The sequence below is a fragment of the Astatotilapia calliptera genome, chromosome 5 (assembly GCF_964374335.1).
Source record: "Astatotilapia calliptera chromosome 5, fAstCal68.1, whole genome shotgun sequence".
NCBI lineage: Eukaryota > Metazoa > Chordata > Actinopteri > Cichliformes > Cichlidae > Astatotilapia > Astatotilapia calliptera.
In genome coordinates, this window is record NC_137426.1 from 25,032,963 (window position 1) to 25,321,320 (window position 288,358).

Here is a 288,358-nt window from a genome sequence, read left to right on the forward strand (position 1 = left end):
TTTTAACTGAAAATGTGACCATTACGGTGATGTTTCCTTTGTGTATCACTGTCCCCACTCAATCGTTACAATCAGGGTTTCAAGTTTGACTTTAGCTCAGCTACATTTCTTCACCCAGACTGTGCTGTTATTAAGGATTGTGAGTTTAAAAAAAATTACGCAATGCCTTCCTCAAGTGCATTATATACATATGATTTTGTTATTAATATTTAAGCTATTGGGCTTACATTTCTGACTGACACTTGAAATTTTGATTATATATTGAATTATGGGCGTCTTTAGGATGTGTGAATTATCTTCTTGAAACCAAATGCTGAATTGACTTGAGGACCTATGCTAATCAGATTTACTATGTTGCTCTGACATGGTCGCCTGGATAGGAAATGTGTACTTGTGTACATATTTACAGAAAAATTGTTTAAAAAAAATAGTTACTGAATTTTTGAGATTGTCACTTCTAAGAAGTGCAGAAACATTCCTCACGAGGTTCGATTTTGACAGACGCAGCACTTCAAATCAGTTAAGCTTGCAACAGTTGGGTGACTGTACAAAAATCAAGAAAAACAAATGTGTGATGTTTGGTGTATTTGATCACTGCACTGGAAGATTAAGATCGGTGACTGGTCAATCTAAACCTTCTACAAACCTCATCTGGCTCCCAGCTGCACAGAGAAGACTGTCGGTGGTAGTGCGGATTTTATGGACTATTTATGGACAACTTGATGAAAAATCACTTAATGAACACATGCAGCCAAATTGGAAGGAAGTGACCTCAAGCGTGAGAATCCGTAGGAATGGTCTGTGAAGACTTTTGGGTAAAGAATAAGTGTATGCAGTTTTATCGGACACTCGGATGTATACGTTATCAGTGAGTGTGTGCACTTTGTTGATCCATAATGTAACACCACTGTATGAGACCCATGGACACAAAGCAGTTTTGGCTATAGAACGTCACACTTTTGCCCACATGTATACCTTGTTAGATAATTTTCAATAACCTACAAAATTCATAATTGTACACGTTGCCTAATCGGGTTTAGGGCAAGTAGCCTGTTGTAACCTAAAGATCTATGTAGACAATGACAGGTTCAAGGTGTGTGGTCTTCTGTAGCTGAGCTGCGTTCATGGACAGTTATGTACTCTTAATATGTTGAATTAAAAGAACATCTAGCTGTTCATATGTATGTCCCCTTAATGCTTATTCATATAGGTCGAACTAGAGTACAATCACTGTTTTTAGTACATGAGTGAACACACAGCATATTATACATTAAATCACAAACTTTATTATATTCGTTTTATAAGGACATTTGGAAATGCATACAAATAGAATATTCAAGTAGCATCAATCCTTCCTGGTGGAGGTGAGCAGTTCCTCTGACAGCTGTGGTGAAAGCTGTAGGTCTGAGGAGACAAACAGAACTTGAGACAGGAAGAATTCATAAAAATGTTCCTTTTGTTTTCTTTTCCCAAAAGATGAAAATATGAGTAAAAATATTTTTCCTATCCATCAGTTTTCTGCTGCTTATCCAATTCCAACATTGCATGGAGGCTGGAGGGTATCCTAGTTACCATAGAGTACACATAATGGAAAAAATGTTGCTTTATAAGCTGGAATAGTTTCAAGTTACTTTTAACTCGAGGAGTTACTAAAGTGTGGTTAGTTGAAAATCGTGTGGCATGATTATGTATTTCATCTGGATACTGCAAATACAAGTAAGCCATAGTATAATTTAGCTTGTACAGAAAGCCAAGAAAGTTTATCGTGCATTTTATCAATACTTGTATAATATGAACAGATCTGTCTTATTAGCTGCTGACCAAATGATTGAGCAGTACTCTAGATGAGATAATACTAGTGCATTAATGACATCTTTCATAATTGAAGAAGTGATATAAAAAGAGCATTTCCTAGCTATAGCTATGCCCTGTCCCATTTTCTTAATAACAGAGTTGATGTGCTGAGACCATGAAAGGTGGTGGTTTATGGTAACACCAAGTAATTTAATCTGGGTGACCTGTTCTAATACCGATCCAGCTATGGAAAGATTTAGTTGTGGGCTGTTGACTAAGCGTACTCTACTTCCTATTAACATGGATTTGGATTTCGACACGTTTAAAATCATGTTGTTTTTACTTATCCAATCAAACACGTTCAGCAAATCTAGTTGTAATACGCTTGTCAATTCAGAGTAGCTACTGGCTGAATAAAACATGGTGGAATCATCAGCATACATTACAAGATGAGATTTATCCAGGACATACGGCAAATCATTTGTAAAGACTGAGTAGAGAAGTGGACCGAGGCAGCTGCCTTGGGGTAGACCACAGTTCATTTCACAGCCCTCCGAGAAATAACCATTATAATAAACCTTTTGCCTTCTTCCAGACAAATAACTTTCCATCCAGCACAAAGCAGCTGGTGAAAATCCATAACATTTTAGTTTATCTATCAAAAGATCATGATTTATCAAATTAAATGCAGCACTAAAATCCAAAAATACCACCCCGGCCAGATTCCCATTATCTAGATATTTGTACCAGTTATCTGTCATGTGAATAAGAGCTGAACTGGTGGAATAACCAGGTTTGTAGGCATGTTGAAACTGAGTGAGTAACTGATTTTCTGTTAGGTAATGTTGAATTTGTTCATAGACAATCCTCTCCATAATTTTACTTAGAACGGGGAGTAGACTAATAGGTCTGCTATTGACACCATTAAAAACGTCATTCTTGTTTTTAGGAATGGGAATTATTTTCGATTCTTTCCACTGCAATGGGAATAAGCTGCATGCCAAAGATCTATTAAGTATGTGACATATAGAAAGGGACACAAACTTGGCTGCAACTTTGAGCAGTTTCCTGTCTATGTTATCAGAGTTGGTTTTTATTCTCACCTGTATCCCTGTAGTCCACTCTGGTGAGGAAAAGGCCGTGGGCTGGAGCAGCCATACCCTGTGGGTAGGCCAGAGAGTCTCTCGCTTCCAGTATTTTCTTCAGCTGGGGTACTGAGAGCAGCCCCTGGCCCACTGCCACCATTGCCCCCGTCATCCTCCGCACCTGGAGGAAAAGGCCAGATAAAGAGGTTTTACACAGAACAACAGAAGCATGCACAGCTTGCTTTAAGAGATTTAATGTTTACTTTATTCTAAATAAAGTTTCAGTCACCACCAGCAGATGTCGCTACTGGCTCGTAATCTCACACGCACAGAAATGGAAATATAACTTGAAAGAAAATCTGAAGAAGATTATCAACAAACCTGCTTATATAGAAAAGATTTACTTGTGAAAGTCAGCTCCCAGGATGGTATCTCTCTGGAAAAAGGAAATAAAATTTGTGTCTTAGCCACATTCAAAGCACTACACATGAAATGTTAGATTAATGAGACCAAGGCCAGCAGGCATGAAGTCTACATGGAATCACGGAGAAAATGTGTAAGGATAAAGAAAGGTTAAATGTTGCCACAGGAGTTGAAACATCGCACTGCTGTCTAAAGCACATTGTGAATGGTTGTCAGATGTAATGTAATATTATTTAGTCTGATAAAAACCACTAAGCAAGAGTGTGGATCCAAAGCACACCTACTCATTTATTCCTCTGAGTGAAAAAAATATTACTAATTAAATAAAAAATAAAAAAAAATTTTAAAAAAAGAAAATAATCCAGCCTCATATCTTTACATCTTAAGTCACTCTTGTGCAGCAGTGCTGTTCCCGCCTGTGTGAATATAACTGATGTGACATTCATGCCAGGCATCAAATGAAGCCTGGGTTTGTCATCATGCACAGATTTGTTTAAATGTCACACACTAAATATGGCACTGCAGCTTAGCCCCAACAGGATTATGTGTGATGCCACATAAAATATTATTATTATTATTATTATTATTTTGCCCCTGCCCTCAAAAGGGAAAAAAGAAAGGAAGAAAAAAAACCTCTCCCTGATTCTTATTTTGGGAAGGACAGGGTGAACTAAGGAAACAGGCACATGGGAAGAATTGGGTCAAATGCAAATTTGACTCAGTGCTTGCTGTCTGATTACATTCGACATGTAGGAAATGTAGAGACAGATTTATAGAGCAGGGCTTTTAGCCCGTGGACTTGGAGGTCAGTATCTTCAGATGAGAATAAAGCACTGCTGGGCCTCTTGTTGCACATTTGCAGCGCTGTGTTATTATTATAAAGCCAGGCTGCTTTAAGCTGGTAGGAAGCCAACAGTAACTCACAGAAACACTCATTATAACCAAAGTTTGCAGAAGAGCACAAAGCATGTGGAACTGTGAAGCAGATGGGCTCCAGCAGCAGAAGACCGCACCAGGTGCCCCTCCTGTGAGCTAATTTTCATTTCACCCTGTTTACTGAACATGACAATGAGTTGAGTGTACTCAGATGATGTCCGCAGTCACCAGATCTCAACCCCAAAGAGACCCTTTGGGATGTGCTGGAAATGGAGAGCCACATCACGGATGTGCAGTCAGGAAATCTGCAGCGACTGTGTGATGCTGCGGTTTTCCGCTCAGTCTGAATTTTTAGTTGTTAATTTTGCTCAGATGGGCGGACAAGCTGGTAGCATTGACATGATAAGTCAGTTAACTACTTTATTATTTATTAATAGACTTAATCAAGCAGTAAGCGTTATGCTAGCTTTATGATGTCCTTTATGAACAACGGTGCTTTGTCCTTAACGCTAGCATGCTAATGATTATAACTGTAACAGGACAACAGCTAGGTGCTCTGTTAAGCTGTGCTTAATGTAATCATATGAATTTTTGTACACCTACCAAATTTTATGGGATTGTGGCAACACCTCTCGATTGGATTAGATGCTGGTGTGGCTTAAACTAATGGTAAACAAACAAATTAGGGATGTCACACTTCCTGCTGCGGCACGGTTTGAATTCTGCATATATTAATTTCAAAATGTGAAGACTTGTTTTAAAATGCACACCTACCAAATGTTAGCATGTTAACATGAAAACAGAGTCAAGGCTACACAAGGCCCTAAAATAAATAAATCTCTGTTCACTTATGCATGAAAATAAGATCAAATATTTCGGGAGGTTAGAAAAAAGCCCTTTTTTTCAACTTTGAATGGAGACCAAAGTAGTCAGCCTCACAGACCACATTTCCCCGTTTTAGGATCAAAAATTTAGTTGAACCTTAGACTCCTCAATAATTCATCAGTCAGTTTCTTTTCATTTTATCACCGTTTCTTAGAATAGTGACCCTCATGAAAAAATAAACACAGCTCAGCTGTAGGCTTTCAAAACCCGACAGAGACCAATCTGGGCCACATTGGATCATTCATGGGAATTCTGCAGAGGGTAGAAGAAGGGAAAACAAAATCCAGCAAAGACCTGACACAGCACCTGAGAGATGAATCTGGCCTGTCAGTTGATCCATTTACTGTTTACCAAAGCCTCATCAGAAATTTAATCCAAATTTGTCATTACTTGTTCAAATTGTTGGCAACATGTACGGAGGAGGAAGTCAGAAGTAAAGTACAACAGTGAGTGTCTAAAGCCATCTGCAAAATATAATGGAGGCTCTGTCATGGTTTGGGTCAACATTTCAGCCAGCAGTGTTGGAGATTTGTCAGAACTGATGGAAACATGACTGCAGAAAAGCGCCATCAGGCTTTGATCCACCGTGTAACAGCATCTGGAAAGCAAATGACTGGTGACAGCTTCATTTCTCAGGATGACAATTATCCCAAACACACCGCCAATGCAATAAAAGTGTACCTGAATAGAAAAATACACAATGAAACACAGTCTGACCAGAGCCTGGACCTCAACATTATTGAAGCAGTGTGGGATCATCTTGACAGAGAACAGAACACAATTCAACCAACATCCAAAGAAAAGCTTTGAATGTCCTTCAAGATGCCAGGAGAACTATTCCCGAAGACTACTTAAAGGAATTACAGGGATGTTTGCCTGAGAGAGGTAAAGGTGTTTGTACCAAGCATTGACTTTGTGGTTAAAAAGCTGCATAAAATTGTACAAACCTTGTTTTTTGCCTTACATAATGTATCCAATTCCACAATAACTTGGTCGTTGGTATTGTGGTCTCAATACATACTGTGGCCTACCTGTGGAAGTGAGCATATGCAAAGGAGTTTCCCTGCTGTATACTGATCACATCCATCGTCTTCACAGGATTTTTGAAAGGCAGATCAGAGTTGACGGCCCTAAAGCTGCTGAAATCGTGAGTCCCAAGCAGTAGGGAAGCTGCCTCGTGCATAGCGTCCACGTTTAGCTCTCTGATGAAAGACAGAATAAAGAAAAATGCTTTTTATACAAGTGACCATTTACAGTATTACAATGCATTTGAAAACCGGGAAAATGTGAAGATTCTGAGGTCATCAGAGCTCCTGAATCAAGATTCGAAAGCTAACTCTTGATATTGCAGCGTCACTCAAGAGTGACCTGGCTGAACAGCGAGGTCAGCCACAAATGTACACATGAAGTACATCTTTTCAGAACTCCATGAATAATTTAGTGGAAAACTTATGTAACAGAAAGATAATGCCACGTGAGCGAGCAGAGCATGCCCACGACCAGCTCATTTAAGGCAGAGAACCAGAGCGAGCCGGTGATTAGATTCTCTCCAGTCTCACGCTTCATTTGCTGCTTAAATATGATCTGACAAAGAGAGAGGGAGGAGAGAGAGTGAGCGGGAAAAGGGAGAAGTGTGCTGAGTAATAAAAATTTTAACATAAGAATCAGGAATGAATGAAGATGTGCAAAAAATATCTTAACGGTCTAATTAACAAATCATTAAGTCCTTACTTTTCGCTATGTTGGGAGGGGGGCAGCTGTGACCAGTTGGTAAGAGGGAAGGAAGACAGAACTGACTGATGACCAATGATAACGTGGTCACTGAATTCCAACATTCAAATAATCTTAAAAAATTGTTTAAAAAAAAAAAAGTAACTTTTTTTTATTGCAGTGGGAGAAATGGAGCGAGTGTGATGACGCTGGAGAGGCGCATCAAAGAGAGGAAAAGAGAGACGCTGCTGAGGCTGAGACGCTCAGGGGTGTGAAGAGCAACATGAATGTTGAACATGAGAGAGCGATAACAAAGCAGAAGATCCAGAGAAAGAAGTTAGTGAAGGAAGGAAGGAGAAAAAGAAAGAGATTGAGAGAAAAAAATGGACAGAAGCAGAAAAGAAGGGAAAGAAAGGATGAAATGCGTGGGTGTTGTTCTGCACGTATAAAAGCCCGCAGCTTATCTTGCCCTACTTTTCCCCAAAAAAGTGAGGAGAAAAAAAGATACAAACGCTCAAACACAAACTAAAATGTTTCTCTTTGTGGCCAGTTTTTCCAATCACAGCTACAAGAACCTTGTGTAAGCTTCGAAGCCAACGCCATTTAATCTCTTTCCTACTTTTTACACTCTATGCATCCTCTCTCCTCTCCTTCCTCCTCCTTTGTTTGCATTTTGCGCATCAGCTCAGATAAAACACTTCGTTTGGCTGTCTCTAATGTGCACCTCCTGCATGGTGCATGTGGACTATTCATGTGTTGAATGTGCCATTTTTCTGGTCTGAGTCTCCATTACACAGAAAGAGTGTGTCTCTGCTTTTACACATATACACAGTCAGATTCAGCTTCAGACTGAGCCCTTATTTCTTTCTTTTTTTAAGGCAGACATCATGCACATGCACACTAACACATGAAAAAAGAAAAAGACATGACTGAGAAAAGGGAGGGGTGGTGCATAAACTGGGATAACTCACGTGTTGCGGAGGCTCCAGCACAGATCCCAGTCTGTGAGGGGAAGGAGAGAGTGGTGGGAGATTCCTAACGCTATTCGGTAGATGTAGGTCCGAGACTGGGCACGGAAACGGGCATGGAAGTCATGAGGAACACGGTGGGCACGGGTGATCCTGAAATAAAATGGACAAAGAGAAGTGAAACCTAGGATTTAGGATGAAGAAACTTGAAACATGCACATTCATAAATATTCTTATACATCTGCACTGAAGCCTGGAGGTGATCTTTAAACATTCAGTCTGGCTGTTCAGTGAGAACAAAACTATCTCTGATTCTTTCTTTGTAGAGGCAGTCCCATAGCAAAGATGGTGTCAATGCTCCTTTTTGTACTCCCAGCTAGAAAAACTGTGTACAAGCCATGCTCCAAAGTGCCAGCATTGCAGCTTTTAACACAAAGACACACCAACAGAGTCCTAAAAAGGCTGCCAAGAGCTTATTTTAACACAGTTAACATCAGAGCAGAATCTCAGGCTGAGCCTCTCTGATGCGATTCCAGCAGGATAACACGAGACACTTCCTGTGTTTTTGCGCGCAGAGGCAGGGACTGATGTAATAAGTAACAGACTGGATCGATTCCTGATTCTGCGAGACGTCTTAAAGTAGACTGAAGAATGACACTGGCATTTCTGGCTACAGGTTCTGCACGTACAATTGAATTACTCTGCTGCGTGCAGTGTTGTTACTAAAACGATGAACCAAACTGAGATTTACAGAGAGTTTGAACAAAAAGGGGATTCCCCCCCCTTTTTAGTAGTTTCAAGCTGTCCTCGTGCCTGATTGATGCTACAGCAGTAATGAAAATATCTGAATCATTTTTGATTAAGATCAAGAATTTATTGTCAGATTGCACAGAAATTCACTATTTCTATCGATTTAATGCAATGCAGGGCAAATCTTTCCTCCTTTGTCTCATCACAGTATTATAGTCAGTTATAACAACAGCTGCTATGCATACTATTACATTTAATCAATAGCCAAGCTTATAATCTGCACTGACACATACTCAAAAAGCCATGTTTTACCATTTAAGAGACGTAATACTTAACTCGCAACCACTGGCCATTTTATTAAGTACACATTGCGAGCATCAAGGTGGACCCACTTTTGTCTTTAGAGCTTCTTCATTCTGATGCTGTTTGAACTTCACGATGTCAGCAGCGCTGTGAAAAACGACTTCTCCTTGTTCCTGATTTCATGCTTGCTTCCCGATTTACACACTTACAAGTTTCAGATCATCAAACAGCTTTTATTATTTGACAAAGCTAACCTGAGTAAATCCAGTTTTTAAATGATGATTTCATTTATTGAGGGAAAAAAGCTATCCAAAGCTACCTGGCTCTATGCAGAAACAAGTCCAGCAAACCATGGCGAGAGCCATTATCCAGAAATGGGAACAACTTTCCCAGCCAACCAGTTATTATGTCTAGGAACCAATTTTTTCCCCACATAGGGCCTTTTTTTTTTTTAATTAACAAACGAGGGTCATCATCTAAAAACTGCATTTTGTGTTTACTCTGTTATCTTTGTCTAATATTTAAATTTATTTGATGATCTGAAGCAAAATTAGCAAATCCCAGGGCAAATACTTTTTCACAGCACTTTATATGCTTAATTGCACGGAGTTTATGCCAGTTACTGATTAAACAAGCAGCTAAACAGGTGTGGCTAACAAAGTGCCCAATGAGTATTTATAGCTGTTACAGCGGTTCAGCTTGCTAAAATTTGCGATTTAGATGTAAAACCAAATAACACCTAAAGCTGATGTCAATGTTCGTCTTCGAGCTTTTGTTCATGTACCGAAAGCACCGCACAACAAATGTATTCTAATTCATGTTAATTCATCTTGTTCCACAACATATAAGAAGGCAAAGATGTAAAAATTTACACTAATAATGACAATAAAACAAGTGGCTCCATATTGCACAAGGTTTACACATTTGCCTGGTTCAATCCTGGTGACACAGATCCCGCTGGGCTTATCTCAAGGAGGGCACATGGCATACAAACCTGCCAAATCAAATATGTGGAGCTACCTGCTGTGGTGACCCCCTTGACCCCTTTTAATAATAAAACACTTATAATTACAATACTGTGACAGATGAGGTTCCTTAATTCATGTCTCTGTAACCTTCAAGAACAAAGAGCTGCATTCACCTGCATCAGTGTAAAAAGGACTGCACAAAGCACATTAGCACCCTATAGTGTTTGATCACATGTTTGTGCCAGCACACAGAGCACGCATTCAGTCACGCATGTGCTTGAGAATGTGTGCGACGGCAATCGGTATCTGCACATGTGTATGTCTATGTAAGCGTGTGTTTGTGCGCAACCGGGGAAACTAGGTTAGGTTTCCAGGGGAGGAGATTGGGTGTGACACGTGGCAGAGGAAACCCTTGCATCTGCCTTCAGCGGCCGCACCAATGTGAAGTGACAGCCTTTCGATGGCCTCCAAACCCCCCCCCCCCCCCCCCCCCCACACACACACACACGTAAAATTTTCATTAGCAGTGTACAAAGCATGGTGTCACACATTTGGGAGCTGGGGCATTGTTTAGCATGGCACTATTTTGCTATTCAGCAGTTTCCTTTTATGCAAAAAGAGCCGGTAGTTTTAGGCTAATTGAGGCCAATTTTCACAGCAGCTCAGAAGACAAATGAAGCTGAAGGAGAAGAGGGATTTTTTACAGTGTGCAGGCTGTGCTCAAATCTCGCCTTGGCTCTCTGTCTCTGGAAGCAGCAGATGAGCCGTATCGTCATTGTAGCTGTAACAAAAGCTCTTCCCGCTGTGCAAGATGGGAAAAGATAGTTTGGGATGTCAGATCTGACACCACAAACTGCTTTTCTTTCACATCAACAGTAAAACGTTCTATCTAAAACATATGAAGTGTGTTTGTGTATGAAACACTTTTACATTTTAAGTGTCAGCTGAAAACAAAAAGAGCATATAGAGTGACGAATGATGCAGTGTGTATCCACGTGTGTGCATGTGCGTGCTAAACAGATGCTATACACCAAAAAAGCAGAGCAAAGATAATCCTTTCTAACCTTCTCTCTGCAGGTTTGGGGATTAGCAGTTTCTCTCTCCCCTCTTTCTTTCTCCCAGCGTGCGCTGTTCAAACTCACTCTCTTTATTCAGACTCATCTTTCCACGCCCTCTCTCACTGGCACTGACTGCATTTACCCAATACCATCTCTTTATCTATTGCTTTGTTCTGTACTTCTTCTCTCCAATCCTGACTAAGGAACAGAATGCCACAGCAGCCCAAACCAAAACAGCCAACTATGGCTTTGAATAATGTAAATGTATGTAATGAAGGGATTACAAGGGGAGGAGATGAAGAAAACACAGGAAAAAAACGAGTCGGCAGATACTCGTTTGCAGCAGTATTTAAAGATGCCCTTTTCCATTACATATTCAACAGGTGAACTTATGGCATTTCACCACAGCTATGTATATCCCAACTGTTGAGGCAGATGTTTAAGTCAGTCATACTTCTTTCTGGGATTTATTTACCACTGTATGCCCCTCAGGATATGTATCTGTGTATCTACGCTCAACACGTACTGCTGCTCCCTGCTCGTTATCATAAATATCTAATCAGCCAATCAAATGGCAGCAAAAGGCATACAGACATGGTTGAGATGACCTTTTGAAGTTCAAGCATCATAATTGGAAGGGTAAGTGATTTATGTGACTTTGAAGGTAGTATGGTTGTTGGTGCCAGACAGGCTGGTCTGAGTATTTATGAAACTGCTGATCTGCTGAGATTTTCCTGCACATCCATCTCTCGGGTTTACAGTAAATGGTTCAGAAAAGATCAAATATCCAGGAAGCAGAGGTTCTCTGACTCAGTGATGTCAGAAAAGCATTGCCAGACTGCTTTAAACTGTCCGGAAGGCAACAGTAACCAATATAAACACTTGCTACAAGCAGAAAATGTATGAGCACAACCCTTTGAACCCTGCAGCAGATGGCCTACAGCAGCAGAAGACCACACCAGGTCTTACTACTCTGAGCTAAGAACAGGAAACTGAGACTACAACTCAAACAGCCTCCTCTGAATTGGACAACAGGTGACTGAAAAACATTGCCTGGTCTGATTTCCGCTTTGATTCAGATGGTAAGGTCAGAATTAGCCAGACACAGCATGAAAGAGTGGATCCTCTATGGTGGTTTAATGGTGTGGGGAATATTTTTGACAGACTTTTAATACCATCTGGGCATCATTTAAACACCACAGCCAACCTGAGTATCGTAGCTTTTATGCTTTCATGACCACAGTGAACTCTTCTTCAGATGGCACAAACCTCAAACCATCACAAACTGGTTTCTTTAGCATGACAATGTGTTCACTGTACACAAATAAGCCCCGCAGTCCCCAGATCTCAATCCAATAGAGCACCTTTGGGATGTGATGGACTGAGAAACTCTCATCATGGATGTGCAACTGATAAACTCTGCAATAACTGTGTGATGTTTACATATCAATATGGACCAAATTGCTTCCAGCACCTTGTTGAATCTACGCTTGAAGAATTAAAGCAGTTCTGAAGGCAAAAGGGACTCTAACCTGGTACTAGCAAGGTGTACCTAACGAAACAACCAGTGAATGTACGTCTGCATATGTTTGGCCATATCCTGTGTGTCTCCATAGTAAACATTTCTATTTTTATTTCTCATTGGTGTTATTTATGGAGCAGTCAATCAGGTTAAATTGTGCCAATTATAAAAATTCATAATAGCTTTTTGAAAACTATTTTGATCAGGCAAAAATAATGCCAGGAATGGTTTCTATTTATTAAAAAGTACAGTGCAGTTAATGAATAAAAATCCTGCTTGGTTTGACCACCTATTGCCAACAACAGAGAACACACTGGCACTTGCACACTGTTTGTCAAGCTACTTGACAGGTCAGTTGTTACAAGATGGCAACACCATCTATCAGAGAAAACACAAGGCTGCTGCTTCACCAGCTGACTAAACTGCATTCACTCAGTGTAAGAGGATTAAAAAAGAAAAGTCACATTTAGGGGGGGGCGCAAGATCAAGTAGTGCTAAAGGAAACTACTTTAGCACTCATCCAGGTTATGTTCACATACCTTTTGATGTCTCACTGTTTCTATAATGTGTTCAGAGAAAACTGATCTCAGAGACAGAGAAATGTGTTTTTATTTGGCTTAAGTGGCTTAATTACATAACTCAGAGACTTACAAAGTCATAAAAGCACTCATGCACTCACCAAGATTTTCAAGACCCTTTACTCACCTGATCTGTTCTGTCCCGAGGTGGAAATTGAGCGCCTGAACAAGAACATCTTCAGTGAACGGCAGCTTGTCATTCTTGCGTTGCAGGTCAAAGTGTGCGGAGTTAGAGAGGGCGTGGACACCCGTGTCCGTCCTGCTGGAAACTGACAGGGATACAGGATTGACTGGCCTCAGTCGCTGGATTGCATCCTACACAAAGACGAAAAGATCTTTTTAGATATTAATAGCTTTGGGTTGATAGCCTAGAAAACAAATAACTTTTTTAAAGCTCACTTTCAAACTTCTGAAGCCACTCACAGCCTTGTCTGCCTCAAATAGTTATCAAACAGAGCTGTGAACAGAGGCATGATGTGACAAGAAAGACTGATCTTTTTTTGCCCTGTAATCTGTGTTTCCTTCTCTCTGTGCTTATTTTTGGGCTTTTTATGCCTTTATTAGAAACAGTAGACAGTAGAGAGCTGACAAGAAAACAAGGAACAGACAGTGATCAAGAAAGACATGCAACAATCCACGAAGCAGCTGGATGTGAAACAGGAACCTTGTTTATGCGTCATATCATAAGTTTGGTGATTGTAGTGCTCAACCCAGGTGTGGAGTGCCACACCAATAAGCTGAACTTCATTATTCACCCTCTGGAGTCAATGGGCGTGTTGGCACGTCCAAAACAAATGACTGATTTTTGACAACTTAGAAGCACGATGGAGCCTCGCTTAGTCCATGTTTGGAAAGAGCAGAAAGTACGGACTTCAAACTGTATGCCAGGTTTTATTCCTAACAGTGCAGTTATATGGATTTTTATGACAGTTTGATGCATATAAGTCCTACACCACAAAAACAGATTAAAGCCAACAAATTAACAGTGTTTCTGTTGTGAACACATCTTACTGTAAATAACACAGAAGCTATTTAGATATTTAATGATGTGATAACTATGAAAAATAACATATGCAAAAGCAAAAATGTTCTAAATCACATTTAATGGTATATTTTAGATCATCTCTAAAGATATTTGGGATTCAGGCATTTAGGGTTTGCGCTTATGATCCCAAGGGGTGGATGTAGCTCAGGAGGTAGAGCGGGTCATCTACCAATCTACCAATTGCCTTACCTTTTGCAAGATATTAACCCTAAGTTGCTCTTAGATGCATCCATCGGAGTGTGAATGTTACATAGAAAGGGTGTGAAAGGGAGAATGAGGCGTGTTGTATAAAGTGCTTTGACTGCTCAGGTAGAGTAGAAAAGGACCAGTCCATGACTTAGACCTCAGAGAGTTAGTTTTATTTCTTTATAAGCTTACTGGTGTGGCCCTTAACATTAGTCCCATTTTCTCATGTGGATCCTTGCTGCCTTTGAATCATTTATTGAAACCGCCTTTAATCATCAGACAGCAGTCTGATCATTCTCACTTTTTAGATTTTCAAAAGGCATCGACATAAAGTTGAGATTGTAAAGTTTTTTTATATATACGACAAACAAGCCCAGAAAAAAGGATCCAAGTCAAAGATTAATGAAATGCTTATGCATTACACCATATGACGCTGCTTTTGATGAGTGGATCAGAGACCTAGAGGATTTAAGGCCTATAATGAATTACTAAGCTAAGCAGACTCATAAAGTCATGACACAGCTTTTTAAGCCTAACTACATTTAATACTAGCAGCTCAAAGGCAACTTGTCACCTGATTAGCTTTAAGTGAGTTAAAACATACCTCCAAGTGGTCCTGGACCCCTTTCTTCCCCAGCTGATGTGGAGGGACTTTCACTGCTCCACTGCAATAATGATAACAGTAGTGGTATATTCAAAAATAATAATAATAAGATATAACATCTCAGTGTGCCCTGTAACCTACCGGTATTTTGTTCCGATGTACTGAAAAAATATGAGGTAACGAGCCCGGTTGTGCATGTTGACTCGAAATGTCACTGTGCATGTTCCTCGTTTACGAGAGTGAAAAAACTGCAATGCAGAATCATTTCATGGATCCAGCTGTGACTGATGTCCCTGCAGACTGAACCTCTGGTGAAACGTTCCTGTGCTAGCCAGACACGACCCCTCACCTCCAAGTACCACCGAGAACCCTCTGAAGTGTAGTCCGGAAGTCCACTGGAGACAACAGCTGTTAGAATTCTTCTGTTGACATATGAGAGCGCACGTTACTGTGTCACGAGGCCGTAGTACAGTGCAGACCCGATAAAAGAGCTGTTACAAGCGCCGCGTGATAACTAGCAGTGAGATGGCACGTGCACTGTATGACTCTATCCAAGCTGTGACACCTATGTTCAGTGCACGTTACTACACAGCAACATTTCTGGATGTTTGCCTCCTTCCACATTGTAGTACGTCGCATTTTGATTACGTCGCTCCAGCCGCAGAGCCTTCTTGCTCCAGTCATTGAAGCCAGATACTGTACTCACGTTTAAGATTGGTCGACAGCAAGTAGTCAATGTACCGCTAACAAGAGCAAGCGGTCAAGCGGAGTCAAGCAAAAAAGAAAAAAGTTAAATGTTTAAGATAGATTGGCCATAATTAGTTATATCAAATCTACAATATTATTTTTTGAAGTTGTCCACTTTTTTAGGTGATTTGTAGGTGTCTAATTTATGATAAGGTTAATAAGGTTAGTAAATTTAAGCTCATTCAAAGGCTCATATGTTTACAAACCACTGTTGCTATTTTCTTTAAGTCTATTCTCTGTGCCCCCCAGAGAATACACATACCTACACATTTTCCACATAGATGATGTTTAAGCTGATGCTAATCATGAGTGAAATATCACATGCTTAAGCCAGTTTTTGTGTTTACAAACACTGTATAGACAAAAGTACAGGACCACCTACACATTACACCCACAGTAGCTTTTAATTCAGTTCAATTCGGTTTTATTTGTATAGCGCAAAATCACAACAGCAGTTGCCTCAAGGTGATTTGCGCTGTTAAGGTAAAGACTCTACAATAATATAGACAAATCCCAACAATGATGGGCATACGGAAAGGAAAAAATCACTTTTAACAGGAAGAAACCTCCTGGAGAACCAACAACCAGCCTAAGAGCACAGAGAAAGAAAGAGAGACACTTTAATGATCAAACACAAATTGATGTATAAATACAGAGAATGAAAACATGCCAGTGAAGAAAAAACTTTCAAAGCATCATGGGAAGCCCCCACCAGCTGCTACAGTCTATTGCAGCATATACAAGGTTCAGAGTTCACCCGATACAGTCCGAGCTAAAAGTTTAATACAAAAAGTTTTAAGACTAATCTTAATATCACAGAGATTACCTGTCTCCTGAATCCTAACTGGGAGAATCCACAGGAGAGGGGCCTGGAAGCTGAAGGCTCAGCCTCCCATTCTACTTTAAAAAACTGCTACAACCATAAATAAGCATGCAGTTTGAAAGCAAAGTGCTCTGTTAGGATAAAATGGTACTATGGGGTATTTAATATCTATCTATCTATCTATCTATCTATCTATCTATCTATCTATCTATCTATCTATCTATCTATCTATCTATCTATCTATCTATCTATCTATCTATCTATCTATCTATCTATCTATCTATCTATCTATCTATCTATCTATCTATCTATCTATCTATCTCCCATGATTCCTTGTGCTCCTCCTGGGTTGTTACGGAAGCTTGTGTCTGCTCGGCGCTCTTCTCTCCTTCACCGGTGCTCACGGTGCAGCTACGCCTCCCGCCTGTCTGGGCAGCAGCGGCAGTAGTGTAGTAGTAATCTGCGTGCCGCGTACTCGGCTCGCATTTTGTGTCACCGTGCCACCAGAAGAGGGGCGACAGACTGCTGCGCGTCAAGGGGATACCAGTCATCATCCACACGGTTCAAGCTACATCCCGTTGGGGGCAATGACATTGGCAGCCTGACGTGGGAATTAACGAGAAAACGCAAAAATGACTGTGGACTTTGAAGAATGTATAAAAGATTCGCCCCGATTCAGGTAGGAGCTCCTCTCGGGCACATAGTAGCTTTGCTCAAAAAAAATGGCACACCTTATTTTAGGCTACGGGATTTCTTTTTTCTGAAGGGGGGATAGCACGCTTCGCCCATGCGGAATGTAACAGTGGTATCAACAGGGTAAAATGAAAGGACGTTGAAAGAGCTGGATGGCGATTCTCTATCCATATTTTCTTTATTGCATTTTTATTCATTGATTGTAATTTTCATATGGCATCTTTGTGATACATCAGCTGGATGTGTAATGGTGTGATTTTTATTTTATTTTTATTTTTTAACGTGGGCTGTCTATCAGCCCAGTGCAAATGAGGAGATGAGGGACACCCACTGCCACGCACAATGAGGATCCATATTGCCGAAATGTAAAATTACAAGTGGTTTTCTAGTGATCACATCATTCCCTTAACCTTCTTACAAGGGGCACACATACATTTTGAGGGTATAAGGGGAACACTGAAGTACAGTTTGGGTGCAGTCTTTTCTTTAGTCATACAGAAGGGCATGCAGTCCTCTAATGTGTGTCATTTTGCACAGTGGAGAGGAGAGACCCTTGCAGCAGCTGCAGCAGCACCAACAATAGTGGCCCTGGCTTGCAAAGAAGCAGCAGGGAGTGGAGTACACACTCTCTGCAAGAAGGGAGTTTGTATCCTGGGCACAAAGCCAGCTGTGCCTATCCGCTGGAGGTTTGTAGCCTCACTAGGTCCACGTGCCAATCTGGCTGCACTCCTGTACAGGCCAGTGGGGGAGAATAAAAGAAAGCAAGCAACATGTAGGCCAGGAATCCCCTGTTAAATATGCCAGTTAGAGGTGTTGCAGATATGTGGGCATGCCTTCTACTTAGTGTTTTCAACTTAAAGGACCAAATTATGAATTATTTAGTTTGTAGAGAAATAAAAAAATGCCACAGATCGGTTATTAAGTCATCCCCTCTGTATCTCCATGTCAGCATTGGTTGCGTGTTTAGTTGCAGTTCTCTATGTTTGTCATTTTGTTGCTTCCCTCTTGCTCTTCCCCTGTGTCTCCCTCTCACAGTCAGCTCATCTGGTTTCTTCACTGTTGTATATGTCCTCAGAATAATAGTTAGTAAATCAAATGAGAAGGCAGGCAGGGAAATGTAAGAAAGAGGGCGAGGGGAGACGGACATCCAGTTGGCTCCATAAATCTCATGCTGATTTATGGATGATAGATGGCTGAGAGAGAATGCCAGGAAGAGAAAGAGAAGCAGAACAGACTCAGAAACTTCCCCTTCTCTCTCCCAGTTCACTGGACGAGTTCCAGACCTGCTGTTTCCTTAGATCATAGGACACACGTCATGTGTACGACTGTAATTGTGATAAAGAAGATGGGGATCATTATTTTGTAAGTGCTGTTTGGACCATAGGATGCCTTCACTTTCATGTCCCTGTTCTCATTATCCATTCATCAGGATAATTTCAGCTGTACTCAGCACGGTTAGTTAAGTCACATGTGGAGCTCAGTTTTATATAACAATGATGCAACATATAGATACTAAAAGAACTACTGGATAAGGGCAGCAGTGCCCAAAGGGCAAATTCATGTGACAAAACTAACAGTGAAAGTGAGGGTGACCCGAGTGACAGTGAGAGGGAGAGACGCTCATCTTGAGGACATCAAGGTTGAGACAGTGTTGCTGTAAGAAGTTTTGAATGAAAACAATGTATGTGTGCTGGTGTTTCACTGAGTGTGTCAGAACTTAATCCTAAAGACTGATTTGTTTGAAAAATAAAGTGACAGGTCAGAGTTGCGTGACTAAGCCATCCAATTAAAGATCATCACTGCAGAAATTTCCATTATATTGAAGCGTGTTGTGATCCAGCTGCCTGTCTCCCCCTCCTTGTTGGGTCATTCTGTAGAAACAGAGCAATCCTGTCTATCTTCCCACACACAGGCCTATAACAGCTCACACACACCCTCTCGCTGCAGGTCTTAACTTGTGCCAGCGCTGTCTCTGTGTAAGCATCACTGAGTGAGCAGGAAAGAATTTGGAAAGGTATTCGTGCCGGTGTATTTGTAACACATATTTTTGTTCAGCCTCTCTCTGTATACTGAACTCATCACCAGTGCCCTGCCTCCTATTCACCTGCTCTTTCATTCATTCTTCAACAAAGCATGTGTGGCGTGTAAATCTGCCTATAGTTGGTGGCAATGATTGTTTTAAATCAGATTTCCTGGAGCCACGGCCCTATTACATGTTTGTTTGCCTTCGTTTCAGTATTTCTAATCCCAGCACCACTACTGATTCTTTTATTGGTTGATTGGGGAGAAAAAAGTAGGCCTGCACAGGTTTTCAGTGTCACTGCAACAGATTTATTATCTGTGAGTCAGAGAACAGCGCGGAAAAAGAATAGAAAAAGATCTAAATGTGACTCGGGTGTTCAAAAGCTCCACTGCCAAGTGTTTGTTGTCACTGTATCGCAGGTTGGAACATTGAGAAAACATGCCGGTGTTAAAAAAGAAAAACGCTGATGAGCTTAGAGGTGAACAGTTTAGAACCTGCTACAGCTGAGAAGCATCATCTTGTGCTTGTGGTTTCATTTGATTCAGATGTTCAGTTGCTAAAACCAAGTGACATAAACATAAATGTTTCGAAACAGCTAAAATGACCGTGAATCGGCACTTGTTTTACATGTTCAGTCGCAAAAAGGATGCATAACTCGATCTATTTACAGCATGCATTTTGTCCTTTATTTTACTGTTCTGACAGTGTTGTTGTGATATAAGTGTTAATATTCATATGGGTGGGTGTTAGCTGTTGCCTAGCAACAGCTGCTGTAAGCCAGACAGCTGAGATCTGGGAGAAATGAGGACGGAAAATTTAAGAATGGACGAGGCGAGTGGGCACCGTGAAAGACGTCATCTTCATTTTGATTTTCAGTCACAGAGAATTTTTACTATCAAAGAAGTGTGTGTGAAAGTAAAAAAAACACAACAAATATTACTGGTGTACTTGAGTTTATTACAGTGGAATTGCTGTTGGATGCCTAAATCCAGTGTCAGAGCGCATTTAGGAATAATATTAAGCTCACGGGAGGTCTGTCTGTGTCATTTGTAAACTGTAAATCAAAATGAGAATACTGAATATGGACTAGTGTTTGTTGACTCCAGCAATGGACGTTTTAGGCCATCGTGTACTGAGAAGCGACTTCTATCCCACGCACAGCGTATACTCAGCATCAAGCTGTCCAGACAGGTTGAGAGAGGGAGTCAATGGCATTTGAAAAGTGGACGCAGCAGATCGAGATGTTCTTTTTGCAAATGTGTCGCACAGACCGAAACTTTATATTTTATTACACAAAACACAAAATACTTTTAGGACAGGGAAAAACCGAAACCTCGTCAAAGCTGCTCAGTCTATAATGTTTGAAACAAAACTAGGGTCCATGTAGAATAATTTTCCCATAAGACTGGAGGGATTGTGCTACAGACTGTTGCCAAACCTGCGTGCAAGTTTACCTCATATTTAAATACTCTCTTCAGCTTTCAGGTAGCTGCATGTCATATCCCAGCGTAACAGCTGTTACACACATTCTTAACCTTATTTCAACAGCAGTGTTGCATGTTCAGAACTTAATTTTGGTGATGGCTTCTCGTGGTCTTGCACGTCGTTCTTTGGCTAGCCATCAGTTTGTGGCGTATTCTTTCAAAGCCTTGAACCACAAAGTAGATCCGGCCAGACACGGTGCTTCGGACCTCCCAGCCTACAGGTAAAGGCCCGAGTTCCTCACAGCTCACGCTGGCCAAATCCCGTGGTATTTCACTGACATCCTGGTATTTTGGATCCACAAGAGTCGACATTGAGATGAGAGGGTTGAGTTTCATCAGTTAAAACTTGCACTCTTTGTGACTTGGTTAACAAAGTGCATGCACATACTCTATGGATCTGTTATTTAAATTAATTGCACACTGAGTCATATTATTTTTCTGATAGTTGCAATAAAAAAATGATCTAAAAGGCACCAAAATCACAAAGTCAGACACAAATACCCTAGTTTTTTATGAACATGTGAAAGCTTTAAACAGTGTTATTTCTGCTCTATAGTTGGTTAAGTTGATATTACCTACAGTTTTGAGTGTTTCAGAGTTAACATGGGTAGTAAAAAAGTGTGTTTTTGAGACAACATGAAAACCCCATAGTCTGAGAAAAAGGGTGTGAATGTTTGCTTTAAGCTCCATGGCCATTACGTTATTATATGTCTGGCTGTTTAGAGCTGGAGGAGTTTTATTCAGAAATGAATGTTATTCTAAATCTGTATAGAGAGAGCCCACATGATAATAAATTGCAAAATCGTGGAAGTTCAAAAATATCTCAGGTTTATATAACCTGATGGTGAAGTGGATTTGATAAAAGATTTGATGTGTCTGTATAAAAAGAGGCTTTTAGCTGCCCTTATGTGTGATTTCCTACAATTATTTTTAAAAGCATGTCTCCATTTATTGGCAGATTAAAGTGCTTTTTGATGCTCTAGTTGTCTGTCTGGTGCCCTGGTTTCTTTAACTGTCTGGATTTTTATTCCCTACCTGCATCACCATTACCTCTAATCCTCTCTCTCTCTCTCTCTCGTTTTTTCTGACACATCTTGACTTTGCTGTCTATTTGAGATACTGGGTGCTTATTGTTAAGAGCCTGTGAAATGTGTAAATATGCGTCATGCTGTCTTTGCTAGTCAGAGGCGGGAAAATAGATCTGCTGTTGCCAAGAGTGACCAGTAGGCATTGGCAGGTGTAGACAATACCCTTCTCATCTCGGTATCATGCGTGATGGCAGGAGAGATTCATATCTGTCCCCATCAATGGGAAAATACTCAGTAGTTGTTTGAAGAGTGTGCCAGCGGGCAGGTGTCCCAGCAGAGAAAACAGTCGCGTTATTTGCCGAGGTGAACATCACATGGTGACTAACAGCCCAGATGATTTCAGACTGGATGAGAAAATGCATTAAAGGGCTGAATAAGATTACATGTCGGTTCTCACTGGTTCTCACTGATAAACTGCACATGTGCAGATATGATGTTGTCTGGAAAATGTCCCAGGCTTGTACCTGTTTTTAGTTCTAAGCCCAAAAGGACCCTGTCTAACTGCTTGTAACCTATTTTGGAGAAAAACATCTTTGAGAGTCACCGTGACCGTTTGAACCATCAGGAATAAAGCCTCTTTACAACTTTCAGCTTTTGGCAAAATGTTTAAAAAGGCTCCAGACCGCTTGCATTAAGTAGCTGATGTCTAGACATTCGTTCCCAAACACTTTCTCTAATGCATCCGTGTACATGGGAGATGAGCAGAGGAAGAAAGGAAACAGCCTGGCTGGCCTGAATCACTATTCTATTATACACATGCTCTCCATTCATATTAAAATCTAAACGTTTTTCTTTTCCAGCAGTGTTTGCAACCAAATCTGTTGCATTTGAGCTATAATAAAAGGGATTTTCCCTCCAAGATGGTAGTTTGTCTTTTACAAGGTATAGGAAGGTCATGCAGTTACTAATGCTGGACTTGGTCCTACGTGTTGGGAATTTATGTGTTTTAAATATCCCCTGTCACTAATCTGTGAGCATACGTTAAAGCTAAAGCACTTTTTAATCTGTACAATGGAGTCAAATGCAAAAAATATTAAAAACTGCTAAATCTGCTTCAGTTTATGTTATCTTTGCCACTGTGATAAAGGTATGAAGGAATATCAAGGCAGTAATAAATACTTTTCCTTCTTCTTGTGATACTTTATTAATACACTGCGTCCAGAACATGTATCTACTCTAGAGTTAGGCAGCCACCAGAGGATGAGCACACTGCAGTCATTAACGGATGGTCAGCAACAATATTCAGGTAAGCTGTAGTGTTTAAGTGATGTTCAGTTGGTACTAAGTGGTACAAAGTTTGACAAAATATCTATTACACCACCCCGCCCTGATCCTTTGATACGATAAAAGCCACAATGAATCCATATTATTCAAGCCCAGTTCTGACCTGAGCATCTGAAGGTTACAGCGGAAATTGAGACTCATCACATCAGGCAACGTTTTTTAATCTTCTGATGTCAAATTGGTGAGCCCGTGTCAGCTGCATCCACCGTTTCCTGTTCTAAACTAACAGGAGTGGCACCCGGTGTGGTCTGCTGCTGCTGTCGACTTCAAAGTTATACATGTTGTGCATTCAGAGATGTTCCTCTGCATCTGGTTATTCGAGTTATTCCTGCCTTCCTATCAGCTGGAAGCATTCCTTCGACTCTCTTCTGACCTCTGACCTCAGCGAGGCCTTTTCGCCTAGAGAACTGCCGCTCACTGGATAGTTTTTGTTTTTGGAGCATTCTCTGTAAACCCTAGAGATGAGTGGGAAAATCCCAGTAGCTCAGCACTGTCTGAAATGTGATTGGTGGAGTAGACTTTTGTGTTGACAGTTGGACAGATGTCACTAACATAGCGATGTTATGCAGTGTTGTTTAGAACAATAAATGTGAGTATTTTGATTTGAATACAGTTTTGAATATTTGATTAGCCCTGAAAGTGTAATAGGTACATGTGTTGTTGCGCACGTACTGCGTGATATAGCAGCTTTGCTAATACTTTCTTTGCTCTGAAAGGTTCGACCGCAGCAGGTTGAGGATGAAGCAGACGGTGCCATGATGATAAACTCCTAATGATGTTAGTGATTAGATCAGGAAACCCTCACCGGAAAGAAATCCCTTAGCTATATATTGACCTGTTAAACTATTTTAACCTGCAAGTGTTAACAGAAAAAACATGCAGACTGGCAGGGCCATAAAAATATCTCGTAACCCCTGTGAGTTTACATAAATATTTTAGTTCCCCCTGGGTGTGTAAAGGTAGCGTCGGCTGTGAACTGCAGAAAGCTGGCCGGTCTTGTCAGAAGCTTCACAAACTGTTGTTACAACTTAGGAGGAGTGCAGTTTGTGGCAGCGTGGTCTCGATGTATTGTCTAACCCTCTGACAGAGTGATATGAAGTGCTCTTTTTATTGCATCGAAAGACATCAGGTGAACGAAGAGGGCAACCCCGCCTCAGTTGTTTTGCATGTGCGCCTTGAATAGGTGCCCTTACGTGACTCCAGATTTAAAAAAGCGCACTGCGCATTGCATATGATGTGAAAAAGGCGATGCCCCCATTTGCCACCTGCAGATGTTTGCTGTGTTCAGAAATGTTGTAGCCAGTAATACTGTTCCTGTTTTTGTTTTAGGAACAGAGTTGTTGACATCCATCGACTTAGAAGCAGCGTTTCTGCTCTTGCAGCATTTTGTTTGTTTGCTTGGAAACATACTGTGCACAGATCGCAGCTGCTGCTCTGCTCACAAATCTGGTATTCCCGCTCTGTTTTGCTCTTACACGAGACTCGGTGTTTGCAAACGTGCAGGATCCGATTCTTTATTTCAGAGGAGCATAGAAGGATGGAAATCAGTAGCGATAATGATAATGATAGGCACTTGAATGGCTTCTGTACTGTGTGGTTTTCATTCTTCTTATCGGATTTGCATTTGTGTCGCACGTGTGTGTCTGCCTCCCGGCCAGCATGTTGGCAAATCACATCATCTCATATTCCTCTTTCTGCCACCGTGCCAAGCACACAGAAGTTGGGCATGTTCATGAGAACATGGGCCCATCACGTGGACACATCCAGTGAATCCACGGAGTGCATGCGCTGCTGGGGGACCTATATGAAATAGGATTATCAGTAAACACACTCTGATTAAATCAGCTGGATAGCCTACAGACCCCGTTAAAGCTCACACACTATCAGCCTCATACCCTGAGAAGCTTTAATACAATTTTCCTTTCTGTAGTGTGAGGGATGAAGAATTACACAAGTACTGTTGACAAACTGCAGTTTAAAGGACTTGCAAGCCTTGGGTCAGAGTACTTCTATGTCCCACTGAAAACTTTTTATAAAACCAATTCACAATGCAGTGGCTTTCATTTTAAGAGGCGTCTCCATGGTTGCCGAGATCATAATGGATGTTGTACAGGAGGATGCTTTAACCGCAGCGCAGTCCTGAATATTCGCAATTCGAATCAAGCAGGTGCAAGGCAGCTCATTTTAGCTCACCGTCCTCAATTTTAAACTTTGTCAGTTATGTATGTTATCCCATAATATAACGTTATCGATTTTCGATTGAGGCGATTTTACAAGATTGCTCGGCTAACGTAGCATGGTGGCGCATGAGATGAACCCTCTTGTTTGTAGTATTCCCAGAGTATTTTAATTTATTTAATAAAATATTGATATTTGTCCCTGTACCGATACAATATTGCCACATGAAATATCGTGATACTATGCTTTATTACTGTGTTTAACATACAGTACAACTCTGCACACAAATATCAGGAGAAAGAAAAGATCACATTAAGATCTCTTCGTGGTCCAGCTTACTTCTCCTGACATCTTTCATTTTCTAAATGCCCTCCTGACTCTCGTCTAAAACACAAATTTGACTGAGTTACAAACTGAACTCTAATCCTGATAAAACGCAGAGAAACACAGGCACTAACTATTGTAACCCCCGCATTGATTAAGCTGCATCTTAATTCCAGCTCAGTGGATGTGACAGTCAAACAGGCTTTTTCTATAAACTAGAATCCCAAAGTGTAATTATTAATTCTTTGTCTTTGGAAAATAATGCCAATCAAAGTCATAGTTTCATAATGACTGCGACTTGCAGTTTATTTTGGTCCAGAGAGTAATTACCCAGATCAGAGCCTGGGCAGCTGTGATTGAGCAAGTCGTGATTCATGGGAGAGCTTTAGCAGATTCTCATTTAATCTGGATGACTATAAAGCGCCACTTTAAGGTTTCAATTTTGCATTTATAGAGCGACTAAGTCTAACAGGTGGTTGATTTAAAGATGTGGCGATCAACAGCGTCAGCACAGACAACATGAATCATTTGAAAACATCCTTTTGACAAAGTCTGATTTGTGGCAGATGTGTTGGTCTCATCGGAGTCGAGGGTCACTCCTGTCGTGAGTAAGAAGAGTGAAAAATGTGGCACAAATCAGACCTTCTCACGTCTTTCATGCTGTGTCATGGTTTATTGTGAGTAACCTCTCTGTGTAATCATTCAGTCCCACTAAGATCAGCATTTGGTGTGGGAGTTTGTGCAAATGCTGCCAAGGCCTCTTGAAACTCAAATCAAAACTATTAAGTAAATTGGCGTCGTCTTGTTCCTGGGTTTCTTTCTTCATGTTGGTATTACAAGTTGTTTTCCCAGCAAGAAGCATTTGTCTATCCTTTGGCATCCCCCGCAGTTTAAACACATATTTTGCCTCACTTGAGATGTATTTTTTAGACTCTTCCAGAATCAAAACACAGCTTGCTAGTTTTATGTGTTATGGTAGTTACTTGGGGGGTGGAGTTGTTAACCAAACACACAGACTGACTTTTGGTTTAACTGGAAGTCATGTTTGAAGAGAGTTCACAATGCAGGAAGTCATTAAATCACATAAGGGGGAAACCAGCTTCACCGCTTATGTGTAGTTTCTGGAATGCATTTGTATTTTCCAGACTTTTTGTGCAGAAAGCTACACATGAAACCTTGGGGCACTGTATATGTTTGGACAGACGCATGTAGCTGTACAAACATGCACATTAAAGACAGAATCTGGCACCACAATGTGACACGACAAGGTGATTTTCTGCAGGGTTAAAGGGTCAGTGGTTTCTCACACTTCAAATCAACATTTTGTCTCCAAGATACTTGAAATAATAAAAGTGGTCTTAAAATTGTGTTTTTTGTACAGAAAGAAATAAAACGTTTGACTTCGTGGTGGCTTTCTGTGTGCCAGGAGGTTTTATACACGGTTTTGCATTTTTTTTAATACACTGCAGTTGAAATAGCCATACATGTTTTTTTTTCCTCAACTTGAAAACATTTTTTAAGCCAGGATAAACCACTTAACAACTTCCATAGGATTTAAAGGCTAGTCTTCACTGTTTACATCCTGTTGAGGGGACTTGCATCGAAACCTAAGAGCCTGTTCCACAAGACTGTCGACGCAGTCGGTCTTCCGATGTTTATCCGTCTATAATTCTGGATCGTAGCTAGCCAAAGAAATCGACGCCTCTGACGTCGGCAAGACTAATTCTTGTGTTAAAAATAGAAATTTAAGCTACAAGTGCGTGTTTGTCGTCTACACGCAATGTGGGAATTATCTGGTGTCGCGGGGCTCCGTGCCTTCGATAAACAGCCCAACTGGTTCAACCAAGTGGTGGCCAAAAGACAGGAAGGGAGAGAAAAGAGTTGGGAAATCTTTGTGTGCACACCCACCAGTCGTCTTGTTGTGGTTGCACTCCTCTTCTTCACCTTTATCCATCTTTTTCCTCACTGTACTCTCTCCTCCAGCCTCCTATATTGGCAGTGTGCAGAGTGGATATGAATCAGTGACAGCGCAGCAGCAGCAACACTGACTGCGTTTCAGTATGCTGCCTAAGTCTGTTTTTGCTCTGGTTCTAGTTAAAAGATTGGAATGTAGCATGACTGGAAGGATGATCGATGACTAAACATACAGGGGCAATGACTGATGAGCGGATGTTTGTAGTGGAGGGGGAATATAGAGGAAGAAAGATGGTCCAAAGGGATGGAGTGCACCCAGAGGAAGAAAGACAAAAAAAAATGGAGACAGATTAATGGCAGCACATACAGACACATAACCGTGTATAAAAACCCACTGTGGTAAAATTTCCCAGAAAAGTATCTTAAAGACACAGAGGACAGCTTCCTTAGGCTGACAAATGATACAGTCTCACAATCATCCTGTTCAAACTGGAATAGAAGGTGTTTGTGTTTGCACGTCTCGCTCTTACATCTGGGGTCCACTTGAGCAGCTGGTTCAGATTTGGCCCAACTTTCTCTGCCTTGGTTTTAATTGTACACACTTGGCTTTATGAACAGTAGTTTTCTTTTGCGTCAGATTATTAGTTTATACTTTGATAGGCTGTTTGTCCTTCCTGTTTACTCTCATGTCTTACTCAGCCCTCACGCTCTTCCTCCACCCACAATCCTGCTGTCCCTCACACCAAATGTGTCAAAATTTTAGACCACCGATACAAATTTCCGGTGCCTTTAGTAAATAGCACAATTCACATAGTTAAGTTTTTTTTTTTCCTTCTTCTTACTCTTCAATCTCAGCTACAGTCTGTTGAGACATGCATATCTGACCATTTCTATCAGGTTGTTGATGCTGGCTTGCCGTGTGTTTGGCGCCCCACCAGCCCCAATCCTCGCTGAATCCGTACACCCCTGCAGTGCTGAAACCACAAGTGTGATTGACAAGCCAGTCTTGAGGGACATGAAAAGAAACCGGAACACCTTTTGCTCTTTCTTGGACACTGATGGATTCCCTAGTCATGTTTCCCATCTTTACATTCTTCAGCCTGCATCCGTGCCTGAAATCCCTGAGGAATTCCTCAGGGATTTCCAAATGAAAATATTCCCATCTGCCATGTCAGCAGTCCCACAGTTTCTTGGATTCATAAATCCCACTCCTACAAAGTCACATAAGCATGCACTCTTTCACGAACAGAGTGGTTCTTTCCATTTGTTCAGTGGTTTGCCCACCGCGTACAAGGGTCAAGAAAAAAAATCACAACAGCTGAACCACATTCATCAAATTATAATGGCAATTGATCTTAAAGCAGGCAGGAAGGAAGGAAGACCGTGTCATAGATTGCTTTGGTATGAGGGTGTAGGGATATGGTGGGTATGTGTGTGTGTGCATATGTCACATAGACAGATGTAGCTAGCTGAACAGGGTGGTTCTGTCAGAGAGATCTGGCCTGGAGAGCAGGAAGATTAAGGTTCAGCTCGATATGAAACAAGCGTAACCAGAAGTTTCATGGTGACGGCAACTTGCAGTCTACTTTGTACTAGAGTGTAGAAAACCAGATTAGAGTAAAAGCTTCACTTTGACTGCAGCCAAGCACCGTTTTCTCCCACAGTTTCTGAAACCACATCACATAAAAACTAGCTTTGTTAAGTTAAAGTGTTCGATAATTACTGCTGACAATTTTTGAGGTCTAACTCGGGCCAGTCATATAATTAAATTTCATAAATGTTATGTCACCCTACTGCAGTCAAAATGCTCGCATCACAACAAGTCAGCTACATGGGAGCAGATAAGCGATGATCTTAGCTGATCTGTTCATTGTAAAATATTAAGCTCTGAACTGGAAGCATCAGCTGCGTCAGAAGTCCATGTGTATTTACTACCTCATTACCAACATGTTAACATTTGATTTGTAAAATATAATTCATAAATCTTTCTAGCACTGAGCTTTATAGGTGAAACCACAACACTTCACTTGCATACTCACGCTGTCTGGCCCAGATTTGTTTCTCTTGCTGTCTCAATGAGCGAGGCTCTTGCGTAAGACCACCCCGAGCGTTAATGTAAACCTGTCTCTTCATTCTGTCTCACCCAGTGGACTTTCCCTCCACTTCATATCCTGCTGCACTTCAGCAATCGACGATTTAATAATGCAGTCGTGTGAGGTGTTGTAATCTTGTTTTCTCGACCGCCGTCGTAGTCTTGGATAAGGACAATGCTTTGGTAGTCCGGTATTAGCAACAACAACAACAACAACAAAAATCTGGCCTTGTGGTTTTGCTGTTGCTTCATTTGGAGATAATGGCTATAATTTGGAGTGAAAGAAAAACGCTGGCCATTTGGAATTACAGTGACAGAATTTGTTCAACAGTGTTCATTAGATGCATAAATGTTTACCCCAAACTAAATTTGTCTGGTCTGTGAGCTCACTTTGTCTGTGGTGCGCCTTCAGCGGATTCCATTCCCATCTTTACGTCGCACATACACACACGCGATTGTTTGTGTGCATGTGAGAGAGTTATTTAACAGCTTGTTGACTGGTCATTGGGAATTTGGAGAGTATGGCTGATTCAAGTTTCCGAGTGGGTAACCGTGGGTGCTTTCTCACATGTTAGCGCATGATAACGGATCCTCTGCCGCTTGTTTTAGGTGAGGGTGCAGGACCATCCAGTGGTAAATTTTCTACACATACCCTGTACCAGCTCTATTTTAATATGGGCTTATTTGGATATTGCGTGTGAAGGTTTGGACAGGTTAACCTGATCTATGTTTTAAGATTTACAGTCTCACATGCAGCTCCTTGCAGCGCACGTGTGAAACCAACTCATGACTTTGTCAAGACTGAGGTCATCAGTGTTTGCTGACAGGCTCCAGTGATGTAAGAAATAATAATCTCTGTAGGTAAACAAAACTCTGACAAGTCATTTCACAGTCAATTCAGCTTGAAAGCTGAAGGTCGATCAGATATAGCCAAACAATAAATGCTGATGTGCTTGGAATAGCAGCAGCAGCTACTCAAACTGCAGCAGACGAATGAGAACTCTGTCATTCAGTTACTTTTGCCATAAATAAACTTCTAATCTGTGCATGTTCTGTGAGCCCAATCGCACTTTATAATTACAGTATGCTGAAAGACATCCCAGCACAAATTGGTTTAAAAGCATAATATTTCCTGGACTGGTAGCCAATGTGTCACAGAGTTCATGTAGGGGAAGCCTGACTCCTGAGCGTGACCCCCTTCCATTTAACTGAACTGCTTTTGTTTTGTTTTTTTAGCACTATTGGCTCAGACCAAGAAGGTCCTGAGTTTGAATCCACCATCTGTTCAAGGCCTTTCAGTTTGCATGTTTGCTTTTTCTCTGTTGGTTCTCGAGCTTTCTCCCACAGTCCAAAGACATGCAGTGCGGTTCCGTTAATTGGTGATTCTAAATTGCCCTTAAGCAAATTAAGGGATGGTTGTTTGTCTCTCTGTGTTAGCCCTGCAACTGACTGGCGACCTGTCCAGAGTGAACCCCGCCTTTCACCCTATGCCAACTGGGATGGGCTCCAGCCCTGGATAAGAACTGGATAAGCAGAAGAAAATGGATGATTTTGTTTTTTAGGAATAATTAAAAATGCAAGCAGGTGGAGTAGAGTAACAACACGAAGATAACAGCATAACTTTAAAATGTTTTCTCTTCCAAAATATCTTTATGCATGACACTAGGATACAGTAACCTACCACAGGAGTCCTGTATATCCAGTCAGAGTACATCAATGTACTGTAGCTAAAGCAAGGAAACTAAAACCCGACCTGGCGGTATTTTTTTGGAAAAGATCGACTTGAGTGAGATGAACATTGTCAGATGATCATTGCCGACCTTCCTGGGGTGTTTGGCAGTGACAGACCGTTCTTAAATGGATAAAAGTGTAAATCTGTGGTTGTTTCCTCTTTGGCACATCTGACTTTTGTGTCAGCAGCAGCCTTATTCCGCTGATGTTCGGCCAGAGCTGCCAAAGATAACAGTGGGAAAGCAGTTTCTTGTGCAGAGCTGAGTTATTTCCTCTTTTGCACAACTGTTTCAAAGAGGCATCTCCTCTCTCTCACACATGGTCTCAATAAAATGCACACACGTGCATGCAGAGCCATAAATAAACACCTTAGCTTAGAGCATAAATGTGTTTCTGTAAGTGTGGGAAGCAAGATGTGATCAGATATTCCCACAAGTTATCACACTGCTTTACCTGACAGTGCTTTACCTGGTGATCAAGTGGGGAAAAACCTAAACATTGTGCTTGAAGGAATTCATGTACAAGTGAGCTTTTCTGGCAAAAGTGTGCTGGAGCTCGTTGATTCAGGCCCAAGACTGATACTGTATGTCTCACTGTGTGTTGTGATGATGTCACTCTACTAGCCAATAGATACAGAGTGCATAAGTGCAAACAAAAATATCAGCTAAGACCAAAATATTTTGAATGCTGAGTTCAGTTGCAATTGCCACACCCAGATCTGATTACTGCCAGACCTCTTCAATCAAGAAATCGCTCAAGCAGAACCTGTCTGACAAAGTGACTTGGCTAAAAGATCTTAAAAAGCAACAGATCATGCCATGATCAAAATAAACTGAACAACTGATGAGCCTTTGACAGCCTGTAAAGTGTTATAAAGCCATTTCTAAGGCTTTGGGACTTCAGTGAACCACAGCGAGAGCCATTATCCACAAATTGAGAAAATATGGATCAGCATTGAACCTTCCCTGGAGTGACCGGTCTACCAAAATTAGTCCAAGAGCACGTTGACGACTCACACAGGAGGTCACAAAAGAACCCAAAACAAGATCTAAAGTACTGCAGACCTCACTTGTCTCAGTTAAGGTCAGAGCTCATGACTGAACAATAAGAAAGAGATGGCATCCATGGGAGAGCTCCAAGGAGAAAACCACTGCTGACCAAAAACAGGACAAAGTTTCGTCTCACATTTGCCAAAAACAGTCTTGATGATAAAGACTTTTGGAGAAAAATTCTGTGAACTGACGAGACAAAAGCTGAACTTTTTGAAAGGGTTGAGTTCTGTTACATCTGGTGTAAAACTAACAGAGTATTTCATAAAAAGAGCATCGTACCAACAGTCAGACATGGTGGTGGTAGTGTGACGGTCTGGGGCTGTTGTGCTACTTCAGGACCTGACGACTTGCCATAATTGATGGAACCATGAAAGCTGCTCTCTGCCAGAAAATCCTGTCTGACCATCCGTTTGTCCCGTAATGCTAAAGCTCACTTGGCTTATGCAGCAAGACAACGATCGTTAAAAAATGGCTTAAGAAACAAAGAAACAAAAAAACCAAAGGTTTTGGAGTGGCCAGGTCAGACTGGACTGGAATTCTATCCAACATCCTTTGGCATGACCTTAAGCAGGCCTTTTGTGCTATGCGTGGCTTATCCATACATACCTACAAGCATGTGTGTGTGCATTTCTGGGGTGGAACAAAAAGCAAGCCTTATCAATGCCAAACATTCATTAAGAATGGAATTATCTGTTGCCCTGTGGAACAAAAACAGACTCTTTGTGTCTAACAAAGCCCAAGGAAGGAATGCACACTTAGCTTACCTGTAAGCCTCTCTGTATCCGTCAGTTAATATCTGTATTGTTTCTTCTACCGTTGAATATAAATATTATACAACCCAGATTAGCACAGTTAGGGCTGACTTTTTTTCTTTGTTACATAATAGTTTCTACATCCTGTGTATTTGATAACACAAACATCAAGCATTTTTTACATTTGCATTAACTTGCATTTACAGGAGTGGAGGCTTTTTCCACCATCTTAATGTACTCCATCTGTTTTGATTTACAGTAAAGTTCTAAATGTCAATGTCCACTTTCATTCTGATTTAGTTTCTTTTTTTGGACTTCAGCTCCAGGCAAGTGGGGGATGTGATACAGATCCTGGTTAGTCACTGGTTAGTCATCACAGCAGCATGATATCAGTTGATGCTGTAACTGTGCAGTGAAAATATGTTTTACAGTAGAAAAACTGGGGTTTCACAATTCATTAGTGTGTTTAGGCAACAGAAAGCTGTATTAGACAGGTAGGTTTAATGTTGTAGCTGAGCAGTAAGGCTAATGCAGGTGCCTGGTTTCAAGTCCTCCCCAGGCCATTTCATGGGTTTCATTCAAGTCGCTCTCTATTAGCAATAATGACTACACCCTAGAGCAGGGCGATATGACCAAAAATATTTATCACGATATACATTTAAAAATTTGCTATAACGATATAACTGACAATATAATTGACACCAGACAAAATACTTTACAACTCCACAACTTTATTAGTGCAAAAAAAACCCATCAATGTATTTTCACTTAAACAAGCAGCTGTTTTTTATGTGCATTAAAGTCATATAAAAATTTAACAGTGCAAATTCCTCGCTGACAGTTTAACCAAAAGGCATTTCAGTGGAAACTGGCATACATATCCTCAGCATAACCATGTATAATATGCACAAAACTTAAAAAGAGGTTATACACACACAATACGGTAATATTATGTTTAAGCGCAGTACGTATCACTCCGCCTACGATAGCCGTAATGCTCCGACAATCCATCAAGCGGTGCGGCTTCGTAGCTCAGCAAAGTCGTACTGAAACATTTGACAGATTTTCGAGCGCCGTGCACATAAAATCGTTTCGAGGTCAGTAAACACAACCAGAGTTCATACATAAGGCACACGGGATTATAAGGGGCTCTGTCGACTTTCAGAAAAATCAAAGGATTGATTTTAAGTGCGCCGTATTTTCCAAACAATACGGTAATACCGGCCCGCTAGCATGCGCTACCAAAAATAGTGCTTTGTTGTGTATCTGACGGACGAAAGCTAAACCAGTTCCACACCACTGAAGCTGCAGCATTTTTACAAACCAGTTTTGGTTCATCCGTTTCATTTTACGAAGCTTACTGGAAAAACGACTTAAACCTGTTGGTTAAATCTTTGACTTTAGTTAAAAAGAAAAAGGCTGCTTTTTTTGTTTCCTTTATGGGAGATTTTGATTTAGTGAGTTAATAACCTGTTAAATTATGTGACCCCATCTTTATATTTTATTTTCACTATGTATGAAAGTTGCTAATATGTAAGAAATATCTGTTCTCTGAATCTGTAATATATTGTGCATTTTGTTTGTATGTTTATATTACTAATAAAAAAATAAAATAAAAAAAGTTTCATTTTATGATCCGCTTTCGCTCTTCTCATTCTGCGTCGCCGCAATGTGCGTATGTAAACAAAGGCACTGCGCATGTGCTTTTTACCCATATTCTATCGCGATATTTCATTTTCCTATCGTTGCCCAAAATTACACCGGTATTACCGTGAACGGTATGATATAGCCCAGCCCTACTACACCCTGTGCTATCCTGTCAAAAAAGTCCTAAAGAAATATTGTGACTGGTATATGTATACAAGGCATTCAATATATAGAGGCACATTTGAAAGAGAGACGGCTCTATACGGACACTGTTCCTCTGTAGGAATGGCAGTCCAACTGAACTGTGTGTGTTTTTTTGCAGTGACTAATGGAGAGCCATGTTATGCACTGAATACTGTTTTTTGTGTCTGTCTGAGAAAAGAGGCTTTCCGAGACGTCCTTACATTTATCACACTTTGCCTGCATTCATTCCCTCCCGGACAAATGCACAGATGTAAATATTTAGCTGTGGCCTTAACAAAAGACGCTCTGCAGGTCATTGCTGTCTGTTGCACGTTCTTCTCTAAAGAGGATAGCCAATATCTGTCTGCTCCTGTATTATCTTCAAGTGTTACTCCATTTCTGCTGTCTGCTACTTCCTCTGTCATCCCTCACTGTGAACTGGCTCTGGGTGGGATGGATGCAAAGAGCACAGAAGCAAAAGGAGCCCTGGGAACAAAGTGCTTTTAAACCACAGGGGTCTTCTTCCTCCTCTGCATTTCTCATGTAAGCTGCATCCGTGTGCGTGTCGCCCGCTGCTAACACCCTGCTGCGAGGTCAGCGAAGGTTAAAGAGTTTAGAGATTTGGATAAATGTGCAGTCCTGCTATTATACTGTCCTTTTAGGCTTCCTGCTGATTTCGGTCTGTGTTTGGAGAGCTCTGCTGTGTCTTTTTATGTTTTAACTTTTTGTTTTGTAGAGCAGTAGCATCATAGTTTTTCCGACTCCAATACCGCACTTCCTAGACTGTGCTGTATCTAAATTTCTTGGGAAGCTCTCGTGTATTCCTCTAACCCCATAATGTGAGAAGAATCTGTAGTTTAACATGTCCTGTCATGCAGGGGATTTCCACATAAGATAAAAGACACATTAACAGAATGTAGGGCAGGTAGAGGACAAGGCTAAAAGTGCATGCAAATAAATGTTTATTTCGTTTTTCCAGTGACTGGATATGGAAAAGAAAGACCAATTTAAATTATTGGACAAATCCAAACGTGATAGAAAGTCTGTCATGTGATATTACTGGAAAGTGAAACTGTGAGTTCAGATTCTTCTGGGTGTTAACAAAGTATGATCAGACTTTTCCTTCAGGCCCAGGGCACACCTCTCCTACACTTGGACAAAGGGCACATGGGTGTGCGTGTGACCGGGAAGTGTGTCGGATTTAAATTTGGTTGGGTTGCGTGTGTGTGTGCGCTGTGTGCAAATGCATTTCCATATATGTGTCATACCTAGATTGCATGTCATCAGCTTTGTGTTGTATTGTTTCTTCCTCTTCTTTTCTTCCTGTCTGCCAAAAATACAGAAATAACTGACTACCAAATCTAGACCACTTTTACTGATAAAGGCTCGGGCTCTCAGATATAGATTAACCCTAGTCACGGATGATGAACTTTTTTAAGTGGAGGTTTTCATTCATCTTTTTCAGTCTAGGACTAGCCTTATTCTCTCTCTTTGGGAAACCTGCTGGAAGAGTTAGGGTGAAGGTGCAGAAGGTTTGGCACCACTTTTGTGCACAGTGTGGATGCATATTATGATCAGCAGGCTCAAGGGAGACTTTCTTTCCTGCATCTCTTTAAATATGAAATGTAGTTTCGTAGAGCAGATCACGGTGTGTACTCTTTCTAGCTTTCGGCTTTGAGATTTTCTGGAAACAGTGGAAACCATTAGTGTCACTTGATGACGATGATGATGTAATTCAGGCTGCATTTTTCAGCAGAATGGCTTCCTGTGGAACTCAGTTTTCTGTTTCTTACCCGCTCTCCTCTTCTGTTGGCAAGAAAGGCAACAAAAGAAACGGAAAAAAAAAAGAACAATTGCACTTTTCATGCAAAATCTGTTCCAGCTGGCACGAGTCTTGGATACAAGACATTAGAGAAAAATGATTTTTGTCTGCTTCACACTCGGTACAAGAGGTTTTCCAGCACACTTCCTGCCGGCCTTTAGCTGGAATGTACTCTGGAATGAGATAATGACGTTTCCACATCCCAGACAGCTTCGGCAGAAACATTTAGAAATGCAGTGTGTTTATAGTGTGAGGTGTACAGAATGATGGCTTATGAATAATCATAACAACGATACATTATATTTGGTTGAATGCTTTTTGGGGAATTGTTTTTATTGATGTTAGCACAGAGGTGGTCTGACAGCTGGTGGGAAACAGGGAAACTTCTCTTCTCTCCTTGAGTGAATTTGTGGAAGTCTTTATGTTGCGTTATACAGCTACTGCATGACTGCGAGAGGAACTGTTCTTCTCCATTAACAACTATTCCTCCCAATAATTCAAAGGCATAATCCAAAAGATGAATGATATACTGGTGAGACAGATGGTGAAAATCACACTAAATGAATAATAAAAGCTGCAATGTTAATGTTTCCTGTTTTAAAGGAAAGTGTGAGATTTTTTTGAAACACTACTTGTGCCACAGGCTCTTAACTCTTTTTACTATGAGCCCTGTGGTTGGCCTTGTATTGTAGCTGTAATGTCATGTTCTGTCTTAATAACCCTGCTCTTTGTTTATTCCAGTGTATTTATAATTTGTGATTTGCTCGTGTAATTTAGACGGCTGTGACACCATAGGTGCAGTGGGTTATTTTCTGTGTTAGCCATTTTTTCGCACTTCAACTTTTCTGACTTCTTTTTTTTTTTTTCTTACTAGTTTTGCATTTGGCTTGGGTCAGTGTAACTGGACCCTACAGAGGTTGCACAGGTAGTCCAAATCCTCCAGGACAGCACATCAATATGATGCCAGATGTTTTGCTGTATTTAAGCATGGAGGAGATTCCAGGTGACAGGCATTTACTGGACAGGTCCACAGAAGGTCCTTCTATCAGCCGGACCGCTATGTGCTTTGGACTTATCTCAGTTCCCTCGCTGATGTAGTGAGTCCTGGGTTCCTCCTGGTGTACAACAATGCCCAGCCTAATGTTGCATCAGTATCCAGTTCCTGGAGGATGAGGTAAATTGATACCATTGACTGGCCCCCACGCTTGCCTGAACTAAATCCAATAGCACACCTCTGGGACATTATTTGTTGGTCCATCAAGTTCCACCTCAGAGTCTCTGTGAGTCAGTGATGGCCTGGTCCGGATGTGGAAGGAGATCCCCCAGGACACCATACGTCTCATTAGGAGCATGCCCTGACATTCTCAGGCATGGATACAAGTACGTGGGGGCTATAAAAACCCTGAGTACTATTTTGAGTTTCAACAAAATGGATTACCTACTGCATCATTTATTCACTTTGATTTTTGGGGTGTCTGAATAGCCAACTATGGACTGATAATTTTCATTTCCATCAAACGACGTGGCATCCTTTCCACTCCTAACACATTACCCAGCCCACATCAGTATAGATATCCAGAATGATTCTTTGCCAATAGGTTTGATGTGTTTTGCCTTTAGTTGTCTCGAGCACTGTAAAAAATCTTCTGCAGTTATGATATGATCATTATTTAAGAAGGTGATTTGTTCACTGCACAGACATGAGAGAGGTATCAGTCTTTTCGTCTACCTCTCAGCAAGAGACCACTAAAGCATATTTCCAAATGTTGAACTCTTCCAAAATTTAAAATTAACATTAACAAAATGTATCCAAATGTTCGCTACCGCTGTTTTATGAGTGTTGCTTGAAATCATTTGTAATCCAGTTAAACTGAGGCTCAAGGCTACCCGCGAGGCTCGTCCTTTTTGTCTGCATCCTGTTTGGTCTCTTTGTCCGAACAGCCATCGGACCAGTCAAATGTTTTTTCAGGGAATGAGTGTGATGTTTGTTGTGTGTTGGGAGTGAGGGAGGGTTTTGGGAAGCACTGAAGGCATCTTTGTTCTCTGCACATAAGATAGTAGTGTTTGGCTTGGCTGGTTATTGGTGTGAAAAGACAGCCTGTTTAGGAAAATGTGTGAGGATCATTGACTGGAGGCTCTTTTAATGGACTCTGAACACGTGTTTGAGCAATTAGTGGCACAGAGCCTTGAATCGTGTTGTATTTTGTTGAATGTTGGACTGTATGGATCTTTAAACACTTTCTGCCATGAAACTGCAGATTTTGAGATTTATAAATATATAATTACACAGATTGTAAATGCATTTCAGGTTTATCTTTTTATGTATGCTCACGCAGACACACACACACAAAAAAAATAAACACACTGTCTTTGGCTTTGTGCCATCAGCAAACACGGGAGTGTTGCAGACAGGAAGCAGACAGATGGACAGACGCAAGCGTACGCAAATGAAACAAAGAGAGTAAGGAGACTGTGATTTGGGGGATCAGTAATCGACAAAAATTATAATTATTATCTCGGAATATTTATAAACAATACTGTTACTGAACAGTGAATATAAGATGTTTGTGCGATGGGATTGAAATTGATTTTTTAATTAGCTGAATGTGGTCTAGCATGGAAGAACAAAGAGATGACGGCTGGGGCTGCTGTTGCTGTCTCCACCCAAAAACCACCTGCTCCTGATCTCAATGATTTCCATTAGTGTGGACGATTTAAAAAAAACCCTACATCATTTCCTCCTCAAACAAAGTGACCTCGTTTTATATTTCCTTGCGTTTTTACAGCTATACCTTGCAGTTCATTAGTATAAAAGAAATGTAACATTAACTGGGAAATGATCTTGAAAGCTGTTATTCAGCAGAAAAAAAAATAAAAAAATTTTCCACGAACACGTACGACTTGAATAACAGAGCTCAGCTCACTGTGATGGGTGTGTTTGTATTGAGCAGGACTGACCACAGCTTAAAGCTCCTGTGGGATCCGCGTGCTACTCAAGGGCACTTTGCCTGTCACAGCGGGCGCTGCAGATGCATCACAAGCCACACTACAGCCACGAGCTCACCGCTGTAATGCACCGCCTCATCAGTGACAAAGATCGTATCAGCGGGTTGATATGTTTCATCAGGAGGAGAGGAGTCAGTGTAAGAGCACACGTCGATGAATAATGTGCTTTTTAGAAAAGGAAGAAGCTGAAAGGAGTGATGGAGGAGTGGTGGCGGGGGGCGCGCAGGGACAGACACATTAGACAAAGAGGAAATTGGTCAGTAAAAAAAAAAGAAAAAGGGGAGAGTAATGCTGATGCCTGTTGCCATGGTGATGTGGGTCAATGACTGGTTGCCATGGTGATCGCTACTTGGAATTCTGGGAAGGGATATTTTGGCGTGTGCGTGTGGATGAGGGGAGACGTTTATTCAATATAACTGAGAATGTGCAGCATGCGTCTGTGTGTACGGACGGGCACCTTTATAACAGCAAGTGTGGTAACGTGTGCTGCAGTAAGTCAGGCGCAGTGCTGCTCAAAATTCAAAATAAAGAAAGAATATCAAGATAACGGTGCAGCCTGTAACCTGTCATTACTTTGTGTAAGGATGATTTAGTCTCTAAGGTCTGCATATTTGAGACTTTGTGATCAAAGGTCAGAGGTCACTGTGACCTCACTCAAAGATGTACTTGGTATTTATGACCAGTGTTGGTCAACTTACTTGAAAATATTAATTAGTTACTAATTACTGATTACTTCCCAAGAAAGTAATCCCATTACTTTACTGATCACTTACACAATTTGTAATACATTCTAAAGCAATAGACAATTCAATTTTTTCTGCATAATCCATCAGATGAAATTTGAATGAAAAAGACTCTTTCTAAAAAAATGTTTTATTAGTTTTCATCACTAACTTTATGCACTTTGCATCAAGCAAGAATTAAATTATATGCAACAGTCTTTGACTTGAGGAAATTTGTTCAAAATTTAAACCTTTTTTCTGCGTATTCCAGCGTATAAAATAAAATAATTTTTTGTGTTTACACTCACTCTTTCAAATAGATGCAAGTAAAACACAGCAAAAAAGGAATAAAATCAAAGACTCCTGTCGCTCTTAAATCTATTGTCAACTGTTTAGGAGGAGTGGGGCCGGTGGTCGTACTTGCTCCCACACTCCATATTATCCATTGTTGTTCTACACATTTCTGTTACTACCACAGCGTCGCACGCTCGTACGTCATTGTCATGAGACACTGACAAACAAAATCACAGTTTAGTAACGCAGCATGCCTATGGGAAAGTAACAGTAAGCTAATTTTTTTTTTTTGCAATAGTAATGCCTTACTTGCAGCATTTTTTATATATATATATATATATATATATATATATATATATATATATATATATATATATATATATATATATATATATATATATATATATATATATATATATATATATATATTTGAAAAAGTGACTGATCAAATTCAATCAAAGTTAGATTTATATGCAAATAAATCCATTAATGCACTCGACATAAATCTGGACAAAAACAGCCAAGCTTTAAAATTTCAGAATTTCATATCAGAAACGTTGGTACAGGCATGCCTCCATTCAGTCATTCTACTTTTTTTATTCTTATTTTTTGTGTGTGTGTGGCAAAAAAATGTTCTTTTAGATTGTTGTTTCAGATATCAGTAAGCTTTTCTTCACACAGCAGTAAAAGCCCGATAATGTATTCATCCTCATTGTTGGCAGAAACGACTTGCATGTTAATGGAAGTAAATTTGGCAGATTGTAGGTTTTATGCCTAATTTGAGCCTTCTGATGAAACCCTGTTGTTAATGGGTTTCTGGGTCAATGTGTGTCTTCTGTTTTTGTATCTTTGTTTGCATGTGTCTTTGTGTGTCTGTCCAGGTGCGTAATCAACTCCTCATTCATTTGGTGAGTCACACTTTTCTGTATGTATCAGTGAGGGGTGGGAGTGCACTCTCCACATGAAATAGTGAATATGTAGTGAAAACAGGAGTATGCCATTCAGTCCCCACAGCTGCCTGGCTTGATGAGTCATCTGGTAAACAATAAAAAATGTGATACAACAAACTGTTATAAGAACAGCATGCTCGTTCAGTGAGAAAAATGCTCGCTATGCATGCATTTACAACCCTGCTCACAGTAAAGTTCATGTTCTGATGTAAAGCAAATTTAATTGAAATTCAAAATGAGATTGGTTACTTGGTTTCAACATTAAAACAGTGTTGCCTTCATACTATTTTCTACTAAATTAAGGCATTTAATTAAGGTATTTTAGCTCTTAGGTCTGGGCTTGCCTACTATCAGCAGACGTGATTCCTTTACTTCTGTCCTCCAGGTCCTTGAAGTGATGCTGATGTGAATGCGATGCTGTGTGACAAGCTGAGTCTGGAAGACATGAGGGAAAGCTCAGGGCATTGAAGTGTGTGTGTGTGTGTGTGTGTGTGTGTGTGTGTGTGTGGGGCATGAGAAGAGATGTGAGATGACGTAGCGTGCAGGCTGCATGCTACAGTACACCAACAGCATGGGGAACAAGAATAGACTCAGCACACTCGTAGGTTGTAGTTGAGGCTGATGGATGTGCACATGGTGGTAGTGCACGTGAGCCCCCCCCCCCCCCCCTTCACTAGTGATGTCAGCCCATGTACACCCTGCTAAAACTGGCAGTGCATATAAGCCCATCCCCCCTCTAAATGGCCTGCATTATTGTTGGAGCTACTTTGGGGTGTTTTTGCTACTTTGTCTGTTTACACAAACTGAACACGCACATTGGAAACAAATATATATATATATATATATATATATATATATATATATATATATATATATATATATATATAATTTATTTATTCTTTTAAAAAAAATTATTATACATTACATTTCATCAGTCTGTTCTTCCTGTCATAAACATGCAGACATCCACCATTGCAGGATTACCCATAATCGTCCATGGAAGTCTGTCTTACTTGATTCCACTACAATCCCTTGTGGTAAAGGGAAAAATAAGGACAAACCTACATTAACACACACACATGCTTGCTCTCTGTCTCTTGCATACACACATAATTAGCTTGTTAATGCTGTTTATTTACTTAACCTTCACAGAGCTGACAACTTTCTCAGTGAACTGATTTTCAGCGCGTCACCATTATAACCCTACAGGCATGTGTATCGATGCAGAAAACATCCATGCCAAATGCATGCTGCAAAAACCTCTACATGCATCAAACCTGTAACATAAAACAACGGTCCCGCCACACACAAGTGATGTTGTGCTGAACTCGAAAGCTTTGATCAATAGCATATCGACTGCTGCCGCTGTATTATATGTCATCTGAGTCACCCTTGAATCAAATGCCAGTCAATGTTTATTAGGCGCACGCCACCAGAGACACAACACCCTTGTAATGAGCTTATCCTCTAAACTGAACAGCTGCTTGACATTGGTGGTGTTCAGTACAGAGTGACTTAATTGAGAAGATGATACTGTTGGATAAACACACAGCTTGGAAGACAAAAAAGCAGAAATTGAACCATTCCTGAGCACATGCAACAAATTACAAAGTCAGCTTAATGAACGATCTGTGCTAACACCTTTTTTTCATCGCTCTCTCTGTGAAACGATAAATACCTGCCATCTTGCAGACCACACACATGCACACATGCTCTGTCAGTGTGATGTTGTGGTAGAGAAAAATTCAGTCTGTCTAAACAGAATGGGTCGTGGGTGAGAGAAAAAGAAATGGGCAAGTGGAAGACAGATGCAAGTCAAGAATCGGCAGCTCGTGGCTTTTTTGGAACTTTCAGGACCAGCATATTCCCAGAAAGTAATCCTGGGATTGCTTTTTTTCTGGATCAGCTGCTAACTGACTAAACTGTCTCGTCCTGTCCCTCCCACTGCGTTTCATCCCTTGTACAACACACATGAGCAAGCCTAAACCTTAATCACATTAACTAGCTGGGCAGCTGCTGGTGCTTTTTTCCCTCTTCTGTGACGTATAAAACCAGCTGCAGGGTGTAAAAGGGTTGAAGGAGCGGGTGGGGTTGAGATTATATGATGAGGTCATCATCTCCTGTGATTTATGGTTTCAGCACGTGATGGGTGGGACGCTGGCTTCTGCGCAAATGCTCCTGATGATCTTTGAAGACTGAACATGGGAAAATGAGATTAAAAGTATTAATTGAAAAATATTATCCTATGAATCTGGGCCAATACCATGTAATTCTAAAATGCTGGTACCAAATATAAGCTCCTCTGTATTGTTGCTGCCTCTTTTATCACCTCACCTCTTTCATACTTAAGTGCGGGCCGATATGTGATCTTACATTGATTTAGTTTGGCTTTTTTCATTGATTTTACAGCTCAGCAGTGGTTACTAATCTTCCAGAGTGATGCCTTTGTCAATCTGATTATCAGGATTAATGTTTAAGTGTGTGAGACTGATATATGGTGACCGATTGCAGCATGGTACAGCTTTACACTGTGATTTTTAAGCCATGTCTTCACATCTGACCTTCCTCTGTTCTGTTTCTTTTAGGTGTTTTCTTTTAGAGCCACAGCCAGTTTAAACTTTTCACCGATATATATGTTTTTTGGGGTTTTTTCTTATTATTCACTCTGATAATGTGGCTTACCGCTAATCCAAGAATCTCTCTGAAACAAGAGTTTAAATCATCCGATTGTGGCTGTAATATTTGTTTTTAGGTTAAGCTGTGGCTCCTTTTCTCAGAAATGGCATTAGTGAAAATCATTTCTGAGTAACCGCCTGACTTTGTGTTCTCTCTACAGGGCTGGAATTGATGATGTGGAGACAGATGTGGTAGAAATTGAAGCGAAGCTCGATAAGGTATGAATCCTTCTAACATGTGGACTGTGCTTCTCATTAAAAGATAAAGTCAGCTGATCCATAAGGGAAAAAAATCACGTGTCCATTTCTTTCAGTGGTTAGAACACTTTAAACAGGGCATTAGTGGAATTCATTGGCTTTGTTTGAATGCTAAATGCCACCAGATGGGGAGGTTTTCTATGAGTAGTACTTTAGAGTCTACGCTGTAATCAGTTTTCTGTATCGCTGTCTTTCTCGCTCTGCATGTCTGCAGTTCACACACTTGTTATTTAAATGTCAGAGCTATTTAAATAATGAAAACACTGCAGACAGTTAATTAAATGCAGTGGGTTCATGCACCGAACAAGAGGCTGCCCGTTTACAGGGAGAAAAGACTGATTAATGCCAGCGAGGTTGCAAGTAGTAGAAAAGGCTCACATAGTGCAGTTTATTACATTAGTGTGCGCTGAATTTCCCTTTTTTTTTTTATACAACAATTTATGAGACATGAATTAAAGCACTTTACTTTATTCCATCTCATTTGTTGCTTATGCCTGACAACAAGAAGGTCCTGGGTTTGAATCCTCCCGCTGGCTGGGGCCTTTCTGTTTGGATTTTGCATGTTGTCTCCATGTCTGCCTGGGTACTCGCCGGGTACTCTGACTTCTCCCCACATACCAAAGATGTGCTTGGATTAAGTTAACTGGAGATTCTAAATTAGCTGTAGGTGTGAATGTGAGCGTGTCACAGGGTGCCCACAAAGATGGGCTCCAGTCCCCTTGTGACTATGAATTGGTCAAGCAGAAGAAAATGGATGGATGGATCACTCTGCCCTGAAGTGCAATTTGCCTGAACACAGGAGGTGTTAATTTTAAAGCTGCCGTAGAGACCAAAACTAGGAGGTATATTTATTTTATACATATATTACAGTTCATACTCATGCAGCATTTCATAGTACTATCAGTCAGGTAGCTATATTTGTTTGCCAGAATGAGCCCAGCAAACATACACTATTTGGACAAAAGTACTGCACCTCTTAATCTCTGAATTCAGATGTTTTCGGTTCTATTGCCACATGTGTCTAAAATCAATCAGCTAGCCAATGAAAGAATGGGACGTTCACTGTATTTGAGTGTGGTACTGTAATAGGAGGCAACTACTGGAACAAGTCAAGTATTTTCCCTCCTTGATATTCCACAATCAGCTGTAAGTGGTATTACTTGCAAAGTTGATCTCTTTAGGGATGACAGACACTCAAAAAAGTGGCAGAACACATCAACTTACAGGGTAGGGCCACCGAGTGTGAGGCATAAAAGTTGCCAGCTCTCTTTTGACTCAAGATCTGCAGAGTTCAAACCTCCTCTGGCATCAACATCAGCACAAACACCGATGTTAATACCAAACATGTATCAGCTCCTGTATGTGGCCCAGTACTTTTCTCCACATAGTATATAACAGAATAATTTAGAAAAAGAAGCTTAAGGTAACTCCATAAGTGTAGGCATTCGCATCAGCATCACTGTGATCAGGCTCTGTTCTCTATGGTATTAGTGAGAGGTTAAAGGTTTAAAGGCAAATGGAACGACTGGAATAAATTTTATAGCTGTATCAAACCTAATTAGCTACAGAGATAACTCTGGATGGACCGGATGACTGTCTTGAGGAAGTGAGCTGAAAGGCTTCTTCAGATAAACTAATAGACGTGGAAGTCAAAGAGAATTTAGAGTGGGAGATTGTGTTACTGCAGCTTCTTTCTTCTTCTCTCTGAAGGTGAATCTGAGACAGTTCTTCAAACATCAAACAGCCTGCAGACATAATGAAATGTGGATTAACAAACCTCAGTGTGAACACCTAAGTTTGTTTAAATAATAAAGTTATTATTTAGATGGTTTTGACTTACTTAATATTAAAGTTCATCATTAAGGAGTAATGTGAATAGAGCCCCTTGCTCTCTACACATATAAACATTCCTGCCACCAACTGATAATGCAGGACCTTATGAACTCTGAACTCCAGTTCAGCCTCACTGAAAACTGAAAAGCGTCAGAGGAGATATATTTCCACCAGGGAGGTTTGTTCTGTTCAGCAGGAGTCCTCCACCTGCCCTGAAGCTATCTGTGGTGACAGCAAAGGCTTTCAGGCAAGGACATGGACATGACTGATGAAAGCTGAATCTCTCTGACAAGTGTGAAAACATTTAGTGCTGTCCGTCGGCTAACTGGAATACTGAAATGTTGCTGTTATTGAGAGAACACTAACAGTACTCAGAAACATTTCTAATTAGTTAAAATATTAAAATTCACATTCTTCACCTCATTGCTCAGCAATTCTGCAGTTACGCTGCAAATACAGTATACTGCTATTGTTTCGGTCAATTAACACAGCAAGGTCTGTCGTGTGGCACCAGATGTGGCATTTTGGCTCCAACTCATTTATTATATCCAGACACACAGCTTGTCCCTCTAATGGCCATCCTCAGACCCCTGGGGGGTTCAGGCCTGCACTCAATGAGATCACATTCCCTACATCAACCAATTTGTTGACATGTATGTTGTCAGACCAGCCTGGGAGGAGCAGCAGCATCGTGCTTCTTTGGAGTTTCTACAGATTCCTAAAAATGCTGTTAAAATTTGGACTGCATTATGCATCTTAGAAAACATACTGTGTGAACATGAGTGTGAACATTTGGCAACTGATGCTTTTGATCCCAGCAGCCTGTTTTAGCAGCGTTCATGCGGCTGCAGCCCTTACTGTCAGCCACCCAGTAAACCACAGTCACATACAGACAACCTTGGGAACGCTTGCACCAAATGTGATAATTAAAGGTTTACTACACTCTCTCTTAAGCAACCCCCAACCCCACCCCTTTCCAGCAGACACAAACACACACATGTTGTGTTTCGGCATAAGTGCATTGGTAATGACAGTGTAACTTTCTGCACCTTATCATATTACTTGCAAAACGGGAAAGCAGTCACAGTGAAAGTCATGATGTGGCATTCTACTGTCTGCGCTTGTTAATTTACATTTTGTTTAGAATTTCAGTTTACCCTGACATGACCTTGGCTGCATACTATATTATACAATATACTATATTATTTAATTCTCAATGTTGTGTATTGACTCCCAAAGCTTTTTAATACCTAAAGTCTGCTTATCAAGGTTGTATCAACGCTAGTGCCTTGGCTCTGAGGTTAGTCACATTTCTATGAAATTTGGTACTTGAATACATTTGTCTTTGGAGATTCCCCTTCTAGCGCCAACTTAAACTTTAGTAAAAACATCCGTAAAAACATTAACGAGCAGTAAGTTTGCTAATTGCATCTGTCTTTATATTGCTTGCATTAAGCTTTTTTTTTGCAACAATGTATATTTCAGATATTTCACAGGAAAATGTTTATTTCTTATTTTTTTCAGCAGTAGATTTAAATTGTTTCCAATTCTGTCATAATGCTTAGCAAAAAGGTGATCCAGCCATAAATAAACATTAACAATTTTTTTCCTTGAGGCACCTCAGAATGCCATGATGACCTCTTCATGCTGTGTAGTGCCATCAAGTGTGTTTTGCAAGAGCTTGCACTCTACTTTTGGAAAATATTGCAGTCACGCAACCTTGCATCTGTCAGTAGAGTTGCACAACACAGAGCTAATTAGCAAGTGTTTGAAATTTCCTCTATTTATTATGTACCAAGTTGTGAGTAAGTTGGTGTGTGGGATTTGGGACGCCGCTTTAATCATAGTTATGCAATACAGTCAGTGGCCTTTGATCATCTTCTTCATTTCCATCTTTTCATTTGCTCATTTAGTTACTTTCTTAATAAATACATGCTTCTCAGTTGGATTCCTGACACAGCAGCTTCAGTAAGGCCTGCGCTGGCCTCCAAAATTAATATTATTCCAAATTTGAGCATCCTCTTGCATTCAGCATGTGAGCAAAAGATTCTTATAGGCTTTGTTTGATTTACGTCATCATTTTGACTATTAATATCCTCACATCTCATTGTATAAAAAGTCTTTAAATAGAAAGTGTTCTTGTTTTGGGGGCATTAAAGTGATGTTTTTACACCTCCCATTAGTTGGTGAAGCTATGCAGCGGGATGATCGAGGCCGGCAGGGCCTATGTCAGCGCTAACAAGCTCTTTGTTAACGGCATCAGAGACCTGTCCCAGCAGTGCAAGAAAGAGGAGATGATATCGGTGAGTAGAAGCAAGGATATCTTCAACACGGAGTTCAGATTCACTGAGTAATATTTGAGTGCCAGCTTCTTAGCAACTGACTTCTCCTCTGTCTTTGACTTGGACATTCCTGCATGCATTCCTCCAGTTGTTGTGTGCATGGAAGAGGTGACCTGATTTGAACAGGAGACGTTTACACTAAAACTTTACATGCCTGCAAGCATATAGACCTGAAACTGACTTTATAGTTTTTTAGGAAGGCATTTGGTCTCTGTTTCCTGTGTAATGTGTACTCATGTATAGATAAGTTGTTATGTGAGAAAGATTTTGACGTTCATATGGAAATCCATGCTTACACTGTGCACTCTACATCACAGGAATGCCTTGAAAAGTGTGGCGAAAGCCTCCAAGAAATGGTCAATTACCACACGGTAAGACACATCTGCACACACACGCGCACAGACATACTGTATGTTGTAGCCACAGGTGAGAGGTTGAGGTACAGCCCAGGTCTTCTGACATATTAACATCTTTCAGGCATGCACAACTCTTACACACACACAACACTTCAACTGTGAAATCACTCAATGACTTTGAATCTGTCCACACTGGCCAGTGATTCAAACCACATGCTGGACCAGATGTGTATTGCAGGTTAATGCATAAACACACACATGCACACTCACACGCTCACAGGTTTTCCCCACATGACTCCAGAGTGATTTCTCCTCATGACTAAGTGTGATCTCGAAATTTCTCACTCTATGAAAGGTTTCTCACACTGCTGAGATGATGATGCAGGTTTAAAAAGCCCAAGGCAGAAAGAGATATTACAGCACTTTAAAGTAATCAGCAGTAATCATTAGGACATGACAATATAAGACAGTGTGTAATATTCTGAGATGCTCACTCAAGTCCATGTTTATGCATTATGCACGCATGCATGACAAAATTAGGAACAAAGGAGAGTATTGACAATGAAGGGAAGTGGGGGAAGAAAATAAACACAGAATAAAAAAGGAAGTGACAAAGAGACACAAATGTAACAGATCTGAAGCTTTCTGTTTTTTATTCCACAGAGTGTGAGTTATCTCTTAGATAAATCTTCTTCAGTGCATGGTTCTGTTATGATCTCCAACTTCACCTTTTTAAAGTCAAATCAAATCAAATCTCTGCTTATTACATAGGATCCATTAGCCACATCAGACCAATAATTTCCTCTTTTTTTTTATAGACGCGGAGTACTCTTTTCCTTTCTATCCATTACAAGTTATGTAATGTCTGCAGTCCTTGCTTATATTACATAGAGCACCAATTTTATGAACGCTGTTTCTTTTCCACTGCCCTTTCACACCATCTCAATGCATCCTCTGTGACGCCTTTTTTCTTGCTTTCCCTTCAGTCACCCTTCTAAAGAGTGTTTGTTTAGCAGATTTTGTGAATAAACAAGGGAAGGAAAAAATAAAGGATACATTTCTTTGCTAACTTACACTTCCCTGCATCTTATCTACTAACATAGTCCCACGGTTTGCTGTGCCGTCACCCTCATGGAGAAGCTTCAGTTCCCTGAAATATGAGAAGAGGACCAACAGCCATCTCTCTTACACATCCATCATGATGAGGATGATGTGAGGAAGAGATATGAGAAAGAGAATCAAGGAGATGTGTTAGCCTAATAAAAAGCAGCCTTAGTGTCTTTACTTAACCAATCAGTGCCTGTTCCTAAGGCTTTTCAGCTGTCGAGCATAAACAAGGGCATTCAAAAGAAAAACGGATCTCTCAGTAAATTATATAAGCAAATGTGTTTACATTCAAACATGGATCAGTCTCAGCAACAGATTAGGAAGCTTAAAAAAGTGAAACTGAGCAGATTTCTTTTTTTTTTTAATATTGTCATTTGAGTACCTGTTGACAGCATTGTGCGATTTTCTATACTGTGATATATTTCTGTTGATGATCACCGTTCTTATTTGGCCACAAGCAAAAAAGAGCTTTGGCTTTCCATCCCAGGTACAAGAGGGATGGCTGATGGGGCACGGAGACACGGAGGATCTCTGAATTTCAAGAGAATTGCATGAGGAAATTGAGTGCTGACATCATGTAGGTTGGGCTGGGTCGAGCCCAAGGCATTATAATCAAGTGCAGGCCTGAGTGGAACATTTGGATTAGTTTCTATCAGATGTACAGAAATTGTTTTGGGTTTCATTTCTTACACCCCGTTTTGGAGACTGTCACTATTTTGCTCAACACAATTCAGCGTTGTGCCAGTGCAGTCTGATGACACATCATTTATTAAAAATGTTCTCAGGTAGTTTTCCATTTTCAGCATTTTAATGATGAATGCATGGTAGTACCTCCAAACAATCCCTGGTTCTGTCAAGGGCAGGAGACACAAATCCCCTTTGGGATTGCTTCAGAAAGGGCATTCGGCGTACATCCGGCCAAATCAAACATGCGCCCCCGCAGTGATGACCTCTTGTTAATAAGGGAGCAGGTGAAAGTAGCTTTCTTAAGCATGAATCCATGGTGTGAAAGGATTATACTTCATTTTATTGGGATTATGGGTTATTTCCTCACAATTTCTTAATGATTTATTTTAAATTGTTTATTAGTCACAGAGGGGAACTAGAGGATAATAGATTAATTTCAGTTTAGATTTCAGTTTAGTTAGTTGAGCTGAGTTTAAGGTAAATATTCTCAAAATATCTCGTCATTCTTAGAACAAACGTAATACTTTTATACATTATCTGCTGACTAAAATAATGTAGTCATTTAATTGTGGCTATTTATTGTTGCACTAATTAAACATTGATTGAAGTGTTTCCAGTGAAAGGAGACATGGGAGGAGTTGCAAAGTCTTTCCTCCTTATTTTAAGAATCCATTGCACAATACTTAAAAGACAGGCTCTGCGGGAAGTTCACACATGCTTATGAAGGAATAAATCATTCTATTGCTTGACGTTGTCCACTTCAAATTTCCACACTGAGCGTGCTCTACATTTGCAGAATGACAAGCCACCTCAAGCAAAAAATCGGAGTCTCATCCGCCGTGTGTTATCAGGCCCTGCAGAGATGTCATGTGGTTGGAGGCTTACATGTACACTAAGCCCATAATCCTCAATGTGTATGCTTGCAAACTAGGGATTGCTATAGAAAGTTTAATCCATAGGATACCAAAAGTGATTGTTGTGTACACTGTCCGCATGCGCGTGATTATAAAGCAATTACTGTAAGTCTCTGCGTCTGCGTGAGCTTGTGTGCACGTGTGTTGCACAAAGATAAATCAACAAGGCACACGGTTTCCTTAATATAGTCTAGGATAATATCAACAGCAGTGGCTGGAATATAAAAATGGAAACAAACTCACTTCCTATAGTGGAGAGAAGAGTTGGTTAAAATGCATGAGAAGTGGAGGAAAGAGAGCATGAGACAGTCAGGAAATGGAATCCCATACTTAACAGGAAGTAAAATGTGGGCTCAAATATTGCTAAAAATCTACTGAGGCGGTAGCTGAGTGTGTTCACGTGTGTGCTCGCTTTTCTCATTTCCTTCAGCTCCTCTCTGCTTGTGGCTGAAGCCGTTAAAGTAGTCACATGAAAGGGATCATAATGCCATCTTGTGCCCAGATCGGAGAACTACAGATTTTCAGCTGTATTCATTGCTTGCTCTTTAACTGCTGTGCACTGTATCTCACATGATATCTCTTCCTTCCATCTGCTCGCAGATTTTGTTTGACCAGGCTCAGAGGTCCATCAAACAGCAGCTTCACACCTTCATTAAAGAGTGAGTATCACATCACATTTGAGTAGATTTAAGCACTTAAGAGAGGTGAGGACAAGTGAACAAGATGTTAAACCACTAGCTATATGAAGACTAGATGTCTGTTTTTATAAGTAACTTCATGTTTTAAGATTTCTATCTAGTCCCTTAATTGTTGTGTTAAGTGTGCATTTTTGTACTCACATGCAGAAATCTCCCAATAATAACAGAAATTAAGAATTTCGATCTCACCGTTTCTGATTTGGCCAAAAATCTGTGAATTCTTACCTTTGTGCTTCATGGTGCTTGTACCAGGGATATACGGAAGTTCAAGGATACCAAGAAGCAGTTTGATCGAGTGCGTGAGGACATGGAGCTGGCGCAGGTAAAGAACGCGCAGGCACCCAGGAACAAGGTGCATGAGGCGGAGGAGGCGACGCAGGCTCTCATCCTCAGCCGCAAAGCTTTTCGGCACCTGGCCCTGGACTATGTGCTACAGGTGAGGCACACAGAACATAGACTCTACTTGTTATTACTAGTGTTTTCCAATAGGTGGCACTGTGAGTCAACTTCTGTTGAACCCATGCACAGACTCTTGATCTGCTCTCAGATCTCTCCTGTACGTCTAAAATGTAGAATTTTCTTTTTCTCTTCGTTTCTGGCAGATTAATGTGCTTCAAGCCAAGAAGAAGTTTGAAATCCTGGATGCAGTGAGTGACTCGGATCCATCTGTATCGTCACATAATTATACATATACAACATATATGTATACCTGTGCAGTGTGTTTTAACTTTGTCATTTGACTTCCTTTGTCTGCTACAGATGCTGTCATTCATGCGAGCCCAGTATACTTTGTTCCAACAAGGCTTTAACATCTTGGATGAGATTGACCCCTATATGAAAAAACTGGCTGCACAGGTAAACAAAACAAGCAAACCCAAAACATAATAACGAAACCATACCATGTGATTTCTAGTTTCATTGTCCTTTAATTTTACAAACATATTTTATTTTTCACTCACTGCTCCTGCTGCATATGTGATCTTGTCTTCTATGCAGCTAGATCAGCTGGTCATTGACTCGGCTGTGGAGAAGAGGGAGCTGGAGCACAAACACGCCCTCATCCAGCAGAGAGTGAGACACCATCACAGCTCTTATCTTTGAGCCCACATTGCCATAACAGTTCATCCCTGTGTCGTTTTCTTCCAAGGAAAACTAGGGCAACCTTACCGTCCACTTCTTATGCTTACTTTTCCCTGGACCAGCATCATTATGATGAAATAGGAGCAACACCAGCACAGGGATGTTAGATACACCGACTCAGGGACAAGCAGCCATCCACCGAGACCGCTTGAGGGTGATGAGACAAGAAACAAACTACTGGAGAGAGATCATTCGTAATGATGCTAATAGATCAGAATACAAAATAAACAGAATGCGTGGAGACTCTACATCATCTGTATTTTCATAAATACTAAAGCTTAGCCTTTTCACGACTATTTCCAGCTTCTCTTTTTGCAGCCACTGCACAGGTCTGTGCAGATTCTCCTGTAGCAGCATAGGAGGACTTGCACTGATAGTGAAATCTGAAGTGCTCATCAGATATTGTCTATGCTGACCAGAATGTTAGATATGTTTCCTTAAAGGTTGCTGAAAGGAATTTCTTTTTGTCATTTAGCATGACAGTCACCACCTAATTCAGTAGAAGTTCAATAAAAGAAAAGTGGTATGTAACTGGCAGCATTAAAATAACAAAGCGAAACAGATCTTACAGAGACCACAGATGCCTTCATGAGGAAAACAAAGCCTTGAACTATTTATGTTTGTTTAGTAAATGCCACTGTCCTGTTTACTGTCTAAGGTTTGCGAGACACTGATAGACGGCATTCTGCGTTTTGCGTTCAGGATTACAGTAAGAACAAGTCCCCTAAACATGCACGGCTCACTCCGCTGGAAGAAAAGCAACTCTTTAACCATCCCCACCCCCGCAGTAGCCACACACATGCACAGATGCATAAAAAAAATCATCCATCTGTTGCCAGAAGAAATGCCAAAAGCATGCCTGTTTTTCTGCCAGAGGCCCTTCCCTCCGGTCAATTTAGTTGCCCAGGGAAGGCATCCTGCCAGACTCGACGAACAGCTTTGTGCATGGATTAATGACCTTTCAGCAACTCGTCCTTTTTAATCCATAAAACGTGCATTGAATTGTGCCACTGGGCTTCATTTCTGATGGTTTTAGAAAAATAACGCTTCACGTGTAACATGCTGTAGTAGATCAAGAACAGCTGTTTTATGTGTATTTCTCAGGAGCTCTCTGATGTCGCCCGCTTGTGACACTCATCAGTTGCACATATTTATTCTTATTTAGTTTGTTCTGGTGAAATTAACGCAGTCATGTTCCTCCTCTAATGCATTTCTTCCCCCTCTCTCACTCTCTCTCTTCGCTGTGTCCTTGCTTGGCCTCTTCCTCACAGACTCTGATGCAGGTGAGTTTGTTTTTTGTTTTTTTTCTCTCGTCTGTACCTTAACCTTGGCTTACTGGTTAAAATGAACCACATATATGTTAATTTTTTTTTTTGATTTGGGTTTTAAAAGAAAAAAATGTGTGGAACATTGCAGTAATGGACGGTTCAAGAAACACAGACCTGCTTTGCAATTGTTAGCCCGTATTTTGACCGGGCCTGTTTGGCTCTAGGTGTCAGGTTTCTTGTGTCGACTGGTATAGGTTTTCAGCTGATCCTTGAAGTTTGTACTCTAGCTCTCAAGGGCACATTGTCTGGAAATTAAAAATAAAATGAAAGTAATCTCACTTTCCTGAAAACCTGTAAATTTTCCTGCCCCAGAAGATCTTTGTCTACCAGTCATTGTGTATGTGTAGCAGTGGTAGTAGTTGTTTCACCAGCTCGACTGATGCATAAATCAGTGTGCCTTTTTGTAAGCATAAAGCGAGACTGTGTTTGCGTGGGAGAGACGTTAACGTCAGTATTTGTCTGAAGGCGCTGACGCGTGTCACACCGATGTGCCCTTCTTGAAATTTCTAGCACAGACTTCCTCTTAAACAGTTTTTATAAGAGTGTAAGACTCTAAAATAAGTCACCAAAACAACACAGATTATTATATTCAATTGTTAAATAAATCATTACAGTCTGTGTGTAAAAATATCAAAGCGAAGTGGTGATGATCTGATGATCAAACATCTGTCTATCACCAACACAGTGCCAGCACTGTTTTTTGGAGCCAGCTCTGCCTTTTTGGTGTCTTTGCAGAACCAATCCTCATTCTGACAGGTCAGAAAACCTAAAGTTACAACTGCCAGCTTACAGCCAAAGTCAACAGATGGCATTAAGATGCACAGCCGGGTCTTGAATGTGAAGGCAAGCAATGGAAAAAGATGAAGAGAGAAAAAAAGTGAAAGATCCAGACAACAGGGCGAGACAGATGACGGAGGCCGTCTCTCTCAAAGAGGGAAAAACTCAAAGCTCTTTCAAATCAGATGTCTGGTCTTTCTCAGGAAGTGATTTTATCAAGAAAAAAACCTGTAGTTACACGAAGACAGAAAAAGCATCACTGCATCAAGAATTTAAAGAGAAAACACTGCCACGAGCCATTTCAATTTATTTTTCCCCACTGAACACTGACGTCTGTTGTTTCTGATATTCCTTCCATATGCAAATGTAGTAGTGTGGGAAGGGGCGCTATGAGACGGCAGAAGCTGTGAATTATAGATGCAATGCATTCTTTATTAACAGTAACTTCAGCACTCAGGGTAAAAATAAGACCGATTCATGGAAGTAGTTAAGCCTGCCTGCTTTATTTGCAGAGAAGTTAATAAGGGATGAGCACAGATAAATATATTAGTGTGGGGTTATGTGAAAGGGGCATTGTTGGCATTAGGATGAAGCAGAAACAGTAATCAGGTGATGAGTGAGAGACCATTTTAGCCATTGCATACTTACACAGTGGGTTCTTCTTCATTACCTCGCGCTTCCTTTGATTGCCCCGGCGGCTCCCTCCCCATCTCAGCCCGTCCTCCTGCACAGATCACACGCTCCCTCGTGCCTTTCTTTCACAGCAGCTCTTTTTTGTGTGTGTGCAGAACATCATTGTGGCTCCCTGGGGAACCAGGGCCTCAACTCTCTCCTCCTTCATTGTCACCACTTTTAACTGTACAACATTTTTAAATCAAGCAAACGCAAAAACACCAGAAAAAAACTAGGGTGTTTACTAAACATTTCCTTAACCGCCTTTATCAATAAATTGCCCAAACTATATCCATTTGTAACACATGTTTGCTTGCAGCGTATTAGGATGAGGTATTTTTTCGTAATAATTTTCTGCTGACTGGTGACAACTGCCGAGGTGTCCCTGTGGTTGATGGTCCCAAACAGGCTCACGACCTTCCTGACAGAAAAGGCAGTTAAAAAAAACATATCTTCAGACTTCGTTTATCTAGTGACTGCTCAGGCTGGGCACCTGTAAAAGCAGTACTTTTCTGTAGGAGCTGCGTTACACAGGTGTTGTTTCAGCTCAGTGTGCGTTGCGTGTCTGTGGTGTGATGTGTTATTACTTAACATGAAGACAATTGCCTGGAATGTTATTCACTATATGCAAATTATCACATGCAGTTTACCTCCAAATGTATGGAAATGTTTCAACATGTCTTACACAGCCTTACTGGTATGTTGCCAAAATTGCATGTTCAGGGTCTCTTTTGTTATGCAGCCTCCTGTTCCTTTAAGCTACTGGTGCACTGCATTCTTGAACAGTCCTGGCTAATTGAAGGTTGTAAGACAGGAGGGGGCATAAATATTTGTATAAAGCTACGCATTATTCTGTGTGTTAGAATTAAGGGCTTCCTTTTGACTCGTAACACTTGTGACTTGTGACAGCTGCAGTGCTTCCAAACAAAAGGTGCTTTTAGGGGGGAAAAGAGCTGTGTTGTTATTGTTATTGCACATCTTCAGTTTGTATAGCGACTGCTCAGGCTTGGCACCTTTAAAAAAAAAAAAGTAAAAACTTCTTTGTAGGAATTGTTGTTAGACAGGTGCCGTTCCACTTCAGTGGGTGCCTTATTAAAGGGCTTTACCTGGAATTCACTATATGCAAATACTTGTATTTGTAATATACATATACATATGGAACTGGTTCAACATGTCTCATACAGCCTCACTGCTATGTTTTGGGCCCACTGTTTGACTCAGTGCCATTATGCAGCTCGATGAGTCTTTGGGCTACTTGTGCGCTACATTCTTGCATTACCCATTATCCTCAGCACATTTCCTGTTGTTTTATGATTTAAAACTAAATGCAAAAGCTGATGAATGAGCTCTTTTTAGTCTTCAAAGAGACACGTGGAGTAACATACAAAGTCTGACCAGCACAGGCCCATGGGCTCAGTGTCCTCCTAAGTCATGCTGGGTGCCGCAATTGCTGCAGAATCACTAAACTACTGTGAATGTAATAATAAAACTGAGCTTGCACTGCAATAACTTATCAGTGATTCAATTCAGATTATACTGTAAGGTAAAAACCCTAAAATATTAGAAAGAACAATCACACATTCCCCATGAGCAAGTACTTGGCGACCTTGGGAAGGAAAAGCTCCCTTTTAGCAGGAAGAAACCACTGATGGAACCACAGGAGCAGGGACTGGTTGGGTGTGAGAGGAAAGAGAAGAGCACAGAGGGAGGCAGCACAAAAGGCAAACTACTGGAGAGTCAGAGTTTAAGAATTGCTAATGATTAAATGCTGTAGTTAAAAGACAGAGTGACCAAGTGCATCATGGGAAGCCCCCAGCAGCAGAAGCTTATGTGTGTTTAAGTTTTTCATTACTAAATTGTATCAATTAGTGTAACTTATAATTGAAGCGTATCAGTAGAATTCAGCTGCGGGGTTCACAGTGACTTAATAGGGCAGTTTGGCTCAGTGGCGCTATGCAGCCTCCAGCGCCTTTGGGCTAGTCGCTGCATTCTTGCGCGGTCCCGGCTGATTTAAGGTGGGAAGAGGGTGCTCCGGGCTGGTGTTTGGGGAGCAATAATGTCAGCTTGATTAAGCAGGAAAAAGTTTTAGAGCTGCAGACAGATGGAAAACTAACTCCCACAGAAGACGCTGAAAGGGCAGCCTTAAATCGCGGGTGGGGCGGGGATGAGGTATGGCTACGTTTAGGGCCTCACATGCAGCAGGAAAATGAAACGTTTGATCTTCAGCAGGCGCTGCAGGGGTCATCCCCGCGGGGCGCGAGGACACGGTGACAGCTGTATGCTAATGTGCGCCCGCGCCGGGTCCACGCGGCCGGAGGAGCGGCACGAGCCTGTCGCTGTTCCTCTTTGACAGTGTGTGTCTGGACTCGCATGAGGAGCACATTTGTCTCCTTTATCATCATTTATTTATGAATTTAAGCTTTTATTTTCCTGTCGACATCGTAATGCTGCTGGATGTCAATGTGATAAAGATGAAGATACTTGGCATGCTGAGCTACACGCTGGTGAGCTTTTATTTATTTATTTAACCTGAAGTTTTGATGAGAGCTTCTGTTCGACTCTTGTACGCTGTGTTCCTTTTTCCATTGGTGAACAGACAACAGGTTTAAAAGTTTAAAATGCAACAATTAGCTGCATGAGGGAAAACTGGAGTTAAGGGAAATGCCAACACGGGTGTTCCTCCAAATGTTCTTCTGTCTTTTATTCTGTAAAGTTGGTGCAAAAACGCCCAGTTGGAGAGCCTACAACTAGCCTGCTGCTCTCCAGCAAATGTTGCGCATAAGTGGCTCTTGAATCACTTGGAAACACCTCCAGGTGTTTGGCCGGTGGAGAACCAAGCTGTTGTACCACATCACATCATGTTTTTGCTTTCTAGGGCCTGCATGTTTTGGAAGAATTGTTGCTGAAGAATTTTGTGTTATTATAGTACCTCCGTGTCACATGGCAGTTCACCTACTTATCTTATGTCTGAATCCGTTCGTTTCAGTGAATGGGAGGTGACTTTGTGGCAAGGAATCAGTGAAAAGGCTTTTATGCTTTTAACAAAGCTAAAGGAAAGTGGAAAATTACAGGGTTTCCCTGAGTAGAAAGTATGTGTGCCTACTAGTCTGCCATATGTTTAGTACTCCCTCAGATCAAAGTGTCACCTAAGATAAGCAAACCTGAGCCTCGGCTCTCATTTCACAATCTGTGTGCTTTTGTTCTTCACTTCGCTGAACAGGTGGCATCTGACTTTAGAGACCCTTCTTGGCTAATCTTAGATATACAAATAGGTACAAAAGGTTTAGCTGAATGGTCGAGAAATCCTGACACAATCTTTAAATGTAAACTAATCGTGTTGTAGAGAGGACACTGATTATTGAGGAGGCACGGCTATTGTATGAGCCCGCGATAAGGTTACGCAGACATTTGTTGTGGACTTTACGCTCATTGTTTCACACAAATAATTACTTCATATGTTCTCTTCACAGGATTTTTCCTATGATGACCCTAAGCTGGAATTCAATGTGGATGCACCCAATGGTGTGGTTATGGAGGGCTACCTCTTTAAGAGGGCCAGCAATGCATTCAAGACCTGGAATAGGTAAAATGGAAAGTTACGATATATAACAAAATAGAATCGAGGTTAGCTTACAAATCAGCCATAACCTGTTCATATGGAAAATACACTAATGTGACAAGATGGGGGTAAAAAGCTCATCTTTCTAACTTTATTGCCTGTGAGCTCTCAGATTTCTATGTAGAATAACTGAAGAAGGAATGTGCTTTGTTGAGCTCTACTAAGTTAGTCGATTTCATTCCATTGGTTCAGTACTGAAAGTAGACTTCAGCATTTGAGTCAGCCTATCTCTGTCACTCTAACAATCTGATTTCATACCTTCAACCCCCTCTAGGCGGTGGTTTTCTATACAAAACAGCCAGCTGGTCTACCAAAAGAAACTCAAGGTACACTTTAATTTTGTAAATGTAAATCTACCGTTTTGGGGTCCTTATGCTAGGATTTTGTCACCACTCTAGCTAACCTACACAGTTTAGAGTTCTGAATTCTATTTGCCACCATTTGTATAATAGCAGGTCAACCAGTGTCTTGTCTTTCCTGTCGATCCTGTCACTAAGCTTTGTTTTTCTGGCACTCCCCTTTTTCAATGGCAGGATTCTTTGACAGTGGTTGTTGAGGATTTGAGGTTGTGCTCAGTCAAACCATGTGAAGATAATGAGAGGCGGTTCTGCTTTGAGGTGGTTTCACCCACTAAGTAAGTGTGTGTATTTCACTCCAGAATAAGCTCAACTTTATTTTTTTTCAGATTGCAACAGACTTAAGCTAAAATATTAAACAGATAAAGATGTTTATAACTAGTTTCTATAAACCTTTAGGAGCTGCATGCTGCAGGCTGAGTCTGAGAAGCTGAGGCAGGCATGGATCCAGGCTGTCCAGGCAAGCATCGCTTCTGCTTACAAGGACATCACCGACAATTATTACATCGAGGTGAAAACAAACACATAACCCAATACAATAACACTTACACAATCCTGTAATGCAAGCCTTTATTTTTCCTTAGATTTGATCAAGTCTCCATCGCTAACTTGTAACTCCATCTTCACAGCGATTGGACCGGACTGCCTCACCCTCCACCAGCAGCATTGACTCTGCCAGTGAACCCAGAGAGAGAGGAGAGAGGGCTGATAAGGGAGTTCGGGGAGGAGGAGAAAGCCTCCTCCAGCGGGTGCAGAGCCTGCCAGGCAATGAGCTGTGCAGTGACTGTGGCCAAACGGCTCCCTGCTGGGCTTCTATCAACCTGGGAGTGCTGCTCTGCATTGAGTGCTCAGGGATCCACAGGTGACTGTACACTAAGGGCTGCAGTTATTACTGCAACAATCACACAGACCCTGTGGACTGTAAATCTTTTAAAGACACCGAAATACATGATGTAGGAGGCAGTCAAAATTAACAAGAAGTGAGCCATTTATTTTGGCTGACTTCCAACAGGTGAAGCCACAAAGGGGAGCTCACGCAAGCAAACAAACTGAATACACAGACAGCATGACAAAGAACATAGATGAGACTAAGGCTATAAGTAAACAGAAATTCAAACATATAATGAAGGTCTAAAAAGAAATTAGGAGCTCAGAAGTATACTAACACAATCTAAATGATTGACCCCATCCTCATTCCCCTGCTAGGTTGCACTCACACAACCCTCAATAACCTTATACAGAGCATTACATTCATAACTTTTTTCTAGTTTGTGACTACATTGTAGAAGTGGTGACACACGTCTGCTCACATATTTATTTGATTACTTAACTTGTTATTGAGGAAGCGTTGGAGAACGGTTTTGAGCATGGGTGACAATCATACCACATGCATACGTGGTCAAATCAAACTGAATGCCTGCAGTGAACAAACTGGACTTTAAACCTGCTTTGTCAGTTTGTTTTCTCTGGTGAGTTTTTCTTGATTGCCCAACCTTAAAATGAAACTGTCCTAGTTTAGTAAGGCTATTTACAAAAAAAAGATGTTCCTTTCCAGAGAAGAGAACAACACGTCACATGTGACTGACATTTTCCCTGCTTCTGCTTGTTTTTAACACATGCCTGTTTAATCTTCTGCATTCAAGCATCCCGTTACATTCACGTCCACACAAGTGTATCAGTTCTTTTTTGATATGTCAAACTTTCCATCATGTACAGTGGGGCAAAAAAGTATTTAGTCAGCCACCGATTGTGCAAGTTCCCCCACCTAAAATGATGACAGAGGTCAGTAATTTGCACCAGAGGTACACTTCAACTGTGAGAGACAGAATGTGAAAGAAAAATCCATGAATCCACATGGTAGGATTTGTAAAGAATTTATTCGTAAATCAGGGTGGAAAATAAGTATTTGGTCAATAACAAAAATACAACTCAATACTTTGTAACATAACCTTTGTTGGCAATAACAGAGGTCAAACGTTTACTATAGGTCTTTACCAGGTTTGCACACACAGTAGCTGGTATTTTGGCCCATTCCTCCATGCAGATCTTCTCGAGAGCAGTGATGTTTTGGGGCTGTCGCCGAGCAACACGGACTTTCAACTCCCGCCACAGATTTTCTATGGGGTTGAGGTCTGGAGACTGGCTAGGCCACTCCAGGACTTTCAAATGCTTCTTACGGAGCCACTCCTTTGTTGCCCGGGCGGTGTGTTTTGGATCATTGTCATGTTGGAAGACCCAGCCTCGTTTCATCTTCAAAGTTCTCACTGATGGAAGGAGGTTTTGGCTCAAAATCTCACGATACATGGCCCCATTCATTCTGTCCTTAACACGGATCAGTCGTCCTGTCCCCTTGGCAGAAAAACAGCCCCATAGCATGATGTTTCCACCCCCATGCTTCACAGTAGGTATGGTGTTCTTGGGATGCAACTCAGTATTCTTCTTCCTCCAAACACGACGAGTTGAGTTTATACCAAAAAGTTCTACTTTGGTTTCATCTGACCACATGACATTCTCCCAATCCTCTGCTGTATCATCCATGTGCTCTCTGGCAAACTTCAGACGGGCCTGGACATGCACTGGCTTCAGCAGCGGAACACGTCTGGCACTGCGGGATTTGATTCCCTGCCGTTGTAGTGTGTTACTGATGGTGACCGTTGTTACTTTGGTCCCAGCTCTCTGCAGGTCATTCACCAGGTCCCCCCGTGTGGTTCTGGGATCTTTGCTCACCGTTCTCATGATCATTTTGACCCCACGGGATGAGATCTTGCGTGGAGCCCCAGATCGAGGGAGATTATCAGTGGTCTTGTATGTCTTCCATTTTCTGATGATTGCTCCCACTGTTGATTTTTTCACACCAAGCTGCTTGCCTATTGTAGATTCACTCTTCCCAGTCTGGTGCAGGTCTACAATACTTTTCCTGGTGTCCTTCGAAAGCTCTTTGGTCTTGGCCATGGCGGAGTTTGGAGTCTGACTATTTGAGGCTGTGGACAGGTGTCTTTTATACAGATGATGAGTTCAAACAGGTGCCATTCATACAGGTAACGAGTGGGGGACAGAAAAGCTTCTTACAGAAGACGTTACAGGTCTGTGAGAGCCAGAGATTTTCCTTGTTTGAGTTGACCAAATACTTATTTTCCACCCTGATTTACGAATAAATTCTTTACAAATCCTACCATGTGGATTCATGGATTTTTTTTTTTTTTTTTCCACATTCTGTCTCTCACAGTTGAAGTGTACCTCTGGTGCAAATTACTGACCTCTGTCATCATTTTAAGTGGGGGAACTTGCACAATCGGTGGCTGACTAAATACTTTTTTGCCCCACTGTAGCCTTATCAGTCAAAACTGTATCCATAAAAAGGCTGGCTGCACTAGAATTAAAATTAAATAAATGTATATGTAATACTAATAAGAAAAAAAGCACAAATCTATGGTTTTTCATACTGGATTTGTCACGTTTGTGTATATTTTAAGTAATAAGACAATACTGTTTTTACTCCAGGGTCTTATGAGCATAGCTTCAGACATCTGCCGCCCCAAGCAGTTTAAATAAAAGTAGCAAAAGTAAGATTGTGCTAAGTTCTTCCAGTTGGATAAAAACTCTTTTTAAAGTCTCTTTTTCTTGTTTCTTTCAGGAGTTTAGGGGTCCATTTCTCTAAAGTGCGTTCACTGACGTTAGACTCGTGGGAGCCAGAATTACTTAAGGTGCGCCTTCTTAACGCTTTGCCTACAGCTCATCTTCCCTCTGCCATGCTTTTTCCTCCCAGCAGAGTTACACGTCTTATTCCTTTAGTTCATTGCTAATGCAATTTTAATTAGCCCTTTTAAAAAAATGTTCACTTTCCGTGTTGTCTCTCTCATGTTTGTTCTCTCATCTTATATTTAGCTGATGTGTGAATTGGGGAATACTGTGATCAACCAGATTTATGAGGGATCCTGTGAAGAACTCGGAGCAAAAAAACCAGGCCCCTCCAGTTCAAGGTCAGTTTCTATCCAGCAGAGTAATTTTTCCAAGACTCTAAAGATACCTTTTACCTTCTTTCTTATGATCATTTACCTCCAGACAGGAGAAAGAGGCCTGGATCAAATCTAAATACGTGGAGAAACGCTTCCTGAAGAAGATGAGTGGCAGCGAAGCGCTCGTGCAAGGTGAAAGGAAGTCCCGCCCTTGGACAGTGAAGAAATGCCAGCGACACAACAGCTCTGTTCGGGCACCCAACAAGGCTCGTAGGAAATATCACCGATATGAACCTGGCAGCGCCTCGCCGGCAAACCTCTCAGCAGGTCAGTGTGGGGACTTGTGATGTGGTGATAAAACCAAACACACTGTGAAGCCCAGACTGAGCTCTTGTTCTGATCTTTTATTCTCCTGCAGCAGCTGCAGCAAAGTTTCGCCGGGACTCGCTGTTCTGTCCAGATGAGTTGGACTCATTATTTTCCTACTTTGACACTGGCTCTGGTCCTCGCAGTAAGTCCACTACACAATGTGTTGATACAGTGCATTGTTATTGTAGACTTTAGAGAAGATTTTAGGTAAAGGCTCCACAGTGAAACAAAATAACTCAGAAACTGAAGTTCTTATAGCAGTTTTCCACATATTTGTGATTTCCTGAGCAATCTAACCGATAACGTGTCTTTATGTAATGCAGTTTGTGCCAAGTAATGATTAACGTGTCCGTGGCTTGGCAATGCTTGGCCCTGCAGGTCTCAGTAGCGACAGCGGCCTGGGAGGAAGTACTGACGGGAGCACAGACGTCCTGGCCTTTGGCTCAGTGGTGGACAGTGTAACAGAGGAAGGTACGTGTGCTTGTGGGCTCTGTGCCACCAGTGTAAGTAGCTACAATTTAAATTAAATCGTGTTACATGTACTTATATTGTCGCTCATTCTCATGTTAAATTATTCACACACAGAAGAGGAGTCAGAGGAGTCCTCCAGTGGTGAGGTGGAAATTGAACAGGAAGTATCCTCAGACCCTGAAGACCCAAGAGAACTCCACCCTGGCGCGCTCCTATACCGATCCTCCCGACTCCACAACTTGCCGCTCATGGCGGAGGCTTTGGCACACGGTGCTGACGTACACGCCGCTTGCGAGGAAGAGGAGGGAAAAACGCCACTCATTCAGGCTGTGATAGGGGTGAGACGCTCTGTAATAAACATGTGTGGGTGTTTTGGTTTGGATAAAGTGATGTGGATGTAAATGAATAATTTCATTTATTAAATTAAGTTTATCTGTTTAATTGTTAAGTGACTTCAGACCAGTGCCCTTGATGTCAAATGTCATGAAGGTGCTGGAGAAACTGGTTCTTGCCGGCTTTGCTTGCAGGTGACACATGCTCTCCACCCTTTTAAGCCAGTTTCTGTTGAGGGTGGATATCTACATGCTGCTGCATGTCTCTCCCACCTGGATAGTATGGATGGTACTATTGGCATTATGAGAGAATTGTGGGGTTTGGGGGATTTGTTTTTTTTCCCTCCACATCTTTAATACCATCCAACCACTTCTAAGTGAGAAGCTGCTCAGAATGGGTGTCACCACTTCTACTGTTCTGTCAGAGTGGCTTCAGTTTGCACAGCTGGTGTGGTGGTTTGTAATACTCAGGCATCACAGGGGACAGTCCTGTCTCCATTCCTGTTTACTTTGTTCACCGCAGGTTTCTAGTACAACAGTGAAACATGCCACATGCAGAAGCTTTCTGACACTGCAGTAGTTGGAAATCACCTCCTCCTTCTCAATGTTAGCAAGACAAAAGAAATGGTGTTTGACTTCCGGAGGGAAAAAAAATTGTAATTAGGCCCATTAACATCATGGGTGGAGAGTTAATTCACATCATTGGCCAGAATCTGGAGGGCATTTGAGTCATCAGCTCTCCTCCACACTACAGAGGCAGCACAGCTCCTTCTCCCTCAGACTTATTCAACCCCTTCATATGCGCCTTTTCAGGCAATCATTCCTACTGTTCTCAGTGAAACTGTACAATAACTCTTCTTGACAGGTGAACATGTTTGTCAGGCACAAGATACTGCACACATATTTCTGCATTATACCTTCTTGAAGGTGTTTCTTGAGTTTAAAATATCCATATTATTTATTAATGCAATTTATACTGCTCCATTACACTCTTTAAAAAAAAAAAAACCTTCTTTAAATTAACCTCATTTTTATTTCACTTTTTTATTTGTGTTGTTTTTTTGTTTTTTTTATCACTGTTGGGTGTGTATATAGTGCAAACTTTCTATCTCACAATATAAGACCCTCACTATGCGGCAGTGGCACTTTTACTATGTTGTGTATTTATTATAGATTGTGCTTTTATTGTAATTTTTTATCCTGCTGCTGTAACACAATAATTTCTCTGTTGGGATAAAGAAAATCTTTTTTATCTGGACTGTCTACATTAAAAAAACATCTGCAGTCATAAACGATTAAAAACAAGAAAGACTCTCCACGTAAATGCATCGTCTGCCATTATGAACACTGTAGACTTGAAATTCTCCATCTGTCTCTTTGTTAGGGCTCCTTGATAGCTTGTGAGTTCTTGCTACAGAATGGGGCCGATGTGAACCAGAGGGACATGAGAGGCAGAGGCCCACTGCACCATGCAACCGACCTGGGGCACACTGGGTAAGAGAGACATGGAAGTAATAAGCTGTGTCTGATAATCATTGTGTTCTAGCCTGTGTATAATGTCATGAAATGTGGAAATTATTAGGTAAAAGCTACTTTCAGCTGCTCCCTTCCCACAAAGTGGTTACCACAGCAGGTGGCTCCCTGTGTTTGAGTTTTGCGCCAGACGTAGTCCCAAAGGGGATTTATGTCTCCAGCTAGAATTGAACCACCTTTTCTCTTGCCAGGCGAATGTGTAAACCATTGTTGGTACACCTAATATTAATGTACCAACAGCAGTGAATACCTTTTGTTTTGAATGTTAAGGAATGCATGAAGTAATCTTTCCCTATAACAAAACTGCCTAACCAGTTTTGATAATCATATTATTCTTTGACACTCTATGTTGTTTTAACCAGGAAAAACTACAGGAAGTGTCACTGTTAAAAAAAAAAAAAACGCACACAAAAGTCTTCCTCTGGTATGCAGTATAATCCCACGTGATACTTGCCATCACGAGTAACTCATTGCTTTAAAGTATTTGAAGTATTCACATTTGAAACTGCTTAAACTGGAGCTATACGTTCAGACTAAAGTATGGAGCACAGAGATAAACTAAAAGGCATCAGTGAATACCACATCAGTAAGTCATCATGTGTGCATTCCACAAAATCTGCCATGTCACTATTGCTATTGTGGACCATATTTTATTTTTTGACTCTGCTAGGGTGGCATTAAAAACAATCCTTCTTTATTGTACTGCCTGAAACAAGCTGTTATAGCTTCTCTTCTTTTAAGCCAAGCTTCTTGTCATTGGTTACCCTTAATAAACAGATGTTTTGAACAGCAAATAGGTGGAGATATTCCTAACATGATGTGCTTGACATGATCATAATGGGGATATCCACTTTATGATACCATTCAGAGCCTTTGGTGATGTCTTATATAAGAATCAGACAGGAAACGAGGGAATGGGGCGCAGCAAATGCCCACAAGTGAGACTGGGACCCAGGCTGCTACACTTTAGCCTTATAGCATGTGGTCAACCAGTGAGCAAAACTGGGACCCTGTAGGGTAAAGAAATTTTTTTTGTCTTCCCATCTTTGTTTGTACAGCCAGGTGTGTCTGTTCCTGAAAAGAGGAGCATCACAAACAGAGGTGGATGAACAGGGCCATGATCCTTTAAGCATCGCTGTCCAGGCTGCCAATGCAGACATCGTCACCCTGTAAGACACTCTGTGTAATAGTAGCTGATCTGGAAGAACATGTATTACTTCATGGTTTTGCTGAACAAGCAACTAACCTGGCAAAACTTTAACAATTTAAATGCAGTCAGCTGAATTTTTTCTCTCTGTGGACCATATGTTTGTCTTTTGTGGTATTGATCCATGCTTTAATCCATGTGACTAAAAGAATTACTTGCACCAGATTGTTATTCCACTTGTAAGCACTGCGGATAAACAGTTAAAAAATAGTTTAAATCTTTATAATGTTATTATGAAAGCTTGTGTATCCATCATTGGTGGCAAAGTCATAACAGTTCTTTTCTTACCTTCCTCCCTCCTCTCACCCTTACCTTATTTTCTCACCTTCTATCATCTCCCTTTGTCCTGCCTCGCTCCTTCCCACTCCTGTCCTCCAGGTTGCGTCTAGCTCGGATGAATGAAGAGATGCGAGAGGCAGAGGCGGCTCCGCTGGGTCAACCAGGTCAATACCCCACAAGCAGTCCCACTGAGCAGCAGTATAGGAAGTGCATCCAGGAATTCATCTGTCTCAACATAGACGAATGCTAGTGGTCACTTCTGTACCGTGGAGCAAAGCCTGTGCTCTATTTATAAATCTTCCTCCTGACTGAGAAAATAACATATTCATGTAAAAGCTGCCCCTACACCCTGATCACAAGTCTGTTACTTCCCCTAGATCTAAGCCTGCAGGCAACTTCTGATAAGCTGGGTGTCTGAATAAAGAGTGACTATTGGATGCTTCGAGTCATAGGGAGCATCCCCGTGATGGACCTTTCTAACTCTACTGACTATCCAGTCACCTTCACCATCTTCCTGCTTCGCCACTATGTTTCTGCTTACCATTACTTGGCACTACCAATCCTAGCTACACAACACAGCCAGTAAAATGACATCAGCTTTCTTGGTGTTTCGCTAACAGGGTTATGCTCTAACTTCATTACATGGTGTGACCTCCTGTATGAGGGTGTGGGTGTTTTTATTTTTGTTGCCTAACAGCTCTTACCTCAGAAGAATCTCGCTGCATTAATCCTGTACACTTTATATCTATCCAGACCATCTGTGTGACATCCAATGTACCCATCTCTCCTTCATCAGAGATGTAAATATGCATATTTAGAAGTTTAGAAACTGTGTACTGTGGCATGAGGTAAAACAATATGGTATTTGTTCCAGTAACTTAAAAGAAAAAGAGTAACTGACAAGCTGCAGTAGAGGTGGGCAGGATAGTTTTACTGTGTATAAAAAGGGGGGTCGGGAAGGAAGAAGTGAAACTGTGACAAAAATGTTGAAGGGCTTGTGGGGAAGAGACCCTCGCCTGCTTTGTAAGATACTTTGTGTCGTCATGAGTGAGTGAGTGAACAGGAGAGTGCATGTGTTAAAGAATACTGAGAGACAGTTAAATAATATGTAAAGGAAAAAAAAGACTGCACTTTTCCCATATACAGAATTATCATTTAGCTTTTACATTGTTCTTGTCTAGTCAAGTTGTTGTCGATTTATTGTCTATTTTAATGATGTCTTTTTTATTTATCTTTCCAGAGGACCAGTGCAATGCATTATTGAATGCAGTTTTATATCAGCATTTCTGTTAATGATTGTCATTTCAATCTAAAATCCTTATTCAGAATTTATGATGGAGGTCTTTAGATATATTTTACATTAACAGCAGTCAGAAAACTTTCAAATGGCCTTAGATTACAGAGTACTTTTGTCTTGGCAGTAAAACGTGCCACTTCTCATTAGGTTATGCAAACACATCAATGGAACTTCTGATTTCTCTGAGGAAATTCTGAATTGACAGTGACTCATTATTTGAGCAATAACTGCCAATAGTTCAGAGCAGTGAGAACATGCAGAAATGTAAAATTGCATCATGTTATTCACTTCCATTTATAGAACATAAAACTAAAAAGCTCTTCAGCTTCCTGGCAATGGTAATATTACAGGAAAGTATTCGTGTTATGTTGAAATTATGGAGTATATTTAATCTTTTAAAAACTCGTGTCGTGACAGGACTAGCATATCTACGTCAATGCTAAGAATATCCTCTGTATGCTTTGCTAGATTTTTGGGAAGTTTGACCTTTGCATCTTGAGCATGATGAATATTTTTTCTATAATTTGATCACTTTGTGCAGTGCAGTCCTGTCAAAAAAAGCATGTACCGATATGACCTCTCTGGTGTCAGAAGTTTCTTCCTTTTTCCACCTCTGTGCCATTGTTTCATCCACACACGAATCTGTGGTGACTTTTCTTCTTTTCATTTCTTTCATTTTTTTATACTGTGCTTTTATTTTCCTCTGCCAAAGACTTTTTTTTTTTTTTTAAGGGAAAGTGTCTGACACTGTTGTATAACATCATGTTAAAAAAAGGAAAAAAAGAAGAATTGTTTTGGGTATATACAGGATACTCTTACCATCCTTTCTGAGTTGTGAGAGTGGTAGAAACACTGTTGGTGCTCACATGTTCAGAAGATGTGACTTACCTGATAGATACAATAGTTCAATGTACTGCAAGTAGAACCAGTCTCGGGGGGTGATGTGAAGCTACTGTGACCAAACTGTTAAGAGCTGTCGCCCTCGCGGAAGTATTAAATGTTGTGTCCATTTGTGTGTAGTATTGGCTTAAGAGTGGTTAAAGGCGCAAACATGCTGTATATAGTACACTTGCATATTTTAACTTAATGCTAACTTCCTGCCTCTCGGCATTCGGTCACAGATTCTGTTTAATGTTTGTTTTTTCATTGTCTTTGAAAAACAGCCGGTCGGGTAGAACTGTGACACGGTTCTGAATTACTTGCAGGGGTTCTTCTGTTTACTGGCATTTGGATATCTTTGGAATACTCCCTTCCATGTCTTTAGAAGCACTAAGGGGAAAAACAAAATACATACAATAAAACTGAGAAACTGAAATGGATCTGTTAACCCAGCTGCCTGCTTCTTATTCTCATTGCTGTTCCCTCTCTCATCTTTTCTGTCTAACATTCTCCCAGCATTCTTTTTCCAGATGATAGCTGCTCTAATTATTGAATAATAATAAATACGGCAGTGGTTGTAATCCATAGATATAGCCAGATGCTGGGAGAGTGCTATTTTACAGAATACTCTGGTGTGTCTTTGGTGATTCACAAACTTTTGGTAGCACTTGGCTTATTCAAAGCAATAAACCAATTAGTCTCATGTTGTGAAATATCACTGAGGTGTACACAGACTCTACTATTTAAGAATAACTTAAGCATTCAGAGTCTTATGGGTATTAAAACAGTGCTTCATCTGCTTGCCCGCAGCAGCAACACCGTGCCTTGAATAATTCAGTGTCTCCAGTGTGTAAAACATGTATGTGCTCTCACAAGCATATGTCACACCATCCCTGAATAAAATGTCCTCTCTAATTCCTTTAATTTAACACTAAAGACAAATGACACATGTCCACTTGAGGAAATAACCACTGACTGACATATCATTGCTTCTGTTACCACAGGACATACCCCGAGCAGCAGGAGAGTAAAACCTAAGGATGTTCGGGATAGAGTGAGTGAAGCATCCTGGGCTGTCTTGCTGTGGCACACTAGCGTGATACTATGATTTTTCCTGCTCTGGTGGTTGCGCTTTAACTTGAGGTTCTTGCTCTGTGGCCCTCCCCCCTCCTATTTTTATGGATAAGCTTGGAAAACATTTGCTGTGATAATGCTGCCAGTCTTTTCCCTTTCTTATAAATGAGGCACAGGAACATTGCCTTAAGGAGGATGTGCCAAGATGGCTACAATACAGTATTTATACAGTTAAACTGTAATTTTGACTGAATTCAATGAGAGTTGGTAAGTTAAAAAAAAATGAATGAACAGGATGCTCACCACTACTTCCCTTTAAATTCCACACTTGCTATTAAGTATCCAGGAATCCCATTTAAGAGGAAATAAGGTTTTTTACTTGTACGCCCCATGAGGCTTGGGAGCAACGCAAAAATATGAGGCTGCGGGCACTTTTCTCTTTCGTGGGTATGCAAAGCAAACATTGATCTGATCTTTCTTCCTTATAATCTTGCTTATATACAGTACTGTACAAAAGGCTTGAGTCACCAATTGTTTCTTAATTTGCTTCTAATAAGCCAGACTTTTGTTATTTTTAAAAATGTGGTCAATAGTTCAAAGTTTATCAGCTGCTTTTTCACTGAACTTTACTCCAGTCTTTGTGCCTCACAATTTCCATTCATTCAAGTATAAAAATGCTTCTGACTTCAGGGATGTGCCAGGCTCGTCTTAACAAACAACTTGCCAAACAACTGGTTTTAAATGTTATTTTTAGTCACCGTGTTTCTGATAAATGGTCAACAGCATTTGTTGTAGATAAAACATTATTTTGTACCAATGAGTTGATTCCTAAATATTAGCTGAAAACTTAACATATGTCCACGTGGCTTTCAGCATGCGCTTAAAATGTTGAGGAAAGGGGACAAGAAAGGATTTGAAAAAAACAGATGAACAGGATCTGAAAGTCATGTGCTTAAGAAACAGGTTAGAAATACAGCATAGACCTGGCACAGGCTCTGAGATATGCACCTGACCCTTCATTTGATCCCTGTACTGTTGACTGAAGCCTCACAGAAATTGTCTCAGTGCAAGGGTAGCTAGATTCTTAGGAAAGGGAAACGGCTAAAGAAGAATGACATACGCCAAATATACAAGAATTGGACTAAAAATCAGTGGCGACATTTTTGAAGGAGTAATGAATTCAAATTTTATATTTTTAGTTGGTGTCAGTGAGTGTCTACAGCATTGTCATGGTTGGATTTTGACCCACCATATAATGATGACAGCTTCATTTTTAATGATTACAATGATCCCGACCACACTTCCAAAGCATTGTTAGATAGAAAAACTCACAATGAAACAGTATCAGGCATAGATTCGTGTTACCAAAAGAAAAAGAAATGAGTGGTGTCTCAAGAGTTTTTTCACAGTAGTGTATCGCATATTCTAAAAGAAGGTTGGTAATTCTCCATGGTGCCCTGCAGTGGGACAAATCCTTGACTTCAGTGTCCACTGTTTCAGGTGACATCTCCTGCACTGATGTCTTTCGCGAGTTTTCTCTCCTCGCGTCTCTCCAGCCTGAAAAGTTGAGAAGAAGGAGCTTACAGTTCAGCAGCTGTAAGAAGCCAAAGTGATCACTGCTGACCCCTCACTTCATCCGACCTCTCTTCAGTCACTTTGGAATCAGGCAGGAGACTGCTGCGTTCGATTAGAAGACACGTTGGTCCGCCGAAGTGAATGCTCTGGGAATGAAAAAAGAAAAGTCAAATTCCAGTAGGCACAAGTTAAAACTACAGCAGACTTGTAATAGTTGTAATATTCTCTCGTAAATAAACTTGGTCAAAGACAAACAGTTCTATTGCACTGATGTTTTAGCTGACTTACTCCAGTTTTGATAATGTTAGTCATCCAGCAGAGCTGACATTAACATTTGATGACCTTTAGACATATAACAACAAAACAATTCTCAACCTGTCCAACTAATATTGCATAGGGCCCCATTACAAAGTAAACTCAACCTTGGACCTGTCTGAGCATGAACAATGGGACCTGGAGCTTGAGTTGGATAGGACATCATGTAGATGCATCATCAGATTGGAATCTGGGGAGCCTGGAGGTTCGATCACTGTTCCTATTTCGGTTAACGGGAAGTACAATTTCTTTATGTGCAACAGTTTTTGGACAGATGGTCATATGTGCAAGGAATGTCCTCATGACTCTCAGGACCCGAGTTCTCCCCGGAGAACAGTGCAATGTAAGAGGTGATGATTGTTATTTACTGTAATTTTGAAAAAAAAAAAAAAATCTCAGGAAGCAGTTGAGCTTCCCAAACTGTGGGTCTCACACCCACACCAACAAAATTAAAAAAAAACAAAAACAAAACACAGATAAAATAATCCGGGTTTGACTGTGTTTGCTAATGCTTATGCAAATATTTCCACGGGCTTAATGACGCTCTCTATGATGAGTAAATGAAACTTGACCTTTAAATTAAGTGAACTAATCCTTTAACATTTCTTCAGCATTTGTGATGAAATTTCTGATAAAATGATTTTAAGTGTTTTGTAACTGATGGCAGAAGTCAAATAAAAAAATCTACTGAAATTATTAAAGGTCTTGTGGAATGTTTTAGCGGACTAAACAATGGTTGTTGTTTAGTCCGTGTTTTGTTGCAAATCCAAATTTAAGCACCAGCATAAAGTACCGGGAGGCCCTCTGAGCCCCTGGCATCAGACAGACCGCTGTGTAGTGTGTCAAGTGCTACTTGGCGATTGACTATAAATGTAAGTACGGATGTTATGATTAAAAGACAGTTACTGAAGGGTGACCATGTTTGTTAGACGGTACTGGACTTCCAGGAGGATCGCGATTGGGCAGCTAGCGACAGTAAAGCACTTGCTAAGTAACGTTTCGACTGCTACAGCAGCGATGAAGAAGAAAACCGGAAGTGTAATTTTTCCTCCTGCTGGCGATAGCGTAAGCTACTTTGGTGTCATCGTCTTATCGGATTGGGGTTGGCAACAGAAATAACAACCTTATTTCGTGTCCAGCCACGAATACATATTTTCGTTGGGGTTTCTGGAGAGGTATGTGTATACTGCACATCCCGTAGTTACTAATAAAAGCGAGAGATGTCGCGGTCAGCTGTCGTTATACAATATACAATACAACTGTTCCTGCTAGTAGCTGCTAACATTAGCCGGTTAGCAGTGGCCTACGTTGGCTAACGTTAGCCACTTGTTCTAAAATGCACTCAAACAGGAACCGACACCGGTTAGCATTAGCAAAGCCACCGTGCCAAGCTAGCTTTCCTGAACTGGCTTTACTGATTAAAAGTGTGGTGTGATTAAAGAGTGGTCAGACACATGCAGTCATTCTGTAGCTGAAGCTTGGTCCGTAATAGTTGTTTATTATTTAATTATCAGGCTTTATGACAGGCACTGAATGTGCCAGAAATGTAACGTTAGCCGCTAAGTAGCGGATTAGCCTCAGTCACATAAGTTGCGTTAAGAAGCCTTCCTCTTTATTAGGAAGTGATAATGACATAATTCTAGCACTGTTGCGGTCCACGTACTGCTTATTACATGTCAGCGTTTGTCCCCGTGACACCAGGTCAGTTGACAGTGTTTGTTATTGTCGTAATTTTCAATTACATGGGTTGACAGGGGAAGAAAGTTTAAAGTACAATTATATCCGTTGTGTAAGTATTTGGAACACGATGCGTATTTTAACTTGAACGCAATACATACTATATTCCACTCTCTGCTAAATGCTTACTTTTTCACTTGGCGAGGCAGTGTTGTATGCATATAGCATTAAAGCACCACAGCAGTGCTGTGCATGAGTTACAAAACAAACAGTCACAGCGCCATTAGAGAACAATGAGAGATTGGATAAATTGTTTTTAAAATTCGGTGCTTTTTGTAAGATGTACTAATTGGACAACTTCATCTTTTAGGAAAACAGAGGCGAAGTAATCACTTGATATTTAAACTTCACTCTGCAGCCAGAGTTGAGCTATTTCTGCCTGTTTCTCCAGTTAGCGTTAGCATTTGCTAATAAATAAACAGAAGCCTGTACTGGTTACGTGTTGTTCAGTGTGAGATTTTACTGCCCTTCTCTGCTTTTGTTGTTGTTGTTAATTAACACACTGTTAGTCTTTTCAACCCGATTTCACTCTAGTTGAAACACATTGAACATGTTAGGAACCTTGGCCTTATTTTAGACAGTGGTCTTAGCATTCATAATCATACTAATAAGGCCAACACAACTGCATATGCAGCTTTCTAACAGTATAACCATATGTCAAAAAAAATTCTTATCTCAAACTGACTGGGAAATGGTCCATCCATTCATATCAACCAGGTTACTGCTGTATTTGCAAGATTATCCAAATCATCAGCTAGATAACTTCAGCTTGTTTGAAATTAATTGGCTGCCACTGCAATACAGAAATGCCTTTAAAATGCTTCTATTTGTTCCTAAAGCACTCAGTGGTTTGACCCCCAGTACATCTCGGACTCTGAGACCTCTCAGGTCATCAGGTGCAGGTCTGTAAACTGCTACCAGAATGAGATGAAAGTTTGCTGAGGGTACATTTTGTTATAATGGTTCTCTTCTTTGGAACAACCTTCCCACTGACCTGATGTCAGTTCCAACTGTGTCTACATTCAAAAACAAACTTGGAGCCTCTTTATTCTTGCAGGCATATGATTAATAACTTTGTGTTTGTGTGTGACTGTTAACGTATCTCTCTTATGTTGTTTTTATTGCCTTAAGAGATTGTAGAGCTACATAGTTTTAAAAATATTTTTATCTTTTGTGGCAAGCACATTTAACCTACGTGTAATGAAATGTACTATATAAATAATATTTGCAGTGATATGTTTAAGAGTTTATTAAATATTTAATAGTATTGATATTTAATAGGTCAGGTGACAGTGCTGGATGCAATGTTTTTTGATCTGCTCTAGTTGAAGCTGCAGTTACCTTTCACAGGCATATTAGGGTTAAAGCCTTCCGCTACCCAGAATGATTCATTCATTCAGAGTTCTTCATTCATTCAATCATTCAAATCTATGCAGTCCAGAGTTCAGATCCATAGTAAAACAGGATATGCTTTGATTTCCTAATGTAAAGGAATACATCTGGACAGTGATGTCAGTGTAAATCCAGATTTATGCAATTCACTGTTTTTGTTTTCTCACTGTTTATGTTCTCTCAATCATCAGATGAACAACAACGGGAACAAAAGAGCTCCAACTACAGCCACTCAGAGACTTAAGCAGGATTACCTCAGGATAAAGAAAGACCCCGTGCCTTACATTTGTGCAGAGCCCCTTCCCTCCAACATCCTAGAATGGTAAGTTCCTCATTAGTCAGGAAATATTGGGACTTTTTGACTCTTGAGGTCCAGCCAGGGAAGGGTGTTTAGGGCCATCGACAAAGTTTAAAACCTGTGAATATTCTGTAGAAAAATAATAAACTAAACATTTCATGTGTAAAATCAGGCTAGTGTTTTACACCAACAAAATTGAATCGTGGTTTCCAAGATGAACAGATGAAGAGAATTAAAACTGCATCCACTGCTATATACAAGTGAGTATTTAGCAGTGGATGCAGTTTTAATTCTGTTTTCAGAGCTTTAAAAAATTTACAGTGCTGTGTAAAAGTCTGGAGGCAGTCCTCATTTCTTTATATTTTGCTAAAAAAAAGTGACATTGGTGCAGCAATTTCTGAAACATGTGCAAACTTAAATGGAAATACAGTGTACAAGGCAAAAGTTTGCACAGTTCTGAGTTGAAAGGCTGAAAGTCATTATCCTTCACTATGTCTTGAATTCTTAGGCAAGCTTTTGTGTGCTTTCTTTTTCTTTAGGAATAGTTCTCAGTGCTTCTTGAAGGACATGGTGCAAAACTACTATTTTTATGACTTTTAAATTATGTTATTGTTGTTTTTTGTGTATTTGACTTAAGAAATTGGAAGAAATTGTTCATTGTTGCAACAGGCTTCTACAGAAAGTAGTGAGTCAACTAAAGAAGGGGGAACAAAATATGTTTTTCCAACAGGCTGCTAATAAGAAAGTCATTTCTTTGAAACCATGTGTGTACACAATACTGAGTCATCCCTTTTTATACTGGAATGAATCCTAGGACAGTGTTAAGTAACTTGACAAACAAGAAAGCAAAAGTTAAAGTGAGTGGAAAAAGCAACCAATGTTCAAACATTTAAAAACACGTCTGTAGAACTTTTGCCTCAAGACCACTTTGGTCACGTCAGAAAGACTGGTTCCTTGGAAAGATTTATATTTTTTAGAAGGAAAATGTATAGAAATGAGTGATGAGTAAAGACTGCACACTACTGCACCTCAATAGTGGCAAATACAGGCTTAGATTTGAATGATAATACTGTTAGCTCTATTTCTGCGGTAGAAGGAAACCCATATGAAGAGTGACACTGTACAAATTGTATATATCCCACAGACTATCCTAATGATGATCAGGTATCGTTTCCTGTAAAGCTATGAACAGGTTTTTGTTAATTTTGTTTATACTCATTTTCTTTCTATTGGGAGATGTCTTAAAAATCTAAACCAGTACAAAAAAGACGTATAGATATTGGAGAAAAAGTGCAATTGACCAAAAATGTTCTGAATACGTGACATTTAAATAATGAAAGAAATATGTAATTGAGCACTTTTAGCACTTAGCTAAATATTAGCCATATAATTTGATTAGCATTTCTTGAATGGATGTTTATTAAAGAAATTAATGGTTTTAAATAAAGTCATAATGAGCGCTGGAATGTGACATGGCCCTCAGTAGTGTGTTTAACTCTTAAAAGAAAAAAAATATATATATGATATTAAAAAAATATGATATTTTTATTGTAATTATTTAGACATTTGAGCGTGAGTTTAACATGATCAGTGCAGTACTGTGCAAAACTCTAAATTCACCTCTTGGTTTTTATATTTTGCTTCCAAGGAGCCAGACTTTCTTAACATTTTCAAAGTGGTCTGGAGCAGTAGTTCTCAAGACTTTCTGAACATTTTAAAATCTTTAGACACTCGTTGCTTTTTCACCTATTTTCAGTCCAGTTCTTGTTCTTTGTTTTGTTTTGTTTGTTTTCTTGTTTGCCTTTGTGTTAGACCAGCAGTCCCCAACCCCCGGGCCTCGGACTGTGAGTCGTTTGGTACTGGGCAGCGAGAGTTGAGGCTCAGGTGTGAAATGTATGGTTTTCAGGGTTTTTATCGGTTTTCAGCGTTATTTTGTTATCGTTTTTATCGTTAACTCTGTTTTCCTGGGTCTTTTCACGTGTGTTATGAATAAATCTTCTTTTTTTTGGTACCGGTACTAGTTTTATTTTGTTGTATTTATACGCGACACCTTAAAGGCCGGTCCGTGAAAATATTGTCGGGCATAAACAGGTCCGTGGCGCAAAAAAGGTTGGAGACCTCTGTGTTAGACCACTGAGTTAATGCAGCTTGCAGTTAATGTGTATTGTTGAGCCCTCCTGTGCATTTCTTCACTGTAGTTTTTGAATGGAACAGTGAGAGAATAAAAATCACCACCTGATATAAAGAGTAATAAGAGTAGCCTCAATACAAGGATTCACAAAGGTCAGCAAATTCCAGGTGGGAGACAAAACTGTTGGAATTGATGTGAGGGAAGGTGCGGAGAGGTAGAAACGTGAGGAAAAAATTAATTTGGCTCAAAAAATAAAAACAAACAAGACAACAACAAGTAAGGGAGCTAGGAGGGGGCAAAAGTCCCAGCAGTTTGTTTCTTTTGTATCTTGCATCATGTATGAAACACAGGCACACTAATTAACACGTAATTACCTTGTGGCTGCCATTGCCAGCAGCTGCCACTGTGTGCATTCGAGCATGAATGCTGGCGGCGGTGTTGGTTACTAGTGTCGGTTATGTTGAAAGGTCTACAAAGATTCATTGCAGAATAGACAACTTGGCAAAGTAGGCATTTTAAATCATATCTTAGGCGCTTTGTGACTAGCAGCCTGTCATTCATTCATATATCTATCTGTCTGTCTGTCTGTCTATCTATAAATTTAGATCTTAGATCACAGGATGTGAAAGATCTAAATTTTTAAAAAAAAATTGGAGGAGAAACAGAGTTTGATTCTGGGCCATGCCAGCAAGTCTAGAGATGACTTGTTTAGTCAAATCTGAAATAAGTGATTAACTTTTTTTGTTCCTCTTTTTCAGGCACTATGTAGTCAGAGGTCCTGAGAAAACCCCGTATGAAGGTAAGAAATGCTAAACACTAGAAAAAAACTTGTGTAATGTGTGAGTTTAGATGAGTTAATAACTGATAACATCACCGGAATGATCAGGTGAGTCTTTCTCAGGTTAGCTTCATACAGGTATGACTAATCCTTTGGGGGTCTTTTGCTTTTGATATATCACAGTGTTGTATAACATATATTTATATATGTCATGTCTAATTTATAGGTGGATATTACCATGGAAAACTTATATTTCCCAGAGAATTCCCCTTTAAACCACCAAGTATCTACATGATAACGCCAAACGGGAGATTTAAGTGCAACACAAGGTAGGACTGTAGCTTCTTATTGCGCAGTTAATTTAAGCGTTAAAGCTTTGAAAATGATTTAGGCTGCGTTTTTAGAACTTGGTCATAAATGTTCCCGTTTCTCCACAGGTTATGTTTGTCCATCACAGACTTCCACCCGGATACGTGGAACCCAGCGTGGTCCGTCTCGACAATCCTCACGGGTTTGCTCAGCTTCATGGTGGAAAAAGGACCCACTCTTGGCAGCATTGAGACCTCTGATTACACAGTAATTAAAACAGACTATCCTATTTGCAACATAATGACATAAATGACCTGTTATGTCTCAGGTATTTCATGTCTTCTTTCTTTTTTTTTTTTTTCTAGAAAAGACAACTATCAGCCCAAAGCCTGGCTTTCAACCTCAAAGACAAAGTATTCTGTGAGCTGTTTCCTGATGTAGTTGATGTAAGTATGAGGGCCTTTTTTGGGGGGGGGGTTTGGGGAGGGGGGACGTTCATCAGGGACTGATTCCATCCTAACCTTCTCCTCCTCCTTTCTGCCAGGAGATGAAGCAGAAGCAGAAGGCCCAGGAGGAGCTTAACGCCCGTACACAGCCTCTCCCCTTACCTGATGTGGTGCCTGATGGAGACCCCCAGCAAGCCCACTATGGCCTCCCAGCCCTCAACGGTGGTCCTGCCCCACTAGGGGGTGCCAACCCCGCCCCTGGCCAGCAGCAGGCCAATCGTAACCATGGACTACTAGGTGGGGCTCTAGCCAACCTCTTTGTGATTGTAGGCTTTGCAGCGTTTGCCTACACAGTGAAGTACGTGCTGAGGAGCATAGCGCAGGAGTGAGAGGAGCCGGTGTTTTAGGGCAGCGCTCCCCTCCCCCTGCAGGTGAGCCAACTAGTGGACTCGATATTCTACAAACACACTACGTGGGGTGGGGAGGGATGTTCATTCCCGATCAAACCCCTCCACAACCACAACCTCCACCACCACCACTACTACCACTACCAACATGGACTTTGGAAGAAAAAAACTCAAAGCCCACCTAGCCAGGAAGGACTGAGGGGAGGAGGAGGAGGTGGGGGATGGACGGGAGTGGCTGTAGAGCCGGGGCCGGGGAGACTGGAGGGGTTTATTAAAACGGTTGTGATCTACTCTGTGCTTCTGTGGTTTATATCACTTCTAGAAACAAACTTGGCTCATGGGTTGTGGGAGAGTGTAGCTCTGTGGGTCACTTTGTTGCAGACTTCACAGCAGACATATTGATTTCCTTTGTGAAAATGAACTTTGCATAACTGGAAAACTTGTTTGTTGATTCTAAATTGTTTGCCTCTGCCAATCACTTCTTTAGAAAGCATTCCCATCTGCATTGTTTCCTGCTAATTCATTAGAGGAAATAAAATCCTCAGGGGATGAAGAGATGATTTGATCCAGCTCCAAGACTTTTTTTTTTTTTTTTTTTTTAAGAGTGACATGAAGAGACCAAATACATACAAGTCAAGTTTCATGTAATCAATTTCCTCGGAAAAACCTCAAAGTAGTAGTTATGGTTTCCACTTTCTGTGTCAGGGGTGTTACGTCTTCTACTTTCTGTTTCCTATGAATGGGTTTGAATGCATTCCTGGTATACCATTCAAAGGCTGCCAGGCTACAGTGCTGGGATACATGCCAAGAATACATTAGTGTAATTTAGTAAAGGTTGGACATGATAATAAGGACTTGCAAGATGAGTCTGTGGCCAAAATAATGATGAATCCATTAATTCCCATCCAAGGAAGTATAAAAGGCAGATTCTGTGAATAGTGTAAGATCAGTAACTTTTAATAATCAGACACAATATGATAAAGAAGCATATAGCAGCAAAACTATACGTGCACTTATATGAAAATGGGTGTTATAAAAGAAAGCTCATGCTTGTCAGTACTTGTCAGTTTATCTCACTGTCTGAGATTAAGCACCGGTGATGCGTCACTGACTAAGAGACTAGACAAAACTCCAGCCTTGATTTCTATTCATATATGAAGGCAGAGAGCATGAAGAAAACAAAAGTTGGCCTTTGATCCTGTGAAGCAGCTAAAGCTACACGGTCAGAGTTAGATGTTAGTGCAGATGGTCTCTCCAGTCAACCCATGAGCCAAGCATTGTCTGCACAAAAATAAACGGAGACAAGGACCTTTTAATTTGGCTTAGCCAATCAGTATAGCAGCAATCTACATAGGATTAAATGAGGAGACCCATGCAGAGAACCTTTTTTTTTTTTGTTTCTGTATATTCCTTTTATTTCTTTCTTTTTTTTTTTTTTTTTTTTTAAATCATTTTTTCTCTTTGTGTTTTTGTTCTCTTTTATTTATAGAAATGTCCAGCTTGTCTGTCGTGGCTCTAAAGAAAACACCCAGTGATTTTTCTTAGGGCTGTGCAGTCAAACACGCGGTCGTGTTAGTGGTGCTGGCTCACGCAATTGCTGATGATTTACTGTTGTGCATTGCATTTAGTAAAAGCTGGTTCTACTGTACTGCATCTAATCCTTCCACAGGAAGAAAACTCCGAAAGCAGAAGATTCTCTTGTTCGTTGCTCTTTTCTCGGCGCCATCTCAAAATCAGACAAACATGATGATTATGATGAGAGTGCGTTTGTGTGATTATACAGCAAATGCCCAAATTACCATGCTTCAATTAATCTTGTGTGGCATTGTCTCTGTTTTCATAGTAAAATGCAAATAAATTACCCTGCTCAGTGGGGCATTTAATAATAATATCTCCATTTGCTTAATGATGACGCAGTGGTTCAGTGGTCAGCGCCTCACAGCCAGAAGCTTCTGGGTTTTTGCAACTTCCTGGTGTCTTTCTGTGGGACGTGCCTGTTGTGTTTTCCCCTGAGTGGTTCGGTTTTTCTGCCAGCATAAACAAACGCATGCATGTCAGGTTTTCTTTTTTTTTTTAAATTGGAAGTAAATGCTTATGAAGACCTCAAAGTTTGTAGAGTGAAAAATGTGACTTCCATGTAAAGTTTTTTGAGGGTTTAGACTGAAAATAATACATAGGTGGAAGTCCATTCTCTGACAACATCACATGCTGTTTTTATCTGCTGCACAGATAAAATCAGCTTAACAGTTCAACAAAACTCAAGTTTATTTTCTCTTTAAAAAAAGAAGTCAAATTTAGGTCCTCGTAAAGTTTTAATAGTCAACAAATGGTTAATAAAACAACTATGAAAGATACGTGGACTTGCATGCACGCACACCCTTTCTATAGAGTGAAGTTCCACAGAATATTATTTACCTGAGGGCAAGACTTCCTTGGAAATGACACGGCCTCGTGATCAGGGAGGGCTTTAAAAAGCGTTCAACCAGTCAAACTGGCACAATACACCTCTTCTACACTCAGAGACGCAACGCTCAGCAGCAAACAAGCAAGTAAGTATTTCAAATGATTCTTAGATGATTTTGTTACTGAGCACCTGTTAAAGAAAAGCTGAATTTCTTCACGTTTCAGTTTTACATTTGTGAATATTTTATATTGTGTCTATTTTTCCCCTCCACTCACCTATTTTGTGTTTTTTCTGTATCGCAGAAAAAGCAGCCTTCCACGCATTGCTTATTCTGCATATCTGATACGAGCATGGTCACCGCCGAGGAGCTCGAGTGCTGCGTGTGCTGCTACGAGTATTCACGCAGCAACAGGATACCGCGGGTCCTCCACTGCAACCACACCTTCTGCGCCCCTTGTCTGGAGAGAATGTCCAAGCTGGAGGGTGCCATCTACACCGTCTCCTGCCCTCTCTGTCGTTGGATTACCTGCACCAGAGCCAGCTTGACTTTGCCAGGGGCTCTGTGGGTCAACACAGAAATCTGGGACCAGATTTCCACGGAGCAAAATCAGAATGAGAACCATTCAATGGAGGATTTAAAAGACCCAAAGTCGCTACTCATCGAGCACTCACTGTAAGTATAAGCTTCAGAACTGCGGTCCAGTTCCTCTGGGGGTTTTTTTTGTTTTTTTTTTTGAGAGAAGTTGTAGTCTGTATCTTACCTAGAGATCTCAATAAATAAAATTTCTCCTCTTTCCTTTTAGACCCGTTTCACAGCATTCACGTTTGAAGTCCACACTCTTGAGGGTTTTCAGCTGCATGCCTCTGCAGAGCAGACACTAAGTGATTAACAGCAGGATTTGTACCTCTTACATGTTGTTTAATCGTAGACTGAAGTGTGCAAGACCGTAAAGTTTGCATGATCTGAGCTCCACGTAATGGACCTGCACACAGGGCTTCAGTGAGAGTTTGCGTCTTGTGAAGAGTGAAGGCCTGAAAGTCTTCCGTGCGGCTTGACTTTGTGTGAACTTGACTGTGATTTGGAAGGCACTGAATCTGCCTCCATTTAAAGTTGTGACTGTGAACCTTTTTGTTGTTTTATATCAGCAACAGCAAATGTACTAATGAAAAAATAAATCAGATCAGCACTGTTTATCTGAACAACGAAGATGATTTAAAGCATGATTTTTATAATATGATTTATTTTATAATGAAACTTTTTTGTCACTTTACCTGTTTTATACATTTTTAAGAAAACAGTGTCATTTTTGTTAATTTTTTTCTATTATAAGAATCACAAAAATGAAGGGTTTTAACTAAATACAGTGAAATGCAAACTGTCTACTATGTATGTAAATAGCCGTCTGTGATACAAACATGTTAATGAACATCATCTGTGAATAAAGTGTTTGGAACTGAAGGAGCACATGTTCAGTTTTCAAATATGGGAACCGTTTAATAAATGTTCAAAAGTATCCAGCACTCATTGTTTTCTTTGAGACTCTACTGTACTCTGCTGTGTTTATTGACACCAAGAGCCAGCTATCTCTGCACATATGTTACTATGTTTCACAATCGTATAAAAACCTTAAATCATTAACCATCGTAAAAATGTATCACCCTTCTATGCTGTATTCTTTCACACATGGTAAATGGTAAATGGCCTGTATTTATATAGCGCTTTACTAGTCCCTAAGGACCCCAAAGCGCTTTACATATCCAGTCATCCACCCATTCACACACTGGTGATGGCAAGCTACGTTGTAGCCACAGCCACCCTGGGGCGCACTGGCAGAGGCGAGGCTGCCGGACACTGGCGCCACCGGGCCCTCTGACCACCACCAGTAGGCAACGGGTGAAGTGTCTTGCCCAAGGACACAACGACCGAGACTGTCCAAGCCGGGGCTCGAACCGGCAACCTTCCGATTACAAGGCGAACTCCCAACTCTTGAGCCACGATCGCCCACATGTACAGGTCACACTGCTTGTGAGCTTCCTGTTAAAATTAAAGCTCTCATCTCCCCTATTGTCTCCACTCATGTCAGTTCCTTACTAATAACCAGAGATGGGCAGTAATGCGTTACTTGTAACAAACGTAGCAAACCTCCGCCTACCCCTCTCCTGCTTTACAGGTAAAAATAGAGCATATAATTAAATTTTTGCTTGATGCATAAAGTTAAAAGATTAAAACTGATAAAACAAGTTTTAAAAAGAGACTTCCATTTGATTACATTTTGTATGATGGATTATTCAGAAAAAGTAGAATTGGGCTGAAAGATCTATCGCTTTATCACCTATTCAGGTTGTAAATCGTGTTTTTAAAAAGTAACTAAGTAATTAATTACTTTTGAAATTAAGTAATCTGTAAAGTAATGGGATTACCCTTTGGGGAAGTAATTAGTTACTGATTACTTTTTCAAGTAACTTGACCAACACTGCTAATAACAATCCAGACCTGATAAGACTTACACATGGGGAAAGAATTTACTGATCATTTTACCATTTTTTCAAGTTACTATGAATTTCTCCTCGGTAGTTTCAGTTTAGGAGGAATTTAGATACATGTAGGTAGTTAAATTCATGAATATGGCCGTTACGCCAGGCTGCTCTTTGTTGACTTTAGCTCTGCTTTCAATATGATACTCCCGGACAGACTAATAGTTAAACTGCTGGAAATCGGACTTCCTTCTACCACCTGCCGCTGGATCAGAGACTTCCTCTCAAACCGTGCACAGAGAGTTAGAGTGGGCCTCATCTTTCCTCACCCCTCAGCCTCAACACTGGCTCTCCACAAGGCTGTGTACTGAGTCCCCTACTGTACACACATGACTGTGTTAGTACCCACCCAGACAACGGAGTCATCAAGTTTGCAGATGATACCACCGTGGTGGGGCTCATCTCTGGGGGAGATGAGACGGCGTACAGAGCTGAAGTTCAGAGGCTGACAGATTGGTGTGTAGATAACCTGGACCTCAATACCACCAAGACAAAAGAACTGGTAGTTGACTTCAGAAGGAGGAAGTCTGAGCTGCAGCCTGTCAGCATCAACGGGGAGTGCTTTAAAAGGGTCTCCAGTTTCAAGTTCCTGGGTGTGCACATAGACACAGACCTCCAATGGCGCTCTAACACCTCTGCGGTTTTAATGAAGGCCCAGCAGCATCTCCACTTTCTAAGAATCCTCAGAAGAATGGACCTGAAGAAGGAGCTGCTGACCGTCTTCTACCGCTGCTCCATTGAAAGTGTGCTGACATATTGCATCGGTGTGTGGTTCTCCAGCTGCACCACAGCACACAGAAAGGCACTCCAGAGGGTCATCAATATGGCCCAAAAAAATCATTGGACATCGACTTCCCTCCTTGAAGGACCTGTACAGCACTCGCTGTCTCAAGAGGGCACGCAGCATCCTACGGGACGGTACACACCCAGGACACCGGGTGTTTAAGCTGCTGCCGTCTGGCAGGAGGTTCAGGCTGCTGAGGTCCCGAACAAATAGACTCAAGGACAGCTTTTACAACAGAGCAATAGGCCTGATCAATGTAAATAGCTGACCTGACTGGATACCTCCCTGGACTTTTTTTTGGGGGGGGAGGTAACAACAGTAAAAACATTAACAATAATAATATTTATATTTATAACAAGGTGCAATAATGACTAATGTGCAATACAAATATTATATATGTTCTTTTTTTATTACTAAGTTAATATAGTGTGTGTCATATTATATGTAGTGCTGACGTAGGACAGTTTTCCAATTTCATTGTACTATGTATGACTGCGCAATGACAATAAAGAGTTATCTTAGAGAGAAAAAAAAAAAAAAAAGGAATGAATGAGGAAACGAGTCGCTGTGAATTTGAGGTTATTTTATTGGAAAACAATGAAATTGGATTACTTAGCTGAAACCTTTGTCCCTGAATTAGATCTAACAGCCTCTTTATTATACTATGTTAGGATTAAACACAGACGTTACAACACAAAACTGATGCAAACAAGGGGAAAGGAATTACTTTGGGGGAAAAAAAAAAAAAAAGCTGATAATCCAAAGAAACACCTCCTTTAAAAATTCAAAAACACAGTGACTGCTGTTCTCCAAACTTTAGTATAGAAAACCTTTCTGAGACGAAGTAAGCTGTACATGTAAAGGACAGCTGCACCTCTGGGCGAGACATAGCAGTATAAAGATCTCTCTTTGAGACACGGGATAATTCATGAGAACGCTAAACTGAGACAGTTTGCATACATTTAATCAGTCAGTCCTTGTGTAGCACAGTGTGCAAGTTTGTTACAACTTCCTAGCAAGCATTTTCAGAGCGTCACAGGGAGAAAAAAGGAAAATCTCCTTTGTTATGGAGAGGCGTGGGAATTTGGGGTGAAATTTGTGTGTTTCATCTTCCCCCCTCTCCCCAGCCCATGTGAGGTTTTTTTAAAAAAAATATTTATTTCAAGGACATTTGATTTCCCCGCTCTTACAATTTAAAAACAGTTTTTCACATCATTTCTCAGACTGGGCATCCACTCTGAATTTCATAAATACATTCAGCACTCAGTTATTGTAGGGTTTTTTTTTGTTGTTGTTTTTAAAGAGATTCTATTGCATAAGGACAATCAATCCTGGCTAAAAAACACTGTCACTACATTAACAGACTATCACATGTGCACTTAAATTAACACATATCCATCAGTTTTCACCGTATCTCTTCTTTTAATCCACATCTTCGTGGACCTCGCTCTTCCTACCTCGCACAGACATTAAAACTTAATTTAATAAACAGAAGACATATATGAGTAAACAAACATAAGGTACAGTCATTATTATATCACTAAAAACACAGGGCCTCAGTGGATTAGTGTGAAAACTTTATAATAAGGTTCACAGGAAGGAACAAGAGAAAAAAAAAACTAAAATAAAACTAAAAACTGTCAGCTTCATCAGTCTGGCAAGTCAGCGTCTTGAAGCTCCTCAAGTTTCGTTGCAGCTTGTGATAGGAGGAAAATCTCTCTTCACAGATAACCTCGAGATAAAACAGCTGTAAAATATGTTTCAACAACACCATATTAATACATCAGGATGCAATGGGGATAAAATGTGGACCATAAACAATTTAAAAGGGAAAAAAAGATAAATAATACAGAAGATCATTTCAATAACACTAAGAGTCCGTAAGAGCATATAAATGTGCTAGAGGTGAAACGCTGTCTTGTAGTTCAAAGCAGCAAACAATAAGTGACCAACAGTTACTCTACAGTTTAAAATGTCCCTTTGTGATATCATATGGGGAAGTGACCCCCCCCCAATTCTTTGTGCGAGATTTCCTACAAATATGGATACTGCGCGAGGCGCCTAGGGCTTAGCTGGTAGGCACTGTAAACCTCGGTTCGGGGCGTCACACTAACATAAGGAGAACCAGTGGCGAACTGATGCTGGTAGGCTGCGGGGAGGCCGTGCAGCAGGCTGCTCACCGAGTCCTTGCGACTGGCCGAGTCTCTCCTGGAGGAGGATGAGGTGTACGTTGCTGCATAAGCGGAGGGGGAGTGTCCGTGGGTGCTGTGACCACGGCCCAGCAGCTGCTCCGTGGCCTGAGAGGCTGAGGAGAGGGCAGTAGAGGCCGGGTAGGTATATAGGCTGGGGGGGGCGGCAGCAGCGGCCGAGCCGGACGCCAGGGCTGCCACCTCGGGGAAGCTGTAGTGAGAGGCTGAGACGGCCTGGTGGAACGTCTGCTGGCGACGTAACGATGAGTCGCTGTGGGAGAGCCCCGAACGCTCCTGAGATGAAGAAACTACTGTGTGAACCTTTGAAAATAAATACATACACTCAATCAGACGCTGGGTACAACATGCAAGAAGATTATAGTCTGCATCTACATCTTTGGTATCGTCAGTTTTTTGTGCCAAATGGGGAGGAACAAACAAACAAACCCCCACTTGTTTTTCCCCTCCCTTTTTTTGTGTTATATAACTGCCAGATAACAGATGAAGGTGCGCGCTTGAATGTTACCTACACCGCAGACAGCTTTGGGCTTTTTAAAAGGGCTGCAATTATTCATCGAGTAACTCAATTATAAAAAAAGCGTTACCGTAACTGCCACAACTGTCAAACCACCTACTGAACTTGCTCCAACATGAAGAAAAGCAAACTCTGGATTTGCTCCCATCTACCGCACTTTGTTTTGCACAGTGAAAAATCTTAACAGCTACAGAAGTTAAAATAAACGCATGTGTGTGCAGATGACCTGTTAACATAGTCTGAGTGGGTGGGTCTAAAGGGGGGCATAGGGTGCCCTAGTGCACATTTGACTTTACTAATATTATTTTTAAGATTTACGTTAATATAAAATCTAATGCATGCACAAAACACACATAAAAACACATTAAATCTACCTCAGGAGATAGAATACTGTCACAACCCTTTTGCTCTCTTCTAATGTAAGAAAGCCTTCCAAGAAGCCTGAAAACAAGATTAACTTGGCATGTAAATACAATGAACAAAACAAAAAATATATATATAATCTATCTATACACTGTATTATTTTTATTTTTAAATTGTTACAATTTCTAAAATTTATTATTAATTTAATATTTTTATTTACAAAAGTAATTCTGATTACTCAATTGATGGAATAATTCAATTACTAAAAAAACAAACAAACAAAAAAAAACCAGCTGCAGCACTAATTGTGTTGTAAAAATAACAGCCGGAGCCTTAAGAGGAAAAAAACGAGGGGAAACTCCTGGTGCTTGACATAATGTGCATATAAAGCAAAACTAATGCTAAAATTAGATACTTTTAGATGTTCAGCTGTCCAATCGCTGCATATGGTACAAATGCAAACCTCACCGAAAAAGTTTCAATACACGTTTCCCCCAGCAGAGGGCAGTAAATACACGTAGGCCTTTAATAACAGGATATTAAGAATCCTTGGGAAAAGGTGCTAATGTCATAACTTATGACAGATCCTGACCTTTTCACTCAATCACATGATGACATGGTGCACTCTGATGTAGCTTACCTATAACCTTTACTCTCCTCATATTGCTACAATCAAAATAAGGGCCCAGCCTCCTGTAGTTGATTAGTTGCGTGGTTATGGACAAGGATTCTCACAAAACAATGTCCCATTAACACACATTAATTACTTAATGTAAAACCAACAAGATAAAACAAGCCTCACCTGGCTGAGGTTTAAAGGGTGCGACTGGCTTGGCACCAGTCCATGGCGCTCCACACTTTCCCCTGAACTGCACGGCTGTCTGTTAGAGGATCTCTTGGGCTTGATGTAATTCACTGAGAATTCAAAGCAGTAAGACATACTTAATTATGCTTTCACACTTCAGTTAAATACACTGCTAAAACTACAGCAGCACACGGGTGACTCACCAGTCTCCAAGCGTCCTCGGGACTCTGCTCCTCTCTCAGATGCCTGTGTTTTGACTGAAGGTGCCACTACTGCCAGAGACTTGGCCTGGCGAGATGACATGGTGCTTGCTGGGTTAAGAGTGCGTGGAAGGGGAGTCAGGGGGCTGGCGGTAGAGGAGTCCGAGTCGTGTACGGTCACACAGCTGATAACGTTGGTGCGCTGGCTCAGTTCAAGACTGTGGAGGAAGTAAGTAATTTCCCGGGTCATATCAGGCAAACGAGTACGTCAACAGCTTTCATTCTACATGAATTGGGTCCCAGTGCTGTCTATGAGCTCAAAGAAGCCTTGCTTTGCATTTCTCTCATTTACCTTGACATTCTGAAATTTCAACTTAGGAATGAAAGTGATCTGAGAAAGAAACACCACACCACTGTTCAGTGCAGAAGAGCATCCTGTTCTCACCTAGCAGGGTGGAACTTATGCTCATCCTCCGTGTCTGTGTCACTGTGAATCGTAATGATGCTGACCGCTGGGCTCGGCGTGTCCGAGATCACGATCGGCTGTGACAAGGCTGCGCTGGAGCTGGGTGGAGTCACGCCACTACTGACCACTGATGCAGTAGATACACCCCTACGGGAAAGAAAAACACCACCATCACCAACCATTGACTGTGTGTTCAACCCATCAGCTGCGGTACCACGAAGAAGACTTTAAATAAAAATTTAAAAATAACGCCATTTTCTTTGCTTCTAGTTTCAACTAGTTTTTACTCCCATAAGAAGGCTTTTTGTCTGAGTGGCAACACCTATCGTTTAGCAGAATACAGCAGTGGATGCTGTGCCCTCAGTGCAGGTATAAAAAGTGTCCTGTCACTGTTTGCAAGCGAAAGAACCAGTGTGGCAACCGTCACAGGCCCTTTAGCCATCTCTCCCTCAGTATGGTAGCTTAAACCCCAATGAGGACTCTTAAAATTAAACTGGAAGAAGAGCAGAGCTGTACCAACCTGTTTCTGTTCTCTCCACGTCTGGCTTTCACCTTCTTCCTCTCCTGCTGAGTCTTGGTAATGCTCCTATAAGGTCAAAGGTCAGACTAGTTTAGCCTTCATATTTGCCATTTTACTTCACCTTTCAATGCAGTATTTCTCATGTAGTATGAAATTAACCAGTTCTAGTGTTGCTACTCAACTAAACAAAACCCCCAAAAGATTTGTAGCATCTTATTAACTTATCTGAAATGAGTTAATTGGAGGCCAAAGTGTTTGCGTATGAAATAACAATAACATAGCATTTCAGATACTAGTTATGAAAAGCGATAGAAAGTTATTTAATATTTAATCGATTTCATTATTTTTATTCTAATTTAACCTGAAAGAAATAACATTGAAAATGATTCAGCTTTAAATTTGAGAAGCCCATCAGTCTACATGCATCTTTAACAGTTGTTGGTTGACCCACCGCCAGCTGTGTCCCTGCTGCGTGGCAGCATCTGAGTGAATCGTTTCCACAGGTGATTCGGTGACATTTGACTGATGGGCAGAGCCGTGGATGGCTACGCCTGGGACCTGCTGCCATGATGATGGTATGAGGATCTGTTGGGTACCAGTGGGCCAGGCCTGCTGAGAAAAAACAAACAGAAAAGAAAAAAAAACACAACAACCAACACTTGAGTACATGTAATATGGAAGACAAATTGTGTATGGATGAAAACAAATTATCTGATTGTTGGAATGGGCCAGACAAACTGAGCCATGCGGACATATAAATTCCAAAGACTGAATACAAAGAGGCAAGCCAATGGCCAATCTCTTCTACAGGCAAGAGCGCAAAGCTAGATAAGCGAGCAACCTTTCCCAAGCCATTCCTTAATTATAACATTGCCCTGCAACAAATCCACAAGATGATAATCATGCAAAGCACAAACAATGAAGCACTGTAAAATGTCAGATCAGGTATAAAGACAAGTAGGCAGAACCATGGTGCCTGTTAAAGAAGAAACACTAAGAGATTAGTTGAGTTCCCTGCTGCTAAACAGTCTGCTGATGATATGTCTTGGGAAAAGGCATGCCACATGTTCTGGGGCTGAAACAAAAACCAAACAAACACAAAAAAGAAAAAAGTATGTGTCAGAGTCAGACAGGCTGTCAGGACAGTTTAGAAGACTTTGTTGCTGCAGCCCCCTCTGCTGAAACCAAGGAAGGACATGACAAGAGAAGCTGCAAGCAAAGCGCAGACCAACTCAGCAACACATGCGCTCCATGCCCTCAGCAGACCTATGGGGAAAGACTGGGGAATGAAACTGTGAATGGTGTGGGGCGAGCATGAGTAAAAACGCAGTGTAAATTTGGTCAATTTTGCACTGTGGAGGGGGTTTATAAAATAAAGTAGTAATATAAAATGTGATGCCAGAACACACACAAAAACGTTTGATTTTCCTATAAAAATTTGCATCAAACGACCATAATTATGAAAGGTGACAAATCCACATGTGAAGAGGAACGATGCTGAAATACGATGTGTAAAACAAAGATGGGCCCCTTACAACGCGTGGCAGAGAGGGAGCGGAACACTTGCAAAGAAAACAAAAAAAAGAAAAGAAAAAAAAAGGAGAGCAGGGCAGGAGAGAGATGGCATTGTTAGTGGTAGAGGGAGTGTGCATGTCTTTCTTCGGGTATGTCATCGTTGCTTTACCAGCACTGTGGCTGTGTGTTCCAGGAGGGTAGGCCGACCCACCCCAGTGCCCAGCCCAAGGGGCAGAGAATACTGCGGGGCTAGGCCTGCTGGGGGTGGGTGCAGGGTGGCCACCATCAGGGGTGTGCAGGAACCCTGGAGGAGGGAGGGGCAGTGTTAAGTCATGACGAAAAGTAGCGCCCTTCAAGACTGATACAGATTTTTCTCTTTTTTAAAATAAAAACAGGCAGAGCAGATACACCCAGCTGCACAAGAGATGCACACTGGCACTGCTGCCCATCTGGAGACCTGGTCTCTGCAGAGTGCAGCAATTATTCCTCAATTTAGCAAACTGCAATTAACCAGCTTTTGGAGCCAGATGAGTCTCACTACACATGTGGCCTTTCTCCCACATAAAAAGACTGGGAATAAGAGGCCTGGCCAAAAGTGGTGATCCAGTCAGCTCTTAAAGCAAATTCAAGTGGAGACACACAGTCAACAGAAAAAGAAAAACAAACAGAATACAGTAAAGCCCAGGCCCTCGACTTATTTCAACAATTGCATTTAAGTAGCTAACATCTTATGCCCTAAATTCCTTAGAAGAACCCGATCTGCCTTCCTCCTGGCAGTAAGACCAACAAAAGCAGGGAGAATTTTTAGATGCACTCAGTATATCCACAAAGGAGCAAAACAAGGCATCAGTGCTCCACAAACTGGTGCAAGTAACAGCGGGATGTTTCCAGATTTTTTACAGTAACCCCTGAGCTGAAATTATTGAATGACAGATTATTCAGAAAAAAAGAAAGAAAAAAAGGTGTATTTATGTACGTTTAAGTTACATCAGATAATAAAGAAAACCCAAATACACCAGACCCCAGTTACAACTTAACCTCATCTCTTCTTCCAGGAAATGTGAATATAACCTCCATCTATGTTCAGTGTTGGACCCATTCAGAATGCACAGCTGTCACTCGAATGGTCACAATAAAGACTGAATCCATTCACGGCACAGAAGCATAGAATTACAAATAAAACGGTGAAAAGTGAGCAAATCAGTCAAAGCCGCAGCACTTCTTTCTGCCTGCCCGTGTGTGCACTCCCACTCTCTTGCCAAGTGTGTGGCACGTCTAAAAGCGGAAAAGTTCTCAGGTAAAGGTTGCAAACAGTCACACACAACGCTTTTTTTTTTTTTTTTTTAAACAGTCATAACATCACCCACTGTAAATCCACAATCAAACTCACCCAAAAATAACTAGGGAACAGAAAAGGTTAAAAAAAAACAAAAACAAGATGCTGTGTCTCTTGATAGAAAATTCATAAATTAAAAAAAACAACAACAACAACACAAAACTCAAGAATTCCTTCAAACGCTGGACCTTCCAAACTCTTACCTGTGTCAGCATACTTGGCTGTATCTGCAAGGACTGAGTAGACTGGTTCTGAGGTACTATCGGTACAGAGTTCTCCACCCTCACCGGGAAACTGGAACTCTTACTGGATGACTGCAGCCCTAGAAAACAAATTATGACAAACATCTCAATTATTAAAGGATTAAAAGGATCTACCATCTACTACAACATCTACAAATATTGTAGTAGATGGTAAAAAAAACAAAAACAAGACTTTGTTGGTACAGAAAGCCTGACACAAACCAGCACAGAGGATTCATACCTTTAATACTGAAATCAAAGTGAATGTTTGTAATCAACTTTATGACTTACCTTGGATAGTGGAGGGTGGACAGACGATGAGTGTCTGCTGGAAGGGTTCCGTCTGGCTACACAGCCCAGCAGGACGCGTTGGGATCGGGACACTCTGCTGAGTCAGCCCGGGAATGTTGATGGTCGCCTGCTGGTACAAAGCTGGCTGGTAGTTCAGCAAAGGCACCGCACCCGCTGCAGAAGGCACCTGTTAAACAACAAAGCCCATTAATACCAGCAAAGACTACAGGTTGACAGAAGAGTAAAAATTTAGCATCATACCTGGTTATGCTGGTTTAGTTGGCTACTGAAGGTCACGGTGAGGTTGCCCGCTGCAGCACTGGGGACTGCATTGGTCGAGTAGAGGGATTTGCTGCTTTCATAGGAGCTCCGGCGCTTGCAGATCTCCATATTCTGGAAGCACGACTTCACACTGAAGAGGAATTAATACCATTGCATCAGCAAATGCATTTAAATAGACCAATAACTCTTCATCCTGCTACACACACTTACTGGGAGCTATGGGGATAGTCCATGAGGTGGCTCATCGTGACAAAGGGGTGACCCAGAGTTTTTGTAGGTGTGATCCTTTTGTCAGCATCCAGACGAAGCATTCGCTTCAGGAGGTCTATAAACTCTCTCCTGTCAGCTTTCTCAGCCAACATGTCAGTTCCCTCCAAGTGAGAGGAAAGGTTGACCTGGTAGGTTAATGACAAGAAGGGAAGGACAAAAAAGGAAAAACCTGGTCAGGCAATCACTACATGCCATATTTAAAGCCATTTCCTGGGTTATGCACTTATTTGGATATACCTGCATCATGTCATCCAGACAGTTAAAGATGTACTTTCTAGCCTCCTTAGATTTGATGCCCATCTCCATTTCATGTTCTGACGGGGTCTAAAAAAAGAAGCACAATATCCATTTATGTTTCATAACACTACCATTTACAAACATTAAATCGGTTGAATGGGGACAACCAAAATAAAGGAACCAAATCAAAACGAGCATCAAGTCTCTTTACAGCTTATTCAAGAAGATACTCGTAATATTAACCTTAAGCCTCCAGAGCGGGTAGCTAGAGTCAGGGCCTCGATTGAAGAAGCGGCTAGTCTTTGTGCCGGCACTCAGAAGATACTCAGCAGGTAGGCCTTGAGTCTGGGAAATGTAACGGATCTGGACACAGAAGAAAATATAGAGATAAAGCAATCACTGCAGAACTGCGATGTTTCAAGTACTGTGTAGTTAAGAGTACTATAACTGACTTATTAAATACGTATACCTGGATTTAGAGTGGCATGGCATTTTAGAACCCTCTCTTGGTTAATAGGTCAATTATAATTTGCCAAAAACACTCAATCTGATGTGAGAAAAACTAAATACCATTCTCTTACAAAGCAGGGTGGTGGCACATTCATGTAGTCATGCTTACTTGAAGAAAAATGTGACCTTTATTCGAAAGGAAGACTTTCCTAGTCTTTCTTTGAGCACTGTTTTTGCTAACTTGTAAGTCCTTGGGACCATGAACATGACTGACCTGGTCATACTCAGAGGCTCCAGGGTACAAAGGCCAACCCAGAAACAGCTCCGCAATCACACACCCTAGAGACCACATGTCAATGGCCTCACAGAAGGGCAGCCCCAAAATGATCTCTGGAGCTCTAAACAAGAAAGATGAGATTTATACATTAATGTGGGGACAGAACTGGGCTACACAACTGAATCACATTAACACAACTCTTACGCATAACACTGCAAACTAAAAGGCACTTAAACGCTCCACTTGCCTGTAGTAACGGGACTGTAAGTAGGTTGAGCACACTGCTTTGGATACATGACTTGCAGAGCCGAAGTCGATGACCTTCACCCTGTAGGGCTGTCTAATGGGGTCCACCAACATGATGTTTTCAGGCTTCAAGTCTGCATGAATTAAACCCAGGCTCTTCAGTTTCATTAGTGCTGTAGCCACCTAAAGACATGAACACATGAGAGTTAGTCTGGGTGAAAAAAAAGAGGAATCAACTTTTTTTCTGCATTCACAGTTTGCCAACCTGCTGCAAAATGGGGCGGATGTGCCGTAGGGGAAGTGGGCTGAACTTGCTCTGCTTGAGAAAGTCGTACAAGTTCTGTTCAAGCATCTCAAAAACCAAGCAGGTGTGACCCTTGTGTTGGAAGCATTCGTACGAACGCACAAAGTTGTACTCATCTGCGTTCTCTGCACTTAGCCGGTTCAGAATGCCCACCTATTAGGAAAGGAAAAAAAAAAACAACCAAATATGATGAGAAAGACAAACGCTAGTACACCCCTATGAAGGGAATGCAAGTGTAGTGAACAGCAATTTGTGTATGTAACGTAAACTTTTAGAAGAAACTGGTACATCGAACAAAATCCTGTTTACTTACCTCAATTTGGCCCTGCCGAGCATATGAAGGGTGGTTTTTCAGAATTTTGATTGCTACAATCTCATTGGTTCCCCTCTTCCAGCACTTAGCCACTTGTCCAAATGTGCCCCTCCCCAGGAACTCCAGCACTTCATAGCCGCTGGACACGGAGCAGAGGATCTCATGCTGCACAAGCTGATAATCCCCTTCACCATTGGAGCTGCTGCTCTTGGTGGTTGGAGCAGAGTGAGGTATGGACTGGCCTGTGCCCCCGCCTCCACCGCCGCCTGTACGCGTGGAGTAAGTTGCCGCAGGAGCTGAGAGCTCTTCTAATATCTGGACGCTTCCACATCCGCTTCCGCTACAGTCGCTGGCTGCCTCCATCTTTCTCTTCTGCCCATGCCTGTGCCCCCTAGTTTCAGAGGACGTCTCGTGAGCATAAGAGGAGGATGTAGCCTGCTCAGTGACGCGTCGACTGGATCCACGAGGAAGACTGCCGGTGCTATCAGCTGCTCGCACCACCACTTGACCCCTGGAGCCGGGCGCTGTAGGGGGGAAGACCAGAGATGGCGCAAATGGTGGCACAGCCATGGCTGGGGTGAATGTGTATGCGGACTGGCCCGCTATGGATCCGTAAGCCTCAGTGGTGGACACGTCCCAAACGTTGCTTTCCACCTTGAGCTTCTTGACGCGGCAAAAGGCACTGGAGGAGATTGACGGAGGGGAGAACACCTGCAGCTGCTGGGAACTCATAGCTGTAAAGAAATTGAAGAGTGTTAGCCACATGGCCTACCAAACAAAACAAAACAACCCAAACAAATACAGTTGTGTGTCTTACAATAACTGTGATACATTATTGTACTGTGTAAATTTCTCCAGCCAAACCTCATTTCTTTATATTTTGGTACCAAAATGGAAATAGATGCAGTAATTTAATGAAGCATGTACAAACATAAATAGAAATAAAGCATATAAAACAAAAAGAAGTCAGTATTTGGAAGGACCACATTTATTCCTCAGCACAGCCTGAACTCTTAGCCAAGCTTCTTGCCATTTTAAGTAGCCTTCAGGGATAGTTCTCCAGGCATCTTGAAGGACATTCAAAGTTGTTCTCTGGATGTTCACTACCCTTTGTTTTGGTCCGTCAATACGACTTCTTGAGTTACCACATTCACAAGTCAGGAAAAGATTTACCTCTGACCTTAACCTTGAAGTCAATGTCACCAAGATTCAAACTCGTCTGAGATTTTCAGTAAACTCACCTATGGCATTAATTTAAAATCCTACACCGCCATGTTCTCGAGTCATCACATTCACAAACTTGTGTCTATGCTGTCTAGCAGCATTATGACAATGTCCCATCATCCTTTTATGACTGGAAAAAGCCAATTTTCAAGGGAGAACTCTGAAAGACATTCAGCAAGCCTGTAGAACTATTGCTTAACAAAAAACAAACAAAGAAAAACAAAACACCAAAACCCACAAAGAAATGAGAGATGCCTCAAGAATTTTGCACAGTTCTGTTTTGTTGCAAGTTTATTAGGTGCAGTGAGATAGTGCAGTGCATCAGGCTGCATATTAAATATAAGTCGACACCTCACAGTTTGATCAAATTCAACCCATATCTATATGCCTGCATATTAAGCAATTTCAGGAAGTATGCCTGATGAATGAAAACTGCATGAAACACTTATTTAGCTTTACAACTAGGCAGGATCTTGCGCAAGGGGTAGCTGCATTTCCAAATCCATGCATACCTATTGAGGCATGAGGGGCACCCATGATTAAAATCATATTCTTTTGGAAAGTGGTAAATCATCAAACAAAAACAAAGGGCGGGGGGTGTCTAATGGGTTTTTGAGATTCCAAGTGAACTGAACAATAAGTCTTCTGTAATGCCAGTTTGAATCACATGGTGGTGTAGTGAGTCAATATGGAGTCCAGACTGCAAGAGCCCAGTGTGGAAAGAAGAGGAAATGTAGCTCAAGAGGCAAATGTGAAAGGATGCGTATTGGAGCTAACAATACAGTAATCAGTTCCTTAAGCACCCAGAAAGAGTCATTCCCCTTGTAAAGAAAGGGAATTTAGAAAGAAAAAACAAAAATAGTAAACATCTGAGTGGTACAGGTGGTGGCAGCAATGAAAACTTTTGGTTTTTAACTCTCCCACTTTAACCTTCTGTACGCCACAACTTTGTTCTTCTTCTTGGTTGGGTGACGGACAGCACAAATAAGAGTAGCTTACAGACCGGTTGTACCATATACTTTGGACACAGGGTTGCGACAACTGCGCAGACCCTCACGCTTCCTGCCTGATGATGACATTTACTGGAATGCTAGTGGATTCATGGATATGTTAAGTGTAATGCAATCTTAATAATGTTTGTTATTAATTTGCTATAATGCCAAATGTGTGGCATAAAGAAAATACCCATGCAAGTGTAGGCAGCAGCTCTTGCTACTTCTGTGCAAATACAGTTGGCAGTAGCCCAAAAAACCACATGACTGAACAGTGGGAAAACAAATGCCAGACAAAGGCCCCAGCTACAAGACTCCGAGGATGCACGTGCAAACAACCTGAGAACGCTATGCAAAAGATTTTACAGATGCACAATAAAATTTAGCATTATATCTAATACACTTACAGAAGTTACTAAAATAAAATATACATGTGCTGTACTTTGTACTATTCTCAATGTGGTCAGACTAAACTTTTGATGTTTTTGTGACTGGAATATCTACACAGCAGTCCTTCAATTATGTCACTGGCATGATCACGTGACAGTTTAAAAATAATAAAATAAAGTTTAAAAAAGAAAATTATATCGGATATAAAAGTAAAAAAAATTCTGAACAGTTGGGAAAATTTGTGTTACAGCATCCAGAACATATGAAAAACAACTTATATTTGATGTTTTGCAAAGAAAACAACAAAAACAAAGCAAGCTAACAAACAAAAAAACAAACAAACACTAAAATGAAAGCAGCTATTACTGTATGAGGTGGTTTTTTTGTATCTGTCATTCTGGGAAGGGAGCCAGAAGTGCTCAGCTGCATGTCCAGTAAGAGGTGAAGAGGGTAGTTAGGATCCATTCAATAACCACAGCCATTTACGTGACCTGTTCCAGCTGATTGAAGAATCCGGAAAGTATGTTGACCGAAACTGGATTCAGACAGCAACAGCAATGATGAATTCCTTCAGCAAGTAATATAGATGGATTTTGCAGCTGCCAGTTCAATATTCAGGCCACAGAAATACTATCCTGGAGTAAAGGGTCCGTAATCATACAACTTTTCCATCTCTCTATATTTCTTCCTGCAGCTCAGGTTAATGTCACCATCGACTCGAAACATCCTGAAGTCTGATACCATCCGACAGTGGTCCAGGAAGTATGAGTGTGTCACTTCGTTGCTGCAATGCTCCACGAAGCACATCAAGCTCCAATCACTATCTTAATCAGTTATGACAAGCGATCGCTAGAACAACGACCGCTCTGAAACACCCATTGTTTCCTCAGTAGCTCCTCCAAGATTACAGGCCTCGCTTCTGCCAGTAGAACTGTCACCACAATGAGCTGATGGAAGACTTCCCAATAACTAAAATATGATGCACAAAAAACCCCACTAACAGAGTGGTAAAATGCACCTGGTAAAAGTCATGTTGAAGCAGGGGGTGGGAACTTGTCTGATAAAGTAATTAAAATTGGGGGATCTGCTGTTACTCACCAGAAATAAAAATAAAAATCTTAAGTGAAAAAACAACAACAAACCAGTGATTTTAAAAAAGGAGAGAGAGAGAAAAAGCCCTATAACAAATCTACTGCACCACTTATGGCAAATACTGTTATTAATATGGGGACAACTACATTAAAACTTTCTGGTAAAACACTGCGCCCTAGTGGTGAAACCTTTAGTTAAATTTAGCAAATTCTGATTTTCATTTACTTTTAAGGGAATAAGCCAAAGATTTTTTTTTTAAAAATCTGTTATTTCCATTTTTTAAATTTATGAATGGACCTGTAAAAGCAGTAGCAATGGCCAAATGTATATTCTGAGTAGCCCAATTTTTATAACTGACCTATTTGTATACATTTAGAGCCATTCCACATAATAAAATAAATTACTTTTTAATTTCTTGTATCTTTTATTTGTAAGTTGTATCTTATATAATTTATTTCAGTCTGTTACTGTTCTTATTTTCTTGGAGCAACGGTAACCACATAATTTCCTCAGGGATTAATAAGGTATTCTGATTTAAGTTATTCTGTTCAATTAAAAACTTTCCATAAAAAAATAATGTTTCTTCTATAAAATAAATATTATTTTAAAGATTTAAGCCTAAATTATCCGATAAAATAGCTTCAGATCTGCTTTTAAACAATGTCCACGATCTACTTCTTAGTGGAGAAGGAAAAAGTGAACACGCTTGTGTTAATTTAAGTTTATATAGTCATGCGTGTTGCTCATCTAACTGTAGGCAACGCTACCTGGAACTTGAGAGTGAATTTCACTGTAAATAACTGCGAGCTGTGTGTGTGTTTCTGTGCAAGTCAGTAAGCTGGTTTAGGTAAACCGACAAAAGAAACGAAATAGCAAGCAAGCATAGTGACAACATTAAAGGACGGACGTGCTTACGGAAAAGTTTCATAACGGCGTTAACAGGCAGAGACAACACGGAGAACATGACAAACACACCGCCCGGCAGTAGTGATCTGCTCTTTGATATCAGAAGTGTTTGTCGGTTAAATTAAGCTACTGGTCTTGCAAACGAAAACCCGTATTTAACACAAACCTATTGTCAGGCTCTTACACAGACCCACTTCTACTGCAATCTCGATTAATAACCTGCACGACTCGTCCCCGTGTTCTGAAGCTAGTTTTCAATGCTGCATTTACCTCCTAAAAAATCTGACTGACCCCTCACTCGTTTTTCAGTCGACCCTTTGTTACAACAAAAACCCCTCGAACTGCCCTGCTAAGGGTGGAGGGTGGAGATCTTCGACGGATCGGCTCAACCAAATTCTTTAGCTACAGTTTACCATTCACGACTGAAGTTTATAGACAACTGCTGTGTTCAAGCCACTGATGACACATCTCCATATCGCTACTAAAAAAAACTAAAATCCTTCATATTTCTGGTAGTTGTTTTTCCTGCTAAAGTAAGAGACTTAAGATCAAATCAACAAGGCAACGATACTTAACTCGCTAATGCTAACATGCTAACGCAGCCACTTTTTTTTACAATATGGTGCTTAAAAAACATCTCATCCAAGCAAGCGGGGTCAAATCATTCTCAAGGTGCCCAGAACAGATGGTGAATGTAGAGTGACTTGGAACATACCGGATTTGATGTTAGGACAGCTTGGAAACACAGGCTTCGTCCGAGGTTTAAATCCCACTGCAGTCTGCTGCCAATCCGATTAGCTTCCGCTAGTTAACCTTAAATGCTAGCTAGGCCTGCATTGTGTCTTCAGTCAATGGTGAGCCCGACAGCGAGAGAAGGCCTTACAGCGCAGAACCCCCAGAGGGGAAAAGTTCTCATGGTATCAATAAATGAATTCATCTAATCTTAAAATTTATACAGCAGTTAGTTATAACATGATTTATCCTTCTCTAAAATCGACTGCCTTAAAGCAGCGAAGACCACTTTTCACCGGAACTAACCACGTCCTTATACAGCTACGAATCCGACGTCATTTCCGCGCATTACCGTAATTAGCAGGAATTCTTCATATTTTATCATTAATGAGATATATATATTTGTTAAACAATATGAATAAATAAAAAACATGTACAGACAACAAAGTACCCAACGCTGTTATGATCTCTCTATTGTCAAAAATATAATCAGCCATATTTGGAATCATGTTACACAGCAAGTGAAACAAGAGGGGGAAAAAAGACATGTTACGGTAAAAAAAAAAAAAAAGACATTGCCGTGACGTAACCAGAATATACCAGTAATTTTCCAGCTGTTGTGCTAAACTTTGTTAAACGAAAATTAAAGTTTGATCCGTTTTGGTGTTAGTAAAAATGATGATGACGATAATAACGATAACAACAACAATAATAGCAGTGGTAGTAACAGGGCAAAGAGTGTTATGGGCACATGACAGGGCCTAAACCAGCTAGAGTACAGCAGGGGTGTCAAACATAGGGCTTTGGGCCAAAATTCCCCTGGCAAACCCTCCAACCCAGACCACAGGACAGGTTTGGAAAATGTGAAGGTAGGAATAAACATTAACTTATAACTTTACTTTCAGAAGTTTTACAGCTTTTCCTACTGATGATGACTTTGGCCATGACCATTCATGTTACAAAATAAAAAGGAATGAGATAATGAGATAGGCATGGAGAACACAACAGCAAGCATGTTTTGTTTGAGTTTGCGGCAGTGTGTGGAATTACCAAAATTAAAGAGGAGATAGCCTAACATATGAAACAGGAAAAGACCACTGTGTAATTCATTTATTTCAGCAAAGTAACTATATTCTAATTATCACCTATGTTTATGTGGTAACTGTAACGCAATAGAGATACTCATATTTTGTATTTTAATTACATAATTCTGGTACATATATTCAGTTACTCCCCAACACTGTGTATTGGGTAAGGTTCAAGTACATCATTCTCCAAAATGTTGTCCAGGTGATTTTGTTTTTGGTGCCTGCACTGCATCAGTTCTTCCAATGTCTGTATTGGCTTTGACTATGAGGTCTAACCAGTGTTTTATGTATTGATATGTGTCGCTGAGGCTGGACACTCAAAATCAGAACCCGGAAGAAGTCCAAGTCCTAATTAAACTTCTTAACAGGCTCTGAAATGTACTCAAATGTCACAGTCTGTAGATGTGACAAAGAAAACAGGTGAGCTGTTTATTGAAACGCTTGGAAAAAGTTCAGACAACAAAATAAAGTCCAAATGGGGGGAAATGAAATACTGTGTCCAACTAACTATCAGAATAAAGCAGTAAGTGAGAGGATTGATGAGTGATATTAGATTTACTGGATGCAACTTCAATAATAAATGATTGTTGTTGTTGTTTTTTACATGTTAATAGCATTTCACACTTTCACACTGTTCAGCAAACAAGTAACTTAGAAGAGCAACACATGTAGAGGTCCACACTGTGTTTAGAAAAGTTAAACTTAACATGGACATATACCCTTAAAATGTCCACTTTAGCAACTGTCACTTGCCCAGTGATGCTTACCTTAGAAATTAATCTCTTCTTCCTTTTCTGTCTTCTCTTTTTTTCCCGCTGTAATCCACTGCAAGTGTGTGTAAAATCTGTCAGCACCCTGCAAAATGTTTTCTTCTATTAATGTTATGACAACATTCATTTGAACGAAAAGCATTCTAAAGGCCTCTGATACATTTGCTATGCTCCACCCTGGTTACTGTTGAGTAGCAATAATCAACCTGGCTTGTATATTTTAAAATGTCATCTTTTTGTAACATAACAAATTTTCCAGGCGCGTCTGGAAAGCCACAAATCTCTTTTTTTTTTCCAGGAAAAAGAAGCATTAAGCAGCCAGTCTGTTTTTTTTACTGATGGACGACCATAGATTTAAGTGTGCTTTTAAGCATGAAATAAAATTAACACACACACACACACACACACACACACACACACACACACACACACACACACACACACACGCATAGTTTCCCTAGCTAAACAGCAAAAGATACCAGATCCTAAATTCAAACATTTTCATTCCTCTTTGTTAGATTTTAGTAGTTAGCCTGGAAGATTTTCAAACATGGTTGGTGTAAGAATGGGCTGTAAGAAAGTACTTGCTTTGTTATATCACACTAAAGGAATTACAAAATGTGAGTACCCATGTACAAATGCCTCATTCTCCTAAGCCTAGTCTGACAAAACAAATAAAGAGGGATGCCCATCTGAAACAGTCTTTCATGTCCTTGAGCAGTCAAAGGAGAATTTATTTACTTCAGTAAAAATGATCAATAATCCAATAAGATAATACACCATTGCAATGCAAAAACTTACTGAAGTGGTATATACACGATTCAACTTCTCTTTTGTAACCATAATGCAAAAATTGCATGCACAGTTGTACTCTTAAAAGCATTTCACACTATGCAGCAAGAAGGTACCTTAGAAGAGCAACACATGTACAGGTCCATACTGTGTTTAGAAAAGTTAAACATTAATGTGGACACTGCATGTCACCTTTAAATTTCCACTTTAGCAACTGTCACTTGCCCAGTGGTTCTTACCTTAGAAAATAATCTCTTCTTCCTTTTCTGTCTTCTCCTTTTTTCCAACTGTAATCCACTGCAAGTGTGTGTAAAATCTGCCAGCACTCTGCAAAATGTTTTCTTCAGTTAATGCTATGACAACATTCATTTGAACATAAAGCACTCTAAAGGCCTCTGACACATTTGCTAAGCTCCGCCCCCAGTTACTGTTGAGTAGCAATAATCAATCTGGTTTCTATATTTTAAAATGTCATGTTTTTGTAACATAAAAATTTCCCAAGTTTCCAGGAGCCTCTGAGATGGCACAAATCTCACTTTTTTCAGCAGAGAGAAGCCAGTCTGTTTTGTTTTAGTGATGGATGACACAAATTCAAGTGTGCTTACAAGCATGAAATAAAATTAAACAATTTCCCCAAGTCTTGTCCTGAAATGCCATGGTTCACTTTTTTCACAGAAGAGAAGCATCAATCTTTCTTTTTTCTTTTCTTTCCTTTTTTTTAAACTCATGATGACACTGATCCAGAAACGCTGTTAAAAAACAGACTGTACCCTTATGTCATGTCAAACACAGCAGGCAAACGAACCTGTCACCACCTTGCATTGATTCATAAATATCCAATCATATCTAATCAAGTTGCGACTAACTTTAAGTTGTGTAACGGTCAAGCAACTTGACAGCATAGCAAGTCCCTTGTTGTAAAGTACTCATAAAGTTTTCACAAGTATTTATACTTTATATTTAAAAAGTATAAAATAATAAAGATAAATATAATACTCGTGATAATACGCAAAATTTTACTTAAGTAGGATTTTATATGTCAGATTCTTAATTAAAATTATTACATTAGTATTATCCTAATGTACTGTTAATAGTTTTGCTGAAGTAACTATGTTCTCCTGTCATCTTATAAGGACGTGCAGTCGTGTAGGAAAAGACAACAAGGCTGTGGTGTGCTGGGAAAGTACAGCTGAAGTGGTGAGGGAAACTGCCAAGAAGGTGTTTGTTGATTTCTCTGGACAGAGGAGAGAAGGGAAGGGAACTTGGTGGTGGAAGTACAGTAAAGGGTTTAAAGGAAGAGCATGGAAAAGAAGAAAGTCGACAGTACTACTGGGAGACTGGGCAATGAGATGGCAAAGGAAAATCCTTATAGTGAATGTGATGTGCACTAAGGAAGGAAAGAAAGGACTTGTATCAACTGACTAGGCAGCGAGACTGAACCTGAAAGGATGTGCAGCAGATTAGGGTGATTAAATATAGAGATGTAAGTATTCAGTTAGTATATTTGTTCAGTTAGTATATAGTGTTGGAAAGAGTACTTTGATGAGCTGATGAGTCAAGAAAATTATAGAAAGAGGATATAGGAAATTAGTGAATTAGTAAAAAGGGAGTTAGGACAGCTATGAAGAGCATGAAGAGTAGAGAGGATGAAGAGTGGACAGGTAGTTGGTCCAGATGACATACCTGTAGAGGTATGGATATGTGTCCACTCCTTTTGACCACCAGCCGGGTCCTTTGGGGCACTCTGATTGGCTGCTACTTAGCAATACATTTAGGCTAGTGTAACATTCATTGATGTGAAACACCTTGATATAATTATGACCAGAGCATTATGTGTTAAGATTAATTTGGAAATATTTGTTCATTTTATTTTCATAATTATTTGTATTGCTAAGGAACGCTTAGCAGCAGACCACATCATGAAAGATCACTGATGCCACTACAGAGTCACAGAAAGTCTTCAGGACTGATAAATCCATCATCATGAATAAGCAGATTAAAATTTTTAACGCAGTTAACCCATCTGAAGTGCAGAATGACTCAAAATCCCTGACGCGTCTCTGTCAACGCATTTCGGGCAGTTTGTCCAAGGAGAGTTACCTTCGCACATGAGCAAACAGGCAGTTGATCTGGTAGTGACAGGCAGCAGAATTAGTCAACTAAATATGGAAGATGATTGGTCCTCTCGATGGGAAATTTGAGTATAAAAAAACAAAAACAAGACGGAACAGTTGACCGACACAAAGTATTATGCAATTGTGCAAGAAGGAATCTTCTTTTCACCGAAGCACTTCCAGCTTAAAATATCACATTTTAATGCAAAGCATTACTTGAAAGACTGCTGCATGATGAGTCCTCACCTCGACAGACTTGTAATGAGTGAGTCTGTTACAGATGGGCTCAGATTCAGAATCAGATGAGGAGTTTCTGCCTGTATAGAGCAGAGCCGATCATTAGGACTGTCCCTCGGAGTGGTGGTCAGCTCCTTCAGGAGCTCATGACAAGCTGGCACTGCTGGCTTGCAAATATCTGCCCACTCCTGCAACCGCTGTTCTGTGCGAGAGACCGTTCACAGTTGCAAGCAACATTGTAAATAAGAAGCGGTCAGCTCTCCTCTCGGGCAATGTCAACAAGTTAGTTTGTCTTAGGACCACATTAATGTGGATACATGTTTACAGTTTTTTGTTAACATGAATGTTCAAGGTGCTCAATAAACATTTTAGGTGTGTATATATTCCCTTTTTTCTTGAGTCTGTTTGCTCATGCAAAATGAAATGTGATTAATATAGATTAAAAATGAATGATATTTAATCGTGATTAATCAAAATTAATCCACAGCAACCCTGTGATTAATCCAATTAAAAATTTTAATCGTTTGACAGCAATAGAATAAACATGAACTTTTAACTGTATTTTCATAAGTTTTACAGCTTTTCCTACTGACGAGGATTTCAGCCATGGCCATTCATGTTACACCAAAGTAACAGATAATTAAATGACAGAAACCTTCCTGCTTTTTCTACTATATAAACTTCTATTTTTGATTGTTTTTTTTATAATAGGTCCACGGTATTTAAAAAAAAGAAAGAACATATTCTGTAAATAAACTAAAAACTCTGTTTTTTAATCACAAGACAATCTGGGCAAAGAGCTGGAATGTTAAAATCAATTCTTTTTCTAATACTTATCCCAGCGATCAAGTGTGTAGGTAAACCTGTTTACACTGATAGGAGAGAGAGGAGAGTTTCACTGGTCTGGCCTGCTATATGTCGCCCACAGTGTAAAATGAGTTTGACATCCCTTCAGTAGAGCATCTGCAAGTTTCTCATTAGGGACCCAGTGAGGGATAAATACGAGCCAGGAAATGTGTTAAAGTGCAAATTTTCTTTTTTATTCTGATATCATTTTACAGCAGAAATTATGTAAAGCATTCAGAAGACATTTTCCACATATAAGGGCAATATTCAAAACACTTTGCATGGCCTCAGCAACAAAATATTCTTTTTAAAACATCAACAATTTAGTGATGCTTGTGCATGCATGTTCGTAAAACAAAAGAAGTTAAAAACTAGGCTACAAAATAAAAAGGAATGAGAGACTGAGATAGGCATGGAGAACACAACAGCAGGCAAGGTGGGAATACAGCAGGAGATGAGAGCGGGAGAAAAGCGGGGAGGGCCAGGGGGGAGTGAAAGAAGAGGAAGGCAAGGAGAGGTCTAGCCATAGATTATCTATGAGGGACTACCATTCTAGCATGCAATGTGGTGTTTGGCCACGCCCTCTCAAAACAAGGCCTGAAAGGTTATATACCATTCATTTCTAGGCGGACTTAAGAGAACAGAGGCCATCTCTGCACATGTTAACCAGCTGTTTACTATGGCAACATTTCTTATTTTTATTTATGTATTTATTTCTTTATTTTATTTTTTATTTTTTTACTTCTTCTACTCTACATAATCTTTTTACAGTCACCATCCTCTCCAAAAACGTGAGCATATTGATGGATTTTCTGCAATCTGTGTGTTCAGTTTCGCGTGTGCGTGTAGTCTGTAAGCTTGAGCATTTAGAAGTTGTTGTGTATGTGCGTATGTTCATGTGTGTCTGTTATATAAAAGCAGTGTCCTTTAGTTGTGCTGATGTGAGAGGAAGGGCAGTTTAAGAAGTTATTCATGTGATACCGTATGAACGCTCCTAACAGCACTGTCCAAACCATGGCTGCCTCTCAGTATGATGAAACCTCAGAAAACATATGGAACACAATCGATATCTTCCAGCTGTTAATCTCACAATCTGCTATCTCTTTTCACTTTGTTTTGTTTTTCAGGTGTTCAGGGGCCATTACCTATTTTTTGTATCACTTATGAATTTCTTATATTAAGAATCTTGTGCGTTTAAGACTACAGCAAATGCATAAGTATTTTTTTCCTACCCTATTACTTGCTTTGAATGGAATTCATATTTAAGCGTGTTTTTCACTCTCTTCTCAGATAAGGCAAACAGATCACATTTGCTGCTTCTAGACTATTATAAAGAGTGTGGATACAAGTGGACGACGTATCCCCGACACATTCAAATATGTACACATACACACCCAAATGTACACAACCTGTCACCTGCAGTGTTACAACTCTGTGCCAGCAGTCATTGCACTCCACATACCATCTCCCTGTTCTTCAACCCTGAGTAAAATCTAAGGGAGAGATTTCATTGTTCCCGAAGACATAAGCACAGAGAGAAAGCGTGTGGCCGTTTTATTTTTGCACCTGTGTGTACATTTGCATTTATGTGTCTATGCACATCCTTGTGAGACAGGGAGAAAGACAAAGAAAGGAAGTGTGTGTGAAAGATATTTTTGTCCTCTATGAGGAAAAAAAAGCCCAGTTATGATTTTGTTTAAATGTTGTAAAATATTTTTTTTGTAGGGGAAAAGCAGACAAAGTGAAAGAAAACACAGCTTCCTCTTGGAGGGCGAACATACTCGTGACTGTGCCTTTCATACTTTAGTACACGGAGGCTGAATTCAGCGGTTTTCTCCCTTCTAATTACTGAAAAACGCACACAAAAAGTAGGACTTAACGGCAATAGGGTAATTAATCGCCCGAGCAAGCGACACACAGCGTCAATCAGGCCATGAGCATTCATTCACACCACATTCCCAATTACAGCTTCCAGCTTAGACTAAGGTCAAGTTTAACACTGTCAGATTCATTTGAAAACACACAATTTAGGAAAAAACAAACAGGTTAACTGGAAACCTTTCAGAGGACACACAATAAGATACTTCCTGATATTATTTTGCACTTTTCTGTTATTGAGCAGGCACTTTCTAAACAGAGCTTTCCATAAGTCTAAAGTACATGTAGTATAATTATGGCAGTGACAATGAGGAGAAAATGATATGTCAAAACCAAAACGGGGAAGGACATTCTGTTTGAGGATGGAAAGCTTAGACTGGAGGCCAGGTTGGATCCGCTGTAGGTGTGATAAATGATCTTAATAAAAGCTAGTATGCTGCTGAAGCACAACCACATTGTGAAGAATGTAGCGCCCTCTTCCCTTTTTTTTCTTTTCTTTTGCATCGTCAGTCGTTGCACTCACATTTAAACGATCATCATCGCCATTGGCATCATTTCCCCACGTGCATCGTCACCTATACGTAAGCCTGCCTTGGGCAAACTTCAGAACTTGTAGGAGGTCTACGGCTGCGCTGGCACTACATCTCTTCTGCGGTTTATTGTCTGCGTGTTGCCTCGGTAGATCTTACCGATATCTTTTGGGCGTTGGTTTCGCCAACGTAACATACTGTTAGGCAAAATAGCATTCATAATAATTGGCACTACTGGCAAAAGGAGTTTAATTTTTGCTAGCCAAGAAACGAAAAGCACAAAGTGTAAATGTTTTGTCTGAAAGATCGTTGTTTCAGCTAACTTTGTTTTTCCCACTTATAATTCTAACATTAGAGTTTTCAAGTTGCATGCTTTTTAACAAAATGTTCTTTTCAGTAACACTTATAACTGGATACTCTTAAAGTGAAGCAGTTAAAATCCTCTCACAGTCCATAGCCACTAACATGTTCTTTTTGCTGTTTCTTTGTCTTAAATCTCATGCACGTTAATCCGTTTGTATTATCTACATTATTTACAAGCAATACAGCCATCCTGTGTACCCAGGTCTCTGTCTTAAGTTCTCATTATGGGAGTAAAATAATTTATAATCTTAAATACAGTCCTCTTATGAAAAAGTTTCAGGGTCCTCATATCCCCTTACCTCGTCAGTTTATATACAGGAATATGCAATAGTCCAAAATATGGATTTGATTGCCCGTATGGGCTAATATGGGGACCAGTGCCCTGTATAGGGGCAGGTATAGGACCCATGTCCTGTACAGAGCAAGCATAGAGACCTCTCAGACTCAAGAAGAAGTCAAGGCAATGGTATGTGACTCTCTCCTCAAAACCACAGGTAGGATTTAGAGGTTCACGCAAAGAACAAACTAACAGAGACATTTAACCATTGGAACATGTCGCATTTCATCACATGGGGGGGAAAAACCAGCCTCGAGCTACAACCACTCTTGAGCCAATTAAATAAATAATCAGACCCTTAAATAAATAAAGTTTTTTTTTTCCCTTTAAAAAAACAAACAAAACAAAAGCACCCAAAATAAGTAAGTTGTCCTTACACAGTTCACATTACACAGGGCAAGGATAAGTTGATGAGGACGTAAGTGAGACACAATTACACAGAAATACAAAAGAAACAACACTAAAGCAGTTTTGGCAAGCATGCAGGAGCTCGTAGCTCAAACACATGCATTGAATTGAACAAACACGGACACACCACATCGGGCGGGCAAAATGCCGCCTCTGAGAACGACTCCATACAAAGTCCATGTAACAAATTAAGACATCGTTATTCAGACCCCATCCCTTTATCTAACAATGCCCCTCTTACATTCAAGTGCAGTTCCTCCCCTTTTTGATTGGGTGACTGAGTAATAGGTTTGCACGCCTGCGAGTCAGAGTGGTTGGTGATACTGTGGTATACTAAATCGGCAGAATGATTTGCGACTGTAGCTCTTCGGGATTGATGGAGAGGAGGAATAAGCGAAAAACCTTGCATGCAAATGCAACACAGAAGTGAGTTTTTTGGTTTATGTTTTTCTTATTCTTTCATGGATTTTTGTTCGGACACAAAACGCAGCAAGCTTTGTGTGTTTTCTGCATGTCAAAGTAGCCTTTCTCTCGAGCGAGCTGTTCATTACGGGAGCCTTTCGGTGCATCCGGCCACCGCCGTGAACAGCGGTATCCCGTTGTCGGGCGCTTCCTCGTTTTCTCTGGTTTGACTCGTCGACTTGCTCTTGCAAAGAAACATACCCATGAAGAGTGCAAAGAATGCCATGAGGTTAATGTGATGGCCTCCCAGTGAAACTGGGGAGGAGGATCAGTGCTGTGGGCAGAGCCAGGTCCCTGGGCTCTGCCCAGCAGTCTGTCTGTCTGAGCTGCCATGATGGACACCTATCCTGTCCTCAGTCTGTCTGGGAAAAGTTTTTTTTTTTCATCTTGAGAGAAGAGGGGAGAGGGAGTGAGAGAAAAGAGGGGAGACGAGGAAAGAAGAAAGCAAGGGAAAAGGGTCAGGAAAGGGAAGGGAGTTTAGAGAGGGCAGAAGAGAAGAGACAGAAAAAGGAGAAGATGGAGGGGGACATAGATTGCTCACAGGCTGAGGGGGCTCTGTGCGGGGCCTGGTGGTGGGCTCTCAGGACCCCTGGCCTTTCTCTGCTCTCTGGCCCTGAAGAAGAGCAAACACATATTAGTCTCAGAGTCTGAGATTTGTGTAAGTGTGCGTGCAACTGCATGTCTTGTTTTTTCATTTTCATATCCAAAGGCCGCATGTAATTCAGCAAATTCCCAGCAACTCCTTCCAACAGACGCACACATTCTCCCTTCTGCTACTCTCCCCACCCATCAAGGCACAAAAAATAAGACTTGCAGGCCAAGCAATACACTTAAAGTCCCCTTGCAATTACAGTCAGAACATGCCCCTAGGAAAACCATACGCAGGGATCGCTCCTCTAACTATGTCAGTCATGCACAAGTCCTGACATCATTTGGCAGAGAGAGAGAGAGGGAGAGAGAGACAGAGAGAGAGAGAGACAAGGTGATAGGGAGGGAAGAAGAGAGAGAGAGAGCGAGATGGAAGGATGATAATCCAGGATCTCCTCTCCCCCTCCCTCTGCTGACATGCAAACAGGCATCAGCCACCAGGAGAGAGGGAGTGAGAGAAGAGAGCAAGAGAAGACTCACCCGCTTCAGAGGCCTATGGTCCATCAAGGGGCTTCACGTGAACAGTAAAACAACACCAACTATTAGCAATAGTGTAGTGTGTGTATGTGTGGCAGTGGGTTTGTTAAGCGTCAAGCATGTGTCTTTGGATGTGCGTGCGCTTGTGTTTGAATCAGCATTAAGAGTTTTAGGTCTTACCTGTGGCGGCATCGGAGCAGGAACCTCAGGATCTTGCGAGCAGCCTGGTTCTGTTTTTTAGTTAGGAGGCTGCTGCAGGCAAAGATGAGGGGTAAGAGATTATACATAAGATAATTATTCCCTTTGTGTGTGTGCATGTGTGAGACGTGCCTGAGAGAGTGTCTGTAGGAGCGGTAGTATTGCTGGATGAGGACCGCTGCTCTACGACTCTGCTGGAATTTCCTCTGTTCATGGAAACTCCGGAAACGACTCTGGATCAAGATGGCTGCCAGGGTCATCCTCTTATAAAGTGCATACTGGAAGAGAGGACAACAGTGCTGTAAAACTCACTGGGATCAGAAAAGACATACTTTTGCAATATGCAACATGTCTGCACATGATAAGACCCACAGATGCACTACAGACCTGTGAGCTTACTTTTTGCTATATTACATAATGACCAGGAAGCAAGTGAATAAAAATCTCAAGAATACACAAAATCCATCATGTAAACATCTTTTCTTTCAGTTCATGACAGCATTAAGTTACATATATTCCTCTCAGATTGCTATATTAGAACAACAAGGTAAAAAAAAACCCACAAGAAGTGCATACGTGTACATGCAAGATTTGCTTTTTCAAGTGGACTGAAATCTGTTGTTCTTTACTACAGATTTAGCCACGTATGAGAGAGAATCAAAGTGAAAATTCACCTGATAATTTAGCTTACATCTATGAAGGAAACAACTACAACTGCTGTGTCACTACTTCACTATTGAACTGCAGAGCGACATGTTAGAGGCTAATCTTGGCTACATGTTGTTAACTCTTACCTGCTTGTATCTCTTATAACAGCGCTGAATCACTGCTGCAATCTCTTTGCGTTGTTCCTGAATGGGACCCTGTGGTAGTGACAAGAGTTTGTCTAAATTTTGTATATGTAAAATGGTTTGCAATCATATTGAGCTTGTTTTTTTCAAATGTGGATTATACAACTGAGGATAATACTGAGGATAATATGTACACTTGGGTTTTAAGGGGTATTTATTATTTTCTTCTTTTTTTTGGGTTGTATGGAAGCCCCAAACGCAATTTCATTGTTCTTGACAATGACAATAAATAAATAAATACTAAATAATACATTGAGTCACTGTAGGCTGAGCATAAAGACAAATTCAGTTTTTTTTTTTCTAAAGGAGTTTAGGTTACACTGGCCTTGTGTTTTCTGAGGGAGTGCAGAGCATGCCTGATGGTCTCATACAGCTCTCCCTGCTCTGCCTCAGTCATGGCTAGACAGGAGGAATCTGTTTTCAACCTCTCCTCCTTCATAGCTGCACAAAGAAAGGAGGTCCACTCAGAGGGGGAGGATGGGGCTTGCTTAGCCTGAGGACTTTGCTGATCCTCTGGCCCTGAGAGAGAATTTGGCTTGGGGCTGGGAGTCTGAGGTTTGGAGTTTAGAAACCTGAGGAAAAGAAATATTACTTTTAAAGTATAATAAGATTGAGAATGGTTGTTTGTTAAAAAAACAAAAAAGCAATGCAATAACTTATGCAAATATGTCAACCTCACCTTTCCACCTCACCAAGGTAACCAGACAGTAATCTGACATCACTGCTGATCCCAACCTTCCTGGATTCAATTTCTGCTTCAATAACCTCCTGCTTGAGTCTGCCAGTTGAAGCCTCCACAATGTGATCAGCTAGCATTGTGATGTCCATCTGCAAATCATGAAAAGGAAAGGTTACCTAAATATTTATAAAACCTACTTCCTCTTAGTTTTTTGGGTAAGTTTTGAATAGCTCTTTAAAGTCTCACATAACACTCTATACTTAAATGACTCATCGCAAAGACTTTGAAATCTTATACTTACAGCTTCCTCCTGCACAGTAATACATGATTTACCACTTCCATTTTGAGTACTTTTTGACTTTGCATCAGCTACTCAGTTCATGCATGAATGCTTGGTTAGAGATCGAACTCAACACTGCACATAAAAATCTGTACCTGCAAGTCATCTGCGTTATCCTGATAGGTCAACAGCTCTGTTTCCTCTCCCCTGTCAGACAACACTCTTTGACGCAGGTGAACGGCCAATCGCTCCTTTCCTAGAATCTTCCTGGCGAGGCTACGCTGCCCCAGAGTCTGTCTCAGACTCCACCTGCTGCCCCCTCCAGCTCCCCCTATCCTGGCCTGCAGGTGGGAGAATGGGGCACTAGGAAGCTGAGGCTGGCTGGGGCTGGACCTGGTAAGTGGTGCCTTCTGACAGCTGAGGTTCGTGGGTTGCGTCTGTAGCGGCTTAGAGAGAGGAGACCGTTGAGGATTAGGACCTGGAGAGGAGTTGAGGGGGGTGGTACCAGAGATCGAGTTAGCTAGCTGTTGCTGTGAATCTGGGTTGGGTTTGAGCCTCTTGGCTGGGGGTGGACCTCCCTGTTCTCCCTGGGTTCCCTTGTGGGGTCTGTGTTCTGTTTGGCTCCAGCTCTGGCTCTGGTTGTCTGGCTTGCTTCCTGCCCTGGTTCTCCTCAGCTCTGGGGAAACAAAGATGGTGGAAAAACAGCGACAATAACACTTACACTTACAGCTAAAATCAGAAATAGTGGTGATCATTTACAGTTTTCTGTGTAATGATTTACTGTTGGATTGTCAAACAAAATTTTCAGAATCAGTTTGTATATAAATAAAGTCAGCAGTAGGATAGCTTAGCTCAGGAAAAGAAAGTCTGACTGCCTACCAACACCTTTAAAGCTCCCTCTATACAAATGGAACAAAAACCTAACGTGTAAAACAAAAACTATGAAGTCATAGTTTTTGGGTTATGTTTAAACGATTCCTGGTGCAATTTCTACAAAACCAGTAAAGAGGAAGTTACTACCATCCAAAAAACACCTCACTACATTTTTAAACACTAATGCTAATGAGGAGGGCTTAAGTCATGCTGGGAGGTGGCTCATGTTATCTAGGTACATTTTCTATTCTCTCTATATTAAGTTAAACTAACCAGCTATATATCAGTGAAAATCCATACACTTTCATAATTAAAGGTTGGTGGCTGAAGTTAGTAAATAGAATCTCCACAATAAAAGACAGAGGATAAATAGAACTTTGTTATTTATGAGGGTGAAACAAAACTTTTCCTGTTGTTGAGAAACCACAAACCTGAGTTTGGGTTAGGGCTGGGGCTGTTGTTCATCCCACCCGTCTGTGACTCTCCTCTCCATCTATCCATCCAAGTGTCCGCAGGCTGGCCCTGAGTTTGAGGACTATGTTGCAGTTGCTCTAGGAGCTCAGCCAATCGAGTGTGGCCCCGGGATCGGGCAATGTTTAGCGGCAAGCGTCCCAGTGAATCAGGAATAGCTAGAGCTCTTGGATCCCACTGGTAAAGCACCAATGCCGCCTCAGTATGGCCCAGAGCACAAGCCCACATCTATGGAAGTCCAAGGAAAACAACTGTCACACACACAGAGGAATGGAAAGAAAGCAATATGCACAAAAAAGCACTGGTTGCTCACCAATGGAGTGCAAGAGAAGTGGTCTACGTTCAGAGGATCTACTTCCAGCTCGAGGTCAATACTGTCAGCATGCTTTGTGCTGCGAAGAAACACAAATAGCATTAAAATTACTGGCATTCCAGTTTGTGCCGTCAAGATGGCATGTTGTAATTGTGTGTTCCTCACCGCCAGCGAATGAGTGTCTGAATGAGTCCCGCATAACCCTGAGCTGCAGCCAGATGCAGTAAAGTCATTCCTCTGGAGTTCTTACTGTGGACGAGCTGATTAGAAGAAGCCCAGCACGGCTGAGACATCATCTTCTCACACACCACCACCACACGACCTTCGAATGACCCCTGATCAGGAGAGATCTAGAAGATTGTAAAATAAAACAATAGACTAGGTCAACCTCTTTTCCAAATGCTAAAAATATATTTCAAGGTGTCACTAACTTTTCTGCCATACTGCAACACCTTTGCAATATAAGGAAAACCAGTAAAAAGCCTTGCAACTAATACTGCTTTTGAGCACTTCACTAAAGAATGATCAGTTTTGTATGTGGACAGGGCCAGATTCTTGTATTTGTGTTGTTAAGTAGGCTTTGTAAGTTTGTCTTGTAAATTCAGCTCATTATCAGTCAAGGAAAAACAACTTGTTTTTGTTCCTTTAATTGGCTGACACTTGCAAACAGAAGGTTTGAAGAGCACTCCGAATTGTCACAGCTGCCCCAAGATGACCACATATTAGGGATATCCCCTCTCTTTGACATCATCTAGAGCTCAAAGTAGAAAAATATATGTGAAACAGTGTGTTAGAGGAGTCTGAGCTTTTGGCTTACATGTATTGCTTGTGCATACGATGACTTCACATGGTGCTGCTTTTAAATTTAAACAGTTGAATTTGGTTTCACATGTTTTTCAGCACTTCTCTTATGGTGCGCCTTCACATTTTAAAGCTCTAAAGGGAACTTTCATCATAAGAGGCACAACAGCCTTACTTGAGACTGCTGATCAGTAGCTCCTCCTCCCTCCACTCCTCCTCCCTTTGTTGCCATGGCTTCTGAGCTGGGATTTTGATTGGTTATCTCAGCCATCCTCTGTTCCATCTGCTCCAAACGCTCCAAGATAGACATCCTGAACTGGGTATCTACAGAAATGAAGGTGGGACATTTAAAGCTGTAAGCACCACCAAACTGTGGCATTAGGGAAATCCATGTGAGAGTTCAATAAATGCTATAGAGAAGCTTAAAAGCAGAAGGGATTCAATACTGGCTTAAATCTAATGACTCCCATTATTATCAACAAGAGTGTAAGAGTGTAAATAAGCATGTATGCAATGCAGATTTATGTCTGTAGCAGGGTTGCATGTGACCCTTTGTTTCAGGGCTGCTGCGGTTTTTGCTGCAGTGCACATTATGTCATTCCACCTGCTGCTCTCTCACAGAGTCTCTATTTCTGCTCTGCTCTCATTTCACTCCTATTTTTCTTTCTGCTGCCTGAAGCACAAAGACTGAACCAGAGGTGGGTGGGGCCATGACAGTGACAGAAGGGCTCAGGCTCCTCCCACTCCACTCTGCCAATCCCAGAGCAAAACAGCTCAGCTGACTACAAGGCAAAAACACTCCAATAGTTTTAGCAGCCAAACACATCAGAAACACCTGTCCTCACCTATTATCACCAACGCATCAGCATGTAAACACTCTCACACACACACAGAAAAAGAATAGACCCTGATATCTGCTACAGTATTAATTTCTGGTTAATAGAAAAAGCTAATACAATAAAATCCCATAATTGAAGATATTAATTGAAAATATGCAGTTAAATGGGTCATTTTATTCCCCTTTTTAACTGTTCAATAAAATCTTGAATTTATTATTTTGTAATTAATTTTCTACTTGGCCTTATAATTACTGCTGCTAATATTAGTCTTATTTCGCACAGTTATTACATTATCTTATAAACAAGAAGCAAGACATAAGCAAGAAACCGCATTTTCATTATATCGACACATTTTCACCTGTTGAACTCTTTTCTTCTCTGATTTTTAAGAGTTTGCTTGACAATAATTATCCCTGGTACCTGTGAATTTACTGTGCTGTTCAGACTTCCTGATTTCCTTTGAGATTTGGCCAAAGTGACAAACAAAAACACCAAATTTGAAAGTCTCCAGTGTTATAGCACATCGCTAAATATGCTTTTGATGATCAAACTTGTGCCAAAACTCTACCAAAAAGTAAAATGCTTTCGGGTTTTTTTATTGTTACACACAGGTCACTGAGAATTCTTGTCATCCAAACATGCCCAAATGTTCCACAAACAACACATCTGCACATCAGCATCCCCACACTCTTCTATATGCTTGTTTTGATCAGGGCCTCTCTACATGAGCTTCTTAGTGTTCAGAGGCTCTGTCCACTCCTGGTGGTGCTGAAACCGAACAGGTCAACCAGACAAGCTTCATCCACAATTCTACAACTCAACTCAAATAGGCTGGGAGCCAGCGTGACGGCATCGTGTGGCAGCTTCACCTGCATTTGTTTAAAATCGACTGGCAGGGCAACCACATGGAAACTACTGAAATTAAAAAAAGAAACTGACAGAAAACGTGGGATGGAAACCTAGCAAAGGCTCCACAGCTCTGAATTAAACTGAAAAATTGGGACGTTTATGTCCATCTACAACACAAGAAAAAAAACTCAGCTGAGCTACAAAGACCAGTTAAAAAACATCAACAAATCAAATAAGCTACGAACCCAAACAGCGAGTCTCTCTCTATCTGCTTCTCTCTTTGTTCTTGTTCCCGCTTCAACCCCGTTAGTTTGAAGTGTGCGACTCACACGTTGCTACTCCAGCCGTGCAAAAAAACACAGCTAAGTGCAGGGAGAGAGCAAGAGAGCGAGCGAGCGACAGAGCAAGAGAGGGAGCGAGCAGTCTCCACTTTATGTCTGGCAAAACAGCGCGCTTCAAATCCGCCCGCCAGACTCGGAGCTGCAGGAGGCTCGGTCGTCAGCATGTCTGCACACACTGGAGCAACGGCGTGTGACAAAGCCGGGTGCTACGGGTGTTTGATTGTAGTTATTTATCTGTATGCTTCACATACTTTGAGCCTCTGCCAAACAAAGGACAAGAGAGGGGGAAACGCGCCAAGCCCGCTATCTCCGCTCACAGTCAGTCGCAGAGTCTAAATATAGCACGGGCTGCACAGCGCCACTGCCAGCGGTGCCCAGCATTTCGACTGTCAAATGGTCCACGATTGTGCCTTTATGTCCTTGCCCTTCATTCTAGCAAGGCAAAAAAAAAAAAAAAAAAAAAAAAAATCAGCCAGCCTGCTGCGGGGAGCCGCATTGCCGCATTGCGCAAGGCAGAGACGGGGGCGAACGCAGACCCAGGACATGCCTTTACCGAGGAGACCCGTGCGTTTCCGGACTGCATTTGTATCAAGAGATATATTTTGCACACAAAAGCGCCCCCCCCCCCCCCTTCCTCCAGATCACTCAAAGAAAGTTTCATTTTTCTCTATCACCTTTAAAGTACTTTTTTTTTTTTTAACTCACAGAGAACATCTACAGCTCAAACAAAACAATCCTTTATGCAAACAAGACTCAGTAATAAGCGACTCTGCCCAAAACAAAGCCAACCAGGCAAAGCCGAACATCTCTATGAATGCTGTCAGTGAAGATGAAAGAGCCTGGTACATGCCTGCGCTATTGAAACAACAGGCATCAAAACAGTTTACTGCTAGATACAATTTGCATGCAGGCGGAGGGTTACGGAAAAAACAGCTGCTTGCTAGAAGAGACGCACTAAAGAAAAGCAGCGGGAAAAACTGGTCAGGATTACACTGAGTACAGAAAAACAAACAAACAAAAAGCATCTCACACCAGGATGTGAGAATCAGGGAATAGAACAGAGTAGCAAAGTGGCAGCATCACACACACACACACACACACACACACACACACACACACACACACACACACACACACACACACACACACACACACACACCTGAGTTTTTACAAAACTCAGGTTTATATCAGCACTCTGTGTATACAATAAGCCAGTTACATGCTAAAGTCACTGAAACAAGTGCAGCCGTCAGTACACAGAAAATTGTGGTCCTCACCATCCAGGGACAGCCAGTCATGCTGAGAAGATGGGAGGGCTGGAAGGTCACGTGCCTTGTATTCAAACACCACAGAGGAAGAGATGACCTCACCGCCCATAGCTACCTGCAGCATCACTAGTCCTGTGTCATGGGCTGGAAATAGACGGATATCAAAAAGGTGTTGGAGCGTGGAGCAGTGGATGAACTGCAGTGGTAAATGTCAAAGGCTAACTTAAGGAAAGTTTGTTAGTCAATCACAGATTATATATTGTGAATGTTATGCTTATGCAAGTCAGTATTTCCTTGAACTTTACCCCAATCACACTGATCAAACAGCCTGATAGTCAAGTATCATTTACTTAATCCTAAAAAAATAAACAAATAAAAAAAACCCCGTTGTGTTCATTTGTATCATCTTGTAATATTAAAATGATTGCATCTCCTGAAAAGCAACCCTGTCAGGGTCTTCCTTTCTTCAAAAGTTGCTTATTATCAAGGTCAGACCAAGGTTTGAATTTATAAATAAAGGAAAGTGTGAGTTGTGAGAGACTAAAGTAAGTAAAGCTCACAAAGTGCTTTGCAAAGAAATACCAAGGCATTCAAAACAAAAACAAACAAACAGACAAAACAGAGTCTTCACAAGCACAAGTGTGTTACCTGGACAATAGCAGCGCAGCACCCCGGGCTGAATGAGGGCAGCGGGGACGCTGATATGGTCGAAAAGACAGCTGTACTCACTGCTTGACTCCAACCATGGACCTGTTATGAGCACCTTCACTCCACCCTGCAGCAGACAGGTAAATGTCTCAGAGTAATATCACACAGTGTAGCTTTTTGTGTGTGTGTGTTTACAGTACACTGCTACAGAGTATAAGTTTAAACAACAGTCTTAGAGAAATGAGACACTTCACTCGATGTGTGTATGTGTGTTAGTATGCAGAATGCCTTATTTCTATCAAAACCCCCATCTGTGACTAAGACAAATGTCCGGGACCCAGGCGCCTAAATATTTGCTTTCGTCTTCATTCTTCTTCATTCACAAAGTAGGCTACCTGCTACTTTGGCAATGACAGATCCGTGACTGCTAGCAGCCCCTAGAGGCTGTGCTACGCCTTACATCAAAGCAAAGCAAATTAGCTTGAACTGTCTGAATGAAGCTGTTCTGTGTTCCTGCCAGTGTAGCTAAAAATAATGCAATACATAAAGATCATTATTGCCGGCAAATTAAGGAGGCATTTAGTGCAAAAATGGATCACTGGCCTTTGGAGAAAACTGTTGTTGTTTCTTTAGGAAACCTAAACCTGAAAAGGATGTATTGGTGATGATTCAAATGAAAGCTGTAAAAACACAGTAGCAGACTTTTATGGATGATTAAAACTGCCAAAATAATAAATAGTTAAATAAAGGAGTTATTAAATAAATACAAATATGCTTTTAAATGTATGAAAAGTAATATTAAAAGTGCACACAATAAGTCATTAATAAAATGTAAACTGAATTGATTTGCTTTGCCTTTTGTATTTATTTACCTTTGTACAATATTCCTAATTTTAAAATGTACATAAATAAACTGTGATGTCTGTAGTAGATGAGAAAAATACAAATATAGAGAGATGAAAATAAAGGTAAAACTAAAATATCAATTTATGTTACAAAGTCGTTTATGTGGTATTTAACTCAGTTTCTTTATTTCTGATATTTCTTTAATTTAAATTTTGGCAGTTTCAATCTGCCATAAAATTCGGTACACCATAGCTTTTGGAAATGATGGCGGTAAGATGCAGTCTTATCTTAAGTATTTGTGGTAATTATATCATAGACTGGTGTCTGGAATATTAGAAATGGTACATGGGTAAATTAATGAGGCTATCCTGAAGAATCAGTTAAATATTGAAATTTCATCAAAATCCAGTCAGCTGAGTCTGAAATATTCTGTCTCCTTAATGACCACACAAGCAAGCTGGCGGTACAAATTGTGCTCAGCATGATTTCAGTACTTAACGTTCATATGAGCCACCTTCAGTCATGTGCTGCAAAGACTAATTTCACTGTAGGGAATAATTATGAATGACAATCAAGTTGGGTTTACTAACCTCTGGATAAGACCACTCTGGGGAGTAGTCTGTCACGCCAAACAGCCTCCCAGTCTCCTGGAGCAATCCCAAAGCTCCCTGCTCCACCTCAGAGCCTTGCAAGTGGCCTGCTGCTGTGCCCTGCTCCTCTCCTGCTGCCCCCTCCTGGGGCATCAGAACCCCATTGACAGCTGCCCCGACCCCGTTCCCAGACCCTTCAACTGAGATAAAATCATTGATGAGATCAGAAAACTGGCTTCCAAAAGAAGCCTCAAAGCCTTCCAGACTGATGGCTGTTCCTGCTCCAGCTGTTGCAGCTGACACCCCCCCACCTTGCTGAGGAAGTGGAGAGCTGTAGAGCGCCCCCTCAATGGTTGCGCCTGTAGCCATTGACTGAGGACTGGCCACCACTGAGCTGCTTGCCCCTGACAAGCTCACACCATTACAAAGGATCTCATTTTCCCCTCCTCCTCCTCCGCCACCTCCTCCGCCTTCCTCTCCTCCGTTGTCATCTGTGTGTTGGAGGTAGTGCTCTGTGTCAACACTGGCATAAGCTTCACGAGGATCTCCGGTCTTGAGGAGTAACGCTCCCCCATTCTCAGCAGGCTTGTCTAGGCCTCCGACCTCCTGGTGTCCTCTGCTGCCTGACTGGTCGACAGTGGTATCCTGCGGTGTCAGGGGAAAGGAACCCACTGCTGATCCTTTCCCATTCCTTGCACACAGGGCCTGCTGGTCTGTCCTGGGTTGATGGAGGTGTGTATGTGAGTCTCCATTGGCAACTGAAGAGTCTGTTGGCACCGTGGGCAGGCCTATGTAAGCCTGGGCCTCGCCAGATTCCTGGGTTGCCTCAGTACTGTTGGTCTGCAGCTGGGAGGGCTGGCTTGTTTGAGGGGAGGCCTGGAGGAAGAGGCTCGGGGAAGGGTGGTGTGAAGGCTGGGTCAGGGTTGGGACACAGGCTGATGACATGACGGCACTGAAATCCATTTGCTCCAGCGTGGTGCTGGGGCTGAGGCCAGCTCCTTCTCCTACGTAGCTACTCTGAGTGGACAGGGGTTGTTCTAGGGGTGTAGCTTCCGTCTTGATGTTGTTGACGAGGGTTGGGCTGTAGACAAAGCCATTAGAGGAACAGTGGAGGCCTCCATCATCACCGTTACAGCCCTCAGTCTTCCCTCCACCTCCTCCGTATGTCTGGCCCTGCTTGGGATTGTTGAGGAAGCAATCGGGGTCAAAGGTCATGGTGGTTTCAGGAAGGCTGACTGCTCCACCAGAGTCTAAAGAGCTGGACAGAACCAACTCTCCTCCCTCGCCCAATCCTACTCCACCAGGAAACGATGCAAATCTCTGGTTTTCAGGGGCAACAGCTAACAGAATCCCAGCGGTGGCACTGTCGTGGGTAGCTGCCAGCAGGTGGGTGTGGCCGGCGGAATAAACCGAATCCCCAGTGAGCGTGGTGACCTCAGACATGAACACAGCTGTGCTCTGTGATAAGCCCGCTCCAATTGCAAGAGCAGGACTGTCAGCCATGTCACTGGTGATTGACAGCGGGGAGCTCTGTGTGGTGTCAGGGACCTCTACCTGGTTGGTGGAAGTAGAAGAAGACACCTCCATGCTGCTCTGTGGGAGTAAGGAGGGTTTGGTTATCCTGCCATTCCTCCTCTCTCCTCCACCTGCTCTGCTCCTCCCCCCTCCAGGATTGGGCTCTGTCTGGCCCTCTGACACGTCGCTGTTCTGGACCTCGGTGCCATCTGCTTCCTCAGCTCTCTGGCCTGCTGCTACATTGGTACTGACTGCAGTTCCCCCTCCTGCTGCTGCTCCTGACTCCTGCTTGGAGGAGATGATGCGCTGCTTGACACTGGAACATTTCTGATGAAGGCTGCTTCCAGCACCTGGCAGAAAACAAAACAAAACATCAACAAAGAACCAAACATCTGTCATCATTTTCTGTCCTTTCATACTTTCAGGTCAAATTTTCCAGTAACATATTGTAGTATTAACTCATATACATCTAAGAGTGTGTAATGGCACCCTCTAGTGTTCAGAATCTACACTGAAAACTGACTTCATGAAGACTCTGATACAACTGCTGCAACAACTTTAAGTAAATACCCCTTGAATGTACAATTTGCTTACTTTGCAAGATATTTACTACTCAAAGATATTTCTAAACTTTAAACTAGCTGTATTCATTTACAGGTTCAGTATGTAGCCGGCTCATTTTTTCAGAGAGGATAACAAACGCCAAACACCAGTCTAAGTGTCAGAGGTCTAATGCCAATAAAAACCCCTTTGACCATTGAGGGATCAAGTCAGTGATCAAACCAGAAGTGCTGGGAGGGGGGAAAAGGCAGAGAGCTGTGTGAACAAATTAGGACATGTGGAGAAGCGAGAAGAAGAAATGAAGCAGTACTTAAGTCAACAAGCCACTTAGTTTTGGGCAGCTGTCCTTATTTGCCCCTCCAATGCAGATCAAAAGATGGGTGCGATTAGATCTGTGTGTGTGTATATGTGCGCTAGTGTGTGTACTGGAGTTATCTACTCCCTGATGCTCATTTATGAATAATACATGATGGATATTTCAGGCATCCCTGTCTTCTTTCCCTCAATCCCTCAATTTAGTGGTTGCAATTTGTATCTGCCTCTAGGTGGCAGCATGGCGTTGACTGTTGGAGCCATCAAAAACTATATATGTATATAAATAACTGCATAAAGCCTGATAATATGTAGCAGATATCTCTTACTACAATGGATTTTTAAAGAACAAGATTCTTTTTAATGACAGTACATATCATTTATTCACATGTTAATCAACGTACGGTGTTTTGGCACATCCACTCTTCTTTTTTGGATCACTGACTTACAACGAGGAACTAAACAGTAAGCTGCTGCAGTTACATCACATATTTCTTTTCAGTGCAACAGCGAACCCCTCATAGGATCAACAATGAACCACTGCAACACCTGTTGTCTCTTTTGATAAATGATGGCACAGCTCCAGACGGGGCTCCATTCTGCTGCCAAAGATAAAAACAAGCCAGTGAACCAAATGATCTTTGCTTTAGATGTTCCACACTAACTGTCTACTGATTCATTTTCATGCTTGTCTGGGTTCTTCAGCATCTTTGCCAGTGTTACTTGAACACGACAAGTGGAATGATACTGACCCGGGGTTAGCCGCACTCCCGAATTTAGTAAAAGCGCGAGGGCTAAAAACCTGAGTGCTTGAGAGTAGGAGGAAGGTCGTGTAAGTGCTGATGCACAGAGAACTCACACATGGGCTTGAGTTGTCCAATGAGCTCCTCCTTGCTCCACTTTGCCCACTCTTTCCTGTCGGTGTTGATGGAGCAGAGGACAGGGCCGCATGGCTTCCCGCTGTCGTCCACCGCCGGTACATTCAGGTAGTGCACCAGCACAATGTCTGGGTTCTAGCAAACAGTAAGGACACACAAACAAAGACATGTACACATGTGGCATAAGCTCATCATTTCAGCGATTTCACTGTTTTCCCACCTATGGGAGAGAAAAAGAAAAAAATCTTAAAAAAAGATATCAACATCAGGACTGATGGAAGGAGAAGTGCATAAGGAAAGTGAAAGAGAAAGCGGAGGATACGGAGGAGGTCGAACATTGCGTGTCAGATAAGATTCTCTCACCTGCCCATAAAAGATTTATCAGCCTGAGCCCACTCATCACTCTCTCTAACCCTGCAGTGCCTACATGTGTGTTTGTGCATGTATGTGTGTATTACATTTATATATAGAGAGAAACAAAGGACGAGAACAATTCTCACTATATTGCAGGTCACCAGCAGACCTATGGAATTTCTACCCCATGAATGATTCAACAAGTGCATTCACTTGCATGTGTGTATGTGTATGTGTGTGTGTTGGAGAGAGAGTGAGAGAGAGAGAGAGAAGCTCCTCTTGATGAAAGATTCAGTAGACAGACTCAGGTGAGGGGAGGACCTGCTGAGGTGGAACACTTTTCTCTCCGAAAGAGGATAGCACAGTAGGCTGCTACAGCACCTCACTGTGCAATGCAACAGCATTCGTAGACTGATTTATGACCATTTCCACTGATGTGTTTTGATATATGTGTAAAGAGCAGAAAATGGCACATTAAAGATAAAAAAAGTCAAATTTCCCTTCAAAGCCAGAGACCACGAGAGTCTAACTAGTGGGGCGTGTTGCAAAAAAATGTATTGGGTAAGGGCATGTTCAATTTATGCTGATGGCTGAAATTTTCTTGTAAATTTAATGTGACAAATTATGCAAGAAATTCTGGAAATGAATGAATAAATAAGTATACATTTCCATATTTTACATTTCCATAGCCTGGTATTCAATCATTATTTTCTTTCAAATGGACAGAGAGACAGAGGATGAGTATATAAATGTATGCAGGCATGTTATGATGAATCATGTAGCCTGCCATCTGAAGATGATGAGGTCCTGGTGACTATATGTCCCAAAAGAGCGAGTGAGACCTGTATGGGTGTGCGTGGGGAGCGTGCACACAAATGCTGCTCTGTGCTGTCTCTCACATGAGCAGCAGAGTGAGTCCAACGTCTCTGTTGAAAAGCAACACGCTTTCATACACAGTAGACATCTGTACGTGAGTCTGTGTGTGCGCGCGAGTTCGTGAGAGCAGGTTGTGTGTGTGTTGTTTGTAGCTTCGGGGTGTTTTCTTGGAGAGGACCACATGGAGACTAGTGGCTGAGTCCTTCATGCTCGCCATGAGCATCGAGTCTCAGTGTTAGGCATCACACTGTGCTCGAGGAAGTTACAGTCAACTTCTGGAGAAGAAATGCTTTTCCCGCTCTGCAAGGCATGGCATTGTATATGACCCGCTATAGATGCCGAGCCTATTCTAGGTGTAGTCCAGTGGTCTAATTGTGTGTGCAGGAAACTCCTTTTGGCCAAACAACATTAAGTTTTATTGGGAGCCCAGTTTTGTGACAGTATTTCCAGCAGTCCGAGTCTGCCTCATTAATTCAGAAGAGGAGGACTTTTATTGCTGCTTTATGGTTTAGCTTAGTGTTTTGTTTTGAAAATTTAACAGGTGAAGCTCTGTGTAAAACTAATGATATACTAGATAATTTCTAGCAGTCCTTTTTAGGTAGAATGTTAAATAAAAACTAACACAGCTGAAATAAATGCCATGGAGTGGCCATAATGGGAGGGGGAATAGCCCCAAAATGACAAATCTATGGTGCTTTAAATGACAAGTAATAACAAGTCATCACAACACTATGAAATCTTTTTTTAAAGTTTTTTTAAAAAATGTGTATAAATGCTGTGCGATAAGGAAAGGTGGGAAAGGGCAGTGGGCTTACCTGCAGCAGCCAATAGCATCTACGATGGAAGGTGGGGATGATGGAGGAGTGGACGTAGCAGCCATACAGACACTAGAGAGAGGAGAGGAGAGGCAAGGCGAGGAGAGGAAAAGAGATTACATTGGTTAACGAGAGAAGAAGGGGGATGGCGGAAGCAAGACAAAAACAAAAAAGGAGAAGAGAGGGGGAGAAGACATTGAAGGACAGAACAAGAGAGGAGAACTTAGGTTATACCCACTTAGGTTGTATTGATTGCGGTGCTAAAACTAAATTGCAAACATGCTGTATGCGTTTTTTCCCAATGTCTTTTCTAAAATACCATAAATCTGATGCTGACAATTATAGCACAAGAGATTGTGAAATTTACTGCCTCTGCAAGACTAGGAATTCACAAAAAGTTACAATGTTGTCGTCTTACAGACGTTGCAAGACAGATCAGCAACAGTAAAGGGGACAAAGAAGACGAGGAGGAGGAGGAGAGCAAAGCATAAAGTGTGAGTGGAGCCTCAGCGTGGAAAGTATGACGAAAAGCGGGGTTTGGTATGGACTTCCTCCAGGGCGGGATGCTGACATAGTGCATGTACAAAATAGTGCAAACTGGTGCCAGTAAAACAGTTGAGATTTCTTAAACCCCCCGAAACAAACTGCAATATGATTTTGTAATACCTGAAGTTAAAGAATATGAAATTGTTTTTCAACAGAGCAGTCACAAAAATATGACTTGCACCAGTAAACATCTTATCTTAGAGAATACGTGAACAAGATATAGAGTCTGACCGTGGATTAAGTCAGACTCCAGTTTGGAGCTTTTGACAGCTTTTGATCATCTGCGCAGTGGAAACCTTTTAGTCAATACTCAAAATGTATCGAGGAATCAATACCCGGCCTTAATGAAGTGAGCTTTTCTTTTTGACAGAAGAAGGATGAAATGATGGCAGAAAAGCCTTCTATCAAGGTCAACGCACACAGTACAATCAAGAATCACACACCCACACGATCACACCCACATGCAGCACATAAAGTGGTTGTTTTTGCAGACAATATTGCACACAAACGCAAATATTCAGCAATCTGGCAGTATATAATCCACAGTTAAAACTTGCCCTGTTTTCTTTCTCATATACACACACACTTGTATTTTCTCGCCATTTTGCCTCTTCTCAGAAGTAGCCAGCCCTCTATCTAAAGTGTGTTTTGCCAAAGGCAGAGTGCATTTCCATATATTTCCATTCGATATGAGGAGGCTCTCCATCCAGGGTTATGTTTTTCCTCTCATGCTTCCTGCCGCTCCCCATCCTCCTGCTCCTCTCCCTCTGCTCATCTCGCTGCTTTCCTTGTTCCCTCATTCCCGTGCTCAACACACTGCTTACTTACTTACTTGCTTGAGGGGTCACGGGAAACAGTGACATAAACAATTACTGACCAAGTACCAGGGAGAGAAGTGGCTGCCTTGTGTATGTGTTTGAGCATGTGCATCCATGAACATTTGCAGGGAAATGCATGTGAAATGGGACGTGAGCGTGGAGCTGTGAGTTGCAAAAGGGAATACTTGATCTCAATTATTCCTTTTACGTCTGTGTCTCCAGCTCTCCTTTAATGCAAAACTACTGAGCCCTCCACAAGGATCCATGTGCCTTCTCCTTCGCTCCCCATTCCAAATCATTCTTTCTGTTTCTGACACATGCATGCTCACTCCTCTCACCTCTTGGTATATTCCTGCTGAATAATCAATTTTTGAGCTAGCTGATGTGACTCAAACACACACTCACTCGCACACACACAGACGCTGCCTTGAGACTGGATCGATACCCCTCTCTGTTCTGCTGAAGGAGGCATTGACATCATTCCTGGCCTCAGGCCAAACACACTCTTATCCTTCACAGAGAGAGAGAGGGAGAGAGAGGGGAGACAGAGGGAGGGATTGAGACAGGGACAGGAGGAGGAAGGGAGAGAAAGAAAGATTGGCACCACTTGCTCCCAGGTCACAAAGTGGCCTGTAGCTTCGGCATGTGTGTTCGTTTGTGCTACACGTATGCAGCCCCTCCAAGTGAAGGAGAGTGAGTTAGAGACAAGATTGGCAGTGAAACCACACTCAGCGGCAAACAAGATCATCGACTTGTTTTTCCACTGCAGCCTCTCACCTCTACTCCCTGGACTTTCAGCTTCATGTGATCCTCTCGGGTGGTCTTGCCGTCTTTCCTTTTCTTCCAACAGTACCCATCCTTCCTGTACTTCACCTTTTTACGGTTGTAGAGGATCATAGAGCCATTCTGAGGTCTGACGGGATACAGGATAAAGACGTAGTCAGGTATTAGGTTGGTCATTCAGAATAAATGTCTTTGAAGCTAGCAGCAATGCAGCTCTCTGGGATACTGAACAGAACATGAGTTTTGTGCTGCATTCCTAAAACTTCCCGTAGTACCCAAAAACTTCTGGATTGCTCAACTCAAACAAGAAAAAAAAAAACATGTTCTTGGTGTACACAGTGACATCAGCGTTACTCTCCCACAGTCAAGTGAGCTGGTCTCATGTGCTCCCTCCCCACTCATACATAGACTCCGGCTCCTACATGTTAATATTTTAGTAGGGTGATTTATTGGCACGGCAGGAACATTGGCCTCTAAGCTCCCATTCCATATACACCTATCAGGATGCTCACACACAAACACACAGGCGCACACCAGGAGCCATGCATGTACACGTACACGTGAGACACCGAGGCTATAACGATATCAAAGGTGGCAGGACCCACCGCCGTGCGTTCTTTGGGCTCAATGTCAAACCTGCTACCCAGCAATCAATCATTACACTTTCAAACATTAAGGACAGGTGTGTGTGTGTGTGTGTGTGTGTGTGTGTGTGTGTGTGTGTGTGTGTGTGTGTGTGTAGGACGCTGAAAAATGCTTTCTCTGCCTTATCTCACCGCAACAGAGAGAGAACAGACGCGTTAACAATCAATAAACTAACATATACTCACGAATGCTCTCTCGCTCTTTCTCTGGCAGTCACATGCACACAAACACACGTTCATACACTTCCTCTTACTGTCCTCGTCTTCATCAACCTCTAGTCTTTATCCCTGTTATCACACCATCTCTTCATTTTCTCTTTTAAGGCTTGTTTGGTTCCCCCATTCTCCCCTCCACTTTTTCTGATCTGCTCATCTCATCTGTTCCCTCTGCTGCTATCTTAACCTGTGCTTCTCCTTTCATCTAATCTCTTTTCCTTTCCTTTCCTTTCCTTTCCTTTCCTTTCCTTTCCTTCCCTTCTCATATATGTATATGGATTTAGATGATTGCAATTTACTCAGAACACTGTGAGCAGTGAAATTGAATTTACTTTGAGCTGATTTTCTTTGACACCTTAAATCTGTTCTGTTTTGGGGGGTGAGCCTGCCAGTTTCTTAGTGGAGTGGAGACCCCCACCCTCCCATCAAAGCCGAGTTTAGTCTCTGTCTCGAGCAGCGTGAGTCATCTTAGAGCTGCTGATTCTAATTATGTTATGGAGAAGATGGATGATTTCAGATGTGTGTGTGCATGTGTGTGTGTGTGGGCGGCACATGCGCACGGGTTCATACGTATGTGTGCATGTGTGTGTGTGTGTGTGCGTGTGGCGACAGGGGCGCGTGGATGGTGCCCGTACTGCTCACGAACCCTCTGATTCAAGCAGACATAAATGCTATTGATTGTAACTAGGCTGTGATGTGTGGGATATAAAAAGCTTTTCCACTGTTCCACGGTGTAGCAGAGCAAAAACAGCGATTGCGAGGAAAGTGGGAAAAAAAGAAACAAAACAAAAACGCCACAATAAAGAGACAGAGTGGGTAAATCCGGTAAGGGAGGAGAGAAGGAGGAGTTCATTACACTGAACAAATGAGGTATTTCAGTCAAGGGGAAGAAATGAAGGTCATTGATTGTTATCTTAATATCGACCCCCCACAAGTGTGCAAACACATGCACACTTATGAATGCAAACGCACAAGCGTGCACGTGCACGCACGCACAAAAATGTATGCGCTGCACGTAAATGTCACGGGCCCTGTTAGCTGATCTTTCCATCTGATGGGATTAGGTGTAATCTGTTCTAATCGTGCCTCATGTCATGTGTAAATGGGATTATATTTAACTGCTGCTCAATAACACCAATATGACTGCTGCTGCTGCTGCTGCTGGGAGACTGAGGCTATCCGGCAGCACAACCAATCAATGAGAAATCCATCCACAACATAAACTGTGCTGCTGGCCTCCGGCTGCTCCCGAGAAGAGTCCTTTAGCTGGCACAATAGGAGCGCAGAGGCATATCCTGGGGCTCTCAGCGGTGTCAGTAATCAGAAATGGGGCCACGGGGGTGACCATTTCACTTCCTTAACTTTACTTTCTTCTTTCCTTTCTTGCTTCCCCGTCTCTGTCATTTTTCATTCTCTTTCAGTCCTCTACTTACATCTGTATTAACTAGAGTAAATGTCAATAAGGTGATTTATCAATAATTCACACTGCCCTTTCCTTCAGTCTTTTATTTTCTCTTCCTCTTTTTCCTACCCACTTTCCTAGCTATAACCTCTCTCCATTCTAGGAAAAAAGCTGCTTATGTCTCATTCGGATCGATGAATATTCAGTTCTGGCATGTGAATCCCCGTTCACACCCCATCTTATATACACAAACCCCCCTCACCCTCACTCATCTGAATTATACATCACTTATCCTAATACATTTACATTCATTAATACTCCATTTCCAGCTGACTAGGTGCTTTACAGTCCAAGCATGTTCTGGCGCATTCTCTATATGTAGAGCAGGTCGGCTAGAAGGACCCTTTGGAGACAGTCGACGTACATCACTAATGTTTTAATCAAACAGAGGCGCTCAGTCATTGAGATTAAACCAACGTGAGCCACTGACTGATTGAGCGATACTGTGTTTTTGTACGTGTGTGGAAATCATTGTCTGCTCTCTCTCCCCTCACCTGGTTTTCGGCGACGTCGTCAGCCACTCATCGTGTTTCTCAAAAGTGATGAGATATGCAGCAATTTCCTAGAGAGACAGAGACAAGGCAGAAAGGTTATACTGGTATGTGTGCGTGTGTGTATCAGTGTGTGTGTCACAGAGAGATAAAACATAACAGGTATTTCCAGATGACCTGCTGATGCCCACAGAGAGCGTGTCACTATCTTGATTGCCACGGTGAGGTCTGGGCGTCTGATTGGTCACAGTGCAGCCAGTCAGAAGACAGATATAGAGGACAGACCCTCAGGGCCAACAACCAATCACACTCACTGACACACTGATGTTTCCCTCCACTGGGGAGGAAAAGCTATCTCCTAAACACACACACATGCTACATAAACACACACACATGCACAGGGGGTGTGTGTGTGTGTGTGTGTGCAGACCTATACACTAGCTGAGAGAGTGCGCTGATAGGAAAAGTTTTCTTGTACTTGGCAGTTTCACAGTTTCCCGGCAGATAAAGCTCGCTCCTAACTCGATTCTTAATTCCTCTGGCTCTCTTTTCATCTCCTCAGCTCTCCTCTCCACATAACTTCTATTCTTCTTCCACACTCAAATGAATCCAATAAGGAAAAAGAAAGTTCAAATCGTACAGGTGCATTCTACCAAGAGTAAGGAAAAACAAAACGCCCGTACACACACACACACATACACAGAGACACAGAGATGCAGCCAAAAGAAACTCTTGTTTATACCTCCTGCTTTTTAGTCGCTCACGCAGCATCGCCTTTTCCTTTCTCTCGGTGAACCCTGTAACCCCTGACTTCCTCCTTGAAACATTGTTCTTTCCCCGACTCCCATCTCACCCACTTGCTGTGAAAGACTGTGAAATGTAAATTGTCCTCTTAAGGCAATCAGTGTTTGAAATGTGGCACAAAGCAATAGTGAAGAAGACATCAACACTCCAGCACTCCTTCATCTGCCCCCTCAGCTCAACAGTCTCCTCTCCAGACCTCCTCTGCCTCTTTCTCCGTGTGTGTGTGTGCGTGTGTTTAGGTATTTGTCCCAGTTTGGCAAGAGAGTACTCCAGCTCCATACCGATCAGACGAGATGAAGGGAGGGGTGGGGGGTGGGGTAGGGATGGGGATGGGGGGAACAGCTGAAGGGTGCTTGCACTTAACTGGATTGTTTTTATTTTTTTATGTACCCTCCATTCGTTCCTCTCATTCCAACCCCTTACTGCCTCATCCTACATTTATGTGTGTTTATGTGTGCGTGTGTATGTGTAGGCTGGGCTGTTATCACACCCTTAATAATTATCACTCTCAAGCTGGCCACTATTAATGTCTGTCTGTCTGTCTCGGGCACATAAAACTGCTCCGAGTCATGGTTGGGTTGGATGCACACAGGCACATTTTCAGCCAAAGCTCGGCACAAACAACAGACACACACACACACACACACACACACACACACACACACACGCATGCACACACACGCGCGCGCACACACACACACACACAAACGCAAAAGGAGTGCCTCATTCATTTATGCATCTATTCATTAGCTGTGACAGGCAGCCACCTCTCCTCCTCCCAAACCACTCCGCAGCAAGTCAATATCCTATACGGCCTCCACAGCTCCGGCCAGGCACTTGTGCCCCCCTAGTGACTGTCAGCCAGTGGGAGGCGGGAGGAGAGAGGAGAAGAAGAGAGGAGACGAGGGGCTGGGAGAGGCAGAAGGATGGGAGGATTAAGAAGGAGGGAGAGAGACTTGCAATTAAAGGCCTGCCCCATAAGAGCCATTAAAAAAGCTAGAAACAGAAGAGTCAGCTGAAACGGCCGCCTGACACACTCTAAAACACACCCACCCACACACACACACACACACACACACACACACACACACACACACACACACACACACTGCTGCTCACTCCCTCAACAGCACTCACGCTCACCCGTGTGAGGAGTGACAGAAGTGAGACGGTGAAGGTCGAACCTCAGGAAGTCACTGTTATTGTCCCAGTAGAAAGCAGTGATGGAGTGCTTTGAGCATGCCTAGTGATGGTGACACACTGACCCTTTAGGAATACTGTGTGTGCATGTGTGTGTGTGTGTGTGTGTGTGTGTGTGTGTACATGCACACGCACGCGTGCGTGCATAATAGCTATGCCAGACACACGGACAGGGACGAGTATCTTCCTCAAGGGATCTACTCTAGAAACCCAGACATTCTGCATGTCTCTGTGAGTCTACGTAATAATACATCACGACAGGCCTGCCTGAATGCACACACACGCGCACTATTCCCAACACACACCTATTCCTGTCTGTCTGCGTGTGAGAGAAACTGAGAAAGAGACAGAGTTACTTAAGAAGTATCTAACAAAGCAGAGAGCATAAGTGGGAAGTTAGATTGGAGCGAGTGATGCAGTTAGGGAAATCAGCCTCCCACTCATGCATCACTGAGACCATCTCCCTCCAAGAAACTGGCATGTACAGAACAGCAGACAGCCATACACACACACACACACACACACACACACACACACACACACACACACACACACACACACACACACTCACAGACCTCGGGGAGATTTCCACAGGAGGGAGGATGGGGAAGTTGGGGGGGGGGGGGGGGGTCGCCTACACAGCAACAGACTTATACAGGAGCTTTCCCCAGGGAGATTCCGTTATAGGGTCTAGCTACAGGCTAGCATGTGTGTGTATGTGTGTGTGTGTGTGTGTGTGTGTGTGTGTGTGTGTGTGTGTGCGCATGTCTGAAGTCTAATGATGAGCATCACCCCGACAGAGATCGGGGGAAAACAGAGCTGTCTATAAACTGGAACTGTCACATCCATTTGAAGTGCCTCAAATGAAGGCTGCTGCTGGTTCTCACCAAAGCAATCATCTGGCATTGAGCAGTTTATTTTGGCAGTACAGGAGGTAACAAACTGAAGGTCCTTTTCAACTACAGAATTTTGTCTCTGCCTTGCTCCTTGAGTCTTGTATACATACCATATGAAGGGGGTGAAACAAACCGCATTAGTATTACAAGTGCCTGATGTTCACAAGCATTCTATTCATAGAGTTCATTTTGCTTTCTTTTAGCAAGCATAAAGCATTTCTGTTATTTATGTTATACATCATTTATTGGTCTGTTTCACCGTATAAAACACACATTACAGTGGCTGTCTCACGCTAAATCCACAAGTAACACTATTTGATTTGTGATCTGAAATGTGACACGGCTCATCTCTCAGCATCCCTTTGTGTAACGCTCGTTGCTGACCTCTAAAAATCACCAATGTCATGGAGCAACGGTGGCTTTTTTGAGCAGACTCGAGCTGCAGCAAAGATTATGTTGCAAAGAGAAAGCCGAATGCAGACTAAGTTAGGCTTTGCCTTAAGCTGACATTAATGATGTGAAGTCTATTGTAAACCAGACCAATAATGTCTTGTTTGCACTGTGTTCTCTAACCTGGCTAATTAAAATGTGTGGCTTGAACAGAGAGACAGACAATGACTTATGACGAGGATAATTTTGTTCTGTTCTAGCCACACAATAAAATTTCATCAAGTCTATTGTAAACCGGAGCAATAATGTGTAGTTTGTATTATATTCCCAAACTGCCTCTCTCCCCACAGTGTGTTACTTTCAACAGCCTTTATATTACCTCCACTGGCTAATACAACTGCTTAATGCTGTTTCCATAACAACTGTTGCAAAGCCCCTGATCAGAATTCCTCTCAAGCTTGCCTTGTGTTTATCATATAAACACCTCATCACACACTGAGTAACAAACACATGCACGGCCATGGACATAAAAGACTTATGCACACACATGCATACAAATGGGCCGTTAATACACAAAGTCTCTTGTATACAAAAATAAATATATAAAAACAAAACTAGTCCTGGCTTTGTCTGCCTATCCTCCTGTTCTCTCAGTGACACACTGCGAGACAAACAAACAGCTGCACACATACACACACAGACACACAAGTTTATGCTGCTATCCTGTAAGTCTAACCAAAACCCTAAACTTAACCTCGATCCCATTAAAAGCTGGCCTCCTGTTCCCAAAAAAGAACAGTGGTGCCAACAAGGTTGGTGTGTATAATGGTGAAGGTCATAAAGATGAACCAAACTGGGTGCACACACACACACACACACACACACACACACACACACACACACACACACACACACACACACACACACACACACGTTATCCTCAAAGTCTAACCCAAACTCTAAAGGTAACCAGGATCCCATAAAATACTGTTCCCAAAAAGACCAGTAGCTTCAAAAAGGTTGGTGTGCATGCTGATAAAGGTCCTAAACATGGAACAAAACTACGTGCTCACGCACACACACACACACACACACACACACACACACACACACACACACACACACACACACATATACATATTTAATGTTGGGCTATCATTGAGGGATAAGGTCTGACCTTCAGTGGGGGCCCGCCTCTGTCACCTGGTTGGGAAAGAGACATGTGCATCACATTCATCTCTGTCTCACCCCAGCTCTCGCAGCATTCACGCGCAGGCGCATACGCTCACACTCAGACATGCGTGCACCCAAAAATATCCCCCATGTCAAAAATATACATGGAAGGATGCACAAGCATGAACAAGTGTATACACATACACACAACGCGGAGGCTTAGTCTCTGAAGAGTCTGAGAGTATGTAGTGGCTGCTGCGCATGTGAGTGATGGCTTTGTAATGAAAAAATCTCTCTGCCCTCTCCTTCACTCCATCTCCTTTTTGGTTTGACCTCTTTACTTTCCTCCCACCTCTCCCATTCCCACAGCTCACCTTCTTCTGCCTTTTTCCCCCCCTGATTTTCTCATCTCCCTCTCATCACCCTCCCTTCCAAATTTACAGAGGTCCAAACGGTGAAAGTGGCGACACACACACACACACACACACACACACACACACACACACACACACACACACACACACACACACACACACTGACGGTATTGATAGTAGCACAAACTCTTTTAGCGGAGACCTGAGAGCGAAGAAGAGACAGCCTCAATCCACTGGGGGAACATCAATCATATTTTTCTAAGACTTCCCCTCTCTTGCGCACCTTACCTGTCCTCTTCCTCTTCCCTTGCATTTGCATTTGAGGAGACGGCCCCCACTCTCTCAGCAGGGGGGGTGAGCACATCAAAGACAGCAACAGGTGTGTGGTGTCAAACACAATGCCAGGAACCCCGCCGCGTTAGGGCGTCTTGGATAAAGCTTGTCAGAGTCCTCAAAAACTCCCGCAAAGTTAACCAGGAAAGGGTGCTCAGACACATACACACTTGCACACACAGACGGATATTTGAAATTTCAAATGATGAAAGCGCATTTAGCAGTGGCTTTTTTTTTTTTTTAAGAAGAGAAAGCGACTTGGTGGCAGCAGTGGCTCGGTGGGGGGTGAGGGTGTCTCACTGAAGGAGTCCCCAGTGGTTGTGTTAACCCCTGATGCCTCTTCTCGTTGTGAGTCACTCTTCCCTCAGAGGGTGATCTCTGCTCTGCTATTGTTGATGTTATTGTTGTTGAGGAGGTTTAGTATGATAAGGAAGGAGAGAAAGAGAGACAGAGAGAGAAACTGAGAGACGGGGAGCGAGAGAGAGAGTGAAAGAAAGTGTGTGCCACCTCTCATTGGCATAAATACTTGTTTACAACAAGACATAAATTGGCACCCTGTCAGTCAGCCTCTCTATTTCTCTTTCGTCTTACTCCCTTACTCTATTTCCTTCCCTGTCTCTCCCCCCCCCCCCCCCCCCCCTCTCCTCTTCTCTCCCTCTGTGCTGCTAAGCGTATTATAACACTCCCTGGTTCAGCCCTCTCTCATTACCATATTCTAATTACATTCGTTAAGGGGAGCATTTGGGAGTTTAATGAATAAATTTGAAAGATGGGTCTCTGTGGCGATCTTTAGGTTTGTCTCCTTCTCAACCGACTAAAGATGGGAGCATACGTGTGTGCATGTGTGTCTGCATGCACGTGTGTTTGCGCACCTGTTCAGTACGTGTGTGTGCGCGCACGCACGCTCGGTAAATATGACTGTAGCTGCATTTCAGAAAAAACAAACAAATCTAGTTAGCTCCTGGAGCTCACGTGGAGATCAAAATCTAAATCTAAATCAATTCAGAATTCTGTTTGTTTCTAACAAATAAAGATTTCATGTCATTTGGTTGTTGTTTTGGAGAAGAAGAAGAAAAGAAAACTTGGGAGTCACCCATGTTGAAGTCATGCATATTTAACTCTCCTCAAAAACAAGCTGCCAAAGACAAGCATCAATTTACAGATGTACAAATTGCTTGCAATCTCGAGTTTATCTTTTCTACTGACAATAGAGCTGGAGGCTTCAATCTGGGAGACGGGCAGGTGGAGTCATAACAATCATAAGCAAAAGTAAACATGAAAGGTTATCAACCCAGCTCCGCTCACTGGCTTCTATTGTTGTGCAGTTTGATCTGTCTCTGCCTAGGACGAAGCCCAGGGCTGTGGACCTGTGCTCACTCTTTCAGGGTATTGCAAAATGTAATGTACCTTTCACATGGTTTAATAAAACAGTCCCCAATGTGTTCCCAGTTCTGATGATTGCCAGCTCGCGCTTCAAAGAGTGAGGGAGAGAGAGAGCAAAACTCACTTCTTGCTAAGAAATCAAACTTTTTTTCAAATGTAACCAAATTATGTGCTTTCACTTGGACAACTGCTTTGATTACTCACAATTAAGCAATACCACAAGCAATAGAATCAAGATGGAGAATTTAATTTAACCAACGTCCCCACAGAATTCATTTTTTACTGCAACTTCAATTTAATAAAATGAACATTTTCTTCTTTGGCTAAATAAATTATTATTGCTTATTTTTTTAAAAAGATCTCAGACAGTGAATCAGTTTCCTGTTGAACTGAGCAAAGGTATAAACACAAATCTGGAGTCAGCAGAATTTGGGCAGCGTCTTTTGGTAAAAAGTATGGATTTGTATCATTGTGAATTCAGCTTGATGTGGACCGATCCATCCTGATTTTTTTCCAGCACTTCAATTTGTATTAAACTATAGCACCAGGGACAGAGTATACATATCTCGAACAAATTACGTGAACTGCAGAATGCTGTAGAAGTTAATAGTTTGCAGTACAGTGTAACACTGGATTCAAAGGGGCTCCTCTTCACACTATACTTACAGTAAAGATACATAATGCAAGGTAGAGCCCAGAGTCATCACCTTCTCTTCAAGTACTGTGATTCATGCAGTGGGCGCCAAAGAAGGTGTGCTATCTTTAACTCTTACCACTATAACACACACATATACATATATATATATATATATATATATATATATATATATATATATATATATATATATATATATTAGGGCTGCCACAAACGATTATTTTGATAGTCGACTAGTCACCAATTATTTATGCGATTAGTCGACTAATCAGATCATCATCCACTGGACGTAAAACTACAGCTTATTGCACCAGCAGCATCTGCTCTTATATAACTATCATTAGCTTACAGCTTTAAGCTTTTAAGGTGCTAACTAAAAATAAAGACAAGATGATAGTTTATTCAATTTTAATGAAATTTGCAGATTGTTTCGGTGAAGTTTAATAAACTCCTTGCTATCTAAAATATAACAGGACAACGGAGTATATTCTCCAGCATCTCACACTTCTGATAATCAGCTGTCTGCTTGACGTTTATTCAGCTGTGTAAAAACTATAACTTTAATCTCAGACAAACCGATTTACTCAGGAACAAATAAAATACAAAAAAAAAAAAAGAAGCCAAACAACAACATTTTTAATTTATCTAAGTGACTCATATATATTTAACCTGAGTAGCGAAAGACGGCGGTGGGTTTGAAAACAATTTGCCGGGAGTCCGGTGTTCTCACCGCGCTAGTGACCTAGCCCCCGGCTAGCTATCGAGCTAGTGGGTAACAGACGTCTCCGAAAACGTCGGAGCGCTTTTGAAAATATGTGGTGTCCTGATAAACTGAGCCGATATTTGAGGTTTACACAGCTACATTCTCGGCTGAAAATATGTTAAACGTTTATTTTGTGACCCAGAAAGAATAATAAGAGTAATATTAAAACTAACTAGCTGCCGCCATTGTTGGAAACTGAGCTGGGCCGCGCTATGAATTCTGGGACACAGCTGCTTCTTCTTCTTCTTCGGGGTTTAACGGCAGCTGGCATCCTTGTACATGCAGTGCTGCCATCTTCTGTTTCAGTCCGTTATTACACTCTTAAATCCTGCTACTTATTCCTGCGTCTTTTGGGATCTTACAAAGCTTCAAACGACGCGTCGACTATTAAATCAGTCGTCGACGATTTTGATAGTCGACGTAATCGTGACTAGTCGACAAATCGTGGCAGCCCTAATATATATATATATATATATATATATATATATATATATATATATATATATATATATGTGTGTGTGTGTGTGTGTGTGTGTGTGTGTGTGTGTGTGTGTGTGTGTATATATCAGGAAGAGAAACTTCAGCAAATACTTTATGGTTTATATCTGACAGCAAGCATATTTTTTTGTCTATGGAGACACTGAGTTTACTTAAGTTTGGTTGCCTTTGTTGCAAATACTTCTGCCAAAGCTATATAATATTTGCTAATTTAATGCACTTTTAGAGATTCAAAGGCACACAGACATCAGTCATTGCCTTCCAGGCTGTCCTGGTAGCTTTCCACCTCATATGAACTGTAATGGGGTGTGACTTTCTAGTTCAACATGCAATAATAACACCTAAGAGCAGGCAGAAATTGTAGCTTAGAGTCTCACAGAAAAAAAAGGAGGCTGAAGTTGTGTGTTGAACATAGTTAAAACTTGCTAAACCTATAGCCATACTGCCAGAACATATATACTTCCAACAATAGGTAATTGTGCACCTAGGCTAAGTAATACCTGTTTTGTGGGTGGGAAATCTTGCTGCCGCCATGTTTGCAGCAGTCATGAGCGATTACTTCCACTCTGTAATCATCTCATTTTTGTAAGAGAGTGATTTTGCCTCGAGTGTTAGGGTTGATTTCAAATAAGCAAACAATATTGTTATTGTGAGTGTCTGAGTCAGACACACAATCCAGAAAGCAAGACTTTTAATCTCTGTGACTTGGTCAAGATGCAGCTGAGACAAGTGAGATGCTCTGCCTTGAGGTGTTTATAATGCCCCCTTCAACCGCTTTATACTGCATATTGAATCAATTAAAACACAGTATATGCTCTGCCGGTATGCAAATGCAGCATTGCTATCCCATATATAGTTGTCTCCTTGGAGTACAAGATGATGGATGATATATTACAGCTGAGCTGGTCTTAGAGTAATGACACAGCTGCACTACAATACACAACTTAGTGCACAGCTAATAGTGTATATGCAGAGCGACAGAACGCACTCGCACACACATACACACAAATGCCACCTTGTTTAATCCCCCGGGAATCAGTGAAATTTGATTACCATGACTTTTACAAACACACTCCATATGAGAGTAGACATTCCATACATCAGCGAGGGGGGCGAGGCAGGAGAGGGAGGAAGAAGCGGACCGAATTGGGGAGATGGAGGAATATGTAGTGCTAGATCGAAGTGCAGTTGGAGAGGAAAAGACTGGACTCCTGCTGTGAGCCCCTGAATGGAACAGCTCAGATATCATAACTCACACTGAAAGTGCAAAACACACACACACACACACAGACACTGAAAAAATCTCTATATATTACGGTAGATGTTGGGAACAGCATATTTACCAGTAAATGTATATGTTTCCCTGGGTAACTCTTGTAAATGTTTACATTTCCAGAATAATGTTAGTGGAAAATGCTAGACACAACACCATGGGATTCACACCTCTCTCACTATGTTTTGTTGTGGATATGATGTTGTGGGCGGCCAATTAACCCCTTTTGCCAACCTCCTCTGAAAAACTGAGAAATAAATTGAGCATACAAACATAAATACAAACAAAGCAGAAATTAATGCTTTGTAGGTTTTAAAACACGCAATCATAATTGACCTACAGTCATGTGAAAAAAAGTTTTCAGAAGTCTCTCTGTAATCCTGTGAAAAATGATGTAAAGTCTTGCTGCTTCCATAGAGATATGGAAGGTGCTCGTAATCAAGTTCCCTTGATTAAATGATCATCAACAAGTGTGAGCAGATTTTGGCAGTTTGCTGGTCCAGAGCATTCAGGTTTGGGTGAACACAGTGCAACAATCTTTCTAGCAGTGGATGTCCCTGCAAATCCACTTCAAGGTCAGATCAGCGAATGCTCAGAAAAACTGGAAAAAAAACAACCCAAGATCTATAGCTCAGACTTTACAGGCCTCAGTTAGCTCATTAAAGGTTGAAGTACATGACAGTGCAATTAGAAAAAGATCAAGTATGGCTTGTTTTCTAGGGCTGGCAGGAGAAAGCTCATGGTAGCAGGACTTTTTGTAATGTTGTAACGTTGGATCTGTAAAAACCACAAGACTTCTGGAACAATGTGCTCTGGAAAGACGAGACCAAAAGTGGAGATGTCTGGCCATAATGCACCAAACACAGCATATTAGCACAAACACCTCATCCAGGTTTTCAAAGGACTCCATAGATTCCTCTATGGAGGAATACACCACATTAGAGCCATTGCATGATATTGAAACATAATATTATTCGGTTTTAAAAGCAGATGTTGTGCATCAAGACTCTTTTTTCCACATTTGTTAGAGCCATCCAGTGCACTTTCATTAATGTATAAAAATCATAGAAATTTTTGTGTTACAGTTTAGGTTTTTAATTGTGATTTTAAAGAGTTTTCTGAAACAACTCTGCACCAGGAGAAACATTGCTCACAGTGAGAGTGTAGTACACACCACAGGAGTGTTAAACTGTTTGTCTTCTTAACTCATTAACAAGTGAAAAACACATTACCATCCATAAAAACATCTACCAATGAATGTTAATCAATTCACTGCTATAGACATTTACCACCGTAACATGGATCTGCTTTATAAAATCATAAAGTAATGAGCAAACAGATGATAAGAGGAAATAAATGAGAGTGTTCTGAATCTACCGCAGCAATCTGACATTTCTTTATTATTACCTTGTATTTTTGGTCTGGAGCGAATGCAGTTGATCTAACCCTGGAAATGCAATTTAACAACGACATGATCTTACCAGTTTTAATTAGAAATAAACCTACGGACTCCAAGTGGCCATTAGATGATGGAAGCTTATGAGGCCAACACACTTAGATCCAGTGCGATATCACATTAACAAAACTGACAATTTAACCCCACAGCAACTTTACGCAGCAAAAACAAATGTGGTCGGATAAATTTGCATCCCCTTTGCAAATACGTATGAACTTTGATTGCGTTAGTAAAAAATATTTGAGCTGGGATGTTTTTATTGACAATTCTATTCATCTTGGATTAGCTACAACAGAGGCAGTTAATAGTGCCATGTACAAAATTAACTGAGGCAACTTTGATGGAATAGACAACAAACTGGAAAGTAAATTGAGGTCTCTTCACTCCAGAAAAATAAATATTCGGTGATGTATTAAAAAAAGACAGGCACAACCATAATCTGTGTCTTTCCAAGAATGCAGCGAGAAAAGAATTTGTAGAGACCAAATTAGCATCATGCCAGAAACTGCAAATTTGTAGACAGACAGACGCAGAAATAAAAACCATAAACACTCCAATCATGTCTAGAGGAATAAAATTAAAGACTAGGTTACCATTAATAGGTTATAAATATATGTACTCATAGGCCACTTGGTCAGGTACACCTGTTCAACAGCTCGCTAACACAAATATTTCATCAGCTGTCTGTGTATTTAGTAGGGGTGCAACGATATTCGTATCGATATTGAACCGTTCGATACAGTGCTTTCGGTTCGGTACGCATATGTATCGAACAATACAACATTTGTAATTTATTTTATCAACTTTCCTTCTGACGATGCTGTCTGTGTTGAGCGCTCAGTGAATCTGTGTTCGACTACTCCGCCTAGGCTGCACTGTCGAGCGCAGATCCACTGAGCGCTCAACACAGACAGCATAGTCAGAAGGAAGAGCGCAGGGCAAGCTAGCGAGACAGAAGTTAAGCTCTCCTTGCAACAGGCATTGAACCTCATTCAGATCTGGCGTTTGGAATTATTTTGGTTTTCATGTGACGTATGACCCTGAAGGTAAGCGAGTCATGGACTAAAGTAAAACAGTATGTTGGATGTGCCATGCAATGCTCAATTACATGGGTGGGAGCTAGTGTGTTAGCGCAGTTAGCTCGTTAACGTGTTGGCCGTCTAGCCCCATGCACGGAGCGATCGGCGGTAGCTCGTTAACGGAGATTTGTCGTGTTGTGGCGTTAAGGTCATTTCAACGAGATTAACCTGAAAGCACTAGTGGGAACACAACGAATATGACTGCACATTTACGCCGACATCATCCTAGTGCAAAGACAAGTGGAAGCAGACAAAAAAAAGCAAGCATGCTACTAACTTTAGCCGAGTCATTTAGACAGCTGTTAGCACATGATTCTCCTTATGCTGCTGAGAATATAGCCCAGAAGAAGCGGATAGTATAGCTTTTATTTTGGAAAGAGCCATTTCTCTGTAATAAACTCTCTTTTCCAAAGATGAGTGATTCCTCAATCAGATACAGGGCTCGCAATATCGCTAGCCCGATGTCCCGGAGCTAGCGATTTTTTTCAGTCGGGCTACCAAAATCGATCTCTTCCCTGCCCGTCGGGCTATTGTAGGAAGGAAAAATATATGTCAATGCTTTTGCATTCTTTCGGAAATGTAGCTGGGTAATTATGTCATTGGCATCGGTGAGCCACTGTCAATATGTGACATATTGAAGTCGCGTTTGAATTTGCGCTTGTTTTTTTGCTTTCACTTTGCAATCGTGCGAACTGTGTATAGAGAGCGACAGCACTGATCTGTGAGTGATGATAATTTGTGCACCAATTCCTCTGACATCGTCTTATTAATCGTTAGCTTACTATGCAAACATGACAAGTGAAATCTCCCGCAGCAAGCTTAAACATGTGAGAGGTTGATCGCGCAGAGAATCGCTGAGCTTATGTGAGTGCGTGTGTAAAAGCATTTCAGTTCTGCTGAGCCAAATAAGACAGGTCAGGGTGAAGAAGTGACAGCCAAAGAAAAGCTTACCACAAAACGGAGAAGTTATGACAAATCAGACTATAAGGCAAAAAGAAAGTGCAGCTTTATGGTTTCATGGACAAAAGAATTTCTGTGGCTGCGATATGACGAGCTAAATAACCAGGGCTGCACATAAGTGGTCCGCAGGTGCGCATTCGCTGTCAAAATAAAAAACACGCACAAGGGTTAGGGTTAAATTTAAAAACTGTACTTTTGAGTTAAAATATATAATTTATAATTTTAATAATTTTATATAATTTTAATAAATGACAAATTAAAAATGCATGAACATTTTTTTGTATCGAAAAAATATCGAACTGTGACACCAAAGTATCGAACCGAACCGAACCGTGAATTTTGTGTATCGTTGCACCCCTAGTATTTAGGCATGTAGACATAGTCAAGATGATCACATGCAGTTCAAAATGAGCATCAGAGAGGAAAAGAAGAGTGACTTAATTTAGAATGGTCTGAGTATTTCAGAAACCGCTGTCCTATTGGGATTTTCCCATGCAACTATCTCTATTTAGATAGAGGCATTTAGAGGCACCACCTTTTCACAGAATGCTCTGTCATATCAGGGAGTGAGCTTCTGGAATAGTCTTCCACTGTCAGTGAGGGAAAGTACAAATCTCCCTTTAAGAGTCACTTAAAAGGGTGACTGAGGGACACACAAACACGTGATCATGTTTAATTAATCATGCTTTATATTGGACATGAAAAAGAGTTAGTGTATTACAAAAAGGGAAATAACTATTAGTGTAATGCGTCAGTGCAATATCAAGACAGTCAGGGCATGTGTAACACTGGGGTTTGTGCAATATAACTGATGTGTTTCCGTTATTGTTATCTATACTGTCCTCTTTTGTCCACTCTTCTTGTAATTGTTTGTTCTAATATAATGTGAGCACGGTTTTTGTCCTTGTCACATGATCTATAAATAGTGTCTCTGTATGTTTTTCCTAACTTGTGTGTAACACCAACCTGCCAGAGGGTCTGCAGATGGAAACCAGCCCAAGGCTATAATCTGGCATATTTACATTAGTTAAAATGTTCATTAATATGTATTGCACCTCTTTCTAAATAAAATAAATAAATACATAACTAAATAAATATTTCTTACAGAGAATGGCCCAAAAAAGAGGAAATATCCAGCAAGCAAAAATGTCTTGCTGATGACAGAGGTCAGAGGAGAATCGGCAAAAAGCTTTGAACTGATAGGAAGGCAAAAGTAACTCAAATAGACACTGTTTGCAATCAAGATATGCAGAAGAGTATCTCTGAAAGCACAACACATTGAGCCTTGAAGCAGATGGCCTACAGCAGCAGAAGACCACACCTGGTACCACCCTGCACTGTATCAACAGTTCAGGCTGCTGCTGGTAGTGTAATGGTATGAGATATTTTCTCAGCACACTTTGGGTCCTTTAGTACCGAGCAATGCGACAACCTGCCTGAGTACTGCTGCTGACTATGTGCATCCCTTTATGAACACCTTTATGTATCCATCTTTTGATGGCTGCTTCGAGCAGAATAACGCGCCATGTCGAAAAGCTCAGATCAACTGAAAATGGTTTCTTGTACATGACAATGAGTTTACCGCACTCAAATGGCCTCCACAGTCACCAAATCTCAATCCAATTCACTTCATAGATTCACTTCATACTGCTGAGTAGACAACTCCATAATCCTTTATCAGTGATAAAGCAGTGTGAAATGTCAATATAAGAACCTCTCTGATGACTCAAGTTACGCTCATGCAGACCCAGATGTTCATCGATATGCTCAGTGTATATTTGTCATATGAATTTACAAACAATATTGCTAAATACTTTGGAACTGGAGACTGCAACCTGGTTGGGCATGAGTAAAAGTAAGCTGTGTTTCAGATCAGCAGACCATATAGATATGACTCTACACCCATACATCGAATAAAAAAGTGTACAAGATTTACACATATCTTTATATGATTTATTTATTTGTTTTATTATTTATGCGTTGTTGGACTTTGCAGCACTATTTACATCAAAGCTAAGAGTATGTTAGACTGAAACCTACCTTTGTAAACATGAGCAGAGAGTATGAAATATGCATTGACTTCAGAAATCCTGAACCAGGCATATTCTCTACAAGTCCCTAAGCTTCAGCTACTAAGTCAAGAAGAGAAGATGCTTAAGAAAAAGCTCTGTACAAAAGAAAGCCTTCCAACACTTGTTGTTCCTAATTTGTACTCTAATGTCATGTGTAAGTCACAGTTATTTGGCAATATACAAAAGGCAAATTGTTGTTAACATATGCAGTATTTGACTTCTAAAGGCCCAGCAAAGCACATAGTTATGAAAGTTAAATAAAGTTATCGAGACAAAACTCTACAGATGCAGTTCTCAAAATAGGAGCAGAAGGACCAGCTGTCTGTGCACGCACATGAACACACATACACATTTATATGCTTTATCTGTCTCCAATGAATTCAATCTAATTTACACAAGAATCAGATATTACAGAGGTTTTATGTGGGGACATTTAAAGATACAAAAAATATTGTCTCCACTGCACAGCCCAGCTTCTTATTACAGCAGACACTCTGGGTCATTCAGTACTTGGTCGGGTTTGGAATCTAACAGGAAGTTAAAACTCACACACACACACACACACACACACACACACACACACACACACACACACACAGAAGCACACACAGAAGCACACACAGAAGCACACACAAATGCACTCGGGCACATACACAACACCCCCACACTCACAGTCGCACATTCCCACTGTTTAATATATTTCTGTGTCTCCAGTTAACAATATTTTGTGTCAAATTATAGTGGGCAAGATAAATAGTGGGTCTGTGCAACATGGAGAAAATAGAACAGGAGGAAAATGTGGGGCTTCCAGATGGGTAGGAGGAGAGGAGAGGAGAGAAGAAGAGAGGAGACCTTTGACTTTTAACAAAGCCTTTAATGAATCAATTCCTTATTTACAGTCATACAAAGAAAAACACAATATAACTGCACATTTTCACAATCTTACCCTACCCCACAGTAAACCATTACCCAAGAAACTGAGACCACGCAATTCATTATTCACTGTGTACAGAACATTTCCTTCACCCCCCCTAAAAAGAGATGAAATGATCCAAGTCTGCAACCATTTCATAGTAGGTGAACTCTATTCTGATACGAGCAGACACCAGACTTTTGAAGTTTAACATCTGCAGACCCTGTTCCTTTCATTTTATTCCTCCTGGTTAACACAATCCCAGTTTTTGCCTGACCTATAAGAAAACTGACTAGATATGTCTCCACTATGCTGCACTATCTGTCTGGGTTTACAAATGAGAATGTTGTCGTCCCTCACCTGTCCGAACGCAGCCAGAGGAACTAGCCTAGGACAGGTTACCCACAGAATTTGCAGGGTCTCCTGTTATGTGGTCTATATGTGCCACATATCTGTTTGTGGCCCCAGCCCCCATGTGCCACTCTCCACTGGAGAACCGCACTGTGCTTCTTTATAGGTTTGTCCAGCTGCCTATAGGAGAAGAAAACTAGAACAAGAAGTAATGAAGCTCCGTTGAGAGCTTTCATACTCGCAGCATACAGGAAATACATATATCTTTGAGGCTTTAGGAAGATCAGTGAGCTGCAGTGTTTCAAAAGATACAAGAGCCACGTCTTCTTCATGTTGCTCTACTACAGCGTTGATGGCAAAGGAGTTCAAACCAATGGCTGCGCTTCTGCGGAGCCTACAAATAATGCTCACGGAGACCAGGAAGGGCAAAGCACAAAACCAGTTTAAGAGCTGATGGCAACAGTTTTACACTGCTCTCCTGATCTCAACCCTTCGAACTTTGTCAGGCCAGCTGTTGTAAGGATTCTTTGTATGCCAGCAGAGTTAAGCATCTGGAAACTGAGTAAGTGGGCTACAGAACAGAGGCTCTTCCCTCATGTTCCCATATACGTCTGCAGTACGGGGGCCCCACAGGGAACGGTTCTGGCTCCGTTCCTCTTCACCATCTACACTGCAGACTTCTCCCACAATTCCACCCAGTGCTTCCTGCAGAAGTTCTCTGATGACTCTGCAATAGTCGGCCTCATCACTGATGGGGACGACAAGGAGTACAGAGGACTGACTCAAGACTTTGTGGACTGGTGCCAGCTGAACTACCTCCAGATCAATGCCAGTAAAACCAAGGAACTGGTGGTAGACTTCCGCAGGCACAAGCATTCTCCACTGCAACCACTGAACATCCAGGGTATGGACATTGAGGCTGTGGACAGCTACAGGTACCTTGGTGTTCATCTGAACAACAGACTGGACTGGACTCATAACTCAGACGCCCTCTACAGGAAAGGGCAGAGCAGGCTGTACCTGCTGCGGAGACTCAGGTCGTTTGGGGTGGAGGGCCCACTCCTGAAGACCTTCTATGACTCTGTGGTGGCTTCTGCTATCTTTTATGGTGTGGTCTGCTGGGGCGGCAGCATCTCTGCTGGGGACAGGAAGAGACTGAACAGGGTGATCCGAAGGGCCAGTTCTGTTCTAGGATGCCCTAGTCTGGACCCAGTGGAGGTGGTGAGTGACAGGAGAATGGCGGCTAAGCTGTCATCCCTGTTGGACAACGTCTCCCACCCCATGCAGCAGACTGTGACAGCACTGAGCAGCTCCTTTAGTGGCAGACTGCGGCACCCACGGTGTGGGACGGAGAGATTTCGCAGGTCTTTCCTCCCCACTGCTGTCAGACTCCACAACAAAGACTTTAACTGAACAAACACACACATCCACACATGTGCAATAACACTAAGTGCAATAATCTTTTCTGGCATCGTTGTATTTTTACTCAGTTGTATATAGCATTCGTATTCTATTTTTATCTTATTGTATATTTTTATTCTATTTTATTCTACTGTATATAGTATATTATTTTATTCTATTCTGTACAGCTGTGTACTGTATTTATTCTTATTGTATTCTAATTTTTGCGTCATAACTTTTGCACTGTCCACTTCCTGCTGTGACAAAACAAATTTCCCACGTGTGGGACTAATAAAGGTTATCTTATCTTATCTTATCTTACTTTTGAGCACTCTTAAGCCAGTGGTCTTTAGCATGTCTTTAGCACAGAGGTAGAATGATGAAGTTCCTAATATGTCCATACTGGTAAGTTAAGTTAAGTTAATCAGTCTCTTCTGAATGTCCTGCACCAGTGCATTTGAAGGCTCAAGAAGATTATTCACAACCGGTCACCGCTGTCCTATAGGGGGCTATAAGACAGCTGTGACTGGGCCCGCATTCATTTAAACAACCGGGCACTAATTTTCTCCACTACACCCTCCCAGTTTTTCCTCTGCAAATCATCATTGCCAAGAAAAACCCCAAGGCATTTCATCCCCTGTCTGCTCCACTGCAGCCCAGCTGGAAGTAATGGCTGCTTGTTTGCTTTTCCACTCTCCTAACAGTAAACCTTCACACTTTTGCCAGTTAACTCTCACAGAGGATACACACTTACACAGTGGTAACTTTTGTTCCAATATGTGAGCATCATTTTTGACTAGCAGACAAACTAACTGGCATCTGCATCAAAGTTTAACCCGGTGAGATCCTGTCTTAATTGGTTCAAGAGGGGCTCAATGGTGAGAGCATACAACATAGCAGACATTAGCCTAATGCCTCTCTGTACAGGGACTGGTCTGCTGAGTCCCCCTCGTATCTTCAGCAAAACAGACACATTTGAATAGGGAAACTTAATTCATGAAATACTTTTTATTCCAAACCTAAAAGCTTCAAGCATCCTAAACAAATAAAAATGATCCACTATGTCAAAAGGATTTTCTTGATTTATAGAAAAAAGGCGTACATCCAGACCCTGACATTTTGATAGGTCATTTCATGACTCAAAAACAGATTGTCTATTTTTGTGCTTTCAAGAATGTAATATGACTGATTGTTATTGATAACAGAAACCAAAGTATCAAACAGTCCTTCAGTCTATTTGAGAGACATTTTGTAATTATTTTATAATCTATGCAAAGGAGAAACACTGGACTAAAGTTTCTAAGCAAACCTAGATCTCTCTCTTTTTTTGTAAATGTTGGCAAAATTGCTCTGAAGCAGCTGAGCAGCATTGTTGCAGAATCTAATAAGTCTCTAAAATGTTTATACAAATCTTTTCCCAACACAAACCAAAACAGTTTATAGGACTCTGCAGGGAGTCCATCGATTTCTGATGCTCAGCCACATGTAAGCTGCTGGACGGCAGTAGACAACTTGTCAAAAGAAAGGGGTGTCTCAGTCGAAGTTTTCTGTCTGTATCTAGTGTTGGCAGTCCTTCCATTACCATATCCATGCATCTAGGATCACAACTGTCATCAAAAAGTTCACTAGATTAGCTGCTGTGGTCCTGTCAGGAAGCTTCAGGTGTCATCAAATTATGATACCTAACTTCTGTTTTCTAATTTAAAAAAGCTTGTTGTTGGCACATTAATGGAAGATATTCCATTTCTGACTGAAGTCCCCTTTTTTTTGCTCTTGCTTTACTCCCAAGTTTTGCTGTAGCTCTGCTTCCCGATTAATGAATGTATCCTCAGATAATCAAATTTGGCTTTCTAATACCTGTAAATAGGCGGTTTTGCTGACAAAAGGTTCCAGTTTGAGTTTTCCCCAATTCACACCATTGAGTTACTGATTGGAAGTGATTTTTTTTTTCTTAAACCCAAATGACTCGAAAGTGACTGACAGATGATCGTTTTTATGAATTAACTGAATATTTAAATGCCAATAATGAAAATGATGAATAATGAAACTACCCTTATTCTTCTTTAGGGAAATAGTCCAAAACCACCACCCCAAAACCAATTCCACACACTCACTGGCCACCTTACACTCCATCACTCCCAGCACACAATGTAAAGAGGAAAGGAGGGACAGTTCTAACTCCAACCACAGACACCTGACCTGTAAAACCCAGTTAATCTCGTCTTCTTGTGAACTTGTGCGGGCTAAAATACCAGCATGGCTAAAACTTGCAGAATTTACCATGCACGTCCCTGTTTGCAAAAGCTTGCTGAATAATTACATTTATCAACAGGGATATTAATCTTTGAGTAGAATGGATGCAATTACTTCTTTGTGTTTCTTTACATTTTGGTTAATTTTTCCGGTCGGGTCAGCAGGACAGTATGGAAGTGGAAAATGGAAGTCACAGCAGACACAAAGTGACGCTGGGTGTAATTGGGCTATGCTTGGCTCAGAGAGAGATGGGAAGAAAGCAGGGTGGTGGGGTGGGGGTTGGGGGGATGAAGCGAGAGAGCCTGGAGGACTAATTAGTGATTATAACTTGGCGCTCTCCAAACATAAAATATTTCTCAACCCAAAAGACAGAGGAATGATTAAAAATAAAAGAATGGGAATCAAACACAAGGAGCTGTGAAACACCCCTCTGGTCCTGCGTGTGCATGTCTGCGAGTGTAGACGTATGTAGCATGCATGAGTGTGCATGTGTGAGTGTGTGTACTGGCTTCTTTGCCCCCTCATTAAACTATGCTTTACTCTGGTAAACGGCAACAGCACAGAGCTCAATGTCAACTGGAGAGGTTACAGCCATAGGCAGGCTCTGGGACACACACACACACTGACACGGATAAAGTTTCTCACCAACATGTTATCTAACAAATACTTAGGCAGCACACTCATTTTGTTTAAAAATAAAACTTTCTATAAGTTTCCAAAACCCTTATACTTCTGTCTATGTACTAACACGGCCAAAAGGAGGAAAGGAGGAGTTTGAGCCTTTCACGACCTGTGCCAGGTTGTGTTGCACTTTGGCAGTTTGCACATCAATGTCAAAAATCAAGGGCACAACTTTGGAAAGAAAATGGGGTCAAAAGGACTGTAGCTGCGCATCACCAAATCTGAAAATGAAAAAGAATAGTTTGGGCTTTTTGTTTTGAGGACTGTGCCTGTAACAGTGCCTGACAATTCAAAACAAATGACTAAGATTTGCACAAATAGTCCCTGATTTTTTTTAAAAAGGTTTGGAGTTACACATGTGTGGTATTGTGTGGGTGCAGCTGTCAGAAGAACACATTTCTCTGGAGGGGAGAGAATCAACATTAAATCATTCTGATAAGCTCCAACACTGACATGGAACGATTTCAATTATAAATAGTTTAAAAAGTTAAATAGTGACTAAACTACTACTTGTATATTTAATAGCTGCATAAATTAATTAATAACAAAGTATCAGTCAATATCACCATAATATATAATGCAAGCGTGCCAGATTTATACAAAAGGTTCAGGATAATTCCCATCAGCTGTTCCTGGATAGAAAACAAGATGACAGGCTAACAGAAAATCAGTATCTTTTTTTGTTATAGTGAATTAAACTATTTTGTATTTTACTGTCCACCCCAGTGGCTTGTATGACTGAACAGCTGGAGTACCCCCACTGGAAAAAATAAGTGTGCTAGAATGGATCTGCTGGGATTGGCTCCAGAGCCACCTCTACCAGGAATTGGATAAATGGAAGAAATTGATAGATGGAATAATGGATGGATGATTGTTTTTGTTTTTTTGTTGCCAGACAACGATGACACTGAGGCCTGGAGATGGTTACATAACAACAAAATGGGTCAATTATTGGTTCAAAATCCTCAGAGTGGTACTCGCCTAAATGAAAAGTAAAAATGCGTACATTTACATATTTTAAATTAAAATATTTAATTAAAAAACATATTGACAAATATTTCAGCTCTACTACTATGTATGACAATTTGGGGGGAATTTATTCAGACACCCAAAGCTCCAAGTCAGAGTAACATGGAGTGAAAGAGCCCAAACCATCGAAATTGTGATGTTTAAATTGTGCATACAAAGGGGAAACTCACTGTGAAATGATGTGCTGATAGGATATATATTTCTGAACTGTAAAAGTGTTTTCAAGGATATTTCCCTACACCGCCTGTCTCCCTGGTGGGAGGTCGGTATGTGCCTGCTCATATAAGGCTAATGATGTAATAACCATGCCTCCGACTGATCCAATCAAGCTTCAGCTGAAACTATAACCTTTCAGCCACTTGGGACCGTTCTAGTTAAATAAAGACTATTGTAGCCATCTGCAGTAATTTTTATTTAGTGGAATAGGTCTGTGGGGTGGGGAGGTCAGACAGTTCAGACACAAAAAGAAGGAGCTGGGGTGGATGTGGGTTGCAAAGCAGCTTGCAGGAATAACTGAAGGGATGGTAAAGAGCTCAGGCGGCTCTGTGTAATCAACTTATCTGTTAGGACAGCTGCTGATTTTGACTATATGATCTTCCCAATTAATGCAAAATTAGTGCTTGAATATTTAATTTGGACTTTTGGATTTTACTCTAGGTTTAGCTGTAAAATTTTAGTTCTGTGTGAATTTTTTTTCCACCCACAAGAGCACTGTATGACTGCAAATCTTTATGCAAATATTCCACTATGAAAATCTGTTTTTCCTTGTACTTTTTCACACAGCATGTAACAAATTAAAATATTAGATCTACTTGGTGCTTATTCAAACATTTAAATTAATTTTATCTAACCATTCCAACACATTCACAAATATGAATGCAGGGATGAACAGCTGTAATACTCACAACACCTATTTCCCTACACCACAGTCTGAATGGAACAGAGAGGCCTGCAATAATCACTCAGGGTTTCCGTAATGGATTCATCGTCTAGTAACTGACAACTGCCAATCTCCCCCAAGTGTAACTTGTTTTTCAGACATTCCTGCCTGATGTTTTAGCCACATTGGAAAAACAGGAAATATCTCCACAAACAGCGGAGTGCTGTGTATGTGCATATTTAATCCAATGTATCTGTTTAATGGCTCACAAACAACAGTAATGGCATTAATAATAAATTAAACATGCACACGTACTCACACACCAGCAACCCAAGCTTTGTTTGGTCTAGAAATTGTAGCTCCCATAAGCTGAGACACTACAGCACGCACGTGTGAGTGGGTTACTGACAGTTTTCCCTGAGATGTCTGCTCTTTACCTATTATTATTGTTGTTGCTATTATTTTTTTTAATTATCATGTCTGGTTGACATGATCGGCAACTCATTGATACCACTTGCAATCCCTCTCCTATCACCTTAAGTGTGCCGCAAAATCATGAATGGTGCACATGCATCATCAATCATATAATTAACACAAATATAAATGCGTGCACACACACACACACACACACACACACACACACACACACACACATACACACGCACACATTCACACACTCATGCACAATCGGTTACCATGAGAACAACTATGCACAAAAAGAGATACACACCCACACACAGGAGGCAGATGATGGTGTGGAACATATATGATTTTTGATCCACTTCTTATCACGTTATTGTCATGCAGCAACACAACCAGACAACGGGCGTGTGAGCGCCGGTAATGAGCCTCTCATCACACCACACAGCTACGTACACATCTCTGCACGATGAGAACAGCGCATTACGGCAAAAACACTGCCTGTTTCAGAGCATTTTGTTTCATATCATTAAGGACAAAATAGTACCGCTCTCACATTTGCTTTTTCCCCCCACTCGTACAGTCGAGCGACATGTGGAGCAGAGTCACATGCAGACGCGTTGTGGCACAGGCAACTGTCATCTGTGTGATGCACTGAAGTCTGTACCAACACATTTGACAGTTGCATCATTTGAATTATAGTGGGGGAGAAGCTCTGAAGTAGAAGCCTTTAAAATGCACATTAGACCACACAATGACATGCACATTTGCACAGCGTGTGTGTGCATGTCTCATATTGAACTGGAGCTTTAAAAAGAATTTTTTAACTTAGTATTCATCTCAGTCTGGCTTCTTAATATACGAGCCAGGATGTCAAGGGTCCCCACAAGAGTAATCATATCTTTTCATGAGCTTGAGTCACACGATGAAACTCTAAAGTTGGTCTTTGTCTACATTTCAAAAGTTTGATAGCCTCCTCGTGGTGGTGCTCCGAAGAATTTGCTGAAACCAAACAACGAGTAATTCCAGATGGATAGATAACACAGGCTTCACCATCAGTCTGCCCACCTGAGTGTGGTTTGTTATCTAAAACTAGTCCATAGTCTATTACCATGGACAGATACACATACACCCCCAATCTATTATTGAACAAAAGGCTCACGCCTCCGCTCAGCCCTTCAGGGAGGAATCCATCCCTCCATCCCAGAATAATTTCACACATCAGTAGATACACAAAAGAGGGAGAGAGAGCGAGAGAGAGAGAGAGGAAAGGGAAGGAAGAGAGGAAAGGACAGAGAGCAGGAGGAACGGCCTGGGTAAAAAATGTATGGGGTCACAGCTCAGTGCTTGTGGGAGACCAAGGTGTCAGGGGGAGCCATGCGTGACAAAACAGAGATCCTTTTGCGCACAGGGAAACAAACGCACATGCACACACAGCCACACACACACACACACACACACACACACACACACACACACACACACACACTTGCAAAGTGATGCACATGCCAAGAAAAAGGTGAGACTAAGGACATATCAGATGAAGACATGTAAAGATTGAATCTGACTTAATAAGAGGCATTCTCGCTCAAACGAAGTCTTAATCTCTTTATCTATCACGCTCGTTTTTCGTAGCCTCACACACACACACACACACGCACACACACACACAAACTAAGGATAATCCTGATTCTGCATGGCTTTTATAAACAGCATGTAAAAACCCAAAAGCCATTGACGATGAGGACACCCAAAGCCAATTCTTGATTTGCTTATGTACAGACATATGGAAACAAAGAATTATATAGAAACACACACAAATGGATCTACACAGTAAATAATTACACACACACATGCATACAAATATTGAAGAGATGTGCCCAAGTAAATAAAATCTCCAAATTTAACAGCTGGCTTGACAGCTGATTGGTCCAGAAACCCCGCATCTAAAAATGTTTTGCATTACAATCTATTGTGGACATTCAACAGTACACGCAGATAAAATTTCAGGACAATGCTAATTTAATATCCTATACGCTGATGACAAAAACTGGTAGATTTCTTTGAATGTCTGCAATTCAGACAGATTAAAAAAAAGTCAACAGACAGGGGAAAAAATCAATTCTTTTGTCGCAGCAGCTTCAAAATAATCAATGGCAATAATCTAGGGTTCCTTGCGCCGGATGCACAGGCTGAAATACATACATGCACTAAACGCACAGTGAGCATACACATGTCTCCCACTAAGAAAGCACTAAGCAAGAGGAGCAGCAGACACAATGGACTGTTTAAGTATGCGGAAAACTTTATGCCTGGGTGGAAGAGGAGCTTTGAAGAAATCCGCTGAGGGACAACCAACCTCCCCCTGAACTGAGCCTGCACCTCCTCATCAGAGAGGGAGAGAGAGGCATGGGGAGTGGTGTGTGTGTGGAGGGGGGGCAGTGGTACTGGGGGTGTAGAGACAGAAAGAGATGGAGAGAGAAGAGTTGGAAGGGAGACTTAGGGAGACAAGAAGGGAGTAAGGCCAGGAAAAGGGGCAGAAACAAGGTGTGCTCGTCTAATTCAGAGCATTGTCCACAATTGCTTGTGGTTGGCTGATGTGTGGAAGTCCCTAACCGGTAGCAGTCACGTTGCTCTGAAACACACCGCAAACACACACACACCGCACATGCACACTGCTTATTCATACAAACACACTGTTCAGTAGGCACCGTGCTTAACTCCCAGTATGACCTTCATTGAGATGGATTGCATGAAAAATGTAATGACTTTCCTGAGAGAAAAACCACAGGCCAAATCAGCTTTGCATTGCATAATAATGCTGGACTTGGTAATCAATAACACAAACACACATCCATAATGGAGTGCACAGTCTGCACATGGAGAAAATGTCTCAGCAGAGGCCAACCACATCACAATGGATGGAGGAAACCACCAGTGGAGGGGCTGTGCGATGCATAAACAAGGAGGTATTGACGATAAATGCCTGCAACCATTTCCACCCATCAGACACTTTTCTAAGCTAACAGCTTAAGTCTGGAAACAACATGCAACTCTGAAAAGCTTTTCGCACGCCCAAAATGTTCATCTCAGGGTTATCCTTGGCCCTAAGTAAATAGCTGTCCCGAACCTAACTTGACCCAATTTTACATTCTTGGCTAAGTTATCTATTGTTCACACAGCAAAGATGATGCTAATTTTGGCCTAGAGCAAAGCGATCTCTGCTCTTTATGAATGAATGGTAGCTGTGTTTGCTTTGGAGCCAAAAACATACAACAGTTTTATCAACTTTCTCTGGTTCCATAGCAAAAAATGTATCTTACTGACCAGACCTTCTTTGAACCTAGTAAAACGCAGCACTAGAAACAATCATATCTGTACCCTCATTCCTTGTTTTTTCAGCCTATAAGCCTTATTGTTTCAGACCTCAAATCCGCTGTTTCCTATGCCCTACCCCAGAATGGTTTTGGGTTACAAAGAAAAACAGACAGCAACATGCCAAATGGAATCTATACTCTGTCAGATTTTCGCTGTGAGTTCAGGTTGCTGATGGTTGTTTTTTGGGCTTTTTTTTTTGTTACTTCCCAGTGTCACAGTTTTAGGATCCCATAATGAAAAGCTGCCATTGTGTTTGTTTACCTCCTCTTCATCTCTCAATGTGACATTAGTTAGAGATGAGTCACCAGCCAGGAAAAAAACAAAAACACTGTTCATCTTTCTGTCACAGATATTTCCCTCTTGAGTGTGTCTCATTCTCACCTCGTTGGTGTTCCAGCGATGGCGCTCCTTGGGCAGAGAGGAACATTTGGGTAGACACTCTAGCAGCTTCTTAGGAAGGTAAATCTTCAACTGGCCGGGCTCATCTGAGGTAGGGAAGAAAAAAAAGAAGAAGATTAAACAGGATAAATGACAGACGAGTAGAAAGAGAGGACTAATTGCACATTAGACACAAAGACACCTTGAGCAGAATAGCAGAATTCTTGGATATGGCAAAGGAAAATTATGAGTTAAAATTATAAGTACAATTTTAAAGGTTTGATGTGAGAGATGTGTTCTGTCCATCTTGTACTTGAGTGGGATATTTGAGATTTATCAGGAATATTTTTGGCATAGCAGTGGAAAGAGATGTCTGCAAGGAAGTCTGAATGAGAAACCGATGAAGTTGGGTTTAATATTTCCACATCATCTTTATGTCACTGGGCCTTAATATAGCTTATTATCTATGTGTGATTCAAAGTGCTACACATGAAAAGGAGAACAGAAGTCCTCCAGTCGAGGTAATCAAGTTAACAATAGCTAAGCTTGCAGAGGGAGTGGCGGCTGGGTTACTTTTGGACCGCAAGTGAAGATGCACCTGGGGCCCACCCACAAACAGATTTAGATAAAGAAGAATCCATTATCATACATTATCAGTGCATTTGGGGTTGATAACAATCACAGCTAATCACAGGGGCATTACTTATCCCCATTAAAAGCAATGCTTTTCCCACAGTGTTACACACACAGTTTGGTAATGAAGTGGAGAACCCAGAATAGCTCTCCCTGTGATTTAACTAATATTCTTGTACAGGAGGCAGAGTGACGCGCGAGTAAGCAGGATCAGACCATGTACATACACATAGGGTAATGCGTCTATGTTAATCTGTTCAATAGAAATCTCCGTATTTCTAGTGTTACTAAACACTAGATAAACAAAATGCCCACTATTGAAATTTAGACCTTATTTTACTATAGTGCACATAATCTCTGTCTGTCTGTCTGCAAACTCCTACAGTCAGGACAGGAGCAATCACACTTGACACATATAGGTCCCTGAAGGGTTCACTAACCAACAGCTAGTCATTACAATAAAACCACTGTATTATTTTAATTTCACAATAAATTCTACCTTATCAATATTGAATATATTCATTACTAATATCCCCAAATTGTGACAGTATCAATAAACTGAAACAGTAAGTTTTGAAGTCAAGTTTACTATACTCTGTGATTGTATGAACTGGGATATACTAGTTAAAAGGTGCCAAAATTGATTTTTATTAAAATGCTAGCCAGATTTCTTCGCCTCTGGTTACAACCTCTTTGAGAAAATGTGTAAAAACTCTCGACAAAAAAAACATTGCAGGTTAATTTTGTTGTGTGTTTATTTATTCATCATCCACCACCCTTACATGAGTGAAAATTCAGAAATACAAGCTTCTAAACCCAAGTGCCTTTTTAAAAGGAATTATGGATGCTACCTTCTTTGCTGATTGGCGGATGGCAGTCAACGAGGTGAATATCAGGCTATATTTGTGTTAGGCTGATGAATCTTTACTGAATTCAAAATAGACACTGTAGTTTATTTTGAGTCAGTCCCACATACATTGTTTTTCTGAGCAAAAATAGCCTCCAAATGTTCACTGTTTTCTCCTGACTAATGTTTTCTAAAAACTACAGGGCCAAGCTTTTTTTTTTTAGAAAATTGCTCTGCTTTTTTTTTTTTTACATAACAATATAATTGTGGCTCGTTTTCAAACATTTACGTAATTAGCAGAGGAACCAAAGGGCTGAGAGCCACAGACAGTTATACCTTATGCAGTATACAGTATAATTAATGTTGTGGAGGGCGCTATATGAGATCGCCACGGCAGAAATATAGTCATACTTGACAGCAAAGCTGATTGTTGGTGTTGAATTACCAGTGAAACTACCCCTACTGTGCTTCTCTTCCTACTGCTGTGCGCGGAGAATCACCAAAATACCGAATAGGTGCAGGGAAGGTAAAAAAATAAATAAATAAATAAAATAAAATCCACCAAGTCTCAGCCTCAGGAAAATACCACCTCACCAGTGTGTCCACACAAAGACAGACCCCCTGTTATGTGTTTGTGAGTGTGTTCCCAACGGGTGTGCTTCTCAGAAGTCAAAGCGAGCAAGCACTCAAAGGTTATTGATAAGCATTTGAGTAGAGGGCGTCCATTCATGACTCCCCTGGGAAGATAGGAATTATACTCTACCTGAGGGAAGATGACAGAGCAAGAGAAAAAAGACAGATAGGTAAGGTGGGAGGGTCAGCATGGGAGACAGAGAGAGGCAAGATGACAAGGAGCCAGAAAGATGCTGTTAATGAAGAAAAAAAAAGAAATTTGGGAGACTGGAACAAACTAACACAAAGATGCAAAGAAGAAGAAGAATTGCTGTAGCAGGACAGGGGAAGGGGCTATATGTGTGTGTGTGAGTGTGTGTGTGAGTGTAAGTAGCTATCTGAGCATGTGTGTGTGTGTGTTTGTGTCAGTAGGAAGTGTGTTCAGGCACGTATGCTCCCCCTAATCAATTATGCATTTATTAATAGAAGGCCTGAGAAGACAGAATTTCAAACAGCTGAACTGTGCAGCAGCTTAGTTAAACAGCTGAATGGTGCAGCTTAGTTAAAGCCTAATTTCTTTTTTAGCAGCACTCCAGCCTCTCTGCTATGAATGCCAATCAGCGTTTAGACCCCACCCCTCCTGGCTATAACCCCCTCCCTTCCTCTGCTGTTCTGAAGAATTCTCATCAGAGCCTCGCCTTTGAAATGTACCAGAACCACCACATCAAACAAGCCCGTTGCACATGCGCAGGCACGCATACACACACAAACACGCACGCATGCATACACATATGCATGCTCATACATACAAACAGACACATACAGCAGTGCCTGCTGATCAAAGAACACACATCACAGTATTTGTCCCAGAGTGACTTCTTCTTTTTTTTTTTAAACGAGTGACCTTGGTGCCCAAACCCCTTTCAAAGCACACCTTCATGGACACAACCATCATCTTAACCTGTCCTCGCATTTACTCTGCTAACGAGGAACGGAGGACCAACTTTGCAGATTTGTTGAAAGCTGATGAGCTTTTACACCCCAAAGAGTTGTATCTTGTATTTCTAACAATCCTGAACTAGAGAATGCGTCCCTGTTTTGAAAAGATTCAGCCTCAGTGCTGTTGCAATCGTCCTTTCCATCTGCTCCAAATGACTCTCGGTGGAGCCATACTATTGTGTGACATGGGGTAAAAACTTGTCTTTTGTTTTCTGGCTACCCAGGAAAATGAAGCATCCTGGGACCCAAGGAATGCACATCTAAATATGAAAATCCGACGCTGTTCGCCTTTACATTTGTATTTAAAATCATAAAACACTTTCAATACCTGCATTGCTTCGTGCGAGTCCCTCAGCAGCACGCCACAAATTCTGGGTGTACACAGATCACTCACTCACTTGCTAATCTAGTAAAAACGAGTCCAAAAGAGTGACAATGCCTGAATGCTAATGTGAAACTGATGGCTCATTAAGTCATATAGAGGTATGTGAGCTAAAGACCGAAAATGTTCGACCAAAGTGAAACATTGCTTTGGGTACACTATCAAATGCCACCATTTAGACTGGAATCACACAGAAGAGCGGCCTCCGACTGATGAATATTTTACCTCATAAAACTGTCATCTCCATATTTAACACAGAAACAAGCCAATGCCCTTGTGAGATGGCTGTCAGTTAATTATAAAACTCTCCTCAGTAAAGAGAGAGAAAAACGCTCCAAATGCAACTCTTAACTCTCCCCCTACTGATATTAGGAGGCGTCAGGGGAAATTTTCACATTTTCCCCCTTTTCGGGATGAAATTAATGTGACAGAAAGAAAGGCTCATTGCACAGCAGCTAGATAGAGGGATGGCAGGGAGGAGGGTGAGAGGAGGGCAGCAGGGAGAGCCAGGGCACGGAGAAGATGGTTTGGGGGGTGGGGGTGGCATGGGATGAGTGAGAGTGCAGGAAGAGGGGAGGAGAGACGAGAAAAAGAGGGAGAGCAGGGGGCGGAGGGGGGGGAGATAGAGAGATGGGCGTGCATGCTAATTTTATCATTCTGCTGATAAACTTTTCCTCCAGTAATCCTCCAGCTGGGACGTGAGAACAGATAGGAGACAGGGATAGGCTCGGGAAGCCTTGGTTTTTATTAAACAGTCATCAGAAATAGAACCCTCTATTCTATTCTATTCTATTCAGTCCAGCTTTCATTCCCTGTTCAGCATGGTCTGGTGCAGAAATGAATAAGGGGTTGAAGTAAGGGGTGGACAGGGTTGTTGTTGGGGTGGGTGGTGTTTAAATATACCCCCCAACACCACCACCACAACCACCACACTCCTAACCCCCTCCACTGCTAGCCATCACTTCACTAAATGTCCGTCTGCTCCTCCTCGCATCTGTTTATTTTCCTCCAATTTGTCCCTCTAACACACATGCACACAGAGGCACACACATGCATTTGCTCCATGTCCTCTGGAATCAATAGCCAATCAAAGCAATCATTGCCTTTATAGTCTGTCTAACAGACAAAAGCAATCGCACACATGCTTGCTACACACTCACACACATCCGCGGCCATGCACCGACCCCAGATTACACACTCCATCTCACTTCTAGTTTAACAAGGCCCATTGAGGATTATAGATACATAATGCCATGTGTACAGATTAGGTGTGACAATAAACTACTGACAGCCAAAGTAAGCCCTGCCTTCTGTATGGCTATGTGCAGGAGTGTGTGCGTGTGCCCACTAATACTGTACTGGCATGCATGAATAAACATGATGTGTAACAGGGCTGAATTGGAATGACGTCTCAGCAGAGAGAAATAGAGATAGTGTGTGTATGTGTGTTTGTGCGTATGCGTAAGAGTGATCAGTTACAGAGCAGATGAGGAGGAGACCTCAGTTCCCGCATCGCATCATTCTGCCAGAAGGCTTTTATGCTTGCTCCCAGAGTCACCCTGTGCTACAGACAAATGTGCGGGTGGCACTTAAACACCCTCACAGACAGACATGCACACACAAACTGCGCCAAGAGTGTTTGTGTGACTCTTACTGTTGGCTTCAGTGTCGTCACTCTTGGGAGGGGTGTGTCCAGTGTAGCCAACAGCAATCCTGACCATTCGCTCTGGATTTCTTATCTTCTTCAGTCCTACAAAAAGAGAAAAAGAAGAAGAAGAAAAAAAAAAACAGGGACATATTTAGGAGACACTTCAGGCTTTGGTTTCCTTGGCAGTCGTACACCTCACCTCAATCTTTCTCCTCTAAAGCCCAGAAACAAAACTCCAAGTGATATGCATGTGGGCTGATCCATTTTCTGATCCACTAACTTGCATCCATCGTGTCCCCTGATCGATTGGCCACAGAAGATACACTGCCTCTGTGTGTGTGACTAACTTGTTCCCAGCTTTAGTTTCTCTTCACTCTCATCATTTCTCTGTTTCCCTGACCACTGTTGCTATGATACAAAGTAGACCAACCAGCACAGAGGGAGATGGTCTTCCAGGCTATATGGTGGATGTTGTTCTGATGCCCACTGGTGCCATCCACATCTACCAGGCAGGGGGAAGAGTGGAAGGCTGTCTCCTGCCTTCGTCGCCACAATTCATTTGGCTTTCATTCAGCAAGGCTCAGACTTTTAAATCATTATACCCAGACTACACGCAACACTGAAGGGGCAATGGATAAAACTCCAACACACTGTAAATCTGTTTGCGTGAGTAGGTAGGGTATAGTATGGGCAGGGGGGAAGGTTTAATATTTATGTGGTACACTGCCTGCTGATCTGCCCATGGGCCTTTTGTCTCATCAACAGTTCTAGTCTTTTCACGCAACGGGACTCTCAACCCACAGCCTTCCTTTCGCCTTTGGCAACACTCTGCATGCTTGCTTGCACGCATGGATGTATGTATATGCGTGCCTGACTTTAAGTGCTGTACACACGATGTACTGCAGAAATGCATGACGGTAGTTCAAGTGTTGCCAAAAATTGCCCCTTTGAGAAATCTTGCTCAGTGTTGCTCCCTAGTGGAGAGAGTGCTGAAAGCTCTCGCTGACAATTTTACTACAGCTTTGATTATTTAACCCCCCCCCCCCCCCAAAAAAAGAGTTTTCCATTAATTAATTAATTAATTTTAATTGCTAAGGAACTGTGGTGTCTGTAGCAAGGGTTCTCAAACTTTTTGAGGCGAGGGAGAAGATATTCTCAGGACTGCCTCACAAAAACTAAAAACAATTTAGATGGTTTAGGTGTAACATCACTTTTCAGAGCAAGCTGATAATGAAAGGTATGCAACAGCAAGAACTGTCTATTAGACACTGAGAGAAATGACTGGTTTCATGACAGATTGACAGGATGTGTCATAGCCATATCAGGGTTTATATTGGGCCAACACAAAGGGAGGGAGTAATGTACACAATATGCTTGTTTTGTTGGCATAAATGGTCCCCCATCTGTGTATATATATATCCACTTTTTAATGAAACAACACAATTTTATGATCTACTATAAATTAATTTGGGACACCTGAGGGGGACAGACCCCGTTTAGAGAGCCATTGATCATTTACAACACAGTCTGCTGCTAAGTTTGCTGCCCTCTTTTGTAAATTTAACCCTTCGTGGCATCAGCAGTGCTTTAAAGACACAAAACGAAAGAGGCGCTGTGAACAGAGTAACAACCAGGGGGTATTTATAAAGAAATGTCAAACACCACGAGTAAAGAACTCACAAGTTGACACAGAGATAACATTGCAACCCTTAAATAATTCATGAATGAATAAATAGTAGTCTCAATGAAATGGTGACTGTGTGTGAGAGATGATAACGACCTCAAGAGTTTACTTAAGGGAGTAAAAACACAAACAAACAACGACCACAAATGGGGGGGGGGGGGGGGGGGGGGCTGGAATCATTATGACCTAAAACTGACACACATACACACCAACCCCTCCCAAACCTATATGCAGCCAAATTCTCACCTTCAGCGCCTTAGCAACCATAAGGACACATTAACACTGAAGGGACAAAACACACACACACACACACCGAAACACACACCGATTGTGATTAAATAAATACACAGCTGGTCGAGGAGGTTGCGTGCCTGTCAGGAAAGAAATTAGCAATTCAGTGGTCTACTTTATGCTTAAAGAGAGACACGGACACACACACGCACACACACACACACAGAGCAGCATCTGAATTCCTTCAGCGTGAACCACTCTTCTCTTTTCCTCTCATCCTCCATCCCCTTAATGCTAAATGCTTAAAAAGCATTCATAAGCCAGCTACTCGAGGGGGAAACGCTGGCAAGCATCGGACGGTGAAAAACTACCGTATCCCGAATCAGCCAGAGCCCACCGACAGGACAACTCTCCTCCTGTTATTTATTTGCTTTCGGTTAACCGTGCTCCACACAGTCGCTGGTTCAGCACCAGCCTCGGTGTTTTCGGGACGGGCTAAAGGAGAGGGAAAGCCCCGCCGCTATCTCTGCCCTCCTCTATCCCTCCGTCCCTTCCTAGCCTCGCATGAAACCCGAAGAGCGGGACTCCGGCACCTTAAATAAAAACCGTTATTTCTCTCTTACCTTCCGGCTTGTTTTCGGCAGCCATTTCCCCTCCGCCGCGCGCCTCATCCCTCCTCCTCCTCCTCTTCCTCCTCCTCCTCGACTCGACCTAGTGGTAGTGGGAGGGGGGGGTGGTGATGGTGGTGGTGCCGGTGAGGGAGGTGGGGGGGAGGACCACGCGCGTGCACAACGAGGACAGCTCAAGGAGGGGGGCGGGGCTGAGAAGAAGGGGTGGGGAGGGTGAGCCTGCCGCGTTCAGCGCGGCTATTGGTCCAAACAGAGAGGACTGACAGCGGGGATCCGTGATGGTGACTCGCGGAATTCACCATCCCTCCGCTTGTTCCCCTTGACCACGCCCCCTCCTCGCCGTTCACGCGCACTCTTTCTCTCTCTCTCTCCCTCTTACCCCTCTCACGTCACTGAACGACGTCTGTATTCGAGGACACCTTGACAGCCTCCCACAGCATCATCATCATGCTCATCATCATCTTCTCTCCCTCACACACACACGCGCACACACACACACACTCGCACGCGCACAACAGGCCTACACACATATACGTTACGCGCGCACAGAAACTCTCGCTAGCGAGCGCGCGCTCATTTCTTCACACGCAAACCCAGTGGACTGTTGAGAAAATGCGATGTAAGGTCGCGTCTCGCCATAAATTATGAACCCCTCTTGAATCTAAATGAAAAGAACTGCCTGAAAGAGAGTTTTTTGACGCGCGTGGGCTGCCGGGTGCTGTCATTCGCCGTGGTGCTGAAGCTCGCGGTGCTGAAAGGACAGCTCCACACGCGCCTACACAGAGCTGCGTGCACTCACTACCTGCTTTCTTTGAGCCATGTTATTAAATGGGAGCCATGGCAGGTCAGATGAAAACTTGTGGGGTGGAAGGAAAAAAAAACATGCCCTCCTCCATACTCGTCCTCCTGCTCAGCGTGCGGGATGAAATGTCGCTGCTGATATCTTTGCGTAAAGTTTAGTTTATAACGAGCCTATCACAATATCCTCACTGACAGGCTATTTATAATTCTGCCGTTTTATGCGATGCTATCCTTTTCTAAATAGTAGGGCTTAACTGGGATCATTATGTTCTCGTTTCCAGCCCACACTGTCACTCTGTGCCTCGGGGTAGAATATCGCCTTTGCACCAAAGCCTTGTGTTTGACAGAGACAATCCTCTCCACAGACACGCTTCACGGAAAACAGAGGTTTTGAATGGTTCGTCCTCGGCTACGTGTGCTTTGCGCAGCCTCGGGGTGCAGAGACACACTAGGTACTCGAGATCAGCGGAATTCAGAGATGGTGAACGACAACGACAAACGTGTAGCGGTGTAATAAGAAAGAAAGCAAATGTTTAATGTTGCATTTATGTTATTTATGTCAGGGTGGAGCTCACTGTTCATACCAACACAGTATGGCACTTTCTATTCAGCCAAAGATGAGATTACTTTTTAACCAAAAATATATAGTACTTCAAGAGTACTGGATACATGAGTAATCACTGGCACTTGTCCAGTGTTATGGTGAAGAACAGGGGTGTCAAACATATGGCCTGGGGCCTGGAAGCGGCCCACTAGAGGGTCCAATTGGCCCACTGGATGACTTTGCAAAGTGTGATCAAGTCATTATTAACTCAATGTGTTTTTTTCTTTCATGAGAGATTTATATTGTTCCTGGTGTGATGCCAGCGTTATTATACAAGAGTGAAAATGTACAGAAAATAACAAATGTTAGATCCCGGTAGGTTGTTTGGATCATAAAGACATAAAACACTCACAAAAAACTTTTATTTCCCCACAAAAACTCCACATGTGGAGGTTTTGTGAGTTTATAGCCTCACTATGATCTTTAAATTGTAATGCACATGCAATGACGGTGTAATGACCATGTCAGACGTACTTTTCTTAAGAAATTTCAGACTTTTCACCTTTTTTGTAAAGCAATGGCTGGTTAAATGCAACTTTTAGAAAGAAATGTTTTCAAAGTGTTTTGTAGAGAAATTAACTGGGGTGTTTGTTTTTTCATATGTTATTATGCAAAGGTTTTGGTAGTCCCAGCCTACTTAAGATCAAACTGGGCTGACATGAAGTAAAATGAATTTGTCAGCCCTGGTTTAGAGAGTGAATCACATGATGGTCTTAGGTTTTTTTCATGTAATATCACCTGTTTCATGTTAATATATACTCACTTATTAACATGAGCTAATCCAGGGGGTAAATGTTTTATATATGTTTTAATTGGTGTGTGGAAGTGTATACGCACTTCTATAAATGAGATGAGAAATAGGTTATCCCATATTTGGGAAATTCTTTCATTGCAACAGTTGAAATTCACAGGGCAAGAGGCGGGGTACAGCCAGAACAGGTAGCCAGTCTGTTACATGGCCAGTTGATCAATAATAATAATAATAATAATGATGATAATAATAATAATAATAATAATAATAATAATAATAATAATAATAATAATAATAATAATAATGTGTGGTCTTTCTGGAAGCTGAATAATTCGGTTAAGGATGTTGCTAGTGAGTGGTGCAGAGGGTGGTTAAGGTTTTTCTGTGATTTTAGCTTCAAAAATATTCCGGGTTGCAGACAATAACAGAGCCAGCTTTCCTAAACAATTATACAGTCTATCCGTGTCACCAGCTCTGATGCTTCTCATCCCGCAGCAGCACGCTGTGCTCACCACAACTGAGTGAGAAAAAACTCCAAGATTTTGCTGCACACATTGAAGGATCTCAGCTTCCTTAGCAAAACAGAGCCTGAACAGTCTGTGTTGACTTTCCATTTGAGCTTTTTGTCAATGCAGGTGCCCAGGTACTTGTACTCCTCCACATTAACATCCTGTCCCACACGGGTCGTGTAACTGTCTGTTTCCTTCTTAAATTGATCACCATCTCTCTTCTGAGCTATTAACATTCAGAAACAGAGGATTCCTGTTAGACCACTCTACAAAACCGTCCACTAGCGCTCTGCAAACCTCGTCCTGCCCATCACTAATACATCCAACCACTGCAGAACTGTCAGAGTATTTCTGTAGGTGGCATGACCTGGAGTTGTGCTGAGAGTCTGAGGTGTACAAGGTGAACAGGAATGAAGACAGCACTGTCCCCTGTGGAGCTCCTGTACCGCATATCACCTGATCTCAAAGAGCACTGCACATTTTCACATACTGCAGCTGGTCTTTTTGGTTGTCAGTAATTCATGAGTTGTTGAATGTGTGCATTTACTGACATTTCCTGTAGTTTCTTTCTCAGCAGCAGCGGCTGAATCATGTTATATGCACTATGGAAATCAAAGAGGGTGATCTTCACCATGTCGCTCTCTGTAGTATGTAGATGACTGCAGATTTAATCTGTATTCAAACTGCAGAGGGTCAAGAGATGTCTTCACCCATGTCTTAGTTGGCAACTAGCCTGTAGTCATTGAGCTCTGAGGGTATCAACAGTGATTTGGTTGTAAAATCTGATTCTGGTCTTTTATCTAAGGATAAATGTAGTGGAGTACATAGTACTCAGTTCTCCTTCTAAATATAGTGTAGAAATATAAGGCTGCAAAATGAAATGTCCAAGGAAAGGAAGTAGTAGACTCAAAGAGGCTATTATTAGCGATGCACAGATTGTGAAATGTTTAAATTACTAGAAGGCCAAGAACCAATGCCAGTAACAAGATTTTATTTACTTATTTGTTTATTTATTTATTATTTCTTCCACTGTACTTCTTTTTAGATAGTACATAATTTGTTAAACACCCCGAAATCTGTCATAGCCAATCACAGGTGAGTGTTTGGCGCACATTCAAATTGAAGGATGACAAAAAAAAGTCATAAACTGACAACATACATTTTATAAAAAGCCCTTTTCTCCTTGTATGTATACAGCCAGCAGAGGACGACAGAAAGACAGCGGCTCCTCCTGTGACTGACCAATGAGCTCCCAGAACACTGAACGAGTGGGCGGGACCGAACCGGACCAAACGCAAACATGGCGGCTCCCTTAGATGATGATATTGAGTCTAACAATCAGGACTTCTATTCACTGCTCAACGTTAGGAAAGAGGTAAGGTTAGCTTCGTGTTTATCAGTGATGTCCGACGTCAGCGGACTTTTTGCTGTGACCTCTGTGTTGGGTTTTAATGAGAAAGCCTTCTGCAGCCCGTGTGCTCTCATCCTCCAACCGAATAACGCTTCTCTCAGTCGGCACCATCGTCGTTAGAGGTTGAGACCGGTCGAACACCGGCAGGCTGTCTATCTACTTTACATGGAAGTAGGCGCTGGCAGAAATGCTACGATCGTCTTGAAGAACATCCTCTGAAATCTGAGTTTTCCTAAAAACTGGGGCGAATATGAGCTGTGTGGATTGTAGTTGCTCATCTAAGTAACATTAGATAGCATTAGGTACACAGGGGCAGACTCCTTAGCTTAACGCGTAGTGCATTATTACGCTTTTTGTTAATGGCTTTTTAATGTAAACGCCTGCTGACTGTTTTTCACTCTTGAATTTGGACGCACTAATGCAGCAGTGGTGTTTCAGCTCTCAATTAACTGATTAGTCAGTTAATTGATTGAACAGACATTAATTCAGGAGGCTGTGGCAATTATTTTCAGGCAAAAATACCCAACAGTTGCTGTTTTAATCAGTTTAATTAGTCAGCCATTCTCAGGGGGTGACTCTTGTCCTGTCTCCTGCCACAGGCCACAGCTGAGGAGCTAAAGGCATCATATCGGAGGCTATGTATGCTCTACCATCCAGACAAACACAGAGACCCAGAGCTGAAAAGACAAGCTGAGCAACTTTTCAACCAGGTTCACCAAGCTTATGAAGGTGAGGAATCTCATAGTTGTAAGGCATTTAGTAGGTATAGTTGAACTAGTGAAATGAATTGTCTGTCTTCGGGATCTGCTTTCCCTCTGCTCAGTGCTGAGTGATGCTCATTCCAGAGCTATCTATGACATCTTTGGGAAGAAAGGGCTGGAGGTGGAAGGCTGGGAGGTATGTTTCCAAACATAATCTACTTTTCTTGCATTTGAGTGCTGTGTCTGCGTCACCTGCACTTTGTGATTCTGTGTAGGTGGTGGAGAGGAAGAGGACACCGGCAGAAATTCGAGAGGAATATGAAAGGCTACAGAGAGAGAGAGAGGAGAGGAGACTGCAGCAAAGAACAAACCCTAAGGTTTGCAGCATCATAACAGCACGAAACAGCCCTGTTTCCACGTTCATTGCATTATGTCTCCCACTCTTTTCCTTTTTTCTTAATTAATCCTGTCAATCTGTTTGTCACGGCATCATTATTCAGGGCACCATCAGCGTTGGTGTGGATGCAACGGACCTGTTTGACCGCTATGATGAAGACTTTGAAGAGATGCCAGGAGGAGGCTTTCCTCATATTGAAATCAACAAGATGCATATTTCTCAGTCTATAGAGGTACAACAAACATTCACTTAGCCATTACCGTCCACCCACGTGCTAGCCTGAGCCAAGATCACATCGGTATTCTGTGCTGTCTGTCTTTTTGCAGGCTCCTTTGACGAACTCTGACACAGCAGTGCTGTCTGGTTCGCTCTCCACGCATAATGGGAACGGAGGAGGAAACATTAACATGACCGTGCGCAGGGTTATGTCAGCCAAGGGCTGGGGGGAGGTACGCACAAGCAGACACATTTACAGAGAGAAGCACATTAACGTTTTGTTTTAATGAGTAGGAACTTGTCCATCCATCTCATTATACCTCTGAGGAAGTCTGTGTGTCTATCCAGGTGTTTGGGCACATTGTCTCAGGAATGCTTTAAAGGAATTTTTTAAAAATGTAGCACAGATGTCCACCTGGATTTGAGGAGAATCTGGGTAGAATGTGGTGGCCAATGATCAAGGTCATTGTGACCTTAAATACATGCACCTTTAAGCTGAAGTGATTGTACAGATCTTCCTTGGTTGAAGACCAAATGGAAACTTTGATGTAACTTGCACTTTAACTAGTTGGGAATCATACACCTGCAAGCTGGTAATTCTTGCAGACATGATGTATGTAATGCGTAAGGCGGTAGGTTCAGTTTTTGTAGCCTTCTACAATCTCTTCTTTCCGTGCACTTGCATCTGCATTTGTTGCAGGTGGAGTTTGGTGCGGGAGACATACTGGGACCTCTTATTGGGTTAAAGGTGTTTCGCAATGTCACACCACGGTGGTAAGACCCAACTTTTTGTCAATAATGCGTCAAACTGCAAAACTGCATTCTCCTTTCATATCTCCTTTCTGTATGATTTTTTTTTTTTCTGTTCAGTTTCATGACAGCCCAGTGCGGTTTACAGTTCTCACCTCGAGGTTTGCGACCGAGTTGTTCTCTGATGACAGCGCGGCACCTGGATCAGAACACCATGGGTTATCTTCAGTGGCGCTGGGGGCCCAACAGCGCCATGACTACCAGCCTTGTCCGAGACACCAAGAGCAGCCACTTTACTCTAGCTCTGCAGGTACATTCAAAGATAAGCATGCACACAAAGGCTGCAGCAGTACTACGTCATTACTTTTATTAATTTGATCATTTTTTTCCTTATTATTTCTATTCTTTATTGCTGTTCTCCTGGCTTTCCAACCTGCATTGTCCAGCTGGGCGTGCCACACTCCTACCTGATGATGAGCTACCAGTACAAGTTCCAGGATGAAGACCAGACCAAAGTTAAAGGATCTGTGAAGTATGTGTGTAAAAAGTGTCCTATACATGCAAAAAATAGTTTGCTGATATTGTGTTTGGGGTCATTGCCCAGTTGCATGTTTATGCTGTGTTTGGTTTTATTCAAACATACAATGAAAGTTATAGAAATATAATTTTACTTTTTCTTCTTGTTAGCATATTCAATATCATAACAATAGCTTATTCACAGAGCTAATACAGATTAAGACATGATCTGTAGTTGTTGCATTAATGGAGACATTATTTTAAAAGGTAATGTAACATTTAAAACATGCTGTTTTCTCACAACAGTGATCACCACTTATAGTAGCTCTAAAAGTCCAATTGTGGCCATGCTATTCTCTTTACTAGCTGCCTAGTTTCATTTATCTCCCTGTTCACTTTTGTATCCCCGTGTTTCTAGGACAGGCTGGTTTGGCACTGTGGTAGAATATGGAGCAGAGAGAAAGATCAGCCGACACAGTATACTGTCAGCCACTGTCAGCATTGGGGTCCCGCAGGGAGTTACACTCAAGATCAAGTACGGGCCATCTACAGTGTGGTCTCACTCTACTGTGTGTCTTTGCCTCACTGCATGATTATCTTATAAGAGTGTGCTTACATTTGGGCTTATGTAGGCTGGCACGTGCAAATCAAACATACCTGTTCCCAGTCCATCTGACTGATCAACTGCTGCCCAGCGCCGTCTTCTATGCCACTGTGGGACCTCTGCTGGTCTACATGGCCGTCCACAGGCTGATCGTTATCCCGTACACACAAGCACAGAAAGAACAGTGAGTAAATGTCCTCTGCCTCAAACAGCATCTCACATTGTCCCAGCAGAAGAAACTCTTGGTTCCAGGCTTGTTCTCAAAAACTCGTAAATAAGAAAAGATAATTTTCTATTAATCATCACCTGGTTCTCCTCTACTTTTCTGTATTTGATCTATGTTTTTTTTTTTTACACTTAATGAAAAGCATGATGGCCAAACTTTACACATCAGATAAAGGTGATCAACTCTGCTGTAGGGGGGAAAAAAGAGCAGCATTTCTATTGCGGGTGTTGTTAATACTAGAGGGATTTCTTTCATGCTTACACTGTCATCACAGACGCCTCCAATGTGAATCCCAGCGGGTGATTGTTGTCTGTCTCTGTGCCTCTCAGAGAGCTGGAGCTGCAGAGGAAGAGCTCTGCCACAGACATCGCCAAGAAGAAGCAGGAGGCAGAGTCTGCTGTGAGTACTCGCATGCTGAAACACAGTTCTGTATTGTGTGTGGGGGATAATTGATCATTGTTTCTGAGTTCAGCTCTCCTCATTATGAACTCATGACTGAATCTCGCCAGAAAAGCTCGCTACAATCCTATCCTGATTTTGCTCTCTTTCTAACCCCCCTCTCCCCTCCTGCCTTCCCTATTTTTTTTCTCCCTCGGCTCCTCTGCAGGTTCTGCTGATGCAGGAGTCTGTGAGGAGAATCATAGAAGCAGAAGAATCCAAGATGGGTGAGAGTATATACGCACACACAAAATCATTGCACAGTGTGGAAAAACTGATATTTCTTTAAGTTTGTATCCACTCAAAACTTGGTAAGAATCCATATATTTGAAACACATGTCAAAGTAGCTGTCACACTACATAATGCACTGTAACTTTAGATCCTGTCTGTCTGACTCCCATAACGTCATTGCTGTGAAGCCAATCATGATGGACGTATATTACCTTTTAGGCTTGATCATCCTGAATGCTTGGTATGGGACGTTTGTGTCAGACACCAGCCAGAAGCAGGAGAAAGCCAAAGTCATCGATGTGACCGTGCCTCTACAGTGCCTCGTCAAAGACTCCAAACTCATCCTCACTGAGGCCTCTAAGGTGCGTCAAACCAAACGAAAGTTTCTTTCCGCATCTGATGTACATCTGCATGCATTTCTTTTAAACTGTTTCTCTGTGTGCAGTCAGGGTTGCCCGGTTTCTACGACCCTTGTGTAGGCGAAGAGAAGAGTCTAAAATTACTCTACCAGTTCAGGGGTGTCTTGCACCAAGTCATCTCTGCAGACACAGAGTCGCTACGGATACCCAAGCAATGTTAGTATGCGAGACTATTAAGAGTAACATTATTTATCATAGTATTCAACAGCACAGCATCTGCTTGCATCCGTGTTCAGATTACTAGTGTGTTTTTGTCTCATCAGCTCACAGAATTGAGTCCGAGTCCTAGAGGGCAGCGCTGTCGGAGTACGGCGAGGCAAACGGACTGTGTGAACAGAAGAACCCAAGAATGGAGGGGGTCACATCGAAAATAAGCTGGCCTCTCTCCTCTGGCCTTCTTCTGTTGTGACGTTAGCAAATCCGATAGTTCCTCCACTCATGTTTTCCTGTGGGCCAGCAGAATTCAGTCAGCACTGACAAGGTGTTGCCCTTTGTGTCCCCACACCTGAGAGAGCTGCTCAAATACCTGCCTTTTGCAGGGGAGAAGACCCTACAACCCTACAGACCTACAACATAGATTTATATATGCACTACACAAGAGGGCCTGACACTCCCTAAATGATGAGCTAAAAGTGGGGGCTCTACCCCATATCATTGTAGTCTTTGTCCTATATGTGTATCACATTGATAGTTTTGATCTAATATTGGTATGGCATAGTCATTGCAATAATTCATGTAAATGTTTCTGGTCGCAGATCACGTCTCACTAACCCCGAGGCTAGCCACGACTGAGGAATGACTAAACTCGAGTTTGTTTTTTGTTTTTTTTTTAATTTCTCATCATCCGCTCAAAAAAAAATCATCCTAATTTATTTATGATTTTAGTGCCGCTATCTGCTGCTCACTGCGGTGCCGGTCGGCAGGTGTTAACTGGTGCTCTGAACTTGTATCTGTGAAGGCTGAGATGTAGAAGAAAGGGGAGGGCTTGCTCGGGGAGGGAACGCGGCAGTTGCCCTTTAATGGTAGAGTTCCAACTGAAGAGAGGGAGAGAAGCTCAAATTCCACATATTGATTTTTAATATCTATTCTAGACTGCAATTTAAAGGCAGAAATTCAGCTTGGATTTGATTTGCGTCAGTGTTTATTGATTGACTGTGTAGCTGCAGCCAAAACAGAATTTTCTATAAGGACTTTAAATACAGTGAAGGTTATAGTTTGTACTTCTCTGATGTATATCTGGAACAAATCCAGTGGTAGCAGTAAAATACTGGCATGGATTTGAAACATTTGGATTATTTTGTAATTGGTTGGATGCAAATTGGAGAAGATCAGCACTTTTGCCACATGTAGCTCATTTGCTGCTGATGTAATTTATTGAGCTTAACACGTTGGCTATGAAATCAAGCCCAGCTGCAGTCACAGATCAGATGATTCCCCCTTTACACTCCACAATTGCCATATCTGTAATAGGGCTGTGCATATGCAAGCCACTTTACAATCCACCTCTACCTTTCATGGTTTGTATTGATCTGAATTGATCATTCTTATACACTATATTGCCAAAAGTATTTGCTTGTCTGGCTTCACACACTTTTGAACAACCCGTTTTTAATCCACAGAATTTAATATGATGTCGGTCCACCCTTTGCAGCTATAACCGCTTCAACTCTTCTGGGAAGGCTTTCCACAAGGTTTAAGAGTGTGTTTATGGGAATTTGTACATTTGTGAGGTCAGACATGATGTTGGATGAAAAGGCCTGGCTCACAGTCTCCGCTCGAATTCATCCCAAGTGTTCCGTCAGGTTGAGGTCAGGACTCTGTGCAGGCCAGTCAAGTTCTTCCACACCAAACTTGCTCAACCGTGTCTTTATGGACCTTGCCCTCCCCTCCCCACACTGTTCCCACAGAGCCCTCCACCAAACTTTACACTTGGCTTGATGCAGTCAGACAAGTACTGTTTTCCTGGCAACTGCCAAACTCAGACTCGTCCAGTGGATTGCCACATATAGAAGCCTGATTCATCATTCCAGAGAACACGCCTCCACTGCTTTAGAGTCCAGTGGCAACATACTATACACCACTGCATCTGAAGGTTTGTATTGTACTTGGTGATGTAAGGTTTGGATGCAGTTGCTCTACCATGGAAACGCAATCTGTAAAGCTCTCTACACACTATTCTCTAGCTAATCTGAAGGTCGTGAAATTTGCAGATCTGTAGCGATTAACTCTGCGGAAAGTTGGCCGTCTCTGTGCACTACACACCTCAGCATCTACTGACCCTGATCTGTGATTTTTATGTAGCCTACCACTTTCTGGCCGAGTTACTGTCATTGCCAAATGCTTCCACTTTATTATAATAACAACTGACAGTACCACGCTTGAATTCACTGAGCTTCTGAGAGCGACCTGTACTTTCACAAATGTTTGTAGAAGAAGTCTGTATGCCTAGGTGCTTGATTTTATACGCCTGTGGTCATGGAAGTGATTGGAACACCTAAATTCAATGATTTGAGTGGGTCAGTGAACACTTTTGGCAATATAGTTGTCAATAATATCTACTCTATTTTGTGTCGGGGTCCTTCTGCTGCTCTCTGAGGTGGAGAGACCGTAGAACAGAGGCACATGTTTCCATTGACTCTAGAGGTTTTGGGCAACTGAACCGTAGCCTCACCAAAACCACAAAGCTATATTGTCTAAATTAGGTGTTACAGTGTTTTAGTTTGTCATATTTTAATTTAATACTATTCTCCCTGATGCTTTCATTGAAAACAAATCAGACTCACACTCATTTTAAGCGACACGCCACTCTATAGTTGCAGAGGGCTTGTATTACTATCGTTTAGATGATAAAAATAATATTTTTCTCCCTTATTCACAAAGCGTCGCCACTGCAGGTAGCACCACAAAGTTAATTTGGCAGATTTTCACACCACCTCAATTCCTCGGGGAATTCCGACACATTCCCCAAGGGATTTGTCTTCTCTTAGGACTGAACCCGGGATCTTTTGCTTGCAAGGCGAATGTGTTCTGAAGCCACTTTATGTGGTCATACATGCACTAATTCTCCTTGGCTGTTATTTGCTCCTCTTAATGGTGAGGGAAAGGCAAAATATCCTATGATACACTTAACTGTTGAGAAATTGGTAGGTGATGTAGCATAAAAGTCCCAAAGATTTTAAGATTAGTTGCACCCTGCTCCTGTTTATTTTGGTGTATTGAAAGGGAGAGCTGTTATACTGCTCTTTGGTTGGGATTACTCTTTCAGCGTCCATTTTGCACTAATTGTTTGTAGTATTTGTCTTATGTTGTTTTAAGTGTGATGTAAAGGTTTCTTGGTCAAGTCATCTGTCACCTCTGCTCTGGTGCCACCCTGAGGCCTGCAGAAAGAGTGCTCCCTGCTGTTACATTCCAACCCATCATCCAAACTGACTGGCCGTAGTATTTAAATGTTATGAATGGTTTCAGGAGCCCGTTTTTGTGTCCTGTAAAGACAATAAACATGATTAAAAGATGTTTGGCATTTGATTACACCCTCCAGAGTCACAGAATACACTGAAGTTTTATACCTCACCCCGCTAAAAAGAAAAAAAATCAAGTTAAAATGGTAACTCTTTATTTACAGTAGTTTACAATAGTTTCACAGAAACAGTGTGCACCACAGAACAAACGCTTTCTCAGTAAGAGGATAGAACAACCCAGGTTCAGATTAAACAAGCTGTATCACAATGAGCTCCCCCCCCCCCTCCAACATTAATTTACACTAATGTCTTTAAGACACACACTCAAAATTATGAGCTTGTGTCTGAAGGAGTCTTCAGATTCTCTTCAAGACAAGCATGTCCTGAGAAACAGCAAAAGTGATTTTAGTTCTTCAAATGTCTTAAAAACATAACTTAGGCGACTGCTGGGTACAAACCAGTTAACCCACATTTGTAAATACCAGGAGAGTGCACAGATGAGTTTAATCGTTCAAACTCTTGGAAATTCTTGTTCTTTACACAAAAAACCCCCCAAACAAACATTCTTCGTCTGTTTTAGTCGTTCCCTGGTCAACTCTTTGATTCTGCATTATAAAACCCCATCACCGACAAGTATCCAAGAATCTGAGTCTAAAATCTGTCACTCTACAGTATGGCTTTTTTATATATATATATATATATATATATATATATATATATATATATATATATATATATATATATATATATATATATATATATTCAGAAACACACAAGTCCCAACAGCAGATGGCACATGAATAACAAAGCTTAAAGTTCTTTTAATCCAAATGGGAGCAAGTTTTCCATCAATGGTACTCCACATAGAACCGAATACTGCAATGCAAAAGTTAACGGGAGGCGATTACTCACTGAGATCTGACCTTCTGCTCTGACCTTCCAGAGACAAACCACCACTACCATGGTACTAGGGGTGCACTGATTTGAAAATTCAGAATCAATACAGAATAAAAATCTGACTTCCATTTTTTTTATGTTTATTATTATTATTATTATTATTATTAAGCATTACTCACTTTGGGCCAGGATGACAAATGAATCGTTATAACAGGGGAAGAAGAAAAAAAAAATCTGTATGCTACATGTCAGACGGCAAGTGTAGACAACAGCCCCGATTCTCACAACGTTGTGCAGAGTTAAAAGTGTAAAAACAACTCAACAGGGCCAACATGGGCCAGTACCGGTGTGTTGCTGACACATCAGTGCATCCCTACTTGATGCTTTGCAAAAGACTTGAAACCCCCTCCCCCCCCCCCAAAAACAAAAAAAACATGGAGATTGGTTCAGACAACTCATAGCAGCAGATGCATCGCCAACACCCTTATTTAAACGCTTGCGTGCATAATTTCAACAGGAAATCTTCATTGAAAACTGAAGATTTCTGGTCTGACACCATTCCAGTTACAGATACCTTTTTTTCACCTGTCAGTACTGCAAACAGGACTGTGGTTCCCTTCTATAAATATATTTGTCTCTGAAAACTTAGTCAAGCGCATCAAGTGGTTAACTAAAATCATACTGACCAGATATAACAGGATATACTGAAAACCTGACTTTTGTCATTTGCCCAATTTTTCTTTTTTTCTAAACTGTTATATAACAATTTCTTTATTAGGAACAAATGTGGTCAGCGAAGAACACTGTTTAAACACGTTGAGAAACAAAGTGTGAAAGCTTCTGTGTATGGCTGAGTAACGTGTTGATTCAGAGGAATACCAGTGTCTGGAAGACAAGATCTTGGTTCAGCTGTATGAGCTAATGGCCTCAATGATATTCTTGAAAATGTCTTAAACAAGAAAAGCAGAACAACAAACTGATGATGCAGATGCAGACTCTAGCCTCTTATCCTACATCTTTGTTCTATTCGATTATACCTCAGCTTAATACTATAGCACCATCTGAAGCAATTGACACCAGCCTCAACTTGTTTTCCTGTTTTAAATGGTTAATTATGTAACATCAATAGAGGCATCATAGAGAAATTAAATCCAGTTTAACCAGATCAGAAAGACACACCCGTCTCTGAAAGAAAGGTTAGGTGGATTTTTTTTTTTTTTTTTAAAGTGCAAACCATTTTTCCCACAAATCCCAGCATGCACCATAGTGGGTGGCAGTTGTGAGAATTCTCTCAATATGGCAGTTCAAAATGCTTCCAGTGTTCACGAGACACCAAGCCCCAAAAGTAGCGGTTTGTTGCTATGCTAATGTCATCTACAGACAGACATCCATTCAGTGATTGCCTTACGCGCAGAGTCTGTAGGAAGCAGAAACAAACCTTAGTAAATCTAAAATAGCACTCAAATTGTTCTCAAATGGGATAAGGGCTCGGGATAGGTCCACTAAAATGTTTGTAGAAAATATGGGTTCATGGTTGAACCTTGAAGGAGAGAGACTGAAGGGTGCAAGACCTGAATCTGAGGAGGAGGGGCCAGTCCAGTAGAGGGTTAAAGTAGGAGCGGTACGGGTCAGAGTTCAGGATGTGGCCTGGGGTCAGTCCAGCATGTGTTTGCGTGGGCCTACACGCGAGCGGTGGGAACGTCGAGTGTCTGGAGGTCCGTGTGTCTCTCGGCAGCTTTGGCACACGTATGTCTCTGGCACGTGACTCTTGCGGATCTTAGCGCATGACAGGTGGATCCAGGTGTTGCACTTGTTACATTCGATCATGGCGCGTCCCGCGAAAGGCTTCATGCAGAAACATGTCACCAGGTCCCACGAGTCATCATCTGAAAAGAAAGGAGACAGAATACACTGAGCTTCCACTTTATTCATTCATCAGTTTTTTAAAAACATTTAAGCATTTCTGACCCCAAAATCTCTTACCAGAGTCTACCATTATATCCTCATCCTCCCCTGAGCCATCTTCGTCTCGGAACACCACCTGCTTTCCCTGGCGGAACACCGTTCTGTTTCCTGAAAAGCCCTCCACCTTCTGTATCTTTACCACCCCTTCCTCAAGGTCTCGTCCGTCCCAGTATCGACGCTCTTCCTTGGGTTCCTCTTTGCAAGGGGACGGGCTAGGCACGCACTGGGGGTGGAGGGGAATGCTGATGTCATCTTCTGGCTCTTCTTTGATTGTTCGGCCGCCAAAGGAAAGCGGGCACTGCAGCTCTGGGACTGCTAAGTGAGCCCCACGTTCTTCAACAGACTGATGCTCCCTCTCCTTCCTCCTCTTCTTCTTCTTCAGCTTGTCAGCTTTCCTGCGATCATCTGGATGCAGGGTAGTGATTGTGTGCTGCAGAGGAGAAAATTTAATATCCATTTGAAAATTATAACAAAACTTTTACCTGGTCAGATTATATAAGGTTGATGATGTGACATACAGTGGGGCAAAAAAAGTATTTAGTCAGCCACCGATTGTGCAAGTTCCCCCACCTAAAATGATGACAGAGGTCAGTAATTTGCACCAGAGGTACGCTTCAACTGTGAGAGACAGAATGTGAAAAAAAAATCCATGAATCCACATGGTAGGATTTGTAAAGAATTTATTCGTAAATCAGGGTGGAAAATAAGTATTTGGTCAATAACAAAAATACAACTCAATACTTTGTAACATAACCTTTGTTGGCAATAACAGAGGTCAAACGTTTACTATAGGTCTTTACCAGGTTTGCACACACAGTAGCTGGTATTTTGGCCCATTCCTCCATGCAGATCTTCTCGAGAGCAGGGATGTTTTGGGGCTGTCGCCGAGCAACACGGACTTTCAACTCCCGCCACAGATTTTCTATGGGGTTGAGGTCTGGAGACTGGCTAGGCCACTCCAGGACTTTCAAATGCTTCTTACGGAGCCACTCCTTTGTTGCCCGGGCGGTGTGTTTTGGATCATTGTCATGTTGGAAGACCCAGCCTCGTTTCATCTTCAAAGTTCTCACTGATGGAAGGTGGTTTTGGCTCAAAATCTCACGATACATGGCCCCATTCATTCTGTCCTTAACACGGATCAGTCGTCCTGTCCCCTTGGCAGAAAAACAGCCCCATAGCATGATGTTTCCACCCCCATGCTTCACAGTAGGTATGGTGTTCTTGGGATGCAACTCAGTATTCTTCTTCCTCCAAACACGACGAGTTGAGTTTATACCAAAAAGTTCTACTTTGGTTTCATCTGACCACATGACATTCTCCCAATCCTCTGCTGTATCATCCATGTGCTCTCTGGCAAACTTCAGACGGGCCTGGACATGCACTGGCTTCAGCAGCGGAACACGTCTGGCACTGCGGGATTTGATTCCCTGCCGTTGTAGTGTGTTACTGATGGTGACCTTTGTTACTTTGGTCCCAGCTCTCTGCAGGTCATTCACCAGGTCCCCCCGTGTGGTTCTGGGATCTTTGCTCACCGTTCTCATGATCATTTTGACCCCACGGGATGAGATCTTGCGTGGAGCCCCAGATCGAGGGAGATTATCAGTGGTCTTGTATGTCTTCCATTTTCTGATGATTGCTCCCACAGTTGATTTTTTCACACCAAGCTGCTTGCCTATTGTAGATTCACTCTTCCCAGTCTGGTGCAGGTCTACAATACTTTTCCTGGTGTCCTTCGAAAGCTCTTTGGTCTTGGCCATGGCGGAGTTTGGAGTCTGACTGTTTGAGGCTGTGGACAGGTGTCTTTTATACAGATGATGAGTTCAAACAGGTGCCATTCATACAGGTAACGAGTGGGGGACAGAAAAGCTTCTTACAGAAGACGTTACAGGTCTGTGAGAGCCAGAGATTTTCCTTGTTTGAGGTGACCAAATACTTATTTTCCACCCTAATTTACGAATAAATTCTTTACAAATCCTACCATGTGGATTCATGGATTTTTTTTTTCACATTCTGTCTCTCACAGTTGAAGTGTACCTCTGGTGCAAATTACTGACCTCTGTCATCATTTTAAGTGGGGGAAGTTGCACAATCGGTGGCTGACTAAATACTTTTTTGCCCCACTGTAAATCCGTCTTACATCTTTCTTGGCGTGGCTGGACAGAATGGATCCTGGCTGTGGATGCTTCCTGCTCCTATCCTGGGGGCCCTTCAGGGGGCGTTGGGGGCAGGAAGATGCTGGTCCTGGGGTCCAGCCATCACTGTCGGCTGTGCTGCCTGTACTGTTCGGGGGGCTTGAGCTACTGCGCAGTGGAGAGTCCTAAAATAATAAATGGAAGTGCAGGGGTTAATTCACTAACATAAGGAGATGAAGTAGGCTACTAACAGGTAAAAAATTAATACATTTGCAATCACATGACCATAAAAATAAATCCCTGAAAGGAAAGCGAACAAGTCATCTGTTGATGGTGAAGAAAAGGAAACTAAGTCATCCAACGTTAGTTATGATAAAAGAAACTTCACATAAACCAGAGAGAGGGATGTCACATTTTATTTTGGTTTTACAGAAAATAGCACTAAAAACAATGCTCTACTTTAGTTGCAGCAGTGGAGAATAACAGAACATTTGATGCTATCAAGGGTGTGTGTCACTTTACAGGAACATCTCTACCACCTGGTGCTTCTTATCTAGTCTGAATAAAAAAACCAAACAACAACAACAACAACCCCCCCCCATTGCGTAACAAAAGATACACTGTTATCAAAGGATGCAGCTCTACATCCTTTGATAACAGGACATGGCTTCCATGTTCTAGACAGTGGAGGAGCATGTGTTAAAAAACAAAAAACAAACAAACTGTAATTAGACTAAAATGAATGTTTTCAACAAGTTAAATGCATATAAATGTGAATGAATGACCAGCATGAACAAGGCTACTTTCCATACAACCGATTCAGTTAACCTAGTACATAGTAACATCATAGATGGCTGTATGTGTGAGAGAATAAAAAAAAAAGAAGATATATATATAAAAAAACCCGACAAGGGCAAAAGAGACCCATGTATTAAGCCAAGAGTCCATGTAAGTGCAAAAAGAAAAAAAGAAGATAAAGTTCTTAGTTGAGTATGTGTAAAACTAAAATAAACACAGGCAGAGAAACTATAAAGCCAAAAGAATCTGTTAAAGTAATCTCCCTGTCTGGCCATCTCCTTTTTGGTCCCCAAGATTAGCAGAAGACAATAAAGTCTCATGTCCGATTTAGCGAGTGAATAAAATTCAAGAAGATAATAATAATAAAAAAACAATAATGAGTGGCAGCAGTTGCATTAAGTCATATTATAACTGACAAATAGACCACAGGTTTAGATTACTTGAAGTTAATCCACAGTGGATATGCAAGATCATCTGTAACTGATCCAAATAATTTTGTCAAAGAGTAGCTCCGGTTTTAGAATAAAGCTCATGATTAAAACAGTCCCCCCCCCCCCCCCCCACACACACACACACACTCAGATAACCTCAGTGACAGGCTTTGGGTCTTGATTATTTATCATTTTTACAAACATTTTGATTCTGTGTAGATTTCACTTCTGCTGGTCAAGACTAAATATTTTCCTACTTTGTATGGTTGTTTGTTTACATGCGGAAATATAATGCAACTATGTATAACACAGGCGATGCTCCTGATTAAAACATTTAAGAGACACCGTTATAGCCCAACTAGACAGATGCTGATGTGAAGAAGAGTGCACAGCCACCGACCGCCTGGTTTTCTTACCTCTTGAGGGTATGGGATGTAACCGGCATATGCCAGAACAAAAGTGCAAAACTTGTTAAAATCCTCCACTGTCCTCCTCCTCCTGTACGGCGGACTGAAACCCTGAAACACAATCATGTTACTGAAGCATTAGCTGCAATAAACCTGCACTGCCAGATATGGCGTTGATATGAACGACGAGTGATCGCGCCACACATCCTCTATTGTACACGGTGGGAGAAACGGCGACTAACACAGGCAAAAGTTTGATTCACTACGCCCACGCACACACATATTTATCTATAGACATGAAAGTGAACCTTCCTGCCAACCCCCACCGACAAACCCAACTAAAAACGACAGCTAATGTTAGCTTGGTCGGCTAGCGGTAGACCGCAAATAACTCACTAGCTACTGCTAACCAGCTAGTGTCACTATAGTTCAATTAACGGACAAAACAACGAAGCCGCGCGGTAATACATATTACAGACTATCAAGGAATAACAAAGTGCAACAAAAGCATCATTGTCCGCCAGCTGTTACACTGCGAAAAATCCAGATGGCGTGAATATGATGGTTAGTCAGCTAGCTTTAATGTTAGCATGCTCCGTAATGATGATGGAATGTTTTATTCTCCATGAAGCATACAGTAAGGCTAACTCGCAGGTTTCGTGAAGTACCGTTTAAAGTGGCATTAATGACTCATTTTCATGCGACATGTAAAGTTTTATTTATAGAAAGCTGACAGCTTGTTCTAATACCGCGGGAATGTTTGGTGTGTATAACTTGTCAAATTTTTCCACTGGCTAATATTATATGTCAACATTAGCAGCAGCAAGCTAACGCTAACTAATCAGCAGCTGCTAGTCACAGTGACAACCTCAAATAAGTTGACATTTGCTAACGTCGCTAGCCGTGACTGCAAACTACTCACTGTCAAACAATTATATAAAACACTCACCTCCGACTGAAATGCATGGGATGTCGATGGGTTTATGTCACCCATCTTTACCGAGTAGCCGACAACCTGACGGCTTTGGCGATAACCTGGCAGACTGTCGAAGCTGGCAATCCGATGGGACCGTAAACACTGAAGTTATTTAGCTTTTGCTTGCTAGACAGCTAACGGTAACGTTACCTATGCTAAAAGCTCGAAGCAACAGTGTTAACTCAGTTTGCCACAAGCAGCAACGATAACACTACTTGGACTCGCCTACAAACGCTAGTCCTATCCGCTCAAAGTTATAAAATGTAATCGCCGACTATCAGCAAACGTTACTATTGTATTTCCATCGAGCTGTCCGGCAATTTCTCCGTTTGATCCAGTTAACAGAGTGCTGAGGAGGGTGGGGGAACGGTACACTTCGGCTGTCACCAGCTGCCTGCCCCTTGCTGCTTCTTTTTCTTCTTCTACTCATTCAAAGTTATTTATTTAAGGGAACGACGTTGTGGATTGGCGCCATCTTTGGTCAGTAGTGTGAAGGGATAAAAGCAGGCCTGCTTTAAAGGTCTCCTACATTTTAACAAATTCTCTGCTTTGGAAAATATGCATGGAAACTCGAAGGCCCTAAACTAATCGATCAATACTGACAAACAGTTTCATAAAAGCGAGGCTTCATTATTTAGTGAGAAACATAACAGATAAAAGCTCAGGGGTCGATTCCAAATGCTGGACTTGCATTTCGATCTTTTCACTGGAACTGTCAGTATGTCGTCTACAGATATGTTGATGTAAGTAATGGGATGTCATCATTAGGGCCAAAATAAACTGATCACAGACAAAGCATACATTTTTTGGAGTGACAAAATCAACAATCTGGCAACACTCTTAAAAAGAAGGAATGCACTGAGCTTTATATAAGGAAAACCCTTTAGAACATTTAGCCCATTGAAGAACACCTAGTTCCACAAGGCGTGTCATTGTCATTGACATTGTCAAAAACCGAAACATTTCAACTTTTTTTCTCAAATTATTATTTTGACTTCAATCTTAAAATTGCTTAAAATAACATTTCGACTGTAATCTCAAAATGGCAACTTTTTTTCAAAATATTATTTCGACTTTAATCTTAAAATTTCGACCGTAATCTCAAAATTTTATTTCCTCTTTAGTCTTTATAATCTGTACTTCTCCTTGTAGATTGCGCGCTATCAGAAGAGGGCGCTAATGTAACCCACGAAATCCACCGAAGAAGACTTTTCCTACAGGAAGTCGCCTTTGTGAAATTCCGTTTGTTTTCTTTTGTTTGAGCGTGTTCACGCGGATGAACTCAGGCGTTGTGTAGATAATAATAGTCCAAAATGTCGAGCGTTAGACTCCAGGGCTTTCGGAGCTTTTTGACTGAACGCCTCACCGCCGTGGCCATGGAGGTGTTTGGTGAAGTTGAAAGCATCGTCGTGGAGTGCTGTGAGGAAAACAAGCGCCTGCGGGACATTCTGCACATGGTCCTCAACCCCGAGATAAAGTTACACAGGATAGGTTTGTTGCTTTTGGATCCTTGCGTTTCCAGTTGACTGACCTGTATTAGCTACACTTGAAGAGGAATTGTTAAATTAAAGCATTGCAAGCTTAATGCGACACCGTATGTAAATACTGTAGGACGTGTGTGTGATGGGTGCGTAATTTAATGCTTTAGTTAGTTAGTTAAGACTAATACTAAAGGGCCCCCTCACGTTATAAAGCTGTTAATTAACTTTACCTCGATTGGCCTTTACCACTAAACTACTGCGGACATGTTTCATAGGTAGTAACCCATCAGTCTAACACATACAAAATGACCAGTACCAGGTAGGACCCCATTTAACCTTAACAGAACTGCTTTAATTCTTCATGGCACGGATTCAGTCAAGTGCTGGAGATATTGATCCACAAAAATACGATAGCATCACACAGGTGCTGTTGTTTGTCTGCTGCACATCCACGTTCCCCCTTCCACCGCATCTCAAAACTGCTCTGCTCGACTGAGATGTAGTGACTTAAAAGGCCGTTTGAGTGGAGTAAAGCAATTGTGATGTTCAAGAAACTAGTTTGAGATCATTTGTGTTTTAGTACTAAGATTTCTAAAACTGCGCCATGAAACCGTTACATCCCCACACGGTTACACCACAACCAGCAGCCTGAATCATTGATACAAAGTAGGAAGAGGAACAAATAAAATACTGAAAAAAGCCAAACAATAACATTTTTAAGTTATCTAAGTGACTTATATATCATGTTTAACCTGAGTAGCGAAAGATGGCGGTGGGTTGAAAACGATTTGCCGGATGTCCGGTTTTCTCACCGGCTCTAGTGAGCCTTGAACCCCCCCTCCAGCTATCGAGCTGGTGGGGAACTGATGTCTCTGAAATGACTAGTTGACTAACCGTGGCAGCCCTAGTACAAAGCATGATTTGTATTTGGATGTTGGAACAGAAAAATAATTTTTTCCAGTCTTCTGTTGTCCACAGTTGGCTAGCCTCAGTTTCCTATTATTGACTGATTAGAGTTGCATCTAGTGTGGTCTTCTGCTGCTTTAGTCCAGCTGCTTCAGGGTTTGATGTCTTGTGCGCTTACAGACACTCTTCTGCATACCGACACTCTTGTGTTGAAGAGCTTTTGATCAGGTGTACCTAACTGAGTGGCTGGTGATTGTGAATAACTCAATAACAGCTGTTCTGCATGGTGACTATTGATCCCCCCCCCCCCCCCCCCCCCCCCCCAACATGGTAAGAGTCTAAGGATAGTTGAGATAAACTGTTTCCATGTCTTATGTGTTCACTGACATGTCCACGTTGACATGTTAAAAGAATCTCAGGTTAAGGGGCAAGTACCATGACTCAAACTAAAGCAAAACATATATGATTACTATGTAATGTATTCAGTAATGGGGGTTTTTTTCTATTTCCTATGACAGATGTTAATAACTACGCTGGAGAACAGCCCTCAGAGCCTAACACCGGGGTGGACCTTGAAATATCAGAGGGCCTCACTACGATAGCTAAAGCAGGGAAAATAGAATATGACTTAAGTTGGGATCAGCGACAAGTGCTGACTGAAGCTGACAACTTCATTACACCAGTCTGTGTTAAAGAAGAGCATATTGAGTGTGACATAAGTTTGGAGCAACATCTGGGGCTGGGTGAAGCCAACAACGATTTTACATCAGACTGTTTTGAAAACGGATCAAAAGAAGAGGAAGAAGAAGACATCACTGACACAAACCAGATTCATGTGGCAGGTACCAGACTTGAGGCTTCAGCTAATAGCTCAACTGATGAAGCAGCTGAAGATGGAGACTGTACCTCAGATGAGTCAGAAGCAGATTGCCAGATTGAAGAAGGGACAAGTGAGAGCCACACATTTAAAAAAGGCTCAGAAACTTCAAACACAAAAGTAAGTTTTGGCTTCTTAAATCTAAAATAACTTTGCTGAGAATCCAAAATGCTATTCCTAACTTCCCAAGGTCCCACACACACCTTTCAGTAAACGTGCACCAAAAGTAGACAATTGTCTAAATGTTTATTTTATTGGGGTTTATTTTTTCCTTTTATTTTCTGATGCTAAATAGCCAAGCCTGGAACTACAACCATTTCCCCCCTAAATCAGACACTCAATAAAATAAGTAAACAAAAACAGAAATCAATGATTACAACTTATTAGATTGACAACACATCAGCAACCTGAGAGTTCCTAGAGATCTGCAGGTCTTAATGCTCAATTCCAATTTTTTGATCAAATCCAATTTTTTTTCTTCTTGTTCACACTACATATAAAATGTGACAGCAAACGCGCTCTAGTGTGAACCCTCAAAGTGATCTGCATGTGCAAAAGAAGACGTCACACATAGAGCAGGGCGATATGGCCAAAAATATTTATCACGATATATATTTGAAAATTTGCGATAACGATATAACTGACGATATAATTGATGCGAGACAAAATACAACTCCACAACATTACTAGCGCAAAAAGACAACCTTCCATTTATTTTCACTTATACAAGAAGCTGGTTTTTATGTACATTAAAGCTTTATAAAAATGTAACAGTGCAAATGCAAATTCCTTGCTTTAACCAAAAGACATTTCCAGTAGAAATGGGCTGACACATCCTGAGCATAAACATGTATAATATCCACTGAAGTTAAAAAGAGGTGCTTTGCAACATTAAACTGCAGTGTGCAGTGCGTATTTTTCGGACCATAAGGTGCACGGGATTATAAGGCACATTAAGCGAAACAAAGCAGTCAGATAAATCAAACTTTATTAAACTCATTCTTCTTGCTTCCTCCACTTCTGTACCATTGATTCATTAATGTTGAATTCTCTGGCAGCTGCTGTATTCCCATGTTGCTGCAGTATATTAATGACTAACCTCGTATTGTGGATGGATTATCTCAGTTGTTCTCCTGACTGAAGTTTTGTCCGTTTACAGCATCCTGCCATGCGATTGCATTTGTCTCTAACTATCAGGAACTTTAAGGTTAACTTTTATAAGTGGAAAAGTGTTAGTGTTCGTCCTCCAGCTTCACTGTTTATGTTATGCTAACATAGCTGTGTCGCTAGCGATCAGGTAGCACATCATTATATACCAGCTAGCCCAACTTCAGTAACCCTACAAACGTCACTGCTGTTTAGTTTCCTGTCTTCATTTATGTTGGAAGTGATAGTGGAGCTGTACGTTAGAATTTTTCCAGAAATCTCAGTCAGAACATGCAATATCATGCTTAGGTAACTAGCGAAACTAGCGAGCTAACTTCCGCTAGCTTCCTGCTAACTTCGAACTCCGTTAAATGTAATAAATTTTGTTTTCATGGATGCCTGGAAGTTAAACTTCATAGTTTCACCTGGTAAAGAAGCAATGCTGATCGTTTTATTAAAGATGAAAGAATTTAGACAGTTTTTAACTCTCAGTGATGCTGCAGTGTTCGTTTGACCTGAAACATACAGAGTTTAGGACTCAGATTACTCCCAGATTTAAGAGCATCTTAGTCCAACAAATACCGTATTTTCACGACCATAAGGCGCACTTAAAAGTCTTAGATTTTCTTCAAAAAGTACGGCGTGCCCTGTAGCACAGTGCACCCTGTGTGTTGTAATGAGGACGTAGTAGAGAACACCATGAGAACGCTACAGGGTGAAGTGTGTGCGTTGACTTTATCGCACATACCTGTATAAAAGAACTGGTATGTGCGTTATGCAGGACATCGTTGTTTTAACAACCCTGAAAATGGCGAAGAGACACGCTTACGAAGCACAGTTTAAACTGAAGGCCATCAGCTATGCGGAGGAACATGGAAATCGAGCAGCGGCGAGAGAATTTAAGATTAACGAATCGATGGTTCGCAATTGGAGGAAGCTAGAAAACAAGCTCCGGCAGGTCAAGAAAACGCAGCTGAGTTTCCGCGGACATAAGGCGAGGTGGCCCGAGTTGGAGGAAAGACTCGAGCGGTGGATCATCGAGCAAAGAACGAGCGGGAGAAGCGTTTCGATGGTCACCATTCGGCTAAAAGCAGTTTCACTAGCTGAAGAGATGAACATTGAACATTTCCAAGGAGGTCCGTCTTGGTGCTTTCGTTTTATGAAACGGTGCCATTTTTCCATCCGGACCAGGACTACGGTAGCGCAGCAACTTCCAGCGGATTATAAGGAAAAGCTGGCCATCTTCCGCTCCTACTGCAGCAAACACATCGGCGACAAAAACATCCAGCCCAGCCACATCACAAACATGGACGAGGTCCCGCTCACTTTTGACATCCCGGTGAGTCACACTGTGGAGAAGAAGGGGACCAGCACGGTAGCGATACGCACAACGGGGTATGAAAAGTCTTCTTTTACTGTTGTGCTTGGCTGCCATGCTAATGGACAGAAACTGCCGCCTATGGTGATTTTTAAGCGAAAGACTTTGCCTAAAGAGAAGTTTCCAGCAGGAATCATCATTAAGGCAAATGAAAAGGGCTGGATGGATGAGGAAATGATGAAAGAGTGGCTGAGGGAGGTGTATGAAAGGAGACCAGGTGGTTTTTTCCACGCATCACCATCGCTCTTAATCTGTGACTCTATGCGTGCCCATCTCACAGCCGATGTGAAAAAACTAGTGAAACAAATGAACTGTGAGCTTGCTGTCATTCCGGGAGGCCTGACAAAGGAACTCCAACCGCTGGACATCGGTGTGAACCGCCCGTTCAAAGTAAGGCTGCGAGCGGCCTGGAAGCGATGGATGACCGATGTAGACCACAGTTTCACCAAGAGTGGAAGGCAGCGCCGGGCAAGTTATGCCACAATTTGCCAATGGATTGTAGATGCTTGGGCTAACATGTCTGATGGCACTGTTGTTCGAGCTTTCGCAAAAGCCGGCATCATTTCCGAGGAGCCGCACGGCACGGAAAGTGACTCTGACAGTGAAGAAAGTGAACCTGGCATGTTTGATGGAGATTTAGCGCAGCTGTTCAATTCAGACACAGAGGATGAGGACTTCGATGGGTTTGATTGATGATAAAAATGTGAGTACCAAACTTTGTTTTGCTCCTGCTTTATTTTTAAATACGCACATTTGTATGCTTGTGTGTTGTTGATGATGACGAATACTGGTAATAGAAATGTGAGTAAGGTACCGAACTCAGGTTTGCTCCCGCTTTATTTTTTAAATACGCATACAGTACTTGTATGCGCCCTATAATCCAGTGCGCCTTATGTGTGTGTTAAATACAGTAATGGCACACATAACTGAGACTGCGCCTTTTAGTACAGTGCGTCTTATGGTCGTGAAAATACGGTACGACAATAACGACGGCCGCTTGCATGTTCTGCAAAAAAATGTGCTTTGTCGTATATCTGACGGACAAACACCAAACCAGTTCCACATCACTGAAGTTGCACCATTTTTACAAACCAATTCTGGTTCATCTGTTTCACTCAACAATCGGCCATGTGCGTATGAAAACAAAGGCACTGCGCATGCGCGTTTTACTCATATTCTATCGCGATATTTCATTTTCCTATCGTTGCCTAACATTATACTGGTATTACCGTGAACTGTATAATATGGCCCAGCCCTAGTCACACACAACGTGCTCTGTTTAGACCCAGAGCAAACAATATTGTTTGACCGATGGCCCTTAATATAAAGACTTGTTTCGCACTTTACGTTTCCCAATTTTTCTTTAAGTTATAAAGTTATTTTGTTATTTACATATAGCCTAATAACAACTACTACTACTACTACTACTACTACTACTACTATACTTATTGTTGTTTTAGAGAGGAGCGGTGCTTCAAAGGATAGTTGCAAATTTCTGTCAGAATCTGCAGATTATACAGTACAAATAAAATGTTCACGTTTCTCCAACGCTGTCTTCCCAACAGTTTCACTAACATCTACACTGGATGGCCAGGAAGTGTTCATAATGTCTTCTTGGGCGCTTCTCCGGCACTGATAATTGGCGTATCGGATTTGTGCTGTTCACACTGTCGTACCATGATCGGATATGGGTCGCATAGGGTCAGAAAAGTCGGATTTGATGTGCTTTCGCCTGTAGTGTGAACGTAGCCTTAGTCTTTCTCTTCCTAACTTGTGAATTTTCAGCCACTTTTCTGTGCAGATTACTTTACGTTCTGATGTTTTTAGGCTGTTTTGCTTACACAGCATTACTAAGGCAGATGAATTTAAGTGCCATCAAAAATGCTTAAGCTTGTGTTTCTTTGAGTAGCTGATGGTTGAGGGCTGCTGTCCAATGAGATTTTGTTACTATGTAGTGAAAGCCTCTCTGTGCTTTTGCTGTTACTGCTGCACAACCCCAAAGAAGAATATTGCCACTCCAATGTTTAGGGACTGCCAAGGCTTTCTTTCATCAAATGCTGCTCCTTTTATCTCGTAAACCTTTGACTCAACTTTATCTGTCCATGCCACTTGTTTACAGTATGACATGTTGCTTTGCATACCTCAGACATTGAGGTTTGCGAGAATGTGCCATGCAAGTTTTACCTTTAGACTCTGTTTGCGCATCAGCGCTTTACAGTGAAATGTTGCATCACTAGCTCCCTGTCAGCTAAACCTTTCAGTGGGTCTTTTGCTTTATGGAGGCTTTACTTTGCTCGTCTGCTCAGCATTTACATCGTCTGAAAGTTTTATTGGCCATCCACATTTTGTGCTGACTTCGTTTCCCTTAGCTGTCATTTCTCTAGTTCACTTAGGGTAAGAGACATCTCAAATTCATGGAAATAAAAAGTGTCAGTGAATTAGCTTTTGAAGAACTGGATTTTTTTTAAATGTCTGCATTCTTAGTAGTCTTAATGGGTTTGACTTGGAAGTAGAGCGCTACTTATTAAATAATTGTTTCAAGTGCACATGCAGCTTAACACCACCATCCGGAATTTATTGATGCATGCTTATTCAAGATATGATGTAAAATTAAGCCTGAGTAATGCTCTGAAGTCCTTACAAACATCCTTACAGCTAGTTTGAATCAGTAGTGATACAATCACTGTTGTTCCCAAAACATTTGATGATTCAGCGATCAAATGGCCTGCATTTGTATAGCGCTTTACTCAGTCCCTAAGGACCCCAAAGCGCTTTACACTACATTCAGTCATCCACCCATTCACACACACATTCACAGACTGGTGATGGCAAGCTACATTGTAGCCACAGCTGCCCTGGGGCGCACTGACAGAGGCGAGGCTGCCGGACACTGGTGCCACCAGGCCCTCTGACCACCATGTTTGTTTGTTCAATTAAATCCCATTCCTGTTCAACTGTGAGAACCTTTTGTTTCCCATTTTAATAATTACTGCTGAATTAACTGCCATAAGTGATCTAGGATATTGACCGATGAATTGGCCGTAAGTTTCAAAAATGAGCAGCCTCTATTGATGAAATGCGGGCGAGTGCAGTCTGAGTTTCTGGTGCTTCAGAATTTTTATAAATAAAAATAGTACAAGTCTGATGGTTAGTAAAAATGTGTATGTAAGGAGTCTGGAGTCTTTTGTACTGCAAAACAGCATTTGGAATTACTTTGTCCAGATAAATGGTTAATCTATTCAATAACTTGATGATTCAATGACTTGATAACTTGATGCTGACTTTGCTTACAGCTATAAGTGGCACTCATTTTGAAGGTAAAGCAGCTCTCACACAAGTTTAGAGAAAAATGTGTCATCACACCAAAGTGAAGGGTTAGTTGGCCAATCCTTTTTCTCAATATACATGATTCCATAATGGTGTCATCTGCAAATATTTGCAGAAATTACTTTTTATGCTTTTAGATGCTTTTATTTGTCTTTTGTTTGTATTTTTTTAGCAATTAAAATTCTTTTCTCTTTCTTTCCTTGGGTGAAATTCTTTGGAAGAAGCTAGTGTGCCCCCTGCAGAAAACCATGCTAGAATTTCCAAGGTAAGAATGGCAAGAACCTCAATAATCACCCTCCCAGCTTGCTAAAAATAATAATAATAATAATAATGATAATAATTATGTGTCGTACAGGTTGACGCCCATGAAATTCACCAGTGTTGTCCCATCTGAATGCCAGTCGTTTATTGAAAGGCTCAAAGAAGCCTACAGGGACTTTCCTGATGACCAGAAGCCTTTGATAACCAAAATGGGCCTCACAACAGATGTGGAATGGGTGGACTGTGCTTCTGGTAAAGTTCCCAAAGGTTCCCTCCTATCCTACCAGTGCCCTGTGCCATCAAGTCAGGGTTATACGATAAACAGTGATGCTCCCTCTCGGCTGCCGCTTCCTCTATCTCACCATGAACTTGAATCAGTGTCTGCCATTCCTACACTTAGCGCCAAGGAGCAGGAACATGTAAATGCCATGCAGGTCACCTGGGAAGAAGCACACACTCTGGAGAAATCCACTCGTGGCTGTAGGGAGAACATAAAGAAACTGCAGAAGCTGCGCTTGACCAACCGTTTCAGAGAGATCTGCAAACTCAAATCGGGACAAAGCAATATCGAGCATCTGATATTTAAGATTCAGAAAGGATTTTCTCTGAGCAAAGCAGCACAGATAGAGGAGGAAATAAAAAATGAAGCTTTCCAGCAATATTGTCGGCAAATGTGCGTCAACTGGTACCCCTGTGGTTTTGTCGTTCATCCGAATGCTCCGTGGCTGGGGGCGAACCCTGATGGGTTGGTGTACGATTCCAATGAGACCAACAGTTTTGGACTGGTCCATGCTAAATGCGTCAAGTTTCGGAGCTTCATTGATTGCGCTTTCCTGATCTGTCGCAATGGAGTCTTACAGTTGAATAAGAATCACCCGTACTATTGGCACATCCAGGGAGAGATGATGGTTACGGGCACATCATGGTGTGATCTGTTGGTGTTGTCCAGAGAAGACATGCTGGTTCAGCGTATATACCGTGACAACGTCATTATCAAGATCATGAAGAAGAAATTGGACGAGTTCTTTTTCTATTACTTCTTGCCAGCAAATGTAAAGTTGTCATCGACATTATCAAATTAGTGTTGTATGCTGTTTTTCCCCTATGGGCCAGATTAACGGCCAACATAAGATGGGTTAGTGCAGTTTTTTTCTCCACTGCATTACTGAAGCATGCAACACTTTCTTTAATTTTTTCACAATAAAAACATCCTGCTGGTTTAACTCTTGAGCAGAAGAGTTCTGAACCTTTCCAGGTTCAGTATACATGATCAATAGCTTAACTCCACTCAGGTTTTTGTCTAAAATCATTAATACACAGTAACTAAATAGGAGGCTATGGCTTCATGTGGAAATTGCATGTTAGCATGATGTTCTCTGAACATTTGTTTTAAAGTCATCTTTTCTGCTGGCATTATTGTAAATGTAACTTTCTCATTACTTTTTATTGGCGATTTATGTATTTTTTGAACTTCTTAATTTGTGTCATTTTAGTTTAGTTTCTTTAAAAAAATAAAATCTGCCAGACCTTACATGCAATTATTTGTCACTTTCCCCTCCTTATTACTGCATGATTCCACGCTGTAGTCCTGCGTACACTGTGATTATTTTATTGAACTAATCAGTTTACCAATAATTTGCACAGTTCTTTGATTACTTTTTGTACAGTGTTAAACAAAGAGTTGGACTGTTTTTGAAATAAAAAGGTTTAAAGAGAAAAAGATATTTCTGTGTTGGTTTAAAGTTCTTTTAACTATAGAGATTGAAAATGTGATGTCACTCAGGGGTAAGACCGCAAAGAATTCTGGGAACTCGTGGCAAGAGGTACTAGCGCACGCAGGCTTTCAATTGAAATCAGTTATACAGCGATAAAAAGAAACACAAAAAATGGCAAGAAGCTGTTGTATTATTAACTGCAATAGCCGGTCGCATGACAGCCACGGGAAGCCGACGGGTAAAGAGATCGGTTGTTATCGGATTACGTCGTTGAAGAGAAATTGTTCGAGCCATGTTTCCGAAGTAACAAAGAGGCGACTGGATTGCAGCCATTCAAAGACAAAATATAACGTCCCAGAACACTCCAGCTCACAGGTTAGTCTGCTCCAAGCATTTCCACAAAGGTCAGTCTGCTGTTGTAGTTAATGAGTCATTTTTCTTAACATAATTGGTGATATAGGTTACATGCAAGTCTGGCGCTGAACAGAAATTGTCGCTCCTTTGTTTATTGTGCATAAATAGTGAATTGTCCTGACACAATATTGCGTTTCGCTTCTGTTATTACCATGGTACACTGACAAAAACATATACTTTTATTCACAGGATAAAACAGTTGTTTTGTATCACTCAAAAAAATGAACGGGATGAATTGTTCAGTTTAAAATAATTATTTATTTTCATTTTACTTAAAATATATGTCTTTGTTGAGTTAAAATATGTTTTTCTAATAAAGTCTACATAATTGTGTCTATTATTGTCTGTACAGAAGACTAATGTGTTACTTGAAGACATAACATTTAATTTAAGTTAATTAGGATTGATATACTTCATATATCCACAAGGTGGCAGTAATCCAACAACAGAGGTCATAAAAAACCAAAGAATAACAGGCTTGGGCCTGCTCATGCGCAAGACTTGAAATTTATCGAAAAAACGTTGTTTTGGCGGCAAGCTGCAGTTGGATTTTCATTTGTGAGAGGTAAGACCACGTCTTTCTTTGACTATGTTGTCTAGTATCTTCATATTGAGCATGGTTATATGTTGTGTTTGTCGCACAAGACATGTTACATATGTTGTCTATGCTTGTGCTGCGTTAGTTTTACTGGGTCTTAGACAAGTTAGAGATGTCAGATATTTCATCCTGTCATCCAAACAAGGGAACCGAGAGACCATTGGAAAGTTGGTGTGTATAGGTATACATCTAGGGCGGTATTTTTGTGCCTCTATTCTGAGCGCACGTAAAAAAAATTTTTAAAAAAAAATTCAAGCGCAAATGTTGCATTTTGAGAAAAAAATTCTTGAGTGAATAAAATTTTAATTTGAGCGAACCAAATTCATTGCTGCGTGCAAGAAATGTATTGTTTGCAATTATCCATCTACACATGAATTTGGACACGACGTGACCCCCTCTCACTCAGTTGTTGGTATTAGTGATGGGTCGTTCGCGAACGAAATGGCTCTTAGAGCCGACTCTTTGACGTGAACGACGAGAGCCGGCTCCTTATCGCGAGCCGTGACGGCTCGTGGGGTTTTTTTTTTCTCTCACCCTCTCTCTCGCACTTTTTTCCGCTTCACTCTGCACGCGAGCCTTGTGCTTTACGCTGGGCAGAGGGGGGAGGGGCGGTAGTTACACTCAGTAGCACAGGAACAGAGCCAGAAGGAGAGAGAGAGAAAGAGAGCCAGGGACAACAACTTCACATTAGAAAGGTATAGTAATCATCCACAACTATTTTCGGTTGCAGATGATAAAGGATTCAGAAAGTGCGGATTCATGCGGGCCCATATGACAGAGAATGTGCATGTTCTTTTTGTTTTCATATTATAATTTATATTTAATTGTGTTTTGCAGTGTTTTGTTGTTTTCACTTTAAATTTGTAAAAGGAAACAGCTGAAAATTTAAATAGTTAAAAGTTGAAATGTGAATAGTTGATTTTTGTATTATATGATTTATTTATTACATTTTATGTGGCGTGAATAAATAAACGTATATTTACAGTGGTCCCTAGAGACAAAGCACATACAAACTTCAAATCACGTACGAACTCTGAAGCATGTACAAACTCCAAAACACGTAAAAACACGTACAAACTCCAAAACACGTAAAAACTCAGAAGCATATAAAAACTCAAAACACTTACAAAAGACAACAGAAGTGCTCCAGGATGCTGGGCGCAGTGTTGAGCTTTTGTTATCTTGTGGCTACACAATCCAGCAAGTACCAACGACCGGATTTGGTGTGTGATAGTAACAGGTAGATGAACTTTTTTTTAAATTATTTGAATATATTTGAGTGCCTGTGTATAAATACACAAACAATACACACATGCTTTCAATTGTGTAATTTAAGTGATCTAGTAGCTCTGCTTTGGAAGTTCAGTTCATGCTAGAAATGTGTTTTGGAGTTTGTACGTGTTTTGTCTCTAGGGGCCACCACATATATTTATATATAAACATATATAAATAAAACCACTTTTTTACGTTAGTAATTCCTTTTGTGCATAATTTTATATTATTGTGAATAATAAATTAATTAAAGCAACAAAACAACCTGAAGAGCCGGTTCGGAGCCGAAAGAGGCGGCTCTTTTTAGTGAGCAGAGCAAAAAGAGCCGGAAATCCCATCACTAGTTGGTATTTGCTCTTGCTCAGATCTCTGCTCTCCAAACTCGATTTAGCTACATTCTGGACCGTGTTTCTGGAAAGTAGTAGCTAGCAAGCTGATTGGAGACTGTAGCAGCCAATCAGAATTTTAGCATCCAAGTCTGTGATTGGTTGGTTGTGTGGCACATTTAAAACGGTGTACAGAGAGTTGAGCGGATCTGATCAAGAGCAAATGCAAACAACTGAGCGAGAGGGGCTGTCATTGTGTGTGTATATGGATAATAGCAAACACTGAAATACATTTCTTGCATGCAGAAATGAAATTTTTTCTCTGAAATTAAACTTTTCTAAGATCAAAATAATTTTCTCCACAAAATGCAACATTTGAGCTTGCATTTCTTTTTTTTACTGCACTCAGAATAGATGCACAGATGAAGTATGTCCCTCATAGAGCAAACCTGGGAATAAGATGAGATATAATAGTACAAATGATAAAATTTAGTGTGCCTGTTTATCCCAGGTTATTGTAAACAATTGTATTAACTGCTAACATGTTAATATCCTTACTTTGCGGAATGTGTAAGACACATTTTTAATGTTTCTTTGCTTGTTAAAGCGATTAGCTAAAGGGGTTCTAGGATATTTTTCCACTTGCTTTATTGAGATTGCTTTATTGTAATTTGAGAATCACACAAATGTCTAATAGCATAACAATGATAGCATGAAGTTGTGACATTTAAAATCCAAAAATTGAGGGCCAGAAGCCACTGTGACACCATTGTTGTGCTCTATCAGTCATCTGTATTATATGAAAATGGTCTGTAAAGACAGCATGTTTCCTAGCAGAGTTATACATATCAACATGGTTATAAATTAAATTTTGTTAAATAAACACTACATTTTTTTTAAATGAAATTATTGACGAAAAATAACTGGACAGACAGAAGGTCAACAGACCTGATAATTTTTTCTATAGAAAGTTGGCACATGGCAGTGTCAATCTCTTGCTTTTTTTCTGAGTAAGATTTTATTTACTTGTAATTCAATCAATAATTTTTAAGTTTTTTCCTGGCCTTTACCTGCTCCCTCTTATACTGATGTGGTGTATGTGGTATGCCTGTGCTTGCATGTGGTATGTGAACTGTCATACTTTTTTCAAAAAAAACTGTTTTACGAGTTAAGTTTTGTTTACTTTACTTTTATGTCTTCTCCAGATCTGAATGTGGCAGTGTAAAGGTTGCAGTGCAAGGACCTCAACTAGGGGCCAATTACTTAAACATTATAGATTAAAACATCCAGATTATGGGCACTGGCGCCCATATCCTTGCCCATATATTAGTTGTCCATGCACATTTAAGTCATGGAATGCACTCAGGTCCCATTTTTGTAGGATTCATAACAGAGAGAAATCACAGAAAACATTGTCACTGGCCACATTCAGCTGCCATGTTTGTGGATTCTCTGAAGTTAGCTCTGAAAAGGAGTATTTTAGTCACATAAATTTGCATCTGAAAGCAAATGAAACGGTCCCATGCGTGTTCAAGGGTTGTACAATTATGACAAACATCTATGGAACATTCAAATCACATAAAAATAGAAAACATCTTGGTTATTCTTACAGTGACTTTAAAGGTGGAATAGTAACAGTAAGAGACCGTTTTAACAGGCCAGCTCCTGAAGGGGAACATGAAGACAGTGAAGTATTTGACGAAGGCCAGGTGGAAGTGCAAGACTTGTCTCAGACTGGGATCTCTAAAAGTGATGAGAGGATGATAGAAGAGAAATTTGCAGTGATGTTGCTTAAGCTGGAAAATGTACTCCATGTTCCAAGCAGTGCAGTGGATGAGTTTTTGCAGGACTTGCACTTCCTGATGAGTTCTGCATCCCTGACTGCAATAAATGCCATAGTTACAGATTTTTGTACAAAGCAAAGTCATATTAATCTTAATGTGAAAGAAATTGAGGATTTGGCCTCTGCAGTCTGCATCTCTAACCCTCTGACAAAAACACTTGGACATATGGGTACACTTGGAACTGCTTTTAAGCGGAAACAGTACTTCAGCAAAAAGTTCCATGTCGTTGAACCAATTGAATATATTTTGGATAAGGAGAGCAACCACACCTACCAATATATACCATTACTGCAGACCCTACAACAGCTCCTAACAAAGAATGGTATAGTAGATGACATAGTAGAAAACTACAATGCTCAATCCAAGGAAACTGAAAGTATGCAACAAGAATACAGATCATTTCAAGATGGAGAATTTTTCAAACAAAATCAGTTCCTGTCTGCTGATGAATTGAGAATTACCGTGATGCTTTACATTGATGATTTTGAAGTATGCAACCCTCTCGGTACTTCAAGAAAGAAGCACAAACTTTGTGCAGTGTACTGGATATTAAGCAACTTATCCCAAGACCAACACTCCTCTTTGTCATCCATCTACTTGGCAATACTGTGTAAAAGCAGCTACGTCAAGGAATATGGGTATGAAAAAGTGCTTGAACCTCTTTTGTGTGATTTGGCAGTCTTGGAGGAGCATGGGGTATTTGTCCCACAGATTGGAAAAAATATTAAAGGCATGGTACAGTGTGTAGCTGCAGACAATCTAGGTGCTCATGGGATTGCAGGTTTTGTGGAGAGCTTTTCAGGAGAGTATGTTTGTCGATTTTGCACAGGACGCTTCAGCGACTTTCAGACCAAACCGGTACTTTCTGGAGAGTTTACTCTTCGATCCAAAGACCTGCACAAAGAACATGTCAAACATGCAGTAGAGAGTGGAAAGCATTGTGTTGGAGTAAAAAGGCCATGTGTGCTGACGGAAAATCTTTCTCATTTTCATGTGACAACTGGATATCCACCTGACATACTCCACGATCTTTTGGAAGGTGTTGTTCCAGTGGAACTTGCACAGTGTCTGGGTATGTTCATATCCAAAAAATACATCACTTTGGACTCTTTAAATAAAGTGATTGTCAGTTTTCCCTATAAGGGAAAAGATAAAACAAACCGTCCACATATTGTTCCACGAACATTGTTAAGAAAAAATACAATAGGTGGCAATGCAGCGGAAAATTGGACTCCGTTAAGATTGCTGCCCTTCTTGATTGGAGATGTTATACCTGACGGTGATCCAGTGTGGGAAATCATTTTGGATTTAAAGGAGATAGTGGAACTTGCTGTTGCCCAGATCCATACAGAAGAATCAATTGGATATCTTCAGTTCAAAATTTCTGATCACAGACAGAAATATCAAGAAGCATTTCCCAACAAAAAACTTCTGCCAAAGCATCACTACTTGGAACATTACCCTCAGATGATCCGATGTTTTGGTCCTCTTGTTGGATTATGGACAATGCGATTTGAGGGAAAACACAGTTTTTTCAAGGAAGTGGCTCATCATACCAAGTGTTTCAAGAATGTTGCTCTAACACTGTCAAGGAAACATCAAATGCTGATTGCCTATCACTTACACTCATTACATCCACAGAAATCTGGAGTTGAAGTGTCAAGTGCATCAAGAGTTCCACTTGAGGTTCTGAAAGATGACATTTCTCTGCCTATCAAAAAGATGTATCCTGACATGACAGAAGTAAACATGACTAAAAGTGCAGACTATAGAGGGATCAACTACAGAAATAGAATGATCGTTATCTGTGGTTTTACTGATGGGCTGCCTGAATTTGGAGAGATAATCAGATTATGTGTTGTTCAGGGTACACTGAATTTCATTGTCAGCAAGTTTTCGTCTTGGTTTAGGGAGCACTACCGGGCCTTTGAACTGCAACCATGTACAAGTGGCAAAATGTCCCTGATAACATATGATGAACTGGCAGAGAAGTACCCATTAAATGACTACTTCATTGGTCCCCTTCGAATGGTTACATTGAAAAGATATCCTTACATCAAAAGCACACAATGAATATGTGAGTAAACAGCTGTAATTAATACCTTACTCAATATGCACTTTAATCTCACTGGCATAAGCACCTAAAGTAGCATCTGGCTTTATTGTGATGTTCAGCCACTAACTCCTTGTGACTTGTTGAATCTAACAGTCTGTTAGGCCCATCAGTACATCTTCTAGACAAGAAAACCTTTAATCTGTGTTTATGTTGAGATTAGCCAGAATTTTTCTCACTTCTCTGTTAAGTACCGTTGTGAAACATGTTGACATCTCAATTTTAATACTTTCAATTTTGTACGTAGTTACTGGATTTATGTTCATGTATATATATTTTTTCTTTTCTAGACTGAAGCACGGAATCGAATGATGGCTGAACCAGTAAAACTGCGGATCATCCTTGGTTCCAACAATACTGAAAAACTGACGATAGCATCGGGCATGCCAAAGTCTGTGGAGGATCTTTCAGATGAGAGCAAACGTCAGTTTGATATTCAGGGGGACATTAGACTCCAGTACATGGACAGTGACTTTGATAATGAGTTTATCAACCTTAAACGAATGGATGATATTCAGGACAAGAGCACAGTGAAAGTCATCTGTCTGACTGATGCTTCAGACTTTGGTGAAGTTGGGATGAACCAAAGTGGGGAAGAAACGTCACTATCATCTTCTGACACACTATTACTTTCATCCTCTGACTCCGAAACTGCTCGATCTCAGTGGCCTGCAGAATTCCAAATACCAAAGTTTCCGTATGACGTGGAGATGCAACTTCAAAGTGCAAACCAGGCTTTCATATCAAATGGAATTCTTCTGAACCCAGGACACAAACTTAAGTCAGACATTTTAGAAGCTCTAGCTGAGAAAATCATGACGTTTAAGGCATATCCTTCAAACTTGGAAATAGAATCTGTTGCTGAAGCTTTAATCAAAGCACATCCATGCTTAAGAGAACAAGGATCTTTCAGTGGTTTCTACGGATGGAAGATTAGCCTCAAGTACAAGATGGCAAATTATAGGACAAAGCTTAGAAACTTGGGGTGCCCAGAAGTGAGCATTAATTCCCTCAAGCACAAACCAACCGATCGATGTCACCCAGCATATGCTGTCAAAAAACCTAGAAAGGCAGAGGTAAATTTTTGTCCTCCTTATCCGGCTGGAGAGACCCAGGACAGCCTTGAAAGGGAGAGATTGGCATTGCTAACTGAGGTCAAGAAGAAGCATAATGAGATAGTTATCAAAGAGAAGATGGCCAGGACCTTTGCATACAGGAGGCAGGAACTTGTCAAAAACAATCCCATGATCGCCGACTTCAAGATCAGATGGCCAGGACTATTTAGTGTGGCTGAGGTATGAATCTTTATAAATAACAATAAAAGCTGTAATGGCTCCAGTAGTATGTATATGTGTACGTATAGTATATATAAATATAGTTACAGTACAGTATGTTGTGTTTGTTGACATGTTTTTAGGTAGAAGCAGAATTTGTAAGGATTACTACTGCTCCACTGGTTCCGAGGTTTCTTGCACAACTTGACCAATACACTGACCAACTAATAAAAGTCTTCAAGAATAAAGGAGGCGCTGCAGGGAGGAAAATCAGGCAAATTTTGGCCCCAGCCACACAGGTGCGTTTTTCTGTTCGCAGCAAAATGTTATGGCATTATAAGATCACTTTCAAATTTAAACAGCTAGTGTATAGTACCTGCAAGTTCCATTTTGGTATGCAAAAAAAGATGCCGTATTAGTTTGTCTTTCCCTCTGTTGCTTAATATGGATATGTATAATATGGTGGAAACCCTGCCCACATGTTAAATATTCATGTGATCATTAATTGGTCTTGTGTACATGTCTGTGTCAGCAGTGGATATGTCATTCATTTTGCATATACTGTCAGTTTGTGTCATTCTAAAGTATTTCTGTTTTCTCTTTCTGTACCTCTGTCACTCTCTCCAGAATGAAACTATTGAAAAGAGGAGGGAGTGTGTCCTCAGGGCACTACCTCTTTACCTAAATGAAGACCCAAGCATCCTCTTTAAAGAATACCTGGTTGGTAATTTTAGCGTAGTCTTTATCTGTATTAAACCAAATCTTGAATAACTAATGTTGTCACATTGTTATAATTTGCATGGAATCTGTTTAAATGCTTTGGGGAAATGTTAGGAGTTTTCCTGTAATGCAACTCAGGTCAGAATAAATGACACTCAGACAGGTTTGCAGGTTTAACGTGCACATGGGTGAGAGTTCAAACGGAGACTCACACTCCGCAGCAGTCACCACCCTTTATTTATACTCAAGCATGTTTGCGTCACAGTCACATGAATGGAAGAGATAACATATAACAGTAGAGACTTCATCACATGCAGGAAGAGATAACATACAATGGCATAGACTTCGTGCTGAGCTTGCACAGTGTAACTTCTCTAGTAAAAAGAGCAAACACATCTAGAGAACCTCAAATGAAATGTACTTCTATACATAAACATAATAAAATCTTTCAACAGGAATCTTTATGTATACACACATTTCAGGAAGAGTTATGCAATGTAATGCAATCCAATACTAAAAAGTTAGTAATACATAATACTTAGAGGATGCATATATATATAATGGTGATTCTATTTAGTATTTATTTATTTAACATTTTTTGTTAAAACTGTAGTCGAAAATAATGGCGCACCAGGGTGCAGAATCATTAGTCTTCCTGATATTGTGTTTATTTCATTAAAGGGTGACTTTGGCTTTTTTTTTTTTTTAAGGATGCATTTTTCTGTGTTTTTGTGTCTAATTCCCAATGCGATGGGTTTTTGTTTTACTCTCTGTTTTAAAGGATTCTGATGCTACAGCTGTTCAAAGGGAGCTGGAACAAATTACCCTTGGTATCTTCACCATCAGTGTTGAAGGAGGTGATGCCAGCACTCCTCCAGCTGATGTGGGTATAACCATCGAGGGTGTTGAAGTTCTGCATGACCTGGGAGACATGGCCTCTGCGTGTGCGGTCTTAATGGGTGTGATATATGCACTCAATCTCAGTTATCCTCGGGAACTGAAAGCTTTCTTTGAGGTACTTCAGAAGGTCTTCCTTCATCTGGATGCCAGCAGACTCTCAACAAAGGTACAGATGCTCAAGAATAAACTGTATGAATAATCCAACCCTTCTTTTATTTGGATGAATGTTCTGTCAGATGGACAGAAGTTTTTGGGAGGCGAATAAAATGGAAATTTGGTTTAAAAAATGTTGTTTTTTTTGGTGGGGGGGGGGAACCAAAATTTGAGAGAGATTTAAAACATTTGTTTGTAAACAATTGCAATTACAGAGATTTTACTCTTTTTGGGGGCGGGGGGGTTTAGGGCCTACTAAAAGATTATTCAAAGTATTTAGATTTAAATGGTTTCATTGAGAGACGATACAGGATGAATGTGCATTTTGCCGCATTTTAAAAAAGAACAATTCTTTCCATGTTAAAATGTTTGCCACTTGAGTTTTTTCCCTATACAGTGGTAAAATAAATGCTGTCAGTGGCAAGTGTTAAATGAGTTCTGTTAAGCTGCTGCAAAAAACTGAAAACTGGCAAGCTGTTTTATTGTCAGATCATAATGTTTGCATATTTTATTCAAGTTTTATTTGGGATGGTGATATCATTTTGGGAATATTAGTAGACTATTTGTTTTTATTATTATTATTATTATTATTACTTTTTTTTAATCTAACCTGGTGACTGGAACCTGTTTATTCTGTTCTTCACAAATTTGTCATGGGATGCCGTCCAGGATTGTGGCTGTTAAGGTGAACAGTTCATTTTGATTTGTTAAAGGTTTTGTGGTCAACCTATTATGTGATCTTAAATGTTTTTTCTTCTGTTTCTGGCAGAGACATTTAATTTAAAATCGTTATTTTTATGGTGCATCTGTGTGCATACTATTAGTTACTAACCTTAATGGGTTAATAATGTGTGGTGCAGCTGTTTTGTTAAAGAAATGTTTAATGAATGTCTTGGCAATAAAGGAAATTAAAGAAAATAAGTGGCTTGTATTAAATTCATTTGTGTGGAACCTGTTGACAAAATAGATTTGTGTAAAACTAATTAGTAAAGCACAATTTTGCTGAAAATATAATATTTTAATTAATCTAACTTAAATTTAACATTTAAAAACCACAAACAAGAAATGTGTTCACAAAACGAATCTAATCTATCTAACCTGTAAATACATAATTTATGTCCATACAACATAACTTGTTTTAGGTGGTCTTAAATATTGCTTGTTAATTAATCCTAAATAGATTTATAAAATTGGCTCACTTCAAAAGGATTGTTTTACTGTAATGCAAGTTTATTAAATTAGATGACCTAAAGATTTTTGCTTTAAACTAACACAATTCAATTTCGTGGAACCTGTTGACAAAATAATTTTAATTAAAGTCAACGTTTCATTTTTTTGAGTGTAATTGCCCAGTGCGATTACAGCATACAATATTATTGTCACTGCTACATTTCTGTGATGGGTACCAGAAATTATTTCTACTACTAATTAATTACCATTGAGCTCAAAGGTCCTATTAATAAACGGTTAACGAATGTGTATTTATGAAGACGATTTGTGAGACTGGTAAACTTACCTTTGTTCGTACGATAGTCTTTACTTTCTACACGGTGCATTTCAAGGTCCTGTACCCGTCCGTCGGTAAACTGTACCTGGGCTTGTTGCAGTGACCTGAAGTTACTAAATTTCACGAGTGTATGCACTCACTCCAAGAACCGTATAATTATAAATATGAGCGTGGTGAAGTTGGGCAGCACGCTAACGTATTTTGTCCCTCTGTGTGCTCGTAAGGATCTAACACTTTCACTGGTTTGATTTTTTCCTCGTATCTTTTCTTTGACTTTTCATTAAGTCTGTCTTTGTACGGACCGGCATTGTTCTCCTTCGTTTTGTACATACCTTTTTGGGGGGCAAAGAAAAAGCAAGAATTTATTGGAACCGAAGAATGAACGTTTTGCGGTGCTGCAAATGCTTCCATTTGATGCAGGTACTTGGATTGTTTTGCCACGAGTTACCGGCATGCAATGCGCGAAAGTCACGTGGTCTGTCAATCTCTATTGTCAACTGCTGTTTTTGACTGTGTCAGTCCAACTGACATTACCCCTTACAAAGCTCATTCTTTGACAATTTGATCCATTTCAAGTCATCAGTCTTCATCTTTGAGCTACAATAAAACTGTACCAGGTCTTCTAAAACCCTTTACCATCTTCCCCTTTTTGTATAAAGGTCATTTTTTATTCTTACAGTTCTTCAGTTCTACAGTTCTGACTCTAACTCCTGTTATCTTTCAGATTTCCAGAACTCTTCCAGAACTCAGGAAATCACACGATAGGGTGGGGCCAGGTTTCACAATGAGCTCACCTGAAACCCTGGCTGATTGTGACCCACACCCGTTTTCACACCTTGGCTCATGTGATTAGGTAGAGGATCATCAGGGGGTCCTTTTGTCCCTCTTTGGGGGGAAACTCCCACTGGGTTTAAATCTGGGACTCTCCACCTTTTGACCCTTAGAACTGAAGAAGCTTCTTTGATGAGAGGTGAAACGTCTTCAAGCAACTTAAAGAAGTCCAGACACTTTTCTTTTCAAGCTCCTTAGACTACAATGACCTGGATGACTGAGAACCTTCACAGACAACTCTTCATTATGTTTACATGTACCTTTAACTTCAACCCCAGGTCATATTTGGTATATATTATAGAGTTGCACATTTTGTAAATACAATTGATATGAAGAAGCAGCAAGGTCTAGGTTGGCACACAGCTGTGTTTGTAACAGAAAGTTTTAACTTTTTCGAAACCTGCTCTTACCAAGCTGATCGTGCAAATGAGCAACTATTTCTGGTGTAAACCTCTTAGCATCCACCAGGTTGCTGGTGAACCACTTAGAGTGGCATGGGCACTCGAAGCACTTTATAGCCTCATTCACGCAAGCACTTTTTTCTATGCTCAAGCATTTTCTAACACTGATATTCCAGTGGATGTATCGGAGAGCAACTTGGGCTTAGTACCTTGCCCGGGGATCAAACCACCGACCCTCTGATTAGTAGCTGACCTGCTCTAGCTCCTGGGCTACAGCCACTGAAAGCAGGAAATATAGCAGTCCAAACATGAAGATGCGAAAGCATGGATGACATTTGTGGTGTTTTTAAAATAAAATATATATAAATAAAAAAAAAAGATCCTTTTTTGGGCCTGATGAAAGGACCTCTGGCGTAGGATCACTGAGCTGATTGTCTGCATGGCAGTGGAAATTAGGACTCTACAATAAATATATTGTAAATAAATATATTTTTATATATGTAAATATACCATTGCCCTTCTGAATGTTGTTGTGCTCTTTTGCCAAAACATTAATTGTGCAGGTTTAGAACACTGCTGCAATCAATGGAGTGCTTTGTATGTAAGATAGCATTGTGTCAGAGGTGCCTGTGGTACTCTTTGAATTGATGGCAGCATAAAATTGGAGAATATTTTAAGAGGAGAATTTGTGTCCCAAAGATGAAAACATCCTTTAGAATAACAGCTCCTCACTTTGGGAAAATTATTCTAGCTTTGTGACAGTCAGTATGAGTTGTTTGGAGAAAACCAAACAGCCTATCAGTACATAACTCACAGCATTATGACCATTATCTGTCTTATGGTTTTATCCCTTTGATGCAGCTTTGCAAACCTAAGCTGTTCTGCCATGTGCTTTTCTTAGAGACGAGAGGCCTTTTCCTTGTATAGCTTCTAAAGAAGCCATACTTGTTCAATGTTTTTCTGATTGTACTGTCATGAACTTAAGCATTTAACATGCTAACTTCTGTAGCATCTTAGATGTAGCTCATGGTGCTTTTGCAACCATTGCATGGTCTTATTTTGATGAGCAACACCTATTTAGCCACTTAATTCCCATGAAAGCAATGAGAGCCTACTGAGTGTTTTACAAGACGATTTAGAAAGTGACAACTTTCTTTTCCACATGACTGTATAAATGGATTATCTTGACCCAGGGATGCCATTTAGATTCAGAATATGGGAAAGACCCCATGAAGGATGGCTGAGGATGGGATGAGAATTCTCCTATGAAGACAAGACAGGAGCCTTTGTACCAACACCAGCAGTTTCTATGGACAATGTGGCCATCTGTTTCAAACGCAGTACACAGATCAAATAAAATTTTATTATAACAGTCCCAAGAAGCACATTATTTTATTCAAAACCTCCATGTAAATCATGCCGGATCATTTTCTTATTTTTTTCACTTATGATCTGCCCAGATAAAATAAAAACACATTTGCCATTCATCACCTATGAATCCAACATGCAAATTAAAAAGGGTTTTAATCCGTCCAGCTGTTATTTTACACACACACACACACACACACACACACACACACACACACACACACACACACAGAGCTCTGAGGTAGATAATTTCCTCTGTGGTCCTGTAGGGGTTGCTGTGTCCACCCACCATGATCAGATTTCTTGATGACGTAACGCAAGGCTGTGTGTTTTTGCAGCTGGATAGGACATCCCTCATCAGAAACGCGCTGTCATGTTTCACAGTAACCACATTAACCATTAGCCAGCAGAGCACACGCGTTGTTTTAGTCACACTGTGTCCTCGTGGACCTTTTTTTTGTCAGGTAGATATTTTATTATTACCAGCTCTTACCTCCTGCTGCTGCAGCTCACAGACACTCGGCTCTCCTCCAGCCCAGCCCGCGACTGCTTCTCCCCACACAGCCTTTATTTTATTTTTTTTATTATTAACTTTAAATTTGCAATCATGGGTATCAATAAGACGTACATGAGGATCGCCTATGCTTCGTTTGGTACGATCGTGGGCTTTTCAGCCTTTCTGGTGTGGAACTTCGTGTACAATCAGCCTTGGACTGGAGCCATGGGGGGACTGTCAGGTGAAGTAAACACTCTCTGCAGCGATACATGTGATGAGTGTGAGGAGCAGTGAATGAGAGATTTATTGGCATTTATGGGAGCGTAGAGTTAGAGATGTGTCACAGGTATAACTTCTATTTCAAGGCCAGGTCATCTAACTTTATGACACATGCGGCAACCAAATGTGTGCGTAAATATTGCACTTTTTAAAAAAAAATGTTTTTGTTAAATTTACTGTTTGTCTTGAAGACCTTAAAATAATCAGATGTCACTTTATGTTCATAAACTTCTACACAAGTGTCTTTTTTAAATAGAAAGTTTAAATATGTTCAAGACCCAAATCCTATAAATCTAAGTAAAATAAGTCGCTCTGTGTTCATCTGAATTATGAATTAATTCTCAGAACATTTAGACAAATAACACTATCCACAGTAGAAGAGTCTTTTTCAGCATCATTTATTAACAAGTATAATAGCATTCCTGTTGTTTATACTTTAATCTGTTCCCACTGGTGAACACCTACTAGATCAACCATTAGAGTCTCCGTTCTCCAATGTCAGTTTTTAAAGGACATTTTTAAAACCTTTCCAATCCTGAATCACCAGTACTTTGTATGACTTACTGTGGACATTGATGGTGAATAAGGGAGCGTGATGTATAATCCATGTCCGAGTATAATCCGAGTACAGATTTACACCTGGTCAAAGGGCATGTCTGTGCAAACTCACAATAAAAGGAAAATATGTCAACATTGCAAAAGAAAGGCTGTTGTTTTAGAGCAGTAGCATTTCCTTTACGACTGTGCTGCTTTGAGTTCAGATATTATCATGCAGTGTGAACATATGGACAATGGACTTGACAGGATGTCACAAATCGCAATGTTAGATCCTGTTAGGTTTGCCAAAAAGATAAAAATGCTTCCGCCCATGCACAACCGTGCAACGGTGATAAAAGAGTTGCATCTGGAAATTTGACCTTTGAAACTCTATCGAGGTTTACAGATGAGCATCTGAAACCTCTGCGCTCATCTGCTGATAGGGTGTAGTGTACTCAGTGTTAGCGGTTGTTAAATGTGCATTTTTACCAAAGATCAAACTAGTTAAAGTACAACAGTGGTGTCATCTTTTTGTGCAGTTAGTCAGTAACCATTCCTAATTACATTGGTAGTAACACATTAATCGGACTGAAAATGAAGAGCTGCAATTTCTTTGTCCATCAGGCTGGGGCGTAATTGACGTGCCTGATTTATTTCACAGTCAGTCAGCGTTGAAAAGAATTGGGCTATTGATTTTAATCAAAGCTGTTATTTTATTAACACAATATCAGAAATAATCCAGCACATGAAGTAGAGTCATGGTTGTTGTTGTATGCTTGCATACAGACTGTCCATCCCAACTTCTTTTTTTTAAATATATAAAAAACTTAGCACACAGTAAACAGTTAAAGGTTCATTTGCACCATACCATGTTTTCCTCATTCTTTTAAAAATACATATTGATATAATATCAAGATTTTGAATTCTTTTACCCACAAGTAAATCTGAATCTGATCCTGTGAGACCACAAACATGTTTACATGATGATGAGTCATCCCACAGGAAAGAGCAAAAGTGTATCCTGTGCATCTTCACTGATCTTCAACTAATATAAAAGTTGTTGCACTTCCTTCTGTTGCAATGACAAAAAGAGAAGTGTGATTTGTTGACTCAGCATTTGGCAGCATGCTGTGTCATGATACAGCATTTATTGATTATACAAACAAAAGTTCATGACCAGTCAAATTTATTTCAATGACTGGTATATGCAGTCATGTGAAAAAGACAGTTTTCACTGTGAAAGCTAAGTACACTCTTACTTCTTCCATATGAATTAAGAGGGTAAATAGTGCACCTGATTAAATGATTCAGCAAGTGTGAGCACCTGTATAAAAGCAGATGTTTTGTTAATTTTCTAGGATCGAGCTTTCAAGTCTTTCCGGAAGTGACACCCCAGCAAATTTACAATAAGGTTAGACTCAAACTCAAAGGAGTTTCTGAACAAGTATGGCTCATTTGGAAGGGATACAAAGAGAAAGCCTCTTTTCACTAAAAAGCACATGCAGATGTTTGGCTATAATGCACTGCACAAACACCTCGTACCGACTGTTGAGCATGGCAGTTGGAAGGTTGATGATTAGGGTTTTTTCCGCCATAGGAGCTGAGCTCCTGAAGTAGCATCTTGTAGTCACTATATCAACCATGAACTGCTCTGTATACCCAGGTATTCTAGAGTCAAATATGAAGGCTCGTGTGTTACTTAGCTAAAAGTGGGTTATGCAGTACAACAAAGTTCCCAAGCACTCTAGCAAATCTATAACGCAATGACTGAAAGAGAAAAGAATTAAGGTGTTGCAATGGTCCAGTCAAAGTCCAGACCTCAGCTTGATTAAAATACTGTAGCAGGACCTTAAGAAAGCTGCGCATAAACAAATACCCCAAAACCTCAATGAACTCAGCAAACAAAGAAAAGTGGGCCAGAATTCCTCCCAAATAATGTTAGCGACTAACAACTTCATAATGAAAACCATTACTTTAAATTATCTCTGCTGTGGGTGGTGCTACAAGCGTCTGAATCATGAGGTGTACTTAGTTTTTCACAGGCTCTTTCACATGGCTGTATGTTCAGTTCAGCTGTAAGTGTGTTGTTTACTACACATTTTTAATGTTAGTGTTAATTGTCAGGGACAGTCTGCATTAATGAAGGTTACCATAAATGTGCCAGCGTTAGCCAAATGGCTGAGGCAGAATCTGCCTCCTAGCTACTTTTTGAAAACATAAAAGTCATTAAAGGATAAAGTGAGCAAAAACTAGGCAAACAGTTGATGTTAGACAGAACATACAGTTAGCTTGTATGAATTACAAATCAATCAAACAAAAAGAAAATGTGAGCATACCGGTATAAGGAAAACAGCTAGGTATGATGGCTTTAAGGTTACATTCAAAGTTAGAATAATGTTCCAGAAGTGAGGAGCTGTTATTGTAAAGGATGTTTTCCTCTTTGGGACACAAATTGGTCCCTCAGAGTATTTTCCAAATTTCCAAGCTGCCATCAACTCAAAGGGGGTTTAAAACGTACTTGACACAAGTTTAATCTTTAATCTTTTCCCCACTGATGAACTCAAGTAAACTGAAATCAAACACTTGAGAATCAGAACTCTTATAGATACCACCAAATACAGATTCTCAGCCAGTCTCACTGTAATATTCAGACTTCCTCCTCCAGTCAGACTTAGTTTTCAGCACCAGTCCTGACGTAAGGCTTAAAGGTTAGTAAAACAAGAGCTTTAGCATTAAATCTGAATCAGAGAGGAGTTGAATATGTGCACAACAACTGCAGCTCTGTTACAGTGCAACAATAAAATTAAAAAAGTGTAATAATGTGGAAATGTGTTGATGCATTTACATATTATTAGAAAATGGCAAGAAGGTGGATCATATCATGTAAAACCTGTAGTACTCTGCCTTTTAAACAGACTCATGAAGCTGAAAGCTAACTTTGCTGTCTGTACCTGGTCTCTTCCTTCAGGTGTGTTGGCACTCTGGACCCTGATCACTCACATCATGTACCTGCAGGACTACTGGCGGACCTGGCTGAAAGGCCTCAGGTTTTTCATGCTCATTGGGATTTTCTTCTCTCTGCTGGCACTCGCAAGCTTCGTTGTTTTCCTGGGCATTGGCGCCCTATACAAAGACAGTGAGTTGTTCGGCATCACTTTCTGGTCTCACTTCATTTTTTTTTATGTATATTGTTCATTACCAAACAGCTCTGTGGTGTACATACTCAGACTTGTTGCTATGTGAAATCATTGTTTATCAATTACTTATTTCAAATAGTTTTATTATTTGACCCAGTACTTTGCAGCCAGCATCTTTTACTTTACAGAAGAAAGGGTTCAGTTAAAAGATGGTTGTAGAGTGGGACATTTAATGTGTTTAGGTCCTAATAACCCCAAGTGCTTGCTCACAAGGGGTTATTTGATTGTCAAAGTGCCCTGAGGGAGCTGTTGTGTGGATTGGTTCTATATAAATAAAATTGAATTGAATTGTGTGTCTCTGTTTTCGCAGCCTTCACTGACCCTCAGAGCTTCTACCTGTCCTGTGTGTGGAGCGTCATGACCCTGAAATGGTCCTTCATGCTCACCCACACTGCTAAACAATACCGCACTGAGTTTGAGGACATCGGTATCCTCAGTGACTTCTGAGGGAAAGTCCTGCATCTTACAGAAGATGCACAGACTTGCTCTCACAGTGTGGAGCTGATGGAGGAGTAAAAAAATAAACCAGCAGTGCTTTTTTTCTTTTCTTTATGCAGAGCATCATGACCTTGAACAGGGTCTCCACGTCACCACGTACTGGTTCATTTTTAATTCTGAGCAGGATTTTTCGCTGACTTCTAAACTTTTCTGATAAATCCAGCTCCGTTTTATACTAGCCCAGATAGATTTTATTTTCTTACTTTTTCGTTCACCCCCGAATATACACAGTGTCCTCTTGGTAAAACATTCCTAGAATATGATCAATTTTTTAACCACATCGCAGTTAAAGAACTTGTTGCAAATTTACCGACTCTTCTGTGAAAACCTTCAGTTCAACGCTGCAGCCACTAGGGGGTATCCCTCTTCCAGATATAAATGTACAGTTCATGGGTGTTTCTTATCGTTCTATCTGTGTGATATTTCTATTTAAGGTGGTTTTTTTTTACTAGCTTACAGGTTGTACATTGAGTAATCAAATGACAAAATCAGATCACAAAGCACCGGTCCCTTGATGTACAGTGATTTAAAGCTGATATACATTCACACACTGCTTTAAAAGTGCGTCGAGGCCTTATTGAAGGCAGGTAAGCCTGAAATCCTTCATCATTTAGGCTTTCCTGTGAAATTCCAAATAAGCACCAATGTATTGGTACTGTATGTTTCTGAACTTTGAACCAGCATTTTTATTGTATGAGTGATTTTTTTAAATTTTATTTTATTTTTTGTCTGTGTGACAAAAAGGCGAAACGGGCATTCATTGGGCTGTGATGACACTGTTATGCACACTTAAGTAATCAAGTTACTTTGTTTTATATCATCCATGTGAAACCAGATTATGGACATTTATATTGTAAGGTGAGTCTGGAAACTTTGTGCATCCGCATGTATCATTTGACTGAATGTAGGTGTGTGTGTGTTTGTGCAGGAGTGTCTCTAAGAGTGCTGTTAATAAAGTCTGAAAATGTGCATGGCTGTGACCAAGAGCTCTTCCTCTTTTCTGACCAGGAATTTCTTTGTTTCTTTTGCACTTTCTGTTCCTCTAAAATTTTTAATGTCTGCTGTTCTTTAAAAAGTACAACCCCCCCCCCCCCCCCCCCTCCATCAAAAAAATAAATAAAATAAAATAAAAAAATCACAAAGCTTATAATGTGAGTATTAGAAACTATTATGGAATCAGTTTGAAAGTGTCATGCACTCCTCTTCTGACTAAGCCCGGGGCAGAAGGGTCAGTGTTTTTAGGCATTAAAATGTGATTTGCACCCTGACAGGAATGAAGCACTTCTCCCACCAAGCCGAGCCACCCTTCTGAAGAGAAAACATCCCCACTGCATTGCAATCGCAACAGTAAACGCAGGCAATAACCTGCACTTTGAAGTTGGGCAATTATTCCATTTATCCACATTTTTATTTTGTCCCTCAAAGGAAAGGTGGGGGGTGGGGGAGGCTGGTTCAGGGTGTTTTTTTTTTTTTGCTATATGATTTTGTTAAAGCAGCTGCCTGATAGAAGCACTTTGAAGTTGATGTGAAAAATATGTTAGCGAATTTTTACAGTGCTATCATTTTTTGGTGTTCTTTCGCTCATTAAGTTATTTGTTAGGAGAAAAATATCTGGCGGAAGAAAAAAAAGTGTCCCCTTAATTCCATCCTGCAGTGCTCATTAAGGAAAGAACTCCTGCTATGCTGAGGATTAAAAGAAGTGAATTTTGGCATGGTGCTTGGTTATTTACTATATTTATCAATAACTTTGATCCTGGAAAAGCCACCATGATTATTTCACTTTGTTGCTGTCCTACATCCTTCCTCTGCGTTTTACCAACATTTTTGTGGTGCTTATATCTTAATTGCATTATACTGGTTTGTTTGTAAGCCCGGAGAGTCTCGCAGCATCAAGGTAATTGCGATGTTGTGGTTAAATCACCATGGTAACGTTGTTTTTATCTGGCTGTTATAAACTTCGACATTAAGAAACTGAAAAACAATCCAGCTCACTTTCCATCAAGCGGGCTGGGGGCTTTGGAACCAAATGCACCCTATTAAGTTTATACACCAGCCTGTAAAATGTGCATGTGTGTGTTTGTGTGTGTGTAGTATGTAAAGAGAGGGAGGGGTCTCTTTTTATTCAATTACAGGACTCTACCCAAATCAAGGGAGGAAGTTGTCTTGACTGGCAGTCTGGCAGAGTGTGGAGAGACTGGAAACAATAGTTTAGACATTCAAATAACCCAAATATCCTAAACATCCTGTATAATTACACACTGCAGAGCAAACACAAGATGACTGTTTAAATCTATAGCAAGCAACCGGCAAGAAGTAAAGATGTTCCTTTGCATTCAGCATACACTTACAGTCAGAATTTGAGTGTCTGACTTCAGTTATAGAACAGCAAATTTGGACCTGTTCATGTGTTCACACTGGCACATGAAAGTGAACAGTTAGAGCACATTTAGCTTTTGTAGATGTGTCAACAGTCTGTTCACACTTATATTTATTATAACACCATTAGCATCAAAATGCATAGAGAGAAAGAAAAACTTGGTCCTCATTTTAAAATGTTTTATTGCAAAGTGAAAGTATTAGTAGATTATTGGATATTTACTTTTAATTACATTGCTTTTTCATTTCAGTTTGCTCCACTGTTGTTATTTGGCTGCAAAATATAAGGTGACTTCACAAAGTGTGATGTATTCTTTTGTATTTAACTAACCATGTTTAAAAAAAAGTTAAAACTGCTCCCTGAGCAGTGATATTAATCCAGTTTAAGCCATATTATGCATTATGATTCTACAGCTCAAAAAATATTGCGAAACATGTCAGATGTGGCTGATTTAAATATTTGAATTGAAAAATATGCAAACCATTGCATAATTTATTGAGAACAAGATGGCACTGCCAGTTGGTGAAATGCAAAATTGTCAACCCTGGGAGAAAATTGGCATCAAAAATCAAAGTTACCATTTTTCAAGTGGTGCAAGAAATTATGTAGGTGCAGAAATTACTTGTACTAGCCTTTAAATATGTGTACAGCACTGTTTCATCTTATATATCGTCTGCTTCTGAGCATTTATTTAAAGCATTAAACCAGTGGTTTTTGAAAGTTTTGATGACTGAGTACATTTTTGGGGAAACTGAAGGGCTCACAAGAAAATTGCACACATCAAGTGTAGTCAATACTCTTACGCCTGCTCCGAGGATAGCACTTCATATTGATAATCTGTACTGTTTTAGAGGTTTTTTTTTTAAATCATATACCTGATTTAACATAAAATGGTAAGCAAATACAGGTGTTTGTAATGGCATTAAAGTTTCTGTTCCATTTTAGCATGGAGCCCTAATTTATTTTAATGAGAAACACCTTTGTCTAAATACTATCTTCTATCAAACTGTGGCTCCTGTGGCTGCAACATTTCCTTAATACCAGGTGTACTTATCAGTGTTAGGAAAGTTTAGTCTGCTCTAACAGAAAGAGAAGAAACTCTGGTCTCATTCTGCACAGCTGTTTCATAGAATGACTTGACCTGCAGATAAATCAAATGTACAGTAGTGCATTCTTGTCCTGCTGCGCTCATAGACCACATAAAATGTTATCAAGGGCTGCGACTGCCTCCATGGACTGCACCTTGAGAACCCTGGTATTAAAATTGTTAGGGGGCAGAATGAGTGTTTAAATATATTGCTGGAATTTCACATTTTGATACCTCCTGGACCTTTACATACCTTGACATTTGCAATGTATGTAAAATATAAACAGCCAGGTGACTGTAGGAAAGGAAACAAAACAAAACAAAACAGGGTGGGCAAATTTTTTTTTCCCAATGGGCCAAATGAGAAACTAGGACTGTTGTGGACAACAGTCCCACCAATAATCTTTTTTTTTTGTGGCCATCCACAATAGTCCTACCAACAAGCTTATTCGCCACACCAATAGGCTTATTGGTGGGACTGTTATGGAGGGTAGCACCAGTAAGCTTATTGACGTGGCCCTTGGGACAACAGTCCCAGTTTCTCATGTGGCTCCTTGGGAAAATTAGTTGCCTAGGCTTGGCCTTTAACATAATAGAAGAAGCAGTACAACTGTAAAAGTGTTGAAGATGTATACTGTACTGGTATTGTAGTGTTCAATTTCTTGAATGAAGTAAAAGTACTTTTACTTTAGAGTGCCAGATAGAAGGTGAACGGGGATTTACGGGTTTGCTGGCTTTTCCACTGCGATTGACGAAAAGCGGAATTAATCATACAAAAATGAAGTATTTGATCTAAAAAAGAAGCATCAGGAAGAAAAAAAAAAACGAAATGAAAAGAAAACATCTTGAATTGGTCGAGAACCAGATGGCCGCTTTGACATTAAGAAGTTGCTTTGGCATTTTAAGAAGGCAGTCCCAGAATGATTTCCGAGGAACTTCCGCAAAGCATGGTACAAAGCCCACAGATATTTAAGCAATATCCATAGCAATTTACTGTTTTATTTACAAACTGAAACATATGTTTCTAGACCTTTTGCAGCCCCCCCCTCCGTCCAATCCCTTCCTTTTAACACACTGATTTACTGATGCAGGATTTCTCCCTGTTTTTCCGCTTTTCTCTTTCTATTTTTGACCTTTTTCCTCCTCATCTGTCTGTCTTCATCTGCACTGACCATCACTCATCAGTCAATTGAATCGGCTGTTGACAGCACGCTAGATGGCTTACCTTTACACTCATCTATTGTTCATTGCTCCTCTGATGTGTTTGTGTGTGCGATGCTCTCTCCGCCTCTGGGACCACTGCGAGCTTGCATCTGAAACATTTTAGAGAGACACATATTTGCTGTTTTAGAGCACAAAGGGATATGCCATGGCAGAGGCTGTTTGAAGTGGCTTCACAGGGGGAACCAAAACCAGAGCGAGGGATTTGAGAAACCATAAAGAAACGTTAACGCAATGTAACTTTGGTAAGGCCATCTAATCTAATGGAAGTGGGGCCTGATTCAATGTGAAGGCAGACCCCTTTGAAGCTGGCTCTGTTGATGTTTCTAATGCAATAGCTCTGCTTCAGAAACGCAACATTTCCCTCCACCTTGCAGACAGTGCTTCACTGGAACGCCCGACAGAGCTGGATGCGTGATAGTGTCTAATCCTGGATTTTCCAGGTTCACACTGCTTCCAGGAACTAGCATTTGAAGAGTGAGTTTTTAGACACTTGACCTGACAGGGATCTTTATCTGAAGAACTATCGCTCAAACTGATTCATGGTATATGTGTATGTTTTGTTTGGGGGGTTTTTTGGTCTAAAAAGGACCATAGAAAGCCAGAAAGGTGTTTGATTGCCTTCTCATCTCATATTCAGACATTGTAGACTTAACGCCACAAGCTTTTGGCTTGGTGTTGAATGTACACTACATTTCACATATGGTAAAAGGTCATTATTGTGTTTCTGTTTCACATTCAGTTGAAAAAGTGCTGTAGAAAGAGTCTCTTCCTCCCAGACAATACTTGCGGCTTGATAAGCTCATTTAAGAAGTTCACACTGAAACAGGATTTTCCAAGTGAAGTGGCCACATGGTCAGCGCTGATCTGCTGACTCACTGTCAGGCTTACTTACAAGAAAAGTGAACCTAACATGGTGAAGTTGTGTGGCTGACTCAGCAGTGAAAATGACTCTCATGTGATGGTTTTCTATATATAGAGCTTGATCACATCAGCGTCTTTCTGCCTAGAGTCAGCACTAAGTTTAAATTAAAAAACATTTGGGGGACGGGGGGTCATGTTGACTACAGAGGCAGCTTTGATAGAAATCCAAAAATCCTTATTTGTGTTTACTGCCAATAAAGTTCAAATCTAAATGTACTTGCAATGTGTTGCCCTTGCAATTCATTTTCTGATTCACAGGGAGATCACAGGACGTGCTGCTCGCACATATGGAGATGATATGATGTAACAGTGAAGCAACACATATGCACACCTACCACTTGTTTATACCTGCATGTTTAACGCATGTCTTTTTGTGTCTGAAATAAATCAACACACTTAATCAAGAAAGAGAAATACCACTTTCACATAACACACCTTTAATTCAGTGGTTCACAAACTTATCTGCCACGTATCAGTCATTACTAAAAAACTAAACAAAACAAGCAGGCCCATTTATTTTCAGCAAGCTCTCATATTTAATCAGTTTAGTTCCCTCCACCTTGCACACATTGCTTCATTGGAACAACCGACGGAGCTGGATGTGTGATAATGTCACTACACATTCCCACCCCTTCTTCTGTCTTGTAGCCATCATGCACTGCTTCTTCTTCTCTGAAAGTGCCAGAATGAGTCCCATGACTCTTTTTTTCCAGCCTAACCTGCTGCTCCGCCTGCACCAACCCAGTGTGTGTTATCCCCAGCTCAGCTGTGAGCTCCGCTGGGACTGTTTGTAATGTGCCACGGATGGACCCCAGCACTTAAACACTGTAATCAGAGCCAGAGCAGGATATTGGCTAAATTACACATGAAAGCAGGGACATTTGAAGGAAGCCCGAGTGCTAAATATTATGATAAATTACAATCTAATACGAAGAAGGCACAGCTAAACAAGAATAATAGATGCTTGTGCGCAGCGGGGGTAAACACACACCTAGAAAAAGTGTGTCAATCAAGCTCACCTCGAGGTCTGTTCAGGAGCATATCTGGACCATCGATTGTAAGACTTCAACAGCAAATGAATTTCACCAGTTGTGAGAAGTTTTTATTTTATTTTTTTATTTATTTCTGCATTATGAAGCATGAACAAAAGTTGTATGTGGAAAATCAGTGTTTTTAAGGGCTTGTCAGTGCCGGCGGATGGATTTGGTCATTTCAAATCAGAGATGAAAGCCCGGGAGAAATATTCTCGTTTGGATTTCTGGAAACAGATGAGAAGAGTCTGTATCATAAATATCACATTTGGGTGAACAGACACCAAAGAGGCAGGAAACTATGAGAAACAAAGAGCCTGGTGAAAATTATAATTATAATAAGACTTCTATGGGCTGTTGTTGTTGTTTTTTCCTGCTTCTTCTTCTTCTTCTCCTTTTTAAAACATTTTTTTGTCTACCTGCCCAGGGGAAATGGTTGCCCATTTTGCAGTGAGCAAACTCTGATGTAATTACCACTAACTGCGTGTTGTCTCTGTAAAACAAAATAAAATAAAAACGTCATTAAAGCAGTGGAGTGTCTTTTTTTTTTTAATGTGCTAGGTCTTGTGCAGGTATTTTTAGTGCTGAATAACCCGTTGTGCTTTTGAGATGTTGGCGGGTGGATTTTATGAGCTGTTTCCAGTCTTTATGCTAAACTATGTGTAACTCTGCAAATAAACAAATAAATAAAATGAATGAATACATTTCGAAGCCTTTCTTTAATCGAAAAGGTCCCGAACCAGGAAAGGCAGGAGGTTTGACTCTGTGTTTAGATCATCCACACCTCTCCTCCTCATTAGTAGTCTTCAGGCTCCCACCACCATCACCACCACCACCATCCCCCACCTACCATGCACCTTCACCCCACCGCACACCCCCCAGCCTACTCCTCCCGAACCCCTCTAAGTGGATACCCCACAGGAAGGGCTTCTCCACGGAGGGGAAATGGGTCCCAGATGTCTGCCTTTGTGTCACTATAAGCTCCTGGGGAGGGATGGAGCTCTTGAAGGATGGGTATGGTTGTAGTGTGCTGTGTGCAAACTTCAGTAACTGCGGGCAGGAGGGTGAGGAAATTCTCAGGGGTGAAGGTGAGGAGGAATTCAATGATTGGCTCCTTTTGTTAGGCCAGTATGGATTTCCAAACACATCACTTACGATCGGTCACGCCGCTGCGCTCCTACCAGCTGAGTTTGTCACCGCGGAGTCACATGATGGTAATTGAATTGACTGCATTACGGACATAAAGATATTTCCCCCTGAACTTCAAAGTGTAAGCGTGGCTACTCTTCAGTGCAGTATTTCAGTCAGGCTAAAACCATCTGGTGGAGAGACAGAAACAGACAACATACTGGCTTTTTGGATATCCAAACCCCCCGGTGTGTGTGTGTGTGTGTCTGTGTATGTAAGCCTATATAGTGTATGTTGATATATTGATATGTGTATGATCTATTTTCAGCTCTAAAAAAAGCTTAATTATGACCCCTGTGGAAACAGAACAAAGATGAGAGCAGGTCTGAGTGTTTAGTGAAACATTATGTCAGGACTTTGACAAGGAAATGAAATGTGCAACATCAATCAGCCTATGAGGATCGAGATCAAACGAGCCTCCACACTCCTGCATCTGGTTCTGTTTGGACAGCCTCACTTTTTTCCCCCCTTGTCCCTCTCCTTTCTTCTCCTTTTTCTTTTCCCCCCTTTTCTCATTCTTCTCCCATTCTCTCCTTCTTTTTTCCGCCTCTTCTATGCGCCACGACATTCTTGTAGGCCTACCCGCTTATGTTTGCTCATTTTTTCCATGATGGTGGCACAGAGCCACGGCTTCGCTAAAGGTAAGCAGCAGCTTCCGAGATTAGCCTGAGCAACGATGACTTTCCTGTCCTTCCTTTGGCTCCACCAGAGGTCCCAGCAGGCCTCAGTTTTAATACCAGTTAATCCTTAAGTTGACTTGGCCGCTTATGTAAATGTAACCTCATATAATTCCCCGTTTCTGTCCACAGCCTTTTGCTTTGATGACCAGATGAGGGTTTTTTTTGTTTTTCTCTCTGTTTCTCTCTCTCTCTTCCAAGTTGATTGAACCCAACTGGGATTGAGCTACTTTCCGCTCTCTGTGAATGAAATGTAAACCAGTGCAATCATGGGGCTCATCAAAAATCTTCTGAACCACTCTCTTCGCATTCGATCCTTCAAATACCGCGCCAATCACATCCAAATTGTTGGCTTGAGGCTGTCGGGCAGCATATAGAAACTGATACGAGGTTTTAGTTACGATCCATAAAACCAGTGTTTGTAAATAATACCAGTATCTGAGTGTCTTTACGCAAAGTTTCTGAAGCTTCAGAAACATCAAAGATGTAACCAGCTTTATGGAGATGGAGGTGTTGAAATGTAAAGGCTGTCGCTGAGCATGCTGTCATCAAAAAGTACAACATTTCTACAGCTCAGAGCGGCAGAAAACTCCCCGCAAGACTTCTCAGCAGTGATCCACAGATGAGTCACTCCAGTCATGACGCATGAAGGTATAAATGGTTTTGGCTGTTGTTGGGAAACTGACAGAGATTCAGAGGTAGATTTGCGCAAGATTTAGTGATGTGTCCAAATTGTAGGTTGCACACAGTGTACAACCTGTTGTCATTTTCTCACGCAGGGCCTACCTGCTGTGTCACGACTGCCAACGTGTGGAAAATGCATTTTAAGTGGCTGCAGACCCAGATGGGTTCGCGCTGTGGAGGAACATGTGTCGATCCCTGCCCCGAAGCCATGGATGGCACAATTAGGTGCTCCCTCACCTCTGCAGACTGAGGTCGCTGGGCCACTCAGGTCAGGGGGTTATTTAGGGTCCTGGCAGTCCTCCCTTCCCAACCTGACAACTGATGTCGGCAGCGATATTAATAAGCTGCGCTTATTTGTTTAGAACTTTTCCATCGATGTGTCACATTTGGAGGGAAAAGGAAGTTTGCAGAGGCTGGTATGCAGATTTTAACTCGCTGGCTGACAAAAAACATCTTTCTGAAAAATACCGCTGTACCTTTTGGCCTGTCATGGCAATGGGCATGATTTATAAACATAAATTCCACATCATAAAGTACATTATTATACCGATAAATTCTCTGCGGTTCTCTAATCCATTTGTTTTTTTAGCGAGCGTCTCATTGTCAGGATAATAAAGAACATGACCGACACATGCTTAGGTGAACTCTCTCACGTTTGAATTTTAAAGGGAAATAAAGAGTTAAGCTTAAAGCACCACTATAATCATAAAAGTATTAAAACGTTAAAGCTTACACGTGGTGACTGTCAGAGACGCAAGGTTTGTGTAGACACGAGGATGCAGGCGCTCTAACAGTCCAGCCCAAATCTGGAACCCATAAAGCCTCAGACATCTCTGCAACATTAGACACAGCACTTCTTATTGGCTAAGCGAACCACTTACCCCCTTTTCTCTATCACCCGCCCAGCTAATGCACACTTCCTGCTTTCCTGCCTGTTTCATACCCGGCCACACCCTCTGGAAAACATTCGAGCCAATAAGAGCTGCCCGCAGGCTCCGGGTTGGCGTTTGGGTATAAAAGAGGTGGAGGTGGACCTGCCTGTCAGATGGTTTGTTGTTGTTCTGTCTGGCAGGTTGAGAGGGGAATGTGAAAGTGAGAATTTTAACAAGGTAACCAGGAAACAGGACGACAAGGCGTCCAATCCGATGGAGCTTCAGCAGTCGTGACTTACACAAGCTTGTCAAGCTGAGGGTTTTTTTTGTTTTCTTTTTTGAAGCTGTAAGCTCAAGCGATAAAGAACCGCACGAAATCCAGTTTTTGTGTTGGTGGCTGGAAGGTTATTAGTGGACAGGAGAATGAGAGAAGAGGTGTCCTGCACCAACTCCCCTGAAGGAGGACTGGGGGCCAGCGAGGAAGAGCTGGAGAGAGGATCAAAAAAGACCCTTCAACCAGGAAATCGAAAACGCTCCCCTTATCCCAAAAAGGACAGCCTCAGTCAGGCAGAGGAGAGCAGCACAGGCAGCTCCAGCAGCCTGCTACCGTCTGGGCCAAAGAGGATGAAGAAAAGCCCCTCAACGGTCGTGTCATTGGCCCCGACGACTTTGGGCCCCAGGCCCGAGGCGCCCTTCGAGGAGCTCCACTCTCAGCGCGTCATCGCCAACGTGCGGGAGCGTCAGCGCACTCAATCCCTGAACGACGCTTTTGCCTCTCTGCGCAAGATCATTCCCACACTACCTTCGGACAAGCTGAGCAAGATCCAGATCCTGAAGCTGGCCTCACGCTACATCGACTTCCTCTACCAGGTGCTGCAGAGCGATGAGATGGACGCCAAGCTGGCCAGCTGCAACTACCTGGCCCATGAAAGACTCAGCTACGCCTTCTCCGTCTGGAGGATGGAGGGGGCCTGGGCCATGTCTACCAGCCACTAGGACCCCACTGAACTTCTCTTGTACACCCTCTCGTGTCCACATCTTCCCTCCCTCCCCAGCTCTGTCCGTGTCTGCACTCATTTCCTGATCTTTAAGCCTCCTTCTCTCCTCATGGTCTGATCTTAACCTTCTCATAAACCTCTGCAGTCCTTTCTCGTCTCACTCCACCTCCATAGTTGAACACGCTTTAAGTTACTGAAATCTCCAAAACCTAACCCCGTTCCCCTCCACTCTTTCCACCTCTTTCTCCCTTATCTGTCCCACAGTTTTTTCCCAGGGCTATGATTCGCTCCACTGCAGCCCTTCAGGTATGGATGAAATATGCACACACACACACACACACACACACACACACACACACACACACACACACACACACACACACACACACACACACACACACACACACACACACACACACACACATTCGTGCAGAGAATAGTGTCGAACATGTATGTATACACACACATGTGTACAGGCAGTTTGTGGCTCAACATTTAGACTAAGATTTCAGTGTAAGTGTGCTCTCTTCAATCGAAAAACACAAACTCGATGAAAACAAAATGAATAAAAATGGTTTGTTAATTTGATCAAAGAAGGAATAAATGATGTGGACATGATCTAAATTTTGAGAATGCGATGCACGCCACACAAAGGTGACGAAAACTCTTCTTTCGGAGTTTTATTATCGGAGAATTTAACACTTTTGCTTCATATAGTAAATGCAATCAGGAAGACAGGAATTGAATAAACAGCTTTTAATATATGAATCAAAATGTTACAGTGTAAATGTGAAGAGCTAAAATGTGTGTATGTCAAAACACGACAGAAAACGTATTTTCCGTCATGTGAAAAAATACAGTAGGACCAAAAGCGAAGAAAACTTTGCTTTACTTGTTTTAAATCGTAATTTCTATCAAAACATAGAAAAATGAATTCAAGAGCATGCTTTAAAAATGTCTGACAAAATAAGCTGCAGTGTTATTTTTCATGTAACTGTGATATCAGTCTTTGATTTCAGTGTGCATGTGTTTTCTTTAAACCTCAAATCTTAACTTAATTTTTATTAGCTAATCATCAAAACAACTTACCAGTTAGTATTTTTTCTTTGTTTGTTTCATTTTTAATTCATATTTTAAAAAGAGTAATACACTGTCAGTTATGATCTGTTGTTTTGTGTATAAATATTTGTCACACACACAAGAAATTCAAATACAACTCAATCCCACGTTGGTTTTGTGTAAACGGATCAGAAACTTTGGAGTAGGACTCTTAAAAAAAATACATTAATTTAATAATAGACAAAATATAAATTTAAAATAATGTAAAGTACAAACGTATGTAAAGGTAAAGTTATGCAAAAAGGAAAGTAGATAAAAGGAAAAAAAATTCTAAATTTAAAAATAGTTTAATTGGTTAAAAATTTATTTTCTATTTTCTTCTTCTAACACATTCAGTCACAAACAAAAATGTCTGCCCACCTCTTTATAATTTTTTTCTCTTTTCAGTGTAGTTGTCATTAACCACCCTCCATGCGTTTTCAAAATTACCATAAAAACACTTTCCAGCAGATAAGGTGAGGACGATTAGTGCACAGACTTAAATAAAACACAATCAGGGGCAGAGCGTTAATTTCAAAGAAAGAGGTCCTTTGAGCATCCTGGTTGCTTCGCTTTATAAACCAAAAATCAGCTAAAAGCACATTATCATCATCATCAACACTCCAGTGTTTGACATTCCTCTGATGAATGTAAGACAAATGTTTTCCTCTGCAGTCTCCAGGGCTTTTTTAAAAAAGACAAAAAAAACCCCCAAAAAACATTTTAAACAGACACCAGATTCCTGCACAGGTACAGCAAGGGGGTGGGGGAGAAAGGGAGAGTGGGTGGGTGGGGGGGGGGGGGGGGGGGGAGTGGAGGCACATCACTCTCTCTCTCTTTCTCTCTCTCTCTCCCTTGCAGCCTTGCCCTCTCTCCTCAGGATCTTATATCGTGCAATCAGGCCTCGCTGGGGCCCAGACAAGCAGGAACCTTTAGATTGGAAACAGTTGTGAGGTATTAGGAAGGTGTGTCTACCGGGGTTAGGGTCAGCCGCACGGGGCTGTGTATGTCAGCACATGTTTGTGTGTGCTTGCTGTGTCTGTGTGGTTGTAGTGAGTTTTAATTAGCTGTGCAGCAGTGTGTGTGTGTGTGTGTGTTTGTGTGCAAACATGTGCATATAAGTAAACAGGAATACATTTGCAGATGTTGTTTCAGTGATTTTTATCTCTCCCATCTTCTGGTTTCAGTTTGGTCAGACTTAGTTATATTTCTTCCAAAAAAAAAAAAAGGCCATGAAGGTCTTTGACAACATCAAAGGATTTATTTTAAAAAAAAGATAGGCGGGTGAAGACATTGTGAGGAGCAAAGGCCGAGCAGAGATTAATCTGGGTTTCAGTGCAACATGCTTTTCTAACAGCTAGATCGCAGGTCAAGGTGAACACACACACTGCAAACAGGCACAGACACGGTTCTCTGATCAGGCCTTTAAATGATTACAAACATATGCAGCATTCATCCCGAATCACAAATGATACTACAGGTACTGCTGCACATGGGCTTCATACAACCCGTGCTTATACACATATATATTACACTGTCCAGACACACACATGCAGCTGCTGCTATGTGCACACCGCAGGTGTTCCACTCTGAGCTAACTCACCAGACATCATGGAGTGGAGCGGGGGGTTGGGGAGGGCTCCAATCAGCGGAAAGCCAAGGCCCCTGCTCGTGGACACGACTGTCCTTGAACGCATCGTTGTAGTTATTACCTACCACTTTGACTGCTCTGCCTGTTATCATCAGCTCTGCAGGGGCCGCCACAGAAAGTGCTGCAAACTCAAGGCCTGCGCCTGCATGACCAAAACATGCAATTTTAGGAAAGAGCTGAGGTTAGAAAGGGTCAGGACACTTCAAAGGCGGAGCGTGCACGTATGCGTGCACGGGTCCTAAAACAGTCTCTGTGTGTGTGTTGATGAGGCCATGTGTACTTGTTTTACTTGGTGTTGGACAAAATAACCCAAACAACTGACATCACATGACGTGCTTGTAATGTTCCCTTGTTTAAGGCTGTTTATGGTGTGGTATCAGATATCAGTGAATAATTGTTACATCCTTTATTTAAAGATGTTGAACAACATCAGTGCCTCTTCTTTAAGAATGACCAGTGTACAAAAATGGTTTATAGAGTTGGAGAGCAGACGGACAGTTAATACATAAACAGATAGTACATATGTAATTCATACATTATTCAGAAATTCAAAATTCCATACACGTACATTTAAGGCTTTAAAATATTCTAGAGGACTGCATAGTGTTCCTGCTTTTTTTCCTACCTCAGATTTTTTCAAAGAAATCACATAGTTGTTTATTTATTTATTTGTTCAATTGATGAGTATATTGCAACAAAAGCAAAAAAAAAAGCAAAGAAATAAAAAAACAAAAAGTTTATAAAATTCACTGCTTTTGGTGTAAAAGAACATTTTATATTTTATTTGGAAGCCCGCAGCATGTACACACGAACACGAATCGGCGCAGACATTTTTGTGCATTTTCATGAGCACGATTTTGAAGATGTGTGGGTGTCTGGCTCAGTGTGAGATGTTCAGAATGAAGCGATTGTTCAGTCTGAGTTGGAACAAACAAGACTCTCCCCTCTGTTTATACTATAATCACAATGCCTGTCACTGCTTTCCTGTGCCGGAACCCCTGGCTCTGCTGCATCTGTGCACATATGTGTGTGTGCGTATGTGTGTGTGGTGTTTTACAATTTGGACTGACCAGCTGTTGGACGCTCTTCTGCACATATTAAATATCTGGCTTTCGCTGCTGGCTGATCTGGGACCAGATGTAAAGTCCTCTGCGGCTCATCTGCGTTTTTAAAAGCCTCATCCAGAAGTCGTGGCTTCTGAGAGTCATCTTTATTTTTAGAGATCCAAACTAAGAGCTGAGTGCAGGTGGGAGGATTGTGTGTGTGTGTGCGTGTGTGTACATTTGACTGCTCCACGCATATGCGCTCGAGCGTGCATTCGAACGTGTGCTGGTCAGACAGCTGCAGGGATAGAGGAAGGTCTTCTGGTTTGACACGTAGGCAGCAAAGAACCACATAACACAAGCCCAGAGTGTATCAGAATCTGCACGCTTACACAATATAACGAAACAGAAATCGTTCAGTCATTTAAAAACATTAATAAGGACCGACCCCCACACGAAAACCTTTACATGTGCTTTCTTTAACAAATAAAGTTGGCTTGAATCCAGTGCAGGTGTACCAATAAAAACTATTTTCCAGAGACGTAATTAGCGAACATAAATTAATCAAATACAAAAAAAGTGTGCATTTAAATACTGACCGGGCATGAAAATGTGAGGCAGGGTGTTTAATGGCTTTCCAGCACAAAAGAGGTGGCCCCACGCTCTGTGACTTGAAAAACAAAGCACCTTTTGGATGGGAATATGCACGCGGCATGCTTTCGGGGTACGATCAAAGTCATGTGACCCTAGCCCTAACACACACATACATCCGGCTTCCGCTCGCAAGACTTCTCGTGGTATCGCGGAAGGGCACGCTATAATTAGGGAAAGCTGAAAATGATCCAGATGAAATGTTTGCCTGTTAAAAGGAGAAGCTGAAGAGCTGTGGGGATTTTTCCGTTTTTGCTTGTCTGCGCTCACGTTGTATCCTCAACACATTCACCCGGTCTTTAATTTGTGTGAAATGCTATAAAATGCCCATAATGCTAACTTGCCTTTTATGTTTCTTCTCCCTGCAGAAAACTGACAAATGGAAACTTCACTACACTCGAAGAAATTGGTTCCTGCCTTGACAAATATCTCCACTTTAAAAAACAAAAAAACAAAACAAAAAAAAAAAGGAAAAGAAAACTTTCTCTTTCTCTGGACAAGTCTGGCCTCCGTGCCGTCGCCCGGCCTTCACCGAGTGTTCCCGAAACTCTGGTGAAGATCCCTCGACGGCCCGACGAAGAGCTGAACACTTTGAACGATGAAACTGAAATGAACTTTTTAAAAAAATTAAAAATAAACAAAAATCAACGAACAGCTGGCCTGCGGTGACAATGAAACAAAATGGCTGCTGGTTCGAGTGCCTTCGGTTACACGGCGATAACCACCACGGCGAGATCCACCCAAGTCTTCACAGTGGATGACTCACTGCCAGACAGACATTAAGATGACTAATGATAATGGCACAGTGATGGTTAGAGGGCGGTCACAGCCAATGAATGTTTACAGCTAAAATGCTAATAAGCTAATCGCTCTGGCTCTGAAGACCCCGTCTTGAGGGAAGAGGAAGAGCACGAGGAATTTGGCGCAGATCTTCGACTTTGTAATAACTGGATCGCTTTCTGTGTATTTTGTGGGTTTTAGAGTGTATGTGAATCGGTATACGCACACTGTATTACTTTAAACTCTGCTTATCCTTTGCTCTCGCCTTTAAGGGAAAAAAAAAGGAAAAAGTCTTGATACCACCACTGATCCCAGTTCAGCCCCCTCTGTTTTTCATTTTACTCTTTTCTAGTAGAAAGCTGCATTTTGTATTGCAAGAAAATCTCATTTAAGTAGTTTTTTTCTTTGTTTGTTTTAATTACAGCAGCTTTAAAATATCTTTGCAAGCTTATTTTCATTGAAAAAAACGCAAAAATAAAACAGCGGAAATTTTCGTATAAAATGTGCCAAAGTGGCGACAAAGTGATTTGAGCCACAGCAGATTCATTTGTAACCATGTGGTTTAAAAGTGTTGCTTTTGTACTGCTTTGAATTTGCTTATGATCATCTCTCTTGTGTGATATCCTGTGGAAATAAATTTTTTTCCTCATGGCTGTACATAAGTACAATATTGTATTTTTGAAGGAGAATGGAGAATGCTGGGAAAAGAAAATGACCAAACAAAGAGAAAAAAAAAGTAGAATAGGAAAAAAGAAACAACTGATCTTTCTTAAAATGTACATAATTTACCTTTATTAGGTTTTTTTGGGTGAAAATAGTAGAAAAAGGCAAAAGTAAGACAACAAAACCAATGTCGCTATGTACACTGTACAGAAAAAAAAATCAAGACAGTCAGTTATAAAGAAAACTGGACTTGACCTAAAGTAAAAATTCCAGTTTGTTAAGGCTACCTTTACACAGGTTGGTCAGAACAATCCTTCGACTGATAATTTGGTCTCCGAGTATGCACAGGGTTCATTATTTGGGCTCAAATAAAAAAATAGATCATTTACACTGATTAAGACACGTGATATATCAGGTCGCTGCCGTGAACGTTCTTAAAAAACAAACAACGACTGAAAGCTACGCTCCTCCATCAGGATGTCCTACAGGATGTCTTTCGTTTTTCACATTTTCGTAACATCAACAAATGTCGGAAAGGCCGTGAGTTACATACAGAGTGCAACGTAAAATACAAACAAACTAAAAATAAAAAACAAACAATCAGACATACTGTATTAGCACCATCACAATCATGTTAGACATGCAAAGAGCACTTCAAAGACACAGAATCTGAATATATAAATAGGAGTCATGTCGAATTGATTTGCGTATATAAATGTCCTGCGTTTTTTTTTTTGTGCTTTTTGACTGTTTGGATTGAGAAAAGAAACATTCGCAAAGTCTTCAAAGTCTTTGAAGTTCTTCAGGCCATGCCAGTCCAGGGACAACACATTGTTCTCATAAGCTTTGGTTGTACTTAACCTGTGTCCAATTGCACTGTGTGGATATTTAACTATCTCAGTATTGCTTCATCCTAACTAAACCACTATCATGCCATTGTTTGGTCCGGGGAGCGTAACATCTCCGAGGATGACAGTAAATAGACTGGCGCTACGTAGGGGATGAACAGAAGACAGATCAGATTAAAAAAAAAAATAATAATAATAATAATAGAAAAAAAACATGTAACAAATACAGCAGGAATGCTCATCCACAGGTAGAAACATCAAAGTTCAGATTTTGAGACCCGAGTCGCTCTGACCCTCGTTTCCGAGGGCGAGATAAGTGCACTTTGTGTGAGTGAGTGTTTGGATGCGAGTCTCATCCAAAATGTTAAAAACTGATGTGCATTGTCACTTGTACAATCATTACTGAGTGGTTACACTGCATTGAGGCATCATGGGTGATTCTGTCTTATCTGACAGGCTTATTATCCCCCCTTCCCCCGAATATCAATACCACAGCGACTGGAGGTATCAGCTCTTCATTGTGACTAATGCTACCACCACTAACTACAGCATATCTACATATTTAAGATGCACTTCAGAGGAGCGATACAAATAACTGCAGCAATCCGAGGTCTTGCTACACGCGCTCGCCCTGGGTACGCCAAGAAAGAAATGATGAAAACGCTGAAAAAAAATATGTATGTCAGACCTCATTGTAGCTTCACTCATGATTCTTAAAAAACAATGTCATCCCCCCCCCAAAAAAAGTGTTCCTCCGGTCAGATGAACTGATGATGAGAACAAACGTGCAGTGCAGGATGATCAGAAAAACCCGCTCGATCGCGGTCGCACGCAGACGAATGACATCGCGGCCGAGGGATACGTCTGCGCTCCATCACTCGCACGTACTTTTGGGGACGACTCCTTCTTCTTAAACTGAGTGGCTTCGATAAGCTGAGGCGACCTTTGACCCTTCCTTCTAACAGTCTTGGGGCTCTTGCTCAGAGTTGTGCTGGAGTCATTTTAATTCAGTCTGCAAATGTGCAGAGATGTGTTTTTCTCTCAAGGTGTATATGCTACATCACGTTGTTGCAAAACCCTTCATTAATCTGCACCTGGGTGTCTCTTTTAGCTTTAGCTCTCATTGCAGCGAGGGATGAGAGTGAGAACGCGGCCCAGATGATTGCCGGTCGTCGATGTGTGTGTGTGTGTTTGGATCAGATGGGTCAGAATTCAGCCAGTAGTAATACAGGTGGAGTTTTTGTGAAGTGACATCTGCTTCCAGTGACGATCCAAAGCGCTGCTTTGCGTGTTTGTGTGCGTGTGTGTGGAGTGTGTAGAGGCTTGAGTCTTTCTTCAGGGAGAATCACCTTTTCTCCATCATTTCTCAGACGGTTTCCTTGATGACAAAGAGAAAGATAAGGGTTAAACGTGCATAAAGTACAACATTATGGCAGTGCTAAAGCAGAAGATATGAAACAGAGCTGCCCCTACCTGTCAGATGCAAGAGACCCCATCGACAGAGAGGCGATGGCGCTGACAGCCTCGCTGTCCGAGTCTCGTCTCAGTCTTCGTCTCTGCGCCTGCAAGTAGGACATATCCACTGTGGAGGCCGAATCCTTCAAACTCTGCCAGTACTCACCTGCGGGAAGCGAAGAATGGAAAAAAGATGGAGAGGAGGGAGGAAAACAGGAGAGAGAAAAGATTAATGGCCGCATTCATTGGTATTTCAGAGCTGTTTTCATCCTGAATTGTTCCTTGAGGGAAGGCGTCTCCATTATTAAAGAGCACTGCACGGTGTTTGATCCGCTAGTTGTAGCCGTTTGATCTGAATATAAGCAATGACTGTGACATAAACAGCCCGTGGTCTAAATATCCATGTTGATAATTTCACGAATGTAAACTCAAATTCAATCTGTTCTCTCAGGGCCTCGAGTCCCGTGTCACACAGCGAAAGGAAAAAAAATTAGAGTTTGCAAATGTGCTCATCTCTGAGCGTGTGTGTTCTGGCTGCGAATGCAACTCACATATATTTCACCCCGGGCCTAAATTATGGGCTTAACATTCTTGTGGCTATTCAAATATTTTTAATTAATCTAATTTGGTTGGGATAACATTTGTGTGCAATCAGAAGGGGATGTTGCGAAGGTCGTGTGCCAGAGAAGTGTTTGAAGATAATTGGAGCCAGGGCGGCTGTGTGTGTGCGTATGTGTGTGTGTCTGTCTGTCTGTGTGTGGGACGGCTGGAGGGAGAGATGGGGAGACAGGGGTGTAAAGGAGGAGAGGTGGTCGGACAGTAGGGGCGATGTGAGAAGACTTAGTGATGGAAAAAAATAGACATGTTTTATTTTAGCTTGACGAAAACGTTTTTAATGGAGCCGAAAAATATTTTGATGAAATTCCTTTCAAATAAAAATGCTAAATTGCTCTACAGTCATTAGAATTAGTAGCGTTGATGTAATTTCACTCTTCCTCCTCTGTTGCTCATCTTGAAGTGTTTCTTTTTATCCGCGGAGAGAGGATGCTGTAGCCGCACGGTGTGATTTTTGGGCCAATATTAAAACAATCTGACTTGACTTGAAATCCTTTCATGTATAAGGAAGTGAACATAGTGGTATAATTATTAATTTTGCAAGCAAGCCCTTTCTTTGATCTCATTTTCAAATAAAAGCACATATTTCAGCCCAAGGACCATTACTAACTTTCCCATTACAGCAACTTTCTTGAGAAACAATTCTGGAAGCGAGCACATCCAGTGACTGCTAGCCATCTCTTCCACTTCCACAAGATAATGATGGACATTTGTTTTTGATTTACTATTTCTTTTGACAGTTTAAAGGTGTTTATGACTCAAATAGCTTATGGCCAACCTTAGAGAGTAAGATACTAAAGACAACTGAGGCAAACAGTGGAGAATGAAGTTAAAAAAAACAGCAACAAAATCTTTCAAACTAATGAAACGAAGATTATTTTTTTAGATCAATATTTTCCACAAGTTTCACAAGACTGCTCAGTGTCATGTTGGTGATGGTTTTTGATGCTGCATGTTGTATTCTCACCATGAATCTGGATGACTTTCTGCAGAGAAAGCACCGCATTTTCACAGGGCTTCTGGTCCAACACCGACTGGGACAGAGGCTCCACCTGTGGCACATGTGGTCAGAGGTTAGAGAGGGAAACATGCTGTAGGTATCTGTGAAAAGACACATGTTCTGTATGCGCAAAAACACATCCAACCTCCATGCCCAGCAAGGCGCTCACACAGGCTTCGGAGGCATCGCAGATAGCTTTGAGGTCATGCCCACCCTCCAGAGCCATGACCACCTTACCGCCGGCCAGTGACATCAGTTGACGGGTTAGGAAGCCAAAACCTGGTGGAGAACAAAGCATGCACAAAACCGAATACACAAAGGTTAAGCCAGAAATTGATTGTATGGGATTATATCAGTGCTGTGGAAAGTTAGCCACACTTTGCACACCGGACTCTGACAAATTACTGAGAATAATTTCACAACATCATGTTGACTGGTGACATCATTTCTTATTTTGCAAAGGTCTGAAGCCTAAAAAATGAAGCCTATGCTGAAGCACTGAAAACTGCAGTTCCACTAATGTCCACTTGAGGCTGCCTGCAAAACGAGTCAATCTCCATAGACTCTCATATTAAAATAATTGCAGCAGAAATAAATATATATGAGTATACAGCCTGCTACAAAAACGGGTTTGGTCTATACAGCTCATTTCCATCTATATGAAAGTTTTACAGATTGTTTTAGGACTGGTTAAACTACATTTTTTGAAGTGTAAAATTAATATAATTGGAGATGTGGCAGGTACACTGATGCAGCTACTGTAACAGCTGCCTGCTTCACCTCCACTAACTGGACTGCACATGTAGACAGTGGTTACATGTGGAGCATTTTAACTATTTTAACAACTTTTTAACAACTGAAGAAGATCCCAAGAAGTCTGGGTCCAAGTTATAGTTAGTTTACTAATAATTGATTCACATATTAGCACCGGATAGCGGCTATTTACAGGTTTAGCTTGCTAACAGAGCAGATGATCTGGCTTGAGAAACTACTCAAAAAAGAACTGTCCATAATACTAAAATCTTCAAATTGGGGCTTAACAAACCAAAGAATGACATCACAGTGCCTATGTGCATTTTTATATACAGTCTATTATGGTGATGAGTTTTAGTTAAACATAAAGACTGGCTCATATAAAGAAACAGGTTCTACAAACAAACTTTAACTTCTCTACAAAGCTGCACTCTGAAAACTGCGTTACACATCAGTGATAATATCTGACATCAGCACTAAGTCTGCACAGCATAAGAGTGTTTATCTGTTTGACAACAGTCTGTGAAGGATAGCCAACCTTTGTAACTGTAATAATAAGAAATCTAACAAATGCAGGACATGCAAATATTTATTATAACTCATAAGGCTCATAAGAGCACGTTGATCAGGAAGTGTGCTGAATGAGAGGCTGGGTGAACCTTACACTTGGCTGTAACCTTGTATCCTCCGAGCGATGATGGATGTCCTTCGACAGCATCAAAGCCAGCTGACACGAGGACGACATCAGGGGAAAACTCGTGAGCGATGGGCATCACCACAGCTCTGAGGACCACAAAAGGAAACGCAATGGCGTAAAGCAAACACTGCGTGTTATGTTCTATTCATCAAGCAGTGTGGCCAGGCAGAAATTAGACAGCACATTTAAGAAGTAATTTTTTTTTCAACAGGTGTTCATGATTTGAGAGAAAATGAGAACTGAGGGGTGGGGTGAGTAGAACATAATGTGTGATCAAATTAACATCAGAGCAGGCTGTAACAGATTAATTATTGTAATGAAGAGAGTTTGAACAAAAAAAAAAGAGTTGAAGTGACTGATTTCACAAAGAGCATTCATATACTTCACAACTTTTATCTGGACTGTTAACTGCAAACACTTACTTAATTGTAAGTGATTGCAAATAGCTCCCCTATTTGAAAATCATGAAAAGAGAAATTATCAAAGGCAGTGCTCCAAGTGCTTCATCTCTGTTCTTGATCCACTCTTGGTAAGCAGCCAACCGTGGAAGGTGGGGCACCTCCCAGGTGTGAATGTGTGCAACTGTTTAAATGTGAAGCCGTTAAAAAAGAAGAACGAGTGCTCTGCATACCTTACTTGGCTATCTATCTATCTATATAGATATGGGTCTACAAGTGGGACACAATTAAAAGTTTTTCTCTGCATGTTACAAACAGGTAAAGGGAGACCCTTGACATAAATAGGCTGAGGTGTCCACAGACTGTAAACTCCACTCATGGGAGCCCAGCTTTCTTGCTTCTTTGCTCTCCTTCTTACTTCCTCTTGTCTCTAGCTGCCAGTTTTTTAGCAAGAGCACACGGCCCATGCCGCGTTTGATTCTTTCTCACTCTCCCCCACCACCCCCCAACCCCACCCCCTCTCAGCGGCAGTTCAAAGACGTTTGTGTGCGTCTGGTTCCTATTAGGAGCTCGTCCCTCTTCTCACGTCACTGACAGCCAGCCATCTGGGATCCATTGGGCCTAATTACGCCGCCTTTGGATTCCCTAACAATGTACCCCCCACTTCTTCTCCTCTCTTCTGCTCTATTCTCCTCTCCTCCACAGTTCATCATTGGTCAGTAGCCACTTGGAAATACACAGAAAATGTATTTACATGCACATACACACTATGTACACATTGCAATACCTGCATATGCATGCTCTTCCTTTGAAACTGCAAGTTTGATTCATGGTGTGCTACTGGTGATTCGGCCGAGCTTAAATTCTGACCGTCTTAGTAATCCTCCACACAAATACGAAATGCATCATGACGCTTAATCTCAAAGCAGCTGAGCTCTCTCTTGATTGTACTAGAGTCCCACCACCACTCCCGACCACAATATGCCTTCGATACACACCCAAAAACAGAGACACACATCATCAGTAACCGCACTCTGGCTAGTTTTCTGTTCCATCCCGAGCAGAAACACAGAGAGTCTGGAACACCCTGTCATCTAAATCAAATTGAATTACAGAGCTGGCACGAGGTTAGGTAGACTTAATTGCATAAACACAAATTCATGATGCATTAAATTTTGTCTGTAAAGCATGCTACGCATTTATTCGCACTGGTTAATTCACAGAATGGTGGCAAAGTTCACAGAAAAATGATTCAAACTTAATATAAGTTGTTCTTTGTTTCTAACCCCAAACCCAACCAATTATAACTGAGGAATTCTGGTCTCTCTGTGGTGACATATGATAAAGGTTGCCCCGGACACGGCTACACGGTATGTGCCTCCAACTGCCACGGACCACCACGACACTGCTGCGCTACAGAGCTATGATTTGATATTAGCTTTTATGTGTAACACACAATACAGTACAGTACTCTACTGCGGTTTACTAAGGAAGTTTTACACATGAAAAAGCTTGCCATTTCCCCAAACTGGATAAAAAATACCAAAACCAGACGGCTGCTCAGGAAAGGACCAGTTGTTTCTTAATTAGTATCCAGGGCTCCAGTAAACACTGGACTTAGTGTTTCTGAGGATGCCTATTGGCTGTATGGATTTTACCAGAATGGGTTAGCTCATTAGCATCTTTCCGTTGACGAGGGGCCCACCCACTGTGTCTGGTGCATGCAGCACCATGTAGAGAGCTTAATCATCTGGTGGCGAGCCAGTGTTGCTGACAGAAACATTCTGAGTTCATTACGTGTGTTTGAGAGTGTGGAGCAGAATCAAAGCATATTCATTCAAGAAAAATAGCTTGAATGAAACGAAAAGTGCTGCAAGACCAAAGGTGTGTCTGGGTAACACGCCTACGTAGGCCTCTGGAATTAGTTCAAAAATGATATCGATAATGTGTAATTACACATGTTATATAAAAAAATCATTATTGTTTAGCCCTTCCCATACAAAGTGTACTGACACTGGGTAGCAGCTGGCTCATAGTCAACATGCGTATTCGTGGTACTGTGATTTGAACAGAATGTGCTTTACCTGGGAGTGATCAGCTTGCGTATTAGAGATGTGTGTGGAGGATGCTAAATGACTAAAGTGCTTTCATAAGCGAGCTGAGCTGCATGCACAGCTGTTGTGTTGACTGCTGAAGGTTGATAGGCGCACTGACATGACGAAGGAGGAGATAAGTGTACCTTGGATTCAAAACTGAATATTCGGCAAGCAATTACGTGCTGCTTGCTGAGCTTTAAGCCAGAATGAGAGCGCAACAAGCGAGAAACACTGCTGGCAACACAATGTGTGACACTAACCGTAAGAGAAGTCAAACGTAAATATAATGTTCTAGGGGGGTGAACACCTATCTCAAGTTTTGAGGTCTATGCTACCTTCATTTTATTTTGGCAAGTATCTCAAACACCAGTATAGACCTTTAAATGCTTCATTACTACAGTATTATAGGAACTTCTTTACCTGAACGCAGCCAGGTATTCAGCATCGCCCATTGGAGGGTTTAGTCCTCCGGTCCATCCTACATTGACATTGAAGCCCTCACCTGGACCTGCACCCACCTGGATGAAGACAAACACAGAGGGGGAGAGAGAGGGGGGTGCGTGTGTCAGAGAGAAAGAGTGTCCGTCAATGTCGAGAAAGTTAATGAGTCCCAGCGAAAGTTGAGAAACTGTGTGACGTTGACAGATTTGTGTCAAATGTTCACAAAATCAGCACCGCTGTTGCAAAACTTTTGCATTGCAGCAACCGAGGCGAAGTGGCTGCATCTCTTTAAGGCAGCACGAGGGAGTGATTATGATTCCTAAATGAAAGACGGATGGCTGTTAATTCAACACCCCTGTCCCTCCATTTTGATTTTGATACAATTTGTCAAATGGCCTTATAAATCACCCGGAGCCACAACAGAGTTACACCCGTTAACGGTTCCCAAGATTTAGGCTTACAGCTATACTGGGAAGTACTTTTCATTTGGCAACTGTTGCATGTTATATAAAAAAAGACAAAAAAACAACTACAAATAAGAGTCACATACCGCATGTTGCATACTGTTTTATGTACTGAAAAGCTATGTGATTGAAATGACTGCATAATGTGCTTTTTTATATGGATGTTTAGAGAGTTTCATGTGTATGACATGTCAAATGAAAAGACATGACATACTGCGCTATACTGCTCATTTTACATGTTGTAAATATTTGAGTGATTTTTTTCAAGCTGTATTGGACTTGGCGTGTACTTGAAATTGCCAAGCAGAGTACACAAAGTCGAGTGGATCTCCTGTCAGTTTGACCTCAAATATTTTGGGGCAGAAAGTGAAGTGAGTCCCGGGTCTTTGGAAAGAAGGTTTAAGGATTCCTGCCTCTCTCTTTGTAGTCCTGCTAGCAGCCATTTAGCTGCTCTCTAGGCCTTTCACCATCAGTCAATGTGTCAGTTTGAAGAGAGATTGAGGCGGTTGATTGACACGCACTTGGCAAAGATGTGTGGTAATTTTCTTTGTGTGTGCGTACGTGTGTGTGTGTGCATGGGTGTGAGAGGATGCTTGAAAGAGAAAAGAATGCTGATGAGCATCGCAGAGCGTCTGTCTCCATTCTTCTCTCAGTGGACGGGATGTTCACAGGGCAAACGAAAAACACATGAGGCCTCCTGTCCTCTGCCAACTGGTAATGTACCCGCATGCACGCTCGCACGTGCTCGTGGACACACACGCACACACGCAACTCCTTCTATAGCTCCAAGTTTCTTGCACTCCCCTCTGTCCTCTTTCTCTCTTTCATGTTTCAAGAATTGCTGGACTGGATTAGGCCTGTGCTGGTTTCTGTGAGGTACTCGGCACTCTCTGTTATGCCTATGACATCACACCCCCTACCCCATGGTGCGTTATATACCTACACGGGGGACAGCGAGACTCCAGAGGTTTACCGCACTGTTCACCAGAGGTTGAGAGGCCACTTAAGGCAAAGCCACATCCAAGCCAAAAAAGCATTTTATGCCGCGTCCCCTCCTCGTGGGATTTTATGAGAAAACACTGACTATTTTATCCGCATTGTTGTTGGGGGAGATGGGCGAATATATGAGGGAATGCGAGTGACTGAGCGGGCGATGAATGCCAGCGTGGGTTCGGGTCAGTACATCTGCCCGAGGGCTGTCATCACACTTGGTTTCTGGTAAGACCACAGGCAGAATTCATAGGCATCTCAATATCCTGTATGCAAACATAGGCATGCAAAACCGTGCACATCCTGCTGGGAAGCTTCAACATCCAAAGACCTGAAGTTGCTTAAATACATTCGAAATTCGACGTAAACCACTCACAAACACAATGAGATGAGCACATGGTGAATTCAAAAGACATCTGGGCTATCCGTAATAGGTTGTCATGACGATGCCGGACTGACAGTTAACAAAAGTGAACCGTAACCTTCGTTGCTCAAATTATAGCGTCATGAATCCAGTTGTATTAGTAATGTAATGTAATGTAATTGTGATGTAATTGACTCTGACTGGTCATATATTTGACTCTCACATCCATACACTGCTGGAGAACAGATCTATAGTGCAGACTGCAATCGTGAAAAGTCAGTCACAACCAAACTGATTTTGCAGTTGGAAGTTTATATTATGCAGATAATTCCTTGACTGAATGGCCAATAATTCTTCCTGTTTTAGCAAGTAAATGTTAAACATAAGCGTTTGAGATCCCTAATATCCTAAAGGAATCACATAATTACCAAACATTTCTGTGCCAGCATATCTGTCTTCACGATGTCTTTGATTATATTGTTATAAACTGTCTCAGGCAGCCAAGTTAGTAATGAGAAATAGCCACATGAATGTCCACAATCAAAAAGAAGAACCTGTGGTCTTGTTAGGCTAATGTGTTCACTGTCATCAATCAGAAAACTGATACCAGGATTATAAGCAAAAGCAGAAAAGCACAGCATGGCTGTGGAGGAGTGTTTTGTACTTACCTCGCTGGGGTGTCCACTACCAGGAAAAAAGTTGCCATCGTCATAGCGATGTAGAGAGATGTACAGCACACTTGGGTCGCTGTAGAAGGCTTCCTGGGTGCCGTTGCCATGGTGTACATCCTGGAGAGTGATTATATGATTAGTTATGAAGCTGCCAAGGACTCGTGCTGTTATTTCACACAGAATTTTAACCTTGGAAAATTCAAAACAATTTGTATGTTTTATATTGAGCAGTGTATTTTTTTTAAGTCAAAAGCATGTGTTAAACATATGACCCCTAACGCAGGAAGAAAAATCTGTAAAGCATTCATGCTTTTCCCTGTCAACAGGAGACGCATTTTAATTGTATTTAATAAATCAGGTATTAGTCAGTGCTGATGCAGTAACTAACAATGACAGAGCGCATGCAAGATCTTATACACACATGCTGAACAGAGGTGACCATGTGATAGTGGATCAATATCTGCAGATGTGAACTGTATAATGGGTGGAATAAAAAAATTATTAAATGTAGACTTTCATGTCTTTTTATGGAGTACCGGACAGAAGTAGTGTATAACTTGGAGATGGAGATGTGCGGCGATCAGGTCCACATCCTCCTATGTCTCTTATTAATAAAGGGATTTGTGGACATACATTGTTATGGTATAGCTGTATTGTCAAATAACTGGCAGTTATATGACAAGATATATAACTGTTGTGTTATGCAAAAGATTGGTCTTTAAGACAAAGTCTAATATTTTACATTTTTTGAGTGAAGACCTCAACCCTGGTGTGAGAGCGTTCAGCTCACACATGGCTACCAGAGATAACAGTGTCTAATTCAATTAAATGATAAATAGCAGTGCTACTGCATCTGGGACCTTGTTTGTACCTACAACACATTTGTGTGCCTTTGCATCTGTGTTTTTGTGTGTTTATTCCTGTCCATGTGGAGACCAGTGATGCTGGTCATGCGGTGGGTCCTCACCCAGTCCACAATGAGGATCTTGCTGACGCTGAGTTTCTGCTGGAGCTGCTTGGCAGCGATGGCCACAGAGTTGAAGAAACAGAAGCCCCTGTGGACAAACAGACAGGAAGAGTGGCAGCCACATGTCTTTATCACGACATCTTCACTAAATTAATATCACAGAACCACCATATGGACCTTAGGAACCTCTAAGGAAAGGCTCCAGTTATCATATGGTGGCTATTTAGTCCAGGCTGCGACAGTCACAGCGCTGACTCCAGCTTGAAAGTCACAGAGGGATGATCCTGCCACGTTAATGTTTACAGCAAATATTTGAGAAATGAGGACGTTTCAGTTCGAGCTGTTTCGTCTGCTGACAAACAAAAAACGTTATGCTGAGTAGAAAATCTCACACTCTTGAGAAATGCAGAACCCACAAATTCTCTGACAAATAGACAACCAAGGTTATCAAAAATAAAATAAAAAAACAACCCACTCCTCATTCCAAATGATAGTGCAGCGAGAGCAGCGGGCAGGACGTGTGAGATCATTTTAGAGAAATGAACTCACAACTCGGTGCAGCCGATCCCTAAACACTCACTATCCGCTATAAAGGTATGCAAAAAAAAAGTGTTGATGTAGGAAAAACAATGGAGGAATGTTGGAAGTGGCAGTGTCAGCATGGGTCGTAAAGTGTGACTGTCTCTGTGAACGGTATATATTATAAGCTGTCTAAACTTTGCTCATCAAGAAAAGTCATTATCATCCCATAAATAACCAGTGACAAGCAATGCTGAGCACACACACAGATACAGACACACACGCATAGAGTCCCAGCTGAATGTGGTTACTTGGCTAATGCCTCTAATCAAAGACTGACACAAATTCATGCACGCAAGTATGCACATCCACACAAAGACCCACATTTACCGTGCACGCACATGTACACTGCTCTTCTGAGGTGCTTTGCTTTGTGCCTTGAAAGCTTAAAAGAAACTGAGTGGAGGAGGAAGTTTGCCTCGGGCGTCGAGCAGGTAACACACAGCACAGACTCAGACACACATACATTAAGGTAGAGAGAGCCGGGCACTCTGTCTCTCTCTCTTGCTCAGAAGTATAGCTGGTTTGTAATAAATCCTTTGAAACACTTTGCAGGCCTGCTGGCTCCTGGTATGTGTCCGTGTGTGTGTGTGTGGTGTGTGCGTGTACACTGCTGTACTTACAGAGGGGAGGAATGGGTTGCATGGTGTCCAGGGGGCCTCACAACTGCAAAGCCATTCTGTAAAAAAGGGCAGAAAAACCTTCAACACTTTGCTGCTTTTATAACGCCAGATCTCCACACGTGAAAAAGGTTCACGCCTTTATGTCGTTATAACCAATAGTGGGTGCTTTGCCAAGGTTTGCAGCACATTATGGTGATAGACTGCAGTTTTGAAATTCTTGACAAAGCCCATGGCATCGAGGTATTTGGTTATAAAGACACACCTTCAGCTCTCTTTGTGCCACCTTCAGTGCCAGGTCTGTGACACATCCTGCAGCAATGCGGGAGGCTGCTGATGTGTGATGTTCATTCCAGACTGTATCAATATCCACCTGACAGAAAAACGAGGAGAGATGCTTGCAGTCAGTTTAAAAGTCAGCTACAGATTTTAATCTGTTATTAGATTTTGCTCATCTGCTAAAAATAAGCTTAAACTTCTGTGTGCATTATGCCAACCATTGTTTAGAGACTTTTCTTTGTACATCGACTCTTTCTTTGTTGTTTCTGCTCTAAGTTAAAAAAAAATTTCTATGGTACTTGTTTGTCAGAAGTCATTTATTGGTGGCATGATGCTAGGAATGATGTCAGGAATGCCTCCTGTGAGATTCCTGACACCCCTCCCCCACCCATCACCTTCACTCAATACCAGGTTGAGATGCAAAAGGGGAGACTTCACTCAGGCAAGTCTGCTGGACCAGACGGAGTGAGTCCCCTTGTCCTCAAGACCTGTGCCCCCCAGCTGTGTGGAGTCTTTCATAAACTGTTTATGCTGAGTCTGAGTCTGCAGAGGGTCCCGGTGATGTGGAAGACATCATGCCTCGTCCCTGTACCAAAGACGCCTCGTCCCAGTGGCCCCCAGGATTACAGGCCCGTGGCACTGACCTCCCACATCATGAAGACCCTGGAAAGGCTCATCCTGGACCAGCTGCGACCCATAGTAAGACCACACCTGGATCCCCTTCAGTTCGCTTATCAGCCTCGTCTCGGAACTGAGGACGCCATCATCTACCTGCTCAATCGTGTCTACACCCATCTGGACCAGCCGGCGAGCACTGTGAGGGTCATGTTTTTTGACTTTTCCAGTGCTTTCAACACCATCAGGCCGACCCTCCTGGGTGATAAGTTAGCAGCGATGCAGGTGGATGCTTCTCTGGTGTCCTGGATTGTTGATTACCTGACAGGAAGACCACAATATGTACGTCTCCCACAGTGTGTGTCTGACAAGGTGATCAGCAACACAGGGGCACCACAGGGGACTGTCCTCTCCCCCTTCCTCTTCACCCTCTACACCACAGACTTCAGCCACTGCACAGAGACCTGCCATCTTCAGAAGTTTTCTGATGACTCTGCGGTGGTTGGATGCATCAGCAGGGATGATGAGACAGAGTACCGGGCTGTGGTCGACTCCTTTGTCACGTGGTGTGAGCAGAATCATCTGCAGCTCAACGTGGCAAAGACCAAGGAACTGATCGTGGACTTCAGGAAGACCAGGAAACACTTGACCCCTGTTTCAATTCAGGGGGTCAGTGTTGACATTGTGGAGGACTATAAATACCTCGGAGTACACATTGACAATAAACTGGACTGGGCTAAAAACACCACAGCACTTTACAGGAAGGGCCAGAGTCGTCTCTATTTTTTGAGGCGACTGAGGTCCTTCAACATCTGCCAGAAAATGCTGAGGATTTTCTATGAGTCTGTTGTGGCCAGTGCGATCCTCTATGCTGTTGCATGCTGGGGGAGCAGGCTGAGGGTCGCAGATGCCAACAGACTCGATAAACTGATCCGTAAGGCCAGCAATGTTGTGGGGATGGAGCTGGACTCCCTCAAGGTGGTGTCGGAGAGGCGGATGCTGTCCAAGATAAAGACAATGTTGGATAACACCTCCCACCCACTCCATGACATGTTGGTCAGTCACAGGAGCTCGTTCAGTGAGAGACTGAGATTACCGAAAAGCACCACTGAACGACACAGGAAATCATTCCTGCCTGTGGCCATCTCCCTGTACAACGCATCCACTTAACACACTGTTTGCTGCTACAATTACACATGTTTCTTTTCCAACTATTTATTTATGAGTGACTTATGTATGTATGTATGTATATATATGTATATATTGTACTATTCTTAGTTAGCGTATTGTCTGTCTTGTCTTAATGTTGGTTTAAAATGGAGCACTGTAACAAAAAATAATTTCCCCCAGGGATCAATAAAGTATTCTGATTCTGATTCTGATCCTGATACTGCTGGGGAACAATGAAATCAGAGGAATTTCTTTTATCACAGACTTTGCCATCTTGTTCCAATCACCCCTCTTTACCAGAGTAGCCAAGGGCCGGAAATCCAGGCAGATCAGTTCTCTTATCAACTGACACCCAGCCCCCTTCAGCTTTTCGTCTTCTCCTCTCCTAACAACAGTTCTTATAGCATTATAATCAATGTTCCCATGTCATTCTCCGCTTTGTTCCTTTTCCCATAGTGCATTGTTCCATTTAATCTGATCTGCTCTCCTACCATTGTTTTTCTCTTAAATTTGACTTTTCTCTATCCTGATACTCTGTTTCCCCCACATCCAGCCACTTGGAAGTCTTTTTATGCAGTCTTTATGTTATCTTTTTCCTTCTCCTTTTCCTTTTTCTCACATCTCTATTGTAGATGAATATGCCATGAGCAATAACGATGTATGCAATGTCCTACATTTATATAATTTAGATTTTAAAGTAACCAAAAACAATAGCAATTGCAATTTGTAGTCTTCTTAGCTTAACTGTGTAATGAGGCATAACCTCCCATGCAGCTTTTGTTGCTCAGCATTGCAATTAGATAAGTGAAAAGATTCCAAAATGACTTGTTTAATTTGTGTGCTTAGGTGTGTGTGTGTAACACCTACCCCAACCCCTCCACATGGTAACATCAAAAAAACATGTTGAGACAGGATTCCTGCAGAGGATAATGTATAACACGAACATATTGTTATCATTATTACTATTACAATTGCGCTATAGTCATTGTGTTCTTCACGTTTGTTATTGATCTTACCAGCGAGTTTGCGGCTGTCCAGCTTGAGGCGGTTGAGCGGGTTGGTGCCAAATAAAAGTACGTGTTTTTCTGAATGGACTGACTGCAGCTCTTCTAGGGTTGCTTTTCTACTGCGGATGCGCTAGAAATAGAAGTATACAGATATATACATTTAGACTGCATGCTATGGTCATGGGGTATGCATCTGTAGGATAATGTGTGTGCACCATACCTCACACTGACTCCTTAGGCCCCTTTCATGCAGTCTAGACCAGATGCTCTGGATCCTTCCTGCATGCTCAGCGTGACGGCTGTTGTCCCCACAAATACACTGGTGCTTCTGCATCTGACCATCATATGCTAAACCTTAATGCACACACATGGAAACACATCATTTGACCATATTGTCCCTCTTCAATAATGTTGTAATACCATTGTCATATCTTGTAATCAAATTACATCATCAGGTAGTTGGAATGCTTCTTTTAATGTTGCTGATCAACTGTCACTCACCTGTGGTGAAGCGCAGCTGGGTGTCTGTAGCAGGGTTGGATAATGACATGGAAGGTATGGTGGTGGGTTGATGTGAAGCAGGAGGCAGGGAGGTGGAGGCGGGGGAGGACCGGGACCGACTGACAGGCTGGTGAGGCCAAATTAAGGATGGCACACCCAGCGGATCTATCTGCAGACTTGGTCTAAGGATCACCTGCCTCTGCAAGAACAGTGGGTGAAAAAAAGAACAGAGAATATACAAGAATATGTAAGGATTTATCAGCAGCTGCACATAGTAAAGACTCCCTGCAGGAAACCTGTCACATACACAATATGCTAAACTCAAATAAGAGACTTATTATTTGGTGTGTTTATTTCTCCTTCTCTAAAACAGACTGTTGATAAAGAAAAGTGAGCTCTTCCAAGAATGCTGAAGTGATACTGTAAATCAAAGTCTTCTGCTTGTATTAGCAAGGCAACAGTGCCTCCTGATGGCAAAAAGACGCTCCATTCGAAAGAATTCATTTATGTTACGGATGCAAGATAATGGTAATCATAATACTGTCTGCTAACCTGCTAACTAATACTCAATCATTAGTGGACCAGAAAGGGGCACTCATGATAAGATATGTTACTGATTAAGGTCATTAGAAGAGATTCACTGATTCATGCGCCAGTAGGCAATAAAAAAATAAGAATAATTTCTATGTGTGCACATGTAAGAGTGACTTTTACCTGATTGTAAGAGTAGGAGGGCTCGATCAAGCTCTCCCGGGAGGAGGTAGTAGACTCTGTGTCGTACACAGAGTCTGTGCTGGCGTTGCTCTGTCTCCGCCGATAGTCATCCTCACAAATTGATCCGGGCTCTGAGCCGCACACAGAACCTGTCCCTGAACCTGATCCCGATCCAGTCTCCTCTAGGTCCATGTCCTCTGATGGGATCTGTGTCAGAGGAAGCCTATTATCTATCTTTTTTCCCCAGCTCACGTAAGCTAGAACTTTTACAGTTTTCAATTCTTAAAATAAGGACTCTCTTTAAGACATATTTCAGTAAGACTGATCATGAAAAAGGAAATCCAAGCAGGTGCAGGTCATTAGTCAATCTGTTAGTACTAGATTATACTTCTTAAGAAATGAGCCTCCTTTCACCTTGCTCAGGTGTGAATTCTGCTTGAATCTCTCCACCCCGCTCCTGTGGTACTGCTGGTTCAGCGAGTGCTGGATGTGCGGGTGATGGCTGGTTTGCAGAGATAACTGTGAGTGGCTGTAGGGTGGCGGTTCTGAACGTGTTCGTTCCAAAGGTTTGTGACCTTCTCTTCTGGACAGAGTAGACAGGTGAGGGTGCTGCTGCAGAGAGATGGTGCTCAAACCAGGAACTGTGGAGAAGAGAAGAAACGTAATGTTTTAGAAAAGGTGAAAAACAAGAATGCAGGAAAAAAAAAATCCAAACTAAATCGATTATTGTTATTGGACTCAACTGTAGAAGGATGAAATATTCCACAGCTGTATTTCATATTAAAAACACTCAAAAAGAAAAATATTGAGAGCCATGCATTGCTTGCATGTAGAGCAGCACTTACAGCAGAGAGCGCCCTCGTGCCATTTTGAAAAATGATGCAACAAAAAACACAGCACAACACAGACAAGGTATCGATCTTCTCTAGATAGAGTCTTAGAGACCTCTCACAAACACACCTTTTTAAATGCAGTCATTTGAACTTGTTTTAGCATCAGTAGAGCGAGTCAGGATGGATCTGATGCAAGTCAGCGTCCATTCATAACTAAAGCTATGTGTACTTAGAATGGCAGACATTTATTTATATTCTTTTACTCAGATTTTTAGAGCTGTGCGCCTACACTACCCTACTTTATATATCTCATTCTTTGAGCCCGACTTCCTCTTCCATTATCAGTCATGAATGAACGGAGTCGGTGCCTTATTTCAGCATTAGCATATGCAATAGCTCTTTTTAAAAACAAAAAACAAAACAAATCTTGGGTTAAGATAACAGTAAAGAAGAAGCACAATTTCTCACAGGGTGAAACTGAGAGATTCACTACAGGAATAGAAGAAAAGGAAATGCTTATTTGTTGGGCTCAGTTCAGAAATCATGGATAAAAGAAAAACTATGGAAAGAGGTAATTAAATCTCTGTGCTTAGAGCAAAAGATCCTGTCAGAGGTTGAAATTAATTAATTAATAAAGAGTTTGACTATAAACAATGTGAAAAAGTGTGAAGTGCAGACTGTTATGTAGTTCTTTATAGAGCCCCCACTTTCCAGTTTTAATAACACAATCAATCAATATATATATATATTTAGCAAATGTCATACTGTGGTTGTTTTGTTAAATTCCACTCATCTCTGTTTCCAAGTTCACCATATTCAGGCTTAACTGGACTCATTCATGTGTTACGTCGTCATTATTTCATATTTTTACTGACTGCTATTTTTCAAAAAAGTAAAATGCACTGCTGTTGTATTGTATCTAGAATTCATATGTACATACATTTACTTACATTATATAAATAAAACAAACATAAACTCTGTGAACAACCATCCCACTGACTTGCCATTGAGTAAGCAATGCAAAGGAAGTGTGTTCAATATGCACATTGAGGAATAACAGGAATACAACTCACGAGAGACAAGCTGGGGGCGCAGAAGCCTGGTGTGTGGATCCAGTATGAACACAGGCTGTAGCCGCTGAGAAAGAGCTGGACTGCTTTCTTCCAGAGGCAAGTAAACCTGATGGAGACCAGATACTGCCAATGGCCTTGCTTCTCGCAAGTCAGCCTAGGGAAAGAGAAGAGAATGAAAGACGAGAGGAGATGACAGGAAATTCTAAAGCAATCACTAGTAATTTAATTTAATTTAATTTCCCTCTTATGGTAGTCTAAAAATGAGAAAAGCTAAGTATTAATGGATAGTTTAGGGGTTTGACAGCCTGTCACAGTGCATAGATGGACTGCTGAACTGTGTTATTGTAGTCAAAAAGGTGGTAAATTACCAAGAGAGACTCACAAAATATAGAAGTCGCACACAGTTCAAGAAGGAAGTGAAACCACAAGTTTCTATAAGTGTTCATGTGTGCAGGCACTATTTCAGAAACGATATCGCACTTGAATACAAATAGATCAACAGTATGAATGTTTATCTATGCAAGCTGTGTCCTTTAAAGTGGTGCTAGTTTCAGGAACAGGAGCAGCACAACCTCAATATTGTATGCAATGATTCTGGAGGAAATCCTAGCACTGCTCACCTGTGCAGGAAGTCCAGCAGTGATGTTGGGGATCCCAGGGGGATTGGAAGGCACGGTGAATCGAGCTAAATTACCATCCTTCAGCAACAGCCTCTGTGACTGAATGAGGAAGGTTATTTTCGTTACATTTTTAACATATTATTGATCTCTAAATATATCTACTTATCTAAAACTGAACCTGATTGTAGTAAAAGTGTTAAATACAGTACTATATATACAGTACTATCAAAACTATCAAGTCAAGGATAAATATGTTCAACATAGTGAAAAGAAAACTGCACAAATTTATTTTGACATCGGCTATTCGGCTATAGATGGAGGACCGAAAAGATCAGAATTAAGCATTTCAGTACTTCAAGTGTATATTTTTCTACTTCTCAGAACAGAGAGAAGTTGGATGTACTGTTTAAATTAATGCATAATGAAAAGTTTAAGAGAACCTTGTGTATGGTTAAATAGTTCACTGAGGATTCACTGTGCATTCATTATATGCTAAGGAGGACAAGAAAACCTGCTATATGTACTTATATATATACAAAAGGGCTTACCTCATGAGCCAGTGGTAAGGACCCATTATCTGAATGGAGGCTGTCATTTGGAGAGCTGCACCCTGATGCTGGATTGCTGCTGCCACTCTGGGAAGACTCTGCACGACAGAATGGAAAGAAACCTATGAGGCCCATCAGTATCAGTTGCTTACGCCATAATGGAAAATTGATCAAGCTGTGCTGAAATCTGATGGTGAGCGCTTCTGGAAGGTTAGAAAGGCGAGATCAAAGAAGCTTTAACAAGAAACGGCTAACAGAGCCGAAGAATAAAACTCTGACAGAGATCCAAGTGAATGTAAATAGTTTACCCAGAGTTTCGGTCCTGTGCTTGACTGCAGGAGGGGCACTGATCTTTCGCTGCAGCGGGTTTGGCCTTGTGGTGATGAGTTTCTTTAACTTCCACTTCAGTGTGGGCTCAGACACTGCACACACACACACACACACACACACACACACACACACACACACACACACACACACACACACACACACACACACACACACACACACACACACACACACACGTGAAGAAATGGGCACATAAGCTCTCATCAAGAGTAAAGAAAGGTATTTGTAGTTCTCAAACTCACATTACTATATCATTGCTTTATACATCGGCTACACTGGCAGGAAAGCACCGACTCAACAACGCACACACTATAATGATGTGCTCAATTTCTGTACCATAACCCCACAAAACAAATACCTCAGCCCTGGACAAGAGAATCAAAACGTCCATTGTATACATTGGTCAGTCTCCAATAAACCTGAATAAAGTAATCAATCAGTGGCTGACTCAAAGTGGATAAAAGAAAAATTTGTGTTGTCACAGAGCCAACAAAAGCACTGGAGGGTGTGTGTGTGTGTGCGCGCTGATGGTTCTAGGGTAACGCAAATAAATAATGGTACGTGTACTCAGAGAAATGTAGAGGAAGGCGTGACCACGCTCGCTCTCATTCACACAGTGATGGAGAACTGCTCTGGACTCTCACGCAGTTCATTTTACACATACCTTACCAAGTTATATAACCGCTCAGGTCTTTGTGTCTCACTGTATCTATTGTTTTTTGTTTGTTTGTTTTATTTATGGCTGTTCAACCTCTCTTTGACGCTGCAGGGCTGATGTAAAAATGAGTTTCTCTCATCTCAATGCAAAGGACACGCCTTTTCTCCCTCACTTTTTCCATTATTTGGACAGGTCAGTGACAATGAAGACAGGTTGTTTAAACATTAAGTGTTAGAATTGCAGGTGATTTCAGTCTAGCAGACTTAAAATTTAAAATCACATGACCTCTACAAATTTAACCTCAGGGTGAGAACCACAATCTCGGACACGGCTACAGCCGCAGGAGTCTCACCTGTTCTTCTCAAGGCGCGCTGGTCACAGGGTGTAGGCTGAGGCTTCGGGGACATATCAGGAACCCGGAGCCTTGTGACCAAAACAAAACAACAGACTGTGTCAATTTTAAGTAACCACAATAAAGTTTTTGCTGAGCGTGTGCTGTGTTTGCATTTGTTTTGTGTTTGTATCAATGAAAAATCATTGATGTCTCTCACCCGAATCCTGGGGCAGGACTGCTGTGGTTGGGAGTCACTCTATCATGGGTTGGCTGGCTCTTCATAATTATGTGTTCCCGAAGTTTCTGCTTTACCAGGGGACTGGCTATAGCACCTGTCAAGAAAGAAAAAGATCATACACAGACAAAGGGCAGGTAGATATATGTCCAAGAGTGTGGATGACAATAAGAAATAATAGTGATTTAGTATTTAAATAGTCTAATTACAACCGTTTTCTATTACAACTTCCCATGAAGCAGTCAAGAAAATTCAGAAGTAAGAGCCAAGATCCTCTTTGCACTCTTCATTTCCTCTACATTGTAAAAATAAAAACGCTTTCCTAAAACAAGCTTGTTTGTTTGACTTTGGTTTGATATGAGTGCAAATTTCCCTGGAATCTGAGAATACCTCACAGTACTGCTGGAAATCCCCCTCTTTTTCAGTAAAACATACAGTGTGCTATGACTCAGAAGAAGAGCACGTAAACCACCTTATGGTCGCTTAAAGAACTGATGAAAACACATGACAGTGTGGAGAAAACAGAAAACACAGGACTCACTCTGCTCGTTTTTACTCTTTTGAATCAGCTGATGTAGCTCTTCTCTTTTCTCCTCACTCATCTCTCTTTGCCTTTGTTCGATGTTATACTGACGGAAAAAACACAGAGAAATGCATTTTTAAAATCTACACAAGCAAAGGACAAAAGCTGCAACTGTCAGTCTCTGACAAGCACATAAATACACACATCTCGAATAAGATAGCTTACAAAAATAGAAGAAAAAAAACAGGATACTGAAGTGTTGCATCAGTCAGTTAATCTGTGACAAGTGTCAATAACAAATTAAATGCCGAGAAAATGGTTTGTTTATAGTAACCTAAATCTGCTTCTTACTCATTTCTGAGGAGTCCTGCACAGTACCTGGTTAAAGGTCTGCGGTGAAAGCAGCTGCTTTTTTCTGTGGCTGATGTGGCAGGCGGTCATTATCTTATAGTCAGATAAATAAATGCCAGATGTAGCAATTTTGGAACAGGGGCAAAATGTCATGAGGGTATTTGGTCTCTGTTTCCATGCACTGAATTTTGAAGAAACAGAAACTTTCAATGTAACGTTTTAAACTGGCTGATTTCAGCCAGTGCACTGATCCATGCTATGTCCAATTCATGCTGAAGCTTCATTATGTCACTGTCCAGCTCAACTAGGTGAGAACTGACATCTGAGTTTGACCTCACCTGCAAGTGCTGCTTGGAGAATTGGGCACAATGTTGAGCGGTGAGGGATCCCATGAAGAAAGGAGGGCGGGGGGCCAGCATGGCCGAATCTGGGCCTGGATGTAACAACCTGCGGGTCACACTTAGGTCCATGGGTGGATTCCCATTAACGGGCAAAGAAACCTGCTTACTGATGATCACATCCACTAAAGATGGAGAAAGAGAGGCAGAGAGAGAGAGAAACATATTATGCTGCTGATTGTGCAAATAGATACTGTTATGTAGGTAGCAGATGAAAAATCAGAAGGCTTCTCTTTAACATTTCTTGCTTCATCTGCATCACTTGTTCTGAGTTTTGCCTGTCATAGAGAGATCATCACCACATTCAAGTTTTCCCGCTTCAAGTAAACTGCTCATTATCCAAAACTAAAGCTTCTTCTGTCTGCTCCCTTAAGCACAAGGGGTTTGCAACAGCGGATGGCTCCAAATTTGTGTCTCCTCCCGGTTTATACCGAGGACATTACATTCAGAAAGCACAAAAATGAAAGATTCTTGTATATGCTGGCGTTGGAGATGCATAAAAGAAGTGAAAGAAACAGGGTGGGAAGTTGTATTTTAACGTTGTGCGGTTAAGTCGTTTGGATCAGGCACATGAATCTGTCGTCACCCTTTCAGGTTTTGCTAAAAGCGAAAGAAATAAAAGCCTAAATTAGCACGAGCGAGACATCTGAATCGGGTCTCGGTGTCCTAATGAAAAACAGATGTCTTTTTAAAGGTGTGTGTGTGCGGTGGGGGGCGGCGCAAAAATGTTTTGATCAATTTATGCACTCTTAAGGCCACCGAAAACATAAATATCATGTCTTATTTTACTTTCGCCACAAATCATTTAACCATAGCATGCATGGCCCAATGTGGGCCTGATGGTATGACCTGGAAAAGATAAAACACACATGGAGGCTAATTATAGCTACAAGTGAGAAAGCACCAAGCTGAAGTTTGTCTCACATTTTGCGATTACAAACAAAAGCGTTCACAATGCATGGCCTCAGGTAACTTCATACTGTTCTTACGTTTCAATACAACTGACACATGAAACCAATGAACGTGATGAGGAATGTTTCGGTACTGATACAAAAGCATAGAGAGATACAGTATGGAAGGAGACACCTTGCTCCCTCCAGGGTAAAGAGCAATGGGAGAGATGTAAGAATGAGGAAATTTACTGAACCCGTATGTCTGAATGACTGTAACCTAAAATATTACACAATATTACTCACATAAGTCCTGTAAGTGGACATTTTTTTCCCTTCTTTCTTTACTGGTATATTGTGTTAAATTAGAGTAACTTTTGTGGAAAGCACAGTAGAGGGAGTAGCAAATTTCTCTCATGTCACAAAATGTGAGAAGATCTTCTTTCACTGCAGCTATTCAGTTGTTATAGGAGTTGTCAATTTAACAAATAGGATCACACAATGAAATCTACTACACTGATAACGCACCCTAAAAGATTCAGAAACACTGATTTCTCTGTCTTAACCTCCAGCGTGTGTTGAAATTAGGCTATTAGAATCCACAGCCGCTGCAGTTATTAGCTCCAACCAGCCCAAAACAAAACTACAGGCTACACAGTTCTTCTCAACTGGCCTCCATTCTCAGCCACAGCCCTACATCTGCAGACAGCCCAGACAATGTGGTTTGGCTGTCATTCCTCACAGCAATCCTGACTCAGAAGAAAATAATCATGTGTGTGAAAAGTATTTTGAGTTGACAGAATTCCTCTGAAGAAAGAAACACTCCCACACTCTTATGACTGCAGGCTATGTGGCTCATTAACACATAAAGGAAAAAACAAACAAACAAATACAGGGTGGGAATTAATATTCAGTAAGTTCAATATAGTACTTTACAGTTTAAACCAAATGGTTTCAGTTCTGTTACCCTGCTTGATAGCAGAACTCTGAGCTCACTATAACACTTTCTGTTCACAGGGACAGCCTTGGGTTTTAATATTTGCTGTATTGTAACGCACAGATGAGCTTTTGTGTCACGGCTAAAACCCACGACAGCAGTAGAGATAAAGATGGGACAAAAAGGTCTCTAGGAAAAAAAATGAAGCCTGCATTTTTACAGGCTTCTCGTCCGTGCCTTACTGGAATCCTACCTTGCAAGTTAACTCAAGTAATCTGTGACACATCAGACAAAACTTCATCTCTGACAATCAGAAATATCTGGGCCTCCCTCCACTGTCATCTGGTTCATACCTTTTGCAATAGAACATTATGCAACACTGTTAAAATTCAAGGGGCTTATTTTCTTAAGCTTCTACTGTAATAATAAAGCAAAAGGTGCAACAGGAAGTACCAGTAGCTGCAGCACAGTATGTATTACAAGAAGAATGGCTGTGTGTTTTCAAAGGAAATCAGACAATCACTGGAGGAGCGGGCCGGCGGTGGTGGTGGAGACTCAGACAAACTTGCACACACGTACACACACCCACGCTCACATGCGCGCGCGCACACACACACACACACATGCTCATCAAACGAGTGAGCTCCCCTGAGAAAGAGGAAATGATCAGGAAGCCAATCTCTCTTCTAAACAGAAAACAAACACCTGTGGCACATTTTTCATTTCGCAACAGCCATACATCTCTGGCTTCAACTCACTTTCAACATCACCCCAATGTTATTTATATTATATTTACAACATTTACAACTTAAAAAAGCCAAATTTCCAAACAAATGTGGGGGGTTTTTTGTACTGACACTGAAGCTGTTCCTTTAGGCAGCGTTACAGCGTGACTCATTATCTGACTCGACGAAAAAAAAAAAACACCCCAGTAACCGCAATGTACATTTAAAGAGTTACCTAAACAGTTAAGGTTTCTTCTATGCTGACCCTGAAGGGTTCCAGCAACTCGTGGTTGCTTTCTATCATATTACCAACAGAGCCTAAAAGAGGAGACATACACAGCACACACTTGTTTTGGCATGACAAAAGCAAGAATAAAGGTGTTTTTAGCCATCGTCATTTGTCGCAATGTTTTATTTCTCATCCTAAAACAATGCAAGAGCTGCATAATTACAAGACAAAAATCTGGAGCACTTTATAATAAAGAGAAGTGCATGCCGATAAGATCTGTGTGCGTGCTTCGCTGTCTCTCTTTTCAGCGTTGTGCTGCTAAAAATAGACAGGGGACAAACTTCTGGTTTCTGTAATAGCATATTCGTTTCACAACCACCATCCTCTTTCTGTGGGCCCTACTGCAGCAACATGCTGATGCACTGACACACACACACGCGCACCTGCACACACGCATACAATTTACTGGAGCACACGCTCGCGCACACACACAGGCACACACTCACAAAGAAACAGTGACTTCCTGTTTCTAAAGTTAGTCTTCACCATAACATCCTCTTGGTTCATTTAGGCAAGCAGAAACTGCTATTTTGGTTGAATGGCTTCTTTGCAGCTCAAGAGAGCTACAGATATTGTTCAGTAGTATTTATATTCACGCTGTGGCTAAAATGTGCTTTGTTTATTGCTGGTTTAGCCTGAACTCCACAGTGGTATTGGATGGAGTTAAGCCTGGATGTCACACATCATGTTAAGTGCTAGTTACTGTTACTATATACATAAACACTAGCAGCAGGCGTGAGGTTTATGCTTCGTTAGAAGAGCAACAAAGCAGAAAGAGCAGAAGTTCAGAGGAAAAATACATCGAAAGGAATAAAATAAACAAAAATATATATATGAATACACCGAAGCCTCAAATATGCCAGCCTGTGCACTCATAATGGAAAGAAAATGACATCTTCTCCACCAAGCGGGACACCTTTAGCAGCCCCCACTCCTGCCACCTATCCCTCCACCCTCCACTGCCTCCCTTCCTCTTCCTTACGTTCATAGGAATCCACAGCTGCTGCACACATTCTGTCCCCCACTTCCGAGCAGCTGGAGTATCAATCTCCTTATGTGTTCATTGTGTGTGTGTGTGTGTGTGTGTGTGTGTGTGTGTGTGTGTGTGTGTGTGTGTGTGTGTGTGTGTGTGTGTGTGTGTGTGTGTGTGTGTGTGTGTGTTTGTCCATCCTATGCACCCTAAGATATTAATAGCTTGCAGTTGTTTCTTTTGAGTGTACACAGCAGGTCTTTGTGTTTGCATAAGAAGAGTCTGCTTGTGTGACAGTTGAGGGTGCATACACGGCTAATAGTGCTTGTGTTGGTGTATTAAGTGTATTAATAGTGCCCATTTGTTTCTGCTGAAGGAACACTGTGGCTCTCTGAGCAAGTTTCAGCATATGTAACCGTGCCAGTTTATTTTTAGTGTCACCTGTCATTTAACACTTGTGTTATTGTGTGTAATCAAGCAAGTGCATGTGATTGAGGACAGTGCCGGTTTCTCCACATATTAATAGCATCGCACCACTTGCTTTAATGAGTGTGTGTCATGTGTGTGTGAGAGAGGCTGTGTGTGCTTATGTGTGTATTAATAGCATTCTCATCTGCCCACAAATGTTTCTGTGTATCTGTGGCGTTCGTGCGTCTGGATCTCAGTTAGGCCGAAAGATGATTTGTCACATGAGCATATGTCTTGGGCAATATCAAGAATTTTCCCTTTAGAGATAGGCGAAACTGTGATCACAGTATTAGCTGTGGACGTTGTCGCATGGAACATCGACTCAATGCTAAAGGCAGAACCCACAAATCTCTGTGGTTAGTTTTATCTTTGATTTTATTGTGAATGTTCGGACTAGATTTTATTAGTCCTTTATTTATCCAGGTAAAAAAAATCTCATTGAAATTAAAAATCTCATTTCCATGAGAGACCTGGCATCATGGCAACAAAAGTCAAAATACACAGGTGATGATTTCTAAGCACAATGTTGATGCTTCTTTCTGGCTACTGCTATTTTTCATCAGCTATCAATTATACCCACCACGTGCAGTTTTCCCACTTGAACTCTGTGATAACTGATAAAACTTTAAGTTCATGTAGGGGGAGAAAAGTTTGGACGGCACAAATTTATAAAGTCCAGAATACGCATCCCTGCTGTCAGTAGCTTCAACCTAATTTGAATTATATCAGTCCTATTGATAGATTTAATGTGATTTCTGAGTAAATGTCCAAACATTATCAGCAGATTGAAAATATTGGTTCATTGTATGAACAGTTGGCAGCTTTTGCAAGACAAACGCCAAAATATGAAATAAATAGATGTCTTATAGGACAGAAATAAGTTCAGGTATCTCTTAATGTGATTTAAGTTCAATAATTGGTATTTATTAGTGAATGAAGTTTGCTTGCAGTAAATAAATTTGCTGTTGTGTGTATTTCTAGATTAGTTGATCAGTTGTTTGGTTTTTGTTAGCTGTCATGTCAACATTGAGATTTCCAAGAAGCTACAGCAGTTAATTTAAATTAAATCCCAAAGATGAGGGTATTCAGTCCTACTATGATAGAAAATGATGAAAAATGTAGGAAACTGGAACCATACAACTATACATTCAATAACTCAATCCAAGGAAAACATGTTGAAATATCTGCAATGTATGTCTGTATGTCTTTGGCATATGTTTCATAATGAGATGTGTGTAATTATTCAAACATGCCCACAAAACTGAGTTGGTGGAAACATCTGGAATCAGTAGTACAGCAGAAGGAGTGACGATTAGCCATTTGGCATCATGGGTGGGATTAATGCCATTGTTGTGTGGTTGTCAAGCGTTGTCATGCTGTGCGGCTCGACACAGATATTTAAAACAGCCCGTGCTCACTTTTTAAGCACCCCCTAAGGCATAGCTACTGATTGAGAAACTGAACAGGCTTAACTCCTCTTACTGTGATTTGGTTTGCTCTTTAAACCCTGGCAAACTTAACTTAACTTCAACAGGACACAAAGCAGATGCAAATATGTGAGCGCGTCTTTCTGTCATGGCCATCAGTGCTGCTTTGGCGACTGTTCCTTCAACACTCCACCATAACATAAGACTTTTCTTAGTGATGATGTGTTGCTGAACTGGGGTGGAAAAGGTGAGGGGTCAGCAGTTCGCTGCAAATGGGAGGATATAACTCCCATAGTGTGATTCTCCAACTCGACATCTCACAGACAGACAATTGTTGAAATGGTTTCATTATTTCTCTTCCAAGACCTCCAAGAGGTCATTGTTTTTTGGAAGAGGGGGAAAAAAGAGATAACTTTTGGCTGGGATGAGTCCGAAATTTGCCGGAGGACACACACGGGACACACACAAATGCGCACATGCACGATGTACCTCTCACTCAGTCCTAATGAGGCTTTAAAGCTCTGAAAGGTGTTGGCACACACATGTCTACACACATGTTTACATAACTCTGCCCTTAATCATGCAAATGAAGGCATGAACCACTGTTTGACCTGATGGGAGCACCGACTGACTTGCTTTACGTACTTCAAAAGAAAGTACTTCAGTGACTGATCATCTGAGCATAGTCTGATTCAGATCAATAGTCTGCACAACCCATCTCCACCCACAGACATTCATCCTACTCTGTAATCCAGATATTACCAGATGTTATGTGACAGATCGTGGCCTTTACACGCCCACACATGCAGAAATATAGGCAAACATCTTTTTTTTCCTGTAAAAGCCAGCACCTGGCATAAGGCTGATTTGACTGAGAAAACAGGTTCTCATATTGACTTCCTACTCTAATTCGCTCGTGTGTCTGTGGTATACTATGTATCGCTGACTGTTATTGCACACTAATAAGAAGACTATGTACACTGAAGGGCTTCTTTGTTTCAAATACACCCTGCAGTTAGTAAGAATAAGCTTACTGTCTTCTGGTACAATCTAGCTTTTTGCTGCTGCTCACGGTCTTTGATTGAACTTTGATTTCCCTATTACGCTTCATTTTATGCCTGTTCTCTCTCACAAACAAAAACACGAGTTCACATGATAAACAACAGGGTGATGGTCCTGTTACTGGTTTTTTTTGAGGAGCAGAGTGTATCAGTAGTCAGCTGAGCTGATTTTAAATCAGGAACAGGAAATGTGATCTGGGGCTCTGGCCAGCCCAGAACACTGTCCCTATTGTCAGAGCTCACACAGGGAAAACACTCGGGACTTTTAAAGGTTATCTGTCCTGGGAAAAGGTTAATATTCTCCTCCATAACTACCCTACAAAGGACAAAGAGACACCCAAAATGGATACTGGATGATGACCCTATCACTAAATATGTCTTTGTTGTGCCTCTTACTATAAATGTATGAGTTTATTTCCAATCAAGAGGGGTCAGAAAAAGGTTCTCTATCAGTGTTTGCTCAACTGTTTTTAAACCACTGACGAAATATACTGGAAAGACGTGAATAATGCTGGTGGTGGAAGATCCCTAACTGGTCAACTTAGTCATCAATGCAGCATGCAAAGTGAAAATAAAACATTTACATGGTCAGTTTATGATCTCTGCTCGATAAAATCAATACTACAGCTCCCATTTAGACCATAAATTATTTGCTGGTTGACAATGAAAATAAACTGGCGACTACCATGATAATCTATCCAGTGCGTATAATTCACGAAAAGAAAAGAAACAACTGGAAAACAACAGTTCCTTTGTTCTGTGTGATAGATCTCTATCGCATCATCTCAACATGAATGAACCAATTAGGAATTCAAGAGAAAATGTATCCACATCTACTTTGATAATCAAACACATGATCTTGGGCTCTTCAAATCAGGCTTTCATTAAGACCAATGGTTCCTGTTATACTGTATGTCCCACTGGGTTTGTGGGAATCAAGCCTATGACGACTAGCGTCCCCTATAAGATGAGCCAAACCAACTGGTTAATCGCTAGGTTAAATAAATAAATACAGTGATTTAGTATGTTTTAAACCACCATTTATTTCTATGACCCCCAATGCAAAGTGAAACTGGGCTTCATGCTGCAAAACCAAACAAAACAACACTGACTGATTTCAGCCCCCACCACAGATAGGCTACTTAGACCAAAGTGTCACTGTCAGTTCATGTTTGCTGTGTGAGAAAAAGCTAAAGTTAAGTTGACTGTGAAAGGCCTCGGTTTACCATAGGCAGACAGTAACACAATTTCTACATCAGCATTGTAAGCGTGAATCATCTTTTCTTTTTGTTCTCTCTGCCATAGAAGGCCTAGTCATAGTGACTAACCCATGTGCTGCCACAGCCTGTGGGCCAAAGGGAATAGTTTAGGTAAGGTGATAAGCTAACAGCAAGGCCTGGTAAATACAATATGATCAAAGTCTTTATTCAGGGATACACTTTTGTAAACACAAAGGGACATAGATGCGAGCAGAGAAATCTAAAAGGCAACAGAAAGGGGCCGCGGGGTGTAGGTGGTGTCGATTCCTCTGGCACGGCCCACATTAAACTAATGTAACTGTATCTCTGTAACAGCACTAAAGGCTATGACCTCATCCCGTGGTGAGAGAGGGAGCAAACCTGGACACATGACACCATTACACCAGCATGGCTGCTGTGGGTGTGTATATGTGGGTGTGCTTTTATTTTCCCTGGATTGAAGGGGCTTGGGTGGGATTGAACTGTTTTCTTATTCCACGACTTCTCTCATATTAAAGCACATCAGCCCACAGTCCATCATACAACCAAACATTTGTTTCCTAGTAGTGAATGAGCAGTGGAGTTTGTCAGCTATGGGCAGATATAGATCCAACAGGAAATTCTACACTCACAATGAGGCCTTAACGCCATAATTGCACACTTATTTGCCCCATTTAATGCCCTAAAATAGTCATGTTGTCTGCCAGATTAGATTACCGGGCCACCTTTTGTTACACATTCAGTTCTTTGTTAAATACTTCCATAGCAGGGTCATGATCTCGAGACATGGAAACTCACTTTATTTAAAATAATAATGATAGTAATTTAAGCAGTTTTTAAACAGTTGTACACCAGCGATTTTTGAAGTGTATAACCATCACGGTCATGTTAGGATTTACACCTGCAGATTTTGGACTGAAGTCAAAAAAATTTTGTTGCAGTGTTTTTTGTTTTGTTTTTTTTAAACAGAGGAGCTGAAATTGAATTCACATTTTCACAATACAACAGTGTGGACACAGTAAGTAGTTCGGCACAAGAAAGTAATAAAGTGACAGTGGTTTTTTTTTATTTTTTTAAAGTAATTAGAACATTTACCACGTTTTCTAGCTACTTTTGCAGAACACTTTAAGAAAGTAAACACCGCCTACCTTTTGGAGGTGAAGTTCAAAAGCGACGTATTTGAAACTTTCAAAGGCAGGTGGGAGTAAAAATCCCGTTACGAGGCAGCTACACCAAGTCGGGCGAACGTAAGCACAGTCCAACAGCCTATCCTCGTCATCTTCGCCGGGGTTTTTCCTCCGTTATTGTGACAGTTATCTGACTGCGCGAGGTAAAAATATCAAAAGCGACAGCTCCAGCCGTGAGCGCGCGCCGCTGTCTAAGCCGTACGTCCGTACGTACAGTATAACATCACCTCCGCGCTCCGAAATGTCTCGGTAATCAACTTATGTAAGAGAAAGCGAGTGTGCACGCACTGCTTTCTATTTATCTGTCTCCTCCTCACCGAGTTCGTCTGTCGGTGTTGAAACTGCTGATAAAACCAGCTTGAAGTCTCACTTTCATCCGCGTGTGTCCTGCTGGTGTGCGGGCTCCATCTGCTGAACTCCGCGGGGTAAGGGAGATGCGGATATGTGTGTGTGTCTGTGTGTGTGTCTTCTGCTCTACGTCTGGCATAAATGTGAAAAAACGTACCAATATATCCACAGACCGTTTCATCATAGATTTATAATCAGTTTGAATCACTTTGTTGTTCCTGTACTTTATGCTATATTGCAAACTGTTGTGCTACAAGTAAGAAACACTCACTGTGTACACGTTGCTAGTACTGAGTTGGACCCTGTTTTACCTTCAGGACTTCCTTAATTCTTCTTGGTACACATTCAGCAAGGTTTTGGAGACTTTCCCTGGTCCGTACTGACGTGACAGCGTCACACAGCAGATTTGTGAGCTGCTCAACCGTGACTAGGGTTGCCAACTCCCTGAAAAATAAATAAGGGACACCTCGTGGCCAGGGCCGGGCGACCCAGTTGTCTTCACCCTTCCCAGTGTGGTGAATTTTCTAGCTCTTTTTTTGTGTGTGAAATTATTTTTTTTAACCATTTGACTTGAAGTTGATTTAAGTAGATGCATATTCTATTCTTTGTGATATGAACACATGTGAAACAAATGATCATTTAGCCATTTATTTTTAGCTCAAAATGACAACATTAACACAGTAAAACAGGTCTCTTTCTTAAACAGAAGCCTGTCATGCTTAACTTTTGAGAATATAAGTAAATCTTTCTTTAAAAGCACTCTGTCCTGCTTAACTTAAAATAATAGAAAACAATAGAAAGAAAAATATTCTTGTAACAGTGCACATTTAGTGCATTTAGTACAGTTGGCTTCAGTTGAGGTATTATTTCAGCTTTTCTAATGCTAATCAGCTGCTCCTGTTTGTAAACCCGCTTGTTCCCATGATTACGCATCTTAACTCATCATCATTATTCATCTATGTATTACTTTTATGTATTAGTCATCAATTTGTTGTAATCATCTATCCTTGCAGTTGTTTATTACACAAAATAAATTATATTATCACACTTCTGGCCACATAGCGCTGATATTCACTGCACATGCCCATATTAACGTTTTCCAGCCAGGTGTTTTCCTTTTCCCATTCTTCCCTTTCTCTGAGGGGAACAAACATTGCTGCTCTAATGCTGGGCTTACACTGTGCGATTTTTGGCCCATTTTGAGCCGATTTTTGAGTGATCGGACCGATTTTGGCCTTCATCGTGCATCGTGTAGTATACGTGGGGTAACGAGAAGTGATTAACACCTCACGACCAGCTCCCGATCATCAATCGCTCGTGAGGGTGTCACCACAGGCGCTCACACTGCTCACGCGCAAACGTAAACGTTGGTGAAAAAGACGGCGCAGCACGGCTGTGCAGCGTGTGATCTGGACACAAGCGATGGAGGCACAACTTGTAGAACTATGGAAAGCTCATCCGAGCCTTTTCGATGTGGCATCACAAAATTATCACGACCACAACAACCGTGAAAATAGTTGGATTTACACTGCTGCTCAATCACAGCTGCCTGATCAATGTTTTTCATTAGCAATTTAGCAAAGTTGATGGTGGTGGTGTGTCTGTGTGAGTGAAAGACAGAGAGAGCGAGCGACAGATTTTCTGTTATAACCTTCATTTTATGGAGGCACAGTGTGAGCACTCAGGTCGCATCAGAGCATCGGGCCGTATAGTGTGAGACCCTGCATCGTGACCTATGAACGTCTAACCCCTGTGAGTCAATCGTGCAGTTTGAGCAGGAGCTGAATAACGTGACTGAAAAAATCGCACAGTGTTTGCCCAGCTTTAGGTGTACTGTCATCCGAGACTTGCACCGCAGAGTCGGCGTTTGTTCCCCTGTTGACCATGCTTCTTGTTGTGGTCATCTGTTGTCTTCTGGTATTTTCTCCGCAAGCGACCTTTCCTCGACCAATGAGATGAGCGGTAATCTGAATTGTCATACTCGAATTGTCATAAGTGTGGTGTCAGCTCATTGGTCACAAAGCAGGAGAGGGGCTGGGAATTATGTTTTCAAACAAAGTGTTAATTCCATAAACATTTATAGACTACTTTTGATTCTCACTGTATTACGGGACAAAGTGCGTCCCTTATTAGCTCAATACGGGACGTGTACTTTTGTTTCGAAATACGGGACGATTTTAAGGGACGGTTGGCAACCCTAACCGTGACGCAATCTCCACATCCCAAAGGTGCTCTGTTGGATTGAGGTCTGCTGAGTGTGGAGGCCAGTGAACTCATTGCCATATCCAAGAAACCAGTTTGAGATGATTTGAAGTTTGTGACACGGGGCAGGAGGCAGCCATCAGAAGATGGCTACACTGCAGTCATAAAGGGACTGACCTGGTCAGCAGCAATACTCTGATAGGCTGTTGCCACCAACAGCAGCCGCAACCATTAACACATGGCACGATGGATCCATGCATTCATGCTGTTTGCAACAAATTCTGACCCTACCATCAGATTAACACAACAGAAATCGAAAGTCACGATATTTTTCTAATGTTCTATTTTTGTTCACTTTTAGTGAGCCCATTTGAAGTGTAAACACAGTTTCCTGTTCTTAGCTTTCAGGCGTGGCACCCTGTGTGGTCTTCTGCTTCTGGTTATTTCAGTTACATTGTGGTACTTTTCCTTTGACTTCTGACATCATCGAGGCATTTTCAGTCAAAGACTAACTGGATGGTTTTTCTCTATTTTTATTTTTGTTGATTGTTCCCTGTAAACCCTAGAGATGGTATGGAATAGATCAGCAGTTTCTGAAATACTCAGAAAAGCCTGTCTGGCACCAGCAACCACTTCACATTCAAATGGCTGATTAGACATTTGTGTTAATGAGCATTTAAACATGTGTACCTAATAAACCGGTCAACGAGTGTATCTACTGTACACTGAGTGAAAGCTAGTTAAGCCAAAGTAGACAATCTTGTTCTGAAACTGTGGAAATGGTAGAATTGGTCTCTATTCTATTGTAGGCTAAGCAGACTTCAGTATTCTCTAAATGTCAGAGTGAACTTTGTTTTTCATAGCTCCCCCCTCCAACCACCAAAAAATATATAACTTGTATTTAAGATATAAGATGTCATGGCAGGAAAAGCAAAGGAATTACTTACATTTTTGTGTGCGAGACATGAGAGTCTGACAGCGTGAACACTGCAGTGACTGATTTTAATAATGACACCCGTGCTTTTCTTACCGTGACATGTCATCAGTCAAAAAGACTTGTAGCTACAGTCATCAGGCTAAAAATGAAAAAAAATAAAATAAAAAATACACGCATGCATTGTTACTAAGTTCCACTTCCAAAAACAGAAGAATGCAGGTATCGCAGTAGGTAACAGTTGACTGAAATACAATAGGATGAGTCACCACTGGTGACATAACAAAAGCCACGCTACACATCCCCACAGCAACAGCATAATTTAACAATGAGTAAAGTGAAACTACCGTAACGTTGATTAACACGATCCTTAACGACTTTCACAATACATCTATAAAGATGAATTACTCTCTGTGTTTGATGTGCAGTTATGTAGACACAGCAGTTGCTGATTTGCTGCAGGACGACAATGCAGGTGAAATGTTGTTTTTGCCTTATTAATGATCATATTGTGCAAATAGTTAAACAGTTATTTTGAATGTGTCAGTTTTATAGCAAATACATCGTGCACATCTGGAGCAGTTTTATGTTATCTCACATGTAAATCTGACCACACAAATGACCTGGAAGCCATGAAAGTCTGTGTTTAGCTAACTGCTAACTGCTAATTTTACTTTTTAATTTGTCATCTGACCACCATGTGAACCTCACTGGACAGTAGATATATCACATTGTATAATATAAAAGTAACAGACTGTGATATCGTTGCTACAGCAACACCATGCATTTGTGCTCCACGGTCCTCACAACAATGGGACAAGCCCAGGTATCTCTGACAGCAAGAGCCAAGCCTCCGATGATGATTTAGTACCTAAAAAAGGAGCTAGTTGAACAATGCACTGGACTCTGAAAAATATGCAAGAAAATTACTCCTGCTAAACACACACCAAGCTGTGAAGCCATGAAAAAGTCAATACCATATGTCACCCCTCAAATGTTTTTCTTTTGTTTCCAAGGAGCCAAAGTTTTATTTAATTTTTTAAAGTGAGTCTTGAGCAATAGTTCTCCAGGCTTTCAAAGGTCTTTCAGAATTTTTCTTTGGACATTGGCGGATTTTTCCACTCATTTTCAATCCAGTCCTGATCATTTTCAGGTGAATGTTTTTTTGTTTTTTTTTCTTAAGCCGCTTAACACTGAGCCATTCGGGCATAAAAAGGCACCTTTCACAAGAGATGAACCAGTGTTGTTTCTACGCATTGCAGACAACTTATCAAAGAACCAGTTTTAAATTGTGTTTTTAGGCATTTGTTACTAGCAGCCTGTTGGAAAAATATACAATCTGTACCAATTTCTTTAGCTGAATCGATGAAAAATGCCAAAGACAACAGTTTAACAGGCATAAAATAATAATTTTGCACCAACAAAGTGATTCCCAAAGAACTATTAGCTGAAAACTCATCTCAGCATGTTGTGCAGTGTGTCCTTAAAGTGAAGGTAAAACAAAAAGAGTTAAAAATAAAAATCCAGCAAAGACTTGAGATATGCACCTGGCCCTTCACTTGATGCATTTGCTGTTCATTGAAGTCTTACCAGAAGCTTTCAGTAAGCCATTCTTACAGATAAGAAACAGGGAGTAAAGGCTGAGGTATGCTAAATTACAAGAGAACAGAACTGAAAATCAGTGGCAACAAGTCTAACGGAACGAAAGGCAGCAATCATCCAAATAAGAGCTTTGAATGTCCTTGAAGGAGCCTGGAGAACTATTCCTGAAGAGTACTTAAAGAAATTATAAGAAGTCTTGTCCACTAGAGTGGAGACAGTGTGGAAGAACAAAGGTGGCTTATTGAAAAACCGACTTTCAAGCGCATTACAATTGTACAAACTCTGTGTTTGCCTTTTTGCTGTATTTCCATGTATGATTGCTCATGTTTCAATGAATCACTGCACTTATCTCCAATGTTCCTTTCAGAATATAAAGAAATGAGGGATGACTAAAGACGTTTGCCTAGTACTGTACTAGCAGCTGGTGATGTGTGACCCAAAAAGTACACAAATGAGTCAGCCGAGCATCGCTAGCTGCACTCGATAGTTGCACTCCATACAGGACGAGCAAATGGTGGATGGAAATTACTGCCGTGTTTAAGCAACTGGTTAAAAGAGCTCGACCCGGGACACAACATCCCAGGTAGAAAATATTCTTCAGTTTTGTCATGCGACAGTATTGTGTAGGCTAAGCTTTATAAAGTTAAGTATCTTTAGTGATTAAACTAAAAAGCCATGTTCTTACTCTCCTTAAAATTTCCAGGGAAATTCTCAGTAGATTCCCATTTTGATAGTTTATTTATTTACATTCACCCATAAATGCTGCTGTCCCTGAGCTGTAAGCATCAATAAAACATTGTTCAGCAAGTTTTTTCTCTATATCATAAAAAATACTATCGAGAATTTTCTTGAAATATCTGCCGTTATGTCTCTTTCTCTCCTCTCCTGGACAGCAATATGCGAGTTTATCGCTAAAAATACTCACACGTTCTTTTGCATCCATGCTCATCCAGATTAAGTCAGCATAACTGGAAAACCTAACATAAACTAATCACAGAGACAACAACTGATAACTGTCAGCGAACTAGGTCAGTTCTATTTTTTTTCCATTTCATGTGACTCAGACTGGTCCTATGATGGAGTCAGTAGATTTGAGGTTGTTAAATTATGTACCTAAAGGGAAAATTGTGGCCTGAGAATTTAAAAAAAAACCTCCTATCAACAGCACTTTGTGCTTTTCCTTGTACTCTTGGCAGGTTTTACCAGTCCATCCCAGAGTCACGGGGCTGACTGTGGCCTGAATCATTTGAGATGCGTTCGAGCAAATTGAATTTGATTCGAGTTTGAACAGCACATGCTTCAGACAGAGCTTCTCCTATTTACAGATATAGAGGTCATTTGGAAACGGTTGCTACTAAAATTACATTTGCCAATAAATTAGCTTATTTTGGATTTATTAAATCATTCCATGAGCTGTTATTAAAACATCATTATTCATATTAAGGAGGGCAAAAACAGGCTTCTTTCAGCTGGCAGTGATCACTGTCAGCTGGAATTTGCAGCCTAATACGGTTGGTAATGATTTTATTTTTTAATATTTATGTTAATACATTGTCTACAGATGTCAGTAGAGCTCTCTCTTCTTACTTTCCACCCTCACAGCATCACTTTATTGCCTTTGCAGTCAACGAGCACTCTGGCTGCTGGTAGCACTGAGTATTTAGATTTCACCATGCAAACCTTTTGGATTCTGGACAGTGGGGTCTGACTAGACCCTCCAGTAAAAATATCCTAATGTCAGCGAGGTATCGGGGCTCAATTTTCCCCCAAATTTCCAAAAGGATATTAAAACGGAAAACACTGGTAGGGAGCGATAGAGTGAAATGGCACACGGGATACATGAGAAGGACTTCAAGGTGGAGGTTTGTGGCCGGTGGGGCTCGCTCCTCATTCAGTCACAGGAAGCCGGTAGGAATGAGAGGAATGCAGTCAGGCAATACGGTGATGGAGGGAGCAGCAGTTGCAGGGCAGATTGCCAGAAAGAACGGAAAAAGGAAAAGATAGGAAGAGTGAAAAGTGATTAAAGGGTGAAAAAAATGGCAGGTCTCATTTACCAAAAACAGACGCCCAGTGGCAATTTGTTGTTGCTCACCGTGCAAGTGTAACTTCTTTGTCTGATACTGACCACAGGATGCGGATAATGTGCATGATATTGGAGGGGTCAGGCACGGAAATACCTCAGTACATTATTGGGATTGGGATTGGAATGTGTGGAGTTATCAGTCGGACAGATTTCCTGAAAATGGATGGAAGCAGAGGATCCATAAACAACAATAAATGATTGTTTTTTTGTCATCCTACCTTAGAGACACATCTGTGCAGACAGAAACGTGCTTCGACATGAAGGGAAACATGCACGCAGGTGGCGCTATGTGCAGTCTGTTTTACTTATCCAGTTTTCTCTTTCATTCTGATATGTTTATTTTTTATGTTTGCTCCTTTTTTTTCTCACTACTGTGCCAGTTATTCCAGTTTTCCCACAAAAAGACTTTAGCAGACGCAGTAAACTGACAGAAAGCGTGCATGAGGGGATGGTAAACAGGATGCGCTCAAGCAGCACAGGATTGGATATTTGCTGTGTGCCACCTCAAGTGAGGTGCTCACTTCCAACCTCTGCAGTCTTTAGGCTCATTGTTTTGGTTTTGCACCACTTTCCTGTTTAGATTAACGTTAACTCTCATTAGCCTCTTTTTCATGTGCAGCTGTATGTTATCATAAAAGCTAACATGATCTACTGTTAAGTACAAATGCAGGAGCATCAGATAGATAAAAGTTAGCCAATGAAGATGCTTCAACACTTTACAGGGCGGTGCCAAACACAAGGCCCGGGGGCTAGAATCGGTCTGGCAAAGACTCCAGGCTGGCCCACTGGAAAATAGATAGATAAACAATTAAATGACAGAAAACCTCCTATTTTTTCACTATCTGCTACAGAAATGTGATGTTAATTTTACACATTTATGTCTCACAATTTAAGCCCCAAAATTTGACATACTGTCCAAATTGTACTTATTTTTCTTGTATTAAGAAATCTGATAGACTAAATTTTAGTTTAGACAGAAGGAGTTTCACTGGTCTGGCCCACTTAAAATCAAAGTGGACTGTTTATGGCCCACAGTGTAAAGTGTGATATATTAGTGTTGTGTTTATAGCTTGCTTTGTTTCCTCAAAGTGGCTAAAAAGATCAATTTAGCATAATTAATGGTGCTTTAAGCTGTTAATGTGGTTTGCAAAACCGAGTTAAATGAAAGCCAGTAAAAATGAAAAAGACAAAAATCGTGTATTCAATGTAAAATTGTGGTTTTCAAACTTGTGTCATAAACCATAGCACGTGTTCAGGTGGGCCTCGCTAAGCTTGAGCTAGCAGCTGTGTGGTAACTTTGAACCAAGGGAGGCTGCTGGAGGCCGCTCGCAGCGGCGGGTGCAGCCTCTAAAGCCTTTCCATTCCCGACAGCAAAGCGTAGGAAAGCCACAGAGGGGAGCGATGGCGCTCATCGCTCGCCTGGTTTCTTGGGAAACTGTCTGTGACACTGGAAAGTGTCGCTTTGTGACGCCTTCACACTCCTCTGCGAGCGCGTGTGAAAAACATTTCAAAGTTTGGAGCAGTGTATAAACCTCTGACAATGTGTTCAATGTGGCTTTTAACGCATTTTGCATATCAGGCTGCACAAACCCACGAGGTGGTGATTTTACTGAAGGTTCTGTAAACTTTGCTGCTCTTGAAAGAAAGGTCTTAAGATGTGGAACTGTGCTCGCAGCGGCCACAGTGCATTTCTGAAAATCCTCCTGCTTATAACCCATGCTGTTGCCTACATAAAAATTTAAACAGAGAGGAAAGCAAAACCCTTAAGATATATAATCTTTCCTGCTATGAGGGCTTTTTGGATCTAGTCTTGAAATTTTTGAAGCTCTTAAATGAAACTACTTCCTCCAGTTCAGCTCAACACCGCCACAGATCAGGCTCTTACATTAAAAGTACACTTCCACAAGATAGTAGTATAAATATTAATGACTGGGTCATTTGTTTTTATTAATCAAAACAAACAACAGCCTAAGAAGACGACCTGAGCTTACAAAAGGACACTCACTAGAGGCTCTCTACACGTCCTTCCTCATTGCTTTATAGTGCTCACTTCACTCCAGTTTGCAGCCTCTCCTGTCATGAAGAACCCTCTTTAGACCAGAGCCGGCCTGATGAAAGCCGCTCTGATTTGCTGCACTTCTGGCCTGCCGTAAAGCCAAGTTATGGTACTCTCAATCATCAGCTCGGAAAATGTAATGGGCTGGTGCAAATCCACAAAAACAAATGATGTGTTGTGGGTTTGATCAGAAAACAAAAATTATTGGTGGAGATTTCCAAAAATAAACAATGACCTCAGGTGAAACCTTTAGAGAAAGCCACAGCAGACCGCAAGACTAATATCGCAGATGTCAAAATGAAACATTTTTAGCAGTCCTTCCTTTGGCCTCAGACACAAAGTCTGAAACCGAGAGGGAGAGTGACGTCCCAGAAGGCCACTTTTAGAAGACCGTGGCCTCTTAACTTGTTGCCCCCCGACCTTTACAAACCAAACAAACCAGAACTCTGATGATTTATCACAGCACCAGAAACACAAACTACCAAGTTCATCTACTTGTTTGTCTTCTCAAATTTGATTTCACATTTTGCACTTTGTTCTTCTCCAATCAAATCAAATAGGTTGTCACGTTCCAATACACTTTAAAAATGGCCACAAATATCCATTATTATTAATTAATCATTTTGTCCATGAACTTCCACATGTTGCTATAAATCCTCAATTTAGAAGTTTTAAATTTCTCTTTTAATTCAGCCAAACAAAACTATGTAAAGAGCCGTCATGTCCCCCATTACTTTAAAGACAGCAGAGCAATTAAAGTCTGATTTATAGTCCTAAAAAAACACGTAGCGGAGTCTCTAAATGTGTAGCAGCACATGGGAGTAAAAATAGAGCCAAAGTTTAGTGCTTTGAGCGAGAGAGGAGCCAAAGGCCGAAGCCAGCGTTTCATCTTATGCAGGAAGATTTACTGTATGTAGAGTCACAGTGCACGAAAACAAGGAAGAGGTGGTGAAAAGCTAAACCTGCTGTACAGTGCGCCCCCCTATCTTTACCTGCGTTCTACAAATGAGCCCCCCCCCAAAAAAAAGCATGCCATGTTAAAGCAAGATTTGTCATGTCAACACATTTTCAATGTTCCTTTACTCGTGATATCCTTGGTTGCTGTGCCACCAGTCAACTCTCACTGTCAAACAAATCTCTTTCCACCTTTTCGCCGTCTCTTCTCTATCGCTCTGTCTCCTCCAGCAGTTCATCGCAGTGAGGGACTGTTGTTTTCTGTCTACTTGTTTCAGGCGCTCTTATACTTTTCGTGGACACACTAAGTCTCCAGGGTGCCTGCTCTGTTTCCAATTTTCTCCCCTTCCCAATCCTGAGAAACAGCACGTCCAAAACCAAACAAATAAAGCCAGAAAAAAACAAATCAAATGGAGTAAGAAATCATTTATCCTTGTTACCCAACCGCAGTGTCCTTCCCGGGCATTTGATACACATGTATGATCTTAAAGTGTTTGCATACATTACAGTGTGTGTAATAAATTAAGAACAAACTCAATCTTCTCAAAACTCACAGCCAAACCAAAACTCTTAGCACTTAAAACCACTCTCCAACAACTGGACCAAAAAAAACCACGTCCACATCTGCAAGTTTAACTAAAAATCCACTCCTAAGTTCATGAAAGGCTGACATACTTTCCTGGTGATACATTTACGTTCAGTCCCTGAAGAAGACTCTTTTTTTTTTTTTTTAAACACAGCTGTTAATTATTCCTTCACAGATAGATAGAAAATAGAAAATGTGCAAAAGCTCACCGGCTTTCTGCGCTGACATTCAGCGAGTGGTCCTTCTGTGCTCCCACAGCGAGTCCAGTCAGTCACAGGAGGCAGTGGTGGGACGGAGTGGAAAGCTCAGGGAGAAGATAGCTCCTGCTCTGACAGGGGAGTGGTGGTGCTGCAGCGCCGGAGCCCAACCGTGCGCTCACAACGCGAGTCACAGTCAACTGCTTGACACAAGCAGCTCCCTCTGACTTTTCTGTGTCTTGCACTTCCTCTCATGTGAGCTGAACTATCTCGCTGTAGTTTTTTTTCTTTTTCTCTCTCACTCTTTCGAAGTCGCTACCCTTAATTCTCTGTTTCAGAGAAGACACAGTTGCTCTGCCCTATCACACACACACACACGCACACACACACAAACTAACTTATTTGGCAGGGCTCCCCTTGCACCAGAAGCTCCAGAGAGGAGGGAGGGGATGGGGTTTGTGGACATTGTGTGTGTGTGTGCACGCGTGCAGACAAAAAGAAAGAGAGAGCGACAGATTGTGTAGTCACTTGCGTCTGACAGACAATAGCAGGAAGTGTTGCTTTTGGATGCACAAAGTACACAAGAATGAAATAAGAAAACTGCGACAAGCGTGAAACTTTAATGATTTTTACTTTTAAACATTACAGTGGTGCTTATCTCTCAAAGTGAAGCAAACACCGAAGGAATAACAGCACGATTATCACTCGGAGAGTCTCAGACTTTTTTGTATTCGATGGCATAGCACAATTTACACTAGTTTGGATGTTTTTTAGGTTTTTTTTTTAAGATTGCAAATGATTTTAGGTCATCCACAGAACTTTGATGCTTCAGAGCGGATCTTGTTAGAAATTTGCAAAACAACACGTTTTTACCAGTTCCTCAGAGGGATCAGTTGACTTGGGATGCTTATCAAAGGCACATGACTTTTGTATTTGAGATTTTTTTTTTTCTACTGCAGTGACCCAGTCAAGCTCCTACTTCGGCGTTTAAACACAAGTGGAGCATTCAGTGTGATTACTTACGTAAGGCAACACATTTCAAACCGGCAATTGCATTTCAGTCTGAGTAAAATTATCAAGGGGGGAAAAAAAGCATCCACGAGGTCTGTGTATGTGGAGAGCAGTTTCAGTGTTGCCACAAATATACTCACGAGCTCGCTTAAAACATTTAATGCTTTCACATTCATTTAAGTAACTGAATCCGTGTAATACAGGCTGGAAGTACATATGATATAAATTTATATGGGCGCTGTAATTTGAGTAAATATGCATTTCCCCAGAAATACAAGCGGAAAAGACACGTTAGTGAATGTGGTTTTGTCTGATTTGTCATCGCTGAGATCACTTGATTCATTCATATAGCACTGCAACGTCAGAGAGCGTAAAAAAGCCAAACCTATGTTTCAAGGCTACGGGATGAGTGCATGCATTTAGCATATTCATAGCTTGAGCCTATAATTCCCATGTAGTCTTGGTTTAAATAATGTGGATACACAGGATTCTCCAACACATATAACCACAAAAATCTTGTGAAACATAAAACTGCTCCCCTGTGAAATGTAAAGCGTTTCCAAAGATTCTAGTTTTATTTTGGATACTTACATTATTTTACTTTGCACACAGAAATTAAATTATTTCACAAAACCCGAAAACTAGTCAAAATTATTAGCCCCCAGTGCTAATAGTCAACTATGTAGCCTTTTTGTTGGATGACAGCCTGCAGTCGTTTATCGTAGTTTCGCTCATGACTCCTGACCAAGCCAGGTCCATCCTTCTTTGGCGACTCTCTCCAGCTCCTCCAGCTTTGTTGGTCTTCAGGCCTGGAGCTTGGTCTTCAGTTCACCCTATAGATTTTCAATGGGATTAAAGACAGGGCTTTGTGCAGGTCAGCCAGTAATGTTCTTCACCAGGAACGACGATAATTTTGGGTTGTTGTCGTGACAGAAGGCAAAACGGTGACCCAGACCCAGTTTTGGTGGTGACTGCTTGAGGTTTCCTTTAAAAATCTTCACATAACCTTCTGTCTTCATAATTTCTTCCATCTTGACAAGATTCCCAGTTCGAGACACACTGAAGCGTAACACTCCCACCACTGCGTTTCACTGTGGGGACAGTGTTCTTTGGGTTGTACGCTGCTCCCTTCTTTCTTCAAACATAAGAATCAGAATCAGAGAAACTTTATGAATCCCAGAAGGATATAGCAGTCGTATAAATAAGTGCACATGTGTACAAGTATACAGTGTGGCGTATATTAAAATTGATAGAGTGCAGTGAGGTATGTTTAGTGAAGAAGCGTCTCTCTGGCCAAAGAGCTCTAGTTCCAACTCTTCTGACCAAAGGATGCACTTCCAGTATGGATAATCTTTCTCTGGGTTGTCCTTGGCAGACTTGAGTCTGGTTTTAAGGTGGGTCCTCAGCAGTTGTTCTGGGGTCTGTAGACACATCTCTCACATCTCTCACTATTTTATTTTTTCCAAAGTCTTTTAAATCTTTTGCTTCTTACTTCTACCAGTCTTGTTCTGTACTGTGTGGCTCTGTTCATTTCTTGATGATAGTTTTCAATACAGATCTTGACACTTGGAAACATTGTTATAACTTTATACGTCCATCTCTTGCTTTGTGAACATCAACAACCTTTTTTATCAAGTCTAAATGGATTTTATGTTTTGGCACGATGCTTTCTGTGCGACTGCCAAACTCTTGCTGAAGTTTTTATACAGTGTGTAAACGGCAAGATAACCCTCAGGTTTAACTTGATTTCACAAGCTTTGAGCATTACAAAGTTAAAGCATGTCATTTCACCGCGGTGGTTTGTGCTGTGGCTCAATAAAAAGGTCTGCTTGCTAATTATAATGACTCTGGAAATTTGGGGTGTTTTTTAGTGAAAAAAATTCTGCAATTGCGTGCAAATAGAAAAAATTTATGTTTTCTAAAGAAAACGAACATTTAGAAATGCTGTGTTGAAAATTTCTTGCTCTGTTAAAAACAGAAGGGAAAATGTACACAAAACATTTCAATTACATAGGAGGCCTAATAATTTTCTCTTAATTTTAAACTGTCGCCAGTTTCATGATCCCATTACATTTTTATAGAAATGTAAAAGTGAGTCTGCTACAAATGTGTAGTTTCACTTACTATCTAGCCTTCCACAAACCTTAACTATGCCACAGACAGTAGCAGACAGTGCACTGCAACTAAGCCAACTCACATTAACCTGTGTTGATTTTAGGCGGTGCACTCTCTGTGATTTCTTCTGTCTGAGGGAGAGAAATGCAGTTAAAAGGTCAACAAGTCTTCTGACCTGAACTGTTGTGTGGTCTGGCTCGCTCCGGTTTGCCGCTAGCAGCTATGGATTAGCTTACTGGTTCAAATGTAACTTTATCCTTTGGGAAAACACAGTGACCAAAGGAAACTCATGTTTGGGGGTTATGACCTTCTGTCCTCATGTCAAGCGAGAGACATTCTGAGGCTGGCTTTCCCTCTGGTTTCAGTTTCTCCTCAAACAAACGTTATGATGTGCAAACTTTAAATCTATGCAAAAAAGCAAACAGAAAAGAAAAAGGCAACACATTTCAGGTTGTGCATGCTTTTTTTGTAAGAAAAACTACAGTGGATGAATACTTGTGTCTATTCCAACATTTTAAGACCTTTTAAGTTTACCAGAACTTTCATTCCCATTAGAGCGGTGCACTGTTTATGTGTTCATATGTGCACTGCAGAAACACAACCCTCTCAGATGGAAGTTGGGCACTTGTGGTTGAGTTGATACAAATAGCCGACCTGTTCCTTTTGGATTACAGAAAAGGAAAAGAAGAAAAAATAGACGTCAAGGCTGATAAGAAGCAGGTTGGGAGTCCTTGAGTAATACAATGGGATCTGCAATATCTGGAAACATGAGGTCCACGCTGGCTGTTAAAAGTCCCTGAAGATCAGTGTGTGGAGGAGCAGAAGGAAAGGGAGGGGGGCGACTTTATCTGCCAGTGCAGTTGAGGCAGATCACATAAGAGGAAAATACTGGATTCGTCTTATCACCCTGTGACTGGCCTGCGCTTTTCCACGTTATCCGTTTTAACTCTGTCTACATTATGACTGCACCGCATGGCATTTGCAGCAGGGTTTCAAAACGTCTTCACTCGCCTCAGAAAGTTTATCCTTTATCAAAGAAAACATAAACATTGTTGACACAACTATTTTCCCCCATTAATGTTAACTAGCGTTTGCCTAAAAGCTGAAAATATTTAATAATTTAACGGTCTGACTAAACATCGGAGAATATATTCATCTTTGGATTAAGACACATTGGATAATCTGAGTAGTTATGGCAGCAAAGATATTTTATGTAGTGTTTGTATAACTTTAATGTTTAGTTTTCGCCAAATCACAACAACAGTCAACTCAGGGCACTTCATATTTTATGGTTAGGACGCTACTGTAATAGAGAGAACGAGACGATCCCCTGTAAACAAGCATTTGGTGACAGTGGGAAGAAAAAACTCCCTTTTCACAGGAAGGAGCATCCGGCAGAACCAGGCTCAGGGAGGGAAATTCACTTTCTGTTTGCTTTTCAGTCGACTGTATAGGCTGAGGAAGGCTGTTTAGGACCTGCAACCAAAAAAAGCATGATAACCTCAGATTTCACAATAAGAGTGTGAAAAAGTTAAGAGACCCTGATCAGATGATCTGGCCCTGAGGATTTATAACGTCTCAGCAAGTCTGCTGTATACACAGGAGGCTGGGTATGTAGGGCTTTATATATTATTAAAATTAATTCTGAATTTCACTGGAAGCCAGTGAAGCTCAGCAAGAACATGGATCTAAGGAGCTTGGAAAGAATAGGGATGATAGAGATGATGTGGTAGCTTTAGCTAGTTTTTGTTCTGAACCAACTGAAAACGAGCTAGCGAGGACGGAGAGACGTGCGTGAGTGTTACAGTATGAGTGAATATATTACCCATCATTCAGAGGATACAGTGTAAGCATGTAGTTTAACAAGTTTCAATTCAGTTCAGCTAAATTCCATCTGATTTGCTGTATGTAGTGCAACAACAAAAGTAATCTCTGGGATTCTTCTATGATTTTGTCAAGACAGATTTTACAGAAACATAACTATTCAACCAAGTACTTGGTGACACTGTTCCTGGATTAGATTTGTTTAGTAACAACTTAAGTACCAACTAAATGGGGAGTCGGGAGGATTATATTAAGATTTGACACTGATGTTGCTGTCTAAACTGTCAAGGTCGGTGTAAAGGTTGTGATGAACGTCTAAAGAAATAGCTTCTCCAACTTTGTCAGGTGTTTTCTCGAACTACAGAAGGCCCCAACTGAATTGTGGCACTGAATGTTCATAACATTTTTTGAACAGTTTAAGCACTGGAGACAATACTCACGATTAGTGTTGGCTCTTCCTGCAGTGGAAGAGAGCCAGTGTGCATCTTAAATATGCACACTGGACTAGAGAGAGCAATCACAATGTAGCAGCAGCTGGAACTGGTGCAACACATTACAAAGCAAAAGCTGTCAGACTAAATATGTCTTTTTTATGGGAAAATCACTGAACTTTTTATTTACAGACAGCGATCTGATCTGCATCAACATTTGTGATATTTTCTGGCTGATTGGCTGGAAAATGACTGAATACAGACTCATCCTCTAAGCAAACAAGATTAGAAATCTCACAGCGTTCAGATTTTTTCTGATGCTTGGTTGGTTTGAGAAAAGTATCGAGGCTCATTACCAAAAACAACAAGTAAATTAAACAATGCCATTCCTGCCTAGACCACAAAGGTTAGCATGTAGGTTGTGCCGGCTACTTGAGAGAGAAAAAAAAGGCATCAACCAACTGTGTCAAACATGCTCACGTATTTCCAAGAATGCTGGCTGTTGTGCTTCTCAGCTTTCAAACAGCCTGAGCGGCGAGTCGACCCGTCTCTAACAGGAAGGGGGAGTTTCCTGAAAGGTCACGGTTGTTCCAGCCAGACCAAACACCAGCTAATTGCTTTGTTGTTTGTCGGTTCGGTGCCTGTTTTTGTGTTGCGCTTTTCCTTTGTTTAGCATTCCCAAGTATATTACCTGAACCTGTGCCCAAAAGATGAAGAGGACAGCGAGGGTAAGTTCTGAGCATGGGAAGCAAAGGAGGGGGAGGTAAAGCACGGCAGTTGCGTGATGGATGCTGTAATTAGGCCGTAAAGGGGCCCCAGTCTCGCTTCGTCTCTAAAGCTAAAAATAGCAAGAGTGGGAAGGTGCTCATGGGACTGGGGGAAGCACTTGAGGGGACAGGACAAGCAGGGACCACAGTAATTGGTGAGAGACAAACAGCTGGAGGTGTGTGTGCGTGTTTGTGTACTGCTTGCAGCTGTACTGTCTTTCAGCCTCTAGATTCCTCTCAAATTGTTACATCGCCTTTTTCTCTTTCACACACAAACACCCAGCAGGAAGGGCTGTAATGGGTCCCTGACAGCCTGAGCCCCGAAGAATGAAAGAATGTGCAACATGAGGCAAAGGAACAGCTGTATAGAGCAGGAGGGTGTGTGTGTGTGGGGGGGGGGGTTGATTCATAGAAGGCTGGTGGAGGTACGGCCGCAGAAGAGATGATGAAAAAAACGGGGCGGGAGGTGGGGGGGCTTTCTGAGAGTAATAGTATGTGGAGAGGGTGGACTTTTTCTGGAAGTGGAATGAACAGATTTATCGGTTTATGTCAAACGTCGGTCTAAATCAACTCCAGTGCGTCCTGGCTGGAATCCCAGCAGATGTTTTACTCAGCTGTTGCAGAACTGATCCACAGTTGTGTGGATGTGCCTCCTATTAAGTGGGCTCTCTGTAATGAAACAGCCTTGGGAACTTGAATGGCTGAAAGGGGCTGAATGAACAAGGACAACAAACTGCAGATTCCCTTGTGTGGGAGGAGGTGGGAGGCAGTGGAAAAAAACATGAAGTCACCATGACTAAGAGGGTACTGGCCATTTAATTTTGTCTCTGGGCTCCAGTTTTGGCACTGTTCTGTTCATTTGCTATGCGCCCATTCACATAAATTGGTATTTTTATGCACCATCGCCATTTATTTTGGAGGCAGATGTGGCCAAGATATACATCTGTACGTTATGTTTTGTCTTTTTTAATGCTAGAAAGCATCTGCATGTGGTTTACTGTGGCACTCCCATTTTTCAGACGACAAGCTACATTTTACTCAGTGTGCACACGGTGAGTGGAGGGGGGAGAAAATAGCAAGAAAAAAACCACAAACATAATGAGATATAGCCAGAAGACCGCAGCAGCAGCGCATGTGTCGCAGATACAAGCATTCATGCATGCAGAGGAACGTGCGAGTATTTCAGTCAGTTTGGGAGATCAATCAGCCTCCGTTTTCATTTCTTTTCTTTGTGCCGTTCCAGAAAAATTGACACCTACTGACGACGCACACCTGGATCACATGTGCACACTTCGTTTAGAGAGCTTTTTTACCTCTGAGGCTTCTCTTCTTGTGAAATCCCCTCCTCCCCGTATCTCTACTGAAAATACCACCATCGCAGTGGTTGGAGATGACACCTATCGCACCATCTGAAAGTGTGTGTGTGAGATCAAGGTTGTGCCGGGGCTATATGTCACAATGCACCTGCGCACCGGCGGAAATGCAGCTCCCACTGTCACCACAATATACACACATACACGCAAACAAACACAAAATGCACACTGGCCACCTGTACTTGTTCTGCATGTCTCGTAACCTTAATACTTGTCTGCAACTGTGTCGCTTGCCACCACAGCACAGTGGCTGTCATGCGCAAAGTCAGTCAAGTCTTTTTATTCAACTGTGTGTTCAAGTAAAAAAAAAAATACACAAATGCTCTTTTTCATTATATGACAAATCATAACCAATTCACAAATGTTTACGTTTCTTTTTCTTAAAAGACTGAACTTCTTTTTTAATTCTAGTTGTGATCAAGTAGAAATAGCTGTTAAATAATCTGCTCTGATAAGTTTTTTTATATGTTTCTGCACCTAAAATGTTGTTCTTTTAACATCTGTGCAATTAGTGAACAATTTCCCTTGGCAGAAGTTACATACAGTTGTTCGCATTACTAATAATGGCGTGGCGATCTGAGGCATGCATTCACCGTCTGAGTATGAACTCCAACACTTGCTGATTTCCGGTCCTCTGCAGAGATCTCACGTTCCAGATCTTTGTTCCATTAATTAAGTTTATCGTGTGAACGTTCTAGGTGATAAGACTCGGACATAATCCCAGTTCTTCATCGCCGTAATTGCGATAAGTGGTTGTAGGACTTTGGAACGTTAAATTAGCTTTATTTTTTATGTTCATGAACTTTATTGTGCATCTTAAACAAAAAGTGGCTTCAAGAATGGGGTCTACCCTCTGCTGTAAATAGATTTAAACGGGCCGATGAAAACTAATTTGGCTTCTTCTTCGATTCACAAAGGGCCATAAAAGTGTTTTCATGGCCAGTGTCTTTCTTGAAAGGACCCCAAAGGGATTAGTGAATCTTCTTGTGATCAACCTGGGAATCTTTTCCTTGTTAGGTGACTGTGTAACTCACTAAGCTAAATGATCAGTTTACCTACATGCAACCAAAGCCACCTCAAAGACGACTTGTGAATTGGATTTAAACTACAATCAGACAAAGAGATACCAAAAATCCCGTCCTTTTTGGTACAGATTTTGCGTATTCACATGCAGATTAATTGATTTGAGAGTATTCAGATGGGATCTGATAGAGTCAGAATTACTCGTAGATGGTTTTATTCCATCTTATTCCATTCCACTTACCAATCTCGTTCACACCTTTTTCAGACATGAGTAAAAGCTTTAAGACGAACTGGTCTTAATTATAGCACTTTTCCACTCTGCCACATGCACCCACTGACACACAGGTCCACACCAGCGGACACATCTGAGGGAATTTGGGGTTACGTGCACTTCAACATGTGGACAGCAGGAGCCAGGGGACTCAAACCACCTGCACCACAGCTGCCCGAAAACCCACCCCTATAAGTCGAAACAAGCCCAGCCCGCTACACCATATGGGACACACGTGAAACACCACACACACTGCAAATTAAGTTAGCCATTAGCGTCTGGCCATTTCAGACAAGTGATCTTGACCTCAGCAGTAAATGGACACTAAAGCAAACAAAATAGGTGAGTAAACTTATTGGGTTCTTCATATGGATGTTCATGCTAATGTTCATACTCTGTCCACCCAATCAAAACTTGAAATAAAAATATCACTGTGCGCTTGTGCTTGAGACACTTCAGATGATAGTGAAGAGGAGAGGCCTGCAGAGGCTCTAGATCTAATAGTTTTGACTTTGTTTTTGTGTTCACGTGCAAAAAAACAACAAAAAAAAAAACAAGTACAAAATCTTTATGTGCTGCAAACATTTGAATACATGAAGCCTGTGGCGTCAGTATTTGCTGCACCTGCAGTGCAGCTCATATCCCTGATGTGAACCTTTCTAATCAGATCTTATCTGTAATATAGAGTTTTGTCTGCTGTGTTAGACATGTTTTTTGTCTGCCTCTTGCTATATGTAGGGCAGGGTGACCACAGGGCTGATGAGGGGACGACAGGTGTCCCCCTGCCTCCAGCTGTGATCAGAAAGTCTGTGGTTTTTACTGAGAAAATGCCCCACAAATGCCGGCACAAAGAAAAATGCAGAGGCGTGAAGGCACATCTTCGAGCTAAAGAGCTGCTCGCTTCACACACACACACACACAAACTTTGTCTGACTGAAGATGAGCACCTATTACACAATATAACCATCGTGATATTCCTACACTCTAATGACGCAGCCAACTCATAAATGCGTAAAACACATGTGTACACAAGCGTCATGCTTTTGCTGTACGACTGCAGAAAGTCCTGCGTGCACGCACACTA

The 288,358-nt window shown here is 41.3% G+C and overlaps 10 protein-coding genes and 2 long non-coding RNA genes across 29 annotated transcripts; 7 read left to right on the forward strand and 5 right to left on the reverse strand.

Moving 5' to 3' along the window:
* Positions 1–1,263: 1,263 nt before the first annotated feature.
* pusl1 (pseudouridine synthase like 1) lies at positions 1,264–15,401 on the reverse strand. The gene is made up of 8 exons (XM_026168391.2): positions 14,897–15,401; positions 14,756–14,816; positions 13,048–13,235; positions 7,745–7,894; positions 6,095–6,265; positions 3,261–3,315; positions 2,898–3,060; positions 1,264–1,404 (listed from the first exon to the last, which is right to left on the reverse strand). Exons 1-8 carry the CDS (start codon positions 14,950–14,952, stop codon positions 1,346–1,348), a joined length of 903 nt encoding a protein of 300 aa, XP_026024176.2. The 5' UTR covers positions 14,953–15,401; the 3' UTR covers positions 1,264–1,345.
* A 1,367-nt stretch (positions 15,402–16,768) lies between these two features.
* On the forward strand, positions 16,769–74,084 carry LOC113022706 (arf-GAP with coiled-coil, ANK repeat and PH domain-containing protein 3-like). The gene is made up of 26 exons (XM_026168392.2): positions 16,769–17,004; positions 44,401–44,458; positions 48,514–48,633; positions 48,990–49,043; positions 52,337–52,395; positions 52,687–52,870; positions 53,037–53,081; positions 53,194–53,289; positions 53,431–53,505; positions 54,846–54,857; positions 59,822–59,934; positions 60,245–60,296; positions 60,504–60,604; positions 60,726–60,837; positions 60,956–61,188; positions 63,961–64,030; positions 64,212–64,306; positions 64,389–64,609; positions 64,701–64,793; positions 65,021–65,122; positions 65,237–65,460; positions 66,839–66,948; positions 68,046–68,156; positions 68,573–68,637; positions 71,654–71,703; positions 73,224–74,084. Exons 1-26 carry the CDS (start codon positions 16,958–16,960, stop codon positions 73,290–73,292), a joined length of 2,571 nt encoding a protein of 856 aa, XP_026024177.2. The 5' UTR covers positions 16,769–16,957; the 3' UTR covers positions 73,293–74,084.
* Positions 74,085–74,346: 262 nt separating this feature from the next.
* On the forward strand, positions 74,347–81,671 carry ube2j2 (ubiquitin-conjugating enzyme E2, J2 (UBC6 homolog, yeast)). Of its 5 annotated transcripts, none has more exons than XM_026168399.2 (7): positions 74,347–74,485; positions 76,934–77,064; positions 79,930–79,970; positions 80,176–80,278; positions 80,387–80,525; positions 80,624–80,704; positions 80,803–81,671. In XM_026168399.2, exons 2-7 carry the CDS (start codon positions 76,934–76,936, stop codon positions 81,091–81,093), a joined length of 786 nt encoding a protein of 261 aa, XP_026024184.1. In that variant the 5' UTR covers positions 74,347–74,485; the 3' UTR covers positions 81,094–81,671. The 5 variants fall into 5 exon arrangements, with proteins under 5 accessions (XP_026024184.1, XP_026024182.2, XP_026024183.1 ...); XM_026168397.2 differs by lacking the exon at positions 74,347–74,485 and adding an exon at positions 74,542–74,678; XM_026168398.2 differs by lacking the exon at positions 74,347–74,485 and adding an exon at positions 74,646–74,788.
* A 1,849-nt stretch (positions 81,672–83,520) lies between these two features.
* LOC113021723 (uncharacterized) lies at positions 83,521–85,029 on the forward strand. Its single transcript, XR_013909044.1, has 3 exons — positions 83,521–83,660; positions 83,818–84,188; positions 84,319–85,029. It is a non-coding gene; the product is annotated as an uncharacterized LOC113021723 (long non-coding RNA).
* A 2,373-nt stretch (positions 85,030–87,402) lies between these two features.
* hipk1b (homeodomain interacting protein kinase 1b) lies at positions 87,403–106,002 on the reverse strand. Of its 6 annotated transcripts, none has more exons than XM_026168403.2 (19): positions 105,901–106,002; positions 104,867–104,954; positions 97,676–98,409; positions 97,324–97,515; positions 97,060–97,241; positions 96,810–96,933; positions 96,329–96,448; positions 96,086–96,172; positions 95,789–95,973; positions 95,558–95,708; positions 95,297–95,483; positions 94,967–95,085; positions 93,597–93,731; positions 92,364–92,524; positions 91,913–91,978; positions 91,372–91,539; positions 90,930–91,144; positions 90,724–90,836; positions 87,403–89,344 (listed from the first exon to the last, which is right to left on the reverse strand). In XM_026168403.2, the coding sequence occupies exons 3-19, from the start codon at positions 98,405–98,407 to the stop codon at positions 88,868–88,870; spliced, it is 3,414 nt and encodes a 1,137-aa protein (XP_026024188.1). In that variant the 5' UTR covers positions 98,408–98,409; positions 104,867–104,954; positions 105,901–106,002; the 3' UTR covers positions 87,403–88,867. The 6 variants fall into 6 exon arrangements, with proteins under 6 accessions (XP_026024188.1, XP_026024191.1, XP_026024189.1 ...); XM_026168406.2 differs by lacking the exons at positions 104,867–104,954; positions 105,901–106,002 and adding an exon at positions 102,995–103,342 and having other exon boundaries at positions 87,403–88,581; positions 89,015–89,344; XM_026168404.2 differs by lacking the exons at positions 104,867–104,954; positions 105,901–106,002 and adding an exon at positions 102,995–103,342 and having other exon boundaries at positions 92,364–92,521.
* A 7,228-nt stretch (positions 106,003–113,230) lies between these two features.
* On the reverse strand, positions 113,231–168,881 carry LOC113022709 (calmodulin-binding transcription activator 1). 7 transcript variants are annotated; one of them, XM_080301366.1, is made up of 22 exons: positions 168,732–168,881; positions 166,200–166,295; positions 161,076–161,179; positions 134,083–134,150; positions 131,261–131,396; positions 129,120–129,191; positions 127,056–127,209; positions 123,809–125,673; positions 122,373–122,499; positions 121,734–121,868; positions 118,603–118,751; positions 117,792–117,976; positions 117,627–117,705; positions 117,274–117,541; positions 116,125–116,645; positions 115,690–115,838; positions 115,336–115,582; positions 114,954–115,022; positions 114,292–114,437; positions 114,142–114,210; positions 113,965–113,995; positions 113,280–113,449 (listed from the first exon to the last, which is right to left on the reverse strand). In XM_080301366.1, exons 1-22 carry the CDS (start codon positions 168,754–168,756, stop codon positions 113,417–113,419), a joined length of 4,728 nt encoding a protein of 1,575 aa, XP_080157492.1. In that variant the 5' UTR covers positions 168,757–168,881; the 3' UTR covers positions 113,280–113,416. The 7 variants fall into 7 exon arrangements, with proteins under 7 accessions (XP_080157490.1, XP_080157489.1, XP_080157492.1 ...); XM_080301365.1 differs by having other exon boundaries at positions 114,142–114,213; XM_080301364.1 differs by lacking the exon at positions 113,965–113,995 and having other exon boundaries at positions 113,231–113,449.
* A 3,493-nt stretch (positions 168,882–172,374) lies between these two features.
* On the forward strand, positions 172,375–180,824 carry LOC113022711 (dnaJ homolog subfamily C member 11). Of its 2 annotated transcripts, none has more exons than XM_026168413.2 (16): positions 172,375–172,777; positions 173,413–173,542; positions 173,637–173,710; positions 173,790–173,891; positions 174,015–174,143; positions 174,238–174,360; positions 174,828–174,901; positions 174,998–175,187; positions 175,324–175,409; positions 175,812–175,928; positions 176,026–176,181; positions 176,553–176,622; positions 176,831–176,888; positions 177,113–177,255; positions 177,339–177,468; positions 177,576–180,824. In XM_026168413.2, exons 1-16 carry the CDS (start codon positions 172,703–172,705, stop codon positions 177,599–177,601), a joined length of 1,683 nt encoding a protein of 560 aa, XP_026024198.1. In that variant the 5' UTR covers positions 172,375–172,702; the 3' UTR covers positions 177,602–180,824. The 2 variants fall into 2 exon arrangements, with proteins under 2 accessions (XP_026024198.1, XP_026024199.1); XM_026168414.2 differs by lacking the exon at positions 172,375–172,777 and adding an exon at positions 172,856–172,984.
* An 84-nt stretch (positions 180,825–180,908) lies between these two features.
* phf13 (PHD finger protein 13) lies at positions 180,909–188,804 on the reverse strand. The gene is made up of 5 exons (XM_026168415.2): positions 188,350–188,804; positions 187,410–187,511; positions 185,770–185,949; positions 183,651–184,062; positions 180,909–183,553 (listed from the first exon to the last, which is right to left on the reverse strand). The coding sequence occupies exons 1-5, from the start codon at positions 188,392–188,394 to the stop codon at positions 183,321–183,323; spliced, it is 972 nt and encodes a 323-aa protein (XP_026024200.1). The 5' UTR covers positions 188,395–188,804; the 3' UTR covers positions 180,909–183,320.
* A 24,740-nt stretch (positions 188,805–213,544) lies between these two features.
* On the forward strand, positions 213,545–219,164 carry LOC113021724 (heme transporter hrg1-B-like). The gene is made up of 3 exons (XM_026166438.2): positions 213,545–213,925; positions 217,469–217,636; positions 218,008–219,164. Exons 1-3 carry the CDS (start codon positions 213,796–213,798, stop codon positions 218,142–218,144), a joined length of 435 nt encoding a protein of 144 aa, XP_026022223.1. The 5' UTR covers positions 213,545–213,795; the 3' UTR covers positions 218,145–219,164.
* Positions 219,165–228,427: 9,263 nt separating this feature from the next.
* Positions 228,428–235,134, forward strand: LOC113022714 (twist-related protein 2-like). Its single transcript, XM_026168420.2, has 2 exons — positions 228,428–229,560; positions 234,066–235,134. The coding sequence occupies exon 1, from the start codon at positions 228,680–228,682 to the stop codon at positions 229,250–229,252; it is 573 nt and encodes a 190-aa protein (XP_026024205.1). The 5' UTR covers positions 228,428–228,679; the 3' UTR covers positions 229,253–229,560; positions 234,066–235,134.
* A 2,050-nt stretch (positions 235,135–237,184) lies between these two features.
* LOC113022715 (histone deacetylase 7-like) lies at positions 237,185–278,661 on the reverse strand. Of its 2 annotated transcripts, none has more exons than XM_026168422.2 (25): positions 278,472–278,661; positions 258,246–258,430; positions 257,575–257,662; positions 257,016–257,130; positions 256,817–256,887; positions 255,767–255,880; positions 255,459–255,556; positions 254,911–255,009; positions 254,291–254,444; positions 252,799–253,025; positions 252,385–252,591; positions 251,671–251,869; positions 251,390–251,523; positions 251,179–251,299; positions 251,030–251,079; positions 248,364–248,471; positions 248,102–248,157; positions 246,900–246,987; positions 245,930–246,049; positions 243,423–243,520; positions 240,476–240,594; positions 239,204–239,337; positions 239,026–239,110; positions 237,462–237,609; positions 237,185–237,366 (listed from the first exon to the last, which is right to left on the reverse strand). In XM_026168422.2, exons 1-25 carry the CDS (start codon positions 278,488–278,490, stop codon positions 237,348–237,350), a joined length of 2,856 nt encoding a protein of 951 aa, XP_026024207.1. In that variant the 5' UTR covers positions 278,491–278,661; the 3' UTR covers positions 237,185–237,347. The 2 variants fall into 2 exon arrangements, with proteins under 2 accessions (XP_026024207.1, XP_026024208.1); XM_026168423.2 differs by lacking the exon at positions 278,472–278,661 and adding an exon at positions 267,459–267,598.
* LOC145428740 (uncharacterized) lies at positions 267,744–268,892 on the forward strand. Its single transcript, XR_013909046.1, has 2 exons — positions 267,744–267,922; positions 268,163–268,892. It is a non-coding gene; the product is annotated as an uncharacterized LOC145428740 (long non-coding RNA).
* Positions 278,662–288,358: the final 9,697 nt, after the last annotated feature.

Bases quoted from the DNA above. Each gene is read 5' to 3' on its own strand.
- LOC113022711 (XM_026168413.2), top strand. From the start codon at position 172,703: ATGGCGGCTCCCTTAGATGATGATATTGAGTCTAACAATCAGGACTTC. The intron at 174,361-174,827 runs GTACGCACAAGC...CATTTGTTGCAG, and splicing joins CAGCCAAGGGCTGGGGGGAG to GTGGAGTTTGGTGCGGGAGA. The intron at 176,182-176,552 runs GTGAGTAAATGT...TGTGCCTCTCAG, and splicing joins ACACAAGCACAGAAAGAACA to AGAGCTGGAGCTGCAGAGGA.
- LOC113022706 (XM_026168392.2), top strand. From the start codon at position 16,958: ATGACTGTGGACTTTGAAGAATGTATAAAAGATTCGCCCCGATTCAG. The intron at 60,838-60,955 runs GTGAAAACAAAC...CCATCTTCACAG, and splicing joins CCGACAATTATTACATCGAG to CGATTGGACCGGACTGCCTC. The intron at 71,704-73,223 runs GTGAGTGAAGCA...CCACTGTTTCAG, and splicing joins CTAAGGATGTTCGGGATAGA to GTGACATCTCCTGCACTGAT.
- pusl1 (XM_026168391.2), bottom strand. From the start codon at position 14,952: ATGCACAACCGGGCTCGTTACCTCATATTTTTTCAGTACATCGGAACA. The intron at 13,236-14,755 runs GTATGTTTTAAC...GTCTTTGTGTAG, and splicing joins GGGTCCAGGACCACTTGGAG to GATGCAATCCAGCGACTGAG. The intron at 3,061-3,260 runs GTTTGTTGATAA...CTTTTCCTCCAG, and splicing joins AATCTTTTCTATATAAGCAG to GTGCGGAGGATGACGGGGGC.
- LOC113022709 (XM_080301361.1), bottom strand. From the start codon at position 168,756: ATGGCTGCCGAAAACAAGCCGGAAG. The intron at 125,674-127,055 runs GTGAGTTCTCTG...GTTTTCTGCCAG, and splicing joins TGGACAACTCAAGCCCATGT to GTGCTGGAAGCAGCCTTCAT. The intron at 117,542-117,626 runs GTGAGCAACCAG...GGACTTCCATAG, and splicing joins ACTTCTCTTGCACTCCATTG to ATGTGGGCTTGTGCTCTGGG.
- LOC113021724 (XM_026166438.2), top strand. From the start codon at position 213,796: ATGGGTATCAATAAGACGTACATGAGGATCGCCTATGCTTCGTTTGGT. The intron at 213,926-217,468 runs GTGAAGTAAACA...CTCTTCCTTCAG, and splicing joins AGCCATGGGGGGACTGTCAG to GTGTGTTGGCACTCTGGACC. The intron at 217,637-218,007 runs GTGAGTTGTTCG...CTGTTTTCGCAG, and splicing joins TGGCGCCCTATACAAAGACA to CCTTCACTGACCCTCAGAGC.
- LOC113022715 (XM_026168422.2), bottom strand. The intron at 255,010-255,458 runs GTAAGCCCTTTT...TTCCTCATTCAG, and splicing joins CCTTACCACTGGCTCATGAG to TCACAGAGGCTGTTGCTGAA. The intron at 243,521-245,929 runs GTAAGTACAAAA...GTCTTCATCCAG, and splicing joins GTAGTGGACACCCCAGCGAG to GTGGGTGCAGGTCCAGGTGA.
- phf13 (XM_026168415.2), bottom strand. From the start codon at position 188,394: ATGGGTGACATAAACCCATCGACATCCCATGCATTTCAGTCGGAG. The intron at 185,950-187,409 runs GTAAGAAAACCA...TTATTATTTTAG, and splicing joins ACATCCCATACCCTCAAGAG to GACTCTCCACTGCGCAGTAG. The intron at 183,554-183,650 runs GTAAGAGATTTT...CTTTCTTTTCAG, and splicing joins GGATATAATGGTAGACTCTG to ATGATGACTCGTGGGACCTG.
- hipk1b (XM_026168403.2), bottom strand. From the start codon at position 98,407: ATGAGTTCCCAGCAGCTGCAGGTGTTCTCCCCTCCGTCAATCTCCTCC. The intron at 97,516-97,675 runs GTAAGTAAACAG...CTTTCCTAATAG, and splicing joins CTCGGCAGGGCCAAATTGAG to GTGGGCATTCTGAACCGGCT. The intron at 97,242-97,323 runs GTTGGCAAACTG...TCATGTCTTTAG, and splicing joins TCCGCCCCATTTTGCAGCAG to GTGGCTACAGCACTAATGAA.
- LOC113022714 (XM_026168420.2), top strand. From the start codon at position 228,680: ATGAGAGAAGAGGTGTCCTGCACCAACTCCCCTGAAGGAGGACTGGGG.
- ube2j2 (XM_026168397.2), top strand. From the start codon at position 74,631: ATGAAGAAGAAAACCGGAAGTGTAATTTTTCCTCCTGCTGGCGATAGC. The intron at 80,279-80,386 runs GTAGGACTGTAG...GTTTCTCCACAG, and splicing joins AGATTTAAGTGCAACACAAG to GTTATGTTTGTCCATCACAG. The intron at 80,705-80,802 runs GTAAGTATGAGG...CCTTTCTGCCAG, and splicing joins TGTTTCCTGATGTAGTTGAT to GAGATGAAGCAGAAGCAGAA.